This window comes from Balaenoptera borealis, assembly GCF_965194805.1.
Source record: "Balaenoptera borealis genome assembly, chromosome: 8".
In the NCBI taxonomy this organism is placed as follows: Eukaryota; Metazoa; Chordata; class Mammalia; order Artiodactyla; family Balaenopteridae; genus Balaenoptera; species Balaenoptera borealis.
In genome coordinates this window covers 34,477,054-34,720,102 of record NC_138865.1, presented here as the reverse complement: position 1 = coordinate 34,720,102, position 243,049 = coordinate 34,477,054, and the positions used below count along the sequence as shown (strand labels likewise).

The window sequence follows — 243,049 nt, the reverse complement described above, 5'->3', positions numbered from 1 at the left end:
GTTCAGAGAGAAGTATATACCCATGACTCCATCACCGCATCTATGCCATTAACATACCCATCACCTCCATAAGTTTCTTCTTGCACTCTTTATTTATTACCATTAAAAAAAATTATTTTTTTGGCTGTGCTGCATGGCACATGGGATCTCAGTTCCCCAAGCCAGGCACTGAACCTGGGCCATGACAGTGAAACCCTGGAATCCTAACCATTAGGCCACCAGGGAACTCCCTTTTCATGTTTTTGTTTTTGTTTTTAAATTTTTTTCCAGTTTTATTGAGATATAATTGACATACAGCACTGTATAAGTTTAAGGTGTACAGCATAATAATTTGAGTTACATACATCTAATAATGAATTTTTCTGGAAAAGGGTGGGAGATTGACGGACAAATTATGAGAATTTTTGTCACATATTTTGGTGATGTTTGAGTTTTATAAATTTTCTGTGTCCATAAATTTATAATCAGAAAAAAAGCATGTATGAAAAACAAAAATAAAGGATGGCCAAAACCTTTGGGATGAATAATCAAAGACAAAGGTGGCAGAATCCACACCCTGCACTTCTGTCTCCTGGCAGGCCTGACATACAGCTGATGCTCAATAAAAGCTAGTCAAATCTTCACTGCTTGTTAATAGTCTCAGGCAGCATAAAGTCTCTGGGAAATACTCTACAAGGGAAGGGCCCATCCTCTCAGAAAGAACCACTGCCCCTTTGCCAGTAACCCCTGGCTAGGACTGAGAACTCCAAAAGAGAGGACGGTGACTTTGAGAAGCAAAGACCTCTGTGGGTGTATGGAAAGGTGTTCAGATATCCACAGGAAGAGCCCCTGGAGGGGAGCCAGCCACCAGGGCCAGAACAGGCAGGGCAGGGACTTCTGTAAGGGTCTTGGGAAACCATGGGGTAGGGTGAGCCTTTTTGAGCCAATATAGAAGATAGCAAACCTACTGGGCTTTTTCCCTTTGGGGTAATTATATTTTTTCTAAAATATGAAAGCAGCTTGGACTTGGACTTGGGGGCTGGTTTCAAATTCCAGCTTTACGACTTGTTACCTCTGTGACGTCAGACAGACCTTTTAGTTTTTTCACTATAATTTCCTCATGGTTAAAGTAGTGATAATAACACCTATCTTTCAAGATCCTTCTAAGGATTCCCAGTCATAATATGATTGCTCAGCTGATTAATGGATTGAAGTATGTCTGCAAGAAGTGAATACCAATAGGGTGAATTTGAGGGATTTCTAAGCAGGAACTGGGGGGTACAGGGGGTGGGGGAAATTAGGACAAGCCTTCCGTGTAGTAGACTGGGTCCTAGAGGGCTTTTAGTTCTATTTATAAATATCTATAAATGTGGCGTCTAATACAACAAATTTAAAAATATTCCCAAGGAGAATAAGCTAATCTCCTAAGAGGGAAAGATGGACTCCTCAGGTACCAAGTAAAGAAGGAGCTGAGGGCTTCCCTGTTGGTACAGTGGTTAAGAATCCGCCTGCCAAAGCAGGGGACACGGGTTCGAGCCCTGGTCCGGGAAGATCCTATGTGCCGTGGAGCAACTAAGCCCGAGTGCCACAACCACTAAGCCTGCGCTCTAGAGCCTGGGAGCCACAACTATTGAGCCTGCATGCCACAACTGCTGAAGCACACACGCCTAGAGCTCCACAACAAGAGAAGCCACTGCAATGAGAAGCCTGCTCACTGCAACAAAGAGTAACCCCGCTCGCCGCAACTAAGAAAGCTCGCATGCAGCAATGAAGACCCAACACAGCCAAAAATAAATAAATACAATAAATAAATTAATAAACAAACAAACAAACAAAAAATCACTTCTTTAAAAAAAAATTAAAGAAAAAGAAGGAGCTGAAAGATCTCTGGTGGTCCTAGGGGTGGCAGGACAGAGGTCTGTTATGCTGGGAGAGGCCTGACTGGCTCAGAGCTTGGGCTTGGATGACAATTTAGAGATGGGAGATGAGGCTTCGGTGTATGAAGACTTCTTAAATAGTTCTCTCTGGTAGCTATAGTGATTCTTAGAAAAGTAGCTGTGCCAACTCTAGAGGAAGCCCCTCATCACCTCTGAGTGACCCAGGCAGCAGCTGATTTCCACAGCATTTCCATAAGCCAACTGTAGCTTTGATTGACTAATCCAAGAATGGGATGTAAAGCTCATGTTCATCTCCTCAATTTAAAACTCTCTTCTAATAATTACTTGAGTGTGAGAATATGTGTATCTAGAGTCTTACATGCCAGCATTATTGAAAATGGTGAAGCATGGGAAACACCAAAATACCCATTAATAGAAAACTGGTTCAATACACTGTAGTATGCTAGTTATTGATTTATTATCTCACATCTGCAAATTCATCCTTCATTGCCTGCTCCACAAAAATGGATCTAGGTCCTTTAAATCATTTTCCTTTGCCAGTGGAAGGTGTCAGACTCTGGTAGTAGCAGGTGCTGAAAGGACACTGGAAGAGAAAGAGCTTTTCTTTTCCTTGTTCTGGGGTACATTGTCACCAGGCTCCTACAGAGCATGCTTTTTTCTCCACTAACTCCAAGTGTTTTTTTCTGTACTGTTTGCTGGGCTTCTGCTCTTTCCAGCTGTCAACATGGACAGTAAGCCAGGAGCCTCAGAATGCATGGGCCTGTGTCTCAGCCCAGGTGACTGCTCCTGGCACCCTCTTCTCTGCCTCCTGTGTGTACACACTAGAGCCCCATAAGACTAGCCATCTAATGGGCCAGTTAGCCAAATTTTGTTCCATGCAGTGTCCAGAGTCTCCTCAGCCCAAGCGATACACAGGAGTGTGCTGGGTTCCTACAGAGTGTGATTGCCCCAGCTTCTGGTTCCAGCAGTGTCAACAGTGGCACTTGACTCCCTTTATGCACCCCCCTCCCCCTTCAGCCTTTAGTCACCTAGGCCCTGGGGTGCTGCTCCTGTTTTCCCAGTGATTGTGGACCATCTATGACCCAGAAAACTTCTCAACCATCCAATGGGCTATAACCAACACCTTCCTCAGTGATGTCTGAACCCCCTTCCAACTTTGTCCTTCCTTGGATACCCTTCCTCAGTCCTAGGGTACCTTTTAGAATTCTTTTTCTATCCTTATAGTTACTCTCCTATCATAAGTTAATAATTCTTTGTGTTAAGCTTCCCTGTTTAAATTACTGCGTGTTTCTCTCTTTTGATTGGACCCAGATCACATACAGTGTAATATTTTGTGGCCATTAAAATGATGACATTGATGTATTTATTGACACAGAACTATGTCTATGACATTGTTGAGTGAAAAAAGCAGATATGTAAAATTATATGTATGTTTACATGCATGAAGAAGACTAGAAGTGTGCTTAGAAAATGTGGGCAGTGATAATTTGTGGGTGGTGGTATTTCAGATGAGTTTTACTTTCTTTGTGTTTTTCATAGTTTTAATTTCTTTCAGTGAGCATGTATAATTTCACCCAAACAATAAAGTTTATTTCTCCCAACCCTCAGAAAACTCTGGTGATACACCCTAAATTTAAAAGATAAAGTCCAAACTCCTTACCACGGCACATAAAGTAATTCAAGGTATGGCCCCTTCTTGTTGGTATAGCCCCATATTTTACCGTTCTACACAGAAATTCTAGTTAATCCAAAGCTCCCAATTTTATACCTATGGGTCTTTGCACATGTAATTCTCCCTGGAATGGCTTAATCATTCATCAAAGCCCTCCTTTCTAGAGCCTTTCCCAACTCGTTCCCCTTAACCTTGTGTTAAGGCATTAAGTTCATCAAAGGACATGTAGCTAGAGGACTTTGCAGTGGAAGAGGTTGTCTGAGCCTCTGCTGGTGCAGGATCTCTGTCCTTCCTTGGTGGTCAGACTCTTTTTCATTGTGTGCCTAGGTCCCAGGCTGAGCACCTCAAACTCACCAGCTGCCAGATAAGACTAAACTAGTCAACAACAAATGATGACCAGGCTTCCATCAGGTGGTACTAAGAGATCCCATTGCTGGCTTTGTATTTTTACTTTAGCTTAGTGCTTCCCAAATTCTACTGTGCACAGACATTTCTTAGGGATATTGTAAAATGCAGATTCAGATTCAGTAGCTCTGTGGTGGGCCTGAGATTGTGCATTTCAAAAAAGCTCCTGGGTGATTTGCAGTTGCTGGCTCACAGATCATCCTTAGAGAGTTAGATGTGAGCTTATTTTTAATATATTTCTGAAACATAATCTAAGCAGAAGAGCAGCCCTATTTCAACATCTTAGTCAATTCAAACTTAGCATGAACACTATAGCTTTCATTCCACAAAATTATAATTTTAGTCAATTCAAACTTAGCATGAACACAATATAGCTTTCACTCCGCAAAATTATATTTTTCATTCCACAAAATTATATTTTAAGTATACCATTTCCCCCACTAGTGTCTCAGTGAGCACTCCCTAACATAATTCTATTGGTGATATAATTACAGACCCTTAGGTCTCTTCTGAGAACTGTGCATTATGTGCACAATGTCTGCCCCCCACCTTGCATAGCTCTTTAAGGAGAGAAGCCATGTCCTGCTCACACCAAAGCTGTTAGCTCAATACTTAGCAGGAAAGCATTATGGTTAGGAGTGTAGACTCAAGTTCATGATCCCAGCTCTACCACTTACTGAGGCACTCATCTCATGGCACTGTAACATGGGGACAGTAGAAGCATCTACATCTTCAGGTTGTTGTAAGGACTAAACAAACAGAAAATGCTTAGAATGATGGCTAGCACCTAGTAAGCCCTATATAAAATTCAGCTATGATTATTAGCAAATGTGTGGAATAATGAATCTTTCAGAAAAAAGAAACAGTATCACATCCATTTAATCATGTAAATATATTAATTAACTTACACACATTAATTCGTTTGTTGCATTTTTACTTTATTTGTAACACATGCAAGATTGTCAGGAGCACATACATACAAAGAAGAAACTCATTTATTCACACAACAAATATTTCCTGGATGAAAAGCACTTTTGCAGGCACTGAAGATGAAGCCAAAAAGAAGGGAAGGAGGGGACAGAAAAATGAATTAGATATGATTTCTGGTCTTTGGGAGGAGAAGTAAGGAGAAAGAATTATAATGCAGGGCCCAACAATCCAATAATACAAGAAGGGTGCCAATAACATGTTCATGCTAATCATCACCTGTGGGGAATTCTGTTTGTTACCTACCTGGCCATCCATTCCTATCTGCTGGTATTGGAAACCTTATTTTCCTTGGGGACTTACTCCCTCCACTCAGCCCCAGTTGAGGGGGCTGACTCCAGCTTGACCTGGTGAACTAGGCCGGCTGATCAGAGAATCAAATGCCCTTCGCTATAGCAACTGGTTCAAAGGTGTACTCATGACCCAAGAAAGGCCAATGATTCAATTCTGGGACTCTATGCTAACGTTGCCAGAAAGGCCCTTTCTTTTCCTGCTGGGCTTACAACTATAAGGGTTTAAATATGGTACTACTGGGACCATCTACAAAGTGAAACTGATAAAAGGGAAGCCAATACAGAAGAACATATAGCAAAGAGATGGCAAGGGGCAGAGAGAGAGATGAGGTCCTGGTATGGTTTATCCCTGACCCAGCTATGCCTGATTCAATCATGGACTTTTTTCTTGAGCCAACAAATCCTTTGTTTTAATTATAGGTTTTCTGTTGCTCACAACTGTAATGATCCAGAATAAATGTAGAATTTAAAAGTTCTAAAATAAATTATTTTATTCAGGCTTGATTAAAGTTACAACCAAGGGGGTCTGGGCAAGATGGCGGAAGAGTAAGACGCGGAGATCACCTTCCTTCCCACAGATACATTAGAAATACGTCTACACGTGGAACTGCTCCTACAGAACACCCACTGAACGCTGGCAGGAGACGTCGGACCTCCCAAAAGACGCCCTCAGGCGACCTACACGCAGAGGCGGGTCCAAATCCAAAGCTGAACCCCGGGAGCTGAATGAACAAAGAAGAGAAAGGGAAATCTCTCCCAGCAGCCTCAGAAGCAGTGGATTAAAGCTCCACAAACAACTTGATGTGCCTGCATCTGTTGAATACCTGAATAGACAATGAATCATCCCAAATTCAGGAGTGGACTTTGGGAGCAGGATATATTAATTTTTCCCCTTTTCCTTTTTTTGTGAGTGTATATGTGTATGCTTCTGGGTGAGATTTTGTCTGTATAGCTTTGATTTCACCATTTGTCCTAGTGTTCGGTCCGTCCGTTTTTTGTTTTTTTTTTTTTTTTTACTTAAAAAAATTTTTTTTCTTTTTTTAAAAATTTTTATTACACACACACACACACACACACACACACTGTATTTTATTTTTACAAGAGATAGACTCCACCAAGCATTGTACATGGATGACCACAACAAAAGCAACAGTGATTGCAATTACCAAACATGAAACACACTCATACTATGTCATAATATTGACATTCAGTCCAGTAATCCTCCACTGTAACAGCTCCTTTACTTTGCAGTGAAAATTGATTTGTATGCTCTTTGCCTCTGAGTCCTTGTGGGATTTTTTCTTTTTTAATTCAGACAGAAAGTCACAAAAATTATACTCATCCTCATCAGTTCACTCAGTCCCATGTAATTAATTTTTTTTTTCATCTTGATCTTTTGTTAGCACTTTTATGAGTTCATCAGTTGTTCATTAGAGCTCTGAAAATGCTTATTCATTCAGTTCAGCAGTACAGTCAGTTATCAGAAACCTGTACTTGTCAGAGTCTTTTCCATGAATTTCTTGAAGATGAAACCCTTTTATAGGAACATATTTGCAAAAGCATCAGAGTACACCCAGAACTGTCTGTAAATGACAAAAGACTTAAAAATGACCACAGTTAAAGATTTGATGAAAGTTCATAATAATGCAGTTGACAAGAAAATTAGTTATTTCTGAGATATACATTTTAAAGTAATAACTAGGATTATGACTTATAACATTATACTAGAACATATAAGATTTTTAGAAATTTCATGTAATGTCTGAAACATTTATATTAACAAATTTCCATACAAATAACCCAATGAAAGTTTAGTATTAGTTGTTTTGTTTGTTTGTTTGTTTGTTTTATACTGCATGTTCTTATTAGGCATCAATTTTATACACATCAGTGTATACATGTCAATCCCAATCGCCCAATTCAGCACACCACCATCCCCAGCTCACCGCAGTTTTCACCCCTTGGTGTCCATATGTCCGTTCTCTACATCTGTGTCTCAACTTCTGCCCTGCAAACTGGCTCATCTGTAATAAGTGTTTTCTTAATAATTTATTCCTTATTTTCTATTTTTAAAAATTAAAAAAAATTTTTCCCTTAATAAGTTTTTTTGTATTTTTTATTTTAAAAAATTAAAAAATTTTTTCTTAATAAATTTTTTCCTTAATAATTTTTTTTATTTTTTATTTTAAAAAATTAATAAATCTATTTTTAAAAATTAAAAAAAATTTTCTTAATAAATTTATTCTTAATAATTTTTTTCTTATTTTTAATTATAATAGCTCTATTTTATTTTATGTTATCCTCTTTCTTTCTTTCTTTCTATTTTTTCTCCCTTTTATTCTGAGCCGTGTGGATGAAAGGCTCTTGGTGCTCCAGCCAGACATCAGGGCTGTGCCTCTGAGGTGGGAGAGCCAACTTCAGAGCACTGGTCCACAAGAGACCTCCCAGCTCCACGTAATACCAAAAGGCGAAAATCTCTCAGAGATCTCCATCTCAACATCAAGACCCAGCTTCACTCAATGACCAGCAAGCTACAGTGCTGGACACCCTGTGCCAAACAACTAGCAAGACAGGAACACAGCCCAATCCATTAGCAGAGAGGCTGCCTAAAATCATAATAAGGCCACAGACACCCCAAAAATACACCATCAGACGTGGACCTGCTCACCAGAAAGACAAGATCCAGCCTCATGCACCAGAAAACAGGCATTAGTCCCCTCCACCAGGAAGCCTACACCACCCACTGAACCAACCTTAGCCACTGGGGACAGATACCAAAAACAACGGGAAATAGGAACCTGCAGCCTGTGAAAAGGAGACCCCAAACACAGTAAGGTTACCAAAATGAGAAGACAGAAACACACACCGCAGATGAAGGAGCAGGGTCAAAACACACCAGACCTAACAAATGAAGAGGAAATAGGCAGTCTACCTGAAAAATTCAGAATAATGATAGTAAGGATGATCCAAAATGTTGGAAATAGAATAGACAAAATGCAAGAAACATTTAACAAGGACCTAGAACAACTAAAGAGGAACGAAGCAACGATGAAAAACACAATAAATGAAATTTAAAATACTCTAGAAGGGATCAATAGCAGAATAACTGAGGCAGAAGAACGGATAAGTGACCTGGAAGATAAAATAGTGGAAATAACTACTGCAGAGCAGAATAAAGAAAAAAGAATGAAAAGAACTGAGGACAGTCTCAAGAGACGTCTGGGACAACATTAAATGCACCAACATTCGAATTATAGGGGTCCCAGAAGAAGAAGAGAAAAAGAAAGGGACTGAGAAAATATTTGAAGAGGTTATAGTTGAAAACTTCCCTAATATGGGAAAGGAAATAGTTAATCAAGTCCTGGAAGCACAGAGAGTCCCATACAGGATAAATACAAGGAGAAACACGTCAAGACACATATTAATCAAACTGTCAAAAATTAAATATAAAGAAAACATATTAAAAGCAACAAGGGAAAAACAACCAATAACACACAAGGGAATCCCCAGAAGGTTAACAGCTGATCTTTCAGCAGAAACTCTGCAAGCCAGAAGGGAGTGGCAGGATATACTTAAAGTGATGAAGGAGAGAAATCTACAACCAAGGTTACTCTACCCAGCAAGGATCTCATTCAGATTTGATGGAGAAATTAAAACCTTTACAGACAAGCAAAAGCTGAGAGAGTTCAGCACCACCAAACCAGCTTTACAACAAATGCTAAAGGAACTTCTCTAGGCAAGAAACACAAGAGAAGGAAAACACCTGCAATAACAAACCCAAAACATTTAAGAAAATGGGAATACGAACACACATATCGATAATTACCTTAAATGTAAATGGATTAAATGCTCCCACCAAAAAACACAGACTGGCTGAATGGATACAAAAACAAGACCCATATATATGCTGTCTACAAGAGACCCACTTCAGACCTAGGGACACATACAGACTGAAAGTGAGGGGATGGAAAAAGATATTCCATGCAAATGGAAATCAAAAGAAAGCTGGAGTAGCAATTCTCATATCAGACAAAATAGACTTTAAAAAAAAGACTATTACAAGAGACAAAGAAGGACACTATATAATGATCAAGGGATCGATCCAAGAGGAAGGTATAACAATTGTAAATATTTATGCACCCAACATAGGAGCACCTCAATACATAAGGCAAATACTAACAGCCATTAAAAGGGATATCGACAGTAACAAAATCATAGTAGGGGACTTTAACACCCCACTTTCACCAATGGACAGATCATCCAAAATGAAAGTAAATAAGGAAACACAAGCTTTAAATGATACATTAAACAAGATGGACTTAATTGATATTTATAGGACATTCCAACCAAAAACAACAGAATACACATTTTTCTCAAGTGCTCATGGAACATTCTCCAGGATAGATCATACCTTGGGTCACAAATCAAGCCTTGGTAAATTTAAGAAAATTGAAATTGTATCAAGTATCTTTTCCGACCACAACGCTATGAGACTAGATATCAATTACAGGAAAAGATCTGTAAAAAATACAAACACATGGAGGCTACACAATACACTACTTAATAACGAAGTGATCACTGAAGAAATCAAAGGGGAAATCAAAAAATACCTAGAAACAAATGACAATGGAGACACGAAGACCCAAAGCCTATGGGATGCAGCAAAAGCAGTTCTAAGAGGGAGGTTGATAGCAATACAAGCCTACCTCAAGAAACAGGAAACATCTCGAATAAACAACCTAACCTTGCACCTGAAGCAATTAGAGAAAGAAGAACAAAAAAACCCCAAATTGAGCAGAAGGAAAGAAATCATGACGATCAGATCAGAAATAAATGAAAAAGAAATGAAGGAAACAATAGCAAAGATCAATGAAACTAAAAGCTGGTTCTTTGAGAAGATAAACAAAACTGATAAACCATTAGCCAGACTCATCAAGAGAAAAAGGGAGAAGATGCAAATGAATAGAATTAGAAATGAAAAAGGAGAAGTAACAACTGACACTGCAGAAATACAAACGATCATGAGAGATTACTACAAGCAACTCTATGCCAAAAAAATGGACAACCTGGAAGAAATGGACAGATTCCTAGAAATGCACAAACTGCTGAGACTGAACCAGGAAGAAACAGAAAATATGAACAGACCAATCACAAGCACTGAAATGGAAACTGTGATTAAAAATCCTCCAACAAACAAAAGCCCAGGACCAGATGGCTTCACAGGTGAATTCTATCAAACATTTAGAGAAGAGCTAACACCTATCCTTCTCAAACCCTTCCAAAATATTGCAGAGGGAGGAACACTCCCCAACTCATTCTACAAGGCCAACATCACCCTGACACCAAAACCAGACAAAGATGTCACAAAGAAAGAAAACTACAGGCCAATATCACTGATGAACATAGATGCAAAAATCCTCAACAAAATACTCGCAAACAGAATCCAACAGCACATTAAAAGGATCATACACCATGATCAAGTGGGGTTTATCCCAGGAATGCAAGGATTCTTCAATATCCGCAAATCAATCAATGTGATACACCATATTAACAAATTGAAGGAGAAAAACCATATGATCATCTCAATAGATGCAGAGAAAGCTTTCGACAAAATTCAACACCCATTTATGATAAAAGCCCTGCAGAAAGTAGGCATAGAGGGAACTTTCCTCAACATAATAAAGGCCATATATGACAAACCCACAGCCAACATTGTCCTCAATGGTGAAAAACTGAAACCATTTCCACTAAGATCAGGAACAAGACAAGGTTGCCCACTCTCACCACTATTATTCAACATAGTTTTGGAAGTGTTAGCCACAGCAATCAGAGAAGACAAAGAAATAAAAGGAATCCAAATCGGAAAAGAAGAAGTAAAGCTGTCACTATTTGCAGATGACATGATACTATACATAGAGAATCCTAAAGAGGCTACCAGAAAACTGCTAGAGCTAATCAATGAATTTGGTAAAGTAGCAGGATACAAAATTAATGCACAGAAATCGCTTGCATTTCTATACACTAATGACGAAAAATCTGAAAGTGAAATTAAGAAAACACTCCCGTTTACCATTGCAACAAAAAGAATAAGATATCTAGGAATAAACCTACCTAAGGAGACAAAAGACCTGTATGCAGAAAATTATAAGACACTGATGAAAGAAATTAAAGATGATACAAATAGATGGAGAGATATACCATGTTCCTGGATTGGAAGAATCAACATTGTGAAAATGACTCTACTACCCAAAGCAATCTACAGATTCAATGCAATCCCTATCAAACTACCACTGGCATTTTTCACAGAACTAGAACAAAAAATTTCACAATTTGTATGGAAACACAAAAGACCCCGAATAGCCAAAGCAATCTTGAGAACGAAAAATGGAGCTGGGGGAATCAGGCTCCCTGACTTCAGACTATACTACAAAGCTTCAGTAATCAAGACAGTTTGGTACTGGCACAAAAACAGAAATATAGATCAATGGAACAGGATAGAAAGCCCAGAGATAAACCCACACACATATGGTCACCTTATCTTTGATAAAGGAGGCAAGCATATACAGTGGAGAAAAGACAGCCTCTTCAATAAGTGGTGCTGGGAAAATTGGACAGGTACATGTAAAAGTATGAAATTAGAACACTCCCTGACACCATGCACAAAAATAAACTCCAAATGGATTAAAGACCTAAGTGTAAGGCCAGACACTATCAAACTCTTAGAGGAAAACATAGGCAGAACACTCTATGACATAAATCACAGCAAGATCCTTTTTGACCCAGCTCCCAGAGAAATGGAAATAAGAACACAAATAAACAAATGGGACCTAATGAAACTTAAAAGCTTTTGCACAGCAAAGGAAACCATAAACAAGACCAAAAGACAACCCTTAGAATGGGAGAAAATATTTGCAAATGAAGCAACTGACAAAGGATTAATCTCCAAGATTTACAAGCAGCTCATGCAGCTCAATAACAAAAAAACGAACAACCCAATCCAAAAATGGGCAGAAGACCTAAATAGACATTTCTCCAAAGAAGATATACAGATGGCCTACAGACACATGAAAGAATGCTCAACATCATTAATCATTAGAGAAATGCAAATCAAAACTACAATGAGATATCATCTCACACCGGTCAGAATGGCCATCATCAAAAAATCTAGAAACAATAAATGCTGGAGAGGGTGTGGAGGAAAGGGAACACTCTTGCACTGTTGGTGGGAATGTAAATTGATACAGCCACTATGGAGAACAGTATGGAGGTTCCTTAAAAAACTACAAATAGAACTACAATACGACCCAGCAATCCCACTACTGGGCATATACCCTGAGAAAACCATAGGTCAAAAAGTGTCATGTACCACAATGTTCATTGCAGCTCTATTTACAATAGCCAGGACCTGGAAGCAACCTAAATGTCCATCGACAGACGAATGGATAAAGAAGATGTGGCACATATATACAATGGAATATTACTCAGCCATAAAAAGAAATGAAATGGAGGTATTTGTAATGAGGTGGATGGAGTTAGAGTCTGTCATACAGAGTGAAGTAAGTCAGAAAGAGAAAAACAAATACAGTAGGCTAACACATATATATGGAATCTAAGGGAAAAAAAAAAAAAGGTCATGAAGAACCTAGTGGCAAGACGGGAATAAAGACACAGACCTACCAGAGAATGGACTTGAGGATATGGGGAGGGGGTGGGGTGAGATGTGACAGGGTAAGAGAGTGTCATGGACATATATACACTACCAAATGTAAAATAGATAGCTAGTGGGAAGCAGCCGCATAGCACAGGGAGATCAGCTCGGTGCTTTGTGACCACCTAGAGGGGTGGGATGGGGAGGGTGGGAGGGAGGGAGATGCAAGAGGGAAGAGAAATGGGAACATATTGTATATGTATAACTGATTCACTTTGGTATAAAGCAGAAGCTAACACACTATTGTAAGGCAATTATACTTCAATAAAGATGTTTAAAAAAAAAAAAATTCAACACCCATTTATGATAAAAGCCCTGCAGAAAGTAGGCATAGAGGGAACTTTCCTCAATATAATAAAGGCCATATATGACAAACCCACAGCCAACATTGTCCTCAATGGTGAAAAACTGAAACCATTTCCACTAAGATCAGGAACAAGACAAGGTTGCCCACTCTCACCACTATTATTCAACATAGTTTTGGAAGTGTTAGCCACAGCAATCAGAGAAGAAAAAGAAATAAAAGGAATCCAAATCGGAAAAGAAGAAGTAAAGCTATCACTGTTTGCAGATGACATGATACTATACATAGAGAATCCTAAAGATGCTACCAGAAAACTGCTAGAGCTAATCAATGAATTTGGTAAAGTAGCAGGATACAAAATTAATGCACAGAAATCTCTTGCATTCCTATACACTAATGATGAAAAATCTGAAAGTGAAATTAAGAAAACACTCCCGTTTACCATTGCAACAAAAACAATATCTAGGAATAAACCTACCTAAGGAGACAAAAGACCTGTATGCAGAAAATTATAGGACACTGATGAAAGAAATTAAAGATGATACAAATAGATGGAGAGATATACCATGTTCTTGGATTGGAAGAATCAACATTGTGAAAATGACTCTACTACCCAAAGCAATCTACAGATTCAATGCAATCCCTATCATACTACCACTGGCATTTTTCACAGAACTAGAACAAAAAATTTCACAATTTGTATGGAAACACAAAAGACCCCGAATAGCCAAAGCAATCTTGAGAACGAAAAATGGAGCTGGAAGAATCAGGCTCCCTGACTTCAGACTATATTCCAAAGCTACAGTAATCAAGACAGTTTGGTACTGGCACAAAAACAGAAATATAGATCAATGGAACAGGATAGAAAGCCCAGAGATAAACCCACGCACATATGGTCACCTTATCGTTGATAAAGGAGGGAAGCATATACAGTGGAGAAAAGACAGCCTCTTCAATAAGTGGTGCTGGGAAAATTGGGCAGGTACATGTAAAAGTATGAAATTAGAACACTCCCTGACACCATACACAAAAATAAACTCAAAATGGATTAAAGACCTAAATGTAAGGCCAGACACTATCAAACTCTTAGAGGAAAACATAGGCAGAACACTCTATGACATAAATCACAGCAAGATCCTTTTTGAGCCAGCTCTTAGAGAAATGGAAATAAGAACACAAATAAACAAATGGGACCTAATGAAACTTAAAAGCTTTTGCACAGCAAAGGAAACCATAAACAAGACCAAAAGACAACCCTTAGAATGGGAGAAAATACTTGCAAATGAAGCAACTGACAAAGGATTAATCTCTAAGATTTACAAGCAGCTCATGCAGCTCAATAACAAAAAAACAAACAACCCAATCCAAAAATGGGCAGAAGACCTAAATAGACATTTCTCCACTGAAGATATACAGATTGCCAACAGACACATGAAAGAATGCTCAACATCATTAATCATTAGAGAAATGCAAATCAAAACTACAATGAGATATCATCTTACACCGGTCAGAATGGCCATCATCAAAATATCTAGAAACAATAAATGCTGGAGAGGGTGTGGAGAAAAGGGAACACTCTTGCACTGTTGGTGGGAATGTAAATTGATACAGCCACTATGGAGAACAGTATGGAGGTTCCTTAAAAAACTAAAAATAGAACTACCATACGACCCAGCAATCCCACTACTGGGCATATACCCTGAGAAAACCATAATTCAAAAAGAGTCATGTACCAAAATGTTCATTGCAGCTCTATTTACAATAGCCAGGACATGGAAGCAACCTAAGTGTCCGTCATCGGATGAATGGATAAAGAAGATGTGGCACATATATACAATAGAATATTACTCAGCCATAAAAAGAAATGAAATGGAGGTATTTGTAGTGAGGTGGATGGAATTAGAGTCTGTCATACAGAGTGAAGTAAGTCAGAAAGAGAAAAACAAATACAGTAGGCTAACACATATATATGGAATCTAAGGGGAAAAAAAGGTCATGAAGAACCTAGTCGCAAGACAGGAATAAAGAGACAGACCTACTAGAGAATGGACTTGAGGATATGGGGAGGGGGAGGGGTGAGTTGTGACAGGGTGAGAGAGTGACATGGACATATATACACTACCAAATGTAAAATAGATAGCTAGTGGGAAGCAGCCGCATAGCACAGGGAGATCAGCTCGGTGCTTTGTGACCACCTAGAGGGGTGGGAAAAGGAGGGGGGGAGGGGGGGAGAAGCAAGAGGGAAGAGATATGGGAACATATGTATATGTATAACTGATTCACTTTGTTATAAAGCAGAAACTAACACACCATTGTAAAGCAATTATACTCCAATAAAGATGTTTAAAAAAAATAAAATAAAATAAAATAAAGTTACAACCAAGACCAACATTTTAACAGTAGGAATTTTGAGAGAATAAAAAACTCTTGTATTGGCATGAGTGCCTTGAGGATATAAAGCACTGTGGTAGCCAGTAACATCTTGACATAAGAAAGCTGGAAAGAGGACTTCCCTGGTGGCGCAGTGGATAAGAATCCTCCAGCCAATGCATTGGACACAGGTTCGATCGCTGATCTGGAAAGATCCCACATGCCGCGAAGCAACTAAGCCTGCGCGCCACAACTGCTGAAGCCCGCGTGCCCTAGAGCCCATGCTCCACAACAGGAGAAGCCACTGCAAGGAGAAGCCACCGCAAGGAGAAGCCCGTGCACCGCAACGAAGAGTAGTCCCCGCTGGCTACAACTAGAGAAAGCCCGCACGCAGAAACAAAGACCCCACGCAGCCAAAAATAAATAAATAAAAATAAAATTAAAAAAAAAAAAGCTGGAAAGAACCTCAGTGACAACAAGAATACAAATATTAGTAGGCTGGGTGCAGGTCCTTTCCTGGTTTAAATATTCTGTTTCTGGTCGTCATAAATGGAATTTGGCTTGCTGGAAGTTCTCCTGCAGCATCCTGATTGTTAATGATTTATGGTTCTATAACCCCTAACTTTGAGACTGTGAACTTGCTTTATTCATTTGCTGTGGGAAACTGAATTTAAATTCACTTCCACCTGTTAACAACTAAACCAGGACCTATAATTTCACTGATCTTATCACAATTGACTCAACTGGCACAAAAGACAGATGAGATCCTCTTTGAGTTAGGAAAAATATTTTTGTTCTTGCATATATTACTCAAGTAGAAACAACTGTAAAATAATGTTAAATTTTTTAACCTTTTAAAATTTACTTCTTTCGTTTTATCTTCCCATCAACCATATGCGGAACACAGGACCAATTTTAATCATCCTAGTTTTATAGAGGAGAAAGGTAAGCAAAGAGGGAGTAATAATCCAGTGGCAAAACAGAGTATATGGAATGATGATTCACAAAAACTCACACACTTTATAGCCTGACTGGCCCCTCCGCCTTGGCCCTCACCCAGGTGTTGCTCTTTGCATGTAATCAAAGGTAATAAAGCTACATGCTTGTAAATTCTCTAACTTTCTGTGAATTTTAAGTCAATCTGGAAGATTTTAGTGTATTTTATTTTATTATTCCTAGTGGAATTTGCCTATTAATTAACTCAAGGCAGTTTACATTTTGTATGTAGTTAAACTTCACTGCATTTCCACTGGTGCCAATAAGTAACTGTTATGGAAGGGCTGGTGGTATCGTTCAGCATCCACACTTCACTGCTTTTTTTGTGTGCTTTATTTTCTGAGTTGTATGGTTGTGTGCATGTTTTGGTTTTTTCTCTTTGGTATCATAATTACTATCAAATAACTTTTATTGAGGATCTACTCTGGCCAGGTATGGTAATGAACACTTCATATGCATTATTGGACCCGGTTCTCACAATAACCCTCTGAAGTAGGTACCATTATTTTCTCTGTTTTACAGATGAGAAAACTGAGGCACAAGAATAAGGAATATGTCCAAGGTTACAAAGTCAGTTAGTGGCATAGCCAGGATTCAAATCATGGTCTAACTCCAAAATATAAGCTTTAAAAAAATTGTGGCAAAATACACATAAAATTTACTATTTTAGCCATTTTACAATTCAGTGGTATTTAACTGTCACCACTATTTAGTTCCAGAAAAATTTCATCACTCTAAAAGGCAACCTCATGCCCTTTAAGCAGTCAATCCCCATTCTTTTTCCCCTGAGCCCCTGGCAACCACTAATCTGCTTTCTATCTCTATGGATTTGCCAATTCTGGACATTTCATATAAATGAAATCATACAATATGTGACCTTTTGTCTCTAGTTTCTTCCACTTTGCATAATGTTTTCAAGGTTCATCCATGTTGTAGCAGGTATTAGTACTTCATTCCCTTTTCTGACCAAATATTAATCCATTGCACCACATTTTGTTTATCCATTCATCAGCTGATGTGCATTTGGTAGTTTCTACCTTTTGGCTATTGCGAGTAGTGCTGCTATGAACACTCAGGTACAAGTTTTTGTTTGAACACCTGCTCTCAATTCTTTTGGATAAAAAGTATAGGCTTTTGATCATAAGCCTCTGTTGACTCCAAGAAGGAGAAGACCAGATATCTTAAAATCTTCATTCAACAAATATTTACTGAGAACCTACGGTACAGCTACCTAGAATGCTAAGCACTGGGAATATGTTGCAATAATGAATAAGACGGACATCATCCCTGTTCTCTTCCTCGGGAATGACAGAAAGTTGAATAAGTGAGTAAAACACAGACCTGGCAGCAGTTAAGATGAAGGGTTCCTTTTCCATTTGCTATTAAAGGAAAGTAAAAGCTGGTACTGATGTATCTGAGCAAGATGCTATAACAGAATGCTTTTGATGCAAGAAACAAGTACAACTAAGACTAGTTTAAACAATAATGGCATTTATTGTCTTACATAATAATAAGTCTGAGGCAGGAAGTTTCCTGATTGTGGCAAGTCAGCAGCTCCACATCATCCAGGAACTAGGTTTTCTCCATCCTTCTTCTCTGCCATCCTCATAGTCACAATAAGGGCCAGCACTCTAGGCATCATGCCCTCCTCACATAACAAGGACCAAAGTACAGAAGTGGAAAGTTAGCAGATCCTGTCGCAATCCCTTTTTAGGTACAAGAAAAATGATCCCTCCAAGAAATCCTGCAGAATACTTTCCCTCAGGTCTGTTCTGCCAGATTTGCACCAGAAGCCTATTCCTACACCAATAATTGGTAGGGGAATGAAACTACAATGGGTGATTTAAGATTAATCAAGTTTGAGGCTGGAAAAGGGCCCAGTGTCCCCCTGGGGCAAACAGCTCCTTGATGCCCTAACAAAACACAGGTTTTGGGAAAGTGTAAGAGGGAAAGGAAGGGCTGTAGTATAGGCAGCCAAGAGTGTCTCCACCAGTGCCTAGGCAAGAATTCCTGGAGAAAGTCCAATTCACAGTTCTTCTCTGAACTTCAAGCCCTCAGTTGAATAAAACAACCAACGAACCAACCAACCAAACAAAACCCTAAACTTCAACATGTCCAAGACTGAACTTATGATTCTCATCAAAGTGGTCTATAAATGCTCTGTTTCTTTGTGAATAGCATCACCATTCCAGTTGCAAGAGCCAGAAAAATAGGAGTCATCATACTCTCCTCCTTTTTCCTCACCACCCATATCTGGTGCATCACTGAGTCCTGTTGATATAACCTCCAAAATAGCTCTTGGATCTACTACTCTCTTCACCTCCACTGACAGTATCCACTATCCAAGGATAGTGATCATCACCTTTTCCCTGGAGCTCTGCAGCAATCTTCAGCTTGGTCTTCCTGCATCCATTTTGACCTCCCTCCAACCTAGTCCTTCACATTACAGCTACAGCGGCCTTTTCAAACACGTGCTCATGCTTAAAATTTGCTTGCCGCTGCTCCTAGAATAAAGACCAAAATAAGGCCTTCCCCCAACTCTTAGCAATCCATTTCCTTGAGCTTGAAGGGGCTGTGCTCCACCCCAACTCAAGACTTGTGCACTTGCCGTTACTCATGTCCCTTGTCATCCTTCAGATCTCAGCTTAACCGTCATTCCCTGGGAAAGCCTCTCCAAACTTCCTAATTAGGTCAAGTCTCTCTGCTATAGGATCATAGAGAAGTCTGTGCCTTTTCTTCAGGGCACTTTTCTGCCTATAGGCTGTAAGATCTACGAAAACAGAGAGCTAGTATCTCCTACAACATAACGCCAGGCACATAGTAAGTGTACACTATACAGTTGTTGAATGGCTCAATCAATGTATAAACTTTAAAGAAGTGTGGCCGATGATGAATGTGGACCCAGTCCCAGAGAGAACATAAATTATGGCCGTGACCCACCTGCACGGTCCAGCAGCCTGGACCGCAAGGCTCGTTGCTCCTCCCAGTAGCTCCGCCCCTTGGGTCCTGCCCCTCCCTGCTGAATCGTGGGGAGGGGCATAGAGGTCGCATGACGTGACAGCAGCCGGCCGCTGATTGGGTTTCCAGGCGTGCTGGCTAGGAAAGGGGGCGTGTCCGCATGCGCTGATTGGCTGGCGGGAAGCTGCTGGACGGGCGGCGGCGGCGGCGCGGGGGCGGGCGCTGGTAGGGACGGGACTGGGCTGGGCGGGGAGGGATGTAGCTGCGGGTAGGATGGGTCATCGCTGCCGGCTTCGGTGAGACTCGCTCGCGTGGACCGCCTGCGGCGGGCCCGCAGTGGCCGCGGCGGCATGAAGGGCGCTCTGGGGAGTCCTGTGGCCGCGGCCGCCGCAGGCGCCGCGATGCAGGAGAGTTTCGGCTGCGTCGTGGCCAACCGCTTCCACCAGCTGCTAGACGACGAGTCGGACCCGTTCGACATCCTGCGCGAGGCCGAGCGCCGACGCCAGCAGCAGCTGCAGCGCAAGAGGCGCGACGAAGCGGCGGGGGCGGCGGCCGGGGCTGGCAACCGCGGCGGCAGGAGCCCGGCTGGGGCCTCGGGCCACAGACCCGGCGCGGGCGGCGGCCGGAGGGAGTCTCAGAAGGAGCGCAAGAGCCTCCCGGCCCCCGGCGCGCAGCAGCCAGACAGCCCAGGGGGCGGCCCTCAGCCGCCCGGTACGCGCGCTCCGCCCGGCACCTAGATGCCCCCGGGTGGGCGCGGTGGGCGGGAGGGGAAGGAGAATGGGGTCATGGAGGTCACCTCTCCTCAGCAGCCCCACGACCTCCTACTACGAGACTGGGATCACTGGAATCTGTTCCAGAAAGGGGAGGGGGCTCCAGGAAGAGTTGGCTGGAGTTGAGGGTCCCTGTGGCCGAGGAGGGTGGGAAAAGAGGACGGGGTGGGGGGGGTGTCATGCCCCTTCTGGCCTTTCCCAGTCCCTTCTGGGGGCGAAGGAGAGTGCAGGCTTGGAGTAGGGGGTTTCAGAACGCTGAAACTGAGGCTTTACAAGTTGGGCAAAGTTGAGGGATATTTCTGGGTTGGTGTGTGGGGGCGAACACTGAGGTCGCTGCCCCGGGGCTCTCAGATCTAGAACTAGCAGGGACATTCTCCATCCTGCAGCCCAACCTCTGCAAGATTCGCGTCGGGAGGCAAAAAGTAGTGTGGTGGGAAGGAGGGAGGGGAGCGCCTTTTAGGGAGAAAGGAGGAGGGCGCACGCGGACCCTGGGGGTGGTGGCGAGAGCCCGGGGTGTGTGAAGGATCGCCGGGGTGAGGGGCTGGGGCCTCTGTGATAGAGGGAAGTCCTGGGTGACCTCGGGGGCGGGCTGTGACGTCAGGGCCGCGAGCAGAATGCGGCGGGGGTGGACGCGGGGTCCCCGGCGGCGCCTTCCAAGCTCTGTGCCTTCACCCATCCATCCCCCTTACGGAGCCTCCAGCAGTCATCCCGCACGACTTTTCAATATAGCAGGCAGCATTGATGGGTTGTGTAACTTGTCATTAACTCAGGCTGCTTTAAGAAAAGCGTTTTTAATTAACCTTTTCAACAAGAATATTCAAAGCTCCCCACTCCCTGCTTAGCCAGAACGGCAAGTGCAAAGCTTGGTGTACTACTCTCTGCATCTAGGGACGGAGGGTGCTTAAGAGTCTTCTCACCTGAACTGCATCAGTGGCAAAGCCTACAAGTTTCCACCTGTGTTTCCTCTGTTTTTCAAAAATAAGACAGTGGTCCTAAGGTTTCCGTAAAAAGAATGTTAAGATGTATAATTCGACCACTCCAGCCAGTGTTTGGCAGTGTATTCAACTTGGCTTTACTGACTTGGTCCTTGCTTGATAAAAATTGTGCAGCCCAGCCCTGAGAGAATAACACCTGATTTGAGTGTTGGGGCTTTGACTCCTGCAACTAGGTAATGTTTACCTTTATCTGTGGAAAGTTCAATCCAGCATTATCTCTTGAAAATCAGAAAATTAAGTCACTATAATAAAAATATTGAAAATTATTTAAAATGCTAGTGGATATCCCAAGACTCCTTGGTAGGCCAGTACATTTATGAGCCTATTTAAACAGTGGGTGAGACTTGAGGTATTTTGTACATTTTGCATTATGTTCTATCTTTTCTTCTAAATCTATTTAGATAAATATCATAGTAATAAGAGAATTGGGAAAGGCTAAGCTTTATTTTTTAACAAGTGAAAATATGTATTTTAATGTGAAACTGAATTTAGTTTTCTATGTCCATGTATTGCTTTTTAACCTTTTTACTATTAAAAATGTCATGCATTTTTGTTATAAAAATTTTAAACAATTCAAAAGTGTATGAAGTAAAGTGAAAATCCTGTATTTTTCTTACTTTTAACACCTTGCATTTACATACATAATTGCACAGAGCTACTTCTTTTTTTCTAAATTTACATGATATAAACTGGGTTGTAACCTGCATTTAGCATTATGATCTAGTACAGTTATAACTTGCTAAACTAATAAACTTAGCACTGTAATCTAGTACATTTATAACTTTTTTTCTGTCAATTGTTTATGATCCAAGTGATCTGGCTTTTGAGATCTATATTAAAGAATTTTAGTTAGTTTTGTAGTTAAAATGGAAATTTTGTAATTCTAGTTCTTTTTCAAGCATGTTATTTCAGGAGCAAACAGCTCATTAATTTCCGTTTATGTAGTTACTGTGCTAAATTTATCTGTAATGGGTGTTAGAGAGCTACTCTCTCAAGGTTTTGTAGCCCTAATTGATATGGACTGTACTTTTCTAACACTCAAAATTTTTAATTTAGTTAGAATATTATAAATGAATGCTTAGTGTAGACAAGAATCAAAGTCAAAACAAGTTTGACATATAACAGAAACATTAATCTCAAAGGGATGTGGAAATCATAAGATTTTCCCATAGAAATAGGTTTTTAATGGCCTTCACTATTTAACAATATACATAGACCCTTGGATGAGCCTTGCTCAAAAAAATTCGTTCTTGAAGTCTTCAGAGGCTGTTTCAGCTTTGCTTTTCCTGGCCTTTCAGAACTAATCTCTGAGTCAAAGCTCAAATTTATTTGGGGGAAATCTCACTGTAAATTTTATTGTATTCTAAATTTATTCACAATAAATTTTATTGTCCCTTCATGTGGGCTTGGGGTTACATCAGTGATCAGACTGCATATGCCAGACTTTTATTGGAAAGGGCTAGTAAAATTCAATGTTTGCATATCCACTTGGAGCCGCTGATCTAGCACAGAAAAACTAGGTTCAGTTGCATTCTTGAATCCCTTAGTAGTAAATTGTGGGAAAAACTGGACCCCTATTGTCTTTGTTTTTTGGATTTTGGGAGGAAAAGGAAATGTTTGCAGGGTATTGATAATTATTCTAATAAGTTGCCAGTTATATTTAATGGTTTTCAACTTATACACAGAAGCTTTGGAAGAAGCTTTAGTATAAAGTATGCAGCAAATGTCATTTTAAATTTTGAATGATGAATTCCAAATTTAATTGATACAATTTTTAAAATAACCTTGAAAGCAGAAAGAAGGTGGGAATAAGCTCCTAAGTAATTCTGTAGTTGAGTGGAGATATTTAGTTTTTTTTTTTTTAATTACAGGTTATGAATAGGAAATTTGAAACTGTATTAAAATAACTTTTTACATTGAGGGAAAAGTATTGAAAAGTATTGTTACTGTTGATGTTCTTGCTGTTATGTCATGGTCTAATATAGTTTTCAACTTGTTAGGTAGTTAACTTTCACAACATTTTCTACCTTACATTTTAAATGCCTCTTCCAAATTTGATCTCTCTTAGTAACGTGTGTGCGCTCGGATCTGGCGTTGCATACTCCTGGGCAATTGGGCACCAGTGTCAGTCTCTGTTTCTGCAATAAAAGCATAATGCTCTGTTTATGATAACATCTTTCCTATATCCTAAACATGTCACAAGCTCAGATTGTGGCTTCAGGAAGCAAATCAGATTTAAGCATTTCCTAGGTTATGGGACATTAACTTACGATTGAACTTAGATCTGTTGTGCAATATTTCACATTTCAAAAAAATACTTTGTTAGCTAACAAGTAATAAATTGCACAGTTTTGTGTTCCTGGTGTCACGACATGATTTTTGCTTTAAAATGAGATTAGTAACGTATTGGAACTATGTTAATATTTACATGTGCCTAGTTTATAAAGATTAGATAGAAAATATTAAGTGGGAAAATAGGAGAATACATGTAAACATATATTTCTTAAGAGTCACAAGTATCTGCCTAAGTAGAAGAGGAACCCAGTAGTTTAAAAAAATACCCATTAACTCAAGTACATTTAATATTTTTTATAGCCATACAATAAATGTGAAGGGTGACATACCAAGAAAAATCTAAAATTTTCTACTAAAATGAAAATTGTACATAATGTTTGAGATGGAGACCTATTAAATGTATACAAAGAAAAGATAAACACACATTTTTGGAAGATGATTTAAGAAGTAACAAAGTTCTTCACAATATATTCACCAAATATTAGTTGCCTTAAGACATAGACCCTGCTGAAAAATTTTAAAGCGTCAAAACCAAGAGGAGTAAAAAGAGAACAGAGAAGGCTGGAGTGCCCCAGCCCCTACCTCCTCAGTGCTGGCCACTCCATGGACGGGAGATGCCCCTTCAAGTACTGGCCAGCCCTTGCATGAGTTGGCAAATACCAGCTTGGCCTCATATTTGAGAAGTGTGATCATAAATGTGTAAATCCCATCAAAGAGCAGGAAAATCTGTTTTCAAATGAGAACGATATAATGGTACAAACTATTTAAAAATGAAAACTTTATTAGCCAATGAATGATAAACTATAGTTGGAATTCTCAAAATATGTTCTGGAATACAGGGTATTTATCCTTTAATTTTCTGGAAGGAACTTAGCTACCATGTTTTGATAAAGCTGCTCTTGTGAAATGTAGTTGATAATATATCTCCGTAGCTATCACAGAGTCATTGTAAAATATCTGTAATTGTAAGTTAGTTGGTATAGTTTATCTTATCATACGTTCTAGGACATAGGGGGTTCAATGGTAATGTCAAAGTTTTATTAAAAGACGACTCTGGGCAGTAGTAGTATCAGCAACTTTTTTTCTTCTCTGAACTTTTCCAAACTTCCCAAATTTTCCTATGACACTGATTTCTAGAAAAGTAAAATTTAAAAGTACCTGTAATAACGTGCTGCTGCAGACCTTGTGTTCTAGCTCTCCCCTTTGATTTCTCCCTGTCAGGCCAGAAACGAACTTCCAGAAGAGGCGAGCAGCAAGGATGGAGTGAGAGCCGGGGGACAGAGGTGACGCTTGATAGAGCAGAGCGGAGATCCTACAGGGAATATCGACCCTGTGAGACGGAGAGGCAGGCAGACTTTACACCTGAGAAGTTTACAGATGAAAAGTAAGTACTGCAGACCTCGGCCTGGAGGGTTGGGGGAACCAGAAGGATTTTCAGAGGACTACTAGCCTTTGCAACCTTTTTGTGGTGCCAGTCCTGGGAATATTTTGCCAATTTAAGTACCAAATCATACTACCTTAGGTAACACGTGAAGCACCTTCCATTTATCTCATAGATGACCTTAAGTCTTGGTTCAGGAAATCATTACACAATGAAAAATGGATTACTTATTGGTAACTATGAAAAGCATTCTTATAACAAACTATATAGGAGTATGCTAAACTGATTAAATTTTCTTTTGAAATTTAGGCCAGGGATATAATTATGTTCTTGATTTAGCAATACTAATTTGGGCTACTAATGAATTTAAACAAATTCCTAGCCCCATGTCAGGTCAATAGGTTATCACGATGAAATTGGACAAAATAACTGATAAAATATGTGACACCAGTTTAAGGCTCCCATGCCGTCTCTAGAAAGTGCTCTGACCTGGAAGATGGTCTCAGGCTGGTGCAGCCTGACACCCTTCTGAGTAATGTGGCATGTGGGCTATCATGCCCACCTATACACAGAAAGCAGTTCTTAGTGTCTTACGCTTGGCACTAACAAGATGGATGCTTGCTGCCTCAAGTTTTTAATTATTAAACCTGCATAGCACTGGGTTTAGATTAAAACAAAACAACTTGTGAATCATGTTTAAAGGAAAAGAAAGTTAAAAAGGCTAAAAGAGACTAGAATAGTGTACAGTTTAATGTCAAGGGAGCCGTTATTCCCAAAGTCTTTCAACTTCTTGACTACCTATTCCACTACACATTCAAAACAGAGATGGTATATCTGCCACCATGTTAGAGGATGAGGGCTAGAGAAAGGCTTAATTCTGCTTTTTTGGGTGATTAGTTCAAATTTGCTATGTAACAGCCGCAGTCTGCTTGCTTACAGAAAGCCTTCTGGATCAGAGCTGCTTATTTTGGGAAGCATTTGTGTATTTTTTTCCTTCACTGCAGGGATTTATTCTGTGGAAATACAGAAATTATAACTCATGTTTCCAGCTTTTTTAGTAGCAAAATTATGAGTTTTTTTAAAAGGATAAGTCTTTATATGTTACCATGAAAAAAACTGCCTATTAAGGGATGCCTATTTTGGATACAGAAAGTTTTAAGAATTATGTAAGGAATTCCCATATACCCTCATCCAGATTCTCCAATAACATTTTACCACATTTGCTTTATCATACCCCTCCCTCACTCTCTCCTTCTCTTTCTCCTCTCTCTCTTTCTCTCTGTCACACACACACACACACACACACACACACACACACACACACACACCCCTCTTTTTTCCTTGGCATTTGAGAGTAAGGTGCAGGAATGTCTCTTTATCCCTAAATACTTTAAATATATTTCCTAAAAACATGGTACAATTTATCAAACTCATTAACATTGATACAATACTATTATCTAATTCTCTAAATTATGTAATCTACAGACTACTCAAATTGCACCAATTGTCCTAATAATACCCTTCTAGCAGAAGAAAAACAATTTTGGTTCAGGATCCAGTCCAGGAATGTGCATTGCATTTAGTCTTCTTTAATTTAAAACAGCTCTTCAGTTTTTCATTTATTTATGGATTTGACATTATTTAAGAGTATGGACCAGTTATTTTGTACAACAGCCCAGAATTTGAGTTTGCCTGCTCAAATTCTTAATGCTCACCAACCTATTAAAAAAGAGGATAAGCTACATGTAGAAGAATGAAATTAGAACACTACCTAACACCATCCACAAAAATAAACTCCAAATGGATTAAAGACCTAAATGTAAGACCAGACGCTATAAAACTCTTAGAGGAAAACAGAGGAAAAACACTCTTTGACATAAACCACAGCAAGATCTTTTTTGACCCACCTCCTAGAATAATGGAAATAAAAACAAAAATAAACAAATGGGACTTAGTTAAACTTAAAAGCTTTTGCACAGCAAAGGAAACCATAAACAAGATGAAAAGACAACCCTCAGAATGGGAGAAAATATTTGCAAATGAAACAACAAAGGATTAATCTCCAAAATATACAAACAGCTTATGGAGCTCAATATCAAAAAAAACAAACAATCCAATTAAAAAATGGCCGGAAGACCTAAATAGACATTTCATCAAGGAAGACATAGAGATGGCCAAGAGGCACATGAAAAGATGCTCAACATCACTAATTACTAGAGAAATGCAGATCAAAACTACAATGAGGTATCACCTCACACCAGTTAGAATGGGCATCATCAGAAAATCTAGAAACAATAAATGCTGGAAAGGGTGTGGTGAAAAGGGAACCCTCCTGCACTGTTGGCGGGAATGTAAATTGATACCACCGCTATGGAAAACAGTATGGAGGTTCCTTAAAAAACTAAAAATAGAACTACCGTATGACCCAGCAATCCCACTACTGGGCATATACCCTGAGAAAACCATAATTCAAAAAGAGACATGTACCAAAATGTTCATTGCAGCACTATTTACCATAGCCAGGACATAGAGGCAACCTAAATGTCCATTGACAGATGAATGGATAAAGAAGATGTGGCACATATATACAATGGAATATTACTCAGCCATAAAAAGAAATGAAATTGAGTTATTTGTAGTGAGGTGGATGGAGTTAGAGTCTGTCATACAGAGTGAAGTAAGTCAGAAAGAGAAAAACAAATACAGTAGGCTAACACATATATATGGAATCTAAGGAAGAAAAAAAAAAAAAAGTCATGAAGAACCTAGTGGCAAGACGGGAACAGAGACACAGACCTACTAGAGAATGGACTTGAGGATATGAGGAGGGGGAAGGGTAAGCTGTGACAAAGTGAGAGAGTGGCATGGACATATATACACTACTAAACATAAAATAGATAGCTAGTGGGAAGCAACCGCATAGCACAGGGAGATCAGCTCTGTGCTTTGTGACCACCTAGAGGCATGGGATAGGGAGGGTGGGAGGGAGGGAGATGCAAGAGGGAAGAGATATGGGAACATGTGTATATGTATAACTGATTCACTTTGTTATAAAGCAGAAACTAACACACCATTGTAAAGCAATTATACTCCAATAAAGATGTTAAAAAAAAAAAAAGATGTGGCACATATATACAATGGAATATTACTCAGCCATAAAAAGAAACGAAATTGAGTTATTTGTAGTGAGGTGGATGGACCTAGAGTCTGTCATACAGAGTGAAGTAAGTCAGAAGAGAAAAGCAAATACCATATTCTAACGCATATATACGGAATCTAAAAAAAAAAAAATGGTACTGACAAACCTAGTTGCAGGGCAGGAATAAAGATGTAGACATAGAGAACAGACTTGAGGACATGGGGTGGGAGGGGGAAGCTGGGGCGAAGTGAGGGGAGCATCGACATATATACACTACCGAATGTGAAATAGTTAGCTAGTGGGAAGCAGCAGCATAGCACAGGGAGATCAGCTCAGTGCTTTGCGATGACCTAGAGGGGTGGGATAGGGAGGGTGGGAGGGAGGCTCTAGAGGGTGGGGATATGGGGCCATATGTTTACATATGGCTGATTCACTTTGGTGTACAACAGAAACTAACACAGTACTGTGAAGCAATCATACTCTAATAAAGATCTATTTAAAAAAAAAGAGAATATATTTTATAAGAAGGGGAGTATAAAGAAGCAATTGAGCATATATTTAATTGGGGGTGGGGTAAACCTGTGGGATAAAGAAAAATGATTTAAGGGATTAAAATAGACTAGAACACAGGGTTATTTTTAGGGTCAGCTTCAGTTACTATTATATTATTAATGAATTCGTTATTTTATCAGTATCTGATCTAGATTTCATGTAAATTTAGACCCGATTTTGACTATTGGCATTATTTTCCATATAGAGTTTTATGCTTCATTTCTTCTCAGTTTTTAGGTAGACTTCTTTTCTTTTACGGCCCTGTCCAACTTCCTGGTTAAGAACTTACTGTTACTTTTCATTTGTCATTGTTTTAGAGCTCTGCTTTAGATATTTACTGTAATGTGGAATCAGATTCTACAACAGTCTCTATTTAAAATTTTGGTTTTGGTCTGGGGAGGTGGGAGACAGAAAGGCCAGCTTGGAAAATTGATTTAAGATGATGTTTCTTGAAAGAGACTGGCATAAAGTTAATGATTGGCGCTTCTGTATTTCTTTATCTTTTTGAGTAAGGAGAATTGTGAGTTTTGTATCTTTTTATCAGTGATTGTATAGTAGCTTTTTAATGTAACATTTTCAGCCTGTTTCAGTAGACTGGAACACACCTCTAGTTCTGGTGTTTGAGCCACTAATGTCACTAGATTTCAATAAGTAATTTGTTGCTTTAAATGTTTTTAAAAGCCTTGACAAATTAAAAAACATAATTTATCTTATTAAACTAGGATTTAACAATGAAAAAGATGAGGCCCTTCCTGCAGAAGCTTTGAGTCTGGTGGAGGAGAGACAAGTCCTCATAAAAAGTGACAGTGACCAGATGGTAGCAGAGAATGGATGTGAGGAGAAGCGGGCGGTCAGGCCCTGGATCCAGTGGGTGTGGCAGGGAAAGAGTGAGAAAAGGCAGATTCTTGGCTTGGACACTTCCACGTTGTGAGTTAGGGACCGTAGTAGGAGCAAGGGGTCAGTGTTGGTCATGTATCTTCAGGGCCATGGGGTGACATAGGGGGATGTCCAGGAAGTAACTGGCTTTGTGGCCTGAAATCAGAGAGACCCCCAAATGAGAGACACAGGGTCACGTGAAGGGGCCATGTAGCATTAGCATAGGGACGAGGACGATGTGTACAGGAGGTGGGGAGTCAGGAATGCTGGTGCTTTTAAGGACAAATGGGTAGGTATCCAGAAGATGAGATATCCAAGACATATTCCATGAAAAAGGCAAGGTGTAGAACCTTTCCCTGTATGTGACTCTGCAGTGTCTGCCTCTGAGAAGTGGAATTGTGTGGCCAAGAAGCAAGAGGAGTACCTTGTGAATGTTTGGGTATTACCTATTTCAAAAATCATTTTATAAGGATGAGCAGGGAAAGAGAAGCCAGAAAGGACAGAGGAAAATTAGTGGTTGGCAGTGTCAAATGATGCATAAGGGTCAGATGACCTAGAGACAAAAGTTGCTATTGGATTTAACAACAAAGACGTCATCTTCAGCTATCTTCCTCATCTGTGGGCACTAGTTGTAATTAGACGACTGTACGTGAAGGGCTCAGAACAGTGCTAGAGATAGTATGTGCTCAGTAAATTTAACTATTAATTTTTTTATTCAAGACACACAATTCTTTCCAATATACTGTAGCCATGATGTCCTTTTAGAATTTTTTTTTAATCAAAAAAAGCCTTAGCTCTTTAATGCAATTCACTGCTTTTTATTATACTCATCTCTTCCAAGACCAGTTGACAGGTTTGATCGAGACAGACCACTGAGAGGTCGTGGAGGCCCAAGAGGGGGCATGCGAAGCAGAGGCAGAGGTGGTCCTGGGAACAGAGCTTTTGACGGTTTTGACCAGAGAGGGAAACGAGAATTTGAGAGATACAGTGGGAATGATAAAATGTAAGTTTCTTTGTAAATGGCTATTTTCCCTTTAAGATCTTGGTGTGAATCTGTTGTGTGTTAATATTTAGTTGACTTTATACTAGTATGCAGTTATTCCTAAGGGGGCTGATCCTGGGACAGTTTTTATGATCAACTTTTCTGATTTGGAGATTGACTGGAGACCAGCTTCCAGTTTAAGGGAATATTCTTTCTTTTTCTAGAGCAATCAGAACTGAAGACAACATGGGTGGATATGGAGTTCGCACCTGGGGATCAGGTAAAGATACCAGGTATGGTGCAAATGTGTACCTTCTGTGAACCTACAATTAAGTGGAAATATCTGGATCTTTATTTGCCTGTCTTGAAAATTATGTCCTCTGTGTTATGCTTGCCATGTCTTTATACTTGTGTGCTTTACGTAGCGATTGAATTTAGGCTTTTGTTTCATGAGATAACTTTTTAAAACAGTTTTGCTATGTTGTGGTTAGATTTGAAACTGCTTTCAAAATTCTTTTATTTTATCTTATTTTAGCCAAGCAAATTGTATATTTGCTGATGCCCCAAGCACATGGCACTGTATATTTGCATATGCCTCAGAATGCTTTTTAAATTCCTGGATATTCTATACTTTATTTTTCTGTGACTTTCCAAAGTTTTTGTATACATTGCCTCTTTTTTTTTTTAATAAGTTTATTTATTTATTTATTTATTTATTTTTGGCTGCGTTGGGTCTTCGTTGCTGCGTGCAGGCTTTCTCTAGTTGCAGCGAGCGGGGGCTACTCTTTGTTGCAGTGCGCGGGCTTTTCATTGTGGCTTCTCTTGTTGCGAAGCATGGGCTCTAGGCGCACGGGCTTCAGTAGTTGTGGCACACGGGCTCAGTAGTTATGGCTCGTGGGCTCTAGAGCGCAGGCTCAGTAGTTGTGGCACACGGGCTTAGTTGTTCCGCAGCATGTGGGATCTTCCCAGACCAGGGATCGAGCCCGTGTCCCCTGCATTGGCAGGTGGATTCTTAACCACTGCGCCACCAGGGAAGTCCCTGCATCTTGATTTATAAAATCATTTGCAGATGAAAGCTCAATGACAAGTTTCACCTGAGGTTCAAATTTGATATTTCTCAGGCTTTATGATATCTCAGATCTGTGCCAGTTTTGCTACTTAGGGGAGGTACTTGGTTCTGCTATTTCTGTCATTTCAGGGCTGCAGGGAAGTACGAGGAATGGGTTGCTCCAGGATGTGTTGCAGGGAAGGCTTTACACAAGTTTGAAGGTTTGAGGGGATCCAGACTTCCACTTTTTTTCTTTTGAAGAATATAGGCTCTTTACATAAACTTATTTTTCTTAAATTTTTATCCTTAAAAACAAATGTACAAAATGAGATCAAATGTAAAATTAAATTTACTACCATTGCACATCTGTGTTGTCCTTGAAAAGAAACTTGTTGAATGTTTGTCAATCTAGGGTTCTATAGAATCTCAAATACAGACTTTTTCATTTTGTTTTATTTTACTGTAATAGTATATTTTTAAAAAGTAATATAGGCACTTTCTGCATCATCTGATTTACTAGCTTATTTAATACTACCACCCCATTTCAGTTTGCATTTGAGTTTAAAATCATTTTGTCTCCAAGTGATTACTTACTCTAAGAGGTAATTATTGACCTTGGAACATGAAGAAGTGACCACATGTGCTCCTGGCAGATGGTATGTCCCAATGTTAAAATGAAACGTGCCCCATGGCATTCATTTTGGATTGGTTTGTGAGTTATAAAGTCAAAGCTCTTAGGTGGTAATAATGTGTAATTGAAAGTTCTTTTGTAGAATAAGACTTTAATTTCTTATTTAATACATTGAGATTTTGATTTGCCACCATGGTATAGTGCAGCTGAGTTATGATTAATCAGAAAACAGCAGAGGTGAGCCTAACAATAAGTGATGTGTTCGTGGCTGACAAGGGCGAGTGCTGCACCACGCATTGGAGGTGTGAGGGTTTTGCTGTAGTTTAGTATTCCTGTTTGAAGACATTGGCAGTATAACTAGATCTAAGGACAAGATGCTTTCATAATGGTGTGACTGAGCCATTTCCATTGTTATTGGTTTTCTTCAAGAGTTTGACTGTTAGTACCTGTGCTGAAAATAGAATTTTCTCCATTTGTAATAATTTTAAAAGTGTAATATCAGATATTATTTTCTTGTTACTAACTGGAATAGACACCCACAAATGCAGTTTTTAATAATACTGCCTTCCAACTTTTGTTGTGAAGAGCCAAGACAGTTTTATGTAGTAATCAAGCAACACTGGATTAAATCTGTTCACTGTCATAGATTTGGTTAAGTATGAAGTCTGATTGAATTTGAGCTAGTTAACAAAGCATTGAGGTGTTTAAAATTGTTTTGTAACCATACTTGTGCAAACAGGCATTTTCTACATAAGTATAACTGAAGTCAAAATATAGGCATGGGCCCTGGAGCTTTATCTTTCTTCTAATAAATCCAACATTGGTGATTTACTTTCAACAAAATAATAAAATTTGCCAAAATAAATTGTTGCTAATCTTGAAACTTGTTCTGTAGTTTTGGTCATATGGTTCTATAAGCTATGGTTCTATTGAGCTATAAGCACAAAATTAGTTTTATGTTTATTCATAAAATAATTTAGGTCAATACAGGAGGGAGGTCTGTGATTTTTCTTCTAAATTGATTGACAGGTTTAAGAATTGCTGGTCTCTTTGTTTTGTATTCTGCTTCTTTTTTCTTCCCCTATATAGTTATAGCCCTTTTATGATTTTTAATTGTTGAAAGCTATGAACTGTCAGTGAATCCATGTTTTTTATCCCCTTGGTTTATGACATGGCCAAGGGAATAAAGAGAAAGTTGGAGTAATACAGCACTGCCACTGCTGCTAGACTCCTGGATGCTAAAAACTCCCATGACCCACGAGGGTCAGGCTGATGTGTAGAGGCTGCTTTTGTTAGAGGACTTCAGTCAGGCAGAGCAGCAGGGATGTCCTTCCAAACAGGGAGAACATTTGATTTAGGACCTTTTTTAAAAGTAAAAATTATTTATTCAAATTTTGTGTTGGAAAACTGAGTTTTTTTTAAAGTTGATAACAATGGCTTTGAGTTGAGAATTAAAATATTTTTAATGTAAAAACTCTATTCTTTTATTATAGTTCAATTTATGTTTACTTAAAAAAAACCTGATTTTATGAAGATTTTTCCTGAACTGGGGATGAAAAAGTGCTGGGTTCTGAATGTAGAGTGTAAAATATTTCTATTATATTGACCAATTTTAGCATTTTCCTGAGAATGAAATTTCTTTTGCTGGTACTTTTTTAAAAGTAATGTTCGGATAGGATTAATGTCAACATAAAAAAATTAAGATTATGTATTTAAAATTCAAATTGTTTTTCACTGTGCTGTAATTTCTAATCTGCAGATTATGTATTTAGATGTGATGGTATGTAAATTGATGTTTCAAAGCCTTATTTTTCTGGTATGGTTATCACCAGCTTGTTTGTAATCCTACACATTCCTTTTTGTGGAATGTTTCCACTTTCTTGCCATTTTCTAAAGTTTGAAATGGCATATTCTTAACTATTTTAAGTCATTTAACACTAACAGGTTGAAAATTTTTATGGCCCCTGTTAATATTTGGAATTTCCTAGGATAATAAGAGTTTTGAATAATTGTTCTGGTCCTTTACAATCTGTTTTTAATTTTAGGCCATTCATGGAAACTTGTATTTCTCAAAGTACTTTTCACACTTTTGGAAATAATTTATATGGATTAGCAATTAAGAGCATTTTTCTTCCTCTTGTTTATTTTGACGTGGGTTACCTGTATGTACATATTAATTCCTTGAGGGATGTTTACTTAAGAAAAAGGACATTGAAATGTGGTTTTTTTCTATCTTGAATATGTAAGGGCATTGATGTAAACAGATCTGTGTGACTAGAGTGGTTCTTGCTGCTTTGCAGTGACATGGACCCGACTGCCCCCATGGAAGAGACCACAGTGGTGGAGGAGTCCCTGGGCCCCCTGGAGGAGGAATCTCCAGCCAAGTGGGTATTTCATTCATTTTACCCATTGGGTTGTTGGTGGTTTTCTTAAAGATTTATAAGAGGTCTTCATAGAATAGGAAGCTCAGCCTTTCATCATATCACAGAGGGTTATCTTCTTAATGTGTTAATGAATAATCAAACTAATTAATAGTTCAAATCATCTAATGAATGATTATTAATGATAATTAATGGGTTGAATTCAAGTATTCTGTCCTGTGCCTACAACTTATTTTCCATCAGCAGCCTGTACTGTGACTAGTCTCTCTCTCATCAGGACCCCCATCTTTTGTCCCTTTATTCTCTCCCGGTCCCTCCTTCCTCTTTTCTTCATGGAGCTTAGTTCCCTGCTCCATCTGTAGCACCCTTGCCAAGGCTTTAAACTCCCTTGCCCCTTGGGTCTATGAGTACCTTGCTAGCAAATGCACCCACCTCCTGGACAACCGGTAGCCATCTGCCTTCTTTCTGCCTGCATCCACAGGCTGAGCACTGCAAGATACTCAGCAGGACTGATGGGAACCCCTGTAAATTCCCGATCACCACATTCTGAACTGAGCCCTCAACACCGCCCAGCAATACCCATTTCTTGGATTCGCTCTTTCCCCCACCCACTACAATGACTGGCTCAGTCCTTCCTGTCCCCTCAGAGCCCTGACATTGCCCCCCACTTTCCCCTTCTTCCATCCTTACGACACCCACACCTCCTCTTTCATTTTCTGGGTACAACTTGGCCTCCTTTGTCACAGAGAAATTACACCACTCTCAAAGGTGCAAACCTGCCTGCACCTGCCTCCTGGGCTTCTTCCCTTGTGGTAAAATAGAGGCACCATCCCTCCACCAGCCTCTCCAGCGTTTGGATCCTATTTCCTACTGACTTCAGAGAAATCTCACTATCAGTTAGCTCCTTCGTTTTTAGGCATACTCACTTCCTTCTTCCCATCTCTGGTCTTCTTATCAACATTTTACCTGCGCTCAATCTCTCCTGTTTTAAGCCTCTTGTTGCCCCTACATTCACATTCAGCTGCCTTTTTCGGGGTTATGTGCATTCTTTCTTCATTTCCTCCCCTTCACTTCATCCTCGCTTCACTCCAGGTCTGGCTTTGTCCTCATTGCCCTTCTGAAACAATCACCACATGTCTCCAGACCTAACAGATGTTTCGGTCTGCATCTTTCTTGACCTCTCAGAACATGTGACTTTACAGGCATACCTCAGAGATATTGTGGGGTTTGATTCCAGACCACCTCAATAGAGTGAATATCACAATAAAATGAGTCACACGATTTTTTTGGTTTCCCAGTGCATATAAAAGTTACATTTAGACTATACTGTAGTCTATTAAGTGTGCAATAGCATTATGTCTAAAAACAAAGTATACATACCTTAATTTAAAGATACTTTATAGCTAAAAGATACTAACCTTTTTAACATATTTATCATCTCAGCCTTCAATGAGTCATAATCTTTTTGCTGGTGGAGGGTCTTGCCTTGATGATGGCTGCTGACTGATGAGGGTGGTGGTTGCTAAAGGTTGGGGTGACTGTGCAGTTTCTTAAAATAAGACAGCAATGAAGTTTGCCATATTGACTGACTCTTCCTTTCATTTGAACACTTAGAGGCCATTATAGGGTTATTAACTGGCCTAATGTCAATACTGTTGTGTTTCAGGGAATAGGGAGGCCCCAGAAGAGGGAGAGAGATGGGAAGGCCAGTTAGTGGAGCAGTCAGAACACATACAACATTTATTGATTATGTTCACTGTCTTATGTGGGTGCAGTTTGTGGCACCCCAAAACAATTACAATAGTAACATCTTTGTATCATTGGTCACAGATCACCATGATAAATATAATAATAATGAAAATGTTTGAAATATTTCGGGAATTACCAAAATGTGACACAGAGACATCAAGTGAGCAAATGCTGTTGGGAAAATGGTGCTGCTAGACTTGCCCAACGCAGGGCTGCCACAGATATTCAATATGTTAAAAAGGCAGAATCTGTGACGTACAATACAACAAGGTATGCCTGTGTTGATTTCCTCTTAACCACAACCTCCCATTGGTTTCTGCATTCTTCTGGCTTGCTTTCTGCTGCTCAGTTCCTCCTTTGCAGACTCATCCTTGTCTTTCCGCTCTTTTAAAATGTGGAGTTCTTCAGGGCTCTGCCTTAGGCCCTCTTCTCTGTGTCTAGTGTCTCTTTATAGGATCTCATGCACTCCTGCAGCTTGAGTTGTCATTTATCCCCTGACTCCAGAATATATATCTCTGGCTCCAACCTTCAACATGGACTCCAGGCCCATGTGTCCATCTGCCTCCTAGACACCTCCCTGTGGGCATCCCAAATGCACCTCATGCTCAGTGTGGCCAGGACTGAGGTCCACAAGCCCCCACCCTCATTAGGTGTTTCTGTTTTGCGGAACGGCATTGCCATTCATCCAGTTGCACAAACCAGAAACCTAGGAGTCATTCTTGAGATTTCCTTCTTCTTGACCCACTGTCTCCCCAAAATCCAATCTGTCACCATGCCCTGAGGATTTGTACCCTTTTATATCTACCATCTCCACTCGCCGTCATAGTCTCCGCTACTGCTATCTGCTCTCTCACCAGAGCTCCTAATGGGGCTCCTTGCATTCTCACATTCTACCAACCCACCCATTTCACACCAAAGTGGCTTTCACACTGCCATTCTGATCATCATGCCCCTACCCCTCGAGTAAGACCCTCCCTCTGGTGGCTTGCTGTCCTTTTTCTGTCCCTTGCCCTGACCTGCACAGTCCTGCATGGTCCGGCCCATGAAGAGCCCTCAAGTTCAACCACTCCTGTGCCTTCTCCAGGTTCACCATGTGGCCCTTATTTCATGTTCCCAAGCACCTTTCTCTAGCTCCTATGCCACACCTGCCAAAGAGCTTTTGCAAGTGCTGTTTTCTTGTTTTTCTGTACCTCTCTTCCACACCTCCTTCACCCTTCACCTATTTATTTAACTCTTACTCATCCTTCAGCTGCGAAGAGGCAATGCTTAAGAGCAGAGACTCTGAGCCAGTGTTCTGGGTTCAAATCCCAGCTCTGCCATTTACTAGTTTGGCTAAGTTATTTAATCTTTCTGTGCCTCAGTTCTCTTCATCTGTAAAATGGGAATAATAATAACACCTACATCAGAAGGCTGTTATAAGGATTGGTTGGGTGTGCATGTGTTTCATGTAGAGTGGGGCCTGGCATGTAGTTAGTGCTGTATAAATACCTACTATTATTATTGTTACTTATTACAAGAGTAAAGTGCTACGATTGATGATTGTGAAAGCTGTTAAGTTACTATTCAAAACAACTAAGTAATGTATTTAATTAAAGAAATAGATTAATAGTTAATATGAATATTTAGACAGTAAGTTAACTAAGAAAATAGATCAACAGTGTATATGAATGTTAAGAAGTGAGTTAATTAGATACCTTCAGGAAAAATTGGATCCTTTTTGAGCCAGTAAACCATTTATACAAATTCAGGTAATATAAAGCAGAATAATAGAGAGTAAATTATAGCATAATTGTAATCTTTAGAATTGATTGAGGTACTCTAGCATTCATAATATTAGATAAAATAATTATTGCAATTAATCAGTTATTCTGAAAGACAAAATAATACTTAATGATTTTGTTGGCAGTCTCATTGTCCACGATATCCTAGTGGAGCTAGTCAGCAAATCTCTCTCCCTCTGCTGAACATGCTGGACAGTGAGCATCCAGTTAAAATTGCAGGAGCTGCAGTGCACCACAGCTGCAGTCTAGTGGCCGACCACATGAGAAATTCTTGTTTCTGCACTGCCTTGTCAAATTTTAAAATTATTACTAACATTTGTAGTAATACAATTATAGTTTTTTATAATTTCAAAATTAGGCTTGTATATGCATTCTAGGATGGAGATGCTCTCTGATCTTGGCTTTGTCGGGATATTGACCTAACAGCCAAGCTTTCAGCATTCAGCCAGAATGTATATTTAGTGCAACTCTTGGTTTAGAACTTCTTGGTAGGTGAATTTAATGTACCCTTGCTTATTTTCAAACCTACAACCCAAAGTACATACATTTTCCTCAAATTGGACACATTTTGTTGACAGTTATATGTGCTATGCCCTTCCTTCCTTCTTCGTTTCATTACAGAAGTATTACATGTTTCTTGTCACGTGGTGTTCTAATGTCCAAGGATACCTGTGACAGTTTCCTGTTTTGCTTTAAGAGTAAGTCTAATATTTATTGAGCATTTCTTGTGTGCCAGGAACTGCTCTAAATGAGTCTATGGCTTAACTCATTTAACCCTTTGCTGCCTGTGAAGGAGAAGGTACTGTTCCTATTCTAATGCTGAGACATACAGGTTAAACAACTTGTAGTAAATGTCAGAGCCAGAATTTGAACCAGGTATTGTGGCATGAACATTCATGTTCTTAACTGTACTGAGTGGTAGGAATGGTTAAAAGTGCCATTTAGACTGACTTACTATTAAGAACTGCAAATGGGAGAAGGTGGTTCTGTAAGCAGGGGAAGAGCTGCCAGGATCACTGAGGATTTCCCTATTAAGTAACATGGATCAACAACTCCCTTCCATCCTTAAAAATTTTAAACTCTATGAAAAGAGAATGGTGAGGAAGCATTATTACAAAATATCTGCAATTAATTATTTTGTACTTTGTTTCCAAGGGTATTTGCTTAGACAATGAAGATTGTTATGTACTGAGTCTTCTTAAAGCAGGACCACACCTCTTTAAAATTTTTATCGCAAATTTATGAGGAGCTCAAAGTTTATCATGAAATTCACTTCCCTTTCAGTACTTAATTTTTTTCTTTTATTACTTTTTTGGCTGCATAGGGTCTTCGTTGCGGCACGCGGGATCTTTCATTGCGGCACGTGGTCTCTTTGTTGCAGCGCTCGGGCTTCTCTCTAGTTGCGGTGCCTGGGTTTCTCTCAAGTTGAGGCACTCGGGTTTTCTCTCTAGTTGTGGCGCATGGGCTCCAGAGTGTGTGGGCTCTGTAGTTTGCGGCACGCGGGCTCTCTCCTTGAGGTGCACGAGCTTAGTAGTTGTGGTGCACGAGCTTAGTAGTTGTGGTGCGCGGGCTTAGTTGCCCTGTGGCATGTGGGATCTTACTTGATCAAACCCACATCCCCTGCATTGGAAGGCGGATTCTTTACCACTGGACCACCAGGGAAGTAGCCCTTTCAGTACTTTGGAAGGACGTAGGAGGTATTATTTACATGTTAGGTTAGATCCACTTGCCGCAGTTAAGTATTCAGTGAGTAAAGTTTTATTTCTAGAACCCACTTTTCTTGATTCACTGCACATTTTCATTCAGGTGAAAAAGTATTGCCTGAATGGAAGTTTGGACATTTGAATTGTATGCTTCCTCTGTCCATATCTTGACTATCTTCCATCTAAGCATTTTTTCTGCCATCTTATTCCTTAAATAGCACAGAGGTTAAATGCGGGCTTTGGAGATAGAGTGAATGGATATGAAACTTGGCTCTTTCATTTATTTGTTAGCTGTATAACCTGTCTCCTTGATTTTCTTACCTGTAAAATGGAGCTGTTAATTTTAACTAACTTGTGGCATTAATTATCATGAGCAAATTAATGTAAAGCACTTTGAATAGCATCTGGCACCTAGTAAACATACAGTAAATATTAGCATTATTATCCCATTTATTTCTACATAAAGATAACTGTTGTTAAAACAGTTCTATTTCTTCTATAATTTTACCCATTTAGAAACAAAATGTATAATTATCAAATCTTCATACAGCATTGTTCACATTACAAGTCATAGATTTGATGACTTATATCTATAAGCAGTTTTGATGGAAAATTCTTTCCAAAAATTTTTTATCATATTGGGTGGGCCAAAAGTTTCATTCGGTTTCTTCTGTAAAATGGCTCTAGTAGCACTTTGTTGTCTTTAACTTCATTGGAAACAATTTTGTTACATTGTATTTGACAGCTGTCATATCAGCGTGCATTTAAAAAAGACATAAAAATTGGTGAATTTTTGTGTAGCCATTTTAATATTGAAGATGGAAGAAAAAAAGCAACATTTTTGGCATATTATGCTTTATTATTTCAAGAAAGGTAAAAACGCAACTGAAATGCACAAAAAGATTTGTGCAGTGTATGGAGAAGGTGCTGTGACTGACCAAATGTGTCAAAAGTGGTTTGCAAAGTTTCGTGCTGGAGATTTCTCACTGGACGATGCTCCACAGTTCAGTAGACCAGTTGAAGTTGATAGCGATCAAATCAAAACAATAATTGAGAGCAATCAGTGTTATGCCACGTGGGAGATAGCCGACATACTTAAAGTATCCAAATCAAACGTTGAAAATCACTTGCACCAGCTTGGTTATGTGAATCGCTTTGATGTTTGGATTCCACATAAGCGAGAAAAACCTTCTTGACGCTATTTCTGCATGCGATTCTCTACTGAAATGTAATGAAAACATTCCGTTTTTAAAACAAATTGTTGGGGACTTCCCTGGTGGCACAGTGGTTAAGAACCCACCTGCCAATGTAGGGGACACGGGTTCGAGCCCTGGTCTGGGAAGATCCCACGTGCCGCGGAGCAACTAAGCCAGTGCGCCACAACTACTGAGCCTGTGCTCTAGAGCCCGTGAGCCACAACTACTGCAGCCTGCGCGCCTAGAGCCTGTGCTCCGCAGCAAGAGAAGCCACCGCAATGAGAAGCCTGCGCACTGCAATGAAGAGTAGCCCCCGCTCGCTGCAACTAGAGAAAGCCTGCACCCAGCAGCAACAAAGACCCAATGCAGCCAAAAATTAATTAATTAATTAAAAAAAAAATTGTGACAGGTGATGAAAAGTGGATACTGTACAACAATGTGGAATGGAAGAGATCGTGGGGCACGCAAAATGAACCACCACCAACCACCAAAGGCCGGTCTTCATCCAAAGAAGGTGATGTTGTGTATATGGTGGGATCAGAAGGGAGTCCTCTATTATGAACTCCTAACAGAAAACCAAACGATTAATTCCAACAAGTACTGCTCCCAGTTAGACCAACTGAAAGCTGCACTCAGTGAAAAGCGTCCAGAATTAGTCAACAGAAAACACGTAATCTTCCATCAGGATAACGCAAGACCACATGTTTCTTTGATGACCAGGCAAAAACTGTTACAGCTTGGCTGGGAAGTTCTGATTCATCTGCTGTATTCACCAGACATTGCACCTTCGGATTTCCATTTATTCTGGTCTTTACAACATTCTCTTAATGGAAAAAAATTCAATTCCCTGGAAGACTATAAAAGGCACCTGGAACAGTTCTTTGCTCAAAAAGATAAAAAGTTTTGGGAAGATGGAATTATGAAGTTGCCTGGAAAATGGCAGAAAGTAGTGGAACAAAAGCGTGAATACATTGTTCAATAAAGTTCTTGGGGAAAATGAAAAATGTGTCTTTTATTTTTACTTAAAATACCGAAGGCACTCTTTGGCCCACCTGATAAACCAAGAACTGTAAAGGTCTTTGAATTACTCAAAAGGGAATTGTTAAATTTAGAGTGATGGCAGTTATGTTGCTTTTATAACTGTTAGAAATATACTTGCATTAGTCCTTCCTGGAACTGAGAATTAGTTATATCTCTTCCTGTTGAATATCCAGTCTTTGCTAAAACGGCAGTAAAAACCACATTCAGAGCTGATTCAAATGGGAAATGGAATCTGCCTTACAGAACTGTCATAGAATGTGTTTTGTTTGTTTAGAGTGTGTTTTTTATAATTATTTTTGGTCAATAGGCAATGAAGTTAAGGAGCCTGTCCTTGGTGATTTTATACTGCTCCCAAAATGGCTTGTTGAAATAGCAGGTGATAAAGGAGAATGCATGGGGGCATCTGTAAGAACACCTCTGAATGAGGCGCATCTGAGTGAAGGGTGTCAGGCTGATCACTTTCATGGATGGAATCACTTGTGGCAGATGCTCTATTCTGAACTGCACTATTTGCTTTATTTTGAGTGTCTGTGTGGCTTCAGGGCTACATTTCTTACATGCCTTCTACTTTTTCTAGTTGTTTATGTTTAGATATATTTTTTAAGACAAACAAGCAAACAAAAAGTACTTCTTTTGTGGTCTTAACACAAAATCTGTTCTTATTGAACTTTTTGGAATTTATTAACTTCTATTAGGTTATCTTAGTTATGAAAGAATCCTCAAATTCATAGCATCCGGTTCCACGGATTTCTTAATTCTATCACAAGTAGGCTACAGAAACCCTCATGATTCCTTAATATTTCTTTATTTTTAGCTCTTTTTGTTAAAAGTTATAGAAAAAATGTATATAAAATAAGAATAGTATATTGAAACTCCAAGTAAGTTATTCAGCTAAACTGTTAGCAAATCATGGTCATTCTTGTTTCATATATTTCTCTACCCACTTCCTCTACCTCCAGGATATATTATATATTATCCAAAAATGTTTCAGAATGTTATATCTAAAAGACTTCCTTTAAAAAAACCATAACTGGAATATCATTATCCCATCTAAAACTTTTTAATAATTCCTTAATATCATTAAATATCTAGGCAGTTTGTCAGTTTCCCTGATTATCTCAAAATCCTTTTTTTTTTTTTTTTTTTTTAATTTTTATTTATTTATTTATTTATTTTTGACTGTGTTGGGTCTTCGTTTCTGTGCGAGGGCTTTCTCTAGTTTCGGCAAGCGGGGGCCACTCTTCATCGCGGTGCGCGGGCCTCTCACTATCGCGGCCTCTCTTGTTGCAGAGCACAGGCTCCAGACACGCAGGCTCAGTAGTTGTGGCTCACAGGCCTAGTTGCTCCGCAGCATGTGGGATCTTCCCAGACCAGGGCTCGAACCCATGCCCCCTGCATTGGCAGGCAGATTCTCAACCGCTGCGCCACCAGGGAAGCCCTCAAAATCCTTTTTTAAAACAACTTATTTGTTTGAATTAATATTGAAATATACATTTTAATTTCTATGTTTCTTACATCTCTTTTAAAAACAGCTTTATTGAGATACAATCCAAATCCAATAAACAGCACATATTTAGAAGGTACAGTTTTACAAGTTTGAAATCCATAAACAATCAAAATAATGAGCACATCTATCAACCCAAAAAGTTTCCTTGTGTCCCTTTGTAATCCCTCCATCCCACCCCTTTCCCCCAGGCAACCAGTGATCTACTTTTTTGTCATTAAAGATTAGTTTGCAATTGCTATAATTTTATATAAATGGAAGCATACAGCATGTATTCTTTTTGTATTCTTTTTTTGTCTATATTCTTTCACTGAGCACGAATATTTTAAGATTCATCCAGGTTGTTGAATGTATCAGTAGTTCCTTCCTATTTATTGTTGAGCAATATTCCATTGTACAGATAGACCACTATTTATCCATCTGCCTGATGATCATCATTTGGGTTGTTTCCAGTTTTTGCTATTATAAAGCTACTATGAACATTTCTGTGTGTGCCTTTCTGTAGATATACATTTTCATTTCTCCTGAGTGAAATGGCAGGTATTTATGTAACTTTTTTAGAAATTGCCAAACTCATTTTCAAAGTGGTTGTTCCAGTTTTTATAATTTTTAGGCATTAGAATAGGTGTATATCTCATTGTGGTTTTAATTTGCATTTTCCTAATGACTAATGATGTTAAGCCTCTTTTCACGGGTTATTTGCCATCTGTATGTCTTCTTTAATAGTCTGTTGAAATCATTTGCTCATTTTATAATTGGTTTGTTTTCTTATTACTGAGTTCTGAGAGTTCTTCATATATTCTGGATTCAAGTCCTCTATCAGATACATGATTTGCAAATATTTTCTCCAGATCTGTGGCCTGATTTTTTATTCTCTTGACAGTGTCATTTTTTTTTTAAATGATGACCCCCCATTTTCTTTTTTTTTTTAATATTTATTTATTTATTTTGGCTGTGCCAGGTCTTAGTTGCGGCACATGGGATCTTCATTGCAGCATGTGGGATCTTTAGTTGCAGCCTGCGGGCTTCTTAGTTGCAGCTTGCATGCTGGATCTAGTTCCCCGACCAGGGGTCAAACCCGTGCCCCCTCCATTGGGAGCGTGGAGTCTTACCCCCTGGACCACCCAGGAAGTCCCCTCTTGACAGTGTCTTTTGAAGAGCAGAAGTTTTTAATTTTGAAGAAGTTCAATTTATCAGTTCTTTCATTGATCATGATTTTGGTATGAAATCTTTTCCTAACCTAATACCACAAATGTTTTCTCCTATAAGTTTTATAATTTGGGGTTTTATATTTAGGTCTGTGATCCATTTTTAAAAATTAACATTTGGTCCATTTTTATATACAATGTGAGGTATGGATAGACGTTCCCTCCTTTTTTTTGCATATGCATATCAAGTTTTTCCAGCATACTGAAAAGCATTATTTGAAAATCAATCACCCATGTATGTGTGGGCCTATTTCTCTACAGTCTGTTCCATTGGTCTGCCAATATCAAACTATTTGGATTACCCTTAAGTCGCTTTTAATCTATGTGTCTTCTCTTTTTTTTTCCCTTGCAATTTATTTGTTGAAAAAGCTGGGTCATTTGTCCAAATAGTTTCTCAGAGTCAGAATTGTATTGATTGCATCCCTGTAAGCAGTGGTGTGCTGGTAAATATTTAACATCTGGTTCTCTGGGATGAAAAAGCCTGGATCTATTGCACTTGCTAGTTTCTGTGGTGTAAATATTGCTACCATGGCTGATTTAAAACTACCAAAGCAACATCATTGAACACAGAGTGGGGAAAAGATGTGCAGTAGTACATCGTTGCGTAGTATTTCCACTCTACACATAAAATAGAGATAAATAACTTCAAGTGCATAGGAAAAGGCAAAATGTAGTGATATAATTAGGGAACAATGAGTTGTGAGGATTTATTACCTTTGTTTTAACATTGTTAATTATGCGTTTCTATAATTTAATTTTTAACAACTGTATTTCACAGCCAACTCGGCAAAATTCCTGAAAATTTAACAATTGGCTGTTATGACTTGGTGCAAGCCAGTCCCAGCATGGCATTGTAGAGTAGTCCAACATGTTTCTCTGTTCTTCATATTTTTTTTAAAATTTCCTGAATATTAATAATGAGAGGCAGAGGTTTGATTAAATTCAGGTTCAACTTTTTGGCAAGATTGTTTCGTAGGTTATGGAAGGCTGCTGATTGTCATTGCCTTTATCCATTAATTCATTAGGGCTGCAAATTAGTGATAGTCTAATTCTATCATTCTTTCTTCAGTTAAGTAGCTGGGATGATCTGTAAAGAAAAGCTTACCTAGAACTAGTTGATTACACTGAGTGTAAGTTTGTTTAGGAAATGAAGGATGCATAAAAGGCATGTTTTACTTTTAATTTACTCATTTTCAGAATAATGAGCTGGTTCCCTCATATCCTTCAAAGGTGCCAGTGACTTTTTTTAAGTGTCATTGTGAACTTAGAGATTTAAACATATCTGATGTGTTTCAATCCACTGAGTTTTTATTCTTATTGGTGCTTAAACTGATCCATTTTTTGACTGAAGGGAGCCTCTTCAAGTTGATTCTTGATCCTTTTGACACACATTCAGTGGTCTTTGATAGCTTCCTTGCTTTCTGGTAAGACATGTTTCAGACTCATCATCTATACTTCACCCCTCATACTGAGTCATTTTTCCAGGGAGCCAGAGTCCTTTAATAGAATATGGTATTTAGAACCATATGATATCACTTATATGTGGAATCTAAAATATGACATAAATAAACTTATCTACGAAACAGAAACAGACTCACAGACATAGAGAACAGACTTGTGGTTGCCAAGGGGGAGTGGGTGTTGGGGAAGGATGGATTGGGAGTTTGGGATTAGCAGATACAAACTATTTTACATAGAACGGATAAACAACAAGGTCCTACTATTGTATAGCACAGGGAACTCTACTCAATATCCTGTAATAAACCATAATGGAAAAGAATATGAAAAAGAATGTATATCTATGTATAACTGAATCACTTTGCTGTACAGTATAAATCAACTGTACTTCAATAAAATAAATTTAAAAAAATATATAATATGGTATTTAGAGACCATAGTCTAGGCACTAGGGTTACTTACTGCTACTAGGTTCTTACCTGTTTCTAGGACATTTAAGTGAACAGAGCTGAGGAATACACACACACACACACACACACACACACACACACATACATTTTTAAGCTAAAATATATTATGAGTTCATTCAATATTTCCATTTGAAATTTAGGAGTACAAAACTTTTAGCTAAACTTTCTTAAGTTTGTTTCTGTTTTTCTTCCATGCTGAAAATCCCAGTTGTCAATAACATCATACTATTACTCATTTGCTGCACACACGGCAGTAACAAATAACATTACCAACACTACCTCCAATAATATGATTATTAAAAAGTTATATACAGAGAGATGAATAATTATAAATTTGGATTTAAAGGCACTTTAAATAGCTTTTTTCTGATGCTTTTATCACCAACTTGATAAACAATTAGGCTAATTTGATTAATTTTGCTTCCAAATTTAGAGATTGAATTTTAATTTAAATCTGTTTTATAATTATGTAAAATATTTAAATGTTTCCAAAGTATAATCTGTTAAAACATGATATTTTCCAAATAGCTGCTATCCCTGTTCTTTCCCTGGTTTATATTATGATTTTTTTTTAAAAAACCTATATGTATATATATTTGTATGTCTCCTTATTTCTTAGGTGAATGGTAACATACATACCACCTTGCTTTTTCATCAGTATATCCAGGAGGTGCTCCATAGCAATTTATGTATTTCTCATTCCTTTTTAGCTGCTTAATATTCATGTTTGATATCCATAATTTTTCCACCAAATTCCTCTCCAGATGATTTTGGGTTGTTTCCAGTATTTGGCATTACAAAATTTACTGTCTTTTTATATTTTTGCCAATGTATGTTTGGGATATGTTTTAATGTTAGTATTTTTCCAACATTTTATTATGAAAAATTTCAAACACAGCAAAGTTTAAAGAATTTTACAGTGAACACCTATACCCACCACCTAAAGTGATATAAAATTTATTTATTGTGAAATGTACAAAAATAAGTGTACATTCATTGTTTTGACAAATGCACATTTTTTAGTTGCATCATTTATTTTTTTGAGTTATGAGTCCTTTATGTATTCTAGATCTAAGTCTCTTATTAGATATATATATGATTTGCAAATATTTTCTCCCATTCTATGAGTTGTCTTTTCACTTTCTTGATGGTGTCCTTTTGCAGCACAAAAATTTTCAATTTTGGTGATGTCCAGTTTATTTACTTTTTCTTTTGTTGCTTGTGCTTTTGATGTCATATGTAAGAAACCATTGCTTAATCCAAGGTTTATGCCTCTGTTTTCTTCTAAGAGTTTTATACTTTTAGCTCTTACATTTATGGTGTGAGAAGTCCAACTTAATTCAAAGGAGAAAGAACAGTCTTTTCAACAAACGGGCCTGGGAAAACTAAATATCCAAGTGCAAAAGAATGGTCTTTGGCACACTGATCAAAAAAAATTAATTGCTCATAAATGTGAGGGCTTATTTCTGGACTCTGAATTCTATTCCATTGTTCTATATGTCTGTCTTCTGTTTTAAGAATTCATGAATTTAAGGAGGATATTTACAAAAGTATGTATTTGTGACCCATTGTTTATAACCTCTGTTCATGGTTTCCTTATATGTGTTTTGTCTCAGTTGCTTCTCCCATTTGTTTCTATAATTACCTATCTCATTTTGTGTGTAATGTCATAGGGGAAGGGAGTGCCTGGTGGTGAAGTGTAATATTGTCATTGAGATGGTGATGCTCCCATTTTTCAAAGACTGCTTTGAACACAGACAGGAAGTACCTTCAGTTGGCAATGGTGGCATAAAATGATGAAAATAAAATAAGGAAGCTTATGGTTCAAAGATTTTCTTACCTTATTTAAATTTAAGATACAGAACCATGAAAGTACGTTAAACTAATGGTTATGACTTTCTCTTTGAGAAAGTAGACATTTCAGACCTATCAAGAAATTATTCTTTATGATTATACTTCTTTATAGAGTTCCTGAGTTGGAGGTAGAAGAAGAAACTCAAGTTCAAGAGATGACCCTAGATGAGTGGAAAAATCTTCAAGAACAGACCAGACCAAAGCCTGAATTTAACATCCGGAAACCTGAGTCCACTGTCCCTTCCAAAGCAGTGGTGATACACAAGTCTAAATATAGAGATGATGTAAGCATGACGTTTTGTATCTAGAGGTAATCTTCACTGTTACCTTATTGGAAACGAAATGGGCTTTTCCACTTCTATTTTAAAAATGGAACATTAGTAGTTGACATTCTAGTTTCAACCTAAGAGTAATCAGAGATTATGTGTGCCTAATTTTACTGTATTTTTATTGTTTATTAAGAAAAAAAATTGAAAAAGAATTGACCCATTAATACTTAATCCAAAGCAGTTATAGTGACAGTGCACTTTCTGCTCCCTCCAGAACTGTGCAAAGACTGTGCACATGCTGTATGTTTTAGTTGCATTTCAATTTTGTGTCAGAAGAGAGGTACAGAATGTTTCCTGAATCCATTTCAGAGGATAACTACTCTGCATTTTCGTGATTAGATTACCTTCAGTTCTAATTCTTTTTTTTTTTTAAGTTTAAGTATAGTTGATTTACAATATTTTGTTAGCTTCAGGTGTATAGCAAAGTGATTCAGTGTTTTTTTTTTTCACAGTTCTAATTCTTTTTTTTTTTTTTTTTTTAAAGCACTTTTCTTTTTTTTTTTATAGCTACTTTATTTATTTATTTTATTTTATTTTTGGCTGTGTTGGGTCTTCGGTTCATGCGAGGGCTCTCTCCAGTTGAGGCAAGTGGGGGCCACTCTTCATCGCGGTGCAGGGACCGCTCTTCATCGCGGTGCGCGGGCCTTTCACCATCGCGGCCCCTCCCGTCGCGGGGCACAGGCTCCAGACGCGCAGGCTCAGTAGTTGTGGCTCACGGGCCCAGCTGCTCCGTGGCATGTGGGATCCTCCCAGACCAGGGCTCGAACCCGTGTCCCCTGCATTAGCAGGCAGACTCTTAACCACTGCGCCACCAGGGAAGCCCCCCACAGTTCTAATTCTTAATAAGAGCATTTAGTTGGAACTAGTTGATCATTTTTAACTGGTCAGGGTTGGGTGAAGCCTTTTTTGTGTTATTGCAGCAGCTTTGCTCCCTCTGCAGAAACTCACCAGAGGAGCCCTGAAGCACCTGGCAGCACAGTCAGGCACTGCTGCTGTGGCCAGCTATCCTGCTGGAACTGCTTGTGCGTTCCTCTGTCTTTTGTCGTCCTGATTTTACAAGGTTTATGTTCAGCTCTTCATTGGCGGCTTCAGCTTTGAAAATATCTTCCAGCACATATTGATAAGGCTGGTCAGAGAGTTATTTAATCACATTCTGTTTAAAGCTGCTGGACTTAAGGAAGGGTACACTGAAGCATTCTAATTTTAAAATTTAGAGTTTGTATCATTCAGTCACAGCTATTTATTTTGATACCAGTCTCTGTGTCGATGACGGTAGTGAGCACCCTTCCTGTCTGCTGGATATTCATTGATTTTCCATTTGAAACTCAGAGGTTTTGTACTATGTAGATTTGTCTGTGTTCCCATTTACACTTTGGTTAGTTACATTCTTTGAATGAATAGCTTCCCTAGGGGGTCATTTATGATACAGGATCCCCTCCTAACTCCTGTTTCAGTCAGTCCAAGCTCTTGGAGTCTAATAAGTTTTTAGCTGTTCCACTAGAAATGGCTTTTTGTACACATACAAGTGAGGCCTTTTTACAAGTCCATCAGGTAGTTGGGTTGTGTTTTTTTTCCTATCCATTTTCTTCTTTTTTGTTCTGGGGCACTGTAAATAAAGCTTTGCCTAAAACAATTGTGCTGTCAGGATTTGAAATGTGCAGCTGACATGTTAGGTAAAAATAGAAGCTGCTCTTCCTTAATCCACACCAGATTCATCCTCCCTGGCTCCAGAGAGAGGTCTCCTGGAATCTTTGAAGCAACTGTGTTAGCTGCTGAGTCATCGAGCTTAGTCTCAGTAAAGCACACATCTTTGGTACTTATTAATCTTATGGCATTGACGATTTTAGCCAGGAATTTTTCTTAAAGCAACAGAAGCCAAATCACTAGTCCCGGAAGTGATTGGTGTCACTTAGTTTGTTCTGAGTACCCTAAGAGACAAAAGCACTAGAATAACACCTCTTGTTTGCATGGAGCGCTGTTCTTTGCAAAGTTCAGACCAAACAGTAGCCTGTGAAGAGAGCTGGGACCTTAAAAAGCACCTTGGCCTGACTATTCGCTCACTCTGCTTCCATTGCAAGCTGTCCCTTCTTACTGGGAAGGCCGCCGTGTCTCTGCTGAGGCACACTGACAGCCAATTGTTTTCTAAACCAGGCCGTAGTTATCATTTTGCCTCTTATATTTTTTGTGTTTATCTTGTTGCCAGAGTGCCATTGTTCCTGAATTGTTCTTTCCTTCATCTTTTTAGCTTTGAGAGCCCATCTATCTAAGGCCTTTGCTTTATTTTAATCTGAAACTTTGAAGGGGACACAAGTGTTAAACGTGAAACCTGAAATGAACATATGGCCAAAAGGGATTGATGTGCTCAGGGAAATTTGATTCCATTTGCTGGACAAGCTGTAGGGATGTTTAACCTTACAGCACTTCAGAGATTCTCATCTACTATGACTGGCATATTTTGTGTAGGTTTATATTTTACTTAAAAGTGAGAGTTGTTCTTTGTTTCATTCATTGTTAGGAATTGAAGCCAAATCAAATTTGAAGGAGATTTATTTAATACAGTGTTCTTATAACAAGAGGTAGAACTTATTTGACCTCTTACAATAAAATGTACTTTCTCAAAGAAGTTGAACTAGAGCAGTTCTTCAAAAGCAGCTTGAGTTCTTTATGCAGCCTTGGTAGCAACCCTCAGATAAATCGTACTGTTGTTCTACCCTTTCCATATATTTTGAGTCAGAGTTGTTTATTGTATATCATCCAGTTTTTAACATATGGTATTTGTACAGCCAGCACCCATGTTGAAAGAAGTTTCTCCAACAAGCTCTATTCTAGGAAGGTGATTTTCCTTATTTATCGAAGTAGCATTTGTGAAGAAATAAAACAAAAGGCAGAAACTAAAAGTTTTCAATCTCAGCAAAATACACTTAGATATAAAACATTTAAATGATTACTGTTAGTCCTGTCAAATCTTACATCTTAACCTACTAAACTGATAGAAATTTGGTCTCACTTGAAGTAACGGTAAGGTCAAAAATGTTTGAATTAAGACTGTGAGACACTACTATATATAAAATGGACAACCTTGTAGCACAGGGAACTCTGTTCGATACTCTGTGATGACCCATATGGGAACAGAGTCTAAAAAATAGTGGATATATGTATACGTATAGCTGACTGACTTTGCTGTTACAGCAGAAACTAACACAGGATTGTAAGTCAACTGTAGTCCAGTTCAGAAGAAAGGACTGTGAGTATGAGAACGTGTGGCTGCAAAAATGTGCAGAACCCACCTGGCTGGAAGCGGAGCAGCAGCATCACCTTTCCCTGCCCAGAGAAGCCCGGCCCAGTGAGTGTCCATGGAGACGGCCGTGTGTATGTCCTGTGTTTGATGCTGTAACTGTGTTTCAGTTGGTAAAGGATGACTACGAGGATGATGCCCACGTTTTCCGGAAAGCGGCCAATGACATCACATCCCAGCTGGAGATTAATTTTGGTAACCTCCCCCGTCCCGGGCGTGGAGCCAGAGGTGGCACCCGGGGAGGCCGGGGAAGGATCAGAAGGGCAGAAAACTATGGACCCAGAGCAGAAGTGGTGGTAAGTGTTTATATTCTAAACCCTGGATGGTTTTCTGAAGTGAGAGGATGAAGATGCCCTGGGCCTACATAGTCTAATTTTGGAAGATCATCAGGTTCTGCCTCATCTAGATAGAGGAGGTTCTTCCCCCTCTGTCTAGTGTGGGTCTGATGTTGGAGTGTTTGGAGCGGTCATGTCAGCATGATGGACATCAGTTGGATACAGACCATTGTGTAGCCCTGGCCTCCAGGGTCTCCAGGGAAGTCCGATGTCTGCCATGAATGCACGTTCAGAGCTGGAGAAAAATTCACACATCTGCATCAGATAAGATCCCCAGGCTTGGGATTGAATTAGATCAACTGATGGTGGCTTGCCATGGTCTGATCATCTGCCCTGTGCCCTGATGCTTTCAGGGTAGACAAAATCCTTCCTACAGCTTCAAGGCCACCTTTTCGCTTCAAACCATTCTTCCCCACTCTTCAGCCAACACTGCTCTACTTCTAGAACAGACAAGCATGTTCCTTACCCCACGGGGCCTTTGCACCTGCTGGCCCTTCTCCCACCCCTTTGCCTGTTTACCTAGAATAGATCCTCCAACCTCCCTTCCTCAGAGGAGTCTTCCAGACCAGGTCAGAGTCCTTATTTTCTTTGAAGCACCATCTGCATTTGTAATTGTATTCTCGCTGGTGCAGTTGTTGATCAGTGTCTGCTGTCTCCAGGGGACATGATGGTTTCCCCAGTGCCTAGCACAATGTAAGCTGTAGTAGGTGCTTTGTAAATGTTTTTTGAACAAATACCTGTTTAGTGGGAGCTGGGCACAAGGCCCGGTGGCCAGCACAGGCCGCCGCGCAGTCCTTGTGACGGTGGAGCAGGAGCAGCCCCTTCTCTGTGGCTGGTCTTGGAAATGTTCCTTTTGCTGCCTGATTCCCTTACTCCAGGGAGCAGCCCCTGGGAGGAGAAACTAGTTTGTTATACTTAAACAAGAGCAAAAATACAACAGTGTTTTTTTCTGGGTACATTTGAGGCCATGTTGGAAAAAGGAACTATTCTGGGAATAGAAAATATACATCCACTCCTTTCCAATAGCAGAGCTCTGCCACCGCGGCACTTCGTGTGCAGTGTGGTGATCTGGTGCCTCGAACCTGCTGCCCACCTGGGCTCTTCCACCTCCTAACAGCCTTCACAGTCGCATTGTTTCGGGATCCTGTTCCTTTTGCTCATTCATTGAGGCTTATCTCTGGGAGAACCTTCTCTTCTAGAAAACATTACTTGACTGTGATGTGTACTTTGCCACCAAATTGCATTGGATTCCCTGACTGTGGGCCCCCATTCCCAGGCCATCTGTTACTGAAGTTACCAGTATGTTTCTCCCCCAACTTTGTGAGCTCCCCGAGGGCAGGACTGTCTTTAATCATCCTTATATCTCCATGTAGCAAACATTCCATCATATTTATTGGATGAAGGAAGCTCCAGATACAAAAAGGGTCACTCAGTAAGGATCTGTGGGAGGGAGGGCCGGGGGTGGCCAGCCATTCTGCAACAGGGATGGGAGCGGGTCAGAGGAGGGAGAGGCACCCTTCCATGTCCCCTCTTCGGGGTCTGTGCAGTACTTTGCTGCAGCTCAGAGCAGGGCCTCACTTAGGGTGACCCTGCCACTCTTCTCTTCCCACTGGGACCCTCTCTCCCTCAATGTTTGGGCCGCTACCCCTACCCCATTAGCTCCTCCCCTAAGGGAGAGTGGGCACCATGTTTCACATAGCTCTGCACCCAAGTGGGAATGGGTGAAGTGACAGTTGGTTTCAAAACTTTTCTTTTTCAGACACAAGACGTTGCTCCAAACCCAGATGACCCTGAAGATTTTCCTGCTCTGGCTTGAGAGAGCCCTATTTCCCTGGCAACTTAAAACAGCACTGGCATACCTATAAAGAGACTTTTCTTGCTGTGGGGAAAAGAGTCAGACCATAAGAACAATAGATGTTGCTTTTTCCCATGTAGTTTGAATTCATTGCACTTTTTTGGCCTGGGGGTGGTGTGGGAATAGGGATTTCTCCAGATGCTAGAGAGCAGCAGTTCTGGTCAGGGGTTAGTCTGGCACTTTCCCAAGAAGGTGGAGAATGGTGATTATTTTTTTATTTAAGGAATTCCAAATGTAGTTCAGAAATAATGTTTAAAATATGTACATAGAGATTGTATTGAATCTTCCACAAAAGCATGGAGAGTAAAGCAAGTTGTAAAATAGAATCTATTGAGACTACTTAGTAAGTTGTATAGATACCGGAAGGCTACGTCCTTCGGTATTAAAGGAAATACATATAACTTGGACCATTAATTTAAAGCGGTCACAGCCTAGTTTTCCGAGACCAAGAAATTAAAATACAGTTGTATTTACTATTTACTTGTAAATGTTATATTCTCCTGGAATTTTTTGGTTTTCATTTAACCAATAATTTTAAGTAGCTATCGTGCAGTCACTGGTTACCACTCTGTGGCAGAGAATTAGGGAAAGTATTGATTTTTTCATGGTGATCTAAACTACCTCGTGGTTTCTGCGTGTATGTACACACACATACACACACATGCTTAGTATAAATGTGCATATTTAGTGTTTGGGTGGTTTTTAGGATGAGTATTAAGTAAATGATTTTTTAAATAATGTTATTTAACCCACCAATCAAATGAAAAGGGGTGCAGGCAAGAGTATTGCAACTTAACACCACATGCTTTTCTCCCTCAGAGCTAGTGTCAGAATTCAACACCTGTGACAAAGGCCCTCTGTCCCTGTCCTGGGCAAGACTTACAAATAACTAATATTTATTGAACACCTATGTTTAGTTTTTCTCACTTGGCCCTTGCACCAGTTCGAGTTCCTATTTCTTGCCTTTGGAGAATTTTGGGGTTAGGGGCTTCCTCAGAGGTTCAATAACTCCCTGAGTCCCACCCTAACCAGCAGGGCTGAGACCTGGAGGCCCATGTTCTCTCAGCCCAGCTGCCTGCAGGGTGGTGCCCAGGGTGGCAGCCGGGGCAGAGGCAGCTGTAACAGCCGCTGGAAGCTGGGGTGACACTCTTCCCACTTTACTGAAGAAACTGGGTAACATTTGCTGGTTGTCACACAGTTAATATGCTTATGTGGGAATCTGAACCTTGGTCTCAGGATCTGTGCTTTTTTTTGCCTTGCTATACTAAGATGGCAGTTCTGAACTTGAACCCAAGTGTAAATAAAGGTTGGTATTCCCTCCTTTGTGTATAGAGAGCTGAATCCTTTTGGTGACACCCAGGTCAAGAGAGAAGAATGTGGGAAAAGGCCACAGTGGAAAGAGTCATTTCATATTTTGTTGAATAATCAGCACTGAACCCTTGGCCACGTTAAGCCAGTTAAGGACCTTCCCTGTGGTTGACAGCCTACTTTTGGATTCTTGTTATTAATCTGAGTACTAAGGTAGTCATTTTATTCCCTCTCCCCGGAAAAGACACAGTGAACGTGAGTACCTGACCTGAGAAGTCTTGTGAGAGTGAATGTCATGTTCAGCCATGATAACCCGCTGGTGCAGCGTGAAGATGTGTCACTACTCATCAGGCTTGAGCTGTCACATTAAGTCATTTTGCCTTGCCCTGGCTTTGAAGATTGGCAAAACAGAGATCCTTCTCAAGAAAATTCCCTTTAGTGTTGTGAATAACAATTGAAAAGCCCATTGTGCTGGATTTAATGTATTTGCAAACACTGCATCCTTCCCAAACACATTGAGGATTCCCGTACCACGGAGCAGTCTCGGGTCTTGTGGTCAGAAACTAAGTTTGGGGGAATAGGGGACGGTTTCTGAGCCTGCTCGAGGTCTTCATTTGCTCACCAGGACTACCTCTTGCCAATTTGGTGGGGCAGATGAATGTCAGGCTTTTGTCATGTGGTTGTCCACAGTCCGGCCCCAGAGAAGACAGAGCAGAAGCAAAGGGCAGGGGAAATCCATGATGTGCTGTAGGGAAACTCAGGAGGCAGGATTGTGTATTCGGACCTATATACAAGGCAGGGCCTTCCACATGACAGTGCCTTGCGAGACTCCTTTGAGGTGCTTGGGTGTAGACGTGTTGTTGTGAGGCAGGACACGTTTCTGGCTGGTAACCTTAATACTAAGCAAATTAACCCCATTAAAGAAAACTTGTGAGCCTAACAGACTCTCTTGGAAAGTGGGAGGTCAAGCATGTATTTTTTTTTTTAATTAATTAATTTATTTATTTATGGCTGTGTTGGGTCTTCGTTTCTGTGCGAGGGCTTTCTCTAGTTGTGGCAAGCGGGGGCCACTCTTCATCGCGGTGCGCGGACCTCCCACTATCGCGGCCTCTCTTGTTGCAGAGCACAGGCTCCAGACGCGCAGGCTCAGTAATTGTGGCTCACGGGCCCAGTTGCTCCGTGGCATGTGGGATCTCCCCAGACCAGGGCTCGAACCCGTGTCTCCTGCATTAGCAGGCAGATTCTCAACCACTGCGCCACCAGGGAAGCCCATCAAGCATGTTTGAATTCCAAGGGCAGGTGTGCCAGCCCCAGGCCTGACTTGGATCCCTTCTGATACGGGCGCTCACTGCCGGGGCTCCTGAAGCTGAGCTGGTCCCAGGACCTGCAGAGGGGGCAGCCTCATCAATAGGAGGAGGTGTGACCCCTGACAGGTTTTGGTACCCTGCTTCGACTGGATGAAAACCTAAGTCACACAGCTGACAGGGTCTGGGAAGAGGCGGACTCACTGCAGAAGCTGCTCCTGTCTGGGAACCTTGCAATGGATGGTTTGAACGTCTGGCCAGGCTACTTTGAAAAGTACATCCTTAGCCTAATGTTACTGATAAGCATTTGACATTTTCATCCCATGCAAGGCAGCCTCCTCAGAACCAGAGAAGCCGCAGCAAGCACCCCGTTTTCTAGTGCTGGTCTCTAGTTGAGGTCCTTTCCTTCTCTCTTCCCTCACTCCTCCATGCCAGCCCAGGGCATAGGTGTTTCACAGGTGAAGGCATTGTTTGTCCTTTGGAACCACACCATGTGTGGTGTTGGCAAGGCCTATGGAGCAGCAGGACCCGGGTCTCAGAAGCTGGGAAAGGGCAGCCCTCAAAGTAAAAACAACTGCCATCTTCTAAGCTATTCAGGAGACAGCTACGCTGCCCTCCCTCTCAGCAGAGCATGACCCAGCAGGACAAGCAGGGTTTCACTTTGAGAAAAAATCTGCCCACTTTCCTTTCATGGCTGCTGCTGCGGCCACCCTCAGCCTCCATGGGTATCACACTCTGTGAACACCTTCCAGGGTCCCGCCCTCCTCACCGCCACATGCTCCCGACATCGGCCTGAAGTCAGGTACTTGGGTTGCCGGCACCACTGCCGACAACGTGTCCCAAGTGTAAGGCTCTGCCTGGCTCTCTGTATTTATGTAGTAAGGAGAATGAGGAAGGAAAAAAGCAGAAAATAAAGAAACCTTTATTGTAAAATACAACACGGATAAAAGTGCAAAAACTTTTTTGTAACCACCACCTAAGTCAAGGAGCCAACTCCCCCAGAAGCCTGTCCATGCGACCATGCCCATCACAGCCTCCCCTCCTTCTGAAAGGAGCCAGTCTCCTGACTTAGAGGAAGCACTGCCCAAGGACGCACCCCTAACAATACGGTTCTGCCCTTTACCTGAATGTCCTTTAAGTCTGAAGGATCCCCCTCCACCCTTTTTGCAGAACCTGGGTAACTGGAGGAAACAAGCATTTCTTGAGTAACTGCTGTGTGCTGTCTTGTAATTGTCTCATCACTTTTCAGTCAGGGAACAGGAAGGGACATCCGTCTTCCTTGCTCCCTAGCTAGTATTTGGGCAGGGATGGGGTGAGAAGATGAAGCAGAAAGAAGATTCGGTCCCCAAGCTGTGTTCTTTCTACACACTTCTGAAATTTCCAGTTAATTGATTAGTCCCTCTGGCAAAGCTGCTAAGAGAGAGACAGGGAAAGGCCAGAGGACACATGTACTTCTGTGGGGGCCCGAAGGACCACATGGGGCTGTGTGCTGCCGTGCTTAGCCACTCCCTGTGGTGAGGTGGTGCTCAGGGCAATGCCACACTGTGACACGTTCTCCTGAAAACATTTGAAGTGCTCTTAGAAAGCTTTATTAGGTCTCCTGCACAGATGGAGATGCCAAGACTTGAGAGGCCACGAGACTAGGTTCAAGGCTGCCGGCAAGGCGCTGGTAGAGACAGGAGCAGAAGCTTGGCTCTCCCAGGGGCCTCATGGAGCCTGAGGTCCGAAGCACTCCAGGGGCCTCCGCTGGCCCAGGCGGCCTCTGCCCATCTCCTGCTGCTCTGGGAAAGCCTTTTCCTTGGCCATAGGTTTCCCATGACTCCAAGGCAATAGGACTTTCCCCAACCAAACCACAAAGGTTCTCTAACCCATCACAACTTTACCACGGGCAAAATTGGCCCCATAGTGTGGGGAGAGCACCAGCTGCCTTGTTTCTTTGCAAAATGTGGCCCCATTTCAGAAGACTGACTTGGGATCACAGTCATTTATAAGTTGAGAAACGCCTGTCATGAGAATGGAGTGGCATCAACTTACACATAAGTAAGTCCCTCAGGGGGCTCTGAGAGTTCTCAAATGTTCTCAGAAAATAGGAAAACTATTTTCTTGAGAACAGCCACCCTGCCAGAGGCATCGAGGATACCTCCAGAGAGGTGTGCACTGCCCAGCCCCAGGAGACCTCACTCACCTTGATGAACCACCCGCATAACTGTGCTGGTGGCTCTGGTCTGCACTTCACCCACCCGCTCAGATAGGAGCAGCATTAGAGCAACAGGGAGGAAAACTTAAAGTACGTGAGGTGAGTCCTACATTCTTGGCAATGCAAAATGATCAGAACCTACATGTTCTGGTGGTGAGGGAAAGTGAGAGTGGAAGTGAGTGGGGACGCCAGAGAAGTGTTCAATAAGAGGGAAAGGACGGTGGGTGGAAAGGAAGCAGGAGAAAGGCAGAGCCCAGGTGGCCCAGCGAAGGAAGTGGCAACCCAGGGTCCTGTGACCAGGGTGGAAAGACATCCTTCAGGGGTTTTCACCGAGGATCCTGAAGGCCCAGAAGTGTGCCTTGGGATGACTGGCGAATAGGCTCCTTCATGGCACACCTCTAGGGGGCACCCTTCACACTGCACCTGTGTGAACAGCACCTCTGGATGCTGTGATGCCATGGAGGGCCTGTCTATGAAGTCTTCAAAATTTTGCTTTTGGGGGGGCAAGAGGGACCAACTCCCATCAGATAGTCACAAGGACCTCTAATGTAAGAAAGGTCAAGGAATGCTGTCGACTTGGACTTGGGATTGCACCACTACCACAGAGGGTGCCAGCCTGGTCATGTCCCCGACCCGGTCATCCCCCCAGGTCACCTACAGGAAGTGCCAGCTCTGGCTTTGGGCTGAAATCTCCATACCCAGTGGAAGAACGAGGCAAAAACTCCTTTGCTGTGAACCTGAGGCATGGGCCTGAGGAAACAGGTTTAAGCAGTTTAAGCACCTTGAGAAAATCTCTGATGGTGAGCGCTGTGGTGTCCAGGAGAAACCTCTGGAGATCTAGTCCCCACGGATCCCGAGCCAGATTAAAAGTCGGTCTAGAAAGGTTACAGCCCAGGACATCCAACCATCGCTGGAAAAGGTGGGAGACAGACAGAGTTGTACTTACAACACCAGAACCTGTCTTAGGGGGTTACTGGGTATGGCAAGGACTAGTTTAATATGCTGGCTGGAGAAAAGACCCCAAGGTTCATCCTCTAAACTCCCTGGTTAACCGCAAGGCAAATCTGGGGCTGGCCAGAGAGAACGGCTCTGAACAGCAGGAGTGAGCTAGGGTGGCCACCAGCCATCATGCTCCCTGCCCTCACTCCTGTCCTGCCAATGACATGCCAATCACTGGTCTGCCTATGGTACTCCGTGTGTTGTCCAGCTGTCACAACAGACCCCTCACAGGGATGGAGACAACAGGATGGGCAACCTCCTCATGGCTGCTGCATTGATAAGCCAGGGCCAGGCAGGAAGGCCCCGCCTAAAATCTCAGGGTCCCCCAGTCTCATGAATACTCATGAGCCTTATACCCAGTATTAGCCTCTGCTGCCTCCTATATAAATGAAACCTTTTCTCCGACCCCTTCCTCTGCCAGCTGGGGCTTGGGCCAGAACAGAACAAGGAAGGAGAACAATATTCACTTCCCAAGAGCATCTGCTACTGTTTCTGTGACATCACAAGTAAAACTGTGAACCTAATCAGCGGTTCCCAACTGGAGGCAGCACTGCCTCCCGAAGGTGGCTGAAACTATGGTGGTGGTGGTGGGTAGGGGAAGTTGGATTACTCAACAGCTGGGACATGACTGGCATTTAGTAGGTTGGTGGGGGGTAGGTTTGCAAGGAATGCCAGACTGGCTGCATTCTCTGTGGAGTCCTACACAAGGAAGAACTGTCTGCCTGAAAAATCATCTTGCTTTACATAGGGAAGCAAACCCACGATGAAGAGAAACCACTGTCTTTCTCCAAGTAAAACGACGCACAAACCTCACTACCTCCCCCACTCTTTCTATTCCCACCCAAAGCCTCTCCTCACTTAACCTATGATATTTGGCCATTATAAGAATCAGAGGGGCCAAGGCCAGGCTCCCGACCCGCAGGAGGCCTCCTTACCTGGGCACCTCAGTGTGGATAGAGCACCCGTCATCCAGAAGCATGTCAAAGCCATGCAGACTTGCTAGCAAAGAAATGAGACACAGTTAGAGACAAGGCAAGGAGACCAGACATGCTTCAGGGGCAGCACAGAAGGATCTCCATTCCACATGGACTGGGCCAGTTTCCCCATTGAGGGAGCTGGGGTTATCTGGAGAGGAACCTGAAAGGGTTTCCCAGAGTCCATGTGCTCCTCCAATAAGCTGAGAAAATGGTGAGACTATATATAACATAGGGGCATATTATGCCAACCACTTAGAAGACAAAATGCCCCAAATCTTAATAATGGGGCAGCTAAAAGATAGGACTATATATAGCAGGGAGTGATGGTGACCATGACCCATGGCACTAGGGCCAGTGTCCTCCCGTTAATTAACCAGCTCAGCAGTGTCACAACAGCTGCTGATGGGGGACGGAGGGAGTACAGAGAACTGTATGTATCATAGTCCTTTTGAAGAGCATTAAGGCAATACTTTAATTTTTAAATTAAACATAATATATATAGCTCTTAGTATGTACCAGGTGCTTGTTCTAAGTAATTAACAAATATCAAATCATTTAATCCTCATACAACCATATTAGATATTGTCACTCTGGCCCAAATCACACAGCTAACAAGCAGCAGAGCAAAGGTTTACACCCAGTCTGGGTCCAGAATCCGTGTTCCAAACAATTATACCAAGCTCCTTTTCGATGCACTGTACATCGAAACCTTTAAAATTTTGCATATCCCTGACCTAGAAATGCCTTTTTAAAGAATTTATCCCAAGAAAATAAGCAGCACCACCCAGGAAGAATTTACATATGAGAATATTCAAGCAGTGGTATAAAGGTAAAAGGTTGGAAACTACCTACATGGGCAACAATGGGGAGAGAATGATTATTGAAGTCATGGCATATTGCAGAGAAGGTAAAAATCACATTTGTGGAGAATTCCTCCCACTACACGGCTTTCCAACGCACCCACAGCTGCACTTAAGACCCACGGGCAGAGGAAAAGCAAGCAGTGGAGGATGTTATGCTCCACGCTGGCACTGGGCCCCATACTATGCCACCATTGTGTACTTTGGTCTCTTTTAATCCAAACCCTACGCATTTACTAGTCCAATTTTACAGATGAACAAAGGGAGGGCCAAGAGGCAGATAAAGGATCCCCAAGGTCACAGAATAAGTGGCAGAGCTCATTTTAGAATGCACATTGCTGATTGCTCTTTCCATTATCAACTTGCTATTTAAATAAACTCATGCGGCCTCATGAAGGGGCCTTTTCTACTTAACTATGCCCGTGCTCTGCCTTGAACAAACCACTCACAAGAGACTCAGAAGTCAAAACAGTCTGACCTCTTTAAAAACGTACACCATTATACTTACATGGAATTATGCTACAGGTACCAAAAATAGTGGATACTGAGGGACCATAATCTGCTATCAAAAAATTGGTCTTTACCTAATTACCTAGAGAAAATTACCTTAAATGTATGAAAAAATTAATTTATTGAAAGCTGTGTGCCAAATGCTGTTTTAAGCACTTTCCAAATGCTGTATTATCTCATTTAATTCTCCTTGTAACTGTTAAGGTGGGAATTCTCTTTATTCCCGTTTTACTTGAGGAACAGAAGCAGAGGGATTTAGCAAATTGTCCACGTGGTAAATGAAAACTGGACAGTGGTCAACAACAGAGAAGGAGACCAAGAATCTACAGGGCCGGGGTCTCAGAGGCTGGTTGCCCACACTGCACAGTCCTGGAAGCCACAGCTGCTCCCACGAGAAACAGACACGCCCTATGGTTTCATCCAGAGCCTTGCAAGCCTCAGAGCCTTGCTGCCAAGCCTGCCCCTTTCACAGCTCTCATGTACCTTGAGTTGCTTGGCCCATGCCAACTGAGCTCCAGTGGGTCAGCAGGAGGGCACACGATTCAGCACGGGTCTCAGGGTAAACCATAGAGGGGCAGGCAGATGCTGCAGAGCCTGGAAATCGCTCTTTGCGAGTAGTGGTGTGCGGGAGGAGTTTGGATAGGGGTGAGAAGACAGATCCCTTTGCTTTGTACTTTGAAAACTCATATCCTAGCACAAATCAAAGCTAAGTTCCTTGGGGGAACTGGACAGCACTCCTTAACAGGACAGACTCCTACAACCTAGACACAACCTCTGCATGATGGTGTAGGCAGTTAGGTCTTTTAGGATTCCGCCCTGCAAGAGACCAAGAGGGAAGGCAGGTAATTAACACTGCGGATGGCGTCCTGGGTTATACATTGGGATGTGAAGTGCTCTAGCACTGGTCCTGCCCTTTACTCAGCACTTTAATCCTGACCTTGGCAGGCAAAATGAAGGGGCTAAGGTGTACATAACCTACAAGACTCTAAGGGCCTGACTTACTTGTGTCTTATCCTTAACAGTTTCCAGAAAAGTCAAACCTTTGCATGCCTGAGCTGGCTAGTGGGTGTGTGTGAATGAGTTCTTAGCAGGAGGCCCCTCACTTGCTTACTGTCTTATCCTGGGGAAGATGTTATGGACTAAACTGTATACCCCCAAATTCTTAAGTTGGAGCCCTTCCACCACTACCTCAGAATGTAACTAACTGTATCTGGGGGCACTGCCTTTAAAGAGGTAATTACGTTCAAATGAGGCCATTAGGATAGATCCTAATCCAACCTGACTCGTATTATAAGAAACGGAGGACAGACAGAGGGACACCAGGGACTGCAGGGCACAGAGAAAAGGCCAAGGAGAGAGGCATCAGAAGAAACCAACCCTGCTGACACCCTGATCTTGGATTTCCAGCCTCCAGAACTGTAAGAAAATTAATTTCTGTTGTTGAAGCCTCCCAGATCACAGTATTTTGGTATATAGCAGTCCTAGCAAACTAATACTACAGAGGGTTACATCCACTTTATACTTTAACCACTGCCTACCATGATTCAGAATGGTAAGTGAATAAAAAACTCAAAAGGCTCTTTGGTTAATACTTTTAATTACATGATTATAATTATACAATTTCCACTATTCAACATTTCATATAAAACCAGTTACAATACACAAATGTGACAATATGTATCAAACTATATAGATATGCAAAGTTTACATGCCATTATGAAGCTTTATCTTAAAAATACCTTCAGGAAAATAGACATTCATTCAACCAGTTCTCTCAGCTTTATAAAATATGATTAGAAATATACATTTTAATTAAAAAAAATCAAGACAATGATTGATCCAATACTGATTAATCAGTTACATTTTAAAAGTTTTAATAATCTATACATGAGTGCAGGTTAGATAAAAGTCTGCAAATCATTAATATAAAACTGCAGTAATATAATCAGATGAATACATCTGCTGACAGTTAATTCTACTGGGCAATTAAGGAGGTAATTTCCTACACAGATTAGGTGAACTGTCCAGTCAATTAAACACATCTGTAGTATTTCCACTTAGTGACATGGAGAATACTCAGATTTAGGAGAAAAGGAAGAGCAGCAGCTAGCCACACAAGGACAGTTTCGGTGGGAAAGAACTATGAAAGAATTAAAATATGTTTTTAAAGTTGTGATGAGCACTGCTTTCCAAAATGCAATAATCACTTTAAAAACCGTATGAAGAGAAGCAGCTCAGCCGCTTTCTGACAAACATCAAAGGAACGCAAGGCCCACTGGTCAAGCAAGGGAAGGGCTCCCGGAGCTCTTGGCATGACGCGGCCCAGAACACCCGATGGTCCAAACGGTTCACCCAAGGGGAGACACATCGCCTCATGAGAACACTTGGGGACTCCTTCAATCTTGTCGGGGCCCAAGAGGTAGAAATCACCCCTGTGAGAGGCGGAGGAGGGCAGGGAAGGAAGTGGGTGGGGGACAGGCTAAGAGGATCGAGTTCACAACAGAAAAATTCTGGAGACTAGAAGAGTGGCGGGCCGCTTAGATGCAGCTACATCTTGACAAGTAAGGCTGCTTGTTTTAGTGAGGCACTGCTCAGGATCCATCCCTCGTCACTGACAGGTTAGAGGGATTTCTAGTTTTTCTGTAGCATTACATAATGGAAGTCTGTCTATATGTCTAGGTACCCAGTTTGGCAGACACCCTTCTTTTGGACTGTCCCTAACTCTTGATGGTTTGAGTCCCCAGAAAGCTTCAAGGGCACCTAAAAATATTCATTTCTAATTTTAATTCCAATGGAAACTGTCTTGGTGTACTTTCAAAGTTATTTAAGGCTCTGAAGTTAAAGAAATCTCTCCATCTGACATGCCCTGTTTCATATTCCATAGCAACAAGATCTTCTATAACAAATTAAAAATGAGAATCTGAGAAGATTCTTGGGTATGTTAAAGTTTCAGTTGGGGGCCGGGGGAAGAGTCTACTTTTATTCACAGCAGGAAGAACTTTCCATCAATCAGATCCAGAGACTTCCTAGATTCTAGATGTCCCCAGTACATTTAACACTGTGCTATACAATCCATCTCAAGCACTATCCCAAATTGTGTGTTCCAAGGAATGCTTCTTTAACAAATGACTAGTTTGCTATGACTAATTTCAGTGAACCTGTCAAATACAAGGATTTTTAGAAAGAACCACAGTGACAGCAATTCTAGCTGGAAACTTGAGCAGCCACACAAAAAGGCAATTTGTAAAACAAAAAGTACATTGACGCCCAAGAGACACCAAATGGCTTATTCACTGTGAGGGTGACGGCACATTTACTTGTTCTGACCAGCAAGAACGGTTCAGATGGAAGTTTGATTTTCACAACTACCGGGATTATTTATGTGGAAGATGGCCTTTAAAAGTATAAAGGGAAGAAGAGTTGCCCTGAGAATTCAGTGTTTAATGCCTGGGCACAGCTTGAATATTTAGTATCATCTCCCAGACCAACACAGCAAACAGAAGGTTTCCCCTCCCACTCAAAGCTTAATGAAGAGCTGTCTTCCCTCAGGTAAGTAGGTCTTTGTATTTATGAACTTCCAGGGATAGAAAAGTACTGTTTTTCTGAGGTCTAGTCCTGATGTTTAAAAGCTGGCATGGCCCTCATGGTGCCCAATGAGGACGAGCTGCTTGTTTGGCCAAAACAATGGCATCTTCCATCTCCCCTCAAAACTAGGCAACCTTACAATTTACTCCAAGAGAGTAAATACCAAAATAGATCCACCGTCTTCTAATTACTTTCTGCATTAACAGACTTTAATCTGTTTATTCCAACCATTCCTTATTCTTCATATTTGTATTAAAAAGGCAGCTTTTTAAAAATGGAATTGCCTACTGACCTGATTCATTCATCTTATAACGTGAAGGCATTTTGCCTTTTAATATTGTATCATCTCCCCATTCTCCAAACTAGGACAGGCAAACACTGGTTAACAATAACTAAACCATTCACTTCTTATGGAAGTAACCAAGATGATTACAAATATTTTTTTCTTTTGGGTCCCATTTTTTTTTTTTTTTTAGCAGCAAATAAATTCTGTTTTGTGATTGTTTTACATTACAGACTCTGCTGTGTTTCTGTGGGGTTGAGGGGAGAAGGCACTCTGCAAAGAGTTATTAGTTGTATTCCCTAACCAAAGGCAACAGTGAGTTTCTTATTTACAAACAACTGAAATCCAGATACGAATAACTGTCACTGAAACCAAAGGGTGTGTGAATGGCCTTAGGTCATGCACATAACAAAAAAAATCCACAATGCTACAGAGAAAGACCCTAACAAAGTAACTTTTTTAAAAAGTCACCATTATTTGGGATCACTGTTTCCAGGGGAAACACCAACAGTGTGGGGTTTTTTTCCTGCATGGAAGGAAATATGATTTTAATTTGTATGACTGGGCAACCAAATAGTGGGCAGCCTTGGCATTCTTCAGTCTCGAAATGACAAAGGAATGACTTACAACCATCTTCCAACTCTGAAGCCAGTTTCTCCTCCTGAGTCTTCTAAAGCTACTATTAACATTCTCTTGAAAGCTTTAGGTTACCAAAGTACCGCAACATGCAACAGTCTTTAAATGTGGTTTTCACAGATTCTTGTTAATAAAGCACTCTTTGGTGGAAGACAAGCAGCTTGGGTACTTAACAGAGTTAACATTACAACAGTATTACAAATACTAAAGTGAAGATGATTAAACCAAATAGTATCAAATTACAGAAAGTACCATTTCAGTAATGCTTGTTTTATCTTTATAAATTTTGACACAGGGTGAACAGCAAATAAATAAGTAAAAAACCTCCATCAGACCCTCAATTCTTCTGAAGGCCAGCAGCTAAAATGATTGCCATCACAGGGACACACGTGCACCACACAGACTAGTCAGCTCTCCTGATAACAGAGGGCTTTGATATTTACACCTGAGACTAATTTACAACAGCTTTTTTGTTAAAGACATTTCTATAGAAGGAGAGTTGGGCCCTCTTCAAGTCATTCACTTGTACCCGAACTCATGTAGTTATTTAAGTTCCAGTGGACATTTTCTTCATTGAATGAACTTCTTAGGTGGAAAGCAGCTAAGGCTTTTGCAATTCTGTTTTGTTTCCAAATAAATCGTGCTAAAGTCCTGTTGTAGTTTTCTGTTCCTAGAGTCTTCCTTCAGTTCTGGTCACAGGTTTTTACTTAACGCAAGACTGTTTTAGTCCTTGAAATGGAGGGACTACAGGGGAAAAAAGAAAGGATTTTACCATGAAGGCTTTTAAGTGTCCCATATGTAGTTATCAAAGACAAGGAAGGCAACATAATAAAAATATTGACATGCTAAAAAGTGTACACTTTGTATAATTCTTTAATGACAGATACTTTGGAAAAGACAGTACAATATCAACCGTAAAGTAAAGACAAACAGGAGAGAAGAGGCAGAGCAGAAAAAGGTTCAGTTCTGCAAAAAATTAAAAAACAATAAAAAAACAATAAAAAAAGAAGGGAGGGCAAAAGCAGCCGAGCAATGAGAGTACCATAATGCCATTAAGGGCATTTGTTGCAAAGCATTCCTTTTCCTTCTTTCCCTCTGAGGAATCAGGCTGTGGGAAAAGTGGAAAGAACGAAAAGATAAAGAAGTGTTACTTGATTATTTCCAAAGCCAGAAGTCGGTCACAGAAAAAGCTGGGGCACAGCAAGCAGTTTCCAGTTTAGCAGAGTGCAGCAGGCACCCCGCACCTGCTCCCACCTTGCTCCGCACTGCTGCACAGCTGCAAGGGGACAGCCGCCGACCCTTTTCTGTTCGTGAATAATTGACCTACATTGATCTTCACCCTACCTCCTTTCTTTCCTTCCCCAACTGATCACTTTAACTTTCAACTAAATAGCAACTTTCAGAGAACAACTAAAGCAAAAGAAAAGAGAGAAACCAATTCCAATCTGGAGGTGAGCCTCACTTGGATGATGATAATGGTGCTCTATCAGAGCAGCTCAGCTGAATCAAACATTTAGTTTTCCGAGCCCCCAATAGAGTATTGAGTATAAAGGTCCAGGTTAGTTGGTGGAGCCAAGAGGGAAAATATCTGAAATTTCAAAGGGAGATTAATATTTTAAAAGAACAGAGGTAACCAGCATAAAAGAGTATTTAGGTACAACATTCTGGGGCTTCTACAGTGATATAGTTTTTAAACATAATGGCAATGACAAAGAATTAAAGCCCAGAGGTGATGGAACAGACACTGAGATCTGAGACTCTAAGGAACAAGAAGCAGTGACAGGTATGATGATGGCAAACGTCACAAATGAGAAGACTTAAAAAGCCAAAGTCCTAAATGTAGTTACGCCAACTGAAGGGCTTGTGAAGAGACTCATGGTTTCAGAGGCTGAAGAAAGAGCCTGAGCATTTATCTTCCTCCAAACTATGAATAATTAGGTACAAAATACCCCAAAGCAATGAACATTGGTTTGGTTTGGCAGGTGGAGCAGAAAGTGATGGTTCCCAATGATGCAACTTGGAATAAAAAAGGCACTTATACATGACAGTTTTCTTAGGAAACAAATGAAGTTATAATTTTTTAAAAAAAGAAACAAAAGACTGCCCCAAAGAAACAGCATAAGCTTACAGAAACATGCACTCAATGGGTGAGCAGTGTAAAGACATGAACCGAATTGAATGACATCAAATGAGGTGGCTACAGGTTCTCAATCGGAGGCTCGATGATGAAATGTTCGAGACTCATTCTCAGGGAGCTCTTCAGAGTTGATACAACAACACTGAAAAATGGGCCAATTCTATTTAGCTGGTTCTTCAGTGGATTAATGATTAAAACAGAAACATTAAAATGGGTTTCTAGCTCTAACAGGAAGTGGGAGGTGTAGAAGCCCATTAATTTACTTCTCTGGACTTAAGGAAGGGGATGAGGACGGTGCTACACAGACCCCTCTCAGCACCCCATCCGCCACCAGACACTCCAGTGTTTCCGTGCCTGAACTGCCACAGCTGCGCCAGAGCAGAGCTTGTCACCCACAATTTAAGCTTAGATGTGGCTAATGTTCAATGGATACATGGGAGAATAATCAATCACCTGCCATGAGAGAAACATGGTGGCAATTCTTCCCAACAACAAATACTTATGCCAACACTCCTATTTTTTCAGTCTCCAAATAACTGCTCTTTTAACATGTTTGTGGAAAAGTTCTTCAAAGATGTAAAGCCTCTCAGTAAACTGTCAAAAATCAAAAGAGACAAATCAATGGAAAGTGAATTTTGGTGAGGTCTTCATCCTGGAAAGCCTCGAAGAGTAGAATAGAACATGGAAATGAAAGGTCAAGTTCTATGGCACAATAGAGATGATGATGATGACGTGCAAACAACATCAACCTGCAAGAGAGAAGGCCTCACAAATGGGAATGACAGCAGACTGGCAACCCTGGCTCCTTGCAAGTGTTTATGAATGTACACGGAAATGGTGTAAAAATGGTGTACTATTTTGTGTGTGCGTGTGTGTGTGTGTATTGCTGTTCAAAGAAAAGATTTCTATTCAATACTTTAAAATTACTCAACAGTCTTAGCTCATATTGTTTTGTCCTGAATCAGATTATGTACAATTGTGTTAATTCTCTCACTACCCTCCAACCAAAAACGAATACTATCCCATAGGACAAAAACTTCAGGCTACACCTTGGGTGCGAGTCCCATTATTTCCTAGAAGCAGGGAATGGGACCTGTGCATAACATATTTGCCTTTCTCTTGTGAGCTGTATGTGGTCACAGTTAAGGTGATGTCAATACAGGCCAAAGCCCAGAAAGAGGTAAAGGAGACCCGGCATGGAGGGCGTGGTTAAAAGCACTGTGAAACCCAATTAACTCTCGTTGTTTTACTTCTTTGCCCCTCCAAATCTCTGAAAGTCCATTTCAGAATTTAGAAGAAGTCTTTTTAGTTTTCAGCACTATCTCGAATGCCTGAAAACTGCTTTCTTTGGCCCATTTCAATATTTGGTCAAGCTATTCAGTCTGAACTCTACTTTAGAGCCCTCAAAGCAACAAGTCCAGGGACCTCAGGCAGATGCTCACCGCAATCAGGAACCACCTCTGCTGAGAAGCACAAGCTTAGATCACTAGACAAGACCTAGATGGAAAAACTGCCATAGGGTCACACCCTAAGAGGAACGGGGTGTGACCGGGCAAGTGCAATCCCGGCTCCAGGACTCTAGCCAACTCCTCTGAAACCTGCAGAGCGCCATCCAGAAAAGCAGAAAGCAGAATTAAATGTGCAAAACACACTCGGATGTGATAGAAGTCTGAAAAGAATATGTCCATTCAAAACATGTCTAATTATCATCAACAGCAGGCTCTTTATTTGAATTTTTAATAATTTAATTTACATAAAAGTGTCAAAGTTAAAAAACCTCGCATTTCCCCTCATTTATTGTAGAAAAGTTAGAAAAAAAGAAAATGATAAAAAAAAGAAAAAAAATCCCCAAATGTCCTACCAACCAGAAGAACTGTTAGTGTTATGGCATATTTTTCCTTTATCTTACTTCTCTACATATATATTGGGTTGGCCAAAAAGTTCTTTTGGGTTTTTGGGTAAGATGTTACGGAAAAACCCGAACGAACTTTTTGGCCAACCCAATAGAAATGTCCACATCTATAAATATTTAAGCTTATAAATATTTACACATCTATACTCTTTTACACATATATATATAAAGTATATTTTACATTTACAAAATTAGAGCAATACTTCATAATTTTTATGTGTAGCCCTTTTCACTTATTGCTCCATGAGCAATTAACCCAGGTCATTAACTTTCCTTTGAAAATGTGACTCTCGATTCATTTGGCAGAATTCATCAATCATTTCCTATTTCTTACTATTATAAATAACATTCTGATATTATGTTATAATGTACCTAAATCTGACTTTTTGTCAGTATTTCTCTAATATTCTTCTCAGTGAATTAGAGTAAAAAGAGTATGAATATTTGATACCTTTCTAATAAAAAGTTTTAAACCCTAAAATCATGAGTCAGTGCCCAATTCTCAAATACTTGTATTGAGGCACTATCACGTTCTCAGGCAAGTAAAAGATTGTAGTAAAACTGTACAAAAGAATCAGCAAAGAAGGAGAGTGGCAGAATGGAACAATTCCTTACAAAAGCAAAATACACAGAGCCCTCTAGATTGTCAGTGAGTCCCCCACGACACAGGCTGCCGTGGGACTGCACCGGAGACTACCTTAGCACTGAAGGTCAACGCAGGCCCAAAGCCTCAAAGATCTGAGGGCAGGGAAGTCAAAAAGAAGCAAGGAAAACTGTGAAGGACGTTTTAAAGTCTGGTTCAGATTACCTTCAGGTTGCTTGTGGTGTCTATAAGACAACACTGTGCCCTGAGCACGGTACTGTCATGCTCAGGACCGCATGGGTTGCCAGCTCAAGGCAAAGATACACAAACACAAAAAAGGTGCCTGCCTGCCTATCCCTCCTGAGATGATAGGAAGTGGGCAATCTGCTCTCCCCTAAAAGTGGATCTGTTTTTGGAATATGTTAAAAATGAAATGTCTCAGTTCATGATAAACAACCAAAAACAATGGTGAGTAATGGATTTGGTCACAGAACATGTCCATTTTTTTGTGAAAGCCTCTATTAATGAAGGAAGTGAAAGATGCTGGGCCAGAAAGTGAAAAAGCTAGCGCCCTTGGGTATATATAGACTGTGGACAAGAGGATAGTCACTAGGTAAAGAAGGATCCCAAACTCAAGAGAGTTCTCATTTTTCCACCATCACACTTATTTGCAACTAATTCTCCAACAATTATGCTGGATCTGATACACAGACAGAAAGATTTCCTCCAAGTCCTGACAGAGAGCTTTGGAAGTTCTTAATTTAAGAACTTAGAAGTACAGCATTCTCAACTTTCCCATATTATGACCCAGAGACCACATTTCCAGTGTTGAGAATCACCTCTGTAAAAAAAACAAAACAAAACCCCAAATTAAAATGGTCCAGATTGTCTTAGATGATGAACAAGTCAAACATTTTTGATTAATTTCCTGCCACAGGGACTCTGCTTTCTCCTGTCTTCATTTCTATCTCCAGAAGACTAAACTGGAAAACCAATGCTTAGAACATTTCAGAAGAGTAGGATTCTTTTCTCACCTTTTAAAACTGCTTTTTCTTGAAGCAGATCTGGTGGTTCTTTTAGTAATGCCTGCACTGCCAGAAATGTTAGGTTCAGATGTTTTACAGCTCTGAACACTGGACTGAAGAATTACTCTGAAAACAGTTGAAAAAAGATAACATTATATTCACTGAAGCAATGTGCAAATACTTGACAGAGGAAGGCACTTTTGCACTTTAGTGCAAATTATTTTCTTGAGAACGGAAAGGATTTTCCATAAACACATTTGCCAAAAAAAAAATTTGAAACACACTTTTACATCAAGGTCTTTTGAAATAAAGCACCTCATTTCCCTATGAAGGTTTACACAAAGATAACCAAAGAACTTTGCTTTTGGAAAATGAAATGACCTGGCATGTCAAGCAATTCCCACACCAAAGAAATCAATCAGTAAGACAAATTTTTGTGCCCCAAAGTAAAAATAAATTCTCAGAATTCTAGTCATGAAAACAAGAAATCATTTAAAAGCCCCAAATTCTAAAGACTACGAATATAAATATATATACAGTATTCACTCTTCAGAGATGGAAGTACAAGCAATAGACATCAAATCAACAGTAATTTTTTATAACATTTCAAATTTTAGAAGTATGTTCAAACAGAATTTTTTGGGCTGGCTTACAACCACTTACAAAGTCACCCAGTACCATTAAAGTGAAGCTGTTTAAATTTTGTGAAACTTGATTTAATTAAACTCTAGACATCTCAAGGAACTGAGACCTATGGGAGTAGACTGCCCAGGAGGCAAATTCATGAATCAGAAAGAACACCCTCAGATAAAGCCCACACAGAATACCTGTTCAAAAGTAGAGGGTGTTTTAAAATTCCTCACTGAATTGTCAGAGGGACAACAGCAGAAAACACCAAAAAATTTTACAAGCAATTCTTTTCTTCAAGAGATAATGACTAAAACACTGAACTGCATACATACACATTTACATATACTCAACTTTTATTTATCTTTGAGAGAAAATACTTTAAAAAGCTTTCTCCTCTCATATCCAAACATAAAGGTGAGATAGCCAACAACAACTTATGAGAACCCAGCTCATGCGTAAAAAGAAACCATTACAACGAACTAGCAGTCAGTCCTACCTCCTATGCCTGTCTTAACACCACATTAGTTAATAACCAAAGCCAGGTCCTTAAAATGTAGTAAATTCTTATAATCTTAATATTACTCAAACCATAGGATATTCAACATTTAGTAAAATACTAACTTCTCATCACTAAAAAAACAATGGGTTGTACTGCACCAGAGCAGAAGTCTGGAGGTCAGTGGTTTTCGAGCCATTTGGGGGAGAGGAGTAGAAGGCTGAGGGAGGGGAACTCCTAGCCTAGCTGTTTCTCTTTATCCAAGAACCATTTCTGAAAGTCTTATGAATCAGGCCTTCAATCTCACTGAGGGAAACTGATCCTGGGTAAATGAGCCAATGCTTGATTCAGGATTTCTGATAAAGTTTTATCATCCTAAATGTTGACTGTTTCAACAAAACAGAAAATGTATATGCAGACATAATTATATTATCTAAGAGGGTACCAACTGCCCTGGCATATAAATTCTATCCTTGAAAACAAGGATTTATTTTTAAATTCTTTCTGATTTTATAAAGTGAAGAGGAAATATTTAGTTGTCTCTGTTAAGAATGTGAATCTAGAATTTTTCATTAAAAAAAACAAACTGCAATGCTTCCATTGCTATTTCGAAGGCCCAGGCCCAGGGCTTGGTGCTGCCACTACTGTCCCGAGGCCTCTCACCCACTCAGTGAGGTTCATGAGTTTTATCTCCATTTTTTACAAATGGAGAAAATGAGACTCCTGTTGGCTTTTTTTTTGAAATACAACATCTACTTTTCAAATAATTTGAGGCCACTTATGGTCAAAAGTATCAACTATCACACCGTAAAATCATTAATATGAGGAAAAAAACAAGAGCCAATACATTGCCTGCTTAGGATATTTACCTCCTGATTTCTTAAGTTAGCTATTATGTTTAAATACTATTCAAAAGAAGAAATTACTGCTAAATCATATTTTAGGCTGATAGGAAACATCCTTTTAAAAGTACTTATTTCTCTATAAAATTAGTGTAAACAATTCATGTGAAGTAATATACTATTTTTTTTTTAAACATCTTTATTGGAGTATAATTATTTTACAATGTTGTGTTAGTTTCTGCTTTATAACAAAGTGAATCAGTTATACATATACATATGTTCCCATATCTCTTCCCTCTTGCATCTCCCTCCCTCCCACCCTCCCTATCCCACCCCTCTAGGTGGTCACAAAGCACCGAGCTGATCTCCCTGTGCTATGCGGCTGCTTCCCACTAGCTATCTATTTTACATTTGGTAGTGTATATATGTCCATGCCACTCTCTCACCCTGTCACATCTTACCCCTACCCCTCCCCATAGCCTCAAGTCCATTCTCTAGTAGGTCTGTGTCTTTATTCCCGTCTTGCCACTAGGTTCTTCATGACCTTTTTTTTTTTTTCCTTAGATTCCATATATATGGGTTAGGATACTGTATTTGTTTTTCTCTTTCTGACTTACTTCACTCTGTATGACAGACTCTAACTCCATCCACCTCACTACAAGTACCTCCATTTCATTTCTTTTTATGGCTAATATTCCATTGTATATATGTGCCACATCTTCTTTATCCATTCATCCGATGATGGACACTTAGGTTGCTTCCATGTCCTGGCTATTGTAAATAGAGCTGCAATGAACATTTTGGTACATGACTCTTTTTGAATTATGGTTTTCTCAGGGTATATGCCCAGTAGTGGGATTGCTGGGTCATACGGTAGTTCTATTTTTAGTTTTTTAAGGAACCTCCATACTGTTCTCCATAGTGGCTGTATCAATTTACATTCCCACCAACAGTGCAAGAGGGTTCCCTTTTCTCCACACCCTCTCCAGCATTTATTGTTTCTAGATTTTTTGATGATGGCCATTCTGACCCATGTGAGATGATATCTCATTGTAGTTTTGACTTGCATTTCTCTAATGATTAATGATGTTGAGCATTCTTTCAGGTGTCTGTTGGCAATCTGTATATCTTCTTTGGAGAAACGTCTATTTAGGTCTTCTGCCCATTTTTGGATTGGGTTGTTTGTTTTTTTGTAATTGAGCTGCATGAGCTGCCTGTAAATCTTGGAGATTAATCCTTTGTCAGTTGCTTCATTTGCAAATATTTTCTCCCATTCTGAGGGTTGTCTTTTGGTCTTGTTTATGGTTTCCTTTGCTGTGCAAAAGCTTTTAAGTTTCATTAGGTCCCATTTGTTTATTTGTGTTTTTATTTCCATTTCTCTAGGAGCTGGGTCAAAAAGGATCTTGCTGTGATTTATGTCATAGAGTGTTCTGCCTATGTTTTCCTCTAAGAGTTTGATAGTGTCCGGTCTTACACTTAGGTCTTTAATCCATTTTGAGTTTATTTTTGTGCATGGTGTCAGGGAGTGTTCTAATTTCATACTTTTACATGTATCTGTCCAGTTTTCCCAGCACCACTTATTGAAGAGGCTGTCTTTTCTCCACTGTATATGCTTGCCTCCTTTATCAAAGATAAGGTGACCATATGTGCGTGGGTTTATCTCTGGGCTTTCTATCCTGTTCCATTGATCTATGTTTCTGTTTTTGTGCCAGTACCAAACTGTCTTGATTACTGTAGCTTTGTAATATAGTCTGAAGTCAGGGAGCCTGATTCCTCCAGCTCCATTTTTCGTTCTCAAGATTGCTTTGGCTATTCGGGGTCTTTTGTGTTTCCATACAAATTGTGAAATTTTTTGTTCTAGTTCTGTGAAAAATGCCATTGGTAGTTTGATAGGGATTGCATTGAATCTGTAGATTGCTTTGGGTAGTAATATACTATTAATAGCTAATAATTTATGTGCAATTTTGAAAATGAGAGCATGACAGAAATTTGAAATGCATTAATCTCATCAGTAAAGATTCAGGTCACCAGTTATTTGCATTAAAAACAGAGCAGTTATTACATCTGTAGGTTATGCATCAATAAAGTGGGAAGGAAACACAGCAACTACACTTAGATATTACCTGAGATATCCTACAAGTTAACACCCTAAGGTGGGTTAAGCTAGCAAACGTGTGAAGTATTCACTCTGCCACAGGGATGTGGGAAATCACTACCCCCCACCTTGCACACTAGGCCAATCACATGGCCCTGCAGGACAACATTCAGCAAATGTCATTTCTCCTTTCCATCTTTTCCTGATAGAACCCTCAGTCCTACCTTCTATCTCTTGCCCATACTAGAATTCGTTTTCTTCTCTGCAGTATCTTTTGAGGCCCAATATTTTCCGGTTTTGGATACAAAGATATCTGCAACTTGAGGCAAAGCAAAAAATTGAAAAGCCAGGTCTCTCACCTATCAAGTCACAAAGTACTTTGAAAATAAATGTTCATTCCAAGAAGAGAATCCATCAGCTCAACCATGCACTATTTACACTGGTTGTCCACCACTGATACAAAAAGAGCCTGCAAAATGATAGGCCTGAGGCCCTGCAACCTGCAGAGATGCCTTTCCCACTGTCTAAAAGGTCTGAAGCAGCATGTGAAGTGCTGTTATAAGGAAGCTCTCCAGGCATGCCAGGAAACAACCTATCAGGCGATGCTACATCATCAGCCAATAGAGGTGAATGTCAACAACAGTGCCCATGAGTAGTCACCTCAAAGGATAATTATAAGGATTATATCTGTTTACATTATTGTTATTGTTGAAAGCTTTTGTTTCTGTAAATTCCAAATTAATCAGGGTAGGCTAAAGTGAATACTCTGCTTTGGGCTAGAAATACAATGGCAAATGTCAGTAATAACAAAAAACGTTATGTCTTACATAGAATATTAAAAAGAAAAGAGCCTGATAGAGACCATTTTTTAAACTTACCCAGCAAAAAATAATACAACCATGAAATGCCTAAACATCATTAGCAATGACTCCACCTGTTTGAAATTGCCACTCGGAATAGTTTGAGAAGAATAAATCTATGCAGTGTGTGATGGCCCTGAGTCCAAATGTGTGAAATCTAGGCTCAATAAGAGAAGTAAAGGAACAAAACACCTGAAGGGATAATCCGTATCAGAAACATAGCATATGTGCCTATGTAATAAGCTTGTATTAATAAGATTTTTTAAAAATGTCATATATAGGTTCATGTTAAGCAGCTTTTCCTTAATTTTGAAAAGAATGGCATCTGCTAGTTTTTTAAATCTTTTCTAGCCATTTGAAAACATTCAACGAACCACAAAGTACTAGAGTTGGTTGCAATGGAATTTTACTTTGGAGGAGATCCTAGAAGGCACTTTTGTATTCCTTTATAACTCCCAAGTCCAAGTTGGAACAAGACAAGAAATTCTTAAAATTTGAGCTAAAGAAAAAGTTTCAGAGAAAAAAAGAATGCAGCCTAGACGTAAGAGGGTAATGGTGAACCACAGTCTCACAGGATACACCCTCCTTTCTGTGCTCTTGGTCTTAACATGATGTTCCCGGAAAGCTTCTTGCCACATTCTTCTGCAGAAAAGGAGTCTCTTCACTGTGAAGGTATTCATTTAATGACGAAAGGTATCAAGAGAATACAAATTCTGCCTCTATTAACCTAATAAAAGCATTCTAGTTACTTTTGGGAAAGGAGGAAAGTGGGAAGGAAAAAGGAGCACAGTGCCTGTCATGTGAAAACACAAACATAAACAAGGGACTCCAGTTTTCTCTGCTTTCCTATCTTCATTCAACACCAAGTGTTGAAAACTATACTTAACTGTATTCCCTAAAGGGGAGGAAGTGAAACGAGGTAGAGGAGAAAATTCTGCATACTCAAGACAGAAGATTTATTAGGGAAGCAGGTGCCTGCTGAGAGAGCACCGTGTACAATGGCAGAATCAGAGGTGAAAAAGGATGCAATGCTCACTAGACCTCATGGCTACAAAATAAAGTCTTTACTAACAGCAGAAAACCAGTGGGAAAATTCTTTTTGCTAGATTGGAAAGGATATATTAACGATATTTACTCTAGAAAACCAGAGGAAAGTTGTACAGACAACTGATTGAAAGAAAACCACCCCAATTACCCCAAACTAACTATACATTTTTGATAAGAAAAAGAAACTACGTCATTGTCATCATAAATTGCTATTTCAAAAAATCTGTTAACAGTAAGCACATCTTAAACGAAGCGTGTTACTTTTAATATCCCTGGTATGAAAGTAACAGAGAAGACTTCCTTCCCTGCCACCAACCCATGAAGTGCAATGATTCAGAATAAGAACCTTTGAAAAAAGGCAAATCAACAAAGCTAGAAGAGCTGATAGTGAGAAAAACATGCATCATGAGAAACACACTGGACACCAGAGGTGAGCACTAGTAGAGAAGTGGAATGGGACACTTACACAGCAGCTATCTGTCAAGGGTCCTGATGGCTACTGTGTTCTTAAACCATCGAGACAGAATAGCAGGATGGGGAGAATGTAGTCACAAACAATCCACCAGATGACAACACTACACAGTGCAGAGGTCAGCACAGCTAGGGAACATCTGGAAAGGGGCGAAGGGGAAAGAACAGATGTTCAAATTGGGAAGCCAAAATAAATAAAATAATAAGTAAATAAAGCCACGTGTGAATTTTAGATACCCTGCGACGCAAAGGAGCAGGAAACAGGGATCAAATTTTGCCATTTTATGTTGGAAAAAAATGCTGTCTTCAGTTTTAAACAGATTTGATATTTGGTAAAGAAAGAGTAGACCCAATCTCTAGTTGGATAACTACCCCACGTTAATTTAATTGTATGATACTGAAATTAGAGTCGTAGCTATGCGATTGAAATTCTTCAAAAAGCACAATATGCACACAGAAAACCAAATCACAGAGAAAAAGGAGGCAAAACCAACCAGACAAACAAACAAAAAAAGCCCTGAACTGACACAGGCTTGTGTCTGCTTTATAGATTTTCATTTGTTCCTCTAGTAAAGCTCATGGCATGAGAATTATTTTTCAATGATGAAACATACCCACCTACACTGTACTGTTTAGGTGGTTTTAAGGGATTTTCAAGGCTAACTATATCTGTATTTTTACCTGTTCCCATAGGATGCACTTCCACTCTTCATGCATCATTTCCTTCGCCCCTAACAAACCTAGCAGAAATCATCAGCACAATGCAGAAAGATAGGCAGTATGGATGAAGTTACAAAATCTACCCAATCTGTTTTAGCACAGACAATAATATACTTGCCATTATCCTGAAGATCACTTCAAGATCATGGTGCTACATAATTTCCTGTCTTCATGGTAGTCAGGATCAGACAAGCTCTCTGACAAAATTACCAATTTTACAATTTCTAACACTTAATTCTCCCCAAATATTGACTGTAAAACAGAAACCAATGACTGGATTACTTTATGTACTATAACTTTCTTTTAAGAATCACCAGTATGCATATATTTTTAATTAACTTTCCCTCTTACATTTTCATTTGGCTAAGTACCAACAGTGAAGCAAAATAACATGTCCACACTGACAGATGGGTCAAAATCAGGAGGCAGGAATTGAATTTAGATTTTTCAACCCAAGCTGCTGCTGCAAACTCTCTCTCTCAGGGGACTTTTAAATATTTCTAAAATAACAACAAACACTTGGGAAGGAAAGGAAATCTCCAGTTGACCTCCTCTTCTAGGGCCAAAAGAGCTACAAATAGAGCAAAAATGAGACGACTGTAACAGCAAAGAGGGTCTGAAAAAGCAGGAAGGGATAAGGAAGGAGAAGGAAGGAAAATCTGCTGTGACTAATCTTAAATCTCCCAGAGTGTTTACGCATAATTAAGAGCTTAGAATTTTAGCATTTTGCTTTTCCTTTAAAAGTGTGACCTAAAATCTTGTTAATTGTGTGTATGGGAAGAGGGTGGTTTGGGGACTATTCTATTTTTGGGGGGATTACAATTACAATTAAAGGGAATCCTGAGCTAGCTTTTTTTTTAAACTTTTACCAAGTAAAAGGTTGTTTTAGGGAATTCCCTGGCAGTCCCAGTGGTTAGGAATACACTTTCACTGCTGAGGACCCAGGTTCGACCCCTGATAGGGGAACTAAGATCCCACAAGTCGCAAGGCGTGGCCAAAAAAAAAAAAAAAGATTGTTTTAACACATGCCAAGAATGCCAAGAGTGCTTCAGAGCAAAGGGCCAGTGTTCTTTACTCCTTTTAGGGTAAGGTGGGCTGTAAATAGATAACTAAGCAAATGGATAGCACAGAGGCTGGTCTTTCCTCCACTGGTCTTTGCTAGTTACTATCATTCAGCCATCCATCAACTACCACCCCAGGGAACCTCACATACCAAGATAAATGTCATAGCATCTAGTGTCATCTTTGGTTTCCAACAATATTTCTAATTTTAGTCTACATTTATTGTTTTCTTTTATGTTTCCACAAATCCATGAGCTATGGAAGAGACTTTTATAGTCTCATTTTTCTAGAAAGGAGCATCAAATGATTTGAACTCTTATAAAACATATTCACAAGATAGCAGACTCAGAGTAACTACAGAAAATTTCCTATAAGCCCTATCGAACTCAAGAACCTTTGACTAAGCAGAATTCCCATCCCTGACTCCCAACTTGACTTTTGAACAGAAGGCAACAAGCTATTGAGAAATAAACTGATGCTGCAGATTCTTAAAAACAGAACGAAAAATCTGGACATGACTAAAAGCAACCCACAAAATCATCCATTTTCTAGGGCTTGTGATTCCAAGTGTGGTCCCTGGACCAGCAGCATCTTTAACACCTGGAAGCTTGCCAGAAATGCAGAATCAGATGGCACCCCAGACCCACTGATCATTATCTGCATTTTAACAAGCTTCCCAGGAGACTCAAATGCACACTGAAGTTTGAGAAGCACTGCTCTAGGGCACTAGCTATTTCCTCCTGTCTAAAATTGGCTTCAGAATGATTATTTGGAGGGACTATACTATTTCTAAATAAAAAGAACCATTAAGGGCTTCCCTGGTGGCGCAGTGGTTAAGAACCCACTTGCCAATGCAGGGGACACGGGTTTGAGCCCTGGTCCAGGAAGATCCCACATGCCGTGTAGCAACTATGCCCGTGCGCCACAACTACTGAGCCCGTGTGCCACAACTACTGAAGCCCGTGCACCGCAATGAAGAGTAGCCCCCGCTTGCCGCAACTAGAGAAAGCCCGCGTGCAGCAATGAAGACCTAACATGGCCAAAGATAAAATAAATTAAAAATAAACTAATTTAAAAAATAGTAACTAAAAAAAAAAAAAGAACCATTAAGACCTTAAATGAAGACTTATAATGAAATTAAAAACAAAATGGCATTTGGAATTAAATAAATTATTTAAAGCATTCTAGTTGATTGAATGCACAACTAAACAGCAAAGAGAATGCTTAATTAATGCCTATAATCAATACTGATGCCTTTCATTCACATGGCACTTTATTTTGGAAAACTCGTTCCTTTTCTATGGGTCTTTTAAGAATCTCCCAAGGCAGTGGCCCATGATGACACATCCCTTAAGTGTAATTCTACTTTGGATTTTAAGATTATGAGAAGATACCAGTGAAGAACTACTTTTAATTAAAAAGGCCTGTTCTTCTCTGCCATAACCATTTACTATGTCATAGGTCCTTGCCATATTACAGGATGCTTACTGAATACTAAGATGACCTATCTCCATCACCAAAAAAGGGGGGCGGTGTGAAATTTGGCACCCACCCCACAATGAAAGGTACTAGAAGGAAGGAATCCATTGGTATAGGTGGGAGCATCTACTAAAGAATACCCTAGAAAAAAAGTACAATGGTCAAGTTTTTGATTCTACATATCTTTCTAACAATCCTGGACGTTCCATGAGATTGAATCCCGACTAACACTTACAGAAGCAAGTATAAGTGGACACACACACAACCCAATAACTATAAAACTTCCTATCTCCATACTAAACCTTCTTCTGTAACTTGAAAAATTCCTCCAACAAAAAATTAATACAAAAATATAGTTTAATCAATTCACTGTTGACTTAAAATAATATAATGACATTAAGCCACCATGTCACCACTAATTAAAGTTTACCATATCAAAACAGATTATGTGTAATACGGTAGTAAATTTAAAGAAATTCACAATTTTAATAACTCTGGACAAACCTACAGTTATTCTACAGTTTATATCTGCTGTCACTCTCTTGAGGATGTAACATGTTTATGAGAAATGGAATACTGTGTGTCATATCAGTAAACAAAGGATGTCACAGTCATCAGTGATTACAGCCACAAGCCAACAATGAGCTGGTGAGCCCTAAGGGAACTCAGGAAGGAAAGAATACCTGCCATCTAGCAGCCATCAGACTGCAGCCACTCCTACTCCCCATGGTGAGCCCTGAGGAAACTCAGCATAGATACTGGCCCCAGATAGCTGAGGAGCATATCAAAGGAATTATTTCAGTGAGCCCAGACTCTTGCATCTTCCCATACATAGAAAAGCGCTAAATTCCTTAACTTGAGATATCTATTTTCTCTTATTAATGGTAATCTTTTGACATTCAGACTACCTTTGCTGCAAAACTCCTATATATCCTGGCTCCCTCCTCACCTCCTTGGAGCAGTTCTCTCAGGGTTACTTGAGATGCTGCTTCCCGGGCTTCTTCAAGTCCTAAAAATTTCCGCCAAATGAAACATAACTCTCAACTTTTAGGCTGTGAATATTTTTTTAGTCGACAGTTATTATCCATGGAGAAAAATCACTCCGAATAGTGCTTTCCTGTCTATATGAGCTAGCGAGGTTGCAACAGAAGACAGAGATAATCAAAGGATAGCTAAGAGCTTCTTAGGCAACACCCTTAGATTTTAAATAAAGTAGATATTCATTTCAAAGTGGCATAATGGGCATGCAACCATGGAGAAAATGTACAGGAAAAAATGCTCATGAAGGACCTTATACACAAATTAAATAACTACAACCACACGAAGGAAATCAGACTCACGTGAGGGGAATAGCGTTTGTTTTTGATTGTCTTCTGCTTTTCAGGGCTCGAAGTCTATCACCTTGTGTCACTACATTGATTTCGTCGTCATCACTGTACTGTGTAAGTAGAAAAACACTGAGCTAATGATTTAAGCTGTACTTATTAATGCAGCGAAGCATAGCAGCTACATTTACCCATATAGATCATACATAGACACATATAAATATACTTCAACATTCTGATGAACTCTAAAATATTTTGCTGCTTTCAAAATAAAGGTACCGGACACATTTCGAGACAACCAAAAGTTGACTTTCATAGACAAAGAACCCAATAGCACTCTTGTTATAAAACATTTTGACAGTGAAGAGGCATAATGGGTTTTCAGTATTGAAAACACTCTCTTTTAAATTTCACAATCTACTTACCACCACTTAATATAGTACTGCTACCCCCTAAACTCTTGGTTCTTTAAAGTGCCCCATCTGAGAACAATTGGTTCCCTAAATCAGCTACCATGAAATAGGAAAAAAATGGGGGAAAGGGGTGTCACGAGGTCCATCTAAAGAGTGTACTTCACATACCTCTTTTTATCACCAGTGCCTTGTGAGTAAACAAAAAATAAACTTTAGTTTTATGGACACATAACCTCGTTTTAACTATTTTGACTAAAAAGTTCCTAGAGAGGGCTATAAGTATAAAAAATGTGTGATGATAATCCCTCAAAATGTGCTTTATTATTTTTATCTACAATTTTCTCCATGCCCTAAAAAGTTCTCAACAGCACTTAAAGCAATGACAACAGTGTGATGGGGGTGGTTCGATTACCAGTTCATGTTCTTGCTTGTCTTGATTCTCGACCCCATTGATTGAAATGTCATCAACAGCCAAGAGGAGTTTTGAGACAGCTGCTCTGTGTTTTCCATTCTCCTGACCCTTTAACTTTTGACGAAAATAGTCACCTTCCATCCAGAGGCTTGCCTGTTTCCTACAGTATTTAAGTAACAATATCAAAATACAGCCTTCCAGAAAGATACATACAAACAACTTTCTCCTACTAGACTATCTGCTGTTACTGGAGCCTAAGGAAAATTCTACTTCCCATCACTTTCCAGACCTATGCATTCCTGAGGAATTACAAAAGCTCTCCATCCACTTACATCATCAAAAATTGTTGCTGAGGTCCAATCACTGAGCCAGGTCTGCAGATTCTGACCCAAGCAATGGCCTCGGTTGCTGTCATCCTGTAATGCTTCATGATGTAGCAGGCTATCAAAGTGCCTGTTCGTCCAAGGCCAGCTAGGAAAATAAACAAACCAATGAGACCTGGTGTCATGTGCTCCAGAATTTCGTTGGGCAGGTAGAATTTTTTAAAAAAGCTTCCCATGATTCTGCTCCCCTCAACAGTGGTTCACATGTTTTGATGCACAGTACAATCAACTGGAGAGTTTTTTTGTTTGTTTGTTTTTATTATTCTTTCTTTATTTTAGGCTACATTGGGTCTTTGTTGCTGTGTGCGGTCTTTCTCTAGTTGTGGTGAGCGGGGGCTACTCTTCGTTGCAGTGCACGGGCTTCTCACTGCAGTGGCTTCTCTTGTTGCAGAGCACGGGCTCTAGGCGCCAGGGCTTCAGGAGTTGTGGCTCGCAGGCTCTGGAGCGCAGGCTCAGTAATTGTGGCACACGGGCTTAGTTGCTCCACAGCATGTGGGATCTTCCCAGATGAGGGCTTGAACCTGTGTCCCCTGCATTGGCAGGCGGATTCTTAACCACTGTGCCACCAGGGAAGCCCAACCGGAGAGTTTTAATTGGTATGTGATGCAGCCTGGACACAGAGATTCCTAAAATCCCTCACTTGATTCTATGTTTAGCCAAGATTGAAAATCACTTTCTAAGCGATGATTCTCAGTAAGTGCAGTGTTTTATACTCTGGGTTTTCAGTTAATGGAACCACCATCTTTCCAAAAATACAGGCTTAAAATCTTGTACTTTCTCCCTCATCCAACTGTTTTTTCTACTCTACTTTTATACCTATTTGCACGTGGACTTTTTTTTCCACTCTATTCCTGCTGTCCTCCTTTACTCTCGTCTAGACTAGTATCATTACCTCCTGTGATGGTTAATTTTATGTGTCAACCTGGCAGGTGTATTTGGATGAAATTGGTAGACTTTGAGTAAGCCAACTGTCCTCCGTAATGTGTGTGGGCCTCATCCAATCAGCTGAAAGTCTGAACAGAACAAAAATACTTGCCTCCCAAAGTTAGAGGGAATTCTCTACCAGACAGCCTTTGGATTTGAACTGCACCATTGGCTCTCCTGGGTCTCCAGCCTGCCAGTTCACACTGCAGGTTTTATGCTCACCAGCCTATATAGTCACATAAGCAAATCCCTTATAATAAATCTCCTTCTCTCTATATATACATCCTACTAGTTCTATTTGTCTGGAAAACTCCCACTAATACAGATTTTGTGAAGTGGCATGCTACTGAAACATTATGTAAAAATGTGGAAGTGACTTTGGCATTGGAATTCTAAAGGCTGGGAGAGTTTTAAGGCACATGTTAGAAAAAACCTAGATAAACACACCATTGTAAAGCAATTATACTCCAATGAAGATGTTAAATAAAATAAAAAAAAAAAAAAGAAAAAACCTAGATTGCCTTGAAGGGGCTGTTAGTAGCAGGAATACAGACATTAATCGTGATTCCAACGGACTCACATGGAAACTGGAAGAAAGGCAATCCTCGTTAAGAAGTGGCAAAAAAACCTGGCTGAATTGTGTTCTAGTGCTTTGTGGAAGGTAAAACTTATGAGTGACAACCTTGGATAATTAGCAAAGGAGATTTAAATTCATAAGTGAAGTGTTAAAGGTGCAGCTTGGTTTCTCCTGACTGATGTGAGAGGAGAGAGAGGAATTGAAGAAGTAATTGTTAAGCAAAAAGGAACGAGAAACTAAACATTTAGAAAATTCTAGGCCTATTCATTTTGAAAAAAGTGAGAAAGTGTGTTCTGGATACCAAGGGTATGATTGAAAAATCAGTTCCATAAAGATATTACCCATGGATTTAATCAGCCATCTCATCAGCAGCTAAAAATACTGATGGGATTACACTGGAAGACTGCCAGTTTGGACTAAAGGGGACAGAAACAGGATGAAATAAAGGAAGGCTTTTACATTTCAGGGATCCTATAGGACTGGACAACAGAGGTAACTGGTTGCAAACATGGCTTATCCTTCAAAAGAAGGTTAGTATGACCCTGAGGGTGATGCAGAGATCAGCTTCCACTGCAGGGGGCACAGGTTCAATCCCTGATCAGGGATCCTTGCATGCCATGTGGTGAACAACAACAACAAAAGACAGTTTTTTCTGTTTTTTTTTTTCCCCAAAGATAGTAGTCATCTTTTCTTTTTAAAATTTATTTATTTATTTTTGGCTGTGTTGGGTCTTCGTTTCTGTGCGAGGGCTTTCTCTAGTTGCGGCAAGTGGGGGCCACTCTTCATCGCGGTGCGCGGGCCTCTCACTGTCGCGGCCTCTCTTGTTGCGGAGCACAGGCTCCAGACGTGCAGGCGCAGTAGTTGTGGCTCACGGGCCCAGTTGCTCCACGGCATGTGGGATCTTCCCAGACCAGGGCTAGAACCCATGTTCCCTGCATTGGCAGGCAGATTCTCAACCACTGTACCACCAGGGAAGCCCGACAGTTGTTTTAATGTCTTTGTCTAGTAAGTCCACCATCTGGTCTTTCTTTGGGACAGTTTCTGTTGATTCATTTTATTCCTTTGAATGAGCTATCCTTTCCTGTTTCTTTGTATATCTTGAGATTTTTTGGTGAAAACTGGACATTTGAATCTTATAATGTGTGAACTCTTGAGATTAGATTTCTGATATTCCCCAGGTTTGCTGTTTAGTTTTTCTTTTCCCCAGTGTTGGATTTTTCTTAACAAAAATGTATCCCTTGCCTTCTTAGTTAACTAACAAAAGGAGAAAAGTTAAATAAATCCTAGTATATTCATCCAATGTGTTATTACACATTCATTCAATAAATATTTATTAAGTGCCAAGCACTGTTCTAGCTGCTGAAAGCCTAGCAACTTGTCAGAATATAAAGTCCAAAAGATAAGCTCTTGGAGTCTGCTCTGCTTACTGACATATGCCAGAACCTACCAAAGTAGGCACTGAATAGATATTTGATGAATAAATGAATGTGATAAGCCTTTGTAGTATTACCCATGAATACAACTTAATTTACTATACTTTCCATATGAAATTAGGGTTTTAAAAGCATTCTTTATATGTACAGCCTTTTTATGACAATCATACCTCAATAAAGTGGTTTTAAGAAAAAAAAGTAAATCACAAAAGGAAAAAAAAGCACTCTATAAAAAACAAAGGCATCTTCATGTGTCCTTGCATATAATCTAAACGAGTATGGTGTGTTTCTACACATATATACATTCATGTCCCCCATTTTTTAACCAACACTAGAAACATACCTTTACAGTGTACTGCAATGGCACCCTCTGCATTTTCACAAATATCCAGAAATTCTTTAACAATGGCATCAGTAGGGGTGCTGCCATCCGCAAAGAAAAGATCATAGTGATCGAAACCAGCGTTCGTAAAGCGTTTGGCATCATACATCCTTTTATTCAGACGAATAATGGTAGTAACGTTGTGATTCTTAAAATACGGAATATAAGCCTCAGGAGAATGTTGGTGGTAACCTACATAAAGATATTCACCAGATGCTGTAAAATGCAGAAAGAAAACAATGGATAACAATTTCACTTGTAACTGGGTGGAAACAGTATCTGGACTGGGGATTGAATACCAGTTTGATTATAACTGTGAAAAAAATAAATTTAAAAAGTTAAAATTCAGGCAGAATGATGTGCTAAAATGTCCACGTACACTTAATTAAGACAGTCGAGCTTTGGCCTCTTTTAAAAGAAAATATTGGATAGATACTTTTAATAACAAAACTATACTGGTCCCATGTATTTGCATACCACTTTCAAGTCTGGTTCTTGAATGAGGTCCACAGAAGGCAAGAAATCGGTCTGGTATTATCCAATTTAAATCTCCATTTTCTGCTTTCTGCAAAGGGAAGACCAAAACAAGATCAATGTATGTGTATGTATACGTGTACCTAAGAACAGGTAAGAAATAAATCAAGAGTTGCCTTAAGATCTATAGGCCAGGCAAGTAACCCAAAACTGATTTATTTGACTTAATTATCAGCCAAGGGAATTGATGAGTTCATTCCAAGCTAAAAGATGTAAGCAGGAATGAGGACAAGCATTGCCACATGTTCTGATTTTGAAGTAAAACCAGAAGTCTGGAGTTTTTAATGAGAAATGTGTGGTAGATTTCATTGAATCACAGGCATCACAGATTGTAAGACATATCCTGAATTCAGAGAATTCCTATTCAAAACAGGATAAAATGGGCATCGTGGACTCAATGAAAAACACTAATCCAAAATTTCTAAATATACTTATAGAGACTAAACAAAGCTACCATGGTGGTCTGTAGCTACCCTGTGTCTCAATGCAGTTTCACTGAAAGTAAACGACATTTGTGGGTGACCCTGCTACTCTCCCGCAATGCTGCAATTTCCGCATTAGCGAGAGGGAAGCTAATTAGCACCTATATTACTCCTTAGTAAAAAACACATAAAGGCATCACTGTGCTACACTGAGGGAATACCAACTGGTGTTTTTATTAGTTTTGCTTATCTAAAAAGAGAAAGTATATTTTATTTTAAATGTTTAATTTTATAAGGAGAAGCACAAAAAATGGTGTTAATAATTCAATTATATTCAGTAGTTAAGATGGTAAATAAATATTGATGTATATTGTACTTTATAAATGTACTGCTCTTACACAGAAGTAAAGGCAGAGTTGGCCTAATGAATCACACAATATGCTTTTAAGTGTTTGGTACATCACAGTAGTGACTAGTAGTAACTATTAACCCAATTTATCAATAAAATAGTTCAGTTATACTTAGGAGTTTAAAATAATAGTTACTTTAAAAATTGATTGTGAAAGAACAGTTATCTGAGGATTCAAGATACTGCTGAATAAAGTACTGTCTATGGAATCACTCCATTATTAGTGAGACTGCTCAAGATAACTATAGCAGGATAAAAAAAAAAACAAGATTCCACAAGTATTCTTGGCTGGAAAAGACCTTTAGCATAACATCTTACTCATTATCTACTTGGAAGGTAGAATAGTAGAATCAAACTACTCATTTAAAAAAAAAAAAATACACTACATTAAAAAACATAGAGGACATCTGTGGTTTTGCCTGCCTGGACTCTCTCCTCTCTGTGCCCCCCCCCCCACCTTTCTTGGTCTGTATGATTTGATAGGGCTGACCCGATTCCACTCCTGTGATGGCCAAAGTATTCTACACCTACTCATCCCCCACCCTCACCAAAAACACAACCTAGGTCAGGGCTAGAGACATGATCTAAGCCAGGTCAATGAGAGGAATTCGAGAGTCTTCTGCTGGAGCTATGAATTTTCTTTTCCAATGAGTTGGGTAAATCAAACGGGTAAGTCAAAGCTGTTGGTAGCCATCTTTATTCCAACTGGGGAGAACTGACCTTGGAACAAAACTAGCTTCAGCCCAATTTCTGGTAAGTGCTTGAGTACCTGAATCTGGTCATGAGTGAAGTTACACTAGCTCCTGGACTTTTTATTTACGTAAATCAATAAATTTTCCCCATTTTATTTAAGCCATTTGTGTTTACTTTTTGTAATTTGCATCCAAAAGTGTCTTGACTTCTCAGAAACAATAGGTTCTGACAAAAACAGATATTTTCCAGAGTTAATTAGATGTATAATGGCTATTCATTTCATCAGATCCTATGCTAAGGGTTTAACAAACATTATCTCATTTAATCACTGTATGAAAGTCATCAATAATAAAAAAATTTAAACTAAAAATTAAAGAAAAATGCCAGAGCACACTCATTCACTCTGGAAAGATGTATCAAATGCAAAAATCAATATGAACTAGGACTACAGAAATAGGAATAAGAGAAAAAAAGACTTGAGTTTTTTTTCACTCTACACACATCTAAATTGTTTGATTTTTCAAAAAATAAGAATATTACTTCTGGAAGTAAAACATGCATAAAAGAGTTAAAAACAATATCCTTGAAAACTTACTTCATAGTATTCATACTCATCAAGGTTAAATGAATTGAAATTAAGGAAGCCATACTGCATTGCCTAAAATACAAAGGAAAGCTTTTAATAACAAAGATGCAAATAAGGAAACAGTTTCCAATCCAATTTCTTAATAATAAGTATCAGGAGGCACCCCAGAAAAACATTATTATATTTAGATTATGTTCCATTGAGTAGTTTTCAAAGGAGGTGGGCTATGTCTTTTAAATGCTTCCATTATCAGGAAAATTAGTTATAACAATATTTATTTTTTTAACTATTTATTTTAATGAAATTTTATTTTTTATTTTCCTTCATCAGTCATCCTATCCATGCAAGATCTAAATAATCAAGCCTTCAAAGTAATCCTACTAGTTTATTAGATCAACATCATTCAGGCTTCAAATATAATGCATAACCCAACGGTTGCTAAATAAATAATATAAAGGAAAGAAACCATGGGTTAGTTTATATCAAACAAATCCCACACATTTCATAAACATCTTCACTTTCAAATTCTGAACAGTCTTAAATTAAAAGATGAATGTTCCCTATACTAAAGACAGCCCAGAGATCAACACTAAAATGCAAAATTTTGAGGGAAAAAACCCTTCTTTCAATAAGGAAAAATATATGAATTTTCTCTTCTACTCTGTAGCCTCACTCTGAGTTGCAATGGGCAGAGCATGCTAAGCAAAATAAGCACAGTATCTATTTTCTGAGACAAGGACGAGCTGGCGGCCTCTGACAACCATTCTCCCAGCTGACTGAGCCAGACAGTATGTAAGCAACAATTCTTGATCAAGAAGGTATTCTTGGTTCAGAAGGGGTGATTCTGCAAACCCAGTGTGCAAAATGTAAACTACTGGAATATGAATGAGAAATAAGAAGGCTATAATACCAAACAAAAAAAAACTCATTTTATAAAATATAGTTGCTTAAGTCCTAATTCCAAGACCAAATCCACGATGAATTTTATTTCTTTGAATTCGGAGTACCCAATATATATCATATTTGGACTAGAATGATACAATAACATAATAATACAACAACAGAGTGATACAGTAAAATAACAGAATGATACCATAAAATGTATCAGTTTGCAGGGAATTTCTATTATTTGAATTTCATAAGGAGATCCTATTAGAAGTAGCACTTAAAAAAAAGCACTACTAAAATCAAGACATAATTATTGATACATTTATAAAAATTTCAAATACACAATAATATTCAAAATCAGTCACAAATAGAAAATGTTTAAATGGAAAATCAGAAGCTGTTGTCTCTTGAATAAAATTAAATGTAGCATGAAAAAAGCAATCTTTGATCTATAGTTACAGCTAATTAAACTTTGGATATAACATCTGATAAAAACAAAGCCAATGTTATAGTAGACCATCTCCAAGGCCCTCATAAGTGTTTCTTCTTCTTTTCTTTCTTTGTTTTAAAAGGTGCTGGGAGCAGAGAGAAGGGAGCCCTAGGATCAAGGACAAGTATGCCTGGCTACATCAGCAGTTCCCTGGGGTCCATCTGGCAAGGACTGCAACTGTAGCTAGAAGGGGTCATCTATACCTACTGTCCCTCCATCTCCTGATCACCTCCTCTGCCCATGACCTGCCTAAACTGCGGCCTCATGGAGCTGTCTCAAAGCCTGCGGCAACTACCTCCATTAGCTCCATACACCACAGAGTTGCTGGACTCAGCCCCAAAATTAAGGTCCATCCTCATTGCCTTATATAGGAAAAAAGATATAATAATTAATCTCTGAATTTGTATACTAATTAGGTCTCTCAGTTTAACCCATAAAATTTCTGTCAGAATTCTCAGAAAGCCACCATGTTTCATTATACAAGAAAGTAAACCTGGGTTCCTTTTGCCTCTGAAAATACAAGCCACACAAACTTGAGATGTTTTTGAAGGCTTATTTGATCCAAGGGCTACTGACTGACAATTCTAGTTTCTTGCACGGCCCTGATGTTCAAGAAATATACCTGAGGGAGTGAGTGTTATAACCAGGGTCTGCTGCATCACATGACTCCAGGGGACCCTGTTTATTTAAAATGTGGTATGACGGTTGTCCCCTGGAGTCAAAGACAGCAAGTAGCCCTGGTTATAAAACACAGGAGTTATTTTTAAATAGCTTTGACAAAGCAGTAGTGACCTATACTTAGTATTATATAAAACCTAGTAACAAACTAATGGGCTACTCAAATACTTCTGTTGAACTAGAAATTGAATGCTTGAAGATACAAAAACAAAGTATTTGACAGTTACTGTGTTATAGAAATGTCTGTTGTAAACAGAAGTGATGGGAATCAGACCCATAAAATACATAAATCAAAGAGAACTTAGAAACCAGTAACCTATTTACTTCTTGTTTTTCTTTGAAATCATAACACATTCAAAACCAGTTCTGAATTTAGAACCTAATTACAAAACTGTTTCTTATTGTTCCCTGTGTTCAAGTGGCTTTTCCCCCAACTCATGCACAGAAGCACTCAGATTCAGAATAATCTGTTTTCTAGTTTAGTGTCATTCTAATGTTGGCAGGGAAATGGGATACCTCTCACATCATATACATCTTGGAAGATCTTTGGGGAAGAAGGCCTGTCTTCCTTGCATTGTACTTAAGTTCTCCAGCACAACACTGGGTGTATCCTACGAGTCACTTACCTTCTTTACTGCATAAAAACAGTCAAGAAGTGTAATGTAGAAATTGCAACTCCCATAGGCAGCATCTCTGAAATTCCAAAAATATTGAAATACATAGCTCAGTTAATTTAATTTTCTGCTGTTCACTTATCTCAAGACAAAGTTGATTAGAATTTAAAATCAAACACATACTCAGGATCAGTCTCAAAAAAAAAAAAAGAATTCTTGCCTTTTGGTTTTTAAATAAAGGATAAGTCACTGTTATACAGTTCATTGTAATTTCTACCTATTCCAGTAGATACTGTTTTATAGATGTGGATCAATAATGACCACATCTTAAATTTCAAATGATCTCTGTAGACTGTTTTTGGCTTTAATAGTTGAGCTTCAAAAGTTCCTTCTTGAGTTCAACTTCTCAATAGTATGTACTCCTCCCCTCAAAAGGGAAAGGCATTTGAATTTTTTCTTCCAACTGGAGAATACTGTGTCAAACTGTTAGCAGGAAAGACTGCTTTTTGATTCTGTATATACATGTTGTGTGTGTGTGTTTATCTCCATCCACGTAGCAAAAAAAATTTGGAAAGCAAGCTAATATTTGAAATAATAGGTGCAAGCTAAAAAGCATTTTGCTCCTCTCATTATGCTCTTATACTTTTTAACAATTTAACTGGATAACTTCTTTCTGGTTCTTAAAGGACAACAGTACCAATAAAACCACAGAAACTAAGGAGTCAACTACTGTTAGGAGAATCACTCTACATTGGAGAAGTGCTTAAATTAAGTTAGACAGCCCCACCCAACACTGCATCAACACCTGTTAGTAATCTTACTACAAATGTCTTATGTCAGTTAAGATTTTGTCCAGAAAAATAAGGTACTCCTCCATTCCCACCTGCTTCTCCTTTTTGGCTACCTTGAGTCATTTCATTACAAAGTGAAAATTTTAAGAATTAGGCAAGATAAAAATGAATTTAATTATCATCATTCTAGGCATGCCAAGCAACTGTGCCTATCAGAATGGTACTTATTTGGTCCCTATGTGGAACCAGGTTGCTACTGGAGCCATAATTAATTGCCTGCCGTGGTTGGGTTTTCACACTGTGATTCACTTACCTGAAAAATTAAACGGCACATTTAAAATGTTTAGTTCTTGTACAAACTTTAAGAATATAGACTATTATAGCAACATTAACATCAAAGAAAAGGGCATCCTTTTTAGCTAAGACAGTTTTAGACATTACTGTCTGAATTGGTTAGATTTACTTAAGTATATGTTAGGCTTCATGAGGATTGGACGCAAGGCCTTACAACGTGCCATTTTTGTTCTGTAAGCTTTTGAATTTAAATGCTGCTCTTCCAAAAGCTAGGAAAGGTCTCAATGCAACCGAGAAAATGATTTTTACCAATAGCTTACTGGCAATATTCAGGAAGGAGAAAAATAAAATGACCTGCAGCATTAGTTCTCAGAATATACTCCCTGGGCAAGGAGCACCAACATCCACCCCACTTGTTAGAAATGCTAATTCTCAAGCTCCACCCCAGACCAGTTCTAGGGGTGGGGCTGGGTCCTCCAGGTTATTGTGATATATGTTCAAGTTTAAGAACCACTGACTTATAGGATCAACACAAATAATGTTTTGTACAAGTAATTGTTTCATGGAATAAGGAATGTTTTTAAGATAAAGAAGCTAAGGTAGGAAAATGAAGTAGTTTAGTCTAAATCAAAATCAAAATTATCAGTGGAAAGACGATGAACTCTCAAATTGCATCCCAATGTTTTTCACCATGTCTCCTCAGTTAGCTATGATTATTATCTTCTTAACCTATGATAATTCTTTTCCAATCAAGTTAAAGGCATGTTGATTCAGTTTTTGTGAGGATTTGATGCATTTATTCAATGCATAACTTTGAATAAACCTACTGTGGGCCAAGCCCTGCTCTAGTCAAGCTTTGATCTGAGCTTGGATAAAGTTCTGCCACATTATCTGAATAGACAAGAATCTTTCTTTATTCACTCATGTTTATTTCATTAACACCTCCAACTTTAAACACATCCACACCTCCTTCCTCCCACCCAAGCAATCAGACTTCTTCAAAATGGTAAAATAGCAGCTACGAATCTGGATATAAGCCTTTGTGAGGGGGAAAACCTTGTTACACATCATTTAACAAACTTGGAAAAACAGATAAGAATCAATAAAGGAATACTGCTTAGAAACTGCAAAACGATGTCAAATACTAGTTTAAAAAAATAACAGTTTTCATAGCAGCTTGCATTCATAACAGCCTAAAACTACAAATAACCCAAGTATCCATCAAAAGGATAATGGACAAATAAATTGTGGTATATTCATATAATGGAATGTTTCAAAAGCAATAAAAATAAGACAAACTATTGATACTAATACCTGCCACCACATGGATAAATCTCACAGACATTATATATTTAAAACACAAGATCCCAGCTCTCCAAAAATGTATACTGTATGATTCCATTTATATGACATTAAAAGATAAGAAAAACTTTTAGAAAGGGGGTAAAAGAGAATCTTCATGCGGGCTGACAATTTTCTGTATCTTGAACTGGATGGTAGTTACATGTAAATATGTAGGAGTTTACTGTGATGTACACATAGGGGTTAGAGTTTTTAATTGTGTCTAAGTTATACATGGTTTTTAAAAGGAAAAGAACATGAATGTTTAACAAATGTCATCTAAGGATCAGGCACCAAGTGTTTCACAAGCAGGATGTTACTTAATCCTCACACCTCATTAGGGTGATCCTACTATAGTTCCCACTTATAGACTAAGAGACCAAGGCTCACATTTGTAAAAAACCACGGAGATATTAGTGGCAGAACGGAGAGTCAAACTCCCATCTCTCTGATGTCAACAGCCAAGCTATTAGCAGCTCTGCAATACTACCTCTCAAGAAAATAAAGAACAGAGCGCCCCCCCCCCAAAAACCAAAAAAACACACACAAAAAGAACAACTAAGAAGCAAGGAGTATTATAGGTAATACCAAAGAACAGAAGTATATGCTCTTCATATAACAATGATCCAAAAGTATTAAGAAAATGTTGAACTATATTTTATACTGTTTTTTCAGGTAGACAGGTAGAGAAATATCTAACACAATTCATTAAGAAATCATATATATATATATATATATATATATATATATATATATATATATATATATGTATGTATATTTTTAAACTCAGTGGTTGAAGAATTATATGTAACTTAAATTACATCTAATTAAATACTGTTATGAGCCTAAAAGGAGTTATTAACTACAAATGAACACTATTCTTGCACAATCCCTTGTTAGCAGTTATATTTATTCTATGCTCTTGAATTGGCAAAGATAAAAGACTATAGTGTAATTTCTGTCAAAATATTATCAGGTTTTATTAATCCTGATTTGCCTACTTTCTTTTTTTAAAAAAAATATTTATTTATTTATTTGGCTGTGCCCGGTCTTAGTTGTAGCACGTGGGATCCTTGTTGTAGCATGCAGGATCTTTAGCTGTGGCATACAGGATCTTTTAGTTGCGGCATGCAGGATCTAGTTCCCTGACCAGGGATTGAACCTGGGCCCCCTGCATTGGGAGTGTGGAGTCTTAACCACTGGACCACCCGCCTACCCTCAATTAGTAAGTTCTTCAGAACAGTAAAATGTGGTGAAGCACAGATTTTTAAATCTGTCAAAGGCTGATACTTTTGTAAAATACAATAATATTTGTACTATCACATACCCAAAATAATGCAATAATCTTATTTTATAAGTAAAAATGAATTACTAGAAAAATGGAAGGAAAAAACACATAAATACAAGCCTAAATTCTTCTATTATTTGATTCCACAGACATAAAAATACTCTATTAAATTGCTAAAAAGTCTGTAAAATCTTACTCGCAATTCCTGTACTTATCACAAGCTGGTAACAAAAAGTTCACAGACTGGCACTAGTTCACAGGCCACACTTGGAGAATCATTAAATGTCTGGCATCTATGACTAAAGAGATTCAAATTTCACAAACCTGAACTGCTTCTAGCTAAGTCCTGTTTTTTAGAGAATTAATGATTTTTGTTCCTGGAACCAGAAGCAACTAACTACATTTTTCAGTGCCAAACTAAGAATTTAAACACGGGTATGGCAGTAAACAACACTTATTCTATTTTTGATCCCTGTATTTAAATTAACACAATACTTCTCTTACATTAACAATGTTTCATGGATCCTTACTTAGATTATGTGAAATCTGTAAGCTTATCCCTGTTTCAGGACCTTGCGTTATAAACTTTAAGAATGGCACTATTATAAAGGATTACTATTATAAAAGAAGAGTTCTGTAGAACAAAATTATCACTACAGCAATGTGCCTATGACTCAGGGACCACAAACACAATCACTTCTTCTGAAGGAAGTATACGGTTGCTGTTATAAGTTGAGAAGAAAAATGGAGCACTCTCCAGTTTAGAAAATAACCTTCATCCCTTCCTACCTACCACAAAGAATACTTAAGATATCTCTGAGCTAGGAAGAAAGGCAGAGCGATGGGTCCAAAGCAATTCTTCTAATTGGCTAAATCACTAATATACGTGCAGCCTTTAGTGCAATATATAACTGAACTCTGCAGACTATCCTAACAAAAATCTCTAATTCATGGAGTATATCCATGGACAGTCCTACAGAGTTATTTAAGAAGGAGACAGATTCTGTGTAAGGTTAGGGACACTCATCCCAAAACTTGTCCACAATTAAGTCAGGTTCATAACCTTCCCTTTAAAGGCAAGCCCACGTCTTCAAAATCAGGCATTTGAGGTATATGCAACAATCCTAAAACTATTAACTAATTTGCAGGTGGAAGAATAATGCAGTATTTGAAATTCTCAATACAGTATGCAATGAGTAAAATCATTTCACACACTTATTATACTTAAGCACCATACAAGTATTTAATTATACAGCTAAGTCAAGCATTTTGATAAACAGGAAGAGCAACTTTTAGAACTTCATTTGATTTTAAAAAAAGAAAAAAACCCACAAGTTTTTGGGGTTTTTTTTCAAAATATCTTCCAACACAATCACCTGGTAACTTTGACATAAGGATGAGGATGTCATTAACTTATATAAAGACATTACTTATCTACCACCTCTATGACACAGCCGTTTTGGTTTTTCAAATAGCAACCTCACCCACTATTTCTGCTGGCTGTGTCCCTAGGAAAAGGGGGTTCGTTTCTGCCCCAGAAGTAACTCCTGATTATTGGGAAAAACTTATTTCTTAACTCCTCAGGACCAAAACTCCGCAGTACTGGAAAACGGTCGTTTTGCATACTGTAACTCCAAGATTCTCATCTGATTACAAAGCACAGTTTCCATCAGTGAGAGTGGTTCTGACTTCTCATGTCGGAGCGATTCACCACCACTACCACTAGCACCACCACAGACATCTGGCAATGTCTGGAGACATTTTTGGTTTTCACAATTAATTTTCTGGGGTGAAGGTGTTACTGACATCTAGTGGGCAGAGGCCAGTGATGCTGTTAAACATCCTGCAGTACACAGGACAACCACCCCCCAACAAAATGTCCACAGAATCACTGTTGAGTAACCTAGATCTAGGGTGTTATTTGCACCCACCTCAAAATGACTAATTATGAGGTCTTCTTTTTTCAGAAACAACTACACCAAGATATTTCTGGCAAGGGCCTGATTAAATGAATCTACCATAACATTCTTATATTTACCTGAAAGGAATATAGGATGTATCTCCAAACATTAATATTCTATATGCTTCTTCTGGAGTTTTCCCCAAATATATAACCTACATTTGAAGAGAGAAGAAAAAGGCAATTTACTTCTAAATAAAGATATAGTACTGTCACTGAGAAGTAAGCTTTGTACAATCTTTAGCCAATCAACTGAGCCTGATTCTCTAGCCTTCCCAAGGATCCTATGAGTCGCCCACTACCCAGTCAGTGAATTCCCCTTTTGTTTAAATCTGTTGTCATAGCTGGTTTCTGCTGCTTGCAGAGCCCTGACCAACAACTTTTTACAAAAGCCTTTTGTGGTAAGAAGTATAGCATTTCAAGAACAGATTTTCTAAATCAAGATGTTAGACTGAGCACATGCTTTTACCTCATGTCCTTTCTAAAAATACACCGAAATGATAGTAAAGAAGTGTGTGGGAGATGGGGATTGGGGATGGATTGGGACTGGGAGGAGGATGAGAGGAACATAAAAGCAGAACAAAGATTTTTATTAACTCCATCCATTTAGATTTAACAGCTTACGATATTGTACGGGTTTCCTATAAAACTTCATTTGTTTACTATTGCCATTTGCTTCTTTTATCTTCAGAACCATGTTATGCTTCAATTTTTATCTGGTAGAATACTTCAAGTGGATTCTTCAGCATTTGAGGTCCACAGTTGGTGGACCTTTTTGTATTTCCAAAGTATCTTGTTTTCTGCCCTGACATTGGACTATGTATATGATTTCAGGTCTGCAGTCCTTTTCTCTCAACAGTTCATAGATGTTGTTCCACTGTCTTCTCATTTCCAGTACTGCAGAAGTATTTTACTAGTCTCATTCTCTTCTCCCCCTCCTCCTCCTCACAAGCAACCTGTTCTAGAAACTTGGATTTTGAGAATGTCCACTGGCATCCCCCTAAATAAGTCATCCCCCAGCCCCAATTAAGTTTGCCTCGGACTTTCTGACCCTCACTCTAACCGAAGGCATATCTTTTTCCAACTCAGAATCTTCTGGCAGGACATTTTCCACCCATACATGGAGGCAAGGGGTGAGAGAGGCCACAAGCATTAGATTTGGCACACATATTATCACCCAAGTTCAATTCAATTCTTAAGCTTACTTTGGGATAAAATACACTTTAAATTTTGACCAGTAAAAATAAATAACTAAAAAATTTAATTACAAACTTTTTATCTCCATTACTTAAATTTATATAAATGAGCTGTTTCTTCAACCAAATTGTGAACATTCTGAAGTAAGAACCCATGTCTTATGTTTCATTGTAACTCCAGATTCATATTGGGTTGGCCAAAAAGTTCATTCAGTTTTTCCATCCCATCTTACAGAAAAACCAAATGAACTTTTTGGCCAAACCAATACCTTTTATATGGACTCAGATTCCATGCTTAATTCATTGAACTTAAATCTACTTATAATAGTTAGGAAATTTTAAAATCATTGATAAAAAGTTAATATAAATATAAAAATATCATTGGATTAAGAAAAATTATAAAAATCAAAGATCCAGCAAGAATCTTTGAAACTTAGAGAAGGATATATCTTAAAACAAGTCAGCTTCCAGAGGGCATTTTATCAATTTTGTTTTAAGACTCATAAATGGAAATGTTTACCCTGTTTCTGAAAATGATTTTATCCCATTTACTCTAAAAATAATACAGAACTATAATTAACTATACAGAATCTTCTAACATTTATCTACAGCAGCATACAAACCCACAACGAACAATCAATCCCAAGAACAAAGGAATGCCTTCTTACCTAGTATCAAACAAATTTTCAAGTACAATATTACTGACTCAGAGAAGGTTGTAATTTATCATGAATTAACTAATCAAAATCATCTATAATTGCACTCAACATTATATTTATCTATATATTACTTATTTAGATGTTTTAAGGATCAATCTGTCAATTGACTTTCTATTGTCTTACTATTTATTTGGAAATAGAGCATAACAGTTCCTTTAAGAAAAACTAAAAAGTCTTTTAAATCTAGTGCCCCCCCCTTCTCTACATTTACTCATTCTCTTCTAGTCTCCAACCTGCTTCCTTTCTCTTCTAAGACTTAATGAATAACTTTAGGAAAGCCTTTTCATTTCTCCATTCTATTTTAGGACTTCCTAGCAGGACTCCTCCAAAAAATTTCCTCTAAAAAAACAACAACAAAAACAAAAAACAAAACAAAACAAAACCAAATAAAAAAATACCTTGAGGCCAATGAGGGTACGAATAGGATTTGATTCACTGATGTACGTATATACATACATAATTTAAATAAATTAATTAAGTGAAATCCAGAAACCTCATTCAGATTTTCCCTAAATTTCTAATACGAACTTCTCTCAAATTATATAAACTTTTTCTTAAGCACCAGGTTAAAGATAATTCCTCCAACTCAAGACTGCAGTTCCTTGGTTTCTTTAATTGCTAAAATTGCAATGGTATTATTTCCTTCTAACTTTCAAAACAGAAATAGTCTGTAATACATTAAATAATTGTGGGTTAGCCTTGGAATACAAATTCGGTTCAAAGAACCCAAGAACAATGTAACATTTTTTCCTATGGAGAAACAAAACCTATATTCCTAGTGATGAACTTTTTAAAAACATAATCTTTAAACCCAACTGGGGAATGCTTATACATAGAGAGTTTAGGTACAATGCAATAAGTTGAAGGAAATTTACAGATTCAGAATAAGTTTTTTTACATAATACTATGGTCCAAATGTTTCTGTCCCATCCAAAATTCATATGTTGAAATCTTAACCTCCCAAAAGTGATGGTAGTAGGAGATGGGGCCTTTGGGAGACAGCCATTAGAGTGAAACCCTCATGAATGGGATTAGTGTCTTATAAAAGGGACTCCAGAGAGATCCCTAGGCCCTTCCACCATGTGACAGCCCTCACTGGAGCATGCTGTCACCCTGATCTTGGACTCCCAGGCTCCAGAACTGTGAGAAATAAACTTCTGTTGTTTATAAGCCTCTGGTATTTTGTTATAGCAGCCCAAAAGGACTAAGACATATAACAATCAAAGAAATGTTTGCTAACAATCTATAATTCTTAATTTTACACCCACTCATCTTCTCTAGTCAAAAGCCCTTCTCCATTAAAATTATTATAAATTTGTTACTTGAGAAGAATCCTTAAAATGGCTCCTATATAAGTTCTCAAATTAGTAAACTCTAAATCAATGAGATTTTATGATGCATCAGTGTGATCCCAGCAATTTGGAAGCTATGTGCTTCTCAAATTCTTTTAGTGTATTTTCATGAAAAGCTATATATATAGAATGGCCACTCTAACTGCACATTGCTGTCCAAAAATAGAAAACAACAAGAGATGAACAAGAGAGATACTAAATAGCTGTGGTAGCCAGCTTCCAAGACAGCCCCAACAATGCTCATCTTCTGGTATTTCCACCCTCAGTGAATAGGTCACCACTGTGTAAACAATAGGATACTGCATTAATGGTAGAGTGTAACACCTGAGGCTAGATGACAAGGACGTTGTGGCTTTTGCCTTGCTTTCTTTAGGACTCCTCACTCCAAGTAAATCAGGTTCTTGTTTTGTGAGGGCAGCCCACGTGGCGAGGAACAGAGGCTCCTTGCCAACAACCAGTGCTAACTTGCTGGGCATGTGAATGGGCCATTTGAGCAGTGGACCCTCCAGCCCCAGTCAAGCCTTCAGATGACTACAGCCCAGCCAGATCCAGAAGCAGACCCACCCAAGTTAGCCAATCTCAAATACCTTCCCCACAGAAACTGTTTGAGAGAACATTAATTGTTGTTTTAAGTCACTAAGTGCTGGTGTAATCTGTAAGGCAGCAATAGATAATATAGCAAGTAACACAGTAAAGAGTGAGCAATTGATCATTTCAGTTTATTGAAAGTAGATAAAGTTTTTAAAAATGTGACAAGTGCAGAGATGTAAAAGTAAGGAAGCCCTGTGGCTTAGGAAACATGAGTAAGGAGAACCTGCTGTCTCTCTCCAGGGTAAGGAATCTCTCTGAAGGAGCAAAAGGCAATCTCACAGGAAAAATAAAATACTGGGATAGAAAATACTTAGGAAGTTGGTAGTGCTTTTCAAAGTCATGACACAAACTTTCTTGGTTTTGTTTTTTGTGGGTTTTTTTGTTTGGTTTGTTTTTTTGCTGAACAATATTGTAGCCATTAGGATTCCACTGCCCCCATTTAAAACTACCATCTGCCTAACCCAGCCCCTGTGAAAACTTCTGATCTTGGATTGCTGATTGATGTTTCAAAACCCAGGAGAGGCTCAAGTAGCAATGGATAAATTAGTGGACTGAAACAAAAAGATCACAACTTGATCATGTATAGTTTTAATCCTGACAATTCAGGTCTCAAATAATAAAGCCCAGTTATTTAGACATGTGCTTCTCATTTCTATTCTTCTACAGAACATTTTGAAGTTTAATCTATGTACTTAGAGAAGCCTCTGGTAGAGTTTAAAAAACCAAAACATTGAGGGGGACCTTCAAGATGTTGGACGAGTAAGACATGGAGATCACCTTCCTCCCCACAAATACATCAAAAATACATCTACATATGAAACAACTCCTACAGAACACCTACTGAATGCTGGCAGAAGACCTCAGATTTCTCAAAAGGCAAGAAACTCCCCACGTACCTGGATAGGGCAAAAGAAAAAAGAAAAAACAGAGACAAAAGAATAGGGATGGGACCTGCACCTCTGGGAGGGAGCTGTGAAGGAGGAAAAGTTTCCACACACTAGGAAGCCGCTTCACTGGTGGAGACGGGGATGGGCTGGGTGGAAGCTTCGGAGCCAAAAAGGACAGCACAGCAACAGGGGTGCAGAGGGCAAAGTAGAGAGATTCTCACACAGAGGACTGGTGCCGACCAGCACTCACCAGCCTGAAGCTTGTCTCACCTGCCAGGGCGGGTGGGGGCTGGGAGCTGAGGCTCGGGGTTCGGAGGTCAGACCCCAGGGAGAGGACTGGGGTTGGCTGCATGAACACAGCCTGAAGGGGGCTAGTGCGCCACAGCTATCTGGGAGGGAGTCCAGGAAAAAGTGTGGAACTGCCTAAGAGGCAAGAGAACATTGCTTCAGGGTGCGCAAGGAGAGGGGATTCCTTCCCTCTCTGCCCACAGTAGGCAGAGCACTGCCTAAACGAGCTGCAGAGATGGGCAGGAGCCGCAAATATCAGCTCGGACCCCAGAGACGGGCATGAAATGCTAACGATGCTGCTGTAGCCACCAAGAATCCTGTGTGCAAGCATGGGTCACTATCCACATGCCCCCCCATCCCACCCCGACCCAGAGCCTGTGCAGCCCACCACTGCCAGGGTCCTGTGATCCAGGGACAACTTCCCCAGGAGAACACACCGGCACGCCTCAGGCTGTTGCAACATCACGCTGGCCTCTGCCGCCACAGGCTCGCCCTGCATTCCAATTATAACTACCATACCCCTCCCTCCCCCGGCATGAGTGAGCCAGAGCTCCCTAATCAGCTGCTGCTTTAATCCCACCCTGTCTGGGCGGGAACAGAAGCCTTAGGGCAACCTACAAGCAGAGGTGGGGCCAAAACCGAAGCTGAACCCCAGGAGCTGTGCAAACAAAGAAGAGAAAGGGAAATTTCTCCATGCAGCCTCAGGAGCAGTGGATTAAATCCCCACAATCAACTTGAGGAACCCTGCATCTGTGGAATACCTGAACAGACAATGAATCATCCCAAAATTGAGGCGGTGGACTTTGGGTGCAACTGTAGACTTGGGGTTTGCTGTCTGCGACTGACTTGTTTCTAATTTTTATGTATATCTTAGTACAGATTTTAGCACTTGTTATCATTGGTGGATTGCTTATTGGTGTGGATGTTCTCTTTTTTTTTAATTACTTTTTTATTTTTAATTTTTTAATTTTTTTATTTTCATAATTTTATTTCTTTATTTTTCAATTATTTTTTTCTTTCTTTTTTTCTCCCTTTTCTTCTGAGATGTATGGCTAACAGGGTCTTGGTGCTCTGGCCTATGTGTCAGGCTTGAGCCTCTGAGGTGGGAGAGCCAAATTCAGGATACTGGACCACCAGAGACTTCCCAGCCCCAAATAGTATCAATCAGCAAGAGCTCTCCCAGAGAACTCCATCTCAACGCTAAGACCCAGCTCCACCCAATGGCCAGCAAGCTCCAGTGCTGAACGCCCCATGCCAAATAACTAGCAAAACAGGAACACAACCCCATCCATTAGCAGGGAGGCTGCCTAAAATCATACTAAGTTCACAGATACCCCAAAACACACCACTGGACACAGCCCTGCCCACCAGAAAGACAAGATCCAGCCCCACCCACCAAAACACAGACACCACTCCCCTCCACCAGGAAGTCTACAAAACCCATTGGACCAACCTCACCCACTGGGGGCAGACACCAAAAACAACAGGAACTACGAACCTGCAGCCTGAAAAAAGGAGACCCCAAACACAGTATGTTAAGCAAAATGAGAACACACAGAAATATGCAGCAGATGAAGGAGCAACGTAAAAACCCACCAGACCAAACAAATGAAGAGGAAATAGGCAGTCTACCTGAAGAAGAATTCAGAGTAATAATAGTAAAGATGATCCAAAATCTTGGAAATAGAATGGAGAAAATACAAGAAACGTTTAACAAGGACATAGAAGAACTAAAGAGCAAACAAACAATGATGAACAACACAGTAAATGACATTAAAAATTCTCTAGAAGGAATCAATAGCAGAATAACTGAGGCAAAAGAATGGATAAGTGACCTGGAAGATAAAATAGTGGAAATAACTACCGCAGAGCAGAAAAAAGAAAAAAAAGAAAGAAAAGAATTGAGGACAGTCTCAGAGACCTGTGGGACAACATTAAATGCACCAACATTCGAATTACAGGGGTCCCAGAGGAAGGAGAGAAAAAGAAAGGGTCTGAGAAAATATTTGAAGAGATAAGAGTTGAAAACGTCCATAACATGGCAAACGAAATAGTCAATCAAGTCCAGGAGGTGCAGAGAGTCCCGTACAGGATAAATCCAAGGAGAAACATGCCAAGACACATATTAAACAAACTATCAAAAATTAAATACAAAGAAAAAATATTAAAAGCAGCAAGGGAAAAGCAACAAATAACATACAAGGGAATCCCCATAAGGTTAACAGCTGATCTTTCAGCAGAAACTCTGCAAACCAGAAGGGAGTGGCATGATATACTTAAAGTGATGAAAGGGAAGAACCTACAACCAAGATTACTCTACCCGGCAAGGATCTCATTTAGATTTGATGGAGAAATCAAAAGCTTTACAGACAAGCAAAAGCTAAGAGAATTCAGCACCACCAAACCAGCTTTACAACAAATGCTAAAGGAACTTCTCTAGGCAGGAAACACAAGACAAGGAAAAGACCTACAATAACAAAGCCAAAACAATTAAGAAAATGGGAATAGGAACATACATATCGATAATTACCTTAAATGTAAATGGATTAAATGCTCCAACCAAAAGACATAGACTGGCTGAATGGATACAAAAACAAGACCCGTGTATAGGCTGTCTACAAGAGATGTACTTCAGACCTAGGGATGCATACAGACTGAAAGTGAGGGGATGGAAAAAGATACTCCATGCAAATGGAAATCAAAAGAAAGCTGGAGTAGCAATTCTCATAGCACACAAAATAGACTTTAAAATAAAGGCTATTACAAGAGACAAAGAAGGACACTACATGATGATCAAGGGATCAATCCAAGAAGAAGATATAACAATTATAAATATTTATGCACCCAACATAGGAGCACCTCAATACATAAGGCAAAGGCTAACAGCCATAAAAGGGGAAATCGACAGTAGCACAATCATAGTAGGGGACTTTAACACCCCACGTTCACCAATGGACAGATCATCCAAAATGAAAGTAAATAAGGAAACACAAGCTTTAAATGACACATTAGACAAGATGGACTTAATTGATATTTATAGGACATTCCATCCAAAAACAACAGAATACACTTTCTTCTCAAGTGCTCATGGAACATTCTCCAGGATAGATCATACCTTGGGTCACAAATCAAGCCTTGGTAAATTTAAGAAAATTGAAATCGTATCAAGTATCTTTTCCGACCACAACACTATGAGACTAGATATCAAGTACAGGAGAAAAACTGTAAAAAATACAAACATATGGAGGCTAGACAATACGCTACTAAATAACCAAGAGATCACTGAAGAAATCAAAGAGGAAATCAAAAAATACCTAGAAACAAATGACAATGAAAACATGACAACCCAAAACCTATGGGATGCAGCAAAAGCAGTTCTAAGAGGGAAGTTTATAGCGATACAATCCTACCTGAAAAGACAAGAAACATCTCAAATAAACAACCTAATCTTACACGTAAAGCAACTAGAGAAAGAAGAACAAAAAAACCCCCCAAACTTAGCAAAAGGAAAGAAATCATAAAAATCAGATCAGAAATAAATGGGAAAAAAATGAAGGAAACAACAGCAAAGATCAATAAAACTAAAAGCTGGTTCTTTGAGAAGGTAAACAAAATTGATAAACCAGTAGCCAGACTCATCAAGAGAAAAGGGAGAAGACTCAAATCAACAGAATTGGAAGTGAAAAGGGAGAAGTAACAACTGACACTGCAGAAATACAAAGGATCATGAGAGACTCCTACAAGCAACCATATGCCAATAAAATGGACAAATTCTTGGAAAAGCACAACCTTTAGAAAAGCACAACCTTGTGAGACTGAACCAGGAAGAAATAGAAAATATGAACAGACCAATCACAAGCACTGCAATTGAAACTGTGATTAAAAATCTTCCAACAAACAAAGCCCAGGACCAGATGGCTTCACAGGTGAATTCTATCAAACATTTAGAGAAGAGCTAACACCTATCCTTCTCAAACGCTTCCAAAATATTGCAGAGGGAGGATACTCCCAAACTCATTCTACAAGGCCACCATCACCCTGATACCAAAACCAGACAAAGATGTCACAAAAAAAGAAAACTACAGGCCAATATCACTGATGAACACAGATGAAAAAATCCTCAACAAAATACTAGCAAACAGAATCCAACAGCACATTAGAAGGATCATACACAACGATCAATTTGGGTTTATCCCAGGAATGCAAGGATTCTTCAATATATGCAAATCAATCAATGTGACACACCATATTAACATACTGAAGGATAAAAACCATACGATAATCTCAGTAGATGCAGAAAAAGCTTTCGACAAAATTCAACACCCATTTATGATAAAAACCCACCAGAAAGTAGACACAGAGGTAACTTACCTCAACATAATAAAGGCCATATATGACAAACCCACTGCCAACATTTTTCTCAATGGTGAAAAACTGAAACCATTACCCCTAATATCAGGAACAAGACACGGATGCCCACTGTCACCACTATAATTCAACATAGTTTTGGAAGTTTTAGCCACAGCAATCAGAGAAGAAAAAGAAATCAAAGGAATCCAAATCGGAAAAGAAGAAGTAAAACTGTCACTGTTTGCAGATGACATGATACTATACACAGAGAATCCAAAAGATGCTACCAGGAAACTACTAGAGCTATTCAATGAATTTGGTAAAGTAGCAGGATACAAAATTAATGCACAGAAATCTCTTGCATTCCTATACATTAATGATGCAAAATCTGAAAGAGAAATTAAGGAAACACTCCCATTTACCACTGCAACAAAAAGAATAAAATATCTAGGAATAAACCTACCTAAGGAGACAAAAGACCTGTATGCAGAAAATTATAAGACATTGATGAAAGAAATTTAATATGATTGAAACAGATGGAGAGATATACCATGTTCTTGGGGTGGAAGAATCAATATTGTGAAAATGACTGTACTACCCAAAGCAATCTACAGATTCAGTGCAATCCCTGCCAAACTACCAATGGCATTTTTCACAGAACTAGAACAAAAAATTTCACAATTTGCATGGAAACACAAAAGACCCTGAATAGCCAAAGCAATCTTGAGAAAGAAAAACGGAGCTGGAGGAATCAGGCTCCCTGACTTCAGACTATACTACAAAGCTACAGTCATCAAGACAGTATGGTACTGATACAAAAACAGAAATATAGATTAATGGAACAGGATAGAAAGCCCAGAGATAAACCCACGCACATATGGTCATCTTATCTTTGATAAAGGAGGCAAGACTATACAATGGAGAAAAGAGAGCCTCTCCAATAAGTGGTGCTGGGAAAACTGGACAGCTACATGTAAGAGACTGAAATTAGAACACTCCCTGACACCATACACAAAAATAAACTCAAAATGGATTAAAGACCTAAATGTAATAAGGCCAAACACTATAAAACTCTTAGAGGAAAACATAGGCAGAACACTCTATGACATAAATCACAGCAAGATACTTTTTGATGCACCTCCTAGAGAAATGGAAATAAAAACAAAAATAAACAAATGGGACCTAATGAAACTTAAAACCTTTGCATAGCTAAGGAAACCATAAACAAGACAAAAAGATGGCCCTCAGAATGGGAGAAAATATTTGCAAACAAAGCAACTGACAAAGGATTAATCTCCAAAGTATATAAACAGCTCAGGAAGCTCAATATCAAAAAAACGTACAACCCAATTAAAAAGTGGCCGGAAGACCTAAATAGACATTTCTCCAAAGAAGACGTATGGATGGCCAAGAGACACATCTATTAAGATGTTCAACATCACTAATCATTAGAGAAATGCAAATTAAAACTACAATGCGGTATCACCTCACACGGGTCAGAATGGCCATCATCAAAAAATCTACAAACAATAAATGCTGGAGAGGGTGTGGAGAAAAGGGAACCCTCTTGCACTGTTGGTGGGAATGTAAATTGATACAGCCACTATGGAGAACAGTATGGAGGTTCCTTAAAATACTAAAAATAGAACTACCATACGACCCAGCCATCCCACTACTGGGCATAAACCCTGAGAAAACCATAATTCAGATAGAGTCATGTACCACAATGCTCATTGCAGCTCTATTTAAAATAGCCAGGACAATGGAAGCAACCTAAGTGTCATCGACAGATGAATGGCTAAAGAAGATGTGGCACATATATACAATGGAATATTACTCAGACATAAAAAGAAATGAAATTGAATTATTTGTAGTGAGGTGGATGGACCTAGAGTCTGTCATACAGAGTGAAGTAAGTCAGAAAGAGAAAAATAAATACCGTATGCTAACACATATATATGGAATCTTAAAAAAAAAAAAGTTCTGATCAACCTAGGGGCAGGAAAGGAATAAAGAAGCAGATGTAGAGAATGGACTTGAGGACATGGGGAGGGGGAAGGGTAAGCTGGGACGAAGTGAGAGAGTGGCACTGACATACATACACTACCAAATGTAAAATAGATAGCTAGTGGGAAGCAGCTGCATGGCACAGGAAGAGCAGTTCAGTGCTTTGTTACCACCTAGAGGGGTGGGATGGGAGGGTGGGAGGGAGGAGATATGGGGATATATGTATACATATAGCTGATTCACTTTGTTATACAGCAGAAAGTAACACAACATTGTAAAGCAATTATACTCCAATAAAGATGTTAAAAAAAAAAATTACACAAGTCATCATATCTCAGAGTTAAGTATAACAAAGGATATTTAAATTCCAACCCAATAAACCAGTAAACTATTTTCAATTATTCTTCATGAAGAAGTGTCGCAACGTTTCCCATATTTAATTATTTTCACATCAGCCAGATGACACAGTCATTCCAATGCCAAGAACTTGGTTGATCTTTTTTTAAAAAAATCACTCAATCCAGATTAACATAGAATTTTCATGAATCAATGCAAGTTGGAAACAGGCTTAAAGATTCAACTGCTGAATAAAAAAGGTGAACAGGGAAAAGATTATATATAATAAGCAATTTTATGTGATAAAGTAAGTAAATAAGATAAAATCACTCTCACAGCTCCTGCACAAATACCAGTAAGAAAAAAAAAAGCATAAATCTCTCTAAAAAATTCAGATGGCCTTATATTTCAATAGTTTTAACTTCTCAAATTACTTTTATTTGTATATATAGTATGCTGGTATAATGATGCTCAATTTAGATAAAAGGAAACTGGAACTCTAGAGTAGCAAACACATCTTTACCAAGGCCAGACTAATAAATGTGAGGGAATTGGCCTTGGGTATAAGCACACATGGATATAGTCTATGTGAGTGGCAGGGACTTTTTTAAGACAAAGCAAAAATCTTGAATTTTTAAAATAAAGGCACCAAATTTGTAAACATTGGCAAAAACAAACTACTAATTATAAATACTCTGAGTTATATAAAGCTGGCATGCTACTACTTTCTAACCTCTGGTGTTAACTGCTCACCCAAGATCACACTGCTTGTTATTGATGGAAGAGGGCCTACTGCTCAAGCCTTATTTACAGATAAGAAACGATACTATGTAAAAGAAGTACTAAAACAAGAATGGAATCCAAAATTACACAGAACTTAACAGATCTGCAATCAAAGATCATAAATGGTCAGAGGGGCCATTTCTCTTTACTCTTTCCCAAGACTTGCTAGCCCCTAGCAAGTCTCACAGGCAGCTGAAATATCAGATAGGCTCAGTAAGGTGAAAAGGGAAGTAAAGTTCTGATGAATGATGGTGACAACAGCCAGCTGCCTCCACCACAGGGCTTTGTCCTATGGCAGGGGCCCATGCTGGCCCCTTTCTGTGGCTCTGGTGCACCTCACACTGCCTGGTGTCTGATTGCTGTTTGCCCTGCCTTTCACAGATACCCAGGAGGGTGTTTGCCCAGGGGTGGGTGTTTACAAAGACCTTGGCCATCCCACCGGGTTCTGTCTTCCCGTCTCTGTTGCCCTGTCTAGACTGCTATTTGCTGAACTGGATTCCCACCCACTGCTTCCAGATCCTTTCCCCTCAGCATTCCTTGTCTTAAGTTCTTGTCTAATGCCTTCACCCTGCAGCTACCTTAACCCAGCATTGAGTACTCTGAGTCCAAAATAATTAAATCATTAAGAAAAATGGACAACAGGTTCAAAAGATCAGCATTAAGTAACAAATTAAGCCCCTGAGCTCTTATTACAACTGTTGAAGCAATCTCAAATTCAATGCAATTTAGGATTCTACTCAGATTGCTGAATTAATATATTCCTAGAATTTAATTAGTATCACAGTTTTTAGTATAAGTGTTTACAAGGTAAACCATTCTGAAGGCTATAAAAATTGCTTAAAATAAAAATATAATATAGTGATACATTTTGAACAGGGAATCTATATGTTACCACAATTAGCTCTACCAAAGTAATCTATTGAACATTATAGGAGGGCAAATTTGCAAATTGTGTACCAACAGTTTGCTTGTGTCATTTATTTTACACTCAGGATGCTTTAACCACAGAAAAATGTTAGAAACAATGGTTAATTCCCCAGGCAAGCCCTCAAAAGTACATTTAACCTATAGAAGAGCTAAGTACTATGTATCTATAGGAAAATATAAATGCTGGGGCAGTAAGATGTAACCAAAGTTGATAATCAGTAAGATACAATGGTAACTTTCTTGTTTTTTAATATAAAAAGCAGATTTAAGGTGTAATAATGGTAGACAGAACCAAAAAAAGAGAAAGAGAATGACGTTTAGTAAATGCTTAATTTGTGCCAGATAGTCTACCAAACAAATTAAAAGCTAGCTCAATCTGAACCTAAATCCCTAAACTTCATCCCCTATACAATGGCCTCTTCCAAATAACTGTTCGCAACTAGATATTAATGTTTGCACCTACTAGTGTAATAACACAAGACCATCATTATAAAGTATACACATAAAAAATTAAAAAGTGACATTTCTAAAATGAATTATTATATACTGTAATTGTGTTTTAAAAATTCTGTTCACTAAAACATTAATAAATTTAACAGTTAATGTGATCGATGCGCTTCAATTTTTTTAAATCTTGATTTAAAAGTCTAGTTGTGGGCTTCCCTGGTGGCGCAGTGGTTAAGAATCCACCTGCCAATGCAGGGGACACGGGTTCAATCTCTGGTCCAGGAAGATGCCACATGCCGCGGAGCAACTAAGCCCGTGCACCACAACTACTGAGCCTGTGCTCTGGAGCCTGTGAGCCACAGCTACTGAAGCCTGCGTGCCTAGAGCCCGTGCTCTGCAAGAGAAGCCACCGCAATGAGAAGCCCACGCACAGCAACGAAGAGTAGCCCCCACTAGCTGCAACTAGAGAAAGCCCATGCACAGCAACGAAGACCCAAAGCAGCCAAAAATAAAATAAATAAATTTATAAAAATAAATAAAAGTCTAGTTGTAAGTCCAGCTATTTCAATTCTTGATTTTAATGGCTGCTGTAACTAAAAAAGATACATTACCATGATATGTAAATGCAAATGCAGGAATGATTACACTTACTTTTTTAATCCCATTCAGCAATGATGTGCATTTGGTTAGTAAATTTCCAACTTCCCAAATGCTAATCAGGTGTTGGGAAAGTGCTGCACATTTTTTAAATGTTTAGCAAATGAGTTCAAAACCCAATGAAACATTATTTAAATGACTTTAAATAAGGTTTTAAAATTTTGTTTTGTGGCTATTCATGTCATACCTCAAAAACTGGTGATTAAAGGGAAACGGCCACTCTCTCTGCCTTCTCGGTAGGAAAATTGGTTTCAGGGTAACCAAAGAGCCCCAACTGAATGAGGGAAAGCTCAATTTCCATAAAAGTAAGCCAGCTAATAAGTGAAGGAGGAATGAAATAATTAGAAAAATGTTAAACTGAAACCCTAATAAAATTATTGATTCAGGCAAGTATGATCAATTGTTTAAAACACCAACATGCATGGTTGATGGGGAACTGAATATACAAACAGTTCCAAAATAACACCACACAGAATGCTTAAATCATAAGGAGAAAACAATATATTGAAGGGATTTGATGGCTGGCACCTAATCCAGTGGTGCCATTTTTAGCACCACTAATGGCAATTTAGGTATTACATGTCTTCTTATGGGATACAACATATACTACTAATGCACAAGCCTATAGGTAAAACTTCCAGTTCACAAGAAATACAAAGAATGGAGAAACAAGTTAAAAAATACCACAAAGAAGAAACCAGAGAAATTCAAAAGGTGGAACTTTCTACAAGAAAATAGGTCTGGCCTCTTTATAAAAATCAGTGTTAGCAAAAAAGGACCATGTGTGAGAGAGATTAAGGACACAACCACCACATGCAATGTGTGGTCCTGGATTAGATACTGGTTTGGACACTTTGGATCAATTGAGAAAAACAAATACAATCTAGGTATAAAGATGATAAAACATGTACTAAAATGAAAGAACAGATCACTAACTAAAAAAATCAGGTGATAAAACTATACTGGTGAACACATCCTGCTTCTATAAATAAATATAAAAGTATTTTTTAAAGGAAGTTTTTCTAAATTTCTCAAGGGTCCAAATATGGGTTTTGCACATGACATTTTTTTTATAACAAAATGACAAAGTTTCAAACTTTTATTTTAGAAATACACTCTCAATTGCGAATTTGTTTTGAAAAGCACTTACTTTGCCACTTAGAATTTCACCTTTACTTGAAATGACAGGTTAAGTACCACCACCCCAAAATCTGGCTAGGAAACAGCCACTGACTTATCACAACAGGGTAGCAAACTTATTATTTTGTAAAATGATACGGTTCACTTACCTTTTTGTTAAAAAAACCCAAAAAAATCCAGTTATCTTTTATGTTCCTCAACTCTTTTATGGTGAGTGGTACAAAAAGATTTTTAGTTGCACCCTAATTTGTTACCCAAGAATCTACCATTTCAGATAGTTAGCAAATCCATTTGCCAGGCCACATAAACTGTAATATTTAGAAATACAATGTATTTGAAAAGTATGGGCATGTCAATCCTATTTTAAGTATTTGAGTATTTTAAGTATTTATAAAGCCTAACCTCTTCTGTTTTTAAGGTAAAAAAATAAATAGAATTACTAACACTTTATTCTCTCACTCTCTCCACATCCCCTATTAGGTCCTTTTGAGTACACAAGAAAGAAGGGAGAATGATTCCTTTCAGAGGCCCAGCGTTTAAAAGGACAGAGTCAGTCCTTTTAAATACAATCAGTCCATTTGGAATACTTCCTTCCTGTCTGTACTTCCTCCAGACTTTTTGTTTTTGTTTTAATATTACTACACCATCCTCTAAGTCAGTCATTAAAAAGACTTATTATCTCCAAAATTCCTCAAACAACTCCAGAAAAGGTCATCAGGTCTGAAGATCAATTTTTAGGGAATTCTCACTCATCTCTACAAATCTTTAATCAGAGGATCCAATAGACTTCAACCAGATTAAACCTACACTACTTACTTACTTTGATGTTTAATCTTTTGGGGTATCCATATCAAGTCTTGACACTCCTTTCCTACTATTAATAAATCTCTTCTTAGAAGTTTTTCTTCTGTTTCCCCACCTAGCATCATTACAGCTCCAAGCTCCTACTTAAGCCAGTCAGTCATGGTGCAAAGACATTTACTACAGCCAAGAGCTGTAAACCTCCTGCCAAGCTGGCTTCTAACTGAACAGAGGAATGAACTCAAGTTCATTCCTTGAGTCCAAATTGCTTACCTGGCACTTTCCTAACCAATCAAATCAGTGCTAACCTGGGAGTATAAAATCCTGGAAGGATTTCTAAATCTAAAACATATTAACTGTAGAAAAATAAACTTCTGCATGCCAAAATACAACCATAAACAAAGTCAAAACAAAGTCAAACACCAAACTAGGAACAAGCATGCTAACACATTTTCAATCAGTATGCCAAGGGGTTACTGCTTTTTCACTAGCTATGGAAAAAACAACAGCAACAAGATCTAAAAAGAGAGATTTCTTATCTATAAAATTATCAAGTAAGTGTTTTGTTTCTAAGACAATGCTTGGTTTGCATGAAGCCCACAGCTACCCTCTAAGGGCTTCTTTCACACTGAACTTACCATATCTGGCTACTCAAGACCCCACCGTTTTAGGGACATCTCATCTAACAAAGAAAGACAAATGACTGACTCCAGTGCAGCCCAGGCAAGCTCTGTGTGCTCTGCTCAGGAGAACGTTCTCTTAGGTGGAACTGCTTCAGCCATCCAGATTTTCTCCTGGGCAGTGTAGTGGCTTTTACTGTTACACCAGGGCCTTTTCTCCATGGTTCCCTTTAATACTTTATGAACACCAAGAATTCTGGCTGTGTCCCTTTTCCTGTAAAGCCGTCACAATTTACTCTAATCCATGGCATTCCTCTCCCCAGTGACTGGCCAAGTAATGGGATCAATTACCCCAGTTAAAACAGCTACCTTCTCCATTCTTTTTCTTGGGATCCTGCAGAGGCTCTTTCCACCCATCCTCCCCCTCAGGATTTTTGCTGTTAAGTACAGTAAACATCAGGAGAGATGACAAAAGCCAAAAAACAAACAAAAGTCCTTATCTGGGTAAGCTTAAGAAAAATTAATTTTTAAGAGACATAATCTACCACCTGTGTTTCATACAGAGATGATAATAAAACTTAGTTATCTCAGAAACATTTCTCTCAGTTACTTTTGTGAGCACAAGTATAAAAACAAAACCCAAAAAGGCCTTAGTCATTGTTTATGATATACCTTAAACGTAGAAAAGGAAACTACCCAATTTTGAGGTACAATTTCAACTAGTACCACCAAATTTTGGTCTAATCATTGTAAATTCCAGACGTTCAAACTACATGTCAGAAAATTTTAAAAGAAAGCATGACAGAACCAAGTAGCAACCTGGGAGAAGAAAGAACTTACCTCAAGAACTCCAACACCAATCCTTTTTTATCTGGAATAACTACTCGATATTCTTCTCCACTGAGTAGAACAGCTAGCTTCCACACCACCAAAAACATGAGGAACACCACTCTGGAGGACCTCTTACACTCTGGAGGACCTCTTAGCTTATTCAGGAAAACCTGTTACTTAGGTACTCCTGAAGATGAATGCAGGCACTAGATAAAATCTGCCTCTACATAACCACTTTCCACGATATTTACAAATAAATGAAATTCATAACTCATGAAATACTGGCTATTCCAAAGCATACTTCCAATGACCCAAAAAGACCAACCACTCAATGTTGTATGTAATCTACACAGTATGTTACCCATTTTCCTACAGTACCGACATGCCATGTCCTTATGGCATGTTTTGATGTGTTTAGAATCACACCTTATTTAGGAAAACATTGCCTGTATTCAAATTATACAGCACTCTTACCTCATGTGATACACTTTTGATGTTTTTTGTTTTTGTTTTTTTTTAAATCAATTATTGGTCCTGATTCCACCTTTACAACTTTACTAAATGGATCATGAGTTAATAAAAACACAGATTTGGGGCATTATTTTCTAACCTTAAGTGCTGTAACACATAAAAAGGTTTTCACACTAGTTGGTCAATTTTTTAAAAAATAGACTTTTTTGGAGCAGTTTTAGGTTCAGAACAGCAAAACCGAGTAGAGGTACAGAGATCTTCCATATACCCCTTGCCCGCTCCATAGCCTTTCCCAGTTGGTCAATTTTTATAAAGCAAAACATGTTCTTTCTGGAAAGAAATCAAGATGAGAAAAAGTAATTTCAAAATTTCAACCACAAATTTAAAGTACCACTGTTGTACGTATTTTCACTAATACATTAGAAAAGTAGTTAAATACTCACCATATAACATCCAACAAGGAAAGCAGCATTTGCCTGTTTTCTCTGATCAGGGCCAGTAAAATGAATAATTTTCTTCCTCATCATTGTAATGGACTGCATAAAGATAAACAGCTGTTAGTATTTCCTTTCTAATTTCAAGTTTTCTAAAACTTTATTTTGTGATTAAAATAAATTCCAAACCTCACAATGTTGAAGCATTCATATTAGCAAGACTTTTAAAAAGATAAACTTTGATACCCAAAAATACCATGTACCTTCCCATAAAAGACATATCCTTGGAGTAGAACAAATGTACAATTAAAGAGTGGGAGAGGAGAAACCTGAAACTAGTATGATATCATAAATCAACTACACTTCAATTTTTTAAAAAGGTAGGAGAGGAGCTACGAACAGATACACTTTAAGTATAGACTACCTCTGAAAGAATACATAAAAAGCTGGAAAAGGTAGTAGGAGAGACCTTTTCTTTCCTTTTCCTACTGTCTGACTCTTTTTGTTAATCTCTTCCCAAAACCTTTAAATTAAAATCAAAGGGTATAAAAACGGGCAAAAATAATTCATTCTGTTAGAAATCAGGATAGTGAATGGGGTAGGGAGGGGTGGAGTGAGGAGGGTGGTGCAGAGATAACCAAGAGAGCCGAAGTGGGCTCTTCTGGGGTGTTGCTAATGTTCTGTTCTTGATCTGATGATCCAGATGATTATCCATGTATACTCAGTTTGTAAAATTCATTGAGCTGTATATTCATGATCTGTACATATTTCTGTACATACATTGTGCTTCAATAAAAAGTTAAAAATAAAAAGGATATGGAATTTAAAAACCAAAGGAACACATAATTTATTAGCTCTTCCTCACCTGTACTTCACTAAGGTGAGTAGACATGTTTCAAGTAAGGGTAAGAAACAGGATATATTCAGTTGAATAAGCACAGTATTCTTTTGCTTCTGTGAGCCAATGTTTGGGTATTTCAATGATGAATGTTACATATTTTCTTTTAGTTGTTTTACATAGAGTAAGAAATCCAAGTTGATTTAAAGAAAAAAAAAAAAAAACAACCCAACCAGCCCTCAAGCAGCATACACACAAGACACTCTTAATACAAATTCTCAACACACTTTTACTACTATTAATTGAATAGGAATTAAGTTTCAGTCAGGTGGGATGGTCAACACTGCAAGCTGTTCTGGTAAATAATTTTTGTTTAAAGTTTGAAAAAAGGACAAATATATTCTTGGTTGACCCAAAGGATAAAAGGATGGCCAAGTATGTTTAAAACAAACAAAGAAACAAACAAAAAACTTTCAAAATTAAAGCAAAGGAACACAAGCAGGGGAAAAGGAAATTATTTTTAGCTTCTCAGCCCTGTATGAAACAAAAAACCTGCCACTGGCAACTGGAAAAACGGAATGGGGGGAACATAAATACCCAAGGCCACAAATGCTTATATTCCTGTTCCGGGGAGGAATAAAGTCCAGAAAGAAGAGTCTCCATCTCTGTATACATCTCTAGTGAATACAAATTTAATCAAAAAAAGAAAAAGCAATGCTGCAACTTCCTTTATACATATTAGTAACTTCTGACAGATGCTTCTAACATTTATGGTGTGGAATTTTAAGTTTGATGTTCAAGGGGAAACAGATCTGCCTTACTCACCCATAAATTTTTAGTATAATTTAATTTTTAATTGAAAATGAATTTTATTTCTGTGTAGTAGTCTAATAAGTAATCAGCTGAATAAACTTGTTCTTAAAAAGCACCTGCCCCCAAATCCAGTATTTCTACTAGAGAATATACAGTGACTCTTAGAATTGCTAGCAGTATATGAACACCTTTTATTGTACATGACCAACAATTCAAAGTTTTTTTAAATAAATGAATAAGGTCTAAGTTCAAACTAATAGTAATACACTCTTAGAATTCAGTGATACAGTCTTAAAGACTGTATGCTGTCTGCCCTTGCTTCTCTGCTCCTTAATCATGTGTAAAGGGTCATGGTGAAGAGTCACAAGTAGTACAATATCATGGGAGATTCAAGGCATAATGAAATAAAGTAAGATGAATCCAATTTCTCTTAGTTTCCTAACACTCCCTATCAAAGTGAAGGCAGAAAGAACAATGACCAAAGGAAGAAAAGCTCCTCTTGTTAGGTGACAGTTCCACTGGCTCAGACAATAAGAGGTTCACTTTACTGACCATCTGCACTTTGGCTTTTCAAGTATATGAGCATCACCAATCCAAACCAGAACCAAATGACCCAAACTTAAGCCATTCATCAAAACTCTGGAGAACAAATAGATATACTATGACTTTATAAAACAATAAACCACATGTATGTCTCAAACACCACTGCAGTGAAAAACATGACATTTCCTTTTTAAAAACAGATTTCCCTTCCTCCCTGCAAGATCAGGCTAATAATGATTACTTAAGTGAAATCTTCAGTAAGAAATACTTTACCTTTAATTTCTTATTAATCTTGCAGCAATATCTGTAAACCATTGCTAGATTGAGTGGTCCAAAATCTGCGTAGAAGCTGCAAAAATGAAAAACAAAAATGTGTATGTATATTCCAGATGCTCTGAATATAAATGCCTTTTTGTAGCTGCAAGATCAAAATAAAGCAAGAAAGCACACACCAAATTATTATAGGTCACACAACTTAAAGGTACTGCCTTACTAATGGAAGAAATACTCTGGTAAAAGATGACTATTAAAATACATGACAAGTGTTACAATGCCTAAATCTAACCTCAAATAACAAATGAAAATACTTTCTGAATAAAAAAGCTGTTTTTCCACACATATTTTTCCACTGGCAAAAACACAACATCTTAGTACACTAGTTTATATCTCATTATACTGTAAACTATTAGAATTTCAAATGTAAATTGTTAAATTTAGGAAGGTTCTTTCATTCTGATTTTTTTCCCTAAGGATCTATTTTATTACTAAGGGTTAAAGAAAAGAGTATCCTGCAACTAACAGTCAACAGATTTGTAATGTTCCAATTTTATAAACATACCTTTAGATTCTTCAAAATAAAAAAAAGTTACTAACAATCTTTTAAAAAGCAATACTTACTTTTCATATTCAAGTTCATTATCTATGCTGAAATAATGTACATTTGATGAACTCTTTGGTCTGCTGTAGAGAATGGCAAAACAAAGGCGATCTGAAATGGAAAAATTGTAATGTTCCTTCCTTCACATTATTAAAAAACGTTTCATATATCATGTTGCAACCCTTTTCAGATGAAGTCAAATTTTTATTTTTTTCCCATGCATGTTTCAGATGGTAAGGTTGTCAGTGAGTAACTTCAAAATGTTCTGGCTATTTTGGTGGGTAATAATAAGTAAGCAATTTTTAAAAAGGAGAAATTGCCTTTAATATAAGTTTCAATAGCGGTAAATGACTTTTCATACAGCCATACGGCTTGATTTCTGGAAAACTTTAGTTACCCTGGACTAAGAAATTTCGGTAAGTGGCAGCATGCATTTGATAGCTAGACCACCAGCCTGGATGACTTTCCCTATGTTTCGCTATGTTTTCAAGACATCCTGAAAAGTCATTTCAATAAGAAACTATGTTTTAAGTAGAGAGAAAACGCTTTCAAAATTGCTTCAAAATTAATGTTTACGGCTATAACACACAAAACAAACCATATGTTTATCCAATGTTCTTAGGGGTCGCTACTTTTTTTTTGATTCGGAATCACTACTTTTGTAATGATTATTACAATCAGACCCTTATAGCAGAGGCAAATGAGAGTATTCTGCACGATGAGTATGAGATGAACCTGCGTTGCATAAAAGCAGTTAGGCTGCTGTGAGGTTTAGCAAGAATGGTAACAGGGTAAGGTTCAGAGGCGCCACCCTTCCTCTCCTGCCCCACCCCAAAAAGAGTTGCCTAAAAATCCTTGGTAAAGCAAAGTCATCCGCAATACCTAGCAGTAGTAATACTAGTAATAGTGCTAGTAGAATACTTAGATTCAAATTGTGGCAAAATTAAGTACAGCCCTTAAAATAGTAAGGAACAAAGGATGCCAGCTGGCATCCTTTCCCCAAATAGTAATTTAAACAATTTTTTGTAATAGTAATTTAAACAATTCAGTACACACAATTGCTGTATTTATTTCCCTATAAACGCCTCAACTGAAACGTCCTGCAACCACAGACACCCAAACGGATGACGGGGCTGACTCCTTTTCAGCCACAAATGACCCTTGATCCCCATGCAGTGACCACGGATTTTGCTCCCTGAGGTGGAGAGCCTACCATCCACGGTGTAAGGACACAAGGGGCCGAACTGCACACATCCGTGTGGATTCGCCCCAAAGCAGGACCACGCCTGGGGACTAGGAGTCCCAGGAAGCCACCCACGCCCAAGAGACAGCATCAGCCCTGGCCCCGAAGTTTAAAGGCACATCTTGGCCAGCAATGGGGGCCTCCTCGACCCCCGTGCACTGCCTGATGCCCTCTAAATAGGGGGTGTCCCGAGGGCGCGCCCTCCACACTAACCTTTGATCACCTCGGCCACCAGAGGGGTCCCTGCGCCCTCCAGGCTCATGACTCCACAGCATCTGGAAGGCGGGGCGGAGGGAAGGACCGGGTGGCCAGGGAGCAACCCGCAGAGAGAGGAGGGCCGTGACCACACCCCCGAAGTTTAAAAAACAAAAAAGTTTAAAGAGACACGCCCAAACACTGGGCACAGCGACGCCCTTCGGCTGGCCACCACACCGCAAGCCCGGGAGAGCCAACCCGGAAGTTCAAAACTCTCAAACTCCCCAGACGGGGTAGCGAGGGAGCGGGGCGCGGAAACCAGCCCCAGGCGCCGGGGCTGAGCTTCGCCCCGCCTCGAGGAAACCTGGCAGTCGTCTGCAGCGCCAGGGCGCTCTAGCGCCGCAATTCTGCGCTCAAAGTCGGCACATGCAGAAAGGGGTCAGACAGGCAAATGCGGGCCTTGTGAAAGAAAGCGGCTCCCAAAGCGATTAAAAGGATTTCTCGGAAGCGAAGGGTTCAGCGGCGGACCTGACCCTCAGCCTCGTGCTTGGCCGCCCTTGCCTCCGCCACCAGGGGGCACTGCAGCCAGGCTCGAGGACCCCAGCCGGCCTGGAGCTCCGTCCGCTCTCGAGTCGAAACCCGCTGAATGTCGGGCTCGCCTGAGTGCTGGTGTCTCATTTAAAATGGAGCACTTTAAAACTGTTCAAAATTTAAAGGTATGCCTAAAGCCGAGGTCATTCACTCCTTTCAAGGCCTCAGATTTCGCCTCAGAAAAATATTAGGATGGTTGAAAAAAATTGACACCATGCTAAACGACAATTTATTTTCTAAACCTAAGTTCCTATGTTAGTCTCAAGTGAGAAAAAAATAAGTTGCAGTATGAGTACGGTCCCAATTTTGTTATATATAATATGGTAGTGGGATTATGGTTGATTTTTATTCCCTCCTGTATTATTCTAAATTTCCTACAGAAAAGTGTTACTTTAATAATCTGTGAAAAAATTTTCAATGACTCTCCCTTAAAACGAACAAGCAATACAGTAACAACTCTTTCCCAAGAATTACACTTTATTTATCATCTCAATACAATATACACATTATATATCACAATATATACATTTTTGCCTCAAAAGTAAAGCTGCATACCTACTACCCTTATTTAAACTTCCAGACAGATCAAAGACTTTAAATGTAAAAAAACAAAACCATGAATTATTTTTTAATAAAGAATGCCTTTCTAAATGAAACAAAATCTAAAAGCCATGAGAATCTGTTAAACTAATAAACATTTTTTAAATGGTCTTCATGGCAATAAACACAAATTCAAGGGATAAACTAGAAAAATATTTTAAGTACATCTCAAAAAGATGCCCAACTTCAATTTTATGTTATTGCGAAATAACAAAAATGCAAATTTAAACTACAAGGTACTACTTTTCCTTCAGACTGGCAAAAATGAAAGGAGTTTGATAAGGCACTGTGTTGGTGAGATGGGGAAACAGGTACTCTCACTGCCTGTGTGTTAGAACATAAACTGGGACAACCTCCATGAAGGGCAACAAAGGGCAATTTGGCAGAAATTTCCAAGACTGAAAATTGAACACGGGCAAGATTGCCAAGATGGACGGCTTTATAGGTGTTTACAGGCTGGATGATTTATAGGTGTGTATTTAAAACACAAATGTATACGATTGTATATGAAATCTTGCATATCTCTAGAAGGAAACACAAGAAACTGGTGTTTGCCGTTATAAGGGGAAACTGAGTATCTGTATATAGGGAAGGGTAAGAAAGATTTATTCGTTTTTGTAACTTTTGAATTTTGTAATATATATTACCTATTCAAAATTATGAAGCTTTTGAAAAGTGAACCTGTGGGCTAAAAGTGTTTTTCCAAGTCTGACTCTTCATCAAGATATGAAGCATTCAGTAAACATAGTATAAGACAATATGGAAAATGTCCTTTGCACACATTTAAATAACAGAACTACTTAGTAACCTCTTGCTTGCTACCATCTCTTGAAATCCAGTTTCTTTTAACAAACCCAAATAAAACTGGAAGGAAATGGGGAGAGGTTTTCCCTCCAAGTCCAAACCTGAAGTTCAGTTCCCTAGGAAATATTTTATATATTACATGTCGGGGAGGAATCGCTGATTTTTTATGTCCAATTATCTCTGCACAATATATTCTCAAAATTCTATTGTTAGAGTCATATTGTGATAAACTACAATAGAGGCTAGAGTGCTGGGATGAGAGCTATTTATTAGAAACCTGGAGCTAGAAAACAGGTCTCTTTACGTTTGCTTAAAAGTTCATGATTAAACTTATAATCCTATTGTAAACCCACATATCCTCCCTTTAATGTGTTTGTTGTCCTCCCTTTAATGTGTTTGTTGTCCAAAACTGAAGTGGTAAACTTTCTTCCCTCTATACCCCATCACATAATGTCACCATTCCTGCTTCTTTGACTGATATAATACAGTAGAAAGAAATGAAATCTCATGGTTTTAAAATACTGACAAAAACATTCAAAATCCATCCTTGTGCCAAATTTGTCTACAGTTCTGATTTGGCTTTTGGGCCTCCAGTTTACTACTTCTTCCTTTAATAAATATTTGTTAAATAAATGAATAACATTTTCCTGCATAACAACTAGCTATCTGGGGGACAGTTAATCATAAAACAGAGAGAGGTATGTTCTAAACCAGGGGTCCCCAACCCCCAGGCCATGGACCAGTACTGGTCGTGGCCTGTTAGGAACCGGGCCGCACAGCAGGAGGTGAACAGTAGGCAAGAAAGCGAAGCTTCATCTGTATTTACAGCCGTTCCCCATTGCTGGCATTACCGCCTGAGCTCTACCTCCTGTCAGATCAGCGGTGGCATTAGATTCTCATAGGAGCGTGAACCCTACTGTGAACTGCGTGTGGGAGGGATCTAGGTTGCGCGCTCCTTATGAGAATCTGATGCCTGATGATCTGAGGTGGAGCTGACGCAGTGATGCTAGCGCTGGGGAGCGGCTGCAAATACAGATTATCATTAGCAGAGAGATTTGACTGCACAGAGACCATAATAAATCAATGTGCTTGAATCATCCTGAAACCATTCCCCCCCTCCCCTGCCCCGTCCTTGGAAAAACTGTCTTCCACCAAACTGGTGCCTGGTGCCAAAAAGGTTGGGGACCACTGTTCTAAACCAACTGAGAAATATATGTAGCAGTCAGGTGGCAATGATAATACAGTATCTACATTTTAGTAGAAATGATTAAAATAACTCTACTATGGACACAATGAACTTCTCACTATTTCTGTTCCCCCCTGGAACTAGACTGACTTCACAAGTCCTGGCAGAGGAAATGGAGAAGTGCAAGGCTTCTCTATTGGACAGGGAAGTCTGCCCTTGGTGAGCTAACTGTAAGACAAGCAGAAGGGAGAATTCACACCCCTTGGGAACAAGAGAGAACAGGCCAAAGAACAGGCTCCACCTGAACAGTGACTGTCCCTCAGAGAGGGTCAATAGCCATCGCTCTCATCTATTATTAGTCCCTCATTCTTTGAGATAAGTAGTGACCAAGGGGAGCAGAAGAAATGTTCATAAAACTACTGATTAATAAAAAGAAGCAGTACCCCCTAAAACAATGACAGCTAACAATTATTGAGAGTATAGTGCCAGGTATTATATTAATAAGCTCATTACAACCTACAAAGCAAATACTACTACAACTATCAATATTTTCCCAGAAAGGAAACCTAACCTTAAAGAGGCAAAATGACTAACCTGAGCGGAGTCACAAAACTTGTACAGTAGCAGAATTAGGATCTGAACACAGGCTATTTGGGTAAAAACTGAGATTTTTAAATTCCTGCCTTAGAGACTTGCCTTATTATAAAGCAAGAGTAATTAAAACAATACGATTTTAGCACAGCAACATAGAAATATGAACCCAGGCATATATGAAAACCTAGTATATGAGAAAACTGGTTTTTCAAATTAGTCACAAAGAAAGCCATATTCAATAAGGGTCAAATGTCTGTAAGTATGAAAAGAAAATGAGGTTCCAATCTCACATACTATATAAAACAAATACCAGATGAAATAAGTTTTTAAAAGCTGTCAGATAACTATAAAATTATAGCAAATAATTTTACAATTTAAATGGGGTTTTTAAGCATGACACAAAGTTCAAAAGTTATAAAAGAAAAAAAGCAACAGAAACTTACAGAAAATATATAATAAAGGGCTAATCATCACAACTGATAAAAAGTATCTGTAAAGCAATATAACAACCCAACAGAAAATAAAAATCTATAAAGGCTACGAACACTCAATTCAGAAAAGAAATACAAATAGTCAATAGCATATTAAAAGAAAATTAATCTTACCAGTGGCTCAACGTTAAACAGTCCAACATCATGAATATATTACAGAAGAAAGCCACATAATTATGTCATTAACTACAGAAGTCATTAAAATCAACTCATTCCCAATTAAGCCTTTACACAATGGGACTAAAAGAGGACTTCCTTAAACTGATAGATTATCTTCCAAATACCTCTAGCAAAATATAATACTTCATGCTTTAACTTTGTAAGTATCTCCCTGAAGTGAAAAACAAGAAAAAAATTCCTACTACCATTACTCCTATTTAATAATGTAATAACTGGAAATACTCACTGATGCCAAGATAAGAAAAAGAAATGAGAGAAGACTTAGAAAGGAAGAAACAAAATTGTCCTTATTTACAGACGACTGTCTGCCTAGAAATTACAAAAGAATCTGTAGATAAACTATTAGAATAAATAAATAAATGTTTGTAAACTTTCTGGATATAGATGATTAACACAAAAACCAGGAGTTTTTCTATATACTACTTGTAATAACTAATTTATGAAATATAAGTGCTTAATTATTTATGGACATATGGAAAGATAAAGCAGGGGTTTTTTAAAAATTTTATTTTATTTATTTTTTTATACAGCAGGTTCCTATTAGTTATCCCTTTTATACATATTAGTGTATATATGTCAATCCCTATCTCCCAATTCATCACACCACCACCCCCCCATAAAGCAGGTTTTTAATGGGAAGATTCAATGTCACAAAGATGGTAATTTCCCTCAAACTAAATGCAACTCTTATCAAAATCTCAACAGAGCTTTCCACAGAACCTAACAAGCTGATCCCAAAATTAATCTAGAAGACCACAGGGCCAAGAAGAACCAAGACCATTTTGAAAACGAACAAGAAGGGAGCTCTTGCCCTACCAAATATTAAAACTTACAATAATTTAGGCTTGTAGAATTGGAACAGATATACTAGATCTTTATCTATTACATACAACAGCCCAGTAAGAGACTACATATACACAGAAACTTCCCTTATGACATGCATTACACATCAATGGGAAAAGTAAGAATGCTCAACACACATGGTGTGGTGACAATTGGTTGTCCATATTGTCTGGGGTGGAAGGAGGGGGAAAATTCACGATCCTCATCTCATACCACAGCCCACCACCCCTCAAAGAAGAAAAAAATCTCAGTTGGATTAAAAGCCTAGCTATGAGAAGAAAAGCTTCGCCAAGTCTTAGAAGAAAATATAGAAAAATAACTCATAACGGTGGAGTAGGAATGGATTTTTTTAAAAAATTAATTAATTAATTAATTAATTTATGGCCGTGTTGGGTCTTCGTTTCTGTGTGAGGCCTTTCTCCAGTTGCGGCAAGCGGGGGCCACTCTTCATCGCGGTGCGTGGGCCTCTCACTGTCGCAGCCTCTCCCGTTGCAGAGCACAGGCTCCAGACGCGCAGGCTCAGTAGTTGTGGCTCACGGGCTTAGTTGCTCCGCGGCACGTGGGATCCCCCCAGACCAGGGCTCGAACCCGTGTCCCCTGCACTGGCAGCAGATTCTTAACAACTGCGCCACCAGGGAAGCCAGGGATGGATATTTTTTAAAACAAGACTTAAAAAGCCCAAACTATAAAGCAAAAGATTGAGAAATTTGATTATATGAATATTTAATGTTTCTGCTCAACATAAGACCCCCAAAACAAGATTTAAAAAGGTAACTCACAGACTAGGGAGATAGGTACAATGCATAAAAGCAACAAGGATTAGTATTCAGAATTTACAAAGAACTATAAATCAAAGAGAAAAAAGCTAACACCCCAACAAATAAATGGGCAGAGGATGGGAGTAAGAAATTCACAAAAGAAGAAACCTAATTGTCCTACCTTACTCCTCTTTTTCCAATCTACCTACAGTGAGTATGGTTTTGGTCTACTCTATGTCCTGTGATGCATTGAGTTTATTAGTCAGAGTAAGGTATGGCAAAAATAACCCTGAAATCTTAGTGATTTAATTTACAACAGCGGCTATTTCTTGCTGGGGGGCTATGTTCAGCCCAAGGATCCAAGATGATGGAGGCTCCACCAGTTTGCAGATGCACCATCTGGAATTTATCCCTGGGGTTGCCAGTGACTGCTTGTGTAAGTAATTCCACTTGTCTACAGATCTAAATGTACACAGGTATAAACCAAGCCCCATAATGTTATCAGTAATAAAGCTTACATTTTAATCTTTATCTGTTTAACTCTTATGTTCCTCAAACAGTTAGTACAGAATTAAGGTGGGGAAAAGAGTAATCTTGTCTAAAGATGTTCCAGACATCCTCCCCCCAAATTATGTTAGTCTCCATATTCACCTATATTTCTAAAATATTTTATAAATGAATTTTTTAAAAGGGAGCCACTAGAAGAATTTTAATAGTTTCCATACCTTTCAAATCACTGGAGCCGGTGAAAAAATAAAACTAAGAAAACGTGATCAAGGCACCAAACAGCAAGAAGAAGCATGGCAAACACAAAACAAAATAAGTCCAAACATATCAGTAAAAGTAAAACATGCAAAATATTTAAATTCACCTATTAAAATTTTTTCAAATTGAGTTTAAAAAAATTCAACCTATATATTGTTTAATAGAGATAATTAAAACAAAACCATATAGAAAATATTTAAATGAAAGGATAGAAAACAGTATGCTATATAGTTACTAGGAAAAAGAGCAGGTATATTAATATCAACAGCAGATGAAACAGAATTCACAGCAAAAAGCAATAAAGACAAAGATGTTTCACAATTATGTAATCTAAAGAGAGATTACAACAATCACACACCTTATGACAAAAGATTTTATATCTATAACACAAAAACTAGTGAAAATAGGAAAAATTAGTAAACCCATAATAATAGAAGGTTAACACACCTCCAAAAAATAAAATAAGTAATTAGCAGCTTGATCTAGTAAATACAGAGAACCATTTTCAACAGAGAGCACAAACTTTTCAAAAAATACGATATTCACTGAAGTCATCACGTATTACGTCACAAGGAAATTACAACAAATTCAGGAAAGCAAAGATCATACATACATATCATACAGTTAACACAATACAAAATTTGAAATTCATTGATGCAAATATAACAAGCAAAAATCTATCAACCTGCAAATGTTTAAAACCCATTTCTAAATAACTTGCAACAAAGGGAAATTAAAAGAGAATTCAACAGGGCTTCCCTGGTAGTGCAGTGGTTAAGAATCCGCCTGCCAGGTTTCCCTGGTGGCTCAGTGGTTAAGAATCTGCCTGCCAATGCAGGGGACACGGGTTTGAGCCCTGGTCCAGGAAGATCCCACATGCTGCGGAGCAACTAAGCCTATGCGCCACAACTACTGAGCCTGTGCTCTAGAGCCCACAAGCCACAACTACTGAGCCCACGCGCCTAGAGCCCATGCTCTGCAACAAGAGAAGCCACCACAATGAGAAGCCCATGCACCACAACGAAGAGTAGCCCCTGCTCGCCTCAACTAGAGAAAGCCCACACAGCAACAAAGACCCAACACAGCCCCCCCAAAAAAAATTAATAAAATGACAATTCATCACAAATTACTTTAAAATTAATCTCAATAAGAATTCATGTTAAAATCTGTGGAATATGCTTAAACAAAAATCTTAAGAAAATCATCTGCCTAAAAAAAAGGCTCCCTCTGTCACACCATTCACAAACAAAAATAAATTCTACCTGCATTAAAAAGCTGAACATAATAGTTCTGGTTCCCTACATTCCAGGCCATGGTAGGATTGTCCTGACTCCTCTGAGATTAAATGAGCAGAGGTGAAATATACGACTTCCAGGCCAGCCCATTTAATTGATGGTACAAAACCCTATAGAACTCTCTTTCCCTCTGACCAGCAGCAATCGAGATAATAGCTGAAATACAGCCATTTTAGAAAATTGGCCATATTTATAAAAAATGAACATCACACATCTTTTGACTTAGTAATTCCACTTCTAGGCATATATACAACAGAAATGCATACACATGTTCATCAAGAAAGGTACAAACAGTGGTTCATAGAATCATTATTTGTAATAGCCAAAAATTGAAAACAAACCAAATGTCTAGAAATGGTGGACTGAAACACTGTGGTACTTTCTCACAGTTGAATATTATATACCAGCAAGAATGAATGAATGAACTTTGACCATGCCCAACATCATGGATGACTCTCACTAACATACTGTAGTGAAAGAAGCCAAACAAGAGTATGGCTTCATCACACAGTATGATTCCATTCAAATAGATTTCAAAGCCAGACAAATCTATGGCAATTAAAAATTATGATAGTTTTTATTCTTGGAAGGGGAGTGTCTGGGAAAGAGCACGAAGGAGTAGTTTCTGGGGTATAGTGATATTCTCTTTCTCAATCTACCTGCTAGTTACTTACCCATGATGTACAAAGCTGTCTATCAAGTTGTTCACTTTGTGCACATTTCTGTGTATGCATGAATCATTACGACATATTATAGAGATATGTGTATATTATAAAATAAATTAGACTTCAGTTATGTTATACTGAATTAAAAGTTATATGTGTAGTAGTTATGCTCCACTAGCTGGGTCACAAAAGTAAGAAGATTTATAACAGTTCTTACTAACCAGTGATAGACATGTGTCATGAATAAAAAATAAACCTTTACTTGTTACATGCCACTAAGATGTTGGGGTTGTCATCACAGCATAATCTAGCCTATCCTGAATGATACATATCTTTAGATATTTAAGTCTTAAACTAAGACACAAAATGCAAAAGCTATAAAAAGAAAGGATTTGATAAATTTACAAAAGACACCATTAAAATATTTTTAGAAAGGGGGTGGGAAGAAAGTGGAATACAGGATCCAACCTGAAAAAACTCCCAACAGCCAAAGCTGGAACAATTTGAGCAATGAAGTAAGTACATAATATTGGATTATAACTGAAAGTATAAAATAAATATGGGGACTTCCCTGGTGGTCCAGTGGCTAAGACTTTGCCTTCCAATGCAGGGGGTGTGGGTTTGATCCCTGGTCAGAGAGCTAAGATCCCACATGCCTTGTGGCCAAAAAGACCAAAACATAAAACAGAAGCAATATTTTAACAAGTTCAGTGAAGACTTTAAAAATGGTCCACATCAAAAAAAAAAAATCTTTAAAAAAACTTTTTTTAAATAAATAAATATGCATGAATACATGCTGATATAAAAAAGTGATTGATTAAATAAATGAAGAGACAAATCTTCCTTATACAAGAATTCCAAGTAATATATATAGATACATCCCTCTAAGAGGTAGAGCTTAACTCCCCTCAACTTTGAGTATGGGTTGGACTTAGTGACTTGCTTCCAAAGAATATATTGAGTTGGCCAAAAAGTTCGTTCGTTTCCCCCATAACCCCAAATGAACTTTTTAGCCAGCCCAACAGTATGGAAAGGGAAAGATAGTAACTTTACAGAGGAGAAACCTGGCCAACACTACTTTAATCAAGTGTTCATAATTCATCAGTGATGTTATGCGGATGTCATGTACCCCCTGATGTGATGCAACAAGAAGGGTGCTTCTCCTCTGTGGTATTTTATTCCAAAAATCCAGTCTAGTCATTAGAAAATATCAAACAAAATATGAGGGACATTCTACAAAATACCTGACCAATACTCATCACAACTGTCAATATCATGAAAAACACAACTGAGAAACTGTCATGAACCTTAGAGGTGGCTAAGGAGATGACAACTAAATGCAAGGTGGTATCCTAGATTGAATGCTGGAATAGAAAAAGGACATTAATGGGAAAACTGGGGAAACATGAATAAAGTCTGGAGTATATGTAACAGTAACATACCAACCAGTGTTGGTTTCTTAATGCCACATGGTAATGCAGAATGATGTTATGGAACAAATTGTGCCCCCCCTCCCCACAAATTCATATGTTGAAGCCCTAGCCCTCAGTGTGCCTGTATTTAGAGATAGGGCCTTTAAAGAGGTAATTAAGGTTAAATGAGATCATAAGGGTGGGGCCCTAAACCAATAGGACTGGTGTCCTTATAAGAAGAGGAAAAGACGCCAGGAATGCATAGCACAGAGTAAAGGCCACATGAGGTCACAGCAAGAAGGCAGCTGTCTCACCAGAAACCAATCCTGCTGGCACCTTGATCTTAGAATTCCAACCTCAAGAATTGTGAGAAAATAAATTTCTGTTGTTTAAGCCAATAAGCATGTATATCTTATTATGGCAACCTGAGCAAACTAATACAAATGATAACATTCAAGGAAACTAAAACTGGGTGAAGAATATACAGAAACTCTCTGTAGTATCTTTGTAATGTTTCTGCAAATCTAAGTTATTTAACCTAGAAGGAAATGGACAAATTCTTAGAAAGGTACAATCTTCCAAGACTGAACCAGGAAGAAATAGAAAATATGAAGAGACCAATCACAAGTACTGAAATTGAAACTGTGATTAAGAAACTTCCAACAAACAAAACTCCAGGACCAGATGGCTTCACAAGTGACTTCTATCAAACATTTAGGGAAGAGTTAACACCTATCCTTCTGAAACTGTTCCAAAAAATTGCAGAGGAAGGAAAACTCCCAAGCTCATTCTATGAGGCCACCATCACCCTGATACCAAAACCAGACAAAGATATAAAAAAAAAGAAAATTACAGGCCAATATCACTGATGAACATAGATGCAAAAATCCTTAACAAAATACTAGCAAACCAAATCCAACAATACATTAAAAGGATCATATACCATCATCAAGTGGGATTTATCCCCAAAATGTAAGAATTTTCAGGGACTTCCCTGGTGGCGCAGGGGTTAAGAATCCGCCTGCCAATTCAGGGGACACAGGTTCGAGCCCTGGTCCGGAGAGATCCCACATGCTGCAGAGCAACTAGGCCTGTGCCCCACAACTACTGAGACTGCGCTCTAGAGCCCACAAGCCACAACTACTGAGCCCACGTGCCACAGCTACTGAAGCCCGTGCACCTAGAGCCTGTGCTCCACAATAAAAGAAGCCACCACACTGAGAAGCCTATGCACTGCAACGAAGAGCAGCCCCACTCGCTGCAACTAGAGAAAGCCCACGCACAGCAACGAAAACCCAATGCAGCCAAAAATAAATAAATAATATTTTTTTTAAAAAAAGAATTTTTCAATATCTGCAAATCAATCAGTGAGATATACCACATTAACAAACTGAAGAATAAAAACTATATGATCATCTCAAGAGATGCAGAAAAAGCTTCTGATAAAATTCAACACCCATTTATGATAAAAACTCTCCAGAAAGTAGGCGTAAAGGAACCTACCTCAACATAATAAAGGTCATATATGACAAACCCTCAGCTAACATCATACTCAACGGTGAATAGCTGAAAGCATTTCCTCTAAGATCGGGAACAAGACAAGGATGCCCACTCTTGACACTTTTATTCAACACAGTTCTGGAAGTCCCAGCCATGGCAATCAGAGAAAAAAAAGAAATAAAAGGAATCAAAATTGGAAAAGAAAAAGTCAAACTGTCTCTATTTGCAGATAATATGATACTATACATAGAAAATCCTGAAGATGGTAACAGAAAACTGCTAGAAATCATCAATGAATTTGGTAAAGTTGCAGAATACAAAATTAATACACAGATATCACTCACATTTCTATACACTAACAACGAAAGCTCAGAAGGAGATATTAGGGAAACAATCCCATTTACTAGCGCATCAAAAAGACTAAAATATTTAGGAATAAACCTACCTAAGGAGGCAAAACACCTGTACTCTGAAAACTATAAGATGCCGATGAAAGAAATCGAAGATGACACAGATGGAAAGATATACCATTTTCTTGGATTGGAAGTATCAATACTGTCAAAATGACTATACTACGCAAGGCAGTCTACAGATTCAATGCAATCCCTATCAAATTACCAACGGCATTTTTCACAGAACTAGAACAAAAACTTTTTATATTTGTATGGAAATACAGAAGACCCCTGAATAGCCAAAGTAATCTTGAGAAAGAAAAACGGAGCTGGAGGAATCAGGTTCCCTGACTTCAGACTATACTACAAAGCTACAGTCATCAAAACAGTATGGTACTGGCACAAAAACAGAAAAGTAGATCAATGGAACAGGATAGAAAGCCCAGAAATAAACCCACGCACCTATGGTCAATTAATCTACAACAAAGGAGCAAAGAATATACAATGGAGAAAAGACAGTCTCTTCAATAAGTGGTGCTGGGAAAATGGGACAGCTACATGTAAAAGAATGAAATTAGAACATTTTCTAACACCATATTCAAAAATAAACTAAAAATGGATTAAAAACCTAAATGTAAGACTGAAAACTCTAAGAGGAAAACATAGGCAGAACACTCTCTAACATAAATCACAGAAATATCTTTTTGGATCCACCTCCTACAGTAATGAAAATGAAAACAAAAATAAACAAATGGGACCTAGTTAAACTTAAAAGCATTTGCACAGCAAAGGAAACCATAAACAAGACGAAAAGACAACCCTCAGAATGGGAGAAAATATTTGCAAATGAAGGAACTGGCATGGGATTAATCTCCAAAATATACAAACAGCTCATGCAGCTCAATATCCAAAACAAACAAACAACACAATCAAAAAATGGGCAGAAGACCTAAACAGAAATTTCTCCAAAGAAGACATACAGATGGCCAAGAGGCACATGAAAAGGTGCTCAACATTGCTAACTATTAGAGAAATGCAAATCAAAACTACAATGAGGTATCACCTCACACGGGTCAGAATGGCCATCATCAAAAAATCTACAAACAATAAATGCTGGAGAGGGTGTGGAGAAAAGGGAGCCCTCATGCATTCTTGGTGGGAATGTAAATTGATAGAGCCACTCTGGAGAACAGTATGGAGATTCCTTAAAAAATTAAATATAGAACTGCCATATGATCCAGCAATTCCACTCCTGGGCATATACCTGGAGAAAACCGTAATTCAAAAAGATACATGCACACCAATGTTCACTGCAGCACTATCTACAATAGCCAAGACATGGGAGCAACCTAAATGTGCATCAACAGAGGAGTTGATACAGAAGATATGGCACATATATACAATGGATTACTCAGCCATAAAAAGAATGAAATAATGTCATTTGCAGCAACATGGATGGACCTAGAGATTATCATACAAAGTGGAGTAAGTCAAAGAAAGACAAATATCATATGATATCACTTATAGGTGGAATCTAAAAATATGATACAAATGAACTTATTTACAAAACAGAAACAGACCCACAGACTTGAAAAACAAACTTATGGTTACCAAAGGGGAAAGGTGGGGGGGAGGGATAAATTAGGCATTTGGGATGAACATACATACACTACTATATATAAAATAGATAATCAACAAAGACATACTGTATAGCACAGGGAATTCTGCAATATTCTGTAATAACCTATATGGGAAAAGAATCTGAAAAAGAATGGATATATGTACATGTATAATGGAATCACTTTGCTGTACACCTGAAACACAACATTGTAAATCAACTATACTCCAGTACAAAAATAAAATTAAATTTAAAATAAATAAATAAAAGTTATTTTAAAAAAGCACTGACTGGGAGAAAATATTTGTAACTTATATAACAAAAAATATACGTATTATACAAATATTTTTTAATTCCTATGAAATATCTTAAAATTGCAAACAGTCCCATAGAATATTGAGTCAGGTATAGAAAAGGTAAGTCAGACAAATAGAAATGACAAAAAAAGGTGAGATGCTTAAACTAACTAGTAAACAGAAAAATAAAAAGTATAAAACAATGACATTGTATTTCACACCATCAAATTGGAAAAAAATTTAACAGTGCTATCAGTTAGGGAAAGGTTGTGCGGAAGTTGTTACCTTTATACAAGGAAGATGGGACTGAAAATTGGTAGAGGTATTCTGGAGAGCAAGCTGGCAGAATCTGTTATGCATGTATCCCTTGACCCAGCCAGTCCCCCTTCTTCACATATACCTCAGAGAAAAAGTAGCATATGACAAGTAAGAAGCTGTAAGGATGTTTACTGTAGCACTGTCTGCAGTAAAAGTAAATTGAACTAACTGTTAGCAATAGAGGAATAATTACATAAAACTGTGGCAGTCATACCATGAGTTAAAGTTAATGAGGTAGATCAATATGAAATATTTTCACAGTAATACAAAGACAAATTATTTTTTTTAAAAACTAGTTGTTCAACAGATACATGTAAAAATGATAAAACAAATCTAAGCCATAGGCAAATTTATTTGTATGAAAATAAACAGAAAAGCAACTGAAAGAATACCCCTACCAAACTGCTTACGGAGATGGCACTGGGATTGGGGGATGGTGAAGGAAATTTTTACTTGATCAGTATTTACTTGGGTTTTTAGAACATCTTGGTGTTCGTTTATAATTGAAAATATACTCTTCTGGAGAGTAAGGGAGGGATGGGGAATGAAGTCTTTCAAGACTGTCTTCCCCTCAACCTGGGTACCCTACTTCCCTGATAATACGTGTGGTAAAACAACAGCTATTTCCAGCCAGGACAAGATTTACCACCCCAGTGTAGACAGTTTAAATAAAGCATTAGCAGCTAGTATTCTTAAATGGAAAGATGAGTTAATAATCCCAGCCAGTTACCTTTCACGATCCTTCCTTATCTTGGTCTATCCTTCATCCCTGGACAGGAGATTCAAAGTTGTTTGACTCTCAGTACACTTTAAGGGGAGTAACTGAGGAGTGGCAACAGTAAGAGAGCTGTATCAGCTGTTTGGCCCTTCTCTTTTAAAACAAGAGTGAAATCTTCCTGTTGAAAAAAATCATAAAGTACTGGGACTTCCTTGGCGGCGCAGTGGATAAGACTCCATGCTCCCAAATCAGGGGGCCTGGGTTTGATCCCTGGTCAGGTAACTAGATACCACATGCCACGACTAAGAGCCTGCACGTCACAACTAAAAGATCCCACATGCCGCAGCTAAGACCTGGCGCAGCCAAATAAATAAATTAATTAATTAATGTTTTTTAAAAATCACAAAGTACTAAATATTCTGATAAAATTTACAACTGGTAAGTATATTTTATCGTTTTTGTTTAAATCGAATGGATATGTGCAAGCATTCTCCTTATACTTAATCACACATCCTGAATTTTCCCAAACAATTCTAATTTCAAATATTCTGCTCCATTCCTAAGAGTAACCCTTATAATTGTCAGATGCATTTATTTGCTTAAAATACAGGTAAAACATTCTCTGAAATCTGGATTCTTGATCTCCAAGAGCTTAATAAATTCCAGGAAGAAATACCTACACAAATAACAATACTAAGATTAGTATGAAATAGAAGTAGATGTGAAACTGAGTTTTTTACAACCATAAGTTCCTTTTGTGATCTTTGATCACAGCATAAAACAGCATAAAATTTATCATCTTAACCATTTTTGAGTGTACAGTAGTGTTAACTATATATATATATATATATATATATATATATATATATATATATATATATACACACCTTGTTGTGTAACAGATCTCTAGAATTTTTCATCTTGAAAAACTGAAACTCCCCCCAATCAAGATAGATATTTTCATTACCACCACCATTTATTTTCTGTTTCCAGGCAATTGGCTACTTTAGATATGTCATAATTGGAATCATACATTATTTTTTTGTGACTGGCTTATTTCACTTAGCATAATGTCCTCAAGGTTCATCCACATTGTAGCATAGGACAGGGTTGCTCTTTCTTTCTTTAAGACTGAATAATATTCTACTCTACATATATACCACATTTTCTTTATCCATTCATCTGTCAATAGACATTCCACCTCTTGGCTATTGTGAAAAATGCTGCAATGAACATGAGTGTGCAACTATCTCTTCAAGAGCCTGTTTTCACTTCTTTTGGATAAATACCCAGAAGTGGGACTGCTGAATCATATGGAAGTTCTATTTTTAATTTTTTAAGAAACCTCTATACCCTTTTCCATAGCAGCTGCACCATTTTCCATTTCCCTCAACAGTAAGAAGGGTTCCAATTTTTCCACATCCTTGCCAACACTTGTTACTTTGTGCATGTGTTGGAGGTTTTTTTGTTTTTGATAGGGGCCATCCCAACAGGTATGAGATACCTTATGGTGGTTTTGATTTGCATTTCCCTAGTAATAGTGATGTTGAGCATTTTTTTCATATGCTTGTGTGAGATCTTAAAAAAATTATATCAATATACGTGTGTGTATATTTAGATATACACAGAAATATATATTATATATATCTGCCGCCAGTTTTTGGCACAGAGTTCCTAAAACCCTTGCGATTTCCTAAGTGATAAGAACACTAGGAGCATCTTTGATTCTAATATTTGGTCTCTGACCCTGGTTCCTGACACCAGGATACCAAATCCCTTAGAGTTTCCTGGGTAGCAGGAGAGTCTCTTGTTCTAATGAGGTGACTCTGGTGGGCTCCACGATGTGTATGGTCCCCAGAAAGACCAAGCCATATTAGAAGTCTGAAGTTTCAGCCCTGCCCCAAATTCTCTAGAAGAGAGAAGGGCTGGAAATGAAATTGATAATTGATCATGCCTAAGTCAGGAAGCCTACATAAAAATCCTAATAGTATGGGGTTCAGGGAGCTTCCAGATTGGTGAACACAGAGGTGCTGGGAGAGTGGTGGGCCCAGAGAGGGTGAAAAAGCTCTGTACTCCTTCCCACATACCTACCTTCTGCATCTCTTCCATGTGGATATTTGTCTATATCCTATGTTACATCCTTTTATAATTAACTGGCAAAGAGTAAGTAAACTATTTCCTAAGTTCTGCGAGTCACTCTAGCAAATTAATCAAACATGAGGCAGGATCGTGGGAACCTCTGATTTATAGCTGATCGGTCAAAGCACAGGTAACAACATGGATTTTCGACTGGCATCTGAAGGTGGGGTGGGTAGTCTTGTGGGACTGAGCACTAACCTGTGAGATCTGACACTATCTCTAGATAGATAACGTCAGAATTAAATTGTAGAACACCCAGCTGGTGCCACAGAATTGCTTGGTGTGGGGAAAACCAGAAAGGTCAGAAGTGAAGTGTTCTGTGTGAGAGTAAAGGAGACAACACAGGAGGGAACACTGGGAAATATCTTCCCAATACAATCTGTTGGCCATTTGTATATCTTCTTTGGAGAAATGTCTATTCAAGTTTTGCCCACTCTTTTTTTTTAACATCTTTATTGGAGTATAATTGCTTTACAATGGTGTGTTAGTTTCTGCTGTATAACAAAGTGAATCAGCTATACATATCCATATATCCCCATATCCCCTCCCTTTTGCGTCTCCCTCCCATTGGACTGTTTATTTTTCTGTTGTTGACTTGTAGGAGTTATTTATATATTCTGGATATTTAACCCCTTATATTAACTCATTTATCGAATACGTGGTTTGCAAATATTTTTCCGATTCCACAGGTTGCCTTTCACTCTATTGATTCTGTCCTTTGATGAGCAGAAGTTTTTAAGTTTGATATAGTCTCATTTGTCTATTTTTGCTTTTGTTGCCTGTGCTTTGGTACCATACCCAAGAAATCACTGCCAAGTCCAATGTCATGAAGCTTTTCCCCTATGTTTTCTTTTAGGAGTTTTATAGTTTTTGGTCTTAACTATAGGTCTTTAATTAATTCTGAGTTAATTTTTGTATATGATGTAAGGTAAGAGTCCAACTTCATTCTTCTGTTCCCCCCCGAGCCAAGCCCTTTTCCGGCTTTTTTTTCTTTTTCCTCTTTTTTGCTATTGTGGTTCTGTTTTACTTTCTGGTTGTTGTTTCATCTATATTTTTATTTTTTTCTAACATATCTGTTAGTTTTCTAATCTTATTTTATTTTTTACTCTCTTGTTATTATTCTGCTCCGTTTTTTCTTTTTCTTTTTTTTCTTTTTGCAGCCCTGCACAGCTTGCAGCATCTTGGTTTACGAGCCGGGGGTCAGGCCTGAGCTCCTGCGGTGGGAGTTCCAAGTCCAAACCACTGGAAAAACAGAGAACCTCAGACCCCAGGGAATATTCATCAGAGTAAGGTCTCCCGAAGGTCCTCATCTCAGCACCAAGACCCACCTCTACCCAACAGTCTACAAACTGCAGTGCTGGAAGCCTCAGGCCAAACTGTTCCTGTCCAGTAAGACAGGAAAACAATCCCAACCATCAAAAAAAAAAAAAAAAAAAAGACGACAAAAAAAATATGTCACAGCTAAAGGAGCAAGGTAAAAACCTACATAACCAAATAAATGAAGAGGAAGTAGGCAACCTACCTGAAAAAGAATTCAGAGTAAGGATACTAAAGATGAGCTAGAATCTCAGAAATAGAATGCAGGCACATATCAAGAAAATACAAGAAATGTTTAACAAAGGTCTAGAAAACAAAAGAACAAACAAACAGAGATGAACAACACAATAACTGAAATGAAAAATACATGAAAAGTAATCAATAACAGAATAATTAAGGCAGAAGAACGAATAAGTGGGCTGGAAGACAGAATGGTGGAAATAACTGCCGAAGAGCAGAATAAAAGAAAAAGAATGAAAAGAAATGAAGACAATCTCAGAGACCTCTGGAACAACACTAAATGTACCAACATTCAAATTATAGGGGTCCTAGAAGAAGGAGAGAAAAAGAAAGGGTCTGAGAAAATACTTGAAGAGATTATGGTGGAAAACTTCCCTAACATGGGAAAGGAAATAGCCACCCAAGTCCAGGAAGCATAAAGCGTCCCATACAGGATAAACCCTAGGAGAACACACCAAGACACATATTAATCAAACTAACAAAAATTAAATTCAAAGAAAAAACATTAAAAGCAGCAAGGGAAAAGCAACAAATATCATACAAAGGAATCCCCATAAAGTTATCAGCTGATTTTTCAGCAGAAACTCTGCAGGCCAGAAGGGAGTGGCAGGATATACTTAAAGTGATGAAAGAGAAAAACCTACAACCAAGGTTACTCTACCTAGCAAGGATCTCGTTCAGATTCGACAGAGAAATCAAAAGTTTTACAGACAAGCAAAAGCTAAGAGAATTCAGCACCACAAAACCAGCTTTACAACAAATGCTAAAGGAACTTCTCTAGGCAGGAAACACAAAAGAAGAAAAAGACCTACAAAAACAAACTCCAAACAATTAAGAAAATGGTAATAGCAACATACATATCAATAATAACCTTGAATGTAAATGGAATAATGCTCCAACCAAAGGACACAGACTGGCTGAATGGATACAAAAACAAGACCCATGTATATACTGTCTACAAGAGACCCACTTCAGACCTAGGGACACAAACAGACTGAAAGTGAAAGGATGGAAAAAGATATTCCATTCAAATGGAAATCGAAAGCTAGAGTAGCAATACCCGTATCAGACAAAATAGACTTTAAAATAAAGACTGTCACAAGAGATAAGGAAGGACACTACATAATGATCAAGGGATCAATCCAAGAACAAGATATAACAATTATAAATATTTATGCATCCAACATAGAAGCACCTCAATACATAAGGCAAATGCTAACAGCCATAAAAGGGGAAATCAACAGTAACACAGTAATAGTAGGGGCCTTTAACATCCCACTTTCACCAATGGACAGATCATCCAAAATGAAAATAAATAAGGAAATACAAGCTTCAAATGACACATTAGACCAGATGGACTTAATTGATATTGATAGGACATTCCACTCGAAAGTGGCAGAATACACCTTCTTCTCAAGTGCACACAGAACATTCTCCAGGAGAGATCACATCTTGGGTCACAAATCAAGCCTCAGAAAATTTAAGAAAATTGAAATCGTATCAAGTATCTTTTCTGACCACAACGCTGTGAGATTAGATTAGACTTTTTGAATTGCAGGGAAAAAAACCTGTAAAAAGCACAAATACAAAAACAGTGCACTACTAAATAACCAAGAGATCACTGAAGAAATCAAAGAGGGAAAAAAAAATACATAGAAACAAATGACAATAAAAACACGATGACCCAAAACCTACGGGAAGCAGCAAAAGCAGTTCTAAGAGGGAAGTTTATAGCAATTCAATCTCACCTCAAGAAACAAGAAAAATCTCAAATAAACAATCTAACCTTATGCCTAAAGCAACTAGAGAAAGAAGAACAAAGAAAACCCAAAGTCAGTAGAAGGAAAGAAATCATAAGATCAGAGAAGAAATAAATGAAACAGAAACAAAGAAAACAGTAGAAAGATGAATAAAACTAAAAGTTGGTTCTTGAGAATATAAACAAAATTGACAAACCTTTAGCCAGACTAATCAAGAAAAAAAGGGAGGATGCAAATCAATAAAATTAGAAATGAAAAAGGAGAAATCACAACTGACACTGCAGAAATACAAAGCATCATAAGAGACTAGTACAAACAACTCTATGCCAATAAAACGGACAACCTCAAAGAAATGGACAAGTTCTTGGAAAGGTACGATTTTCCAAGACTGAACCAGGAAGAATTAGAAAATATAAACAGACCTATGACAAGTAAGGAAATTGAAACTGTAATTAAAAATCTTCCAGCAAACAGAAGTCCAGGACCAGATGGCTTCACAGGAGAATTCTATCAAACATTTAGAGAAGAGCTAACACCCATCCTTCTCAAAATCTTCCCAAAAATTGCAGAGGGAAGAACACTCCCAAATTCGTTCTATGAGGCCACCATCACCCTGATACCAAAACCAGACAAAGGCGTCACAAAAAAAGAAAATTGCAGACCAATATCACTGATGAACATAGATGCAAAAATCCTCAACAAAATATTAGCAAACAGAATCCAACGATACATTAAAAGGATCATACACCATGATCAAGTGGGATTTATCCCAGGAATACAAGGATTCTTCAACATACACAATCAATGTGAAAGACCGTATTAACAAATTAAGGAATAAAAACCATATGATCATCTCAAGAGATGCAGAAAAAAATCTGACAAAATTCAACACCCATTTACGAAAAAAAAAAAAAAACTCGCCAGAAAGTAGGCATAGAGGGAACCTACCTCAACAAAATAAAGGCCATATATGACAAACCCACAGTAAATATCATTCTCAATGGTGAAAAACTGAAAGCATTTCTACTAAGATCAGGAACAAGACAAGGTTGCCCACTCTCACCACTATTATTCAACATAGTTTTGGAAGTTTTAGCCACAGCAATCAGAGAAGAAAAAGAAATCAAAGGAATACAAACTGGAAAAGAAGAAGTAGAACTGTCACTGTTTGCAGATGACATGATACTATACATAGAGAATCCCAAAGATGCCACCAGAAAACTACTAGAGCTAATCAATGAATGTGGTAAAGTTGCAGGTTACAAAATTAATGCACAGAAATCTCTTGCATTCCTATTCACTAACAACAAAAGATCAGAAAGATAAATTAGGGAAACAATCCCATTCACCATTGCAGCAAAAAGAATAAAATACCTAGGAATAAACCTACCTAAGGAGGTAAAAGACCTGTACTTAGAAAACTACAAGACAGTGATAAAAGAACTCAAAGATGACACAGATGGAGAGATATACCATGTTCTTGGATTGGAAGAATCAATATTGTGAAAACGACTATACTACCCAAAGCAATCTACAGATTCAATGCAATCCCTATCAAATTACCAATGGCATTCTTCACAGAATTAGAACAGAAAATTTCACAATTTGTATGGAAACACAAAAGACCCAGAAAACCAAAGCAATTTTGAGAAAGAAAAACGGAGCTGGAGGAATCAGGGTCCCCCACGTTAAACTATATGACAAAGCTACAGTAATCAACACAGTATGGTACTGCCACAAAAACAGAAATAAAGCTCAATAGTACAGGATAGAAACCCAGAGATAAACCCACGCACATATGGTCACCTAAGTTATGACAAAGGAAGCAAGAACATACAATGGAGAAAAGGCAGTCTCTTCAATAAGTGGTGCTGGGAAAACTGGACAGCTACATATAAAAGGACGAAATTAGAACACTATCTAACACCATACACAATAATAAACTCAAAATGGATTAAAGACCTAAATGTAAGACCAGACACTATAAAACTCTTAGAGGAAAACATAGGAAAAACACTCTTGACATAAACCACAGCAAGATCTTTTTTGACCCACCTCCTAGAGTATTGAAAATAAAAACAAAAATAAACAAATAGGACCTAATTAAACTTAAACGCTTTTGCACAACAAAGGAAACCATAAACAAGACAAAAAGACAACTCTCAGAATGGGAGAAAATATTTGCAAACGAAGCAATGGACAACGGATTAATCTCTAAAATATGCAAACAGCTCATGTAACTCAATAGCAAAAAAACAAACAACCCAATTAAAATATGGCTGGAAGACCTGAATAGACATTTTTCCAAAGAAGATGTACGGATGGCCAAGAGGCACATGAAAAGATGCTCAACATCACTAAATTATTAGAGAAATGCAAATCAAAACTACAATGAGGTGTCACCTCACACCAGTCAGAATGGCCACCATCAAAAAGTCTACAAACAATAAATGCTGGAGAATGCTTTTGTACTGGGAACACTTCTGTACTGTTGGTGGGAACATAAATTGATACAGCCACTCTGGAGAATAGTATGGAGGTTCCTTAAAAAATGACAAATAGAACTACCATATGACCCAGCAATCTCACTACTGGGCATATACCCTGAGAAAACCATAATTCAAAAAGAGTCATATACCACAATGTTCATTGCAGCACTATTTACAATAACCAGGACATGGAAGCAACCTAAGTTTCCATCGACAGATGAATGGATAAAGAAGATATGGTACATATATACAATGGAATATTACTCAACCATAAAAAGGAATGAAACTGGGTCATCTGTAGAGATGTGGATGGACCTAGAGTCTGTCATACAGAGAAAAGTAAGCCAGAAAGAGAAAAACAAATATTGTATATTAATGCATACATGTGGAATCTTGAAAAATGGTACAGATGAACCTCTTTGCAGGACAGGAATAGAGACATAGACGTAGAGAAAGGATATGTGGACATAGTGGTGGAAGGGGAGGGTGGGATGAATTGGGAGATCCAGATTGATATATATACACTACCATGCATAAAATAGATAGCTAGTGGGAACATGCTATAAAGCACAGGAGTCTCAGCTTGGTGCTCTGTGACGACCTACATGGTTTGGATGGAGGTGGGTGGGAGGGAGATCCAAGAGGGAAGGGATATAGTACACATATAGCTGATCCACTTCATTGTACAGCAGAAACTAACACAACATTGTAAAGCAAGTATACGCCAATTAAAAAAAAAAAAGAAGAGTATGTTTGTCTTTTTACCAGTGTTCTTTCACTCCACCTAATGATTTCAAGGTCAATATGGTTTGTTGCATTTATCAATAGTTCTTTCCTTTATATTGCTGAATAGTATTATTCCATTTTATGGATATATGAAAATTTGATAATCCATTCACCTGGTCATGGACATTTATGTGGTTTCCAATTTTTGCCTATTACAAAGAAAGCTGCTTTGAACATTCATGTATAAGTCTGTGTGAGTATGTGTTATCTTTTCCCTTTGGTAAATACATAAGAGTGGGATCACTGGGACATGTATGTTTAGCTTTCTAAGCAACTGACAAACTGGTTTCCATGGTGGTTGTATCATTTCACACTCCTTATGGCAGGATATGAGAGTTCTAAATGCTCCACATCCTCCCCAACAATTGGTATGGGGAGTTTTTTAAATTTTTGCCTTTTTTATTGGTGAGTACCACACTGTTTTGATTACTGTAGCTTTGTAATATGTTTTGAAATCAGAAGTGTGAGGTCTTAGCTTTGTCTTCCTATATGAATTTTAGGATGTGTTTTCAATTTCTACAAATATGCCGTTGGGACTTTGATAGGGATTGATTGAATCTGCAGATCGCTTTGGGCACTACGGACATTTTAACAATATTAAGTTTTCCAATCCACAAACATGGAATGTCTTTCCATTTATTTGTGTCTTTGCTTTAATTTCTTACAGCAGCGTAAAACCCTAAGTTTTCTTTTTTTTTTTATGTTTTAGCTCCACAGAGTTTGTTTGTTTTTATTAATTTATTTATTCATTTATTTTTGGCTGCGTTGGGTTTTCGTTACTGCACGTCGGCTTTCTCTAGTTGCAGCGAGCGGGGGCTACTCTTTGTTGCGGTGTGCGGGCTTCTCATGCAGTGGCTTCTCTTGTTGCGGAGCACGGGCTCTAGGCACGCGGGCTTCAGTAGTTGTGGTGCGTGGGCTCAGTAGCGCCGTGGCATGTGGGATCTTCCCAGACCAGGGCTTGAACCCGTGTCCCCTGCACTGGCAGGCAGATTCTTAACCACTGCGCCACCAGGGAAGTCCAACCCGAAGTTTTTAAAAGACCATTTTGCTTCTCAAGCAAATTCCTACTCACTTATCAAATAAAAAAATCTATTCACTGAATACAATCACTATTAGCCATACTAACTTACTCTACATAGTTCAAAAACAGGTAGCTAAACAAGGATATTAATAGAGTCTTATTTACAAGGGGTAAATAAGAACATAGCAACAAGATCAAAATGATCAGTCCCTAAACTTTAATAATTAAAAACAAAGCCATGAGGTAATCATCTACATTGTAAATGTAGTATTAATATAGTTACAGTAACTCCTCAGTCTTTATTCTAACATCTAAACATTGAACTGCCACTTCTACTTTCCAAACCCTTTGGTAGGTACTGTGGAGTCAAAGTTAAATAAAATTAAAATATTTTCCATAAAGAGTTCAGCTAATTGTTCAGAGAATTGTTAATATGTGAAATAAACGGAAGAGAAAAAATATCACATTCATAATAGTAACAACAAAGATTAAAGTACCTATGAAAAAGCTTAACAAGTAAAGTGTAAGACACTGTATGGTATGAAATCTTAACACATTAATGAGCTACCGAAAAGAAGACTTGAGCAAACAAAAAGATATACCATGTTTGTGGACAGAAGAGCCATCATCCTAAAGATTATTTTTCTCCAGGTTAATTCATGTAAGTAACTAGCAGGATTTTTTGTTTGTTTATGGAATAGACAAGTTGATCCTAAAATTCATATGGAAAAATATGCAAGAATAAACAAACAGGAATAGCTGGAGGAAAAAAATTTTTTTAATGAGTTCTAAGAAGGAGCTAGCACTACCAGATTATTACTCCATTACTAATACAGAGTGTTCCTAGTGTCTGATAGACATATATACAACAGAAGTTCTGAAACAGACCCAGCCATATACAGGAACTTAACACTTGATAAAGATGATAAATCAAACCAGATGTCGAGTAAATAAATGGTATTAGGTAGCAATCTGAAAAAGTAAATAAAAGTGGTCCCATGACCTCACAGCAGAATAAATTTCAAATGGAGAAAATATTTAAATGTAAGAAAATGAAACATAAAATATATAACACATGATTTCTACTGCTAGCCAAGATAGAATAACAGGGACCAGATTTACCATTCCTCTTAAAAAAAAATTTTTTTAAACAGACAAAATACATTAAATAATGGTTTTCAGGACTCTGGATATCAGAGTATGGAGGACAGTGATCCCCAAGGCACAGTAAACAAAGAAAGGTGAGTCCTGCAATTACCCCAGCTTACAGCCACTGCACAGAGAGGGTAAACCAAGGCAGAACCCAGCAGACTCCATGTTGAGATGAAGCTGAATCCAGGGAAACCAAGCAGCAAAAGTTCATAGTACAGAGTACCAAAGAGAAGGAAGCTGCACAGAGAGGGAACCCTGGAGATTTGTAAAAACTCTCAAGTATTTGAGCATACAGAACACGCACGTTAGGAAACCACTGGAGCCCATCTGAAAGGATTACAGCAAACAGTGTCTGGCATTCACACAGGCTGGGAGAGCACTTGTTTTCCAGGCCATTTTGTGAAAACTCCTAAGTTACAGGGCATTGGATAAGACTCGGGAAGGTCTTGCCTCAATAATGAATAATTAGTCCTCAGCTGAATACTGATCCAGGCCCACCTAATAAACCATAAAAGCAAGAACTGAAAGTATGAAACTAGTAACTTAACTGCATCCCTGAACAAAACTCAAGAAGATTTATAAAAATACAAAAATATCCAGCATCCACTAAGGTAAAATTTAGCATTCAAAGATTGCCAGGCATGCAAGGAAGCAGAAAAGCATGACCCATTATGAAGAGACTACTCAGTGAATCAAAATAGACTCAGAACTGATGCACAAGTTAGAATTAGCAGAGAAAAACATTAAAAGTTATCATAACTGCATTCATATGTTCAGTTAGTAGACGAAAATATATGTCCACATAAAATATATGTCCACATAAAGTTATATATATGCACATATAAGTTTAATGTGATCTAGTCATACAATGGAATATTATTCAGCCATAAAAAGGAATGTAGTATGATACATGTTACAACATGGATGAACCTCAAACATTATGCTAAGTGAAAGAAACTACTCACAAAATATCAATAATAGTATAATCCCATTTATATGAAATGTCCAAAATAGGAAATCTATAGTGACAGAAAGTAGATTAGTGGTTGCCCAGGGCTGGGATGGAAAAGAAGGTGAAGGGAATGGGGAGTAACTGCTATTAGGTACAAGGTTTCTTTCTTGGATAATGAAAACGTTCCAAAACTAGATTATGAGGATAGTTGCACAACTCTGTAAATATACTATTTATCCCCTGAAATACTATTTTTTAAATATTTAGTATTTCAATACTACATAAAATGTACTATTACAAAAAAATAAGCCACTGAAATGTACACTTTAAATGGGTGGATTATATGGTATGTGAATTACATCTCAAAGGGCTATTATTTTTTAAATAGAGTAAAAAAATGTAGACATGGAAGATATAAAAAACACCCAAATCAAGCTTTTCTAAAAATGAAAACTACAATCTGAGATGAAAAATACATTGGATTTGATTAATGGCTGATAAGAAAATAGAAGAAAATATTAGTGAATTTGAAGGCATAGCAGTAAACCTATCCAAATGAAAGTGAGTGAGAGAAAAAAAAAATCCAAAAAAACTGAAAAGACCATCTGTGAGCTCTTGGACAGCTTAAAATGGCCAAATATACAGGTAATTGTATATTAAGGAGGGGAAATGGGCAGAAAAAAAATTTAAAGAAATAATGGTTGAAAATTTCCTGAATTGATAAACTCTTCAAACCCACAGCTCCAAGAAATTCAAGTCCTGAGCACAATGTGAAGAAAAATATGCCATAATCAAATTCTCAAAACCAGTGAGAAAGAGAAAATCTTAAAAGCAGCCAGAGGAAAAAGTACATATTACATACAGAGAAACAAAGATAAGGACATCAGATTTCTTGTAGGAACCGATGTAAGTGATAAGACAATAGAACAATGTCTTTACAAGTACAGAAAGAAAAAAGAAAAATGCCAAACTTGAATTCCATAATAAGCAAGAACGTTTCAAAAATGAAGGCTATAAGAGGCTAAAAGAGACCCAACTATAAGAAATGTTAAAAAACAAAAACAAAACAAAAAAAACACCATCCTTCAGGCAGAAAGAAAATGATACCTTTTGGAACTCTGGATCTACACAAAGGAATGAAGGGCACTAGCAATGGTAACTATATGGGTAAATATATACGATTTTTCTCAATTATATCTCTTTAAAAGATGATTGTTTTAACAAAAGTAATAACAATATATTGGGCTGGCCCAAAAGTTCATTTGGGTTTTTGGTAGCGTGTTATGGAAAAACCCAAACGAACTTTTTGGCCAACCCAATATTGTGGGGTTTATAATATATGATATGTGTGAGTAAAATGCTTAAGAACAACAGCATACAGGCCAGGGCAGGAGAAATTAAACACATGAGAATTCCTTAATAGCTTTGTTGAGTTCAACTATGACTTAAAATCCAGAAGCCGTAAGAGGAATGATTAGCAGGTTCACCTACAAACTTTGCATGGCAAACACACATCACAACCACAACTATAAGATAATCAAAAGGCAAATGACAAATAGAAAACACATTTGTAAATCATCACAGATAATAATTTCCCTAATAATATACACAGGGCTCCTGGAACCAATCCCCCACGGACACTGAGGGACAACTGTATTTACCTATCCAAAATATCAAGTTTATGGGAATTCCCTGGTGGTCCAGTGGTTAGGACTCCACGCTTTCACTGCCAAGGGTCCGGGTTCAATATCTGGTCAGGGAACTAAGATCCCACAAGCCTCGCGGTGTGGCCAAAACCAAAAAACAATACAAAACCAAAAAACAAAATATCAAGTTTAAAAAATTATAAGACGGTACTTTATGAGGGGACAAAGGGGATGAAGAGAGGTTATTCTAAATAGCACTTATATTTACAACCTAGAGACCATGATAGGAATCCAATGCTTGGCTGGGGAGGGTCTACAACCTCTAAATATTTCTACCAATTTTATGGAAATCAATGTACATTTTCCTCAGGAGAGGAGCCACAAGGAAATACATTATTATATAGGCATAAAATAGAATAATATGCATCCAAAAGAGATACATATTTAGACACATACTTAGGACAATGAAAGATTCTGCTATAACATATGAAGTGGAAAAAAGTAATGATAAAATTACTTAGTGTTTATCTTATTGATATAAAAATATATCTCTCTATAGAGATATCTATGTATACAAATATACACTGAACAATCTAAAAGGCTAACTGTGGTACTCATTAATGCTGTTCACCTAACAGGCACATTCTTGCTCCTCTGTGGTTGGGTGGGACCACATGGTTAATTCTGGCCAATGAACTGTGACGAAAATGAGCATTTAATTGTTGATCAAGACCCTCCACAGCATTCTTTTCCCCTCTGGCACAGGGACCAGCAATATTAGAGACCATTGTTACTTATAAGCCTAGGTTCCCAAACAATTACAAGAAGCAGAAACCCCTGCCAACCCACAGTGGCTGTGAAACAGAAACAAGAATTAAATCTTTATTTTAAACTGCTGGGAATGGGAGGGGGCTTGCTATTACAGTATAACCAAGCCTAAACTAACTGGTAGAGAAAACACCCTTGCTAGTAGCATCACTGATCTTTTTCTTTATGTGTTGTCTTTTTAAAAAATAATGAGCACCTATATCTTAGAAACTTTATTTGGAGGTGGAGGACAGACATAGGTTTTAGCATGGGCCTTAGCATGGAGCATACACTGACTAACCCAGAGGCTATTATCATCACATCTTAATCTAGAGCATCTTGAAAGCATGGCCCACTAGGATCCTCCAGCTCGCTTTATTCCAATTCTGGGCTCAGTGAGCAACCTAAGAGCAGTGAAAAAAAGCAAGGTAGAGATCAGTGGGAATAATGGACCATAATTTGCATGAGAGGATACAAACATACAGACATCTGTATACACATATATACATATATTTGTAAATACATAGAAAACCTCTGGTAAGACATAAGAGGTCAGCTTTGTCAACTGATTCTGAAGAGGGGAAATAGGCAGCTAGGTGACAGGTGAAAGTGGGAATCTTACTCTGTGTTGTTTACTCTTTTGTATCTTTTAAATTGTGAACCATGTGCATGTATTATCTATTCAAAAAATAAAGAAAAGAAAAAACATAAAAGAAAAACAAGCAACTCTAGTTGAAGAGTATACTGAGTGTTCTTTAGTGGGCCATATTTCAAAAACAGAAAGCCTAATAAAGGGGCTTGCATGGACCAATGATAAATGTGTCAGGAACCCAGGATCAGGAATGCACCTCAAGAATATGGAACAGGATTATAGGGCAGGAAACATCACCAGCACTAGTTTTTCTAATAAGTTCTAAAAGCTGCCCACTCATATTTAGGAAAATGATGAAAAACTATTTCTAATATCTCCAAAGTCAAGGCATTTATTACTGAATCTTGATCCCCTGTGAAAGCTTCAGCATTGTTAAAGTCTACCTCTCACAAGATTAGCAGTATGACTATTTTCCCCCTCTGTTAAATAGACTGAATTATTTTTTCCAAAGAAAAATGAAAAGGAACTATGCAAAGCTTTAATAATATGGGAAAAGCATCCAAAAGGCAGGAAAATAACTCTTACTTACACAAGGTAAACTGTGATTTCCCTACTTTGTGTAACACTTTGTACACGCATATGATACATTGATTATAAACTCTTGAGCAATTAAATCAGTAGATTTATTTATCTTGAACCACTCATAAGAGTACCTAATGCTTGTTATCTGGCCTTATTGGAAATAAATGACATAAGGTGGCTGACTTCACATGTATGCATAAACTCCATTTAGCTGGGGGTGAGGAGTTCTTGGAAATGGTACTTGCACGGAATCTATAGTGTCCAAGGAGATCAGTCCTGGCGTTCTACATTGGCAATGGCTCAGCTCCTTCCAGTCACTTCACATTCACTGAAGTCAGGATTGTCTCTGGCCATAATTCTTCTAGATGCTAATCACAACTGTTAGTTAAATCTCCAAGCTACAGTGATCTTTATAAAGCCTTTCATAAAAATCCAAGAACTTCCAACTATCCTTAACTGCACACAGATCTTTACCTAGTTTCCTTAAACAATTCCTTGCAAAGGCTTCATTAAGCTCGCATCATAAACATCTAGCTTAATACTCTCCCATTGGTTCTTTCTAACAAACCCGCCCTGTCACGTGTGTGCCTCTTCCCAACATTTGCTATCAAAATTGCCTCACCAGGACACAGCACAGTGACAATAACACACTCAACTTGGGATAATGGTTGAGGGCTAAATAGCTAAAAAAAACACTAATAGCACTAAGAGCACACAGAAAAAATTTAACCATACTATGACCGACTGCAGGAGTCACCACTCCCTACCCTCCCCTTCTCAGCACACATTCCAATTATACCAACCTTTCTTTCAGGACTTTCTCCCATCTGCAGAGCCCATTTGGGCTGCCCTCACAGCACTTCAAAATTATCACTCACCCTCTGAGCTACTAGTGTACAAATATCCCAGCCCCCTTCCATCCTCACGTATTCTACACTGGCTCCCAGATTTCCCCTGTGGGATCAAACTACAGCTACCACAGTAAGTAACTTGCTTGCTAGTGAGCTGTCTATGGCCTGCACCTCCTGATCCTCTCACTTACCTACTTCACTTTGAGAGTTGCCTGGTACCATCTCCTAAAGAAAGTACTTGCCTTGGAATCCTTGACTCAGTCTGTTCTGGGGGAATCCGAAACAAGACATTGACTGCAGTTTTATATATGCCTATTTATTCTTAGTAAAATGTTTTGAAGACAATATAATTACAACAAAGCAGCACTGCATATGGTTATGTTAAATGGGGTGTGTAAAAGGCACACAAAAGAAATTGGCATTATTTAAAAATTCCTTTTGTGGCATAAAACAAAATTTATTAATCCTTTTCAAAAATCTCTATATTAGAATAATACTCATTTTCTGAAATCATTTTAAAATACAGTCCTTAATCCAAAGCATGGATTTTTAAAAAAAATCCAAGTTTATTGCTTAGCCTTTGGAATAGCCAACATTTTTATTTTGGAAATTCGCAGAAGTGTTCCACAAGAAAAAAAAAATTCCTTTAGCACTGTGCCTGGAAATGATTGTGTTCTGAATCCACAAATTTAGCCTCTAAAAATGTATTTGTTCAAAATAATCTGAATAGGTCCTATTAAATAAATAACGTTTTAAGGTTTATCTTCCTTTTCCTGCCCTCTTGAGTAAGAGAGATTTCACTAAATAAAGTATTTTTCCATTTTGGAGCAAAGTTATTATTTAATTCAGGTTAACTGCTGAATACAAGAGCAGGACAGGTCGGGGAGGGGGGTATCCCATGCTGGGATAAAGTCTATCCCCAATCCCAGCAATCACCCTACACACATACAAATGCCACCACAGTAGTAGCAATGGTACTGTCAGGAGGAAGGAGAAAGCAGAGACTACTGTGTGTTACCGTCAAGAACAGTTCCTGCTAGTTCTGCAGGGGAAAATAAGGGAATCATTTAAAACACAGCTCAAGCCTCCTTTCCAAGGATCACATTCATTCAGACGCATCTATCTTTGAGTGTCCATGACATTCACAGATAAGTTCCTCTATGTGATACAGAAGATATATAGATATCACCCAGTTCCGTGTACTAGTGTCACTTCCCAGAGATCCGGGGTCAACTATGAAATCTCTATCGCAGCTCTTGCAGCACCCATTGCAAGGATGAGACTATAATACACACTCAGACATATCCTGAGTGGATTTTTACTTCAAGCCCTTTTAGTCACAATAGTTTAAAATTAGAATATAATAGTGGAGTTAAAATCCCAACCTCTGTTGTGTTTGCTAGCTAAATTCTAAGCTTTTTTGACAGTACACTGTCAAAAAGGAAATAAATGAATGTTAAGATGCTTGTTTCATGTATTAGGCGCTTCCAAAAAGCTACCTAATGACAGCAGTACAATAAAAAAATTCTAAGAGCAGATTGAGAACAGCTCCCAAAAATGTAAAACCATAATGTTAATTCTGCTACACATTCGTGTCAAAGCAATTCTTCCTCAGCACCTATAAAAGAATGTGAAAATCAGAATGCTTTTCAGTTTAAAAGTCACACATGCCAAATATAGTTCTTAAAATATTTAGCCATCTTCAGTGTCTCCAATTTAAGAAGCAATACTCAACATAAAAGGTGCTCTATAATTACTTCTTACCAATAAATAAGGTATTCTTAAAAATAAAATGAAGTATCTCATTTTAAGTTATGTCCTGTGGGATACTTTGACATTGAAATTAGTAATACAGAATTAATTGGAATTCAGACCTTTCACTTTGGCTCTGTGTTAGTAGAGATATAGTTTTCAGGGTATTATTAACTATATGCATATATTCATATCATACATATATATGATTAGTTATATATCAAAATGAAGCTTTTTCTCATTTCTTTTAAAGGTTAAAACATACACACACACAAACACACACACGAGAAAGACACCATAGGACAGATCATTTTGACCACATATTGAAAAAAATAATTCACTTTGTGTAGGAATTATCAAGTAACATTTCCATCACAAATTTCTCTCAAACTGACACTGTTTAAATTAAGAGAGCAAAATTACATAATGACTGATTCCTTCACTGCCTGTCTTCATTGAGATGATGACTTAAGAGTGTATGCCTTCTCAATCTTTCAGTAATAATGAGCATGTTGTTATTAAATCTTCATATCCCCTCCTCCCTTCCTCAGTAATACTTGGTCCACTGCCTTGTTCAAAGTAGTTGCTCAATAAATATTTGTTGAATAAATTCCATAGCACAATCCATACGAATACAAATGAGGATAAATGAGCAAAATGCAGAGAATGATTCAGCTGAGATGGTCCTAAAATAGAGGACTTTGCAGAATTCATAATCTGTAATGATATTATAACATTACGGATTGGGTATAAAAAGATCAATGTCATAAATTGCATAGCAGTGCCAAGAAAGTAATTTTACTGTCAAATTAGAACTTGAAGGAACAACAAATATCACTGACATCAGGAACAAGATGTTTTTTGCCTTTGTGAAAAGTACACTTTCGACCAAATTTTAATGGTATAAAAGTAAACTACCTGAGAAATGAAATCAATATGCGATTATTATGCAATTAGAATGAATTTACCCTGCCTAGCTTCCTCAGCTTTTCAGACTCAAAGACAATGGGACCAAATCTTTGAAATGACTGGTGAATAAAGGACTCTTAAGAGAATTGCTCCTCTAGAATATAAATTATACTAAGAATTAAAACTGCTGAATAAAAGATGAAGAGGATAAAGTCAGAAAATTTTCAATTGAAAATAATAAGTATATGGGGCCATTCAGATTTGTTCTTTTGGTAAATGGCCTTGGTTGAGGAACCTGAAAATCAAAGGGAATCAGAATATTTAAAAAAAATTTTTTTTTTAAATAGGATACAAAAGAACTCTCCTGTTCCCAAAGTTCAGGTTGGCATTTCATGAGATTTCCCTCTTACCAAAAACAGTAAGTGAGATATATACCTGTCCACTAAGCAAAGGAATGCCTAGAAATAACTAAAGTAACCTGGGGGGAAAAAAATCAAGAACAGCTGTCATAACAACTCATTCTAAGTATCTTTTCGGCAAGCACCTACAAAAGTGAGATTTAATTAAAATAAAAATTTAGTATTACCAAAAATATCCACCATCCAAAACATAGCATTCATAATTAACCCCATAAAATATCACAGAAACTACTTCCAGCATCACCTGTACACAGAAACCAACAGAACTTTTCTTTCATGTAAAGACAGATTTCAACTTAAGTCGTAAACATATGAAAGATACTCTACAGTTATAGAAAACTAAAACTGCTACCTAAGACTAAAATTAAGACAAGCAAACAGGAAGAGACGGAACCAAGAATCACAACTAACAGATTAAATCCACAGTTTTAAAATCATCAAAGAACTGCAAAGTAGAGTCAATGATCTGAATACCTTTGTTGGAGCAGTATCCATGAAAAGCTATAGAAAAAAGAGAGAGAGAGAAGGGCGTAAAACTTTCAAATAAACTAGAGAATTCAGATGAGATGTACAAATTCCAGTTAAATAACCTTGTGTTTCAGAAGTTAAAATCAATTTTATTTTGGAAATTGTTTTCTAAGGTAATCCCTGGCTAATATGGTAGTCAGCACTTATACAAATTAAGTGACTAACCAACCTTGGAAGCTAAAAATCAAAAACTGTAAAGAAACAGTATTTGAAAATTGGTTAGCTCCTGCTGCACCACTTTCTTCGTCTCCATACAATCTCTCCACTTTTGGCCCAGAGTAACCCCTGGACCTACTTACCTCACTCATAATGGTACCTGACCTAAGGGAGGATTGGCTTTTAAATACTCAGATAAACCAATCTACCCATGTTTTCATTTCTTTTTAAAGACAATTATAAAAGTAATTTTAATGTGAAGGACCTTAAAGGACTTACTAAGATTGAAATAAAAAATATTCTGTAGCTAGGATGGGAAGAAAATCAAAATACTGGCTACTAAAATTATTTTTTCCCAGTGTAATAAAAAAAATATATTTAAAGATATCATTTCTTATTTATCTTATTTTCTAACTCCCACCCCTTCCAAATAAATTGGGTCTCTGTGCCACACATTAAACATTAGAAAGGTCTTTTGAAAGGTAACTTGTTTTACCCCAAACAAACAAACACCCTGTCTGCCAGTAATATGCACCACCAGTATCAAAGCTTTTGGATCTGTGAAATACTCTTTTAAAACGGATGTACTAGGGCACAGTCATGCTTTAAGTTAGTCACTCGGAAAAATTTGTATTTTATCAGTAAATAACTTAACACACTTTTAAAAAATAACCTTCTACCTGAGGCTCTCCCATGAGGACTTTGCATTTTTATGAAGAACCACCCCCCATAAACTTAGCTGCAATTTAATAGTAGGCAACATACAAACTCTTCAGTATAATAAAAGCATGTAACAATAGCCTCAGAAGAGTTTTGGTTTATTCCTCCTTTTACAAGAAATCTTTAAAGTGAAACTGTAACGTTTTTCCCAAGGCAGAAAAGATTATCAACACGGCGCCAAACCTCCTCAGTCTCCGACAAATACTGAGCCAGCCTCATCTGCAGCGTTTCTGCTCTGAAGATTACATTCAGAAGCAGGGAGAGGAACACGCTGCATTTTCACTGTTTTGATTCACCGAACCTTTTGTGCAAGTACACGTATGGGGGAAATGTTTGCTTCTGAGCCTGAAACCCTCTCAACCATGATGACTGTCTCAGTGTGCCCTCTGTACCCCCCGGCCTTGCCCACTGCTGGCACACTTGTAATACCAGAAACCATTTATGGAGCCCCGGTTGTCAGCGAGGCACCAAGCCAGGCACTTAACATCCATCCCCTTCATTTCATCCTCCCAACAACCCTGCAGACTTTTTATTTTTAAACAGATGAGAGAATCCAGGCTCCAAAAGGTTATTAAATCTGGCTGTGTTCAGCCCCTGTGTGGGGAGACACCAGCTTTCCCTGGTGTCCTCGAGCCTAACTACCAGAATTAGCTCTTCAAAAACTCTACCATCAAAGTTTTTCTTCCCCAAAGATTTCAGCCAAGATATGGTTCCTCTTCAGGAACCCTCCAAGTTTTATTTTCTCAAATAAAGAAAAGAACATAACCTCCATGAGAGCAGGGACTCTCTCCAGCAGTGACCTATTTTATGCACTTGGGGGAAAAAGGGGGAAAAAAAGGCTGGCAGAATAGATATTCATTACATGTTTGCTGAAGGAATGAAATATCTGGAAGATCAGGGGTGTAAATGATGGCCAACTTGGAAAACAGCATGAGCTCTGAAAGACCTGAATTGTGTACCTAGTTTGCTCATTTTTCCAAATTCACTAGATAATTATTCATCTCTCTAAATTCAACTTCATAGATACTACTTATGGAGCATCTACTATGACATCATCTACTAGCCAAAGTAGCAAAGGACTAACTAGTAGATGTTCAGGAAATCATTTATGTATAACTGTGAAGCAGCTTTATATGTCAGAAAGAATAAAAGGCAGGTAATCATGACCTTCCCAAAAAGAAACTGCATTAATTTGCAGTTTGCAAATCTGCAAACTTATTTTACAAATTTGCAAAATTACTTATCTCTGGTCTTGGTTTCTTCACAGGGAAAAATGGACAACTGTGAAATTCCTAGGTGATTTCTCAAAATTCTTTCAAAAAATACCAGTTCTATCAATTCAGAGTTCCCCAGAGACTATCTCAGAAATTTCCAAGAAATGTCATTGGTATGTGCCAGTGCCTTCCTTCCATCCTAAAAATCCACAAAGTGGTTTCATTCCAGCTCTCCCCAACCCCAACAAAATTTGGAGAAATTCATTCCCATTCTAAGGCACAGCGCAGTTAATTTGTGCTGTCAACTCCTGGCATTAATACATCTCTGTGGGACTTCCCCGGTGCTCCAGTGGTTAAGACTCCGCACTCCCAGTGCAGGGGGCCCAGGTTCAATCCCTGGTCAGGGAACTAGATCCCGCATGCCTCAATGAGGATCCCACATGCCGCAACTAAGCCCAGTGCAACCAAATAAATAAAGAAATATTTAAAAAACACAACTATCTCTGTAACCCAGTTATTCCACCTCCCCTTTATCTTTATGCCCAAACACTCTTTATGTGGCAGCAACACTGAAACTGTGTTAAGTTTTTGCCTTTTTATTGGTGCCTTAAGGAATGAGACTCATAGCAGATGACTAACATGATACCATCAGAAGTAAAGATGTTGAAGAATTAAGCAAGCACATAAATCAAGAAAATAAATTCACATTACACAGAGAGTAAGTATAGACATAAGTCATAAGAAGAAAAATGGACACTATAGACTTTGATGCGTTTCAGTTACTGAAACTCAATAATCTACTACATGAAACTGTTGAAGAAAAATTAATTTATTTCCTCCTGAATCAGTGCCCCAGGTTAACAGCATTCCTTTTCTATCAAGAAAAATATATTTCTATCACTGCAAACAATGAATACGCATGACTATTTTACATAGTAAGCATTCAAAAAATACTTCAATTAATGAATAAATTTTCTGTCTAATGATGTCTAGTGTGATTTTTTAAATCCTAAAAAGAAGGGGAGAGGAGTAGTGCTGTATCTGTTTAATTTTATTTGATGAGTATCCAATACACCATTAATCAATGCTTTTAAGTAACAATCCTGACCTCAATTAGAGCTTCTCCAATAAAATTATTTACTGTTATAATATAGACACTCTTTAAAAGGTAGAATATAATGGCAGACACTAAAAAAAGTATTTTTCAATTTAAGACAAACCACCAAGAATATTTTTTAAGCCAGCAGTTATTGACAATTTTTGTTACTAGTCAGAAATTTAAAAAACAAAAAAAAAGTAAAATAAATTGAACTTCTGTACCAACTATTAAATCCTATAAATTATCAAACACAGATTATGCAGTAATGTTATAGCCTTTAATTTTTTTTCTATATTAATAAAGAGGAAAGGAAAATGTGCAATGTCATTTACAGAGGGCCCTATTTAAGGGACAGGAATGTATAGAGACCAAAAAGATTCAGACATCTGGCCACAAGGAGGTTCATAGGAAAATCAAAAACCTGACTGTGGGGAATTTCGTGGTGGTCCAGTGGTTAGGACTCTGCTCTTTCATTGCCAAGGGCCCAGGTTGGGGAACTAAGATCCCACAAGCCGCATGGCCAAAAAAAAAAACAAAACCAAACAAATAACAACAACAAAACCTGACTGTGTCCAACATTTTTTCCCTTGGTATTTCTCTCATCTAGATACCTAGTTCCAAATCCAACTGAAAGCCCTCCTCGCTTCCCTTCTTCCCCCTGCTTCCTGACTGATAACTCGTTAGGATCTTATCTTTACTCAGTTATCTCTCAGTTAGCATTAACATATACAGTTTATACTGTATTTATAACCTTTCTTTCACATGGTGCACTGGTACTGCACCAGGAATACAGGTAAAATTCCATGTCATTGCATATGGCAAGAACTGAATGAATGGTCAATGAGAGGTTGATGGGGTCTGCTTAGGAATAAAACCTGGGTCAGTCTGCTCCTAGTAAGAGTAGTGTCCAGTGCATCGGGGTGGCAGGATAGACAATAAATAGTGACCACATAAAAGAGAGAGGAACAAAAATAGGAATTAAGCCTCCTATGTTAAATGTACACACATGAAATACCCTGGGATCTATGGGAATTCAACCTATAGATAAAATAGACTGTAATAAAAATGTGAAGGGACCAAAGTTTAAAAAAAAAAAAAAAAGTAATGTATTTAAAGGCAGAGTGGGCAGAAGTAATAATGTTTACAAACCAACCCCACTGGGAAATAATCTTCACAATCCTATAACAAGTGTTGGTGAGGATGTGGAATAATCCATACATTGCTAGTGAGAATGCTGGTGGTACAGCTGCTTTGGAAAAAAGCCTGGCAGTTACCATGTGATCCAGCAGTTCTACTCCTAGGTATATACCCAAAGGAATTCTACTCCTTGGTATATACCCAAAGGTATATACCCAAAAACTTGTACGTGAAAACTTGTTCATAGCAGCATTATTCATAATTGCCCCAAAAGTCCACTCACAAATGGATAAACCTATATATACTTTGGCCTGGCCTCTTCACTTCAAGTTTACACAGTCACACATGTAGGTAGACATGTACACTGATGCTACTGCAGCCATTTGCAGTAGGGACTGGAAAACTCCCAAATAACCATTTATTTATTAGCATTATATAAATCACAATTCAGCCATACAATGCAACAACATGCAGCCATTAAAAAGAGGACCACTCTTACTGGTATGGCACAATTTGTAGAAACTTGAATATGAGTAGAAAACTGAAGGGAAAGAAAATATTACCAGGCGAGGGGGACTAACTATATTTATATATCTCCTTTAGTAATGTTTGATATTAAAAATGTGCATGCAATGCTTTTAGAAAACAATAACTGAGGGAAAAACAAGTTGGGAAGGATGGTACCAGGTTGCCATTTGCTGAGGATGAGGCATCAAGCGTTTCCTACAAGCCCAGTAAAAAGAAATCCCCACCTTGCATCCAAAGTTACTTTGTCTTGTATATCACACCCAATCAAACTGATTAAGTGTCATTATTCCCAGAAATACAAGACTGTCACTAAGGGACATCTGGAGAAATCGTAGGGGAAGTTGATTTCCTTAACTCCCCTGGAGTGATCTTACACTGAGATTGGACCCTTCCATTATCTGGGCTTGTCACCTAAATAAGAGTATTATGATTTTATATAGTGCACCAACTATTTCCTCAATATTCTGTTTGGTGATGTTTTCTGAAATTAATTCATTGATCACTACCTCAGGAAAGCCAGCCACATTGCATCTTTTTCTCCATAAAGAAGGAAGATTTACCCCAATGACTTTGCTGTCAGACACTTCCTTTTTGATTGGAGGCAAGTGTCTCCAATAGGGAACTGTCTAAACAAGTCATAAAACATACACATATATATAAACAAGTCATAAAACATATACATTTAAATCCACATACACCATTTTATGGTTTTATACTTTAAAACCATATCTATTTTGGCAGAAGCAGTACTTAAAACCAAATGAGGTAATACTTTACCTATTACCATGTACTAATACAGAACAATCTTTCTGCTAAGAAAAACTGTGAAAGCAATGTGCAAAACAACGTATTGTATGCTGCCGTGCTTGCGTACGGTAGAGAATGTATACGTGTAACCACGCAGTCTATTTCTGTAAGGATTCACAAGAAACTAGGAACATAAGTTGCCTCTGGGGAAAAACACCCGGTGGCTGAGACCAGCTTTTCACTATATATAATACTTCTCTTTACCTTTGTAATTAAGAATTCTGTACCAAGTAAGTGTGTTACTTGCCCCCAAATTAAATGCTATTCAACAAGGTCCTTCTAAAAGGTATACATAACAAGGCATAAGGCCTGTGTGGGTCCTGCACCCGTGGCCCTCCTCTGCGGGGCCATCTACCCGGGAGCGCACAACGTGGTGGGACCTAGTCTCAGCCTCAGCAAGTGGGCTTCACCTCCTAAAGCGCCAGGCGCTACGGTGGACCTGGGCAGGTGCCAGCCGGAGACAGGTACTTACGGGAAACCCTTCCTGCCTACCTCCTCCGTCGCCAAGGTCCATTCACTCAACGCCGAGATACCTTCCGCTTTACTCTCAACTTTCTGTGAAATGGACCTTAGTTTCAAAACAACTGTCCATCGACCTAGAAAATAATTTCTACTAAATTTCTGTGTTTGAGCATTTTCTTAATTAATGTTCTGACCACTCCAGCTTACCTGGTTTATCAATGGGCGGGAAACAGTTTATAAAAATCCAACACACCGAGGTTTACACACTCTGCGCCACAGAAAACAGACTGAAAAATTCCTCAAAATTGTAGACAAAGCGTTTCCACAAACATCATCTCATTTAATGCCCTCACACGCTTCAGTGTCAATCCTGGCAAACCCAACGGCTCCCAAATTGGATTTATAAAGTCTTCAAGAATTGTAGAATAGGCACTAATAATAAAGCAGTTATCAAACGGCTGCTTTTCTACCTGTGATTTCTCAAAAGTGACAACTCTGGGCATTGATCAAGCTGACCGGTTCAAATGCCATCAAAGTGACATTCCAGAAGCAAGGCAGGGGAATTATCCCTAGGAGGTCTGGGGCGTGCTCGTACGCGCGCTGGGGAGGGGGTGAGTGCAATGAGGACCAGGGCAAGGATCTGGCTTCCGCGCTGGACCGGGGAACGCCGCCCCAGGCGGGAGGGACTCCATTTCCCACAGAGCAGCGGAGGCTTGGCAAACGCCAAATAAATACTGCAGCTCCCGCGCCGGCGTGTTCAGCGCGCTCGGGGAATCCTTTGGAGTGATTCGGAGGTTCACACTCCTTAAGGGCCAACCGAGCTTGCAACCCGGGAGGCGGTATCAACTCGAATTTAGGAAAATCCCGAGGCGCCGAGCAGACGCCCGCAATTTAGAAAGGTGACCCCTGGGGCCATCTTGCTGGGGTAGGAGGGTGCAAAACGGATAAAGTTACAGCTTGCAACAATCGCAGAAGAAAACTCGGGGTAGGGGGGCGCTCCCAGGGCCCGGATCCTGAAGGGGGTGTGGCCGGCTCGGGCTTTTATGGGGGTGGGGGTGGAGGCGTGTCAGTCTGGCCCCGGGAGGCGCCTCTACTGCCCCGGGTGGGTGGGCTAGGACCCCCGCGCCGGGTGCCGCGTGTCCGGGGTGCCCCGCCATGCGCTCGCTCGCCGGCTCACCGGTGATGTCCAGGTACAGGTCGTCCTGCCGGTCCAGGTGGTGCAGTTCCTGCGACGTGGAGCTGCGGCTCTTCTTCCCTCCCGGCGAGGACGACGAGCACCGCCGCGAGCAGGGGGGCGCGGCGGCCCAGCTCGGCCGCCGCTCGCTCTTCCGCTTCATGGAGGCGGCCGCGGCCCGTCAGGGGACCACGACCATGGCCTCGCGCGCCCGCTAGCCCGCCGAAGCCCCCGCTGGCCCCGCGCGCGGGCGCTGAAAGCTGCGGGCGCGGAGCGGCGCTGCGGCGACTGCAGGCGCCGGCGGAGCCCGGCGGGAGGTGGCCGCGCAGGAGCCGGAGGAGGGGCCTGGCCCACCGCGGCTGTCCCGCTCCCTCCTGCGGCCGCCGCGGGACCCGCGCCGCAGCCCTCGCTACAGCGCCTCCTGCCGCTGCCGGCGACCCCCAGCCCGCCCCCAGGTGCCTGCAGCCCGCTGGCGCGGCAGAGGCGACGGTGTTGCCGCCGGCGGTTGGGGCTGCCCGGAGTAACCGTGCGCGCCCACCGCATACGCGGACGCTGCCGCCGAGGCGCCCGAGCACAGCGGGCCGCGGCTCCCGGGGACTCCAGGAGGGCTGGTCCGTGAAGCTTCATTCACAAAAAAGGGCCCACAACCCTCCTCGGGGCCCGCAGACTGAGGCCTTTCATTGGTCAGTGAGGCGTGACGTCACGGAGACGGAGCTTTTCTACAGGCAGGTAGCCGGTGACGCCATAAAGAAAAGTCTGAGTGATTCTGCCAAAGAGTGTACTCGCTACCCTATGGAAGCCCCCCAACTTTTCTGTTCCTTCTGTGTTCCCCGAGTGCCAAGACCCCAGTTCACAACTTCATTTAGTGAGTCACCAAAGCTTTACACAGCCCCACCCTAGTAACTTAACTCCAGTTCTTTGGCCTGTATATTTTTTTAAGTATTTCTTGGTTTTCCCTGTTAATAGCGCCAAGTGAAAGGGACTCTTGCCGTGGCTGCTGGCTTGGAAGAATATGGACTTCTTAAATTGTCTGCTGTTATATAGATTTAAGGTAGAGTTGATGTCAGAACTTAGGAACTATCTAAATCAGCTACGCTCTTTTTACTGACCTATGCCCAGGATTCAAATAGACCAAGCAAGGGCTTCTTAAGGAGTCAATAAAACTACCATGGAAACACGATATACTATAAAGGTTTGCACCTCGAAGTTCTTCATCTCGGAATCCTGTGCCCGAATTGACTCAGTAGTTTTATACACCAGTTGCTATGTTTTTCTTACCTAAGGTATCGACAGGTCCAATTGCTGAAATATTGAAGCAAGTGGCGAATTTAATCCTTTAAGTTTTATCTTGCAAACTGTATAATCATATTTCTTTTTTTTTTTTTTTCTACTGAGTTAAAATAATGCCTGATCTTTCTAGAACTTAACCAAAACTGTCATTTTGGAAGGCTTTTAAATGAATTTCCATGGTGGCAAAGAAAATGGTGTTAAGACTGGAGGGCAGTATTTAGATTTCATACCCCAAAATCCTACATCTTGCAAGCTCTTCCTAATTTTTCACCAGTATTTTTAACGTTTTACCCTGCAGTTCCGCAGTTACTGCCAGCCTCTGGAAGAAAAAGATGAATTTGAGTCAGTCCTCCAGGAAGCCTCTTAGAAATGCACATTTCGATGGAGTACCTCGGGGGAGGGGGGGAGGCTGTTTGACTTCTATTGTTGAAGGCCTTTACCTTAAGCACTACTAATTAAGGAGGAATGGGGGTTGGGGGAAAGAGAGCTCTGCATGACAGTGGCATTTGAACAGTCTGGAACTAGAGATCTGACACTTGGACCAGAAATTTAGTAATCATGTTCATTCTTCCTGTTTCGCATAAGGAAATCAGTCAGTGAAGGCCTTAAATTAAAAATGACCTACGTGTTGTCTGTAAGGGCAGCAAAGAAGCAAGAGACTTGGGAGGCTGTGAAGTGCTGTGCAAATGAGTCTAGGTAAGCAGAAACCTACCCATCCCAGGTCCTATGTTCTGACCGAGAAGAGGAGGCCTTTCACACTGGCCTAGAGGCTCAGCGGTAGAAAGGCTGCCATTTCCCGGACTATCTGGCATTTTACAAGAGTAGGTCTTGGTTTTTGTTTTGTTGTGTTGAGGTATAATTGATATATAACATTATATTAGTTTCAGTTGTACGACATAGTGATTTGATATCTGTATATACTGCAAAATGATCAAAATAAATCTAGTTAACACTGAGTAGGTCTTGTTTTGAATAGATAATACTTGGGAGTTGTCCACTTGGCTCCTTAAAGAAATTCAAGTACACTTTGACATTGTATTTGTTTGAAAGTGACTTATCTAAATGTCAGACTAAGACTAAAGTGCCAAGAAGTTCACCTATATCAGTTTGTTTTCTCTCACCTTCAAATACAATGTTTGGGCTAGAAATTCTAATGAAATGTATATGATTTAAATAAAAGAAAAGGTGTTATAAATACAGATAACTATACTGTTAAGTATTTTCACATTTTAAAAACATTAAAATTTTATGGTTTTGTTAGTATAACATCATTAGGAGAGAAGTTATATGATTATACTTTGAAATTATGCAGAAATATCTTCCATTTTGGAGAATAGGTAGTCCCTATGCTAAGTATACATATTGAAGTTTAAAACCTTATTTATATTTTATTTTTAGGTCGTGTTTAGATAGTGGCAGAAAAGTGCTATTTCTTACTGATACTTGTTTTGTGTGTAGCACGTCTTTTGAACAAATTGACTCTTCCCACTGTTCAATAAGCTGATCTCTGGGCTCCTGGGCTCTGAGAATTTGGCCACAGGAAATGTAGTTTAGTTTGCTTGGTTGGTTGGCTAATTTGTTGTTCAGATTGACCATTGATCATAGAATTTTGGAGCTTGAAAGCACCTTAGACAATATTTGGCGCAAGGCTGTTCTTTTACAGTCAGGACATGGGGACCCACCTAAATGGCATTGGCAGCCCTAGGGCCAGAATCCAGACACTTTACAGGATTCTGATTGTCTTTCTGGTTGTTTCCTCAACATCATGGGCAGCACAGTGAAAAGCTAAAAAGGGAAGGCAGGGGTTCTCTAAAATAGTCCTTTATACTAGGTAAATTGACCCTGAAAGGAAAACAATTATGGAACATTTTCTTATACATTTTAGATAACTCATATTCTGAAGAATTTAAATCTTGCCCTAAAATTAGTAAAAACTGGTGGATATATATATGATGCTAAAGTTTCAAATGATAATATAAATATCAGAATCAGTGAATTACAGCTTTAATTATGTGAAGATAATTTGTTTAAGGTCAAATTTCCATAAAAACTAGAGGGTTTAGGTAGCAGGCATATGGGAAAACACACTAAAATCTTCACTAGCATATTTAAGAAGAGTTGGTTTTATTTCATTGGCTATTCTGGTAATCTCAGTGTTAATCTGAAATCCCCTATGTTTCTGACCCTGAGACTGAAAATCTCTTAGAACTGCAAAAAAGGAAGAAAATGAATATATATATATATATATAGCTACCGCCACATGCTGGCCACAGTGCTAAGGGCTTCACACAAATGCCCTGTTTGATGGTATTGTTCTTACTTTATTGGTGAGAAATCCCTCATTTGACAGGTCAAGGCAAGTCATCCCACCCACCTCCTGCTGTGAGTTTGGTTTGAAAACCCATGGCTCTTTCTTGGGGCCAGCATCATTCATCACAGGTTGAGAACAGAGTTTGAAGGGATCTTTCCTTGTAGGTAGGTTTCTGAAATTGAATAACCTCTATAGTTGTGTAAATATTGTAAATTTTGATTAATTTTTTGGACCTCAGATCAGACCCTAACATTGTGGATTTTTAAAACAATATTCCTGATGGTAATTTGGATTTTTTGGTCATGTATGCTTCTTCCCACCAAATAATAATAATAGTAATAATAATGGAATAATGGAATGCTGGGGTGGAGGTGGGGTAGAGAATGAGGAGAATTCTGGTTATTTTGAGTCTTGTGATCAAGTATGACTGAGGATGCTTTCACCACAAAGCCAAAGAGCCCTGTGCCTAGGATGCTGAGTGAGCAGTACCAAACTCTTTCTCTCACATTACCTTTCAAAACATGCTGACATGCTTTTGACATACTGTCAGATATTCAGTATGTCAGTAGAGTAGAATTTAGTAATTTGGAAAAAATGGAAAATGATACATGAAGATCAGCACATCATGCGCTCCTTGGCTAAACACTTCTACCAAGACTGAATGAACATACATGCTCATTATTAGCTTCTTAAATCTAGGTCTTATTTTGTGATAGTGGCTTGGCTTTTTACCTCAACGATTTTTTAGTAAGGACTTTTTCTTTCTCTTTGATTTTATTGCATACGACCAAATAATGCTTGAACATGTGGTTGTATTTTTTTTTAATTTAAATGAAAAGCAGAAATATATATATGTATGTATATATATATACATATATATGAAAGTTCTCCTTCACACCTCAATCCTACCTTCATAGATAACCACCTTTAACAGTCTATATTTAGATTTAAAAGATTTGTAAAAATAAATTGGTTTATACTGTGCATATTGTTCTGTGACCTTATTTTTTTCACTTAATACTGCGTCTTGAAAATTATGTCAGTCCTTATGGCCAATTTCATCCACTCTGATGGCTGCATAGGCTTTCCTGTGTGTTTTCCATATTTATATTCCTATAGATAGACACTTAGGTTGTGTTGGGGGGGGGTGCTATTCATCGCAGCTACAAACAGTGCTGCGATGAATATCCTAGCATATGTATATCCACAGGAGATGGAATTGCTGAATCAAAAGGTATTCACTTTTAGAATTTAATAGATACCAACAATATTTTGGGTGTTTCCCCACACCCGCACCCTGAATCACTGGATATAATTAATATTTTTAAGTTTGAGAATAAAAATGATATCGGTTATTTTCATTGCATTTCCCTGATCGCTAGTGAAGCTAAGCATATTATAAAGTGCTTATTAGATGTTCACAGTATGTTTTCTAAGAATTTCTTATTTATGTCCTTTGCTTGTTTCTCTATTTGTTTTCACTTTCTTTTAGATTGGTGGGAATATTTATATATTATGGATATCATCCCTTCAATCTTAGTTGATATTACCTGTCTATTCTTTGTCATATTACTCTCTTCATGTTGCTACAAAAGTTTTGTGTTTTAATGTCAAATCAATTTTACCAATCTTTTTAAGGCTTCTAGATGTTGTATCTTGTTTGTCCCATCCCAATATTTTAAAAGTATTCTTTATTTTCTTCTATTTTTTTAGAGATGTTATTATATTTAGGTCTTTAATCCACCTGGATTTTATTTGGAGGATGTAGGATAAAGGAGGCATCTATTTTTTTCCCCAACATTTTTTATGATATAGTCCATCTTTTCTCCAGTGATTTGAAAGGCTACCCTTTTGTATGTATAGTTTTCATATATACTGTGGCCTGATTCTAATCTCTGTTCTTTTTTATTGATCTTTTTTGTCTATTTCTGTGTCTATGCACACTATTTAGATTACTGTAGCTTTATAGTATGGTTTGGTATCCAATGGGATTAGTTCCTCCTTACAGTTTTTCTTTTCCAAAAATATTTTTATAATACTATCACCACTTTAAACCAAATGTTAAATGTTGCCTCTCTAAGACTGAGCCAAAAAGAGATGATGTGCCTCTTGATGAACACAGCATCACCAATAAAGTATTAGAGCCAAAAATGTTTACCCTGAATCTAATCAAGTTTTGAGATGTAATTTCAGTTTACAGGAAATATAGAGGGTAGAGGAACAAGTTAAATGACTTATAAGGAAACAATCTAACAAATCCTGAATGTGGGACTTTCTACAAACTGTTTCTTCAACAAGCAAATGTTGGGGGAAAAAAACTGGAGTCTATTGAGTGACGGGATCTGTGGTAAATGAAAAGAGCCTTAAGAAGCATAACAACCAAATGCAATGCATATACTCTCCAGCTGTAAATGACATGTTTAGGACAACTGGAGACATCTGTATATGGATTGGGCACTAGATGATATTAGGAAAATATTGTTGTATGTTTGGGGTATGATAATAATATGGTTATGTAGGAGAATGGTCTTATTCTGGTGGTATGGACTGAATTGTGTCTCCTCAAAATTCATCTTTTGAAATCCTAACCCCCAGTGTGATGGTGTTAGGAGATGGGGCCTTTGGGAGGTAATTACGTTTAGATGAGGTCAAGAGGGTGTGGCCCTCATGTGGTGATTAGCACCCTTATAAGAAGAGGAGGAAAGTGAGGACACATCTAGAAGGTGGCTGTCTGCAAACCAGGAAGAGAGTCATTACCAGCAATCGAATCCACCAGCACCTTTGATCTTGAGGAGATAACAGTGAGCAGTGGCTTGAAGCGAGATCTTAGTTCCCTGCCCAGGAATTGAACCTGGGTAGCCTGGGTGAAAACCAGGAATCCTAGCCACCAGCCCACCAGGGGCTAGAGGCTAGAAACAAAGTTGCCCTGGCTCTTGCCCCTGTTGAAAAATGAATTTCTCAAGGAGGCAAAAACTGTAAAAACAGGTACAAAGTTTATTATTAGCGACACAGCACAACAAGTAGGAGAGCACACAGAGAAACAGTTTGTTTTAGACAGAAGCAAGGCAGATATAGACACCCTGAGAGAAGGGGTGTGGGAGTCCTCCCTAATGAGGAGGAGTGCACCAGAGAGGTGATTCACATCACTTATATAGAGCAGTTCTTCCAGGTCTTTGTTTACCTTTGGCAAACTATCTCATTTCTTTTCCACAGGGACCTGTCCTAGACCCCTGCCTGACATGCATGCGTATCTTTTTACCATGGATTCCAGTACAGAAGCCTATGGGGAGGTTGACACCACCTATTATGTGGTGGTGCCGCCCCCACCCCTTGACCCCCAGGAGCCTTTCTGCGCATGTTTAGTCAAGGAGGTCTCCTTGACCTCAAGAATGAGAAATATGTGGTTTCTTTATCTTTTATCCAAGTGGGGCTCAGCTCCTCCTTGCTCCTGCCATTATCTTTTTCTTGAGTATCTGTCCACAGGGGACAGATGCCAGCTTCTCAGCCTGAAGCCCATCTATCTCCTGCCTCACCTTGATCTTAGACTTCCCAGATTCTGGAAATATGAGAAATAAATGTCTATTGTTTAAACCACCCAGTCTGTGATATCTGTTATAGCACCCAAACCATCTAATACATCCAGTAAGATGCATACTGAAGAATTTATGGATAAAGTGTTAAGAGTGTAACCCTTTTAAATGGTTCAGTAAATGTGTACCCTATATCACCTTCTGTCTGCCTGTCCATTTATCTATGCAGCAACTATGGCAAAGCAATAAGAATTGTGGAGTCCAGGTAATGGTTACTTGTTTTTTCATTGTCTTTCTACTTTTTTCTGTGTTTGGAATTTTCATAATCAAAGTCAATTTTTCTCTATAGTCTTAGATATTTTTAAATTCTTACTTTGATTTTTCCTGGGGTAGCATTCAATTGCTAGACTAATTTGAGGAAAATTGATATATTTAAAATACTGAATTTCTTTAATAGAAATTTCATAAAATATCAAATTTGTTTAATTAATGGAAAAGGTATAGATTTCAATTTATTTAAGTCCTCTTATGCCCTTCAGTAAGTAAATCATCATTGGTTTATTATGAGGCATTGCATGATTTTGCTGCAATTGTGAAAGGGCCTCTTTTTTTCTCTTATACAGTTTCTACTTGGTCATTGCTGGTGGACAGGGAAGCTTATTGATTTTACGTATTGTTCTTGTATCCTACGATTATTACTACAAGGTACAGCCTATATCCATACTAAGAAATGCAAAGATTTTTTTCATTAAACATATATTTCTCAGCTTCTTTTGTTCACCAGAGAGACAGTATTTTCAATTATTGTCCAGACTAATTTCAGTTCCTTCTCCTGGCTTCTCACAAGGCCCAGAGGTCTACTGGAGCAAAAGAAATTACACCTATTACAGTCTGACCAAAAAAGAGAATCTACTACATCTGGGACACTTTTATTTACACCAAAGCCGAACACAACTTCGAAATTAAACTCTTCTTTATTTTAGCCCGATTTCTGGGCAGTGCAGTCTCTCATCATCTCATTTTTGTAAGTGTAAAGGAGGACTTGTGAGGATTTATTAACCTATGTTCAGAGTAAACTCTGGGGGTACAGTCAGTAAAACTGTGATTTCAGCTACAGAAGTTTCCTGCTGTATTTACTTCCAACAGGCTTTTAAAAAATCAAGGTATAATTAACGTACAATAAAAGCAAAGATTTTAGGTATTAGTTCAATGAGTTTTAAAATTATATACAACTGTGTAACCACCACCCAAAACAAGATACAGAATCACGGACCTTTTAAAAATACCATCCATGCAAAGGTGAGCATGGTTGCCTGTGTCAGGCCTTTATCCTGACAATCCCCCTTACCATTCCAATCCATCCCCCACTCTTCCATTGCCCCTGCTTACTGCTCTCCATTGTCTCTGACACCCCTTGGTGCCATACCTCAGCTTCTGAAACTTTCCTCCTGCTCTCTCACCCTGACTGAATTGGATGGTCTCTGCTGGCTGGTGTCTCAGTCTTTTTCTTCATACAGGACTTGACTGTTCTCTCTTGGACTCTGCAAAATTTGCTGCAGACCCAAGTTGTCCCTGCCTTTGGCCCCAGCTGCTGGGCCAAGCCCACCAGGTCTCCTCCCACTGGGGCTTGGTGGTCGTAGTATAGAGCTTGCGAGGTTAGTAATCAGGAGAGACAACCAGGTAATCTGAAGTAGCTAATAGCCTCCTTCACTTTACTACACACATTTTTCTTTCCAATTGTTGCAGGACAAGAAAGACATCCTTGTCTGACTCTGCCCCATCCACACAGAAGTAGATTAAAGGCATCAATTTCAAGTCACTTCTCTAGTTGTAGAAGTGTAAGAGCAATTTATTCTTTATCTCGTGTTGTGGCTAGGAAGGAAATTCCTTGCAAAGGTTTTCAGAGAAAACTAGCTACCAATTCCAATACACTGGGTGATTTTTCTGTCTTTTTGTTATAAATTTTCCCATCTATGAGGAAATCCTAGCCCAGTCGTGGTTCTCCACTTGCACCCACTATTTCCTATAGGAGTAGGGAAGGCAGGAAAGAGTAAAATGCACAGATCTATACTCCCACCAAATTCTTACATGGTGGGAGGTTTTCACTATTCATGATTCTTTTTCTTCTCCAATGATACAAGAGCACAAATGGGCAGATTAAGTTGGATTCTCCATTAATTTCCTCTTTTCATTTTTAAATACAGATTCATGTGAGCAGTGAATGATTTTATCCAAAGGTAGGGACTATGCAAAAGAAAAATAACAGAAGCCTGAAACGATCCATAATATAGGCAATCAGTTTCTAGAAATTGTATATAAAAGTGGATTTTCATTTAACAATATTTATTGAAAGAAAAGCAATTATGTTTTCACATTTAACGTATTAATTCTTTTAGTTTGTGCACTACTAAAAATTATATTTAAAACTTATGCGTCTGACTTAAATCTAGCTGCCAAAATAACACTAAAATGTATTTAGAGAATCCAAGTGATGAGTTTGGGGATCAGACGTGTCTTGGACTATGTTCCACCCTGCTCCCCTAGTAAAATTTCAAAATGGCAAATCTAATAGTATCATATTATCAATTAAAATGTTCTAATAGCTCCCTGCCCCATGTAGGGAAAGTCTTCTTGAGTTTATTTTCTGGACCATCCTATACATTTCTATGAGAGTGATCTTTATTTTCTGTCTTTTTTTTCTTCAAGTTTTATTAAGATATAGTCGACATACATCACTGTATAAGTTTAAGGTGTACAGCATAAGGATTTGGGACTTTTTATTATTTTTTTTTTAGTTTTAAAAGTTTCAAACCTATGGAAAATTTAATTTAGGGGGAAAACTTTAGTATCTGAACCATCCAAGAGTAAGTTACAGACATCATGACTGTATTTCCTAAGAACAGGGACATTTTCTTACATAACCATAATGTCATTGTCAAATTCAGAAAACTTAACATCATTACAATGTTATCGAATATTTAGTCCATCTTCAAAATTCACCAGTTGTCCTAATACTGTCCTTTATAGCACTTTTTCCCCTGACCCAGGAAGAAATGCTTTTCCTAAAGATTAGCCTCAGGATGTACATTTTTGCAGGAGTCCTCTGCTGTGATGGTGTATCCTTGATGTATCAGATTAGGACTCCAGGATGTCAATTTCCCCCATTCTGGGTAATTCACGAACTTTGATTCATTAAGGTGTTGTCTGCCCGATTTTCCACTGTAAAGGTGTAATTTTTCCCTTTGTATCTAATAAACAATTCGTGGGGAGATACTTTAAGACCACAAACTTTCACCCAATGATTCAGTACACATTGATGATTCCAAATGAGTTGTTACTATTCTGTATTATACTATACAATGCAGACTGGTGATTTTCTAATTGTCTTCTACATTCATTAGTTGGCATCCTAGACCTAAATAGATGTTTCTCCAAAGAAGACATACAGATGGCCAATAGGCACATGAAAAGATGCTCATCGTCGCTAATTATTAGAGAAATGTAAATCAAAGCTACAATGAGGTACCACCTCACACCAGTCAGAATGGCCATCATTAAAAAGTCTACAAATAATATGGGATTTCCCTGGTGGGCCAGTGGTTAAGAGTCTGTGCTCCCACTGTAGAGGGCATGGGTTCGATCCCTGGTCGGGAACTAAGATCCCACATGCTGTGGGGTGCGGCCAAAATAACTTTTTTTAAAAAGTCTACAAATAATAAATGTTGGAGAAGGTGTGGAGAAAAGGGATCCCTCCTACAGTTTTGGTGGGAATGTAAATTGGTACAGTCATTATGGAAATCAGTATGGAGGTTCCTCAAAAAGCTAAAAAATGAGTTGCCATATGATTCAGCAATCCTACTCCTGGGCATATACCCAGACAACACTATAATTCGAAAAGATACATGCACCCTAATGTTTTTTGTTTGTTTGTTTTTGGGCCACACTGTGAGGCATGTGGGATCCTATTTCCCTGACCAGAGATCAAACCCATGCTCCCTGCAGTTGGAACGCAGAGTCTTAACCACTGGACTGCCAGGGAAGTCCCACACCCCAATGTTTATTGCAGCATTATTTACAATAATCAAGACATGGAAACAGCCTAAATGTCCATCAACAGATGAATGAATAAAGAAGATGCGTTATACATATACAATGGAATAACACTCAGCCACAAAAAAGAATGAAATAATGCCATTTGCAGCAACATGGATGGACCTAGAGATTATCATACTAAGTGAAGTAAATCAGAAAGAGAAAGACAAATACTGTATGATATCACTTATATGTGGAATCTAAAATACGACACAAATGAACATATCTATGAAACAGAAAGAAATAGAGGACAGACTTGTGGTTGCCAAGGAAGAGGTGGGGGAGGGAAGGCTTTGGAGCTGGGATTAGTAGATGCATAGTATATATAGGATGGATAAACAACAAATACAACACAGGAAACTATATTCAATATCCTGTGATAAACCAGAATGGAAAAGAACATGAAAAAGAAAAAGTAATATGTATATAACTGAGGCACTTTGCTGTACAGCAAAAATTAACACATTGTAAATCAACTATATTTCAATAAATTTTTTTAAGTTGGTATTCTATAGAAAAAAGAGCTTTCTTTTCTCTCCCTTTTATGTATGTATGAACGTATGTATGTATACATGTAAGTGGTTTGATGGATGGATTATGGATTATCACTTGTTTTCTACAATGGGTTATAATCCCTTACGTTGTATATTTTGATGCTCAAATTGTATCAGATTTGACTAGTGGGTGGCACTTCATACTAGCTTCCGTGTCTTTTTGACATGTCCTTATCAATTTTTTAGTGCTTTCTTATGTTCTGGCACAAGAACATGTGTAAGTTGTCCTTTCTGTTCCTAGAATCATCCATTCTTTCAAGAAGGCCCAGTTCCCTTCTTTGGGTAATGATATTTAGAAAGTATATGAGGCCTCTGTGATCTAGCTTTGGTCTCATCTGAAAATCCCCCTGTGACTCTGTCACTGCCTCCTGTGCTCAGCCACATAGAGTCCCCAAAGTGTCGTGCTCTTCCATATACTTGCTCTTCCTGGATGCCCTTGCCACTACTTTTCTGTATGGCCAATTCTTACTCCTTTTCACAACTATTCAAGTATTAACTGATGTGTGGTCTTCTCTGACCACCACAGAATCCTACCCTGAGCTACACTCCTTGCAGCACTTCCTCCAGAACTCCTCTCACATGGTAAAAAAATGGCATCTCATTGTTTTAATTTACATTTGCCTGATTACCAGTGTAACTGAGAATATTTGCTTTGTGTGTGGGAAATAGAAAATAATACGGTTCAAGATAACAGGAGAACTGGGATTATAAAGCAATGAGGTTGCTATTCTTTGTGGTACTGCAGTTGAATCTTCTATAACCAGTTAGTATCAAATAATGTAGAGAAGGTTATAGTGCAATGACAATTTGGATTATTGTTATTTATAAAAATAATTATTTACTTATTAAATAGATAATACATCCACATGGCTCAAAATTCAGAAAATGCAAAGCAATAGGCAGTAAAGAGTCTCCATCCCTCTGGCGTCTGCAAATCACCTGGCTGCCTTCCTATAGGTAAACAATGTTTTCAATTTTTTTATGTATCCAGATATAGTCTATGTAAATGCAAGCATATATTGGTTATTATATACCCTGTATGTGGTTTACTTTTATATCTTAAAACAAAATGACCTAAAACAACTTACAAGCAGAAAGACGTTTATAAATTTTAACAAAGATATGTAAGATTACACTGCAGTCCATAGATTCTAAGTCAATATTAGAATAATATCTCAACATTAAGAATTAGCTACATTTTCCCCTAAAAAAGTGGCAAAAAGGTGCTTAAAATGTTTGTGGTCACAGGTCTCTCTACCAGAATGTCTCTGGTACTATATTTTATTTTCTTCATTACAAAACATACCTGGATCATTGTTTCCAATACATTTTTGAGATATAATGGACATAACATTATATTAATTTCAAGTGCACAACATAATGATTTGCTATCTGTATATATTTTTAAATGATCACAATAAGTCCAGTTAATGTTCGTTACGGTACATAGTTACAATTTTTTTTTTCTTGTGATGAGAACTTTCAAGATCCATATTTGAAAAACTCTATTCAGATATGCAATACAGTTATTATTAACTATAATCACCATACTGCACATTACATCCCCACAGGACCATGACTTATTTATTTATAAATGGGAATTTGTACCATTTGAATTCCTTCATTCATTTTGCCCATCCCCTTAGCCCCGTCTCAGGCAACCAACAATCTGTGCTCTTTATCCGTGAGTTTATTTTTTTGTTTGTTTGTTTTGATTTGTTTTGTTTTTAGATTCCACATATTAGTGAGATCATATGGTATTTATCTTTTCTGTCTGACATTTCACTTAGCATAATGTCTTCAAGTTCCATCCATATTGTCGCAAGTGTCAAGAGTTCATTCTCTTTAATGGCTAAGTAATATTCCATTGTATATATATATATACCACATCTTCATTATCCATTCATCCATTGACAGACATTTAGGTTGTTTCCATGTCTTGGCTACTGTAAATAATGCTGCAATGAATATGGGGGTGCAGATATCTTTTCAAGTTAATGTTTCTATTTCCTTCACATAAATACCCAGAAGTTGAATTGCTGGATCTTATGGTAATTCTATTTTTAATTTTTTGAGGAACCTCCATAGTGTTTTCCATAGCAGCTGCACCAATGTATCATCCCTCCACCAGTGCACAAGGGTTCTCTTTTCTCCACATCCTCACCAACATTTATTATTTCTTGTCTTTTTGCTCCTAGCCATTCTAACAGGTGTGAGGTGATATTTCATTGTAGTTTTGATTTGCATTTCCCTGATGATTAGTGATGTTGACCATCTTTTCATGTACCTGTCTGTATGTCTTCCTGGAAAAATGTCTCCAGTACAGTTTTGTTTTGTTTTTTGTTTGTTTTGGGTTTTTGTTTGTTTGTTTTGGGGTTTTTTGGTTTTGTTTTTTGTTTGGGTTTTTTGGCCACTGCACACGGCTTATGGGATCTTAGTTCCCCGAACAGGGATTGAACCTGCACCCTCAGCAGTGAAAGCATGGAGTCTTAACCACAGGACCACCAGGGAAGTCTATCCAATACTTTTTTTTTTTTTGGCTGCGTTGGGTCTTTGTTGCTGTGTGCGGGCTTTCTCTAGTTGCGGTGAGCGGGGGCTGCTCTTTGTTGTGGCGTGAAGGCTTCTCATTGTAGCGGCTTCTCTTGTTGCAGAGCACAGGCTCTAGGTGTGTGGACATCAGTAGTTGCAGTGTGAGGGCTTCAGTAGTTGTGGCATGCGGGCTCAGTAGTTGTGGCGCATGGACTTAGTTGCTCCTCAGTATGTGGGATCTTCCCGGACCAGGGATCGAACCTGTGTTCCCTGCATTGGCAGGCAGATTCTTAACCATACACCACCAGGGAAGACCCTCCAATACATTTTTTTAAAGCATTTTCTTTTGCTCCATTTTCCTCTTGTGTGGCAAACAGAATTAATTGACAGGAGGCCCTCATACTTGCCAATATAGACACAAGCAACAAAACATCAAAAGCTGAGCTTTCAGTTTTAAAAAGTGGAGAGGAAAGTGCGCTGGTTTAGGCAGAAAGAAAGATGAATGTTGTGTTTATAAGAGATGTAGGCATGTTGCTTGGAAATATGAAGCTATTTTTTATTTACATCAAATCAGTAAATACATTCACATATGGCATTTTAAGTCCTTAAGGAGTCAACGTCTGGAAATGTCAGTGATTACAGGCTGCTCTCAGAGTAAAGTTAACAGAGCTGGAATTATTTCTAAAGAAACCTTTAAAATATTCTGAGTGCTACCTATTTTTAAAAATAGCATTGTAAGAAGATTGGCAAAATATTTAAAATAATTTTCTAGAAACAAGCTTTACTTTCAAAAGAGCTTTGATCAAATACTTCATCATGATGAATAAAGCCAATTACACTTGTGGTCCTTGTGAGCTGCTTTTAGAAATTCATGTGCAAACCTTCTTCGAGCACTTCAGTCTCCTGCATTTCCCTGCAGGACCTTCTTCAAATCACTGTGAGGTTTACTGCCCCTCCAGTGGGCTATTTATTTTACTACTCTATTTTGTTGGTTACCTTGATATTCTTCCTGCCCTCCCCAAATATATTCTGAATGATTAAAGGCAGAAATTCTGCTTTATGTATCCCTTAAGTCTCCCACAGTACCTAACACATAATAGGAACTCCAAAACATCTTTTCCTTGATTATCAGTCTACATCACCTGTAAGGCGGAACCGCAGCACAGATCCCAAGCAAGAAATACACCTCTGTGTTATCATTTTAGGTGGGAACTGAAAGGAGAGCTACATGTTCTAAAGGTGTACAAGTTATTTTTCCACTTCCCATGTATAAATATAAAATTGATGACTGCCTTCTCTTTCAATACATAAGTTGTAAAGGCAACTATTGGATAATAATGTAAGGCACAAAGCAATTAATACATCTACATAACAAGCTATGGTATATATATATATTTTGAATATATTATATATATTTATGTGTGTATGTATATATACACCTATACATTTAATTTTCAAAAATACTATACACCATTTAAGAATAAAAAAGGTATAAAGAATGACATTACAGATACCCATGTACCCACTATGCCACTTAAGAATGAAATGTTGCCAACTCAGCCATAGCCCACCATAACCACTCTGATTATCTCCACTTTCATCCCCTAAAGTATTTTCATTATCCTTAATTTGCTATTTATCATTCCCTTGCATTTCTTTAAAACTGTAATACATATGTAGGTATCCTTAAGCAATATATACTATTTGAAACCTAATACCACAATTAATTCATCCATTTTCCTGGTGATGAACATTAGGATGTCTCCAGTTTATAGCTATGAACAAACAATGTTGCTGTAGACATTCTTGTGCATTTTTCTGATTTATATAAGACTGACTCTAGAGCTGTACATGTTTTTTATTTTACTAGGTATTGCCAAATTTTTCTGTAAATTGTTTCTCCAATTTATGCTCTCACTGTCAGTGTATGAAAGTACCCATCACTCTGTATTCCCAACACCTGTATTGTCATACTTTTTATTTTTTACCAAATTCCTGAGTATAAAATAGTATCTCATTGTAGTTTTAATTTGCAAGTTCTTAATTACTAGTGAGGTTCGACATACTTTCATTTGTTTATTAGCCTTTTACAAGGTTTTTTCCCCTATAAATTTGTGGTTGTATAGTAAAGAACATGGTCGTTCCCCAAAAGAGGTCTAGCCTTTGGTCTCAGCTTCTTAGAGATAATCTCTAAGCCCTTAGAATGCCTGATAGGAGTGTTTTTGTTTGCCTGAGGACCTTGGGTCATACCAGATAGACTAATGATAGGATTAACAATATACTGGGTTGGCCAGAAAGTTAGTTCAGGTTTTTCCATATCATCTTATGGAAAAACCCGAACACCAATAATTTATGGCCCAACCACTACGGAAAACAAAAAATTAAAAATAGATCTACCATGCAATCCAGCAATTCCACTTCTGGGTATATAACCAAAGGAAATGAAAACAGGATTTTGAAGAGATATATGCAGCATTATTCACAATAACCAAGATAGGAAAACAACCTTAAGTGCCCAACAACAGATGAATGGATAAAAAAGATGTGAGATACACACACACACACACACACACACACAATGGAATATTATTCAGCTGTGAGAAAGAAGGTTATCCTGCCATCTGTGACAACATTAATGGACCTCGAGTCCATTAATGGACTTAGTACAATTGTACTAAGTCAGACAGAGAAAGACAAGTACTGTATGATGTCACTTATATGTGGAATCTAAAATAGTCAAGCCCATTAAGAAACAAACAGAGTAAAATGGTGGTTACCAGGGCATGAGAGGTGAGGGGATAAGATTGATGTTGTTTAGGGTGCGAACTTGCCACAAGTAGTAAATAAACCATAGTGATCTAATACACAGTATAAGATGTGTTTATCTTATACTGTGTGTTGTTTATAAGATATATAAACAACAGTATTGTACTATAAAAATATAAAGTGATAAATTTTGTTACAACTGCAATCATATTATAATATATATCAAAGTAACACATTGTACACCTTAAATTTACACAATGTTAAATGTCAAATTTGTTCAATTAAAAAAATGCAATTGGGACTTCCCTGGTGGCGCAGTGGTTAAGAATCTGCCTGCCAATGCAGGGGGCACGGGTTCGAGCCCTGGTCCGGGAAGATCCCACATGCCGCGGAGCAACTAAGCCCATGTACCACAACTACTGAGCCTGCGCTCTAGAGCCTGTGAGCCATAACTACTGAGCCCGTGTGCCACAACTACTGAAGCCTGCGTGCCTAGACCCCGTGCTCCACAACAAAGAGAAGCCACTGCAATGAGGAGCCCACGCACCGCAACGAAGAGTAACCCCCGCTCGCCAGCAAAGAAGAAAGCCTGCACACAGCAAAGAAGATCCAATGTAGCCAAAAGAATAAAAATAAAATTAAAAAAACAAAAACAAACAAAAAAATTAAGCTATTAAAAAAATGCAATTTATGGTAGAAGTTTTGAGTCATGTGATATCAGCTTAACCTCTGGAGGGGCTGGAGACTGAGGTCAGCCACTTGGGGAGTTAACCATGGAGCCCCAGTAAAGACTCTGGATACCGGCTTGGATGAGTTTCCCGGGTTGGCAGTACGCCATGCCTATGGTCACTCATCAGTGCCAGGAAAGAAACACTGTCCAGAGTCCAAGGGGAGAGGGCAACTGGAAGCTCTGCATGTGGTACTTTCCTGGACTTGGCCCTATGTGCTTTTTCCCTTGGCTAATTTTAATCTTTTAAAGATTTTTAAGACCTATTGATTTTAATCCTTTCCCTGTGATAAATTGTAATTGTGAGTATAACAGCTTTCAGTGAATTCTGAGTCCTTGTAACAAATTATCCAACCTGAGTATGGTTTTGGGACCCCCTTGAAATGGCAGTTGGTGTCAGAAGGGAGGGTGATCTTGTGTACTGTACCCTCTAATTTTGCAGTGGTTGATCTGTTTTGCCTATTTATCCTATTATGTTGTTTAATTTGTTTAAAAATCGATTTGGAGAAGTTCTGATATATTCTTGATATTAATCATTTTTTTGTTGTTATAGGCATTGCGTATATCTTTTGCCAATTTATTTTCTCCTCTTTTGCTACCCATTGAACAGAAGATTTTGATCTGATGGAGTGTCTCAGTCTTTCCTTTATGATTTTTGCTTTCTTTAAAATCTTATTTAAGGATTTCTTTCCTACCCTAATTTCAAAAAGACATTCTCCTACAGGAAATAAAAGTAGAAACGTTTCAGTTTTCACATTTAGGTCTTTAATTCTTCTGGAGTTTGTGTGTTTGGTGTGAGTTAGGAATCTATTAAACAGGATTAGATTTAGCTGAAAATAATAGTGATTTGAAAAACAGTGGCTTACAAATATTGCACTAGTGTATTTATCTTATCCTATGGTAATCAAATATCCCAGCACCGTTTATTTATTAATTCTCTATCCTTTATGAAGCATAGACTTGGTCATATATCAAGTGCCTATGTACGTGTATGGACTCTCTATTCTATTCCATATGTGTATATATATTTTGCCAATTCCACACCATCTTAATTGTTATGGCTGTATTCTGCATTTTGATATCTTATAGAACAAGACACTTCTTGCTTGTTGTTCTTCAGGAATATCTTAGCTTTTCTTAACTTTTTGCTCTTCTACATAAATTTTGGAACCAGCATTTCAAGTTCCATGAAAAAATCTGTGAGGATTCTGTTAGGCATCTGTAGATCAATTTGGGAATAACTAACATTTTTAGGATAATGAGAATTCTTCTTTATGAATATGTTATACCTCTACGTTTATCAGCTCCTTTAAATATTTCTTTAACAAAGTTATATAATTTTCTCAGGTTTAACACATTAGATTTATTCCTGGGTCCCTTATAAGTTTTATTGCTCTTATAAATGATTTTATTTTATTTTATTTTTGGCTGCACTGCACGGCTTGTGGGATCTTACTTCCCTGACCTGGCATTCAACCCAGGCCATCGTCAGTGAAACCACAGAGTCCTAACCACTGGACCATCAGGGAATTCCCATAAATGATTTTAAAATTAGGTTTTCTATTTATTAAGGGAATGTAGAAATGCAGCTGAATTTTGAATATGGATGTCATATTCAGCAACGTACCTTACTAATTCTAAGTATTTGTCTTCTTTTTGTTTTTTTATGTTGACAATTATGGCATATGTGATAAATGTGAGTTTTAGTTCTTTTCTAATTCTTATACTTTTTTATTAGTTTTGTTGTGGTTTTGAACTGGCTAGAAATTTGGTATAATGTCAAATGTTAGCAGTAAAAATGAGCGTCTCATCACAGTCCTTTGTTTAAAAGGAATAGTGGGACTTCCCTGGTGGCGCACTGGTTAGACTCTGCACTCCCAATGCAGGGGGCCTGGGGTTTGATCCCTGGTCAGGGGACTAGATCGCACATGTATGCTGCAACAGTTTGCATGCCACAACTAAGAGTTTGCATTCCACAACTAAGGAGCCCACCTGCTGCAACTAAGACCTGGTGCAACCAAATAAATAAATATTAAAAATAGAATAGTTATGGCATTTTCTCATTAAATATGATATCTGTTGTAGGTTTTTGGCAGATAGATTTTATCAAACTGAGGAAATTCCCTTTTATTCCTAGATTTCTTAAGGTTTACTTTTCTAATGTGAACAGATGCTAAATTTTATCATGTGCTTTTTCTGCTTCTTTGAAATCACTATATACATTTTTTCTTCTTTAAATGTGATAATGTGGTGAATTGTATTAATTTTTATCTGTAAAACCAAATTTGCATACCTGGAATAAACTCTATTGTGGTAAATTAAATGTTTTATATATTGTTTGATTCTGCTTGCCAATATTCATTTTAGGAATTTTGCATTTGTTCATGGGAGAGTCTAAATTATGATTTTCCTTTCTTTTATTGTCCTAGTCCAATTGAAGTAGCAAGGTAAAATTAGTCTCATTTTTCTATTCTCAGAAAGTTTGTATAAGATTGGAAATACCTATAACTGAGTCTCTTTGTTGTACAGAAGTAATTAATACAACATCAAAACACTGTAATTCAACTATACTTCAATAAAAAAAAAACATTGGAAATTACTTTTCCTTGAAAATTTGGTAGAATTCACTTGTAAAAATTTGGTAGAATTTACCTCTTGATCTGGTGTTTTCTTTGTAAGAAGAAACTGCTGGTTCAATTTTTAAATGGCTATAAGGCTACATTAGTATTCTATTATAGTTCGTTTAAGACTTTTGAAAAGTTACTATTTTTTTAGATAAAATATATTCATTTTCTCTAAATTTTCAAATTTATTGGCATAAAGTTATTCAGTTTTTTTATATTTTAATCTCTACTATGCATGTAATTATGTCCCTTTTTTACTACTAATATTTGTACTTACTCTCTTTTTTTCCTTCATCAGTTTTGCCACAGATTTGTCTACTTAATACCAGATTTTGGCCTGTTGTGTCTCCCTATTATTTCTTTTTTTAAAAAATTAATTAATTTATTAATTAATTTGGCTGCGTCAGGTCTTAGTTGCAGCACGCAGCATCTTTCATTGTGGTGCGTGGGCTTCTCTAGTTGTGGCACACGGGCTCTAGAGCTCTCGGGCTCAGTAGTTGTGGCACGCAGGCTTAGTTGCCCCACGGCATGTGGGCTCTTAGTTCCCCGACCAGGGATCAAACCCGTGTCCCCTGCATTGGAAGGCTGATTCTTAACCACTGGATGACCAGGGAAGTCCCTCCCTATTATTTTTTTGTCTCTTTAATCAATGACCAATCTAATTTTTCTTACCTCCTTTCTTTTTTTTTATACAGGTTTAGTTTGCTTCTTTTTTTTTGTTTGTGTTGTTTTGTTTTGTTTTTGGCCTCACCGTGTGGCTTGTGGGGTCTTAGTTCCCCAACCAGGGATGGAACCCACGCTCTTAGCAGTGAAAGCCCGGAGTCCTAACCACTGGACCCCCAGGGAATTCCCTAGTTTGCTGCTTTTTTAACTTCTTAAAGTTGAACACTTAGTCCATTAATTTTCAGCCCTTTTTTCTTTCCTAATATGAGTGTTTAAGGGTATATAAATTTACATTAAAATACTATTTCTGAAGAATTCCATGAGTACTGTCATTATTCAGGTCTAATTCTTAACATCCATCACAATTTCTATTTTGTCCCATGACTTTCAGTGTTTTTTAAATTTAAAAATGTCTATAGAGGTTTTTTGTTGTTATTGATTTCTAATTTCATTGCAGTGTGATAACAGAACATGGTCTGTACGAAATTGAGTCTGAAATTTATCGAGATTTACTTTAAGGGATAATATATGGTTAATGTTTTATGTTCTTGAGAATGATAGGTGCTTTTAATTATTGTTTTGATTTGTTAATTATATCAAGCTTATTATTTCCATTGTTCAACTGTTCTTTATCCTTAATTATTGTTTTATTTATTTAATTTGCTTCATCCATCAATGAAGATGATCAATAAGGTGGCCATATAACCTATAGTCCAAACCAGAACATCTGAGAGTGAAAAAAGCCACAAAAATAAAGATTATATAATTTCTTGAAATATTAATTGACAATTGTTTCAGTGTGAAGGGACGTATAATAATCTACTCAAAAACTATTAAAAATTTTTTCTATACATTTTAAAACTTTTTATATTGATTATCTGAAATTTAAAAAGGGAATTCCCTGGTAATCCAGTGGTTAGGACTCTGTGCTTTTGCTGCCAAGGGCCCAGGTTCAATCCCTGGTTGGGGAACTAAGATCCCGCAAGCCATGTGGCAAAAAAAAATAATAATAATAAAAATAACAATAATGCAAGCAGAATAATTATGCTTAGCCCATGTTTATATACTTTAGTCCATTTGTAAGCTGAATCTGTCTCTAATACTACGTCATTGGTATATTTCTGAAAACTGTATTTTTCAATATGGTTTTATTATTTTTAATTTTTATATAAAATTCCTTGCAACCTTCTCTAAGGTTGCATTTTAGTGTTAAATGACTTAGAATTGTAGACCTCTTCATCTGATTTTTCTCTGTAGTCCACATTTCAAGTTGAGAATATTCAGTCTCTACAGATACTGAGGTACCTGGTAAGCTCAGGACAAATTTTGCTAAATGAAGGATATTTTCAGGTCAATATTTTCATATTAAAAACAAATACTTGTGGGGGAGGGATAAATTGGGAGACTGAGATTGACATATACACACTACTGTATGTAAAATAGATAATAAGGACCTACTGTATAGCACAAGGAACTCTACTCAGTACTCTGTAATGACTTATATGGGAAAAGAATCTAAAAATGAGTGGATATATGTATATGTATAACTGATTCACTTTACTGTACATCTGAAACTAACACAACGTTGTAAATCAACTGTACTCCAATAAAAAATTTAAAAAATTAATTCAGCCCTAACATTTTCAGATACTGTTTTTTTGCTTCCACTCAGAGTGCCTTTCTTTAACACATAATTTTTACAAGATGAAACTCATAAAATAAATTCTCCACTTAAAATTCTTTTGAATGTTTCACCATATTTTGATGCTATAAAATCATAGGCCATTTTTTTCCTTTTTTAAAAAAATTTCATGCCTTTCTGATGCAGAATTCACTTTTACCCAATTAAAAATAGGAGCTCTATCATAAGTTCAGAAACTATAAAACAAAGTTATAGAATTTAACAATTATATCTTTTATCCTATTTGAGCTTTCAATATTTATTTTGTTTAGTTTTCTTCTTAAGGACCAATTTCAATGTCTTCTTATTTGTAAGGTTAGTTTTCAATCACAGTTTTGCTAAAAGCTTCAAAAGTGATAGTTTTTTGGCACACCATTCATTGAGTAAATTCATTAAATATTTCCAACTTACTAAACAGAAGAAATCAAAACATACAGGATCCATTAAAAAAACAAGTTCACTATCAGTGAGGACAGCATAGGTTGACTTACCAGAGCAGTTCTTCAACACTTCAAACATTTCTAATGTCTGCTGAATGGTGGACGACAACAATAAAGTGCCCAGTGTCATGCTCGCTTTTTAAAAAATTGCTATTCAACATCAGCTTCTCTCAAACATTGTGTTGCCTTATCACTCTGTATATACATTTTTAAAAACTGGCACATTTTGTCAAAACTACAGTGAGATATCACTTCATACCCATTAGAATGGCTATTTTTTTTTTTAAAGCAAAACAGAAAAATGTATGTAGAGTAATTGGAATTCTTGTGCATTGCTGGTGGGAATGTAAAATGATACAGCTGATATGGAAAACAGTGCAGCAGTTCTTCAAAACAACCAGAATGCCCACTGTGGGTATTCCGCTTGTGGGAATGTACACAAAAGAATTGAAAGCAGGGACTCTCAGACAGGTATTTTTACACCATTGTTGATAGCAACATTATTCACAGTAGCCAAAAGGTAGAAATAACCCAACTATCCAGATGAATGGATAAGCAAAATGTAATACACACACACACACACCCAAGAACATCCAGCCTTAAAAAGTAATAAAATTCTGATACATTCTATAACATGGATGAATCTTGAGGATATTATGCTTAGTGAAATAAGCCGGACATAAAAGGGTATATATTGTATGATCCACTTACATGAGGTACCTAGAATGGTGAAATTTATAGAGACAGAAATTAGAACAGTGGTTACCAGGGGCTGGGGGATGGGCAAATGGGGAGTTATTGTTTAATGGGTACAGAGTTTCAGTATTAGATAACAAAATTCTAGAGATGGATAGGAATGACGCTTGCATAACAACATGAATATGCCTAATGCCACTGAACTGTATACTTAAAAATGTTAAAATGGTAAACTTTATATTATGTATATTTTACAATAAATAATGCTTATAATGGTAAATTTAATGTCATATATATTTTACCACAATAAAAAATTTTTAATTGGTAAATTTTAACAACTATAATCTCTGTTTTGATTGACAGCTTGTTTGGACCTAATTATGAATTATGCGTGCACCACAACACATTCCAAAACACATCTGCCCCATAGGTTTCTTAATATAGTATGAACATTACTTTTATCAAAATATATATTCATCCAAATCTATGCTCATACTGTCACCACAAAAACAAATCATTTTTTCTTCAGCGTTGAATTTTTAAACTGAATTTAGAGTAGCACACACCATACTGTCAGATATTTCATCTTCCGAAAGTTTTGCCTTGATTTTGTAAACTGGATTTAAAAAAAAAAAAAAAATCTTTTTTTAAGCTCCTTTGTAAGGAATGAGTTTATCTGATTTTCTATTTGAAGCATCTGATAATACTGATTTAAAACTGGCATCCTGAAACTGTTTTCAGTTTTCCGCTAACAGAGCCAGCACATGAAGAACTACCACTTCACTTTTAAATGTGCACAAGAAAACTTGGAATTGAACATAAGTGAAATTAATTTAAAAGAACTCTGATCTAAATGAAAAATCGTTCTTCACAGAATGATGTGTAAGTGTACCTTCTGCAACTGCATGTCTTAAATCATCTTCTGGAACACTCTTAAAATAACTCTTAACCTTGAAGTAGATGTTGCTTCTTTAGAAAGTTTGTCTTCCAGTTTTCATGTGGTCAGTGTTACCACTTTGCCCCCCCCATGGTAGATGGCAACATGAACAAACATTTTATGCAGGCGATTAGTTATCAATATCCTTGAGAAACAAAAATACTTGAATTTTTAAATTAAACATGATCTTTCATTTTATTGAAATTCTTTTTGCCACAAAGGTTCATTGCAGAAGCTTTACAACATATTTCCTCACAGGGCTCCTTGGTCTATAGATGGATTTGACTGCAGCCCATTCTTACACTGTCGTAGCCCTCAGAAGTCCCAGGTCTCAGGTAGTGCCTTAAGCAGTGGTCTTACTTTTAACTCTACAGTGTAAGGCCTTTGAGTTGGCCAAGAAACAGCCTTCTCTAACTCCTGGGAGGGGGACAGCCCTCAGGGCAGCCCATGGCTTCAACGCATGGTCAACAGCCTGGTTTCTGCTTCTGTTTGGCCCTTGTGGAGTTTCCTCACTTTCTTGTAAGTTCAACTTAAAAAAAGATGTTGTTTCTGTTCTGTAGAATGGAGTTGACAATGATAATGATGATAGTAATATCAATTCCACAGAGCTAATGTATGTAAAGAACTTGGAGTAGTACCTGGCAAATAATTAGCACCACAAAACTGTTAGATGTTATTATTTTTTCATCCAGCACTTCTACATATTTATCACCAAAAGGTTTTTCAAAATTTTGTGTCCAGTACATTATTGGATATGGAGTATGTTTATATATTTCACAGCACCTATTATAAGTAATTTTTATATTAAATGTTTGTTCAGGTAGGCAATTTACTACTGCACTGTATTTATGTAACTGTTCCTCCATGAAACCACATAGAGAACATTTATGTATCTTAAAAAATGTGGTGTACATTTTCATAATGTATATATATAATGTACATTATAAATGTAAATATATAAATTTTGTGTAAGCTATGATTCAGCAGTTTTAAGTCTAAAATCAGTAGAAGGATCTGGGCCACCAGTCTCCTTACTATAAAAAATAGCACAAAATACCTTAATTTTAACTTTTATAAGATAACTCATTTTTTTTGATTAAAAACATGATTTTCCATTTATATACACATGAAAATAGATTCAAATTTTTGGATACTTTAAATTTATATTTTGTGTATGACTCCATATACTTGATATAAAAGTTTAAGTTCAGAGCAGTATTATACTTGCTAATAATTACAAATACTTTAATTTTGCTGTACTTTTCAACAGAATTCCTGGGACACTTCCAACAAAACATATTATGATTCCAGAAAAATAAAAGATCACAATAGTCTGCTAAATAAAAGAAACTTGGAGGTGAGAAATAGAAACTGTCCAGGAATATACAACCTAACCAGTGTACATTTAAATTACAAAGCTTTTTTTTTTTTTTAGTTTAAACAATTCTTAAAATTTCCTTTCAGAAAGCATACTGATTATGTTTTAAATACGTATCTTAAATATCTAAAACATATTTCTCTCCTTTTACCAGCAACCCCGCCCCCGTTTCCCCAAACAAAATCCTAGTGAAATGGACGGTGGGTGTGTGGTCAAGATGCTGTGAGCACAGGCTCTGTGAAGGTTCGATCTGTTGTATTTCCTCTGAGTAAAGCAATCAGGATAGAAACTTGTGGACTGCAGCCTATATAATTGTACCTTTGTGGAGCTTGCTATGTAGGGGTATATTCTTCATATAATTTTAAAGACCTTTTCCTTGCCAAAAAAATGAATCATGTTCATTATAGAATAGTTGGGAAATATAAAAAAGTATGGAAAAGAAAATTAAAACACTTGTAATCTTACCACCTAGAGATACTTAACTGGTGATACTCTGGTGTGTTTACTTCCTGTCTTTCTAAGCATACAAAAATATAAACATATACATACAAAAATGTGATTATACTGTTTACAGAATTTGAGATCCTGCTTTTCTCAATGGATAAAATGGTCTTGGGTTGCTTCCCTTTCTCCTTATATGTTCTTCATGAGAATTTATGATTTTAATGGCCAAAAAAACCTTCATTAAATGGATATATCATAATGTAAAATAAAGAATGGTATTTATAATTTTATAGCTTTTAAAGTTTTATTTTGCAAAAATAAAATTTAACTTTTTTACAAAAATTTTTATAGAAAATAAAACTTTAAAAGCTATAAAATTATAAATATATGTCACATTTTTGACAACTGATGCCTCTCAGCATGCTATTCAACTGGTGGTCTCTTTATGGTTTCATAACTCCTCAAAGGCTGGGAAGAGCCAACAAGTTAGGCACTGCACAAGTATACTGCATTCCCACAATTCAGGTCATATCCCAAGGTCCATTTGAAAGCGACAGAGTCTGTAATGTCACACATGGATAACTGAAGGTCTGCTTGTAAAGTCCACGTGCTGAACTCCTACAAGCTGTAAAACAGAGTTGATGGGTTTGTGATCCAACCTATTCCTATCACGGTGTATAAAATGGATGTTGTTACCTAGAAGAGAATAAGAATAAAAGGTAAAGGTTGACATACAGTGTTATTCATTAGATTTATTGCTTACTAGAATCAAGGAGGCATTTTAACTTTAAATTAGTAAAAAAGAAAAAATTATTTACCTGGAGTACATAATATTCTCTATATAATGACATAACAATTTTTAATTAAGGTAATAAAGCATGACAAAAATTATCGTTAAATAAGGCTAATACTTAATGTTTTATGAGATCCAAGGGGAAAGATTCTTAAATTATAACCATCTGTTAGGTTTTATTAAATGTAATTAAATAAAATATCCTGTCAAACAGACAGGCAGAATATGGAACTAGCATAAATATCAAGCTGGAAAATCATCTGTTTCTTAAATGTAATAATAGAATAAATCACTTCCTTAAAAAATTCACTCCCAAATACTGATTTAATAGGCTATCTACATTATAACCATAGACCAAAAGCGGCTGAAAAAAATAAGGGCATTAAGACAATCAGTTACAATACACTTAGATGTTCACAATTCTTTTATCTGCTCAAATAAAATAGTCGTAATTTATAGTCTGTGTTCTGTTTACTTTGATTCTTGGACTCAAGACCAGAATTTTAACTTAAAACATTAGATTAGTAAATATTATGAGGCATGTTTTCTGCATTGTATTTATCTGCTGTCTACAGTAATCACTGTAGATTTAATATCATAAACTGGCTTATTATCAAATAAGGCAAAATGAAATACTTGGTTAACCGTGTAAGAGATTTGTATAAATAAGTAAGTAAACCCAGCTCTTTCCTTAAAGGAGCTACAATTTTTCCAATGGGTAGTACCAAAATTTTATTAAGTCTGCTCCCAACTTGGCACACAAATGATGCTTTCTGTGTGCTCTTCATTCTTACACAACAGAACGTGTGCTCAAATGATGCTGAAACCTGGAGATGAGGGACTCAAAAAATAATGCCTTACAAGTCTGAGGATGGAAATAATTCATTCAGAAATATGGCTCAGTGTCATTCTGGGCTAATTTACAGGATATATTCTCATAAAACAAAGCTTTTTTTTTTTTTTTTTGTCTAGTCTAACTAGTGTAAATTCATGAGAGAGAGGGAAAGGGAGATTAAATAAAATGAAAGATTTTAGCTAGCTATAGTGTTCCAGCTGCAAAAAACCAAAAAAGTTATGATATTTGGTCAAAATCCTCCTTCTAAAGACTTCCTTATAGACATCTGGAATTTATTAAAGTAAATGTTAATTTTATAACCTGTAGAAGCTATGCTCACTAATATGAACAGTTTTAAACATGAAGAAGAACCAAGAAAAATCAGTTTACAACACAGTGATTTAGGCTTTTTGGGTGTTTGTCCCTGACTGCAATACTTGAACATGGTAGAGATCCAATGCCCAACCATTTAGTAGAGGGAAGCCAAAGGAATTTCAGGTGGTACAAATTGATCAGTAAAACTATTTATAGATCAATGGAACAGGGTAGACAGCCCAGAAATAAACCCATGCACCTATGGTCAATTAATCTACCACAAAGGAGGCAAGAATATACAATGGAGAAAAAGCAGTTTCTTCAATAAGGGGTGCTGGGAAAAATGGACAGCCACATATAAAAGAATGAAATTAGAACATTTTCTAACACCATATACAAAAGTAAACTCAAAATGGATTAAAGACCTAAATGTAAGACTGGATACTATAAAACTCCTAGAGGAAAACACAGGCAGAACATTCTTTGACATAAATCACAGCAATATCTTTTGGATCCACCTCCTAGAGTAATGAAAATAAAAACAAAAATAAACAAATGGGACCTAATTAAACTTAAAAGCTTTTGTACAGCAAAGGAAACCATAAACAAAATGAAAAGACAACCCACAGAATGGGAGAAAATATGTCCAAACGAAGCAACCCACAAGGGATTAATCTCCAAAATATACAAACAGCTCATGCAGCTCGATATCAAAAAAACAACCCAATAAAAAAATGGGCAGAAGATCTAAATAGACATTTCTCCAAAGAAGACATACAGATGGCCAAAAAGCACACGAAAAGATGCTCAACATTGCTAATTATTAGAGAAATGCAAATCAAAACTACAATGAAGTTATCACCTCACATCAGTCAGAATGGCCATCATCAAAAAGTCTACAAACAATAAATGCTGGAGAGGGTGTGGAGAAAAGGGAACCCTCCTACACTGTTGGTGGGAACGTAAATTGGTACAACCACTATGGAGAACAGTATGGAGGTTCCTTAAAAAACTAAATACAGAACCACCTTATGATCCAGCAATCCCACTCCTGTTCATATATCCAGAGAAATCCATAATTCGAAAAGATACATGCACCCCAACGTTCATTACAGCACTATTTACAATAGCCAGGACATGGAAGCAACCTAAATGTCCATGGACAGATGAATGGATAAAGAAGATGTGGTACATTTATACAATGGGATATTACTCAGCCACAAAAAAGAATGAAATAATGCCATTTGCAGCTACATGGATGGACCTAGGAATTATCATACTAAATGAAGTAAGTCAGACAAAGAAAGACAAATATCGTATGACATTACTTATATGTGGAATCTAAAAAAAATACAAATGAACTTATTTACAAAACAGAAACAGACTCACAGACTTCAAAAACAAACTTATGGTTACCAAAGGGGAAAGGTGGGGGGAGGGATAAATTAGGAGTTTGGGATTAACATATATACACTACTATATATAAAATAGATAATCAACAAGGACCTACTGTATAGCACAGGGAACTCTACTCAATATTCTGTAATAACCTATATGGGAAAAGAATCTGAAAAAGAATGGATATATCTATAAGTATAATTGAATCACTTTGCTGTACACCTGAAACTAACACAACATTGTAAATCAACTATACTCCAATATAAAATAAAAATTAAATTAAATAAAAAAAGAAAGCTATTTAAAGGATGCAGCTTAGAGTAACTGTTACTGAATAAGCTGCCCCTAGGGTTGACTTGCTTCCTTTTTTTTTGGCCACGCTGCTCAGCATGCAGGATCTTAGTTCCCTGACCATGATCGAACCCATGCCCCCTGCAGTGGAAGCACTGAGTCCGACTGCCAGGGAATTCCCCTTGACTTGCTTTCTGACATAGGGCAAGTCTGCTAGTTTTGTTAGATATAAATAACTAGATTTGATTCTTCTATTGACAAAAAAAAGTTCTTGATGGTTTTCTCCCATTTGAAAATGTTCGCCTCCACTGAAATTTTTAAAGAGTGTTATAGCCACATACAAGTCACCAAACCAATGCTGACTTCTTCTATCCCAAATACCTGGAATCACTCAGGTATGGAATCATGGCCACATTACATCCAGTAAACAAACATCAAAAATACACAGGCGCATTTGAAAACAAACGATGACCCCTATGAAAGCACAGCATCCTGACTGTTACCATGTCCAGTTGCCCATTTTTACATGGTGGCTATTTTATAAAGAAAGTGGATGGCCTCTGGACTTCTAAAAAGCACGAGAAGTGTACTGCTGAAGTTGGGCTTTGATGCTTACCTGGACCTAAAATGAGTGTTCCACCTTGCTGAGCTGGATCTCCTTGAAAATCAAAAAGAGGGCCAGTCACTGCCCGCCACAGGCTCCGAATGCTTCCTGAGAGTATATTTGATTTTATATGGGGGCTCTGTCCTGAAATATTAGGAATTGTCTTTAGATGTTGTCATTTTATAGTTGATTAGATATTAAGATAACGTTAGTATTTCTAGAAAACAGTCTCTTTCTTATGTGTCATCTTACTTTTGACTTGTCTTTTTTTCTTCCTTCAAAGAACAGTTCTCAGCCTTTCATTACTGATGTTTTACACCAGATAATTCTTTGTCCTGTGCAATGTGGGGTGATTATCATCATCCTTGCTCTCTGTACCTACTAGATGCCATAGCAACCACCATTCACCAAGCTGTGACAACTGAAAATGTCTCCAGACAATGCCAAATGTCCCCTGGGGGCAGGGGTCAAAATTGTTCCCGGTTGAGAACTACTGCTTTAAAGGAAGAAGTGATGACACATCCAGATCATTTTCTGCCACAGAAAAATGTCAGCTACAGACTTACCAAACTGGTAGTGCTTTCCTTTTTAATTCCCCATTTATGTTTTGTTTAGTCTCTTACCAACTAATAGATAACTACATTCCTCTTCAGGAGACATTGTGGCACAGACTGTTATACGCTGGTCAAAACCTGTTTCCTCTTTCTGGGACCACAGCTAAACACTTCCTGGAGTTTGGTATGGCTATGTGACTACACTCTAACCAATGAGTAAAATGATGTGTGCCACTTCCAGGGCACCTCCTAAAAACCTCTCAGGAGTGATTCTCCATGTTCCTTCTACATCCTTTGAAGTTTGGATTGACAATGGCAGAGCCACAAGATGGAAAGGGCCTGAGTCTTTCCTACTGTGTCCCCGAATTGCTGCTTGGAGAAGCACGCAATAGATATACCTTTCTTGAAATGTGAAAGAAAAAGAACCTTCTCCCACGTTATGCGACTGAGACTTTGCGGTTTAGCTGTAACAAGAGCAACTATAGCTACCACTCCATCTTTGCTTGGCTGTCAGTTTTTCTATTTCCTTTCTCACAGTAACTGATACTTCACTTCCACTCCCCCCCCCTTTTTTTAAAGTAATTTAATATTTTATTTATTTATTTACTTTTGGCTGGGTTGGGTCTTTGTTGCTGCGCGCAGGCTTTCTCTAGTTGGCTGCTAGTGGGGGCTACTCTTCGTTGCAGTGTGCGGGCTTCTCATTGCGGTGGCTTCTCTTGTTGCTTCAGTAGTTGCAGCACGTGGTCTCAGCAGTTGTGGCTCATGGGCTCTAGAGCGCAGGCTCACTAGTTGTGGCACATGGGCTTAGTTGCTCCGCGGCATGTGGGATCTTCCCGGACAAGGGCTCGAACCCGGGTCCCCTGCATTGGCAGGTGGATTCTTAACCACTGCGCGACCGGGGAAGTCCTCCACTCCCTTTGAGTAAAGAAACTCAGTCTCTACCTTTCTTGTAATTTATCTTTTTCCTATCCCTGCCTTTTACGTCTTTCTAGTTTTTTTAAATTTTGGACTCCACCAGTTCTGAGGCCAGAGAATGACTGGTTGAGCAGCAAGACACCATGGCCTAGGTCCTCTTGCCCACCGTCTGCCCCTCCAGGTGCACGTCCACCAGTGTACAGCAGTTACCAGTCCCGTTCATCTTCTCCTGCCGGGTCGCAGCACAGAGCCCAACCCTCAGCCCTGCGGTCGGCTCCTACTAGTGCTTTTTGCTTTTTATTTTGATGATTATGCTGCCTTTGACCTGCCCGATTCCTTAATATATCCTGATACCTATTATTTCCTTCATCTCTCCAACTTTTCTATTTCTTTCATGTTTATATTGGGATGGACATTCATCTCACCAAGAAACAAATACAGGCTCATTAGCTTAGAGACATGGGTAAAGGACTAAAGTTTACTGTTTTTTAGGATTTTACACTTAAAATAGATGTTCATAAATCCAAACTATCTCCCCATGTCTGAAGAAGGGTCATTTAACATTTCTGAAATTTTAGAAATTCAATTGAAGAAGATTCACAACCTAGAATTTCACAATCTTTGCTGTAAAGCACAATCTAATTTTGCTAGTAAGAATTTAGTTATGTGTAAAACTCTTGTTTTTCATTTTTTCCTCTTAGTTTGATTCTTGGACTCAAGACCAGAATTTTAACTTGAAAAATTAGATGAAGTAAGTATTATAAGAGGCATGTTTTCTGCATTGTGCTTATCTGCTGTCTACAGTAATCATTATAGACTTAACACCATAAATTGGCTTATTATCAAGTAAGGCAAAACGAAATACTGGGTAAACCCATTACTCCCTTGAATTTAGTGGCTTTATTTTCTTACTCTTTGTCTTTATAAACTGTCCCATTAATTTTTTTTTTTTTTTAATGAAAGGTTTCTCTTTTAAATTTATTTATTTATTTATTTATTTATGGCTGTGTTGGGTCTTCGTTTCTGTGCGAGGTCTTTCTCTAGCTGTGGCAGGCGGGGGCCACTCTTCATCGCGGTGCGCGGGCCTCTCACTATCGCGGCCTCTCTTGCTGCGGAGCACAGGCTCCAGACGTGCAGGCTCAGTAATTGTGGCTCACGGGCCCAGTTGCTCCGCGGCATGTGGGATCTTCCCAGGCCAGGGCTCGAACCCGTGTCCCCTGCATTGGCAGGCAGATTCTCAACCGCTGCGCCACCAGGGAAGCCCTGTCCCATTAATTTTAAATTATTATATTTTATTTTCAGTGTCATAATTTTCAAGTAGGATTATTCTGAAACTGATTCTGAGATTTGTGCTTTTTCAGGTAGGAACTTTAAAAAATTATTTTGTGAGAACCTAATGTTTTCTGTTTGGAAATACAGTACTTTAACACAGATCAAAGGAGTTTAAATGATTTGAATATACTCTCTCTTATAATCACAAGCATGTATTTTGCTTTAAATTTATGTTTTCTTTGCAATTCCACATCTTTATTGAGGCAATGAATGGTGAGGTGTTACTAAAGTGAAACTCACAGTTTATATCTAAAGTGGCTAAATGACAAACAGACCTTACACATGCTGAGACTCTGCTATAGCACAGGAAAACAGTCTACCAAAGACGAAGGTTCACAATCTGTACTGTTGCAATTTCCTATACTAAAAAGAGAGGGGCAAAAAAGAGCAAATTCTGTATTTATGCTACCTCATCATTGGTTTTAATAAAGTTTAGGTTGCTTTCTTTAAAAACTTCAGTAAAGGGATCCTGTCAACTCTACCTCATAAGTAGCTCTGTGATCTGTCCCTCTGCATCTCTACTTCAGGCCTTGTCATTTCTTTCTAGCCTATTACTACAAACCTGTCAAGAATATCAATGACTCCCATTTGGCACATTCCAATTGCTCCTCCACCTGGCAACAAGACTGTATCACTTCTCCACTCAAATATAATACTTTTATGACTCCCCCACTGCCTCCAGAACAAATCCAAACTCCTTGGCATGTTCCCAGACTCAGTCCCCTGGCTCACACAATCCCCCAACTGGCTCCTAGACTCTGGCCAGACACAGGGAACTGCACTTCTCCAACAGTCACATTTTTTCATACCTGTGTGCTTTTGCGCGTGCTACTTTCCGTCAGCTGCACCATTCCCAGCCTCACTTCACCCAGCTAACTCCTTAAAGAATGAGCTTAGACAACACCGCCTCTAAGAAGCCTTCCCAGATTCTTCTTTCCCTGTGCATTTCTGGTGTTATAGGCATTTCTGCATTATAGGTATTGCCAGTACATGCTCTCCTCTTTTATGAGCCCTAAACTGTAATGTAGTTGACTGTTTGCTTCTGTCTCCCAGAGTAGATTATGAGCATTGGGTTGGCAGGGGCTGTGTCTTTTATCACAGTCCTCCCGGGAACATCCAACACAGTGGGTGCCATGGGTGTCATTCTCAGCATTTGTTGAGAGTAAGTGATTTGAGTTCAAGTTGAGTTCTCTTATTTGGTATTTCAGAAGCCAAGTTCTTTCTACTTAAAATACATATAAATAGTTCACCTAAAGCTTATTATACTCTTAATTGTAAAGAACTGTGTAAGGGCAGGGAATATGGACCATATAAAGATGAATAAAACATCAAACTTTTCAACTAATTATACTACCCACCACCTTAAGTGCAATTATGGAGCATATAATAGCGTACAAGGTGCTACTAAAATACAATGAAGGAAGCAATTGCTTCTGCTTGAAGAGCTATTAAGAGCCCCTTTGAGTTGGGCTTTAAATGAAAACTAAGATTTCATCTATTAAAGAATATAGAGTGTTCAAAGCCATGGTGTTGAGGTATGAAAATATATTAAGCAATATTATTTTTCTTGTAATTACAAAAGTAAAATGTACTTATTGTAAAAAATTCAAAAGCCACTTTTCTCATTCCCATGCCTTGGGGTAATCATTGCAATATCTTTTAAAACATTTTTCATTTCACACATCTATAGTATAGATCTTTATGAAAATGGTTTTTATTTTTACAAAAATGGAATCATACTAAAAACACTGCTCTGCAACTTGCATTTTTCATTCATTTAGTACTTCGCCAACAGCCTTCCATGTCATTACATCCAGGAAATGAATCTTTTAGAGTCTCATGAATCTGGATCACTTATTAGAATCACAAAAAGCAGGCTGATTTATGAATTTACCATTTGTTCCCCTATGCATATATATGCATATGTGAAACGTAAAATACACCATTAGTGTTTTCTACTTGAGACATATCATGTCTTACCTGAGGAGGCAATTTCTTCACCTCTTTTCATTCCCAATCTTTTATAAATTTCTCTCTCAGGATCAACATAGATTTCATGAGAATACCCAGTCAATTTACAGAAAGGCTGAAAAAAGAGTAGAGTTGGAATTTTTGTCAAAAGAAATGGGAGAAAAATAGTGATAATCTGACTTAATTTTAGCAAATTTAGCCTACATTTAGTGATTCAAATAATACAATTTTTATGTCTGAAAGATATCTAACCTGTAGAGTCCCAATTTGCTATATATTTACCTCAATATGATGGTAGGATGACTGTCCAATCACTATAAGAGTGACATTTGCTTCCTTTAGGAGAGAAAAAAGACATGTACATATTATTGGAAATCACATGTTTCATACAACTTCCCCTAATCCAACTCTTTTGTTCCATTCTAATGCCACCTATAGGCTTCTAGAAGAATGGTATAAAGAGCAAAATGGTGTGAGTCAAAGCAAAGAGATGTATGCTAAAATGTTCAATTAATTCAGATGATTCTTTTGCTAAGTAAGAATTTCAAAATAATATAGTCACTAGTTCTCTACACTTCCCCCAAAGGCATACATTAAACAAGAATAAAAACTATTAAAGTAGGGTTATTTAATCAGACAATTTTATTCTTTCACATCTCAATTGATAAGGTCTGCTGAAAATAGACCTTAGTTTTACAAAATCTACCCAATGCGTTCACTCAAAAGCTCAGCTGAGGACAAACCTCTATATGCCTGAAGAAACACACCTGTATGTGGTTGTCAGACCAATGTGGAACATACATTCCATTAACAATACAAATTTTCACCTTTAAGATATATTAGTATTTTCCTATAACGAACAACTATTTGGAGTGTCTTTATTACAAAAATAAAGGGAAGGAAATATTTTTAGCATTTCTGTTTTTGGTCATTATCAATCAACATTTGAGAACTGGCAGGTTATTAGGTAACATTAAAATTATTATTATGGTTAGTATGTTTATAACCAGGAAATAATGAACAGGCCAGAAATAGACTTCTAACGCGTGCCTCCCCTTTTTGGAGGTGTTGGAGAGATGTGTGGGATGGTGAGAATCTGGGTTTGTGAGTGTCTGCGCTGGAGAGGTGGTGCACTCCGCACCTCATGCCATTGCACTCCTTATAAATGGCAGGTGATTTTCACAAGGCCACCCTGAAGTGGGGCTCGCTGCTGCTCACTCTCAGGAAACTTACTTGTAAGAAACTCTTGGGGATTTTGGCCAGATCTTCTACATATTCCTTGCAGATGTAACACAGGAAATGCTGAAATCCCAATACGGGCAAAAAGGACAAGTTAGCAACTAACACCCCCGGGGTCAGAAAGGACCAAGTACTTCATTATGCGTGATGCTAATTAACACAACACCCAAGACGGGTAGAAAGAGGTGTCGGGGCGCCCAAATATGCATTGAAATTAGGCCGCACCCAGTCTGTGCTAGGCCTCTTCGCTCGCTGAGAAAATGGCCTTGGCTTGGCGGGCTGCTTTTCCATTCCCGTTCAAGGAAGCGAGAGGAGCAGTTCGCATTCCGGAAGCTTCTAGTGGATGACCACGGGAAGGGCCAGGCCCGGCGGGCTCCGCTCTCGGGCCCTGGACCCGTCCAGGGGCCCGATGTAACCACCCCCCAGCGGAGGCCGTGGAAGCAACCTCCGTCTCAGCCTGCGGGTGAGGTCCCTGCTCCGGATCGTCCCGCAGCCCGCGCTCACCCGCACGAAGACCACTACAGCCCGGCGCTCCCGGAACAGCGCGCCGAACAGCACCCGCCTCCCGGAGACGTCCAGCACCGGCAGGTCGGCCACGGCGGCGGCCAGGGGCTGCCCGCTCTCGGGGCCGCTTGGGACTGGGACTGGGGCTGGGGCGGCGCGGCCGCTGATCTGCCGCATGACCGGGTCCACGGATGGGGCGGCCATCGCGCCCTGCATCCGCGGGCCCTTGGTTCGCGAGGGTGGGGGTCAGAATCTTTGGTGGGCCGGATCGCTACCCAAGCTGGGCGTAAGGAGCGGACCGTACTGGCGTGCCTTGGCGGGGCGCACGGCGGGGCGGGGCGCACGGCGGGGCGCGCGGGGCGGGGCGCACGGCGCGGAGTTGCGCCGTCCAGACCCGCTGTGGCGCCCGGGGAGAGTGAGGGGCGCGGTGGCAAGCTGCGGCGTACATGTCGTCTTCCAGGTTAGGCCCCGCCAAGTCTCTTTACGCAGCTCCGGTGGTTCCGAAGCTCCGGGAAGGTACGGAACCGTTGTCGCGTTTTCTGACTCAGCCACTCATGGTAGGGAGAGACAGAGAGAGAGACAGAGAGATCCAAGCCGAGAAAGGAGTTAATTAGGAAGAAAGCAACCCCTGCTCTCCGTAGCCGCCTGGGTCGAAGTTAGTTCATATCTGTTCAAGAGAACCAGTTACCAAGCACATCCATATTTATGATCCGATAGATTTGTTTTTCCTTCTAGTCTGTTTTTAACACACTCCCGCCTCAGTTCTCTTGCTTCTTTTTGTTTTTTTGTTTTTTGCAGGTATCATTAACATACAGTGTAATGTACAAATCTTAAGTGGAGTTAAATTTTATTTTTTAATTAAATTTTTAAATTTAAAAATTTGCTAAAATTTTATCATGGAAATTTTAAAACATGCCCAAAAAGTTGAAAGAATTTTACAGGGAACACTCCTATATCCACCACCTAGATTCTATTTTACTCCATCAGAATCTGTGCATCTGTCCACAGTTAGGTGAGTTTTGCCTGATTATCCACCCGTTATCCACAATCCTATAAAAATATGGACCATTGCTATCACTTGAGAAAATTCCCTCAGTTATATTTTTTAAGAGCAGGTATAATAAATCTATAAATGTGCTAGGGTGTTCCAGGAGTCCATGTCCTTTCTTCAGACTTTTTTTGCTAAAGCTATTTACCAGGCCCCTCAAGTGATATAACTGTGTGTGTGTGTGTGTGTGTGTGTGTGTGTGTGTGTGTAAATGATGGATTGAGAGGGATGAGGAAGATGGAGCCAAATGGCTCTGTTCTACCTTAATTTCTCTTGGGGCAGGCTGCAGGCAAGCAGGCATAGAGGAATTTAGGAATCTCTGCAGACTCTGTGAGAGTCAGCTGGTCCTGGACTTGGAGGTTGGTTTTGCACTGGGGTTTCTCATAGATGGTGACCATGTGTCCAAGTCTTCCAGGGCAGAACCAGACAACATTCAGGTTCTTTGTCTTTATAAGTTCACCCACCCTTGTTTCTGGATTTGTGGTTCAGAAAATACAATCCTCTATTTATGGTATTTGTCTAGTGGAACCCCTTCAGGATCACACTTATCAAGGGCAGAGTGCTGGTGAGGTAAAAGTGACCAATTTCACTCTGCCACAAAGTGCAGGAGAGACTGATCCTGAATCCTCTGGCTTTCAGTTGTGTGAAGACATACATTATTGAACACACATATAAGTGCTCCCAGTTTGAGAAACTCTGCTGTGGGTTTGGACATTTCTAATCATAGACCTGTTTCTAAGTCATGTTCCACCAGTGCTGGGGTGCCACAGATGCACTCTCAGGGGCACAGCAGGATATTTTAAATACTTGAGGGAAGCAGGGGTTATCCTCCTGACATCCTGCTTGTGAGTGGAGATAGTTCACGATTCCACATTAGACTACATTTCTTTTCCACTATATTTCTTTGAATAATGTCATATCTTTGCCAAGCTGGGTTTCTAACAGTTGTGATAAAAAGCTGGAACTGCACAGGCTTCCCTGGTGGTACAGTGGATAAGAATCTGCCTGCCGGGGCTTCCCTGGTGGCGCAGTGGTTGAGAGTCTGCCTGCTAATGCAGAGGACACGGGTTCGAGCCCATGTGGGGTCTGGGAGGATCCCACATGCCGCGGAGCAACTGGGCCCGTGAGCCACAACTACTGAGCCTGCACGTCTGGAGCCTGTGCTCCGCAACAAGAGAGGCCGCAATAGTAAGAGGCCCGCGCACCGCAATGAAGAGTGGCCCCCACTTGCCGCAACTAGAGAAAGCCCTCGCACAGAAACAAGACCCAACACAGCCAAAAATAAATTAAAAAAAAAAAAAAGAATCTAGGCAATAAAATAAAGTCTAACCTTTAAAAAAAAAAAAAAAAAAAAGAATCTGCCTGCCAATGCAGGGGACACAGGTTCGATCCCTGCTCCAGGAAGATCCCACATGCCGCGGAGCAACTAAGCCCGTGTGCCACAACTACTGAGCCTGCGATCCACAGCCCGTGAGCCACAATTCCTGAAGCCCACGTGCCACAACTACTGAAGCCCGCGTGCCTAGAGCCCGTGCTCTGCAACAAGAGAAACCACCGCAATGAGAAGCCCAAGCACCACAATGAAGAGTAGCCCCTGCTCGCCACAACTAGAGAAAGCCCGCACAGCAACGAAGACCCAATGCAGCCAAAACTAAATAAATAAAAATTTTTTTAAATTAAAAAAAATAAACTAGAACCGCACAAAAATCACTGTGTTTAGGGAATGAGGTTGGGGATGTCCAGTCTGATTCCAAGATTGGAGAAGTTGTGCAGTGTCCAACAGGCAGGCACACTCTGGGATGAAATAAAAATATTACTTTTTCTTTTAATTTATAGTTGTATCTTCAAATAGCTACTAAGTTGTTCAGACATAAATACTTACTAAGTTGTTTGGATCTAACTTCCAAATAAAAGAAACTGATAGGAATTTCTTTTGGCCTAAGGGTGCTGTGAATAAACTACTGACACCAAGAAATAAACTACTGTGAACCAAGAAAGTTTGGAAAGCTTTGAATCAGACAGTAAGCTCCTTGCCTCCTGCAGCACTGCAATATCTTCACAGACTGGCACAAGGCCTGGCACATTGTAGGCCTCCATGAATATTGTCTGATTGGTGAAAGCATGGAATGTGCAAGATAGGGTGGCGCTAAGAGAGCTTTCACCATCCGGCGTGGATCGAGTATGAATGGGAGCAAGGTAGTCATAGTGCCTTACAGAAATGGTGTTTCCCACTGTCTGAAACAAGCAGGGCAGAGCTCAGAGGACATATGCAACTGCAGGCTTGCCAGTCCACAGAAACCCATCAACCTAACACCCAGCCAGCTCTATTTCATTCAGATTATTCCAGGGGTGAGCCTCACCTGACAGTAGATGCCCAGGTTTCCTTGGTTTAGATGCTAACCACTGACTCTAACCACACTGTCTTCACACTGTGACCAATAGCTGGTCAAAGCTCCCCAAAACTTCCTGGTTGAACCTGGGAATATGTTACTTGGTACATCATATATTCTAGACCGTCAAATATTCCAACTTATCAAATTTTCCTGACCTCCTAACTTCTGGTTATTTGGTACACTGCACACTTTTTTTTAAAAAAGCATTTGTTACATTTATGATTAAATAATTATTTGTTTTTTGTCCATTTCATTTTTTATTGAAGTATAGTTGATTTACAATGTTGTGTTAGTTTCTGGTATACAGCAAAGTGTTTCAGTTATACAGTTATACATATATATATATATACATATATATGTATATATATTTTTTCATATTCTTTTCCATTATGGTTTATTACAGGATATTGAATATAGTTTCCTGTGCTATACAGTAGGACCTTGTTGTTTATTTATTTTATATGTAGTAGTTTGTATCTGCTAATCGCAAACTCCTAATTTATCCCTCCTTTACCCTTCTCGTCCATTTCTTGAGTATAAACTCCCCGAAAACAAGTCCATGTCCATTTTGTTCTGCATATCTCCAGAATCTATCACAGAGCTTGGAACATAGAGAGTACCCAATAAATACTCATAAATGGATGAACTTCTTTTTGCTTGTCCTTATCCTCTTGTACTTCTCCCTCTACCTTCCTCCCCACTCCCTAGCCTTTCATTTTTCATTTTGTTCTCCTTTACTATGTTTCTGGTATGCCATTATCACCCACACACCTGGCTGAGTTCTGCAGCTGTACTTCAGTCTGAAAATAGTGCATTCCTGGTGAATTCATGTCCGCTGCTGTCACTAATGAACCTTGGTTTTTCTGAAACAAGGAATGTGTCCCCCAAGAGGTTAATTCATTGAGAAGTAACTTAGGCTGAAGGGATAAGTTGTTGCCAATATATCCTATCAGCCTTTTGAAGAGAGCCTTGCCCAGAGAGCAAGGTTTCACTTTGCTCCCTTTGTCTAACTATTTGCTCATGAGAAAGAAGAAAGTACAGTAGAACGCTATCTCTGAAAGGCAACTTTTGGGTTTTATTATTAGCTGTTAATGATTAGTGTCAGTAGAGTGCAATATTAGCAGGAGAAATGAAATACACAGATAATAGAGGATTTTAGGACTGGAAGAGATTTTATAAACCACTTATGCCCATGGAGGTAAGGAATCTGACCCTCAGGGTAACTCACAAGTTCAAGCCCAGCTCCCTTCAGGCCTGGTCCAGTTCACTGACCTCATGTCCAGGTGTTACCGACCTGGGTTCTTGGACTCTTGAAGCAATAGAAATTGATAAGAGGCCAGACAAGAAATTCAGACAGGGCTTTATTGGGACTGGTGCTGCAGCACGAGGGAATGAAAACAAGTAATAGGTTCCCTTGCTTGCTCCCTGAGCTGGGGCAAGCTGATCCCTTAAATGGGGTGAGGGTAGGGGCGGACCCGTGTGTCGGGCAGAAGGAGTGGCGTGGGTGATCTGCCCACCCCCTTGGTCGTGCTGTGTGCAGGGATCATGCACAGTACCCTGCTTTTGCTCCTGACACCTCAGAAGTGGCAGCTGGGTTTTTGGGTTTTTTGCGTCTTGTTCATACTTTGCCCCAACTGGGCATGCACACAGTTATTTTTAGTCCCTTATAGTTTCTTTGTATTCTGTTGCTCGGACTAGACTAGACGTTTGTCCAGGTGTAAGTGAGGCAGGAGATAGATGGGCCCCAGGCTGAGGAGCCAGAGTTTGTCCTCTGTGGACAGATACTCCAAGTTGAGGAGCTAGAGAAGAGCTGAGCCCTGCCCAGATAAGAGATAAAAGACCACATATTCCTCATTCTCGAAGTCAAGGAGACCTCCCTGACTACACATGCATAGAGAGGCTCCTCGGAGGTCAAAAGGGAGGGGGTACCCCACAGTAAGTGATACCAACCTACCCATAGGCCTCTTCACTAGAATCCATCTTGGCTATGAGATGTGCGCATGGGAGGACCCTGAGATATACCATATATGGACTCAGAACCAGGCAAAGCAAGATGATTGGCCAAAGGAAACCCGGAAGAAATGCCCCATAAAAGTGATTCAAACTACTGTGAGGGCGTGACTCTCTCTCTGAGCCTGCCCGTGTGTCTATCCACACATATGTACTCTTTTTCTTCCTAATAACACTTGTTTCACTACTTTCCGACTCTATGTGGAAATTCATTTCTACACAGCTGACAGGCCAGGGCCTTGTCACTGGCCCCTCTTCCCTGGTGGTCTGTCTAGTGGCTAGGATTCAGCGCTCTCACTGCTGCGGCCTGACTTCAATCTGTGGCTGGGAACTGAAATCCTGCTTCAAGCCGCTGCAGGCTGAGGCCACCCGAGATCATAAGCACTGCAGCAACGGGTCCCAGGTCCCAAGTCCCAGCCTGTCTCACAGGCTTCATTCCTGCAGGTGCTTTGGTGCTTTCAGCTTCCTCCTTACAGCATCTTTCCATGAGTGCTTTCCCATATATGGGGAGAAATGTTCTTTCTGAGTCACTTCTCCAGGTGGAGATGAGAATCACCAAAGGAATGTAGTGACGTTGGTCTGTAAAGCATAGAATATCCTAAAATAAGGCATTATTATTACTACAAAAGAATTTCTAGAAAGCTTCAGACATCAGAAAAGAAGAAAGAAAAAAATGGAAAAAGCTCTAGATAAACAAAATTTGAGGGACATTTTACAAAATACCTGACCAATACTCTTCAAAAGTGTTAAATGTCATAAAAGACCAAGAAACCATCACGGATGGGAGATAAGGAGTCATGATAACTAAATGCAGTGTGGTATCCTGAATTGGATCCTGAAACAGAAAGAGGACATTAGTGGAAAAACTGGGGAACTCTGGATAAAGTCTGAACTTTAGTGAGTTGTGTTGTACCAGTGTTAATTTTTTGGTTTTAACAAATGTATTATAGCTATATAAGATGTTAATATTAGAGGAAAGTGAGTAAAGGGTAAATAGGAGCTCTGTACTATTTTGCGATTCATCTGTATATCTAAAATTAGTTCCAAAAGTAAAGTTTAAAAAAATGTTCTAGAGTCCAAGTGACAGGAAGAAAGCATGAGTAAAGCCACAAATGATCACCACAGAATTTGGCTTATTCTGGTATGGATGTTTCATTTGGTTACTCTCAAATGTGTTTGTTTTTTGGAGTATTAATTGCAATGTATTGTAGTTTCCTTTACACTTTAAGCTTACGAATACAAACTATGTTTCATATAAACACCCCAAATCCTTGAAATCAGGATGCAACAGGCAGAACCAGTCACAGAGTTAACAAATATTTACTTAGTAACTTCCCTGTGTCAGGCATTGTTAGAAACTAGAAAGATTAAGATAATTAAGACAAGCTCAAGGGAAGGAGACAGGAGTCTAGTTGGGAAGATAAACTCAGAATAAATAGTTGTGATGAAGGGCAATAAATAATATAGCAGAAGTATGAATAAAGTATAATGAGAACTTGTATCAGTTACGATATGTTTCTTTTCAAGTGACAGAAAACCTTGGCTCAAACAGTTTTGCGTCATAAGGATATTTATTATCTACCATAACAGGAAATTCAGGGACAAGTCAGTTTCTAGGTGTGGTAAAATCAGGGCTTCCTTCCTCAGCTGTTCTCTTGGTTCTATCCTCCTTTGTATTGGCATTGCCCTTAGGCTGGTCACAAGATGGATCCCAGTTGCAACAGAGCTGCATTTTCTAGTTCAGGTGCGATGAAGAGACATAGAACATGTTCATCCCCAGAAGCCCTAGCAACCTTCTCCTTTTGGTTTAGCTTACCTAAATTTGCTATAAAAAATGATTAAACAGCAACCTGAGTTAAATAGAGTTGGGAAACCAGGAGGGGGCGCTCTCATGCTCTGCAGCGATAGCCAAGCCCAACATTTGTAAGAAAGACTCCTTTCCTGGCAAGGACTCAGCCAACGAAAAGCCATGGACTCTTTGCTTCTTATAGCCCTCCCAACTTCCTTTTCCCTCTATAAAAGTGTTCGTCATCCCTTGCGATGGGTGAACTTGCATGTAGCTCACCATGGTTGCAGACCCAGAATTGCAATTCCCTGCTGATTCGGAATAAACCCATCTTTTCTGGAGAAAAATCTGGAAGTCTATTTGTTTCAGGTCAACATAGCTTAGACCTGCCCTTCCCTGGACCAGTCTCTGGCAAAAGACTTAAATATCCATGATTAATTTAAATTGATTATTTGAATAAAAGAGACACTGGGGAAAAAGCCAAAATGACCATTACAGGGTACAAAACAAGGAGAGATCCATTTTCCAAAGATGATATTATCACTGACAAAATTAAATGAAATAAAAAATAAACAATCAGAGCTGAACTCAACTGGTTGAAAATCTTCAAACAGGATGATCAATCTCTATATAGTTGTGCTGGTTAGTAATGAATGCATCTCAGCTGCAAATCCACCCTTCATTACTTACTCTATGGTAATGAAGAATTTCTCCTTTGCAGTAAACACATTTTGTCAGTAGGGGGCTGTATTAACCATGTATTTCTGATGGTTTGACATTTGGGGGCCTTGCTGACCCTGGAGGGACTGCCTAGAAGCCAGTTCCTAGAGACAGCAAAGGCCTGCCTGCAAGCACAGCTTTCAGATGCACACTAAACAATCCAGAGCCCATACCCCTCCACCACTCTTTTATTGGGTTCTCACACTATGGGCCACTGTTCCCTTGCACTAATTATAATGGGGCCAGTTATCAGACAACTAGGAGCAGGCCCTACACCCTGGAGCTCACTAAAATTACTCAATCCTAAGCCTGTTTACCCTACCTCTCCCATTCCTTCCCCTGAAAACCACAGTAAAGGCTGTTGCCCATGTTTTCCCCTCACTCCCTCTGCCTCCTGACTGACTCTGATGCTTCCCTGTGTGGCCCTACGTGGCATGGCCTGCTCTGTCCTCTTGGGAACTGTGAGTAACAAACTATCTTTTCAATGGCAATTGTCTCCTGACTTGGCCTTACCGTACCTGAATAATAATAAGACCTAACGTTTTAAAACGGGTGCTGGAGGGACATTGCAGGAGAAAGGGCTTCTCTTCTTGTTTTGATGTGCTTCGGTTTGCCTCACCTTGCTCCAAATTCACAATTACCGGGGGTGCATGTGTGGGGACTTCAGTGATGCTCTGTCTCACTGGGCATCCAGGAGCGGGTAATCCCTTGGTGAGCTTGCAGTCCCGGCCCAGGCCCAGTGACCACCTTGTTGCAGCCCACACAGTGTGAACATTGTGCACCCCAGGCCTCACACTGCACTGCTCATAGATGGGCTCCTGATGCCCTGACTCCCTCTGCTCACCCAACTGACAGCCTCAGTCCACTTGCACCCTGGAGGGTTGTTTCCTATTGTTCTCCCAATGTGGACACCACACATGCCAGGCTTAATACCACTCAGTGGGCTCCTGATGCCCAGCTCCCTTTGCATGCCTATCTGGTAGTCTCTGCCCACCTGCAGCCTGAAGGAGTATTTCCTGCTTGCCTGGACTATGGACCAGCTTTGGCTTAGGAAACCCAGCAAATTTCTCCATCATCCAATGGGCTAAATCCACATCTCAGAAGAAACTGAATTCTAGCCATGCGGAGGGAGCCCCCGACAAGTTTGTTCCTTCCTTGAGCACTCTTCCTCAGCCCTAGGATATTCTTTAGAGTTATCTTTTCACCCTTAGTTACTGCCTATATATAGTTACTGGTTTGTTATATTATTTTTTTCCATTTAAGTAATTAGTTTGTTATTGCTCTTCATTGGGCTCTTCATTCAGTAGGTTTGTATTTAAGATGAAAGATCTCAAGATGTGTAACTTATCTTAATGATTAATATCTTTGCTGAATTGTAGCAAAAGGCTTTGCAAACAGAATGCCTCTTTTTGAGTTTTTAGTAAATAAGAGCAAGCATCCCTTGATGAATGGAACAAGTTTGCTCTACTTGCAAAGTGGTTTCATAAAATACATTTGTGGTATCTACTGTTGTTTAATAACATGCAGATAAAATTCTTGTTGATTTGCAATGGGTAGATTTTAAATGTTCTATAGCCACACAAGAACACCAATCAGAGAGAATATTTTCCCTCTTTCTTTAAAATTTGCCAGTCCAGGACATTGAGTCCTTCTTTACGAACTTAGTAAACAGATGATGAAACAATGTTTTATCAGTTGTGTGAGAACCAATTTGAAATTCAGGGACTCTTGGATTTAGGAAACATATTCTAATTTCAGATTGAATTATAATCTACTTGTTTAGATTGTTGAGAAAATAATCATGAAAAAAAATAATGATGCATCTATTGTTTACTCATTCATCTGTTCAAACAGCTCTCATTTATTGAGCACCTACTGTGTCCCAGGTGCAGTGAACTCTTCTGTTTGAAAAACTAGTTGAACTGAGAGAAAACAATAGAGTTAAGAATCAAAGTAGGTTCTGACTCTAGTATGAGCTTTTCTGTTGGCTAATTCTATTTTTCATGTAATGCCTTAATTCACTGCCTAATTTCCTTTTTATTTTTTAGAATAAAAGAGAAATTTATTGTTGCATGTAACAAAATAAGAAAGGCATAGATATGGCTTGTCTTAGAAGATAACACCACCAGGAACTTCTTCCTTCTTCTCTAGTTTTGCATCTCTTTATGGGTGGGTTTCCTTTTCTCAACTTGTCCTCTTATACAATGCCTGAGAACATGGCTACTCCCAGAATCATGTCTCACACACTCCACTGGGGATGAATTGAGCTTCCCCCTTGTGAGGTAATGGGAAATATATATTGGTTCTGCCCCCAGTTCCTGGCACAGAGCTCCTGAAACTCTTGTAATTTCCTAAGTGATAATAGCTCTTGAGGCATTTTTGTTCTAATATTTGGTCTTTGACCCTGGTTCCTGACAGTGCTCCTAAAACCTTTGTAATTTCCTGGGTGATAGGAGCATCTTTTATTCTAATGAGGCAGCTCTGGATAGCTCCTGGATAGGGGCTGGTCACAGGAAATACCAAGCCATGATTAGAAGCTTGGAATTTTCAGCCCCACTTCCCATGCTCTTAAGGAGGGAGAAGGCCTAAAAATAGAGTTAATGATTGATTATGCCTTCATGATGAAGCCTCCATAAAAATCCCAATAATAGGAGGTTCCGAGAGCTTCCAGGCTTGTGAACATGCAGAGGTTTGGGGCGGGTGCTATGCTCAGAGAGAGAGCATAGTAGGTCCATGTCCTTTCCCCACACATTGCCCTGTCATCCATCTGGCTGTTCCTAAGTTATATTCTTTTTATGATAAAACTGTGATCTAGTAAGTAAAATGTTTCTCTGAGTTCTGTGAGCTGCTCTAGCAAGTTAATAAAACCTGAGGGCCCTCATGGGAACCTTTGACTTTTAGCTAAACTGGACAGAAGTTGTGGGTAACTTGGGGACCTACTACTTGTGATTGACATCTGAAGTAAGGGGTGCCATTCTTGTGGAACTGAACTCATGACCTGTGGAATCTGATACTATCTCCCAGTAGATAATGTCAAAATGGAGTTGAATTGTTAGGATACCCAGCTAATGTCTGGAGCATTGTTTGGAGGAGTGGAGAGAAACCCTCACCCCACTCCACCGCAGCACACACACTGGAATTGGTGATCAGAATAAAACACCCTTCCTAGGTCTCACGTTTAGAAGCCAGAGAAGAGCCCTGAATGGCACAGTTTGAGTCAGATTACTAAACCCAGACCATTCAATCGAGGTTCTTTGATGGACCCAATTTGGATTAGGTACCTAAGCATAGACTTATCATTGTGGCAAGGAATGTGGAGTTTATAAGAGGATTGCAACTCCATAGTAAACACTTGAGTAGACAGTGTGTATCTGAGTGATGGTGGGAGGTTCACATCTGGGCAAATAAAACAATATTCAATAAGAAGCCAATGTGGAGGTAGGTTATTACTAATTACTATCAATGAATGATTACCACAGTGCTGGAACACTCCTATAAGCTTATTATTGCATTTAATACAACTAACTTTGATTTTTTAAAATTGGCACACATTTCAAAGTTATTCATTGCAGCACTGTTTTTTTAAAAAAAATTAATTAATTATTTATTTATTTAGGCTGCGCTGGGTCTTAGTTGCAACATGCAAACTCTTAGTTGTGGCATGCATGTGGGAATTGAACCTGGGCCCCCTGCATTGGGAGCATGTAGTCTTACTCACTGGACCACCAGGGTAGTCCCTGCAGCACTGTTTTTGATAACAAAAAGATTATGACAACCCAAAACTCTATCATAGGAAACAAACAAACAAAAACCTGTTGCATTCATTCAGTAGAGTACTATGCAGCTGTAAAAATGAGCAGGAAGATCTCTATATACCAATATGGAGTGATCTCCAAGATATATTATTGAGCAAAAAAAAAGAGCAAGATGCAAAATACTTTTATAGTTTGCAAATTTTGTGTAAGAAAGGGAAGGGAGTGTGACTATATTTAAATGCATTTGCTTGTATTTTCAAAAAGAAAAAATGAAAGGATAAACCAAAACTAAGAAAACTAATGGTCTAAAGAGGGAGGAAAAGAATTGCAGGGATGAGGATGGAAGCAAAATTTCCATGAATGTTCTTTTTTTTAAAATAATTTTGACTTGTAACCATGCAAATATTTACATAATTAAAAAAGCAAAATTTAAAAAAGGAAAAAATTTCTAAAAATTGAAAAAAATAAACTTTTTTTTTTATAGTGAACATAGCTGTATGTCAAGCTGATGGCATAACCACATACTGAAGAACTACTTCAAATGACTCTAAAACAGAGCATTTTTGACTGTACATCCCTAGGAGGATCTATTCCAAGATTAAAAAAAGAACACTAAGAAATTTTATATTCTATTCAGTAGCCAATATTAGCATTTTTTAAAATTAATTTTTATTGGAGTATGGTTGCTTTACAGTGTTGTGTTAGCCTCCCCTGCACAACAAAAGGAATCAGCCATACACATACAGATATCCCCTCCCTTTTGGACTTCCCTTCCATTTAGATTACCATAGTGCATTAGGTAAAGTTCCCTGTGCTATACAGTATGTTCCTATCAGCTGCCTATTTCATACCTAGTATCAATACAGTATTGGCATTGTTATTTCAAGACTTTTATATGTATTCTGCAGGATAAAGCAAAGAAGTAATCAACAACAAGGTCCTACTGTATAGCACAGGGAACTATAGTCAATATCCTGTGATAAACCATAATGGAAAAGAATATGAAAAAGAATACATATAAACATATATATATATATACAGCAGAAATTAGCACAACATTGTAAATCAACTATACTTCAATTTAAAAATTTTTCAGCATACATGAAAGGGATATAATTATACAGTCAAATAAGTTCAACAAAAACCCTATTATCTTTTCTGTGAATGGGAAATAAATATCAACTTTTAAAAAAAAATTGGCTTTTTTGAAGAGTAGTTTTAGGTTCACAGCAAAATTGAGCAGAAGTTATGACGAGTTCCCATATACCCCCTGCCCACACATGCACAGCCTTCCCCACTATCGACATCCTGCACCAGAGTGTATATTTGTTAAAATGATGAACCTACATGAACGCATCACTATCACCCAAAGTCCATAATTTACATTACCATTCACTCTTGGCGTTGTACATTCTATGGGTTTTGACAAATGTATAATGACATGTATCTTCTATTATAGTATCATACAGAATGACTTCACTGCCCTAAAATTCTGTGTGCTCCCCCTATTTATCCCTCCCTCCTGCCTCTCTAACCTTTGGCAATCACTGACATTTTTACTGATCTCATTAGGTTAACGAGTGCTCTAATGAAAACTTCATTTTTTTCATCTTCCCCATTTCCTTCCATCTTCAAAGATACAAGGGTGGGAGCTTACCACCAGGTATGCACTGCTCAGCTCACCCTCTTCAGGAGAACTGTCCAAATTGCTTGAGGAAGAAGTTTTGTTGACTTGTTTCTTCATAGGTCTTGTCTTCTTTCTGGCTTTTCCATTCTTCTTTTTAAAGCTCTTAAACGTCCACTATAAGAGGAAAACTTAGGCAAAAATAGGGACTTCACTGGAAAAAGGTAGCAAGTGGAGTATCAGATGACCATCAAAATAGCTATAAGAGCTACTACTGCTTTGAACCAAACACAAAGAAACTTATAGGTTAAATGATAGGGATTTTTCAGTCTGTGATTGAAAAGCTACAGCTTCTGATTTCTTATCCTGGAATTGCTCAGAGATGGTAGATAAGTTTCTTAATTTATATGACATTAACACAGTTATTGCAAAATCAAATCAACTGAGTTAAGTTAATTAAGACTTTAAAGAAAACTTTTTCAAATTTTCTCTATGGCAAGGAGAGGTCAATTTGGATTGCAATACAACAGAAGACAGTTTGTTTCTTGTGTAAGCAGGTCTTGAGGGGATAAAAATGCAGAAAACAAAAAGAGAATATTATGAGAGTCACTCTTTGGCATAGGTGATGACATTGCTATCAATTCCCAAGTAGTTAGAAAATAAAGTTAAATAGGTCATTAAAATATTTTTTAAAATATGCATATATTATAATCTGTTTAAATCCATATCAGAAACAATGACTCCCATTTGTTTAAACATTGGAACCTGGTATTTATATTTTCAAAGTAATGGAGGAATCAGGAAAAATACAGTTACCTTCCTTAAGGCCTAAAATTCATCTTTGTGAAGCATCATAATTTATACAGCTGAAAGATCATAAAATTCCTTTTAAAATTTAAAAAATAAATGTGGTTATGTTAAACCATAGCTTCTTTGATATTTTATTAACTTACTGATTTGGGAGAATAATTTAGAAGAAAAATTTGTTTCTTTGGAACATTTTTTTGATGAATTTTTCAGAACGATCTTCATTGTGCCAGTATTACAGAATGAATTATAAATCTGGGATTTTCTATAAAGTTTCTAAATCTAGTATTTAATGGAAAATCTTTGCTGTTTCTGTAGTGGTAAGATAAATTAAACCTCTACCTCATAATTGATAAGCTCACAATTAAATTTATTTTGGTGGAGCCTGAGAAGAATGTCTGTGTTCGTGTTTTGGGGGGTTGAGGAGGGTGGTGGAGGGTGTAGTTATGAGGAGGAAGTTCCCATCTGAGCTATTCTTAAAGAACCACAGTCTACAACTTTGTCTAGATAGAATATTGTGAAAGGGCATGATTTTATTCTGATTTTACATTTCAATGTTGTTACTTTAACTGTCACTTTTATTTTTGTCCTCAAGGGATAAGGTACAAATGTAAATTAAAACAGTCACATGTTCTGGAAATAATAACAACGAACAGTGGTTTCTCTTTGTAAGTGAATTTAACTATACAAATGGCAATATTTCAACTTGATCGTGCTCTAGATAGAAATCATTTAACACTTCTTTTCTAAAACCACCTGATACTTTAATAAATAAAGATTCTTTCAGGCCAATTTAACAGGAATCCAGCAAAATTACACAGAGCATTCAATTACTTAATTAGAATATATTCCATACTAATAGTGTAGTTATAGTAGGTGCCAGTCATGTATAAAAATATTTGTTAGCTCTACCTTTAAGAAATAGCACAAGAACACAAATCATGATAGATATTTTATATTAATTAATCAGTCATGAGTGTGGGCGTGACTCAGTTTCTTGGCCCTTCTCACTTATACTTGATGGGGATGTGAAGACGTTGAGAGCATAAACAACTCCCCATTTCTCCTCCCCCACCTCTGGCAACCACCATTCTACTTTTTTGTTTCTATGAATTTGACTACTTTACATATCTCATACCCAGTGTCCAGCAGAGTACCATGCACTGGTTACCAACACCAGGGGAAGGACTCTAAACACTTCTGCACATTGCATCTTGGTATTGGAGTTGCCAAGGAAAACACAACACAGTTAATTAGGCACTGGATGGAACAACGCTTTACTTACATAGAGAAGAGACAGAACAAGATCAGCCCCAGTAGTATGTGTCAGTCCTCCATGGCCAGGGAGTCTCTCCTGGTGGCTGACTCAGGCCAATTTGCCTATGTGCATCCCTCTAATGTTGCAGTGGAAGGAACCCTGTCCCCTCCCTGTGAGGAGGGATATGACGGTGGGGTTGGCCAGGTGCCATGTGATGCACACATTTAAAGCAGAGATGAGAGTACTAACTGTGGCTGTAACAAGGAGAGATATTCCCATGGCATGATAAGCTCACACAGGCTATGTGGGCTCTTTATCTCTTGGTATGGAAGTGTTCCAGACCCAAGGCCCATTCTTATGTGACAAAGTGGGAGTCAAAAGGCTGCATACATGAGACTGCCTTTACCAACATACAGTATTTCTCCTTTTGTGACTGGCTTATTTTCCTTAGCATAATGTCCTCAAGTTTCACACATGTAGCATGTGATAGACTTCCTTCCTTCTTTTTAAAGCTGGATAACATTCTACTGTGTGTATATGCTATCTTTTGTTTATCTACTCATCCATCAATGGACATTTGGCTTGCTTTCCACCTCCTGACTACTGTGAATAGTGCTGTTATCAACATGGGTGTGCAAATATCTCTTCAAAACCCTGCTTTAAATGCTCTTGGATATATACCCAGAAGTGGCATTGCTGGATCATGTGGTAGTTCTATTTTTAATTTTTTGAAGAATCTGTATACTGTTTTCTACAGTGGTTAGACCAGCTTACAATCCCATAAACAGTGCACAAGGGTTCCAATTTCTCCACATCTCTGCCAACACTTGTTCTATGAACTGAATTTTGTTCCCTCCCAAATTACTACGTTGTAGCCCTAACCCCCAATATGATAGTATTTGGGAAATGTGGCCTCTGAAGATAATCAGGTTTATATGAGGTCATAAATGTGGAGACTTCATGATGGGTTTAGTGCCCTTTTAAGAGATGCCAGAGAGCTTGCTCTTTCCCTTACCCTATATGCACATGCATCAAGGAAAGTCCATGTGAGCACAGGGAGATGCAGCTGCCTACAAGCCAAGAGGAGAAGTCTCAGAATGAAACCTGCTTTGTGGGGACCTTGATCTTAGACTTTCTAGCCTTTAGACCATGAGACTGGCTGACACAAGCCACCCAGTCTATGGTATATTGTTATGAGGGCCCAAGCTAAGACTCATGTTATTTTCAGTTTTATTGATACTAGACATCCTAATGGGTGTAAGGTGATATCTCACTGTGATTTGGATTTTCAGTTTCATGGCTAGTGATGTTGAGCCTTTTCTCATATGCTTGTTGGTCATTTGTACATCATTTCACCTGTTGACTGTGTCCTTTGATGCACAAAAGCTTTTAAACTTGATGTAGTCCCATTTGTTTAGTTTTTTGCTTTTGTTGCCCTGCTTTTGGTGTCATATCTAAGAAATCATTGCCAAGTACACTGTCATGAAACATTCACCTTCTGTCCACAAATATTGGTGCTCTTGGTTCTCAGGCCTTCAGACTCAGAATGGGACTTAGACCATGGTTCTCAAGCCTCCGGACTAGGGCTGGGACTTAACACCATCAGCTCAACTGGTTTTCAGGCCTTTGAATTTAGACTGAATTACACCACTGGCTTTACTGGTTCTCCAGCTTATAGATGATGGATTGTGGGACTTCTTGAACTCCGTAATCATGTGAACTATTCCTATAGTACACTATTTACATATAACTATATATATTCTGTTTCTCTGGAGAACCCTGACTAGTAAAGATTTTGGTATGGGGAGCAGTACTAGAAGAACAAAATGTTAAGGATGAGTTTTCTGAATTGGTTCTGGGGTTTCTGGAATTGGCTCTCTAGTCTAATTAGATTTAGAGATGCTAATGACTCCATTTCGAGTAGTAGAGAGCCCTGATAGTCCATGGTGTGAAAAGTATATAGAGATATGCAAAACATCTGCATTGAATATCCTCATCAACCACTTAAAAGAAGAAAGGAACTAAGTGACTCTGTGTTTGGCATTTTTGAACATTTTTGGAAAACCAAGGAATTCTAATCCAAGAACATGGTATATCTCTCCATCTATTTGTATCATCTTTAATTTCTTTCATCAGTGTCTTACAATTTTCTGCATACAGGTCTTCTGTCACCTTAGGTAGGTTTATTCCTAGATATTTTATTCTTTTTGTTGCAATGGTAAATGGGAGTGTTTTCTTAATTTCACTTTCAGATTTTTCATCATTAGTGTATAGGAATGTAAGAGATTTCTGTGCATTAATTTTGTATCCTGCTACTTTACCAAATTCATTGATTAGCTCTAGTAATTTTCTGTTAGCATCTTTAGGATTCTCTATGTATAGTATCATGTCATCTGCAAACAGTGACAGCTTTACTTCTTCTTTTCCGATTTGGATTCCTTTTATTTCTTTTTCTTCTCTGATTGCTGTGGCTAACACTTCCAACACTATGTTGAATAACAGTGGTGAGAGTGGGCAACCTTGTCTTGTTCCTGATCTTAGTGGAAATGGTTCCAGTTTTTCACCATTGAGGGCAATGTTGGCTGTGGGTTTTTCATATACGGCCTTTATTATGTTGAGGAAAGTTCCCTCTATGCCTACTTTCTGCAGGGCTTTTATCATAAATGGGTGTTGAATTTTGTCGAAAGCTTTCTATGCATCTATTGAGATGATCATATGGTTTTTCTCCTTCAATTTGTTAATATGATGTATCACGTTGATTGATTTGCATATATTGAAGAATCCTTGCATTCCTGGGATAAACCCCACTTGATCATGGTGTATGATCCTTTTAATGTGTTGTTGGATTCTGTTTGCTAGTATTTTGTTGAGGATTTTTGCATCTATGTTCATCAGTGATATTGGCTTGTAGTTTTCTTTCTTTGGGACATTTTTGTCTGGTTTTGGTATCAGGGTGATGGTGGCCTCGTAGAATGAGTTGGGGAGTCTTCCTCCCTCTGCAATATTGTGGAAGAGTTTGAGAAGGATAGGTGTTAGCTCTTCTCTAAATGTTTGATAGAATTCGCCTGTGAAGCCATCTAGTCCTGGGCTTTTGTTTGTTGGAAGATTTTTAATCACAGTTTCAATTTCAGTGCTTGTGATTGGTCTGTTCATATTTTCTATTTCTTCCTGGTTCAGTCTCGGCAGGTTGTGCATTTCTAAGAATCTGTCCATTTTTCCAGGTTGTCCGTTTTATTGGCATAGAGTTGCTTGTAGTAATCTCTCATGATCCTTTCTATTTGTGCAGTGTCAGTTGTTACTTCTAGTTTTTCATTTCTAATTCTATTGATTTGAGTCTTCTCCCTTTTTTCCTTGATGAGTCTGGCTAATGGTTTATCAATTTTGTTTATCTTCTCAAAGAACCAGCTTTTAGTTCTGTTGACCTTTGCTATTGTTTCCTTCATTTCTTTTTCATTTATTTCTGATCTGATTTTTATGATTTCTTTCCTTCTGCTAGCTTTGGAGTTTTTTTGTTCTTCTTTCTCTAATTGTTTCAGGTGCAAGGTTAGGTTGTTTATTCGAGATGTTTCCTGTTTCTTGATGTAGGCTTGTATTGCTATAAACTTCCCTTTTAGAACTGCTTTTGCTGCATCCCATAGGTTTTGGGTCGTCGTGTCTCCATTGTCATTTGTTTCTAGGTATTTTTTGATTTCCTCTTTGATTTCTTCAGTGATCACTTCGTTATTAAGTAGTGTATTGTTTAGCCTCCATGTCTCTGTATTTTTTACAGATCTTTTCCTGTAATTGATATCTAGTCTCATAGCATTGTGGTCAGAAAAGATACTTGATACGATTTCAATTTTCTTAAATTTATGAAGGCTTGATTTGTGACCCAAGATATGATCCATTCTGGAGAATGTTCCATGAGCACTTGAGAAGAATGTGTATTCTGTTGTTTTTGGATGGAATGTCCTATAAATATCAATTAAGTCCATCTTGTTTAAAGTATCATTTAAAGCTTGTTTTTCCCTATTTATTTTCATTTTGGATGATGTGTCCATTGGTGAAAGTGGGGTGTTAAAGTCCCCTACTATGATTGTGTTACTGTCGATTTCCCCTTTAATGGCTGTTAGTGTTTGCCTTATGTATTGAGGTGCTCCTATGTTGGGTGCATAAATGTTTACAATTGTTATATCTTCTTCTTGGATCAGTCCCTTGATCATTATATAGTGTCCTTCTTTGTCTCTTGTAATAGTTCTTATTTTAAAGTCTATTTTGTCTGATATGAGAATTGCTACTCCAGCTTTCTTTTGATTTCCATTTGCATGGAATATCTTTTTCCATCCCCTCACTTTCAGTGTGTATGTGTCCCTAGGTCTTAAGTGGGTCTCTTGTAGATAGCATATATATGGGTCTTGTTTTTGTATCCATTCAGCCAGTCTGTGTCTTTTGGTTGGAGCATTTAATCCATTTACATTTAAGGTAATTATCGACATGTATGTTCCTATTCCCATTTCCTTAATTGTTTTGGGTTTGTTATTGTGTCTTTTCCCTCTCTTGTGTTTCCTGACTAGAGAAGTTCCTTTAGCATTTGTTGTAAAGCTGGTTTGGGGGTGCTGAATTCTCTTAGCTTTTGATTGTCTGTAAAGATTTTAATTTCTCCCTCAAATCTGAAAGAGATCCTTGCTGGGTAGAGTAATCTTGGTTGTAGGTTTTTCTCCTTCATCACTTTAAATATGTCCTGCCACTCCCTTCTGGCTTGCAGAGTTTCTGCTGAAGGATCATCTGTTAACCTTCTGGGGATTCCCTTGTGTGTTATTTGTTGTTTTTCCTTGCTCTTTTAATATTTTTTCTTTGTGTTTAATTTTTGATAGTTTGATTAATATGTGTCTTGGCGTGTTTCTCCTTGGATTTATCTGGTATGGGACTCTCTGTGCTTCCTGGACTTGATTAACTATTTCCATGCCCATATTAGGGAAGTTTTCAACTATAACCTCTTCAAATATTTTCTCAGTTCCTTTCTTTTTCTCTTCTTCTTCTGGGACCCCTATAATTCGAATGTTGGTGTGTTTAATGTTGTCCCAGAGGTCTCTGAGACTGTCCTCAGTTCTTTTCATTCTTTTTTCTTTATTCTGCTCTGCAGTAGTTATTTCCACTATTTTATCTTCCGTTCACTTATTCGTTCCTCTGCCTCAGTTATTCTGCTATTGATCCATTCTAGAGAATTTTTAATTTCATTTATTGTGTTGTTCATCATTGTTTGTTTTCTCTTTAGTTCTTCTAGGTCCTTGTTAAACTTTTCTTGTATTTTCTCTATCCTATTTCCACGATTTTGGATCATCTTTACTATCATTATTCTGAATTCTTTTTCAGCTAGACTGCCTATTTCATCTTCATTTGTTAGGTCTGGTGGTTTTTACCTTGCTCCTTCATCTGCTCTGTGTTTTTCTGTCTTCTCATTTTGCTTAACTTACTGTGTTTGGGGTCTCCTTATCGCAGGCTGGAGGTTCGTAGTTCCCATTGTTTTTGGTGTCTGTCCCCAGTGGCTAAGGTTGGTTCAGTGGGTTGTGTAGGGTTCCTGGTGGAGGGGAATAGTGCCTGTGTTCTGGTGGATGAGGCTGGATCTTGTCTTTCTGGTGAGCAGGTCCACGTCTGGTGGTGTGTTTTGGGGTGTCTGTGGCCTTATTATGATTTTAGGCAGACTCTGTGCCAATGGATGGGGCTGTGTTCCTCTCTTGCTAGTTGTTTGGCATAGGGTGTCCAGCACTGTAACTTGCTGGTCATTGAGTGAAGCTGGGTCTTGGTGTCGAGATAGAGTTCTCTGGGATATTTTCAGTGTTTGATATTATGTGGAGCTGGGTGGTCTCTTGTGGACCAGTGTCCTGAAGTTGGCTCTCCCACCTCAGAAGCACAGCCCTGACACCTGGCTGGAGCACCAAGAGCCTTTCACCAAACGGCACTGTAGATCCTGGTGTCCTCAGCCAGGAAAGGACACAGCATCTGATAAGATGGAATTAGCACTTGGGATAAGAAAGCAGTGTATGAGGGGTGGTCAACACTCCATCAAATTCATGGCATCATTACATTTGAGCAGTGAAAGTACTCCATTGCTTAATCTCCTTGAGTCTCAATATTCTCACCGCCCAGGCAAATGAAGAGACACTGTAGAATAATGAAGTTTATACTGAAGATAAATTCTTCTCATTCCTGCTGGGCCAGTCACCTGAAACTGCTTATATCACAATCGTTGGTCAGTCAAATCCACAGGGCAATTCTCCTCAAGCAGCAATCAGGGATCCATGGAAGCTGCTAGTGTTGGAGGGTCTCCTGCAGAGGTGGGGGGTGGCTGTGGCTCACTGTGAGTACAAGGACACTGGCAGCAATTCTGGGAAGTACTCCCTGGTGTGAGCCCTCCCAGAGTCCTCCTGTCCATTTTTAAATTGAGTTGTTTTGTTACTGTTTAAAAAATTCTTTGTATAGTTGGGATACAAGTCCTCTGTCAGATATATAGTTTGCAAATTGTTTTCTGTCTGTAGCTTGTATTTATTTTTATCTCTTTTATTTATTTATTTATATTTATTTATTTTGGCTGTGCCAGGTCTTAGTGCAGCACGTGGGATGTTTTTTGCGGCATGTCAACTCCTTAGCTGTGGCATGTGGAGTCCTTAGTTGCGGCATGCGGACTTCTTAGTTGTGGCATGCGTGTGGGAATTAGTTTCCTGACCAGAGATTGAACCTGGGCCCCCTGCATTGGGAGCACAGAGTCTTACCCACTGAACCACCACTGAAGTTCCTATTTCCATCTTCTTGCTATTGTGTTTCTCAGAGTAAGTGTTTTATTTTGATGTTCAATTTATCAGTTTTCTATTCTATATTTATCTTCTATTTATTATGAGTATCCTGTCAAGACTAAGTTCTGGAAGAATATTTTCCCTTTTTCTTCTAAAATTTTATAGTTTTACATTTTATATTGAAATCTCTGATCCATTTTGAATTAAATTTTGCATAGGGTTTTACGTTTAGATGCGTGTGTGTGTGTGTGTGTGTGTGTGTGTGTGTGTGTGTGTATGGTAGATAGATATATAATTTATTTTTTGTGTTGATCTTGTAACCTGCAAACTTGAATTAATTTATTAATTCTAGGAAGTTTTTATTTTTTTCTGGATTCTTTGGGATTTTTGTACATACATAGACAATTATGTCATATGTAAGTAGGTATAAATTTATGTTTTTCTTTTATAATCTATATGCCTCCTTTTCTTTCTTTCTTTCTTTCTTTTTTTTTTTGCCTTATTGTGCTGGCTAGACTTCCAGTACTATGTTGAATAACAGTGATGAAGGTGGGCATCTTTGCCTTGGTCTGAATTTTGAGGAAGATATTCAGTCTTCCATTATTAAGTACAATTTTAGCTGTGTTTTCAATTAATTATCAGGTTGGTGACATTCTCTATTCCTAGTTTGCTGACTTTAAAGAAAAAATCATAAAACGGAAATGATTTTGTCAAATGCTTTTTTGCATTAATATGATCATGTCATTTTTCTTCTTAGTTTAATATGTTGGATTACATTAATTTATTTTCAAATGTTGAATGAGCCTGGCATTCCTGGAATAAATTCCACTTTGTTGCGATGTTAGTTTTTATATATTGCTGGATTTGATTTGCTAATAGGCTTTTGATGATTTTTTAATGGAAATTCATGAGAGATATATTTAGTTTTTTTTTCTTATTGTCTTTGTCATGTTTTTGTGTACAGGCCTCATAAAATGAGTTGTAAAGTATTCCCTCCTATTCTGGAGGAAGTTGGGTAGAACTGGTGTTAATTCTTTAAATGTAGAAGAATTCTTCATTGCAATCAACTGAGCCTGAACATTTCTTTTCGGGAATGCTTTTTGCTATGAATTCTATGTATTTAATAGTTATAGAAAAATTTAGATTTTCTGTTTTATTTTGAGTTTTCATAATTTGTGGCTTTGTGATATTGACGTCAGTATTGGTTGGTTTCACATAAAGTGTCAAAGTGACACACACAGAGTTTTTGTAGTGTTCCTTGATTATCCTTTTAGTATTTGTGTAGTGATATCATCTTTTTCATTCCTGAATTAATTTGTATCATTTTTCTTCAGTCATAGTAGAGTTTTATCAATTTTATTTCTCTCTTCAAAGGATTAAGTTCAGGTTTCTTAGATTTTCTCTTCTCAACATGATTGAATCTTGCTCTTACATTATTTCTTTGCTTCTGATTGCTTTGGGTTTTTTTACCCTGCTCTTTTTGTTTCTTGAGATGAGAGATTAGACTATTGATTTGAGATCTTTCTTTTACTAATGTAAGTTTTTGGTGGTATGAATTTCTTGCTCAGCACTGCTTTAGCTCCAGTGCACCAATTTTGACAAGTTTTTTCCTTTTTGTTCACTTCAAATTATTTTCTCATTCCCTTTGTAACTTCCTCTGTCCCATGAAACATTTAAAAGTGTGTTGTTTAATTTCCAAGTGTTTGAAGATTTTCTTTTTCTTTTATTTTGTAAAATTTTTATTGGAGTAGAGTTGATTTACAATGTCATGTTAGTTTCTTGTGTACAGCAAAGTGAATCAGTTATACATATACATATAAGCACTCTTTTCTAGATTCTTTTTCCATATAGTTCATTACAGAGTATAGAGTTCTGTGTGCTATACACTATGTCCTTATTAGTTATCTATTTTACATATAGTAGTGCATGTATGTCAATCCCAATCTTCCAGTTGATCCCTCCCCCACTCTTTCCCCACTGGTAACCATAAGTTTGTTTTCTACATCTGTGACTCTGTTTTGTAAATAAGTTCATTTGTACCATTTTTTAAGATTCCACATATAAGCAATATCATATATTTGTCTTTCTCTTACTTCACTCAGTATGACAATCTCTAGGTCCATCCACGTTGCTGCAAATGGCATTATTTTGTTCTTTTTTACGGCTAATATTCCAAGTAGTTTCTCAGTTTATTGTGTATCAAGCTAGTCAGCTGATAATTAAGCTAATTATGCTTTTGTCAGTTGGCAGTCAGTTCCTTAGAAAACCGGAAGATCACTAAAATAGCCAGTTGGTCAGGCAGGTTAATGGTACTTGGAGACTGTGCAGTCTCCACAAAACAAATTTGTTTCACCCCCATTATAGTGTGAAGCTGCCTTGGTAGAAGGACAGAATATACCATTTCTGCTTGGCTTCTAGGGAGATCTTTAATGTGAGAGAAGAGGTATTATATACCTGGCAAGGAAAAACAAAACATGGAGGTAGGTCAGAGCAGATGTTATACCTGTTCTTGTGGGGTCAGACATGTCTCCTAGGAGATAGATTTTGGACCTGAGAAAATAAAAAACTTTTCCTTGTAACCGTCAGGAAGTTGATTGGGAAGTAAAAATGAGCAGAACTAATGGTATGATGAATTAAAGACATGACCCCAAGAACTAATTATTTTGCCTTCCCATTTGGTTGATCCTGAAAATCGAATTTATCATTGTCATTGTTATGCACAATTTTTTGGATTGGTACTTAAAAAATATTTGTGTGGAAGCACCTCCCCCAAAAAAAAGCCTGTACTCTCCAATGCTAATAAAAAACCGATAGCTATGCAGACATAATTTTGAACTGGGAATACTAGTTTATTGAAAATAAATTTTATTTTGGCTGAAAGAGATCTGAAGAACACTTCTGAATATTAAGAATGAGTTTTCTCTTAGCAATTTTAGAAAATATCCAAAAGAGACGAGTCTGAGTGTGAGCTTAGAGCAATAATTTCCTTAACTATTTATAATAATGAATAATCTCAAAATATAATTTGAAGCATCAAAAGGAAAAATTTTCAGATATCACTTTGATAATTCTACCTTCAACAAGTATTTTTTAGTGCCCAATATGTAGAGGGACTCTTCGTAATTTTTTAATGCCCAATACGTAGAGGGACACGTTATGAACAAAACAGATAAAAATTCCTGCCTTCATGGAGGCTTCTTTTATTAGCTCGAAGACTCTTAATAGGCAGGCAGACAGAAAATTGACTCTGCCAGTGTCTCTAGATAAGGCACCCATCTGTTGGAATAAAAGTTAATACTTGGAAAGGAGATAAACCAGGTAGGGAGAATGGAGTGTTCGTGACTGCAGCATAGACCATGGTCTCCAGTTGATAATGTATTATCTGGAGAGGCTTCCCCACCAAGGGGACAGCAGATAAAGCCTGAGTGCCATCAGGGGACTTTGTCACCTGGCCTCCCATTCAGGCCACTTGGGTGAATTGGTTCCATCTTGGAGGGTAGATGGTCCTGCACTTAATAGCAAATCCAATCATAATCCTAAAAAATGATATATGAAAGGGGGTGTAAAGGAGATGATTCTACATATCTTAAGAAACAGAGAAATTTTATGAAAGAATGACTTTCTTTATATTACCAACAATTATAAAAACAGAGTAAACAGTAATCTCTTGATTTTCAGGGAATATAGTACGAATTGGACATTATTTTCTCTTATCGCAGTTGAATCTTCTTCACAATGCTGCTGGCAGCTCTGGAGTAACAATGTAACTGGTCTGTGATGTTTCATTTCCAAAGTCCTAGGAGGTATTCTCCTTTTCTAAACTTGATTCAAATACCCTTCAGTGAAACATTCAGTATCAGGCCAGAAAAACAGGGTATTTTGGCTCATATGAGGTATGAGCCATCCCTGTTCATAAAAGGAGAATCTGTTACTAATATGGTCACGAGTAGTCAGTCATATGCAATATGTTTACAAATGACAAGTTAGTATATGAAGATATTTAAAATCAGTAGGAAAAGGATGAATTAATCAAATGGCATATGGAGCACTGGCTACTAATCCAGAAGAAAAAAACTACATTCTTGTATCAAATGACATCAAAGGAAAAATTGGATATATACACAGACCTTTACTTTGTATCCAGGGTAAGATGGTAAATGTTTTGCCATCAGTATGATATGGATTCAGGTAGCAATGCTGGCAATCATGGTAGTGGGGGCTTGATCAGCAACTTGATTCCAGTCAGTCTTATCAGAGAATAGTCTCTTACCATGTGAATCTAGTTGAACAACCCAGATGTTGTGCTCAGCAGCTGTGATTTCCCTCCCACAGTTCACAGTGCCAAACAGGGGTGCTTTTATAAGCCTATAGTTTTACAACAGGCATGTCAGATAGCTAGGTACAGTAAGAACCCAAGAGTCCATGAAAACGCACCAAGTTTCATCAGAAGGAATACTGGCTAGAGTTGAGAACATCTTTGTGTTCTGCCCAGTGACAGGAGCAGCCACATTAGTTTTGTGGTCTACATAATGGCACTGAGGTTGAACAGTCACAGTGTCCAAGTTGTTTCAACTAGCAAAACCATCAGTGAAACAGGCCCAATTAGAGTACCTATGAGTTGAGGGTCCTACTGAGCCAGCAGCTTTGCTTCAGGCAGCAAAGTGGGGGATACATTTCCTCTCTAAGGGATAGCTGCTACTATTCCATGTATGACTGAGATACTGCTGGGACCAGGGAAGTCAGAACTAGGTGTGGCATACAACATGAGTATTCTCAGTCTACTAGCCAGTCACAAAGCCCCACTTAGATGACAGGGAGATAGGGAAATTTAGTTTAGCTATGAAATTCTTACTAATGAGATTACCAGCACATGTGATATGAGATATCTAACAAGGCATGACTCCATCCAACAGGGTTTCCATAGCACCTTGAAAGAAATCCTGTGTGAATTCTCTGATACACTCTCAGAGTTGCCTTTTGGGCAAAATTCTTCCTATATTCATACTTATATGGTTTTTCTCCTTTGTGAATTTTCCGATGTCAAATAGGTTGGTCTCCTAGTCAGAAGAATTTTCCACAGTTATTATATCAATATGGTTTTCCCCCTCCCTGAATTCTCTGGTATATACTTAGGGTTGACTTCTTAGGCAATTTTCCACATTCATTACATTCATAAGATTTCTCCCCACTGTGAGCTCTCTGATGTATTCTAAGGTTTGATTTCTGGCCAAAAGTTTTCCCACATTTATTACACTCAAAGGGTTTCTCCCCTGTATGAATTCTCTGATGATCACTAAGGATTGCCTTCCGGACAAATTTTTTCCCACATTCATTACATTTAAATGGTTTCTCCCCAGTGTGAATTCTCTGATGAACTCTGAGGGTTGATGTCCGGGCGAAAGTTTTCCCACACTCATTACATTTAAATGGTTTCTCTCCTGTGTGTGTTTTCAGATGTTGAATGAGATGGTCTTTTCGCCAGAAGGATTTTTCACATTCTTTACAGTGATAAGTTTTCTCACCACTGTGAGTTCTTTGATGTATTCTGAGGTTTGACTTCTGGCCAAAAGTTTTCCCACATTCGTTACATTGAAAGGATTTCTCCCCTGTGTGAATTCTGTGATGATCTCTGAGGGTTGACTTTTGAACAAAAGTTTTCCCACAATCACAACATTCATAGGGTTTCTCTCCTGTGTGAATTCTCTGATGTCCCCTGAGGGTTGACTTCTGGACAAATGTTTTCCCACAGTCATTACATTTATAGGGTTTCTCTGCTGTGTGAATTCTCTGATGTGTACTGAGGTGTGACTTCTGGGAGAAAGTTTTTCCACATTCATTACATTCAAATGGTTTCTCTCCTGTGTGAGTTCTCTGATGTTGAATGAGATGTCCTTTTTGACAGAAGGATTTCCCACATTCATTACATTTATAGGGTTTTACTTCATAGTGAGTTCTCTGGCGTACTTTGTGGGCTTTCTGGTAAGACTTCCTATTTTCATGACATTCAAAGTGTTTATCTCCAGTTTGTGTTCTGTCATTACATACCAATGGATTCTCTTCTGTGAGAGTTCTCTGAGGTTGAGTAAGGTATGACTTCCTGCTGAAATTATTCCCACTTGTAATACATTGACAATGTTTCACAGTCATGTTAAATTTATTGTAGTCCTTGATAGCTGACTTCTCACAGAAGGATTTCCCACACTGGTTAAGATGAGAGTGTTTCTCCCCTGTCCCAGTTCTTTCATGGTCAAAGAGAGGTGTCTTGTCATAGTTTTTCCTAAACTCTTCATCTTTACAGGATTGTTGTCCTATATGAGTACTCTTATTTTTAACACAGGCAGCCTCAACATAGAAGGCTTTTCCAATCCCATTAAATTCAAAAGCTTGCTTCAATGTTTGACACTTTTGATGTTCAGGAAGATTTTCCTTATAACTGAGAGTTTCCTGATTTTTATTATATTCATAAAATTTCTCTCCAATATGAGTTCTTTCAAGCTTAATTTTGAAAGGCAAATTTTCATGTACATTATAACAATCTGTTTTTTTTGTTGAGTAGGTTCTACTATTAATGATAAATTGAGAAATACTTTGTGAATTCACTCCCCATGAGTCACATTTACAGGGCATTTTTGATGAAGAAACAGGAACTATGTGCAGATTAAATGGTTTTCTCAAAACTTCTTCTTCCTCTCTAGGCAACTGTTTATTATTTATAAATGTTACTTGCTGCAGGTGTTTGTCTTTGATTTTTTTGTGCCTCTTGATTAGATTTTCATCTCTGTAGTCTTCTAAAACAGAAAAATTGAAAACACTTTGAATCTTACAATTCTTATGGATGGGGCTTATAAACATATAGCCTATGTTGCATTTCATTTTTTGATTTCTCAAGATTAATTTGTGGGTTTGTGTGTATGAGAGAGAGACACCTTCCTTTAAAAAATAATATTGATATAGTGAAAATGGGAGAGGAAACTGGTTATAAACATATATCTGTAGTTGGATTGTGATAAATTGGATTTTCCTACCTGGGTGGAGAAGGGAGAGAAATTAGACTTTTATGGGAGTGATGATTTTAGGGAGCAGGAAAACCAGATAATTAATACAACATGGGGGGTTACAAACTTAAGTAGAGTAACAAGAAAATTAGGAGATAATAAGCATTGATGGGCTAGGCCCAACAGGAGAATGGTTTGGTTTGAGGAAGTAAATTACAGTAGAGGTCCAACATTATCTAGGCTCTACTGGTAGAATCCTCAAGAGTCTTCATACTTCAGTTTGATATCATTCCTTATTTCCATTCAGTCTTTCAAAATCAAATTAAATTGACAGCACCAACCTCCTCATGATTAAATGAAGAAGTTTATAGCTCAGGATAAAACCCATCTTGCAGCTGTGAGTCACAGAAATACAAGTATAAGACTGATAAAAGGAAAATCAATTCTTGTAATTAAATTAGATTCACTGCTCAATTCTGGCTGTGATACCTTTGACTTATTCCATCTAACAAAACTGCAGATAAGTGAACCTGATTACTTCATTCGAAATTTCCACATTTCAGTTTCATATGAGGAGTGAAATTTTAAATGAGGTATCATGGAAGACCTTACTGCAAAGATCCAAATTCCTTATGCATTCTAGATGCCCATCCTTTCTGGCTTATATGAATTGTGAATACTATTTCACTTTTGGCTCATCTTGTAACTTTCTGTTAAGCATGAAACATAATTTATATTTGCATAAAACTTATATGTGCAATTTAACAGTATAGAGTGAACACTCATCAAATTAGAAACCATGTCAAGAAACAGAACATAAATGGCTCTGCAAAAAACCCTGTCTGGTAACAACTTCCTCATGCTTAAGAGTTCATCACTCTCCTGATATTTACTTCCTTGATTTTCTTTGTAGTTTTACCACCTATATATTAATTCCTAAAAATGTAATTGAGTTTTGCTTGTTTCTGACATTTACATAATTGTAACCATACATGCATATTTATATTTTTTGTTTAATGTTATATTTGCAATCATTGTATAAGATTTCATATAGCATATAGTATAATTCTCCCTTAAGAAATACTATTCCTTTATTCTACTGCTGATGAGCCCAATTTTGGCAAAAATAACCAATATTGCCATAAATATTGTTTTATTCATTCTAGAGAATACAATCATGCCTTTTTATAGGGTATACAGTTGGGAAAATGATTACTTGGTTACAGGTGTATAAAACTTTAACTATTTGATAACATCTTCCTGATTTCATAGTGGTTTTATCAGTTTACATTTTCAGTCAGTAAATAAGGTCTTTAATATTTTACATCCTCCCCATGACTTGCCATTGCCAGATTTGTTAATCTCAGTTCATGTTATACATATTACTTATCTCACCTTATACTCTATTTTGTATTCTGTGAAAAGTAATGAGATTGAACACATTTTCAAAGATTTACCAGCTGTTTGAAAGCTCCTATATATAAAGTCTTTCACCTACACTGAGTTGCTATACTTTCCTATATAGACTTGCAGAAGTTTTTACATTTTCAGGATGCTTATCATTTCCAGGTTACTTGTATTGTATATCTATTCTGCTACTCTGTGGCTATACTTTCCTATATAGACTTGCAGAAGTTTTTACATTTTCAGGATGCTTATCATTTCCAGGTTACTTGTATTGTATATCTATTCTGCTACTCTGTGGCCTCTCTGGTATCATTTATGAACAAAATTCTCAATTTTAATGTAGTCAAGTTTATTAATCATTCTCTTTTGACTGGTGCTTTTTGTGCCTTTGGGACTTATAAGAAAAGTCTTGAAATATGAAGGTGTTCACTGCTAAACTGACCTTTTGGAGTCTAAATACCCCACAGAATTCTATTAGTGCTCAGTAACTCACCTTTATGGCTCTGGTTTGAGAATTCTTCCTCTAAGAACCAAGGCTCTTCTCCTTGCTTCAACTTGAAGATCACCTCTGGTTTGAAAATGCAGTTCCCTGTAAACAGGCAAAACTGAGTACTTAGGCCAGATGATGAGCTTTTTAGTCTCCAGAAGTGTAAAAAGTTTCAGGAACAGCATCCTGAAGGCCCTCAGCTGAATTTATCATTGGCAGTTGGCATTGGCAGTCAAACACTTTCTATTCTTCAATAGGGCTTGGTTACATTATATTCCTGAATAAAAAGCCTAAATGACATTAAAATCTAAAGTATTCATGTGTACTGATGCATAAAAAGGAAATGCCTTCTGTATGGAGTTATGAGGGTAAGTTATGCTTATATGCTCACCCACTGAGACTAGGTTGTTGTAGTTCTCTAGCATCACATCTCTGTAGAGGGTTTTCTGAATAGGACCCATTTGCTGCCACTCCTCCTGGGTGAGTTCGACAGTTACGTCCTTGAATGACACTGATGCCTGCAAAAGTACATTTCTGTTTAATCTGGGTTTAGAATTAGATGACATAGAAAATACGCATGAAAACAGTTCTTATGTTTATGGTAAAGAGATTAAACAAATGAATATAAAGGATGCCTATTTTGGATCTAATTTTAGCTTATACTTTGGAGGTGTTCAACTAGTAAAAATATTAATAACTTAATTTGTATGTATTTATGAGTTATATACTTGTACTCTCAATAAGTATATTAGTAAAACTTTTGTTTTTTTAATTTATTTTTTAGCAAAAAAATATAAATACACTTCCTACAATTTTCATCCCACTCTACTACCCTGGGCATGCTCCAGGGAAGCAGTCAGCAAATTATGACCTGTGGCCAAATCCAGCTTGCCACTTTTTAAAATAAAAGTTTTATTGGGGCACAGCAACCCCCCTACCCCCAATAATTTTGTATTGTCTATGGTTGCTTTTATGCAAAAACAAGCAGAGCCTAGCAGTTTTATCAGAGACTTTATGACTATCAAAATTGAAAATATTTACTACCTGACACATTACAGAAAAAATGTGCCAACCTCTGGACTAATGAATACAATTAAAGGAAAGACTGACAGCATAAAAATAACAACAAAGAAAACACAATTTATAGAGGCGGATGTATGAAGATTGAAAGGAAAAGGATGGAAAAAGATATATACATAATCACTAACCAAAAGAAAATTGATGTGGTTATATTAACATGAAAAGCAGTAGACCTGAATGTAAGAAAGTATGAAATATATATATATATATATATATATATATATACACATATACATACACATATATATAATGATAAAATGATTCTTTTAACAGAAGGTGTAACATAAATTGATATGCTTCCAAATACAGCATATCAACACAGCTTCCAAATACAGTCAATTCTCATTTTTCAGATTCTGTATTTGCAAATTCACCTACTCACTAAAATTTACTTTTAACTTCCAAATCAGTACTTGTGATTTTGCAGTCATTTGCAGACATTCACAGAATGATAAAAAATTTGCCTAATACACGTTTTCCCAGCTGAGTTTGAACAAGATAATGCCTTGCCTTCTTGTTTCAGCTGTTGTACTGTAATCTTATCCTTATTGTAGTCTAGCACATTTTTTTTTTCATTTTTGTGCTATTTCTTGGTTTCACATTTTAGAATGGCCCCATTGTATAGTACAGAAGTGCTATCTAGGGACTTCCCTGGTGGCACAGTGGTTAAGAATCCTCCTGCCAATGCAGGGGACAGGGGTTCAAGCCCTGGTCTGGGAAGATCCCACATGCCGTGGAGCAACTAAGCCCGTGCGCCACAACTACTGAGCCTGCGCTCTAGAGCCCGTGAGCCACAACTACTAAGCCCGCGTGCTGCAATGAATGAAGCCCACGTGCTTAGAGCTCATCCTCCGCACAAGAGAAGCCACCCCAATGAGAAGCCTGTGCACCGCAATGAAGAGCAGCCCCTGCCTGCCGCAACTAGAGAAAGCCCGTGCACAGCAACAAAGACCCAATGCAGCCAAAAATAAATAAAAATAAATAAATTTATAAAATTCCATATTAAAAAAAAAAGAAAAAGAAGTGCTATCTAGTGTCGCTAAGTACAAAAAGGTTGTGATATGCCTTATGCAGAAAACAAGCATGTTTAATAGGCTGTGTTCAAGCATTAATTATGGTGCTGTTGGTTGTAAGTTCATGTTCATGAATCAACAATATTACTAAATAAGATGTTCTTAAACAGAAACACACATAACCAGGTTACATATTGATTGGCTAACCTAAATGTGACCAGGAGCTTGCAGGAACCTAATACTGTATTTCCTCTGGGAGCAATGATTCAGTATTTGCTAATTCAGTGTTCATGGCCACTTTACAGAACATAATTACTGAGAACAATGAGTATTATTGTATATTGTATATATATATAAACAATAGGTGAAATTAGATATAGACACACAATTATAATTAGTGTTTTTAACACAACTCTCTCAGTAACTCACAGGACAAGCAGACTGAAAAACCAATAGAGATTTAGAACAGGGGTCAGAAAATTATGGGCCAAAGACCAAATCTGGCACACTACCTGTTTTTTTGAAAATAAAATTTTATTAGAACACAGCTCATGTTCATTTGTTTATGTATTATATATGGCTGCTATAAGACTAAAACTGTAGAGTTCAGTAGTTCCAAGAGAGACCATATCTCCCACAAAGCCTACTACCTGACATTTACCAAAAACGTTTGCTGACCACTGATACAGAAGATTGAAATGATGTAATTACCCAACTTGACTAACTGAAATATAAAGGATAATCTGATCATAACATAAATTATTTTCTGGTACACTTTGCATATTATAAAACAAAAACAGTAAGTCTCACCAAATTAGAAAAAATTACAATCATACAGTGTGGCTTTAGATTTTAGCTCAGAGATGTAGAGAGCTGAAAAGAGCAATACTAACATCTTACAAGAACAAAGCTTGGCGAACTGAAAATTAATGTCTTTTTGAACTCATTAGAGAAATGAAATTGCATGGCAAACAAACAATCTGAAATCAGGAGAGAGATAGGTACCTGTAGGGAGAATCAGGACCCATTCATTTGCTTACTGAACCATATGCTAAACTCCATATAAGAAGATAGGAAGCTTAAGCTATAAAAACCACATGCATGCAAATGTGATGAGTGTGAAGTCCCTGGGGAGATGGTATGTGTCACAGACATAGGGTAATTTCTACCTTCTTTGTGAGATTTTCTCAAGGGAGCCAATCTGTCATAGAGAGGATTGGGGGAGAATTCAGAAGAACCCCCTTTCTGTCCCATGTGGTGATAGCTAGTGTAGAGGAAGAACAGTCAGTGCTTAAATCCACTCAGACTCATGCATATCTCCACTAAAGAATACTTAATCTGTAAGGGGAAAGTCATCAGAACACATAATGTGATTGGCGGGATCTCACTGCAGTAGGGAGAGAGCAGTAGCAGACACTACCAAAACTGCTGCCTAGACCCATCTGCCCTATCTCTTCTAAGTAATAAAATGCTGAGACCCAAGTTCTCAGTACCTAAGACTGAGGTTCAATTAGAAGATAAACCCCATTCCCAGAGAACTGGCATTATTTGGCCTGTCCGGTGGTTTCCTAGACCACCCCTCTTCATTTGACATGACTCAAAGCTGTAAATAACATTTTCCCTGGGGACATGACATTATTTTTTTTTAAAAAATCATGGGTTATTGTTTACCATCATGGCTACTTGACTACTACAGGCAGTTTTTAACAGTTAAGGGAAACAACAATATTACTAAAAAGTTTAAAGGGAAAAGCTGGAGAATGAGATATCCAGAAGGGGCTCTGAAAAGCTCAGGTATATTCCTGATGATCTAAAAGGTGACACACAATCCCTGGGCTGTGTGCACATTCAGGAAAGACCTGAGAAGGTGCTAAACCCTTGCCTCTCACTAACCTTGAGGCTCTATGAAAGAAAAGTGAAGGCTAATGTGGAGTAATAAAATGCTGGGCTAATTGTTGAAGGCATGCCCCAACATACACACAGAGTAACTTAGCAAATATTGGGAGCCTTATTGGTTACAGGTATTTAAGGAAATCATTGTCCAATTATTAGCTGGCTATTTAATTAATGGAGCAGTGACTTCAGTTGGCCACACATGACAAAAAATACAGATTCTACAGAATTAGTTCAAAAGAGTCACCAAATACATAACAACAGCTGCAGTTGTTGAGATTCTGATTACACATTACACATTATATTTTAAATGTCCAGTTTTCAACAAAAATTTGAGACGTAAACAGATGAGAAACTATTACTCATATACAGGAAAACAAACTATGTATGAAACAGTGTAAAAACTGTCTCTGAGTAAGTCCAGACATTGGACTTACTAGACCAAGACTTTTCATCAGCTGTTTTAAATATGTACCAAGTACTAAAGGAAACCACATCAAAAGAACAAAAGGAAAGTATAGGAACAATGTCTCATCAAATAAAGAATACCAATAAAGAGACAGAAATTATACATATATTGAAAAAGCAAACTGAAATTCTGGAATTGAAAGTACAATAATTGAAGTGAATAAGTTCCTAGAGGGTTCAAGAACTGAATAGGCAGAAAAATCAGCCAATTTGAATATAAATCTATTGAGATGACCCAACCTGAGAGCATACAGTAAAAATAATGAAGGAAAATGAACAAAAAGCCCCAGTGATTTGTGGGTCACAATCAAACATAGCAACATTCACATACCAGAAGTAGGAGAGAAGAGAGGAAAAAGGGCCAAAAGACAAAGAATAAAACTTGAAAGCAGCAAGAGAGAAGTGACTCATTGCCTCCAAAGGCTCCCAAGTAAGATTAATAGCTGATTTCTCATTAGAAACCAGGGAAACCATTAGGCAGTTGTATGACATATTTAAAGTATCAAAGGGAAAGACTGTCAACCAAGACTCGAATATTCGGCAAAACCATCCTTCAAAAACGAAGAAGAAATTATGACACTCCTAGGTAAATAAGGACTGGGAAAATGTCATTAGTATACTTGTGTATAAGAAATATTAATAAGGGAGTCATTCAGGCTATAATGAGAGTACACTGGACAATAACTCAAAAATCCATATGAAGAAATAAAGAAAACTATGTAGGTAAAAGTAAGTACACAGGTAAAAATATAAAAGACACTATAAATGTATTTTTTTGTATTTATTTTTCTCCTGTATGATTTCAAGACCACTACATGAGGCAGTAATTAGAAATTGCTACTAGCATACACACAACATATATAAAAATGTTAATTTAGATGACAATAACAGCATAAAGGAGTGAGGAGGGTGTGAAGCTATAGAAGAGCAAAGTTTTAGTATACTATTGAAATTAAGTTTGTATTCATCTGAACAATACTGTTATAGTTGTTAATTGTAATCAACAAGGTAACCACTAATAACTGGGAAAAAATGTAGTAAAGGCACAACAAGGTCACTGAAATGGTATACTAGGAAATATTGACTTAACACAAAAGAAAGCAAAATTTGTGAAGTAGAAAAACAAAATGGACATATCACATACTCAGAGCAAATGTCTAAACAGAAGACAAATTCTTCTTACATTAAATGTTAATGGTTAAATATTTGAATTAAAAGGCAGAGACTTGCAGAATGGATTTAAAAAACATTATCCAATTATATTCTGTCTACAAGTAACACTTCACATTCAAAGACACAATAGTTTGAAAGTAAAAGACTAACACAAGATATATCATGTAAACAGTAACCAAAATAGACCTGGATTGCCTATACTAGGATTAGACAAAACAGACTTTAACTCATTAATGACTGGGGGATTTTTGCAAAAACTAACGCCTGTGGCCAGCGATTTTTATTTCGGCTGGCCAGAAATTAATTCTGTTATTTCACTGACACTTTGCAGGTTATTACATTTAATAGTTACACCTGACACACATGTAAAGTCTTCTAATTTTTGTGAAATGTTGTCTTCAATCCACTCTTCTGTAGAAGCAAAGGAGCAAGTTCCAGCACCTTGAGTTTCATTTTCACTTTCCATATCAGAATCAATGATTCTGTTGGTCTAATATTCACATCACCTGAATCAGAACTATATTCTGAAGAACTATCATCCTCTGAGAGACTAGTATATATGTCACTCGGACAATCAGAGAAAGTATCTGCATAAAATTCACCAAAAAAAATCTTCTTCACTCAAAATTTCACGATGTGTCATTTTTGAAAATTTTACGTTTATAATATACACAAGGTTGGAACAAAAACCTAATGAAGCAAAATGTGAATGATAATGACAATCGTAAGTTGTATAATGAACCCTTGGTCAATTTTAGGGTCTAACAACTTCACACAGTGATGTTAATTTTATCACTCTCTACAAACGTATTGATACGTCTCCGGTCAATAACGTTCGGGTAACAAAAGACTAAGTATTAATACATCTCTGGTCAATAATGTGTTAAGACCAAAAAAAAAAAGAGAGAGAGAGAGAGAAAGGACATTTTACAATGGTAAAAGGGTCAATAAATCAAGAAAACAAAACAGTTATAAACATACATGTACCTAACAACAGAACTTCTGTTGGCAAAAACTGACAGAATTGACAAGATAAACTATTCAACAATAATAGTTGGAGATTTTATTGCCCCACTTTCATAATGGGTTGAACTACTAGACAAAAGATCAATATTGGAAGAACACACTTGAACAAAGCTGTGAACTGTAGATCACAGATATCTACAGAAACACTCAGGCCAACACCAGAAGCATACACATTCTTCAGAAAACACGGAACATTCTCTGGTATAGACCATATGTTAGGCCATGAAACAAGTCTCAATATATATTAAAGGTTAAAATCATACGAAGTACCTTCTATGACCAAAATATAATGAAACCAGAAATCAGTAGGAAAAGGAAAACAGGAAAATTCAAAAATATGTGGAAATAAAACCACACACTCTTAAAAAATCCAAAAGATCTAAGAATAAATCAAAGGGAATCGAAGGGAAGTTAGAAAATATTTTGAGATAACTGAAAACAAAAACACAACATACCAAAACTTATGAGATGCAACTAAAACAGTGCTTACAGGGACATTTATAGCTATAACACCTACATTAAAAAAGATCTCAAATCAATTACCTAGCTGTATATCCTAAGGAACTCGAAAAATAAATGTGAACTAAACCCAAAACTAGCAGAAGGATGGAAATAATGAAGATTAAAGCAGAGAAAAACCAAATAAAGAATAAAAAACAATATAATCAACTGAATGTTGGTTCATTGAAAAGATCAACAGAATTGATGAACCTTTAGGCAGACTGACTAAGAAAAAAGAAGATTCTAATTTACTAAAATTGGTAATGAAAGTGGGGCCATTACTACCGACTTCACAGAAATAAAAACGACTATAAGAGAGCACTATAAACAACTGTACACCAACACACTAGATAACCTAGATGAAAAGGACAAATTCTTAGAAACATACAAACTATGAAAACTGAGTCAAACAGAAATAGAAAATCTGAAGAGTTCCATGTAAGGAGACTGAATTAGTAGTTAAAAACCTCCCAACAAAGAAAAGCTTAGGACCAGATGGATTCACTGGTGAATTTTACCAAACATTTAAGAAGAATGAACACAAACCCTTCTCTAACTCACTCCAAAATAGAAGAGGAAACACTTCCTAACTCATTCTATGAGTTACTTTTAACCGAAGTCAGACAAAGAAATCACAAGACTAAAGATCAATATTCCTTAGAAATATAGATGCAAATCTCCTCAGCACAATACAAGCAAACCAAACCTAGCAGTATATTAAAATGATTATACACCATGACCAAGTAGGATTTAACCCAGGAATGTAAGAGTGGCTCACCAAAGGAAAATCAAACAATGTAACAGCACAGTAATAGAATGAAGGAAATAAACCACATGATCCTCTCAACTGATGCAGAGAAAGCATTTGACAAAATCCAACACAAATGATAAAAACACTCAACAAACTAGGAATAAAAGAGAACTTCCTCAACACAATAAAAAGACCTTTTTTTTTAAAACATCTTTATTGGAGTATAATTGCTTTACAATGGTGTGTTAGTTTCTGCTTTATAACAAAGTGAATCAGTTATACATATACATATGTTCTCATATCTCTTCCCTCTTGCTAAAAAGCACTTTTGACAAATCCCAGCTAACGTCATACACAATGCTAAAAGACAGGAAGTTTTCCTCCAAAGTTCAGTAATAAGACAAGGATGTCCACTGTAACCAATTCTATCATTGTACTGGAAGTTCTAGCCAGAGAAAATGAGCAAGAAAAAGAAAAAAGATAAAAGTGGAAAGGAAAAAAGTAAAACCACCACTAGTCAGATGACATAATCTAATATATAAATATATATAACACATCAACACTAAATCTACAAAAAGTTATAGCTAATAAACAAACTCAGCAAATTTTCAGGATTCAAGAACATACAAACATTCGTATTTCTAAACATTAGCAATGAACAATAAAAAAAATTAAGAAAACAATTCCATTTAGAATAGAATAAAAAATACTAAGCATAAATTTAACCAAGAAGGTGCATGATATATGAAAGGGATAGTACTTCATACCCAGGTGTGAGACATCCCAGGAATGCAAGATTGGTTAAACACTGATAATTCAATCAGTATAATCCACGCCTTTAACAGAATAAAGAAATAAAATTATACTGTTATCTCACCAAATGCAGAAAAAGCACTTGACCAAATTAATACCTCTGTGTAATAAAAATTCTCAGCAAACTAAAAACAGAAAGAGAACTTCCTCATTCTAATGAAGGGCATGTACAAAAACTCTAAAGTTAAAACCACACTCAATGGTGAAATATTAAGTATTTTCCCCCTCAGGTGAGGTAGAAGAAAAAGATTTCTATTATCATCATTTGTATTCAACATGGTACTAGAAGAATAAAAAGAAATTAAAGACATAAAGATTGAAAAGGAAGAAGTAAAATTTTCTTTATTTGCAAAAGACATGATGTGCATTTAAAATCCAAAAGAATCTACCAAAATAAGCTATTAGAATAAGCGAATTTAACAAAATAGCTAGATATAAGATCAATATTTAAAAATCCATTGTATTTTGATAAACCAACAACTAAAAATGAAATTTAAAAATATTTACAATATCAAAATAGATAAAATACATAGGAGTAAATGTAATGAAATGTCAGACTTCACCTCTACTCTTAAAAAACCCCAGCAGGATTTCCAGTGGAAACGAAATTTCTATGAAAACACATAGGATCAAAATTAGCCAATAAGTTTTTTAAGAGGTAAAACTTTAAGGCCTACCCTATTTCATGACTTACTGAAATACAACAGTAATTATGACAGTGAAGTACCAGTAAAAAGAGAAATAACTGGATCAAAAGAAGAGAATACAGTCTAGATATAGACCACTTGACTGGTTCACTTGATTGAACAACAGAGGCCCTGCTGCAATTCAGTGGACAGAGGATGGTCTTTTCAACAAATGGTGCTAGGGCAACTGGATATCCATATGGAAATATGAACCTTGACACTTACCTTGTACCATACACAAAAGTAATTCCAGGTGAATCAAGCTCAAATAATCAAGCATCCACTAACAACACAGGAGAATATCTTCA

The 243,049-nt window shown here is 38.2% G+C and overlaps 4 protein-coding genes and 1 long non-coding RNA gene across 18 annotated transcripts in view; 1 reads left to right on the top strand and 4 right to left on the bottom strand.

Moving 5' to 3' along the window:
* Positions 1-19,809: 19,809 nt before the first annotated feature.
* Positions 19,810-54,886, top strand: HABP4 (hyaluronan binding protein 4). Its single transcript, XM_082401235.1, has 8 exons — positions 19,810-20,281; positions 24,852-25,014; positions 30,420-30,581; positions 30,785-30,853; positions 34,540-34,623; positions 48,697-48,868; positions 52,319-52,504; positions 54,303-54,886. Exons 1-8 carry the CDS (start codon positions 19,921-19,923, stop codon positions 54,357-54,359), a joined length of 1,254 nt encoding a protein of 417 aa, XP_082257361.1. The 5' UTR covers positions 19,810-19,920; the 3' UTR covers positions 54,360-54,886.
* A 9,247-nt stretch (positions 54,887-64,133) lies between these two features.
* CDC14B (cell division cycle 14B) lies at positions 64,134-169,572 on the bottom strand. 10 transcript variants are annotated; one of them, XM_082401203.1, is made up of 14 exons: positions 164,868-169,570; positions 121,182-121,272; positions 120,558-120,633; positions 118,100-118,192; positions 99,332-99,408; positions 93,592-93,658; positions 90,919-90,981; positions 88,743-88,830; positions 88,227-88,457; positions 84,899-85,037; positions 84,567-84,726; positions 83,757-83,854; positions 79,151-79,295; positions 64,134-67,801 (listed from the first exon to the last, which is right to left on the bottom strand). In XM_082401203.1, the coding sequence occupies exons 1-13, from the start codon at positions 165,025-165,027 to the stop codon at positions 79,181-79,183; spliced, it is 1,458 nt and encodes a 485-aa protein (XP_082257329.1). In that variant the 5' UTR covers positions 165,028-169,570; the 3' UTR covers positions 64,134-67,801; positions 79,151-79,180. The 10 variants fall into 10 exon arrangements, with proteins under 10 accessions (XP_082257329.1, XP_082257326.1, XP_082257325.1 ...); XM_082401200.1 differs by lacking the exon at positions 79,151-79,295 and adding an exon at positions 72,724-72,840 and having other exon boundaries at positions 164,868-169,569; XM_082401199.1 differs by lacking the exon at positions 164,868-169,570 and adding an exon at positions 122,618-128,233.
* On the bottom strand, positions 128,249-157,435 carry LOC309633037. Its single transcript, XR_014247264.1, has 2 exons — positions 137,638-157,435; positions 128,249-136,989 (listed from the first exon to the last, which is right to left on the bottom strand). It is a non-coding gene; the product is annotated as an uncharacterized lncRNA (long non-coding RNA).
* Positions 169,573-189,872: 20,300 nt separating the features above from the next.
* PRXL2C (peroxiredoxin like 2C) lies at positions 189,873-202,610 on the bottom strand. 5 transcript variants are annotated; one of them, XM_082401274.1, is made up of 7 exons: positions 202,278-202,610; positions 201,768-201,836; positions 200,817-200,870; positions 200,544-200,649; positions 195,775-195,906; positions 194,980-195,036; positions 192,094-192,222 (listed from the first exon to the last, which is right to left on the bottom strand). In XM_082401274.1, exons 1-6 carry the CDS (start codon positions 202,491-202,493, stop codon positions 195,020-195,022), a joined length of 594 nt encoding a protein of 197 aa, XP_082257400.1. In that variant the 5' UTR covers positions 202,494-202,610; the 3' UTR covers positions 192,094-192,222; positions 194,980-195,019. The 5 variants fall into 5 exon arrangements, with proteins under 5 accessions (XP_082257397.1, XP_082257399.1, XP_082257401.1 ...); XM_082401271.1 differs by lacking the exon at positions 194,980-195,036 and having other exon boundaries at positions 189,873-192,222; XM_082401273.1 differs by lacking the exon at positions 194,980-195,036 and having other exon boundaries at positions 189,873-192,222; positions 195,775-195,816.
* A 17,646-nt stretch (positions 202,611-220,256) lies between these two features.
* ZNF510 (zinc finger protein 510) overlaps positions 220,257-243,049 on the bottom strand; it is a 26,022-nt gene continuing 3,229 nt past the window's right edge. Inside the window, exons 4-6 of the mRNA XM_082401197.1 lie at positions 233,729-233,855; positions 233,344-233,439; positions 220,257-231,236 (exon numbers count right to left, since the gene is read on the bottom strand). Of these exons, the coding sequence (XP_082257323.1) occupies positions 229,537-231,236; positions 233,344-233,439; positions 233,729-233,855 (1,923 nt within the window). The 3' untranslated portion in view covers positions 220,257-229,536. The remainder of the gene's footprint in view (positions 231,237-233,343; positions 233,440-233,728; positions 233,856-243,049) is intronic.

Coding starts and splice junctions, on each gene's coding strand:
- HABP4 (XM_082401235.1), top strand. CDS start 19,921: ATGAAGGGCGCTCTGGGGAGTCCTGTGGCCGCGGCCGCCGCAGGCGCC. Junction 30,582..30,784: donor TACAGTGGGAATGATAAAAT/GTAAGTTTCTTT, acceptor TTCTTTTTCTAG/AGCAATCAGAACTGAAGACA. Junction 34,624..48,696: donor GAGGAGGAATCTCCAGCCAA/GTGGGTATTTCA, acceptor ACTTCTTTATAG/AGTTCCTGAGTTGGAGGTAG.
- CDC14B (XM_082401198.1), bottom strand. CDS start 165,027: ATGAAGCGGAAGAGCGAGCGGCGGCCGAGCTGGGCCGCCGCGCCCCCC. Junction 121,273..164,867: donor CCTGTACCTGGACATCACCG/GTGAGCCGGCGA, acceptor TTTCCATTTCAG/ATCGCCTTTGTTTTGCCATT. Junction 90,982..93,591: donor GTTTTTATGCAGTAAAGAAG/GTAAGTGACTCG, acceptor TTTGTATTTTAG/GCAATGCAGTATGGCTTCCT.
- PRXL2C (XM_082401271.1), bottom strand. CDS start 202,493: ATGCAGGGCGCGATGGCCGCCCCATCCGTGGACCCGGTCATGCGGCAG. Junction 201,837..202,277: donor CTGTAGTGGTCTTCGTGCGG/GTGAGCGCGGGC, acceptor TTGGGATTTCAG/CATTTCCTGTGTTACATCTG. Junction 195,907..200,543: donor TGAAGAAATTGCCTCCTCAG/GTAAGACATGAT, acceptor CTAATATTTCAG/GACAGAGCCCCCATATAAAA.